We start from the raw sequence: 288,358 nt of genomic DNA, 5'->3' as shown, positions 1-288,358 counted from the left end.
AATTTTCACCTAATATGATCAAAAGTATCTTTTTTGAAGTCAGCAAACTTGCACAAACGTACATTAGGTCTGTATTTCACTACGTGGGCCTACCTGGTTTGTTTGGTTCTGATCAGCAACTTTTTTTTGCAGGGAACAGTAACTCTTAAACTTTCCCAGAGAACAATGTGAGGGAATTTAGCTGCATTACTCCAATTTACATGACTTCATCCTCAGGCACTGCTGTGAAAGTTTGGGGGTTGTGCTTTGACTTTTCAAGTATTGTTAGCCTTAACATGGCTGGCAGGAGGACATACAGCTGAGATTTTTTAATATGCCACTCAGATTGTATTCTCTTAACTTGATTTATGCGACGTGCAAAGGTTCCAATTTATAGAAATTCTGCCAAAAATTATACACTAGCCTGCTAATGGAGTGCAGTCTGAGTGATTGCATCGTGGTGATGTTGCATCCACAGGGCACTTCCAAGTACAATATGCTAACTAATCCTACCAGTAAAAAAAATCACCCTTTTGGTTTTATATGTTCTGTTCATTAATTTTATTATGGGCAATGCAGCTAATTAAGTATTCAGTTGAGCAAAGAGTGCAGTCACCTGGCTCTCAAGGAAATAGCACTGCAATGGTCTACACATACTAAACACAACACAACCCTAGGAATCATAGGAACAAGAATCAGGTTTCAGAGTTAATATCACAGGGCATGAGACTCCTTCAATTAAATTCAAAAATTCCTACAGCAGCAGGATCAGGGCCTTTTAACCTGAAGAGGAAAGAGAATGCTTTTTGGAGAAGGCAGTGAAGTGTGCACATTTCATTGCTCCAAAGCACTGCAGTCAGAGATTAGAAGTTTGAGCACAAATGCATGTGTGTCAGATCAGTGAACAAACATTAGTATTAAAGTACAACTTGAATTATGAATAGGAGGCAAATTATTTTTCCCCCACTTGTGCCATCTGTGGCTAAGAGTCCAAGTCTAGAAGGTCTCTAGATGTTTCATTCATTCTCTCTTTCTCACACACAGTTCTGTACAGTTCCTATATGTAAAATATTACTGCAACCGAGTAGGGTGGGGAAATGGATTTCTGATGAAGTCTTTGTATCTATTATCTTTTGTGCTGCAGGGGAAACAAGAGAAACAGATCACTTAATAAGATGAAATGTCAAGAATACACAGACATCAACAGAAGTTGTAGTCTCTGAAGAAGGAGAGGTAATATACTTATTGGTATGACAAGCAAAGGATATGTTACTGCGGGTAAAGCAATAGCATTTTTCTCATTGATTTCCTTCTGCTCACATCCTTAAGGTATGTGAAATGTTAAGCAGAACTGGTAACAGGCACATACAAATGCATGAAGGTTAAAAATGGCTAGTGTAATGAAGTTTTACAGATTTTAGAAAATCTTAATTTTAAAAAGAAAAAACCTATTTTGTCAGACTGTTCACACTTTAACTTCTTTCTGGTTTTAATCACTCTAGAAAACACCTTCAGAAGACTTTCCCTAACAAATCATCTAGATTTAGGTCTTATGTTGTAGTACTTCATTTTCTTAATGTTTTATTTTATTTATATGCTCATTTTCAGCGGCGCCAAAGGAAAGTATCAACCATCATACCGGTTATAAATGTAGAATGTGACTATTTTCTATATAGACTCATAAGTGCTATTCCATTTCATAGCTCTTAGAATACAGTTCCCTTATCCTAGAAGGTAGATTCCTGTGGAAGTATCTTTTCCCCCCCACCCACCCCAAAGATACTAAAAAGCTAATGGAAATCTCTGCTTTTATTGAAGGAGCAACTGACCTGATTTAGGGCAAATGGAATGTCTTTTATTGTCTCTAAGCTTTTGGTCAGGTTCATCATCATTCTTTCCTTTCGAAGGAAAGCTACGCAGTTAGCAGTGAGGCTGTGTGGTAATGAGGGGAAGAATCATCCCTGATTAAGGCACTTTCTAATTCAGGAGGTTTATGTTCAGTTCCTGGCTCTGCTCCAAATTTCCTTTGTGACCATGATCAAATCACTCATGCTAGTCAGTCAGCAGCTGCAAATAATGGCAGGTCTCTGAAGCTGAGGAAGTTAGGGTTAGATGTATAGTGGGCATCCTTAAAAAAAAAAAAAAAAAATCTGCCAATTCAAGCACCTCTAGGATTTGGTCCTCCTCACTGAAGTGCAGATTGACTTGAAATGATGCTAAAACTTCAAAATAGATAGGACTCCTTGAAATAGCAAGGTAAACTTCATACTTTCTTTAGGGAAAAGCTAACCAATACTGGAAGTAATACTGGAAGCATCTTGCACTGTAGTTTTTGGATAGGTGGAGCAGACAGTTGTATGATAAATACAACAAATCACATGAAATCATTGCCACATGTATGGGTCTCTGGATTACAGTTACAGGGTTTCTTTGACAGTTTGTTGTGGGCAGCAGGCCAATAGAGAGAGCAATCTATTAAGTGTTCAGACCCCAACCTCTTATTGACTCAAAACACTTATTATTGGCCTCCACCTCAAGAGCAAATTTTTTTTTAAAAAAACCAATCCCTGAATAACTGTATGGAGTCACTTCACAACTACAGGAGCAAAGCCAGAAATCAACAGTTATCCAGGCCAAAGTTATTACTGTGCAGGCTATCCAGAACACTCTTTTCCACACACAAATCTAGAAAGGAAGTTAACTAGAGACTAGCTTTTCCATTTGATATCAATTTGTGAGTATCCAGCCCTACTGGTTTAGTGCGCAGGACTAATTAGAAACCAAGACTAGAGATGGCTGAAATTTTGCTAATTCATATCAGTTTTGCCAAATTGTTCATTTAAAAAAATTCAAAAACATTTGAAAAATTAGTTTTTCCATTTTGAAATGACTTTGTTGCAAAATTTCCCTTAATTTAATTTTTAATTAAAACTGTTAAAGGTCAAAATCAAAACAGAATATTTTGATTTTGTATAACCAACGTGTTTTATCCAACCCAAAATGAATTTTTTTTCAAGCTTTCTAATCACTGAAAATGTTGGGATTTGGTCCAACCCAAGACAACGATTAAAAAAACCCCGCACATTTAAAAATTGCCAGCAAACTGAAAAATCTGTTATTCACCAAGCTTCACTCCGGTTTCTCACTGACTTGATCAAGATGCTTACTCACTCTGGACCTCAGCTGACTCCTCTGTAAAAGGGGGATAATGGTTACCTATCATATATGGGGGTCTTATGAAGTTCAGTGATCTGATTCTACACATTTTGGGGTCCTTCGGATGAGCAGCACTACAGAAAGGGATCTCAGCTTGTTTCTTTCAGCCACAGCATCTGGTTTATATCACTTTATATTTTCAAGGAAAAGGGCTTAGTTTTTCATGTTCCATTTTAGTTTTCTTGAATCAGAGGCCTGCACTGTAGCTATGGGATACATGGGACCTGAAGGCCAACTCTGCCCATCTCTATTCAACTCTCCCTGCTGGAAATCCCGATGTAGAGAGTATGGCAGTAACCAAGCCTTAAGATAATATTTTTGTTTCAGATCTTATTTACATTTAGATGTCAGTTAAACATATTTTTAGCCTGGAAACATCTATCATTTGACCTTGACTGTGCCCCATCTGTCTCCTAACAGCAGTTCACTCATTGGAGTCTGAAACAGAAATATACTGAGAAACAGTGATAAAATACCAAAGTATGGATACCAATAACAACACACAAAAATCAACAGGCCATGATGGTTATGAATATGTATTCAAGTGCAGCAATGGCAATATTAATTTAAACATTTTCATGGGAAAAACAACTTGAAATTAATCTCCTAACCAGTATGTCATACATATTAACAAATACAAATTTAGAACTAATTTGAAAAATTTGCATTTTTGCCCTTAAGAATCTTTTGTTTGTATGTAATGTCAAGAAATAAAAGAAACTAAGATCATTTTAGAGGGGCTCTCTACCTAATCAGTCAGCAGCTACATCCCAATAGCACCCATGCAGCATTCATGAGGGAAAGGACATGGACCCATTTTCACATCAGAATTTTAATTTGGCATTTCTACAGAGTAAAATTCACCTTTCACTGCACAAAGTCTGGGTGACTAGGCTCAGGCTGAAGGGAACTCCATGGGGCTGGAGCAGGGCAGGGAAGGCTGAAATTCATGGACATAATCCCAGCCTTTCTAAGCAGACTAGACAGATGCCACACAACCTCTCTATAGCCACAGAGCTGGAACAGGAGCTGCTTCTGCCCCTCTGCACAAACTCAAGTGTGGATTTTGGACCACAGGATCCAGATGGACCATTTAACTTTACAGACATATCTTTTCATGGCAGCATGTCCTCAGATACATACAACAGCCCATATAACTAGAAAGGCTAATGAGCATGGTTGGAAAACCAGTAAATTCCCTGAAAACATACTATTCCAGTCAGTGTGGCATTATAATTTGTATACCACAAACAGGCAAAAAATGAAAGCCATTACCACAGTAACAACTGCTAATGCTTTCCTGATATGTAGTAGGAACAGTTGCTGGACCTAAAAGCTGTCTAGCAGTTCCTGAGCAGAACTACAGCACTTTCTGTCCACTTTGCACTTGCTTTGCAAAATGAAACTGTGCAAAGGCGTAAATAGCAACTGAGGTACAAGGCAATGGGGAATCAGTCCTCTGACTTTTGCATAGTAGCATATGTTCCATATTACATGCCCAGTGCCTCCAAGTTTTGTTTAGCTCATGCCCTACCTGTAGGATCATATTTCAGATGCAGTTATTTTACATAGCACAAATACATGAGTAGTAATTTCACTGTGGCATATCATGTAGCCTACACATTCCTATGGATGCTGTTTGCTAGACTGGTTAGGCCTGTCTCCTGACCTCATTCCAGGCAGCGTAGCATGCAGCCAATGAAAACACGTGGGCCTTAGTGGATAGCTCAGAGCTCAGCTTACTGAGTTCTTCGGTGACTCCAGTTTCCACAGCTCCTCTAGACGTTTAAAAAAAAATAGAAGAAATTCAATGAATGAATGGCTCCATCCCTTGGATACCCTCAGTCTGATACGGTGGCTTATTTTCCATCATTAAGTTCCTTGTGTCCCCTTTAATGTGAAAATGGCATAAGTCAAACAAAAAGCCCTAAAGGTCCAAGCTTGGAACCGGATACACTGACAAATGTTCCTAGAGACATTTAGGAGTCTCAGCTTCCTCGGGAGGCAGTAAAAACAATAGTTCTGTTCTTATTTCTGCCACACTCTGATGAATGCTGTACAACTTTCTCAGAGGTTATCCTAAATATAACACTACCATAAATGTCACAGACCATGGCTCAGCTATAAGAGGAGTATATGCATATCTGTATCTGGCATATGTTTTGCTTTCTGTTTATGCTCACAAGTTTCCTTCATTCCTAAGGCTTTGGTTTCTCTACGGTCATCTCTAGCCAGATCATTTCTGAAATGCAGTGGCCATGATTTAGGGATAGCACTAATATACACAGATGCCCTATAATATGGGTGTTCCCTAAAATCTGCCTGTTATGTCTCATCGTTCTTGTAACCGTACCAGTTTCAAAGTTTGTCTTATGTATTTCTTTGTTTGGTTCTCAGAAAGAGGGAACTACTCGCTCTTTTTGTGCGATTCCTGCTTGTTTATTGCACCAGTTGTATAAGCTATCAAAATAGCCTAAAGCAATAGACTAACATTTCAACCAAATCTTCAGAGATGCTTTAATCTGCTATTATGTTTAGTTACTTGTCAAGAGTATTATCTTCATAGAAGCATGACATTCCTTTTATGCAGTCCCACAGACCCTATCCTAATGTCCTCATGGCTGTAGATAACAAAGCAATGGGAAGCGCAGGTAGAGATATCTCCACATACAGCACCTGGATCTAAATACCTCCAAATTCCCGAGTCAAGAGATAAGAAATCTCTTTCCAGACTGTTATGAAGCAGCCTGGTGCAACAGAAGTATGATTGAGGGACTGACATTTAAGGGAGATGCTTTTTTTCTTTTTGCACAAATACTTTTTAGCAGGAGTTAAAGTGTGTAACACTGAGACAGGAGAATTCACATGAGCATATTTCAAAGTAATTTAAAGCAAAGTTTCTTAAAAAAAACTATTTGGGAGAAAGGGATGATGGGAGCTATTGGCAGAAAGAGGTGAGGGAAGGGCATGAGGGGAGCAGGAGCAGTTTTGGGGGACAGGAGTTAATGGGGGGCACATGAGCTGGGGGACTAGTGCCAACCAATAGCCTCCTTCCCACTCTTACAGGTTCTCTCATGCCCAGCAACTGCAAATCCCACCCCCCGACACAAGCACTCCACTGGTTACCTCTATATCCACCCAAGCTGTCTCTGGCTCACCACAAGAACGTGCCCCTTGTTGGTGAGAGGTATAAGTATTAAGTCTCAGCATCCTCTACACCTGCTGCCATTGGCTCCAGGAGCTCTGTATGGAAAGTCTAGTCTCACTGGCACTCAATCCACACAGTGTCTCGTAAATGATGTTTTGGGCCATAGGTAAATTTGTAAATACATAATTAGCTGATCATATAATTTGTATATATGTCACACATGGAGCTGCTCAAACCTTAGCAGCTGAGCATAAACTGAGGCCTTTAATGGACCAGAACTTAACTAAAACCCCAACAATTTCTTCATGTTTCTAGTGATTTCTGCCAACCTCTTTTGGCTTCTAAATATTAGGTTAGTACAGGCCAGCGGTAAACCACTATCCCTTGTTCCCCAAGCCAGGAAGAAGCAGTGAAAGGACTGTCTCTCAAAAGGTGTTTGAATCAAAATACCTCTTAGGGCTACTCCTGAGGTGGGGCTTATTTTCTAGCCCTTACTTAGGATGGTGTCTAATGTTAAAATCTAGCCTTAAGTGACCACTAATGTTGGCCATCCTTTTGCTTGACTTGAAATTTGACTACTAAAGTCATTTGGTAACCTAGCTAGGGTTAATGTATGGGTGGAAGAATCAGCGGCATAGTCACTATCATGTCTAGAACTAAAATGTTATTTGCAGCAGAATACTGTCGGCAATACTTTCATAAACGGCAATAAGCTCTGGTGTGAGAAATCCTCCCTGCCTTACTCAGACAAAGCTACCACTGAAGTCAGTGTGGGCTCTACTTCCTAACAAATACAGGAGCAAGCCCAAGATAGCTGAATTCTCATTGTATTTTTACATGCTCTGAAGAGGACCTCAAACCTGTTTTTCATCCACATCATGTGCTACTTTGCCTAGGGATGCTGGATAATTTCTAGAATCCTGGAGAGAAATAGGAAGGGTGTAAACATAATTTACTCTAGTTGCTTAGTTATAAGTGACACAAAGGACACTGGTGTTAAAGAAGTTCAGTAGTGGTTTAGAAATAATATTGAACAGATCTCATGCACTTCCCCTTTTTTCTTTTGTGCCATTTGTGTATGTACACACACACGTGCTCTTCCCCCTCCTGTTATGCAAATATGTATGTAAATAGATGAGAAGTTGGAGCTATTAGAGTTACAATATACTTGAGAAAGAAGTTGTCTGTGTTTTATCAAAAGAATGAAAAAACTTTACTAAAAAAACCTGTAACCATGGGAAATGAGTCTTAAGTGTGACAATTCTGTGAACTCAACTCTGTCTTGTCAAACTGCACCATATGGGCTACAAGGTACAGAGAGCCACTCCCCCATTGCATCCATGCAGGAGCCATGCAAAATGATTACCTAGGGCTCCATTAAGTTCTATGTCTACTCTGCAATAAAACACCCACAGCTGGCCTGTGTCAGCTGACTCGGGCTTGTGGAGCAGTAAAAGTGCAGCGTAGCTGTTCAGGCTTGGGGTGGAGCCCATGCTCTGGGACCCCACAATGGGGAAAACTCCCTGATCCTGGGCTCCAGGCTAAACCCAAATGTCCACATTGCAATTTTATAGCCCTGCAGCTTGAGCCCCAAGTCAGCTGACATGGACCAGCCATTGGAGTTTTATTGCAGTGTAGACATACCTCAAAGTAACTTGCCTAACCGTGCTTCCCAGCCACCAGATAGTATGGCTAGACGTTTGGGGGTGTGACCAAACCACCTTTGTCTCCTGTGTCCCTGCTATTGTTTGAAAGTAAGCAACTTGCTTTTTGGGCCATGCCCAGGGAAGCCTGCTGAATGTGAGATGCCTCAAAGACTGCTTAAATTATTCTGCCTTGCATCTGTCCTGCACACACAGAAAGGTTCAAGGGACCTCTGCTCAGCTACCACAGCCCCATTCTGCCCCCTGTGCAACTTGGGGAAAAAGAGCAAGAATTTAGTCCTAACATCTTTTTGGTGTGTAAAATTAGCTGCTCCTTTGTCCAGACAGATTTACCTGAGCTATATCCCTTCATATGGACAATCATCATCAATTACTTGTATTACTTTAGCAACCCTAATAAAACACCAGGCCCCATTCTGATTGGTACAGTATCACCTCAGAAGACAATCCCTGCCCAGAAGACAGGCAGAGAGTACAGAGGAAAACAGAGGTGAAGTGACTTGCCCCAGGTCACACAGCAAGCCAGTGGCAGTGGGGGGAATAAAACCCAAGTCAGTGCCCCATGAGGTCCCCAATATGTCTGTGCCTATTGGGCCTCATCTCTCCCACTCTCACTCCCCCTATGATACAATTGAAGGCAAGACTGCAGCATGCCTAGACATACCCAAGCTAACTTTCATCCAGGTTTGCTGCCTGAGTACATACCCAGACTCCCTTGAGGGCCTGTATTCAGGCAGCTAGCTCATGCTGCTGTGACTTGACTGCTGTTGGTACCTCAGCTACCGAGATTAAAGCTATCTTGTGTGCGGCACATACTACAGTCACACTCCTGACTGCAATATGGACATTCCATTGGTCACCCCAGATCCTCTCTCAGGGTACGTCTACATTACCTGCCAGATAGCGATCGATCCCTGATCGTTCTGCCATCGACTCCTGTACTCCACCATGGCAAGAGGCGGAAGCAGAGTCGATGGGGGAGCGGCAGCAGTCGACCCCATGCCATGAGGACGTCGACTTCAGCTACACTGTTCTCGTAGCTGAAGTTGCGTATCTTAGGTCGATCCCGCCCTTTCCCCCCCACCCCCAGTGTAGACCAGGCCTCAGCCTCCTTACATCTCTTTTACAAACTTTCTTCTTCTCTTTCCTACCTTGATGTTCCCAGAATCACTGCTCACTATGGATTTAAATGGGGGTTTGTAACAGGGTCAGCACCCACCTTTCATGCATGCCCCCTTTTCCCTGGCCAGTAGTGCCTGCAAACACATTTCTTTTCACACCCACCTCTCGTGGATAGCCCCCTTTCTCTCAGTTAGGTGTGAGCCTACTTTTGTTCTTTCAATGGGATGGCACCTGCCTCTTGCAAGTGCCCTCCTCCTCCCGCCCAGTAGTTCTCTCGGCTGGTCTTTGGTAGCTCAGCCCTCCAGCCAAGCTATACACGCTGTCCCCCCTTCCAGGGTATACAGCCAAAGTTCTTTCTCAGTCCTGTATGGGGCCATAGCTCTAAGGCTTCTTCCTAGAGGCACTGTCTTCTTCAACCACCCAGCCGGGGCCTATCTCAGCACCCTGAGCTGGTGTCCTTTTCAGCAGCCCACCCTGGAACGAGACCAGCAGGGCCAATCTCATTACCCTTGCCTGGTCTGCCCAGGTCCTGGGCTCAGTCCCCTAGGCTTAGCCTGCCCACACTGACCTTTTCATGGTCCTGCTGCTACTCTCTCCAGCCAACCAGGCACCTGGTCTTTGGCAGCCTTCCCTGGGCTCAGTTCTGCCTGGTGAGCTCTCTGCAGTGAGCTGCCTGTGGCCTGCTGCTCATCTAGCCAGCCAGGCACCTAGTCCTCCCTCATCAACCTCCACACAGCAACTGAAGGCTCTGCTCTGCTGCTTGCCTTTTATCTGGCCGTTCTGGCCCCTTATTGGTCACTCCAGCAGCCCCTCTGATTGGCCACTCTTCTGCAGCCACTCTAGGCTACCTGGAGGACGTCTCACAGATCTATTCTGGGACAGAGTGATGCAGGGCCACAAGGCCTCTGGCAGGTGACCTCCGGACCTAGTCCACCCTGCCACAGAGTTTATCTAAAGTAAGGAACAGTGCTATCTGGACACCATGTAACTATCAGACAAGCTACTCATACCTAATTTTAGGGACAGATTTTATACTCAAAATTATTTTAAAAAAATATAATTGGGCAGATAGATACTCTGACCTTCTGCATAAGTACCAGCAAAATAAATGCGTTAATGTTAGTTGCCTAAACCTCTGCAACAAAACAAAACAAACCCTACGTTATCTCTGGGTGATGAGGATACCAAAACGTCTGGGTAAACTCAGTCCTGGGCATTTCTCAAGTTTAAACTAGTGGCATGGATATATCCGGTTGAACTAGAATATGAATAGTTTCCTGTTAGAAGCAAGAACAGCCGTTTCTTTCAGGGTTGGATCTGAGCCATGGCTGCAGGGCTTGACTTATCCCATTAGGAAGTCGGGGGCGGAGGGGACGGACTGTTTTGTCATTTTATTTTTAAATAAAAATAAATAATTGTGCTCCATTACTTATAATCCTGAAAAACGTTGATCAGTATTAGACTGTGCACTGCGTGAATGAAATACCTGCAGTTTCATAAGATCACAAATAACTTTGCTCTTTAAAGCCTTGCTGAAAAAACTTGACAATTTATTCATCTTAGAATCCAATTCTTATTTTACAAAGTAAGTACACAAGTAGTCTCTTTTGTTTAAAGGGTGATTACTATACCATCTTCGAGTAAAACAGTTTAACAGCAATTTCAGAGTGTGCATACCATTTAATAGTATTCCCCTGAGAATGGAGTATATTTGGTCACATACATAAAATCTATTATTTTGAGTGAATGAACAAACATTCTTTATCTGAAAATCCATACATAGCTACCTCAGAATTTACATGCGATGCGTACATATGCAACACACACAAAACACAAATATAAATATGAGGTTTTATATTTATTTTATATATGGAGGGGGAGAGGGGTTGAGATTTTAAGATCTTTCCCATTTGCAACTATTATTCCCTTAAGTCTAACAGTAAATGGAAGGAATCAGACAGACAAGTGTTCATCAAGTGAAGATCATGATTTGACACTTCTCTAAGTACTATACTGAATTTGCCAGCCCTTAGAGGCTTTGTTACAGAATATGAAGCAATATAATATGTATTGAGTGAGGATGCTGAAACTCAGACTGCAGTTTATTTCAATCAATATTTCTCTTTTGATGCCACTGGCTCTTGCATAGCGCTCATCTCTGACAGCCTTTGACGTGAACAGCATTAATAAATGTTGGCATTTAGGATGATTACTCTCTCAGTACAAGCATGGACCAGCCAGACACTGACTAATCCTGTCATTCCTTCTGTCCTAGCTGCTGCTTCTTCTATCCTGTTTGCTTGCTGCTGCTTAGTTTTATCTTTAACTTTCAGAACACCAAATATTCAGGATTAGAAAACCTGACATTCACAAGATACACAGTCTTATTAAACACTAACAGAATCTGTAAAAACTGCACTGACAATGATAATTAGCATGACACATTCACCACTAATGGCTATGCAATCACCCTGAAATCATCAGACCCTCTTTCATTCCACTCTTACTAGACCACATGCATGAAATACAGAATTCGAAAAGCATCTCTTTGGGCTAAACTGTGGCTTTACCACAAGCTCCGTGTGTGGTCAGTATATTGCTGCGCCTTTTGGAAGCAGTGCAGGGAACAAACTGTATCTCTGAGAAGCATGATCCTCCTCCTGCTTCCCCCTTGATTTGGAAGCCAAGACCAGCAGCATAGAGACACCCCCTTGTAGGCTGAGCTGCACTGTCTGCCACACTGAGGGGCATGGTGGGATGCCATGCCTCCACCCACTCCCAATGTTCCTGTTTCCAAGGCAGGAGATGAATTAGTGGGTTTACAATATCCACTTACTCCTGAATATCTGGTCCCAAGGTCGTGGTTTCTCATGCAGGGATATAAGGCGAGAGAGGCCTGTCTTACTCTCCCATTTTTAGTTTGTTTGCAACATGGGCTTCCTGGAAGACTAGGACACCAGAGTTGGTCAGCTTCAACATTTTCTCCAAATAGTTGCACTGGGACCATCAGAGGACTTCAACATTCGATTGACAGATCTCTACCCAAGAAGCACTTAACGGACAATGGATCTTGGAAGGCTCCAATCCACATAAGAAGTCTACATGAGGACGTTCAAGGTAGCATGTGAACCCTGACTGCTACCTGTAAGTTCTGAGTCATGCATGGACATGTGACTTGCCCATGTGACTCCAAAACTCCTTCTTGTAGCTGGAATTCTACACAGGGGAAGGGAGGGGTATACACCCACAAGAGAAAGTCTATTTAAATCCCTGGGAGACCCCTCCATTTTGTCTTCATCTAACTAAGGGAATAGCCTCTCCACTCCCAAGGATACCTGAAAGAAACTGGAGCAAAGGACAGTAACTACAGGGGGTGTGAGTGATTGCTGGACCAAGACTAGAAGGAGACTAGTCCGTAAAAGGAAGCTTACTGGAACTCCTCTGAGGGTGAGGTTTTATCTGTATTCAGTTTTCATACTGTATTACAAATAGACTTGCGTGTTCTATTTTATTTTGCGTGGTAATTCACTTTGTTCTGTCTGTTACAACTTGTAATCACTTAAATCCTACTTTCTGTATTTAATAAAATCACTTTTTACTTATTAATTAACCCAGAGTAATTAACCCTAAGCTGTGCATACCTCTCTATTAATGTTATTGAGGGCGAACAATTTATGAGTTTACCCTGTATAAGCTTTATACAGGGTAAAACGGATTTTTGGGGGTTGGACCCCATTGGGAGTTGGTCATCTGAGTGTTAAAGACAGGAACACTTCTTAAGCTGCTTTCAGTTTAAGCCCACAGCTGTTAGAGGATGTGGTTCATACCTGGATCTGGGTTTGCAGCAGGCTAGCAGGTCTGGCTGAAACCAGGCAGGACATTGAAGTCCCAAGCTGCCAGGGCAAGAAAGCAGGGGCAGAAGTAGTCTTGGCACATCAGTTGGCAGCCCCCAGGGCATTTCTGTGATCCAACCCGTCACAGCCACTTTCACCACGACTATGGAGAATACAATCTCCTGCATTCCCCCAATGCCAAAGACTTTTGACCGTTTTATTGCACTCCAAATCTCTACCACAAAGAAGAGCATCCCCAGTGGACACAGGTCATCGTACATTCCTTGCTGGACTGCAGAGAACCAATAGCTCCTCCACAAATATAACGAGTGCAGAGACCTAGAAAAGCTCTTCTGGCATCACTGGATCGTCATGCAGCAAGGTGGTAATTGTGGCTTGAATGTGTAGGTCTAAATTTCACACACTGGAGCAGATGCGCCTAGAACCTGCTGACACACCGGGGGGCTGTAAACCCCATACATGCCACTGGGCTGCAGGTGAAAGCCAGTGCCATATTTGCAGACATCAAAACAGGTAGTGGACAAACTAACGCAGACAAGTCCAGCATCAACTCTGGCAGGTGGTGTCCACCTGCGTTCCCTCATCCCAGTGGTCTGGACCATTCACCAGTAAGGAGACTGATGCAGCCATGAAACTGGGAAAAGCAGCAGGAAAAGATTATATCTATCCTGAGTTCCTATATAACCAGGGTCCAGTAGCACAAAAATGGGTGATGCAGCTTTTTCACCAATATCCTAGAGACCAGTGAAATCCCATGCATGTGGAGAAAAGCCAAGGTCATTGCGCTCCTGAAGATTGGAAAACCTGCAGATCACCCTTCTAGTTATAGGCCAATCTCCCTCTTGAGCACCATCTACGAGGGAATGGAGCATATGCTTCTGAACTGAATCAGGCTCCCTGTGGATGCCAGCCTATCCAAGGAGCAAGCTAGTTTCCGATTGCACAGAAGTTGCTGCGACCAGGTCCTGACCCTAATTACAAATGTCAAGGTCAGATTCCAATGAAAACTCAAGACTGGTACTGCCTTCATCAATTTGTCAGTGGCAGATGGCACAGTCTGAAAGGATAGACTGCTACTGAAACTGGCCAAAGCGATCCCCTGCATGTGGATTCTCCAGCTGCTGAACACCACATGCTTAGCAGCTGGAGGATGTGCGTATACCTTGGAGATCAAACCAGCAAGCCTCACACTTAGAATAATGGGCTACTACAAGGCTCTGTACTTGCTCTGATATTCTTCAATACCTACATTAGTGATATGCCTAAAACAATAGAGCAGAAGTTTGCATAAACCGATGATTTGGCACTTGCAACTCAATCCTGTAGCTTTAAAGAACTTGAAGGAACTCTTACACCTGACCTTAAGCTCATGGGGGAGTACTTCCAAAAGTGGCAGCTGAGACCAAATCCGAGCAAATCGTTAGTCTCTACTTTCCACCTTGACAACAGAATTGTTGAGTGTGTGGTAAAACCTGTTCATTATGACCCAAAGCAACATATCTCAGTGTGATTCTTGAATGTACACTCATCTTTCATGACCACCTCAAGAAAGTAGCCTCAACATGATCCAAAAGTTAGAAGGAAAAAGCTGGGGATCAACTGCCCTTGTACGGCAAACATCAGCCTTGGCCCTACTGTACTCAGTCGCAAAGCACTGTGCAATGGTGTGGACAAGAAGCTGCCATACCCAGCTTGTAGGTAGGCAGCTGAATCAGACCATGTGAATCATCACAGGAACTTTAAAAACAATGTCTCTACCATGGCTTTCTGTATTAACAAACCTCAAATCTCCAGCTATCCTATGAGATATAGCCACATAATGAGAACTTAAACAAGCCAAAGAGCATCCTGAACTTCCCATCAGGCAAGTTACAGACAACATACCCCAATTATGCCTGAAATTGCAAAAACCACTATGGACCTCATGCAACCACCTCAGTTCTCTGGATCCTGCCAGGCAATGGCAAAGTGCCTTGACCTCATCCACCATTCTAAACAAGCACATTTTCCCTGCCCTCTTGGTTTCAACTTGCCACACAGAGTCTGGGCCTCATACAACCACATGCAAACACAGCAAGGAAGATGCAGCTACTTGATGTACAAGTGGAAAATTAAAGACTCCCCTGCATGTGACTGTGATAAGAACATCCAAAGCATTGAACGTATCATAACGCAGTGCCCCAAACATGAATTCAAAGTTGAAATGGATGATACCCATAACCTCACAGAGGCCTTGAAATGGCTTATCGATAGAACTGATAGAACTTTTCTCTTCAGATGCATATGTGTGAGAGTGAGACTTCCCCAAAGCAGATACATAAGTCAAGGGACAAATTGAGACCTTGGACTTTTAGTAGTTCTCCCACCCCCTCCCCAGGGCCCATCAGGAGCAAACTCATGGACTTTACCATCAAAAAATGCGTGCTCTTTCCTTTTCAATTGTCATTAAGAATAATCATTTTTAGTTTAGAAATACACTAAATACCTTATTAAATATGATAGAAAAATGTATGCAAAAGTCAGTAAGGCTTCTGGAAACTTATCTGTGCAGAGACACATCAGTGAGTTGGGAATTCTTAATCTCTTCATTAAAATCTGTTAATTTGTTGGATATTAAAATCCCTACTGTAGCACTGTACACAAGTCATTTCATCCAAAATCCCAGCCCAAATTTCTCATTTGCATCACATTAGTTTATTTTAACTTCAATTATAAACGCATATAATTGTGACTAAAAATGTGGTGCTCTTCCAAAAATGAGTTCTGGCACCTCATGGCAATTTTTTATCTGACGTTACAGAATCATGCATATTAATGGAGTAAAATAACAAATTTAAATATTGTGGGCAACCAAGACAGTACACAGTAATTAGAAAACAAAAAAGTTTGGTCGTTGTTAACGTACTGAAATAGAAGCTATAAATCTCATTTACACACCGGAACAAGTCTCTTCAATTCAGGGTACACAGAACCCTATCCTGGCCTTATTCAAGTAGTACCTTACTCTAAGTAATATCATGCCATAAAGGTGAATAAGAATGGCAGATCAGGCCCAATGGTTTACTGTAATTACCGTTGACGTAAAGAATTAGAAACTATTTTGGTTCCAAACTTTCCGAATCAAGTCTCTAAGGCCAAATACTGCTTTCAGATGTGCTTGCTCAGCACCCAGTGATGTCAAAGGGAACTCCTGCGTGCACATCAGAAGGGGCGCACACAACATTGTGACATCATTGATCAAGAAACATATAACGGAGACTGCACTTTGTTATATTATACTCAAGTTCTGACACATTAATATCCAAAAGAGAAAGCATACAGAGAACAGCTGCAAAAATTAATAGGTTACAGGGATTAATGTCCGAGGAAGGATAAAAAGGAGAAGTTAGCTTGGTTAGCCATTAAAACAGGGTCCAAGAGCAGCAATGGGATGAAAATTAAGAAAATGTAGGCTGAATAAGTTTGTATATAATACTTTGTACTTGTACAGAGGTTTTAATCTAACAAGCTTCACAAATATTCAATGAGCTAATTCACATAACACCGTTGTGAAGTCACTCCCATTTTACAGACGGAGAAACTGAGACAGGGAGATTGATGATTTCTTCAAGGCTCAAAAGGAAGTCTGTGGCAGAGCCAGGAATAGAATCCGGATCCCCAAATCCCAGTCCTATGTTTTAGCCAGAAGACAAGCGTCTCCATTCCAGAAAATACCAGGAAAACCTTAACGATAGTGAGCCAATTTTGGACTAAACTTCCAGGGGAAATATCAGAAAACCTCATCACTTTAGACATTTAAAATTAGACAAGATAAAGCACGAAGAATGAAATCTTGCAATGGTAATAAGCTGGACTGAGTCATAATGCTTTTCCATCTCATTACTATGCTTCTTTGTAAATGCATGTGGTATACAAAACAAGCTGGTGTGGCCAGCCATCTGGGAGGGTCTCAACCTCTCTGTACGGGCAATTCTGGTACATATTCCTGCTACACGTAGTTCAGATCTTGCCTTTACTGAGTTATATCCCTTTTTCAAGTGATGTTTTAAACCACTTCTCTGGCTACAGCTGTAAGACAAAGCTAGCTGCCTTCTGCTTAAGGGAAAATGAGGTTAGTAAAACTATCCAATATATTTGAGACAAAAAAGTCATAAGGTTTCCTGAGAAGACAACAGCTGTTACACATCTAGTTTTTGATTATTTTGAGAGACTTTAAAATTTCTCATCCATTTTTCTAGCAACATGCCTAGAGGAGAAAGTTCACTTGTGCATGCACACACAAAATCCCCACAAACCTACATTTCATCACAAAGCCTACCAAATGATATGACTAAGAAATTAATATACTGTACAATAGACAAACACTGCAGAACCTCAAATTGACAGTATTTGTCACAGTAGTGAGCTACAATAACTTCTGGAATATACACTAATGCATACAAACAAACCTATCATCAGTTTTCCAAATTTAACCAAAATAGTTGGTATTGATTTACTGAAAGCTGAGGTTGAAATCACAGAATTCCTCTCAAAACTAGGAAAACTAAGTTATAAAAAACAGTTTTCTCATTGCCAGTTTTAGCATAAAAAAATATCATACATAGCTTTGCATATTACTGTGTTCCTTTCTGTTTGCTAACCTGTGCGCATGCAGGTGATAGATTCCAAGATCTGTGTGTGTTGGCGTTACAATTTTAATCCAGAAACCCCAGTCAGACCAATGGAGTTTGCATATGCAAACCATCAACTCTCTTTGCTAACCACCAACTCTGCAGGCATATTTTGAGATCTGTTACACCTGTGTGCACAGAAATTGGAAAACAGGCAGCATGAGAAACCTCAAAATGAGACTGGGTTCAGTCACCACTGAAGATCAGGGTATATTCTTTATTTTCACTTTGCAATGTGCTGACAAACACAAGGGTGTGAGCTCTGATGTATTGAAGACTGTGTTGGAATTGTAAGCTATCACAGAGTGAAGAAATTTCCTGGTCCTGCTTGCAGGTTACTGGGCTCTGTAATGAAGCCTGGATCTGGAAGCTGTCAGTCTGGAAAGTGCAGCCTAGAAAATGAATTGATCCTCTCTGCCTTAGCGAGCAGCCTGCTTTCTCTCTCTCTCTCTCTCTCTCTCTCTCTCTCTGTTTTTGGGTTCTTGTGTGTAATCGTTCTTAATTACAACCTTCTGGCAAAAGTATTTATGTTTTCATTTAACTTCTCTATGTGTATGCTGTGAACATAATACAATTATTTTAAAAAAAAAGAGTCTTTCTGACCAGTGGTAATCCAGGATAAGAATACAACAACAAACAAGGGTGAGATGACTGCTCATGGGGAATAGAATTGAATGAGAATTATTATTGTGTAGCTATAGAGAAGATGATTCTCTGCCTCTCACTGAATCAGGCCTTTGTACCCTTTAGGTAGAGTGTCCTGGTACCATGATCTTTGGGTAATGATTAATTGCAAACATAAAGATCACTTGGCATCTAATGACCAGATTTTCAAGACAGCTCAGCACCCAACAGTTCCTGGTTAGCCACCTAAATAAGTGGCCCTGTTTTAAGAAGAGAACAATTGTCCTATTGTTCACAACAGGAGCCACTGAGTGCTCAGCACTTTTGAAAATCTGGCCACTTCATTTAGGTGCCTAACTCGCAGTTGAGCTTTTATTAAAATCTGGCCTTAAAAAGTTTTATAGTCACAGTTGGGATGAAGGTACACATTCAAAGGATATCTTTCCTGATCACCTAAGTAAGACATATCTATCTTTTTGCAGCTGAGTAATAGCCTTATAAACTGAAATATCAAATATCACTCCAGATGCATTTGACTATCCTTGAAATAAAAATCTTATTAAAATCTGTCACAGTGAAAATTTCAGATTTATCAAATGGTGTGATGAATTATTCAGCATATCTGCAAACATGGATTTTTAAAAAATATCTAAAGCAATATAATTTACTATAGAAATCAATATTTTAACCTCATCATTACCAGAAGCAACCTAATTCTTGTTGTACAAGACTAAAGTAGTCTTTATTCTGGAGCAAATTTTTGTGGCGGAGTTATAATCCCTCACTTAAAAACAGGGGATAGTTTTAGAATGGGGTCACTGATGAAACATGACAAACCATTTGCAAACAACTTTGCTGTAATAGTAACACACTAATAAATGAATGGATTATGTGAAAAATAAGAAGCACAGTAATATTTTAAATGGCCTAATGTGAAATGTATTCTTAACACAGCTGACATTTGTCTTTTGTTGTTGGAATCCATGCCAGTCACTGGTAATTAAAATCTCAGCGGGCTTAGACAAGGCTTCTTATTGTATTAGGCATTGAAATTTACAAAGAAACATGTTCAGTAACAAAAGATGACAAACAAGTACAGCAAAGGTATTCTGCCAGGCAGAGGTATTTGAACACAAATTGTGTAATGGCACTGTACCCAAATTTACATACCACTAGGCCAGGTGTGGCAAAGCAGCTCTCTCACTGGGTTAGCACCCCCTGCTGATGGTCACTCCAGCACTGTGGCAGTTTCTCTGTCTGGTAATTAGGCCCTCCAGTGGGGTCAACTTCCTTGGTCCACCCTTTCAAGGGTCCAAATTGTCCCAAACTAAAAGTCCAAAAATGTCCTAAACAGAAACAAAAAATTCCTTCCACCCTCTCAGGGACTCTTCCTCAGCCAGTCCTCAGCTCAGCCTGCTGTCCCCTTGCTGCGCTCAACAACACTTACAGTGGGCTTGTATGCCACCTTCTTTGGGACAGTTGGCAAACCCAGTACCACACCCTGCTCTGGGCCCTGTACCGATCAGCTAGGTCTTCTCCTTTATCTGCACTGTGGTTTTCCCTGGGCCACTTTCCTGTGTCTCTTCTCAAGTTCCCCACTGGATTTCCCAGTCACTTCCCTGCTTAGTCAGAGTCTCTCCCAGGCCTCTCTGCCTGGAGAGCTTTTCTTCCTCACTCTGAGAACATAAGAATGGTCATACCAGATCAGACCGATGGTCCATCTAGTCCAGTATCCTGTCTTCCAACAGTGACTAGTACCAGATGACTCAGTGGGAATGACCAGAACAGGGCAATTTATCAAGTGATCCATCCCCCGTCACCCAGTCCCAGCTTCTGGCAGTCAGAGGTTTAGGGATACCCACAACATGGAGTTGTGTCCATGACAATCTTGGCTAATAGCTATTAATGGTCCTATCCTCCAGGAACTTGCCTAATTCTTTTTTAAACCCCATTATAGTTTTGGCCTTCACAACTTTCTCTGACAACAAGTTCCACAGGTTGACTGTGTGTTGTGTGAAGGAGTACTTCTTTAGACTTGTTTTAAGCCTGCTGCCTATTAATTTTATTGCTTGACCCCCAATTCTTGTATTATGTGAAGGAGTAAATAACACGTCCTTATTCACTTTCTCCTTCATGATTTTATAGACTTTTATCATGTCCCCTCTTGTTCATCTCTTTTCAAAGATGAACAGTCCCAGTCTTTTTAATCTCCACTCATATGGAAGCTGTTCCATACCCCTAAATATTTTGTACACTTCTCTGTACCAACTCTTTTTCTAATACATCTTGTTTGAGATGAGGTAACCAGAACTGCACACCGGCTTCAAGGATGCCTTTTTGTCTCTAATTACCTCTTTTACTCAGTTGTTTAGGCATGGTGACATTTTTTTTTCCAACCTAGCACTAAAAATTTCCCAAATCTGGTGAAAAATTCCCAGCCTCTGGGAATTTTTTACCAGTTTGGGAAATTTTTGGCACTAGCCAGTGCTTCTATATCCTGGGAAATTTCCCAAAATCTGGGAATTTTTGAGTAAAATGTTTCACCTTGGGAAATTGCATGGCAAATTGGGAAACTGCAGGGCACATGCTGTTAAAAATTCCCAGATTTTGGGAAATTTCCCAGGATATAGAAGCACTGCTTTCCTGCAGCTTATTTTCCCACACTGAGTTTTTCCCCTGCTGACTCGGGACCCTGCAGGAGCCTTCTTGCTTTCTAAGTCTGGACAGTCAGAGCTGAAATCTCCTTGGGTTTCCCTCTTTACCACAGCCACATTCTGCTCTTCATGGAGAATTGCTTGATTCCTCACAGGTGGGGCTCATTCTGTAATCAGGTTGACTTAGCTGCAGGCTCTCCAAGACAAGCCACCCTGTGACAGGCACAAACCCTGCTTTAGACATCTCAATAAATGTTCTACCAAAACCAGACAATTGCCATGAGAACAGTTCCACTAATATAATTCTTGGAGACAACAGATAACACATTCAAAAGAATGATATTGTTTACCATTCTTTTAAAAGTGAGATAAAACTGGGAGATTCACTAAAATGCGTAGCCCCTTGGAGCCACTAAGATGAATATTTAGGGAAAGCTAAAATAAAATAAAAAATACATTCATGCTGTCATGTATAAATTGACAGAAAGCTGTGCTGGTAGTCAGCAAGTGATTCCTAAGGCCAATGCCCATCGTGTGGCCTTGGAGAAAAAAACTGTAGGGAGGAACCAACCAGGCTCAAGCCAGTAGGAGCAGCCACAGAAGCAGCCAAAAGCAGGAATTGCTGCGTTTTTGAGGGGTGGGGGAGAGAGTAAAATGGGGCCCAGCTGGGGTCACCCTTCCTCCCAACATCTCTTAGACCCAGAACTCTTCAGGGGAGACCCCCCACACACACACACACACTCTGGAGAAATAATGGAACCCAGGTCATGCCACCTCTCCCCACAACTATGTAGCTGGGGGGGGGGTAGGGTAGGGGGTAACTTCAGGGAGCAACCAACCAGACACTCCAGTTATTCGGAGTAGCCACAGAAGTAACCAAAGAAAGGACCTTCAGAGAACTTCCTCTACAGCCTTGATTGGACATTCTCCGTCTTGTGCTGATTGGCTGTTCACTCCAACCCTCTCTCTCCTCTATCAGTGTCTCTTACCATCTTCTCCTGTGCCCTGCCCACCTTCCCACATTTCCCTTCAGTGTCCCCTTTGCCTCCCAGTTAGCTGATCCCCTCCTAACTAAGCCCACCACAATAAACAAACAAAAGGTCTTGGAACTAATGTGACTTTGCTGCCATCACATATTTCACTCTTCCCCCACCCCATACCAGTCTTGTCTTGGTAGATCTCTGGGGCAGGAATTGCCTAGTCCTCTAGGTTTGTACACTGTCTTATAAAATGAGGCCCCACCATTCTTGTTTAATCCTCAGGCACTGCCATAATGACTATGATTACTAATTCTGGTCCATATTATACAACTGTTTTCTATGCACAGTGGTCATTATCAGCAACATTTCAGCAAAAGTCCCAGGTCCAAAAGAAATGCCATTTCCTGCCTGAAGAGAAAATGGCACACAATGGAGATGCAAATATTGCGAGCCTGCATTGAGATACTGCACAGCTACCCACTTCAGAGGCAGCTCTGGGAGGAGTGGAGTCTCAGGAAATACATTGCCGTGCAGAGGAAGTGTGCATACTGCACTATGCTTTAGCATCTGCAACCTGCTTCTTCAGTTCACCCAGCCAACTTCAAGATCCAGTGATGAAAGGGGAAAGGGATGCATAATCCTTGCTCCTCTTTCTCTTTTGGAGACTGCTCTTTACAGGCTGACAGCTCCCAGACTCTTATTATTCTAAGCAAAAGTTAGGATGATAATTAGACATATAACATCAAACTCCTTTAGCAAGGATCCATTGTATTAGAGCTAAAAAAGAAGGGAACTCAATACAGTATGACAGCTGCCCAGAATAGCAGACCAGGGATCTGATTCTGCATGGTGTGCTGAGCTCCCTCAACTATCAAAGGCAATGGGAGTTTAGGGCTCGTTGGATCCCATAGAATTGGGCCTCAGATTTGGGAGAACTAAATAAATAAATAAGACAAAGAAGGAGGCAAGTTAGTTGTAACCTAGTTTCTGAAAGCAACATCTGACACTTTATTTATGGAGGGCAAGGGGTGATGTTATGAAGCTAGACTCCTATGTGCTTTGAAAGTTCTTGCAAAAAAGCATCCCTTAAGTAGGGCAGACGGAGAGAACCAAGGTTTCCTACTGCTGAATCCCTAGCGATGCACTCAATATAGGTCTAATTTTATACACACTCTAACATCTGACTACTAATATTAGAATTCACACCCTCGTACAAACAGATTAAATGGTATTCCAATGATTTATAGTCTACCTTTAAGCAAAATGCCACAGTTTATCATTATATCCAGAAGACTATTACTGTCTACAAGAGTTTGGCCAGTACTGCATTTTTATTTATTTCAGAACCAGAGTATGAAAACAACCTGTGAAATCCAAATAAATAAATAAATGAGCATCTTTGACCTTTTTTTCCCATTTCAAAATATGAAAGTTAGCCATTTATCGTGGTTTCAATAAAACAAGCTATGATAAAAGTGTGGCACAAAGAAATAAAAAAAAATGAAAATAGTATTTATTCTAAAAGTAAGAATTTAGTTGTGTCACTACATTTTTTTTCGCTATAAGAAAAATGTTACCAGTATGATTACAATCTCTGTGGAAAGTGTGCGTGTGTTGAAATAATGAAAATATATGGAGCTAAACAGTATGGTGTGCTGGGTGAAAAGTCTGACTTAAGGGCTTTGTTATGAATCTGTTTTTCCTGCTGATTTTGAAATCAGTTCCAAAGACATACTACCTTTTAATAACATTTGCTATGCTTGACAGATGCTGGCCATTACAGTCTGTGTTTATACGATTTGATGTTACCTTGAAGTTTGCCAATTTGTTCTATGACTGACTTTGCACCAGACCATAGCAATCTTACTTACGATGAATGCTACTCTACTCTGCATAATTCCACTCACTTCAATAGGGCTACTTGTGTAGTAAGTTTCTAATGAATTTGAGTAAGGGTGGTACAAGTATCACAGCACAAAACTGCTATTTCAAGTAATTCTCCATTTTAAGTTTGGATTCTGCAAATATGGCAACAAAATACAGTAGAACTTAGCAGCTCATTAGATATTGTACTCAAATGAAGAGAAACAGTTCCCCTTGCATCAGAAGGACACTGTTCTTTAGTTTTCAATTACTGTACCTACCTACAAATAAAGGCCATATCATCCATTGTTTTGCATGCAGAATATCAGTAGAAACCGTGTGCAGTTTTGCATGTGGATGAATGGCAAACTCACTTTCTCCGATTTGATAAAGAAAGGTATGATAATTTTCTTTCTGCTGTGATTAATTATGCTTTTCCTACATTTATTTTAAGAAATAAAAAGAGAATCCAAAAAAGAGGCTGAGAGTGATCTTTAATGCAGTCAAGGACAAGGACAACAGGAATAAAAATACTGTTTATTTATCAGATGTTCAACAGAGAAAGGAAATGTTGTAAGCAACACTCAATTAAATAGAATTCAAAGAGAGTTAATAGCATCTGTGTCACAGTATTGTAGTTCTAATTAATCTCCTGCACTCTTTCCATGTTTTATGGATGACAGCCATATCATCTGTGATAGAAATGGTGATTAGACATGGTTTGCAGTATTCAAATTTGAAATACCCATCTCAAGAAGATGGGGGAAAAGGAGACTGGCCCATTTTTCATAAGATAATTGAGACCTACTACATCCAAACAATACTAGAGTTATATTGCCTAAGTTTGCATCAACACGGACTTTTCGTGCTATTATAAGCAACAGGAATAAAGCCAATCATTAGATCTCTGAGCTTCATTCATAGCCCATTTGAATCAACAGATGTCTTTCAACTGACTTAAGTGGGCTTTGGATCAGGCCATTACAGGAATGAAGGGCATTATGGAGCTTGAGCTTCATCTTGTGTGCCCTCTGTGTAGGGAATTCCCTACACTTCGAGTAAAGTTCTGTGAGCCAGAAAGACACAGGACAGGCACTGCAGTGTGCAGTTCCTTTCTGACACTAAGAAGCATGCAGTGTCAGACATTTAAGTACTCTCAATTTCTTTAGACTGTTTGATTAGCTGACATCATTCACCATTGAAAATCACAGGAAAATCCTAAATTCATTGTCTCCTCACCCCAATTAACCTAGACTTGAGTTACAATTTTAGGATAGGTTTCAGAGTAACAGCCATGTTAGTCTGTATTCGCAAAAAGAAAAGGAGGACTTGTGGCACCTTAGAGACTAACCAATTTATTTGAGCATGAGCTTTCGTGAGCTACAGCTCACTTCATCGGATGCATACTGTGGAAATTGCAGAAGACATTATATACACAGACACCATGAAACAATACCTCCTCCCACCCCACTCTCCTGCTGGTAATAGCTTATCTAAAGTGATCATCAAGTTGGGCCATTTGGTGGGAGGAGGTATTGTTTCATGGTGTCTGTGTATATAATGTCTTCTGCAATTTCCACAGTATGCATCCGATGAAGTGAGCTGTAGCTCACGAAAGCTCATGCTCAAATAAATTGGTTAGTCTCTAAGGTGCCACAAGTCCTCCTTTTCTTTTTGCGAATTTTAGGATAAAGTCTCATTTTCAGGATTTCAACTGCTTGATTCCAAAACTGCGTTGAGAGCCTTGTTAGGGATTCCTGGAGGTGCTGTGAAGAGGAACTAAAGGTCAGACTACAGCACACCCTGTACTGGGTATTGACAGAGCAGGAGAAACCATCATCCCACTTTTGCTTTTGTGCATGGGCTAGTCACAAAAAGCAGCAAGAGCCTTTCCAAAGGAGATAGGGAAGGAAGGGGCTCTGGCAGGCCTATGTCCAGAACCGGCCAGCAAAGGCACTGGCTTTTCCAAGGGTCTAGCAGGAGGCATTCTGACCAGAATGCCTTGGAACTCAGACACACTGGGCATGAACCACTAGTGCCTTTTCTTTAATGTCCAAATCCTGCAATTCATACTCAGTCCTTGTTAATGGGAGTTCTGCCTGCATAAGGCCCACAGGCTTTTACCCAAAGAGAACAATGATGTCAAAGTATCAGAGACAGTGAGAAATACAGCTCCTCCAGACCATAATGGGAAAGTATACAGGTCTAGAACTTCAAACTAGAGCTGGGCCCAAATCCAGAGATGGTTTTTGCACATGTTTCTCACTACAAACCAAAACCAAGAATCAGAAGATCCCAGAAGCTTTCTGATTTCACACCCCTATCTAAATTTTGGATTTGGGGCCATCTCTACTTAAGATTCCATGTGCTATGCTAACAGGTGTCTCAAGTTTCTAGATTCTGAAGCTCAGAACCTGCTATGTTAATCTACTTTGAGGCTTTTCAGAGGCATCAGCTGAATTTAACGTTTTTTTAAGCATTAGAGGGCTAGTAGCTGTGTTAGTCTGGATCTATAAAAGCGGCAAAGAGTCCTGTGGCACCTTATAGACTAACAAACATATTGGAGCATTAGCTTTCATGGGTGAATACCCACTTCGTCGTTTTTAGTGTATGGCATAATCTCTCACTGTGGTCTGTGTAATATGTAGATAGCAAAGAATTTTTCACCTTCAGTTCATTTGGTATGATGTCCATCCGTTTGCATGTGGAAAGGAAGATGATATCTGTCTGTACTTGTGCAAGTTTCTTCATGAGTGGGTATTCACCCACGAAAGCTCATGCTCCAATACGTCAGTTAGTCTATAAGGTGCCACAGGACTCTTTGCGTGTTTTTTTGGTGACTATTTTCAATCTGAGCTTTTAATGACAGAAGATAGAGGCTGTTACAGAGCAGAGAACATTGGAGTTTTCAGGTGAGGAGGAAGCAATCCAAGGCAAAGAGCACATATGAAGTCAGAGATTCTAGGCTGTATTATGGAAGGGAAGGAATGAGTATCAAAGAAGGGAAATGAGGTTGTGATAAAACCTAAAGGAGGTGAGACTAGTGGGCCAAATGGCCTACCCTGCTTAGCATTGTTTCCTACTCTTCTTCCTACTTAGTAATGAAACACTAATCCAAATTTAGCAGTTATCTGTTTCTAGAGAACAGTGAAACAAGACTGAATTTAAGAGACATTGAATCAGGAAATGTGTAATATGTTAGTATAGATTTGTCCCCAGTGTTGGCAGTCAACTTTACAGTTATCTAACAACCAATATTACATGACCTTTTCATGACAGTCTACACAATAACTCATATAAGCCTTGGAGCTTTCAGATTCTGGCACTTTTTTAAATCTTCCACTTCTAGAACAATCATAATAAAGTTACAAAACATCTGACTTTGAAAATAATACTGAAAGGCAGACTACTCCGACAGTAACAATGACCGTAAGTAGATAGACTGGTAAGATAGAAATTCAAAAGGACACCCTCCTACTCAGGTAAACCTGACCATTTATTTCCATTATCTGTCTGAAATGATTTTTTGGTAACTGAGGGGAGGAGTTCTCCCATTGGCATAGGTGGGTTAGGTTGGCTTAACTGTGCTGCTCAGGTATCATGCCAACTTAATTTTCTAGTATAGGCCAGGCCCTAGTAAGCATTTGGTAAGAGTTCATTGGTCAAGCTCTAGGCAGTTTATTGCTCTCCAGATGTTATTTCATGCTAATTTTACACACACAATATAAAAAGTAACATTTTAAATTGTGTGAAGCCATTTTTCCCCATTAAGAGGGCCTACTGTTGGAAACAGGACCTACTTTTAGTCCTGTTTCCTTGTGGCAATACTATTGGACTGATACAATAATAGCATTTTCAGTAAACATATTATATATACACAAATTTTTTTTTCATTGCACACAAATGGACTAGAACATAGTCACTAGACTGATCCCTCTCATAGAGGGACCAGGAATATGGACCATGAAATTCCACCAAGTTAAACTCAAGAGTTTCTGGTGGAGCTATTTATAACCACAAAATGGGCAGTGGCTATAACCTGCAGTTCCCCAGAAAGGAAAGTTCCAGTACCCCATACGCATAGATGTCCAGGGGTGCTGGAACAATTTGTATAGTGGGGGTGCTGAGCCATTGAACCAAACTGTAAATCCAGTCTATAATGGAAACTACTTCAAGCCAGGGGGTGCTGCAGCACCCCTAGTTCCAGCACCTATATAGGTGTCTCCCTTGAGGGATGATCCCTCCATATTGCTCTACTGGTCTCAGTTTCTCTTGGGATTATAGCTGCTTCAGTAGCCATTACAATGACTCACTGGCAATACTTAAAGCAACATTATCTCTCTATTATGTAGTCTCTTGGATATCCACAGGGGAATCCAGAGATAATGCTGTGGAGAGTAGTCCAGCCCTGTTTCCAGGCCTAATCCCAAAACAATAAGGAGGGAAGATCTACAGAGATATAAGAAAGGAGTCTCAAAGGGGTCCTAGGACATAGGATGATGCTGCAGCCCCATAGTTCCACTTTCTCTGATTCTCTTCAAGAGAGATCCACTAGATTTAAGTCTCCTCCATTTGTAGAGGTGGAAGGGAGCATCAGGCCCACTATTAATTAGTGATAAGGATGTACAGCAGTCAGCTAACTAAAAGTGCCACAAATCTGACCTTTTCTCTGTACAGACTACTAAAGCTCTTTTCCGGGCCCCTGTCTCCTACATTGTTTGCTACAACCTCCTCCTCTGTGGCTGCCCTGATACCCACATCACATCCAATGCATATAAATACAGCTGTCAATATCCTCTTCCTTGCTTGTTGATCTGTCCACATCACCTAGCCTCCCTGATTCCTTTCACTGGTTTCCCCTTGTCCACTGCATCCAATTTAAGTTTAATTTTCCATCTTAAACAAATGGACATTCTCTTCCCATCTCTACACCTACCAGAGTATTGCCTCTTGTCTTTTTTTTGCCTCATCCTCCTAATCTATTCCATTCTGTCTATGATGACAGCTTTCTTTGCCCTCTCTATCTTATTCTTCCAGAACCATCTTTGTACTTTTTTCCCTAGTATATGCTCTGCATGGAATGCTCCCCCTGAGCGGATACATCTGGCCACTATCTTGGGATCGTTCAAATCCCTCTGCAAGACCCACTTTTTCTGCCACAACTATAAGAAGCTAATAATTCCCAAATTGTGCACATAAAGAACAATACAGAAAGTGGAACTAGCTGTGTAAGGCAGCACCCTGACTATTCTGGTTGTGTGTGCTGTATCCTTTTGAAGCCACCCCCACCCTCTGTTAACTTGTCTTTAAGACTGTACGCTCTTTGAGACACGGAATTTCTTATATGTTTGGAAAGTGCCTACCATATTGTAGATGCTATTGCAACAATCCATGGAAGTCATAATAAGAATTTTAATATTAATTGCAATTAAACAAAAAGGACACGAATCGCTGAACACAAATTAGTCTTGATGGAAATGAACCTTTTCAAAATTGTAAATGATTTCAGATTCTGTGGGCAGTATTACTGCTACTAATAGCTCAATCAGTGAAGGATTTAACACTAGAAATGGTAGCATTATTGCTGAATGCAATCAGTTTACTGGGGTCTAGAAAAAAAAACATGTTTCATAGTGGCATACAGAGCTGCAAATTGGGGTTGCCATCTGTCTAGAGGTAATCAAGACTGTCCTGATTTGATGAATGTGTCCTGCTCACAGCAAGGGAAAAAGCAATTGTCCTGATTGTACACAGAATAAACAAATCTGATTTCCATCAGGGAATGGCCAAGGACCTGAATAAATATAAGAGTCAAAGTTGGAAATATTTTACTTAAATTTGGTTGGTTTCTCCTGCACCCCCATTATTGACCTTAATCTTCTAAGGTGAAAAAAAAATCTCCTATTTTTATATCAGATATGTGCAGGTGTACACACACCCTACCTATTTTGTCGAGAGAGATCAGCTGGTTTTCCCTGTACGAGGGTACAAAATGAGAAATTACATTTCAAGTTGTACTCAGTATTCCGACCCTGCCGTATTTCTGTGAAGCATTCAGAAGTTAGACATTTGCACTTTCAAACAGGAAGAGATAAGAGCCTTGTGGAAAGTGAGTAGCATGAAGCCCATACTGCATCATCCTACTGTTCTTTGGACTCTAAACTTATTCTCTTGTATAAAATTTGTGTTCTGCTGACAGGAGTCATTGATATGCACAGAATCAGAACTGACCGCTTCTTTAATTCCTCTGCTCCTGATTCATTTTTACAGTGTAAGAGCTGCAGCAATTCAAAGTTCCAATGCACAGATCATTCCTTCTCTACACAAGAAAAATACAATCTCTGTAGACATAACTAGACAGTATCTCTATAGCATGGCCTTTACTGCTAGGTACTGCCAGCCTTCCTGTGAGCTCTCTAAATGCCCGTCTTACCTTTCCCTAGTTTTGTTGAGAGACCTAGCACTTCTGACAGTTGTGGTTCTCCAGAGAGCCAAATGTTCAAGTAAAGTATCATATGCTCTTAGGTATATATCCCAACAGCACATGGAATTCAGCTTAGTACAGAGAAAAAGGCTTGAGGCCTCCCTGAAGAACAACGATTGAGCTAAGGAAGCATCCATCCACTTCCAAAGCTACCACAATGTTGGAGTGAGGTCTTTGGGCCTGCCTAATGGAAGCCATGTTAATGGTCACAGGACAGAATTACTTGAAGCCTAACCTGCCATTGATACAGCTGCCCAGAGGAGAGGAAGGGGGCTATCCAAGTATAAGATGGGGGGTTTTCTCACCAGCCCAGGAAGGAACCAGTGCCACAGACAAGTCTGTTTTAGGACTTTGACTCAGGGCAGTTTATTGTTCAAAACACAAAAAACACACAAGTAACATCAAAACAAAGCAATTCCTCTGACCAACACAGGCTGCAGCCCCCACAGGCTTTCCCCTGGCCTCTCTCAGCCCCCAGAAAGAAGACACATTTTCCCCTTAAATACCCTGTTGAATCATGTAACAGCAGATCACGTAACCCTTTTCTAGCTGTTTTACCCTAACTTGGTGTGACAGAGAAACCCAAGAGAAGAAACTCAGGATGAGGACAGGGGGCGCAAGGGCAGGAGATAGATAGATTTAGGTCCTGTCGAGGGAGGGAGTGCCACTGCAACGAAGTGCCACTACAGTGGGGGTGGGGGGATGGAGCGGAAAGAAGAGAGGTAGCTTCAGAAAGTTTAGATCATTCATATATGCTGTTAATAAGTAATCACGCTTGGATCCTTACGTGAACTGAACTTCAGAAGCATGTAAGATTCAGCCCTTGCTAGCTAACAATAATTACTGTCCCAGTTGAAGAGTTAACTTCCATATCTTTACGACATTTATAAACAGTGTTGACTTGTTTCAACATGAATTTCCTTTCTTTAGTGCAATAGTGGCTCAATAAGGCCAGCAAGGATGATAAAATAATCTTAGCAAAATTATATATAGTGCTCTGCAAGAGTGACAGAACTATGATTGCAGCAGGAAGAAATGCTGACAGGAAGAAGGGGAAATGATTGGTAGCATTCACCAGGGCTGTAGAAGAGATTCACAACACAAGAGAAACCATCAAGTCCTAATGCATTCCGTCATGTTCTTCATGAGGGGAAAAAAAAGAATTTTACCGTTTCAGTTTCACTTGTTCTGACCCTCAGAACAAATCAGTTCACACCAACTAAACTACTCTGCATAGAGCAAAAAACAAAATCATTGTGTCATAGAAGGGAGAAAGGGGTGTTAATGTTAACGGGTCAGTTCTGACTGGGATATCTTTTTATAAAGTGATCACTTATACCCAGGCACTGTACACACACTTACAGCACAAGGAATTTGACGAGGGAAGCCATAGCTAATTGGTAAAATAAGAGACCAAAAATTGTCTTTTTTGTAGCAATGGTTTTCCTAATTAGTTGAGAAAGAACATAGGAAAGTGGGTTGGTGAGAGGTCTGAAGAGGAGGAGGGGGTTAGTAATATGTATGTGTGATGAAAGAGGGCAAGATGGTGGTAGAGAGCATAAGAAAAGAGAAGGGAAAAAAAGAGTAGGATTATGATCCCATTAAAACAAAACTAAGGGAAGAGAAGACAACCAACACCCCAGCACTGGACTCTGTTGTGCCCCTTGTTGTCTCACACACTCACTTTTTTGTCTTCTTTAAAACAAAGTCATTTGAACCTTTTATAATTCTATGTATGTATATTAAAAATTAGTAATTGAACTATGAATATATCTGGGAATAATTCATAACCAACTTATGCAACATATTTTGCCTCTTTTGCTGTCCATGAATGGGCCATCCGGATCACAAGTTTCTATTTATATATTTTCAATAAATATCATCCCAATAATTCTTAAAATATCTTGGTCTGTACTTTATTTGCAAACTCAGCATTGGGAGTATATGAGATTGTAAAACTTGTTGTGGTTGAATGGGATGAGTCGGTCACACTGTAATTATTCATTACCTGACTGGATATGTATAATGTACATCCAGGTTTCTGGCGTGAATACACATTTTAAACTGACCTGCCATGAGTATTCTGCAGCATTCAGTTAAAATTAAGTGTTTCCACAATGTTTCCTGTCAGTTAACTTAATCATTGAAATACTCAGCGACACATAAAAGGGCCACAAATTCACAGTCACAGCAAATTGCTTATTAAGTTTGAGGAAATCTTCACAGTGTTTGTCCAAATCCTATTACAGTTCACCTATAATCCTCTCACCCATTCAGAAAAAAGAAAAGGAGTACTTGTGGCACCTTAGAGACTAACAAATTTATTTGAGCATAAGCTTTTGTGAGCTACAGCTCACATTCAGAGATACCCTTAGCAAAGGAACCACTGTGAATCTTCTGTGCGTGGGGGAGGTAGGGTTTCTTGGGGTAGGGGAGGCTGGTGTGAAAGTGTGGGAGGGCTTCCCGGGTGGCAGTGAGAATGTATGTGCATGTGTGTGGGGAAGATGGTGTCCTCCACTAGGGGAGGGTGACAGAAGGAGTTAGCAAAAGCAACTCCATGGCACAGTGGGAAGTTCCTCCTCCCTGCCTCTCCTCCCCAACATCCAGCCTGTTATCTGGTTGATAGGTTTAAGATTTGTCCATAAATGCTTGTGTATAGATTCTTTGAATGGTTCTTCTAACACCTGATCCAGTGTTCCTGTTAAACTAAACACCACAGTAATCCTTGGGAAACTGTAAAACGATGATAATCATAACTTTTCCAAGCCCCATCTTGCTCCATTTCAACAGCAGGAACAGCAATATAAGAACCTTTTTAAAATTGTCATAGAAGTGTCTGTTGTACTGATCTCAGTTCACATACGTTTTTGTTTTGATTTGAATGTTGCATTGCAATTCAAAGCAAAATAGGGTCTATTTTACTATGTTTAAATGCTAGAATTGCTGTCACATTTTTATCAGCCCAGTTTATTATGGTTATTGTAAAGGTGTTAAAGAGATTCATTCTATGGTTTATTTTTCTGCTTATCTTTATTAAAAGCCACACTGCATAGGATACCGTAGACAGCCATGAGAGGAATAGCCGCAACACTAAAATGTATCTGAAATATGAAATTCGCCTTCCATCAAGCAATAATACAGAAGGCTGCAGCTGCCTAACCTCATAAATCCCATTGAAAGTTTATAGGAGTTTATCACTTTGCGTGACAATTCAGTTTATTCAAGTTTGAGAACTTTGCATGAACATTTAATTTAAATTCAAAGTGAAATTTTCAAGTGATATCAAAATGTGACAAAAACCAACTCCTATAACAAAAAATGTAAGACATTAAACAAGTGCGGATGAGTCTTGGTTATAAAAAAATAAATACGGAGATTTTGTCAATTAGGATCAAATAGTATCAGCACGCTACAAAGAGCGCTCCTATAAATATACTTTTTAAACTCTCAATGAATAATGTAAATCCCTTTCCCCCTTTGGCAGGTAAATTCCCAATTAAATATGCAAAGCCATAAGAACCTGCTTATTAACAAACCCAATTCCCACTGGATTAATCCTGTTCATACCAGCATAGAAATAACAAAATCAGGACCACAAAGTTACACGGATAATAATTGACTATGATTAAATCATATTGGTGCTTTGCAATTGATTTTGGTGGACTAGATATTCCTGTTGCTTTGTAAATCTATAATCTTAGATATTCTCTTTCCATTCGCCTCTTCTATTCCTTCTTTTTCTATCCTCCTCCCTCCAAAAAACATGATTTGAATTCCAAGGTAGTTCTTTTTTTAATGGTTGACATTAAATACATTACAATGGTAAAATCATGTTATCTACAGTCCCTGTTTCTGTTTTTTGGACAAAGAAATCTCTACATCTTTAAGAGGCCTGCAGCTAAAACATGAATTATAGCTTCTGGGACATCCAGTCCCATCCCACATGCACAAAAGAAACTAATACATGAGATACTCAGAAATGATACACTTCAAAATTATTGTAACGTGACAAAAGCCATTAGCTTGCATCAAAGTGTCTATAGGGGTTTCAGCCAATGTAATCAGGTAGAGATAGTTTGCATTGTTGGGTTGTCAATATCAATTTAGACCACCCACTGGTTCTTATTTATTTTTTTAATCAATGATTCTGCATCTTTTTGCCGATATTGTGCAGCTAAGTTCTCTCTAATATGACAAGGCCTTAAGGATTTATAGACATTTTGTAGCAAATTGTTATTCTAGTAGGGGTCCAGCCACAATCCACACTGGAAAAATGTTGTAAGAGAGATATCATCAAAGTGATTCCTGGCTGCTGAGATAGAAATGAACACAAATCATTTATAGTTATCATCAAAAAGGGGAGTGGTGGTGGTGGTGGCGTTTAAGTCATGATCATTTATAAGAAAGAAAGAAAGAAAGAAAGAAAGAAAGAAAGAAAGAACCTCAGTCCCACAGCAGTGTTAACAGTTTTGGAGGACTGTAAATATCTGGCTTAATATGGCAAATATAAATAACTGTTAATTTATTAATAACATAACATTAACACAGGACACAGCTGGTCTCTTCATTATAATTTTTCAGGTTTTCATCAAAAGATCAAAAGACCCAAAATCAAAAACTGTAGATCTCCCCACCCCGCCGCCGTGGAAAAAAAATCTGTTTTATCAAAAAGGTCATTTTCTGCTGGAAAAAAAACAGTTTGACAGAAAATTTTCCCAGCTCTACAAATAATGCAGAAAATATGACATTTGGTTTTAAAACAATAGAGGTTGTTGTATCCAGCTCTGGTTACCTCACTGCAGAAGAAATGTCAATGAGATTGAAATGTCCAGAAAATGCTTAGTGATCTGCTGTGTTTTGCATCCAATGAGAAATAGCAAAGATTAGGGCTATTCTACTCGGTAAGGAGAAGAGTTAGAAAGCTGTTCTTTTATACCCTGCTCCGTGATACAAGAAGGAATTACTTGGATGAGATTAAAGTGAGTAAATTGAGGTCTAATGGCCCAGATCAATGCCTCTTACAGTAAAGTCCACAGCAGGGAGGAGTCAGGGTGGAGATCTCTGTAAAAACACTCTCCTGCACTGCCTGCCAAGGAAGCTAGGGTAAACCTCCAAGCAGCAAATAGCACTGAGTCCACATTCAATTCTCCAGGACCCCCAGTGACCTGTGGAACACAGGTCTGGCTATGTAGCTCTGTCTCCTTCTGCATCAGAATGGCCCAATCAGACGGCATACTGCAACATTATTTTACCTTTCAAATTCACTATCACAAAAGATCATTGTGGCAAATATGAAGGCTGAATTTAAATGAAAGTCTATATGGTATGCTATTACCAACATTTGCCAATCTAGAAGCTACAGTAGTGACATGGATAATGAAATCTCATATTTCGGGCCATAGAACGGTAGCCTGCAGGAATCATGAAAGACCTATCCTGTATCTTGTCCGACCCATCCTGTGCTCTGAACAATTAGCTTGGTGAATAGTGAGAGTTTAAAGGCTTCTTTGTCTTCTCACTTAAAATCAAGGGCAACGCTACTGAAGTCAGTGGAATTACACTGATGTAGAACTGGTGTGGGAGAGAGAAAAATCACAGCTTGCCACCTGCCTAGCTGTCATGAGGTTGCACTTTACTATTTACATTAGGGAAGAGGAGAGACTAGCAAGAGGCTAATAGGGTGGCTTTATAGATTTGGGCTGAGACTTTTTCCCCACACAAAAGGAGCATAATGGGAGAGAGCAAAAGTGCTTGTCACCGAAATGCAGAATCAGCCGATCAGTGCTGGCATCACTGGCCGAGCAAAGGTGGGAGTTTCCCTTGTGATGAGATTAAAGGTCATATAAGTAGGGTGGGGCTAAACTGCAAATGGCTTTGAAATAAGGACAAGAAGTTTGTGTGTGATTGAGTGGAAGAAGGGGAGCCAGTAGAGGGACTTACAGAGAACAGTGACGTAGTCAGAGCAAGGACCCAAGAAGATTATTTTAGCAGCAGAATTTTGAATAGAATTGAAAGGGGTGAGGTTGGAGAAGACAGAGACATGGAGATTACAGTATTCAGGACATGCCATGATCAAGGCTTGGACAGGGGTTTTGGCAGTATGGGCAGACACAAAAAGGTTGGATCTATGTGATACTGGGGATGAAGAAATAGCAAAATTCAATAACAGTCTGGATGTGTTGGTCAGCGGAGGGTTGAGTCAAAGATGAAGCAGAGATGCTGGGAGGGTGAGGATGTCCACCATGACGAAGAAAGGAGGGGATAGAAGAGGGTTTTGCAGGAAAGAGATGAAGTAATAGAGATAATGACACAAGAAAAGGAAGTGAGGAGGGGGAAATAATCAATGGGTAACAAGGTTAGAGAAATCAAGGGTCAGGTTCTACCTTAATATATACACACAATCCACTTCCACTGTGTCCAGTATCTTCAACAGCTTAAAGAATTTATAAAATCTTAAATTAAGGGACCATTTTGCACTGAACACATGGTCCCATATCAAAGACTTTATTTTTTATTATATGCTGCACATGCACAGGAGAATCTGCTACCAATACTTGACAATGGTAATTTATCCCTGTGATTATCCAATATCTGATGCTGCTCATCAGAAATCCCTGTACTGCAATCAGCAAGAGGACCTAGGAGATTTACTAGCTGATATTGCATCTCTTTTTAGAATGATTTCAGAGGTCCACTACTTTTGTCTGGCATTAACACCAAGGGAAGCCTAGCAGATCAGAAGTCTCTGTAAAGTAACACTGTTAAATGTACAGGCATTACCAGGGTGCACTGAAAAAGACTACAAAACTGCCCACCATATAGAATGTCGAGCAACAAAAGACTTAATTGACACAATTATTAGACGTCTGAATAGCATTTTTCAACGAAATTTAGGTTATGAAACAGCATAAAATCCCAGCAATTTAGGTTGACTTTTCCCATAGTTTTCAAAAGCAGAGCTATGTCTTTTGACAAAGGAGGATATGAAACAAGAAATGTGGTCACTAAAAGTAGAAATTAATGGAGTAAAAATGTGATCAAAATATTTATATTGTCCGTACACTTGCAACTTGCCTCTAAGGGCTTGTAAATGGAGCAATTGGGTAAATGGGTTAAGGCTGGCAATATCGGGACCACAGAAATTGATGTGCAACTGTAAGCTTTATTTTTTTATCCTTCTAACACTCATAAGGCAAAGTGGAGAGAAAATAACTGATTTTAAAAGAAAATAAACTGACATGGTTGGTGGGGATACAGAATTTGCAGTTCATTTCCTTTCTTTAATTTTTAATAATTCCAAGGAGTGTGGTCTAACTGGGGGTCAGCAGATCCAAATTTCATATCCATCTGTGCCACAAACTTGGTGTATGGCCTTTGTAACTTACCCTCTCAGCATCTCATCTGTAAAATGACAATTCCTTACTTCACAGGGCTAATGTGGTAGGCATAAACAGTCTATTTATCAAAGTTCCTTCAGACCCCTGGATGGTGGAAGCTCTGGAAATTATATTTGTTCCTTGGTTACTCTGATAGCAAAGTAACAAAGGTTTGGCAACAGATTTGACCACAGGTTATTATGAACACAGGTAGGAAGCAGTAAAAGTAGGAACAACATTAAGCTTGTATTCTCCCATTGCATAATTATTTATAATCAGAGATATTCTTCGTACAAAACAGATATGAACCTGAGTCACAAAAGTCATATCCAAATCCAAGCTTCCCCAATGTGCAGCAGTGGGGTTGGAGTCAGTGTTTCATTTCGTTTCATTTCATTCCAATCTAGAATGGAAACCTACAAGCATGAAGTTGAGAATATTGCTTGGCTTTCCTTTCACCAAAGTCGTTCCAGTGGATTTTCTCCTGATTTAGACAGGTGAATGAGAGAATAATCAGACACTATAACTAAATCAGAAATATTAGACACTGGTAATAAAATAAATTTAAAGTCTGTGGGGTAGATTCTCTGGTCCAGCCAAACTTCACCCAGCAAAGGACTGGATGGAGCTAAGGGACTGGGAAGGAGAAGATTGGCCCTAAATAACCATTGCATCATGTTTCCATTCCCCACTCCCAGGGTTCCTAGGATCAGGCTGGTTCCTGTGTAAAGGAGAGCAGCCTAAACAGCTTCCCTAAAGTGATGTCCCAGCAGCTGGGACCTATACAAAACAGAGGGAAATCTGAGAGGAAAAGGTAGTAATTTTTATCCTACATGATGACAGGCTAAGTAGAATTATAGTTGGACCTCAGCTGCAAAATTCAGAGCCTGTTCAGGGTGCTTTGCTTGTACTCAGACACTAAAGTCGAGTGAAAAATTCAGACTGATAGTCAATCAGATTCTGAATCAGCTTGCAATATGTAATTTTAAAAGATGTTAGTAGGTGTTTGGATGTTTGGTTTGATTTGGAGATTTTGACACCCATCTCCATAATGAAAAAAGAGCTGCTTGTGAAAGCTGGAAAAGATGGAAGTATAAATGGAAGAAGCAGAATACAAAGAAACCTTTTCACTTGGCTGAAAAGAGGGTGAAATCCTGGCCCCACTAAAGTCAATGGCATTGTACCGGAGTGTTGGGGTTCATGATGACTGAAAATGGTGGTGGTTATATTTTTTGGCGATATATTGGTTCTTGTTGATGTCAGTGGGGTCAGAATTCCATCCCTAGCCCAGGTTATTGCTTTGATCCACATGAAAGTAGTAGACCTTAGTGCAGATGCATTAGCTGATACTCGCTTGTCACTCAACAGCCGAAGGTGCAGCCCATGCTGAATTTGCATGTCTACCTGAAATGGATTAGGTCCACAGCCACAAGCTGAAGCTAATCCCATTGTAAAAGTTATCTTATTAAACCTTCCGGCTGAAAATTAAAATGTGGAAACACAAATTTAAAATATTAATTGAAAGGCAACAGAGCAGCAGAGCAGTTGTAATTTACTACCTAATCTTTTAGACATAAGGAAGACTAAGAACAAATATAACCAACAACATTTTCAATCATCATGGACCCCAACACTCCTGTACAATTTGTGTGGGGAGACTAAGAGAAAAGGATGGTGTTATGCACACAACACTTACCATTGATTTTCTAATACAAAATCTTATGCCCTTTTGAACTTTTAAACTTTAAATAACTAGACAGAAATATACTCTGATTTTTAGCACTGTTTGGCTATCACTCTTCCTAATGCACAGGACATTCCCTTAGTCTTCTTGTCTCTCCAAAATATTGATGCAAATCACATGGGTATCATTCAAAGCAAGGCTGGGTCAAGGAGGTTACAAGGAACCACTTCCCATAGATCAGCTTTCCATTTCTATCTTAGTGCTGATAGCTTTTTTAATGGGTTTTGTAAGGTTGGTTAGCTTTTAGGTTTGAATCATGCATGCAAGTTAGTTTAAGCTTAGGCCTTCATTCTGGCCAAAAGAAAGCTTTTCAGATAACCAATGAACAGCACGGAGCAGTGCTGAATCCACCATAGTTATATGATTTCTAAATTCTATCATATGTCTGCCTGTCAAAAGCAGATCAAGTTTCCAAAGTCCCTTTCCTCCTATTTTTTTATTGTTTACTTCGAGGAAGTGGATACTGCTTTTTTCCCCTGTAGTTGCAATATGAATAACACACAGGGCAAGATCCTGCAAACCTCTGCTTATACATGTAGTACTTTTAAGAGCAGTCCCATTGACTTTGGTGGTCCTTTCTCATGTGAATAATCAGACCCAATCAGATGTCTAAGGATTTACAGGATCTGCCAATTAATAACAAGAACTAGTTCTTATAAGCTCTTGTCATCAGTGGACCTAAAAACACTTTACAAAGATCAGTATCATTATCTTCATTTTACAGATGGGAAACTGAGGCACAGAAAGATAATCTTGCCCAAGGTCACCCAGCAGACCACTGGCAGAACTGGCAATAGAACCCAGGTCCTCTGAGTCCTAATGCAGTGCTCTTTGATATCCACATGTTATAGTAATTATTCTATAATTTAGTAACAAAAAGTACAAGTAAATAATTTTGAAACCCATTTTGTTGTTTAAAAACAAAAGAGAAACAAAACAAACAAACAAACAGCTCTATTTTGAACACTTTGAAATGACAACGTCAAAATTTACTCCCAAAATAGATTGGTTTTTTTTTGGGGGGGGGGGGGGGGGGAAGGGGCCAGCTGTAAGTCACCAATGGTGCAAAGTCACCTTTGGTGGAAACAGTTTATGAAGGGCCATATTGTGAGCCCTCTAGGGTAGGTCTAAACGTGGATCGGGGTGTGTGATTCCCAGCTTGAGACCTATCCACACTACCTGCTAAAAATAGAGTGTAGCTGTGGAGGTACGAACTGTGGGACGGGCTGGCCACTTTGAGTATGTGCCTCGGGTCTCTGACGGGCATATTGCTTAGATGAGTCATCCCATGAGTCAGAGCTAGTCAAATGAGTCATCCCAATAAAATCAGTGGGTTTACTTGTATAAATTAATGCTCATGTGTATAAGGGATTCACAATCTGTCCCAAGGAAACTGGAAGTGTATTCCCATGAAATATTAAAGCTTGCCATCTGCCAGTGCGTAAAGGAGACCAGGCTGTTGAGACACTGTTTGACCCTGTAAACTTTGGCTAGTGGAAATTCGCGATGGGTAAATTAAAACATGAGCTGATGATGTATTTGATGGAGATTGATTGCTTGCGGGGAGGGGCGCAAGGGAGGAGAAACATTTTAAATTTTTTTCTTCGTGTCACATAAGAGAGTACTGTATAAACTCTTCAGATTTCTGAAGTTCTTATAAATGTCAAAATAAAGAAAATATGAAAGAAGGGAAAAGAGAAAATTAGTCCAATACAATGCATTTAAAAATAATGGTCCAGATCTGTAACTCCATTGAAATCAATGGGTCTATACCAACTAACGCCAGCTGAGGTTCTGGCCCAGTGCTTCTGAACTGCATTTTGGTCAGATTCTCTACTTCAGCCAACATTAGGGGGTTAATCAATCTGCAGAAGATGTGGACAACTATAAATCTGACATTTGCACAGATTAGCTTGGGGAACTTGTTAAAAATTAAATACCAGAGACACATCAAACTTGTTCTGCATTCCAAGGGTCAGGATGCACTTAGCCTCCCTTCCGATTCATAAGGCTAAATTCTACACTCAGGAGGGTGGGAGATGGGGAGAAATTTCTGCAGATCTCAAAGGTATAAACAGCCTGTAATCTGCATTTTTATCATTACAGATTTTGATGCGGGGCGAGGTCTCTGGGGCTACTTCTAGCAAACACAGTCAATATTTAATTCAATATATTTAAATGCTTTTGTGACTTTTTCGGATTCCCCAACCTAGTATGAGCTTAGTCTTTTTTTGGGGGGGGGGCGGGGGGGCTGGACATATATAAGGCAATATTGCAGCCTCAGTGGCTCATACACATCCACACAGCCATAGCAATCACAGAACATGGGGGGGGGGGTAGATTCTGAGTAACCCTGAAAAGGTGCAGACCCTTCACTCCTTTCCCTGAGCTCCAGGCTGCATTCCACTGTCTGAACACAAAGGCTATTTATGGTTAATGTCAAAGGGAAAGGTAGAAAGGTAAAAGCACACCCACTTTATAGCACTTACCAGAGCAAGGCAAACACAGGAAGTGTGTGATGCACCATTTTAAAGCATGCAGCAGGGATGGCTCTGACCTTGGTCCTCCTTTAGGCTCTGTATCAAATAACTATGTCAGGTCTGTGGATCTTCAGCTACTCTTGCTCGTAGAGCCCATCAGTTACGTTTACTGTCCAGTGCAAACAGGTAAGTGAATACCATCATCCATACTGGGTCAGAGTCTGGGAAGGAGCCTCCAGATCTGCAAGCCTAGTTTAGTGCTAGTAAGTAAATGGAATTCAGTTCACAATATTAAAGACCTAACTACCTGGTCGATCCTTCAATTAGTTGTAGGTGAAAAACAAAGGACACATTGGGTGTGTCTACCCTGCAATTAAACACCCAAGGTTGGCCTGTGGCAGGCTCACAGGGCTTGAGCTCACAGGGCTGTTTAATGGCAGTGTAGATGTTTGGGCTCGGGCTGGAGTCTGGGCTCTGGGATCCTCCCCTCTCATGGGGTCCCAGAACCCAAGCTCAACATCTACACCACAATTAATCAGCCCTGCAAGCCCAAGTCAGCTGACACGGGCCAGCCGTGGGTGTTTAATTGCAGGGTAGACATACCCACTGAGGCCCTTTCCAACGTTAGAGCCTATCACAGATAAGATAATTGTGTATGGCATAATAGTGAGCATAATCCATTCAGGGTTTTCTGGTCCTCAAGACTGCACTCTTGGAAATTTCACAAATCTTCATGATATGCTAAGTAGGTAGATTTCATATTTGGATCTATAACATAGATGAAAGATGTATGTGTTTAAATTGAATGGATATGAATTTACACCTCTGTAGAAGGCCAGGAGTACTGTTTAGTCCAGAAGTAGCTGTAATGAATGGCACACAATAAGTTCACAACAGACCTTCCTGTTTTAGGCAACAGCATAGCAAAGAAATGTGTAAACTGTTTCTAACTCTTTGCACTGTTGGTCAAAACTGTTCTCTCCCTTTTTCAGATTTGCCAGCCCGTAACAAGGTAGCGGGACCTTAAATGAAGTTTGGAGTAATAAGGAGGGTGGGGTTGTTCCTAGCAGATAGCCAAAAGGCAAAAGAGAGTTCAGAACACAGAGAGAACTGAAGATGGAGAGCAGCAGAGGAAGAAGCCTGCTAGCTCTTTGAGAGGCGAGAACTGCAGCCACAGGGCCAGAGAGAGCTGAAAGATGGGGACTGATGAAGGGGTGAGCCTGCTGAGGTTTCCAGGCGTGAGCTTGAGCCATGCCTGCTAATGAAACAGGATGGAGAAGCAGCCCAGTTAGGGAAGCTAGGATGAGGCATGGTGAAAGACACCAGAGCTGAGTCTGGAGTGAGGTCTGGCAAGAGATGCCAAGAGCCTGAGAGCCTGTGTAGGGTGAGATACCAGCGCTTTATTTGGTGTGTTGGTGGACTCCTGGGAAGATTTGGACTGTACCTGGGGAAATCTGAACTATGGTTGTGGGACTTTTGTAATAAATTAACCCTGCAACGGACTATTTGTAGTCTGAACGCTTGCATGGAGTTACCAGGACTCCAGAAGGAGGAAATCTAGGCAGGAGGCTGCTTGCAGGGGCATCCTGAAGGTCACAGCCCAAATGTAAGAGCCGTATACATTGAGACCCATGTATTTTGTGAATGGCAGAACACTAGTGGATCAGTTTTTCTTTTTTAATCATGGAAGGGTTTGACAATGGAGCTCTCTGAAAATTTGCAAAGGATCCTCAGGCCATGCAAAATTCAACTGGGAAAGAGTTTCATTACAAAAAAAAAAATTACAAAAAAAAAAAAAAAAAAAAGGACCCACAAAGAGAATGGTGGGTGGAATGGCTTATCCCCTTATTAGTTTGGTTACTAATTAAACCCATTTCCAAAAAGCCAAACGTGGCATATCTAATTCTGTTCCTAAATTTTTATTTATTTATTAAATCTAACCTCAAAACAGTCCTTGAACCATATTAGTAGGCCTTTTTGTTTGGAATAATTTAGTCTGTCTGGTTCTCTTGCACCTGTTTATAACATTCATTATTAAAAACAACTTAACTTACTTTCCTCCACTGTTAAATCCCAAGCGGGCACAAATTATAGGTCCAATTTCACAACAAGCCCTAACTATGGAAGATGACAAGGGGATATATTTAATCAGTTCATCTTCCAGCTAGGCTGGGCAAGCCCACTGCACCCGGTTCCACCCTCCCCTGGAGCTCCATTGGCTTGCTCTGAGTCCCCCAGCAACATAAAGGATGCAGACACTTGAGACAGAAAGGAAGTCTATTGTTCAGGCCTTAAATGTGTAACACTGACAAATTCTCTCTCTTTTGACATATGCTTTTATATTTTACAGTTTTATTTTATATTTTTAAAACTTTTATATTTTACAGGTGATAGTAAGGTAAAGTGGGATCTCAATATTAAACAACCCTGCTGTCATTGGTGCTTACCACAGTCACAGATGAACCAGTTATAACATGAGCACATAATATGTTTAAAACACTGTTCCCAAACTCAGTTTAAAGATGTGTGTAGACATGACCCTTATCATGGTGTAATAACCAAAACTGGCACTGCAGTGTTCCATGGCTGGAGAGCAGTCTGTTAACAGCAGGCAGAGTATTAGCAGAGGTGGTGAAAGTATATATCTCCTTTGATTCAGATTTACTTCATAACCAAAAGAATACCCACGTGGGATCATGAAAATGGAACCAAAAGAAATGTTGCTGAGAGCAAAACTTCGTTGCTTTTCCCTTTGTTTGTTAATGTTAACATGTTGAAGACTGGGCTTTTTACTGAGAGGAAGCCAACAGGAGAGATAAGACTTCAGAAATATAAAAACACAGGAAGAATTTGACATGACAACGCTGTACTGGTAATTTGTAATTGAGAGATCTTGCAGTGAGGTGCACCGAACAGTCTATTTAAATCATTGCACAGTATAAAACTACAATGTTTTAAATGGCCAAAATACCTAAAAACAAAAACAAAAAAAAAACCCACCTATTTTCATTTTATTACCTTAATGATGTAGAATTTTATATGAATGAGACAGACTTCTCCCATTCCATATTGACAACTTATCCCAATACACATTTGGCATCATTACACTATACATCAAACGAGCTCCCAGATTTTGTTGTCCTATCATGCCTGGTATAGCCTGGCCAAACTACAGCTATATGTGGAGTTGAGAAGGACGTTTCCCCCAGATCAGATTGGCAGTGACCTTGGGGGTGAGGGTGGGTGGAAGGGTTTGGCTTCCTTTGCAGCAAGTGGGTGCAGGTCATTTGCCAGCATTATCTGGGTATATCTCATTTAATCATTTCCCTGTCATTGCAAGGGTCTCAAGCACTGGTGCACCTCAAGTCCCTCTAAGACTCTCCCTGTGGCACAAAATCGTGTAGTCTCCTGTGAGTTGTAATACTTTGGTCTCATTTTCAATGGTTGTGTTTAGTGTGGGGGTGTTGAGTGGGGTTGGTGGCTGTGATGCAGGAGATCAGACTAGATGATCAGGTGGCCCCTTCTGCCCTTGAACTCTATGACTACCGGGGGAAGGAGACCAAAGCCCTGAGGTAAGTGGGAAAGCGGGATACCGGGAGGAAGCACAGGCAGGAATGTCTGTGAGGGGAGGGCTCCTGCCTCATACTGGGAATGAGGGGCGATCAACAGGTAATCTCAAGTGCTTATATACAAATGCACAAAGCCTTGGAAACAAGCAGGGAGAACTGGAGGTCCTGGTGATGTCAAGGAACTATGACGTGATTGGAATAACAGAGACTTGGTGGGATAACTCACATGACTGGAGTACAGTCATGGATGGTTATAAACTGTTCAGGAAGGACAGGCAGGGCAGAAAAGGTGGGGGAGTAGCACTGTATGTAAGGGAGCAGTATGACTGCTCAGAGCTCCGGTACGAAACTGTGGAAAAACCTGAGTGTCTCTGGATTAAGTTTAGAAGTGTGTGCAACAAGAGTGATGTAGTGGTGGGAGTCTGCTATAGACCACCAGACCAGGGGGATGACGTGGATGAGGCTTTCTTCCGGCAACTCACGGAAGCTACTAGATCGCATGCCCTGATTCTCATGGGTGACTTTAATTTTCCTGATATCTGCTGGGAGAGCAATACAGCGGTGCATAGACAATCCAGGAAGTTTTTGGAAAGCGTAGGGGACAATTTCCTGGTGCAAGTGCTAGGGGAGCCAACTAGGGGGGGCGCTTTTCTTGACCTGCTGCTCACAAACCGGGTAGAATTAGTGGGGGAAGCAAAAGTGGATGGGAATCTGGGAGGCAGTGACCATGAGTTGGTTGAGTTCAGGATCCTGACGCAGGGAAGAAAGGTAAGCAGCAGGATACGGACCCTGGACTTCAGGAAAGCAGACTTTGACTCCCTCAGGGAACAGATGGCCAGGATCCCCTGGGGGACTAACATGAAGGGGAAGGGAGTCCAGGAGAGCTGGCTGTATTTCAAGGAATCCCTGTTGAGGTTACAGGGACAAACCATCCCGATGAGTCGAAAGAATAGTAAATATGGCAGGCGACCAGCTTGGCTTAATGGTGAAATCCTAGTGGATCTTAAACATAAAAAAGAAGCTTACAAGAAGTGGAAGGTTGGACATATGACCAGGGAAGAGTATAAAAATATTGCTCGGGCATGTAGGAAAGATATCAGGAGGGCCAAATCGCACCTGGAGCTGCAGCTAGCAAGAGATGTCAAGAATAACAAGAAGGGTTTCTTCAGGTATGTTGGCAACAAGAAGAAAGCCAAGGAAAGTGTGGGCCCCTTACTGAATGAGGGAGGCAACCTAGTGACAGAGGATGTGGAAAAAGCTAATGTACTCAATGCTTTTTTTGCCTCTGTTTTCACTAACAAGGTCAGCTCCCAGACTGCTGCGCTGGGCATCACAAAATGGGGAAGAGATGGCCAGCCCTCTGTGGAGATAGAGGTGGTTAGGGACTATTTAGAAAAGCTGGACGTGCACAAGTCCATGGGGCCGGACGAGTTGCATCCGAGAGTGCTGAAGGAATTGGCGGCTGTGATTGCAGAGCCATTGGCCATTATCTTTGAAAACTCGTGGCGAACGGGGGAAGTCCCGGATGACTGGAAAAAGGCTAATGTAGTGCCAATCTTTAAAAAAGGGAAGAAGGAGGATCCTGGGAACTACAGGCCAGTCAGCCTCACCTCAGTCCCTGGAAAAATCATGGAGCAAGTCCTCAAAGAATCAATCCTGAAGCACTTACATGAGAGGAAAGTGATCAGGAACAGTCAGCATGGATTCACCAAGGGAAGGTCATGCCTGACTAATCTAATCGCCTTTTATGATGAGATTACTGGTTCTGTGGATGAAGGGAAAGCAGTGGATGTATTGTTTCTTGACTTTAGCAAAGCTTTTGACACGGTCTCCCACAGTATTCTTGTCAGCAAGTTAAGGAAGTATGGGATGGATGAATGCACTATAAGGTGGGTAGAAAGCTGGCTAGATTGTCGGGCTCAACGGGTAGTGATCAATGGCTCCATGTCTAGTTGGCAGCCGGTGTCAAGTGGAGTGCCCCAGGGGTCAGTCCTGGGGCCGGTTTTGTTCAATGTCTTCATAAATGATCTGGAGGATGGTGTGGATTGCACTCTCAGCAAATTTGCGGATGATACTAAACTGGGAGGAGTGGTAGATACGCTGGAGGGGAGGGATAGGATACAGAAGGACCTAGACAAATTGGAGGATTGGGCCAAAAGAAATCTGATGAGGTTCAATAAGGATAAGTGCAGGGTCCTGCACTTAGGACGGAAGAATCCAATGCACAGCTACAGACTAGGGACCGAATGGCTAGGCAGCAGTTCTGCGGAAAAGGACCTAGGGGTGACAGTGGACGAGAAGCTGGATATGAGTCAGCAGTGTGCCCTTGTTGCCAAGAAGGTCAATGGCATTTTGGGATGTATAAGTAGGGGCATAGCGAGCAGATCGAGGGACGTGATCGTTCCCCTCTATTCGACACTGGTGAGGCCTCATCTGGAGTACTGTGTCCAGTTTTGGGCCCCACACTACAAGAAGGATGTGGATAAATTGGAGAGAGTCCAGCGAAGGGCAACAAAAATGATTAGGGGTCTAGAGCACATGACTTATGAGGAGAGGCTGAGGGAGCTGGGATTGTTTAGTCTGCAGAAGAGAAGAATGAGGGGGGATTTGATAGCTGCTTTCAACTACCTGAAAGGGGGTTCCAAAGAGGATGGCTCTAGACTGTTCTCAATGGTAGCAGATGACAGAACGAGGAGTAATGGTCTCAAGTTGCAATGGGGGAGGTTTAGATTGGATATTAGGAAAAACTTTTTCACTAAGAGGGTGGTGAAACACTGGAATGCGTTACCTAGGGAGGTGGTAGAATCTCCTTCCTTAGAGGTTTTTAAGGTCAGGCTTGACAAAGCCCTGGCTGGGATGATTTAACTGGGACTTGGTCCTGCTTCGAGCAGGGGGTTGGACTAGATGACCTTCTGGGGTCCCTTCCAACCCTGATATTCTATGATTCTATGATTCTATGACTACAACTTTAATTTGTACAGTTAATTTGTTAACTGTAGCCTCCTGTATGTTGGAATGAACATGAATGGCTTTCTCAATGCTTCCATTCTCTCCATGAGCTACTTCACAGGAGATGTATGGTATTATAGTAGTAAAATATTTAGCCTGGTTACAAGGCTAGCAGCCTCTTTAACTGGTCTCCTTGAGGGCAATCCCCTCATGTGTTAGGGCTTTTGCATTCACCGGTCTTGAGATGTAATCCAGCAATTCTCCCACTCTCAGATCACTTTTAGGGCTTCAGTCCACCTGAACAGGGTATGGTGCTTTAATTCATGAGGCCAACTTGTAAACATTTAGTTACAGTGTTTACAGTTGAAAAATACAGACTGAACTTGTGTGAAATTGACAGGTGTCATTAATTAATATAGCTATAATAAATGTATAAAACTGGCTGTAGGTTCAATGGCCTGTTGTTTTCAGAGAACACAGGTCCTGCAACAAACGAGAGAAGTCAACTGCTTTGTAGCAGCAACTATTTGGCACAGTCAGTGGGCTGATAAATTCAACATAATTATACATTTCTTCCTCCTTGATGTAATGAGGAAGCCATTCTGCTTAGTTCAGCAGAGTCTGGCTCTGAGGGAATAAAATTTTCAAGTACATCAGGGAAAAATCCATCCCGGGGTATCAAATGAAGCTGCCAAACAAGATAAGAAATTAAGTACAGTATTTGTAGCCATTTGTTAGTGTTTTAATGATTGTCTAGTTAATAGTTCCTAATAGAGCTATAAGGAAGGGAGGCAAATATTTTTAAGATTCACTTTATCACTAAAAGGAAAAAATTGTTCACTTGTGCTTAGTGACAGAAGCTATCTGAGGATGAAGACTTATTTGCTCACTGAGATGTCTCAGGTGCTGTATAAACAGCTTAGAGAGTGTAATAAAGATACAGAAAGATCAAAGCGCATTATATGATGATGAAAGAGAATTGCAACAATTAGGCTAGGCAGTATCATTTCTTCCTTTATCATAATCTCAGAAATAAAGACAACAGTAGTACAGTGATTTATTATGGCCTTCGCGGTCACTGTAATTATTGTAATATAGATAACGAAGTATAGATAGCTGAAAATAATTACCAAAGTGTAAGTGGTTATTAATGAGCAATAAAAGTTAGTCAATTAAGGAGTGAGAAAAGGAAAATGGCAGCTGATACTATTTATGTAGATTCTAATTTTGGTTATTGTGTCAATGAAGCCACATTAAAAACATTTTTCAAATGTAAAAGGAAGGAAATTATAAAATTTACTAAAATAAATCACATTTCTAACATGGAAGTTCTTTCAACAGTGGCTTGGTTAATGTATTTGACAGCACTTTATGCCTTCACCCTGCCATATCGTTACTGGGAACCGTTTATAACATTCCCATTTTGTCTGTGAAAAGACATTTTAATTGAAAAATCATTTGCACATAAAATTATTATCATCAGTTCACATTCTACAAAGGGGCTGCATTATGACCATAAAACAATTTGTAAGTGGATTCATTTTAGCCACTAAATCACTTTACATTATGCTGTGAACAGAATGATTAAAGCAGGTTAGCATTTTGTTGGCAAAGCAATTAGGTTACTATGCATTTCATCTGCACAGATACTTATAATGGTTAGTGCGTTTATCTTGTTGACAGAACATCTATATGTATTGGACAGAATGCATTTTATTTTGTTGATGCAATTCATTTTATTCACAGAACACTTTTAAACTTAAGCCAAAATTTTGTTACCTGGACAGATTTAGCTGTAAAACAAAATTAATCTTGTCCACATGAGCAGCAGTCAGAATTTGTTGGTAGACAACTTTAAAAAGCTTTAAAACAAAACCCCTGGGAACAAACAGCAAAGTAATCTGGAGGGACTTGAGCAGGCCCTCTGCACAGGGGTGAATTTCTCCCATTGATGCAGCACAGCAGGGAAATCAGACACTTATCTACAATTTAGCATTAGCTAATCACAGGCCACACTAGTGTTCAACGTATCATAGAACACTGTTTGAAGAACAACCTGTCAGATGGGTAGTTCATTGTAATACCAAATATTGGCCATCTAGGCCAGGCTAGCCTTCGCTGCATCTCTTCCAGTCACGACCGTTGGAGAGTTGGCTGAATGCCTCCCAGACCACACTTACTTCAATGCAAGGATCAGGAGATTTAGCGAAGGGGGCCCCAATCTCTGCACAACATTGAGTCACACATACCCCACTTCCTGAGACCCATCCCTATATCTATCTCCTGGTATCTCATCACTCCAGCACAAACTGCCTGCTTGACAAAGTTCAGACAAACAAACAGCAGAGCATGGGTTATTGCACCATTCGCAAATGACGCGGATATTTTCCATGCCTCTAGAAAAAGGAAGCAAAAGAGAATGCTGGAAATGAGGCGGCTGCCGTTTGTCCTGTTACGAGAGTGATGTCTGTGACAAACATTTTTTTAAAAACAAACAATGCTGGTGTGGGCATTCTCCTCAGGGTTGCTCAGTCAGTGCAGTTTTCAAGTAGGAGTTTCGGTAGCGTAAGGACTGCATGATTGGGCCTGAAATGCATTTAAGAAATCGATTTATGTTTCATAGTTAGAATGGAAGAGCATTGAGATGGCCAGTTCATACATCTCCAGATGTTGAAAAGTTCTTATTTAACTTTCAAAAAAATGTGCAAAAGGCAAATATTTACTGGAAAACTGGCTTCATTTTATATATTTCACAATTAAAAATTCTCTTTAAAGTCTTTAGTCATACAAAAAAAGATTAGTGGGCATACGTTTAGAAAGGAGGGCTCCCTGTTTCATTAGCAAAGAGTGAGGCTTGAATGTACACTACGTTTAACAAGCGGAACTCTATTAAACCCTGTGGACTGCGTTGCTTCTAGCCGAACTCCCTGCTTTCCTATCAATCACAGTTCCTCCAGGGAGCATTGGTTCTCTGACTCTAGTTTCATTGATCATGATACTCCATCCCTGTTTCACAAGCATTTTATATGAACATTAAAAACAAACACCACCCAGAACCCCTCCCCTTGTCTTTTTCTCCAGAGTCTTCTGGTACACATCTGAGTTGGAGTCTTGTCTTTACCACAGACTCAGTTGGTTACGAGAAAAGGAGTACTTGTGGCACTTTAGAGGCTAACAAATTTATTTGAGCATAAGCTTCCGTGAGCTACAGTGCATGCATTCAGTGGAAAATACAGTGGGGAGATTTATATACATAGAGAACATGAAACAATGGGTGTTATCATACATACTGTAACGAGAGTGATCACTTAAGGTGAGTTCTTACCAGCGGGGGGGAGTGGGGGGAATCTTTTGTAGTGATAATCAAGATGGGCCATTTCCAGCAGTTGACAAGAACGTCTGAGGAACAGTGGGGGTGGGGAATAAACATGGGGAAATAGTTTTACTTTGTGTAATGACCCATCCACTCCCAGTCGTTATTCAAGCCTGAGTTAATTGTATCCAGTTTGCAAATTAATTCCAATTCAGCAGTCTCTCGTTGGAGTCTGTTTTTGAAGTTTTTTTGTTGAAGAAGTGCAACTTTTAGGTCTGTAATCCAGTGACCAAAGAGATTGAAGTGTTCTCCGACTGGTTTTTGAATGCTATAATTCTTGACGTCTGATTTGTGTCCATTTATTCTTTTACGTAGAGACTAAACAGTTTGACCAATGTACATGGCAGAGGGGCATTGCTGGCACATGATGGCATATATCACATTGGTAGATGTGCAGGTGAACGAACCTCTGATAGTGTGGCTGATGTGATTAGGCCCTATGATGGTGTCCCCTGAATAGATATGTGGACACAGTTGGCAATGGGCTTTGTTGCAAGGATAGGTTCCTGGGTTAGTGGTTCGGTTGCGTGGTGTGTGGTTGCTGGTGAGTATTTGCTTCAGGTTGCGGGGCTGTCTGTAAGCAAGGACAGGCCTGTCTCCCAAGATCTGTGAGAGTGATGGGTCATCCTTCAGGACAGGTTGTAGATCCTTGATGATGCGTTGAAGAGGTTTTAGTTGGAGGCTGAAGGTGATGGCTAGTGGCGTTCTGTTATTTTCTACATAGAGTGCTTCTGCCAATGTGCACGGGCTGAAATTGTGGAAAAGCAGCATCAGTTGCCCCATAACTTCAGCCGTGCAGAACACAATGCCATCCACAGCCTCAGAAACAACTCTGACATCATAATCAAAAAGGCTGACAAAGGAGGTGCTGTCGTCATCATGAATAGGTCGGAATATGAACAAGAGGCTGCTCGGCAGCTCTCCAACATCACTTTCTACAAGCCATTACCCTCTGATCCCACTGAGGGTTACCAAAAGAAACTATACCATTTGCTCAAGAAACTCCCTGAAAAAGCACAAGATCAAATCCACACAGACACACCCCTGGAACCCCAACCTGGGGTATTCTATCTGCTACCCAAGATCCATAAACCTGGAAATCTTGGACACCCCATCATCTCAGGCATTGGCTCCCTGACAGCAGGATTGTCTGGCTATGTAGACTCCCTCCTCATGCCCTACACTACAAGCACTCCCAGCTGTCTTCGAGACACCACTGACTTCCTGAGGAAACTACAATCCATCGGTGATCTTCCCAAAAACACCATCCTGGCCACTATGGAAGTAGAAGCCCTCTACACCAACATTCCACACAAAGATGGACTACAAGCCATCAGGAACAGTATCCCCGATAATGTCACGGCAAACCTGGTGGCTGAACTTTGTGACTTTGTCCTCACCCATACCTATTTCACATCTGGGGACAATGTATACCTTCAAATCAGCAGCACTGCTTTAGGTATCCGCATGGCCCCACAGTATGCCAACATTTTTATGGCTGACTTAGAACAAGGCTTCCTCAGCTCTCATCCCCTAATGCCCCTACTCTACTTGCGCTACATTGATGACGTCTTCATCATCTGGACCCATGGAAAAGAAGCCCTTGAGGAATTCCACCATGATTTCAACAATTTCCATCCCACCATCAACCTCAGCATGGACCAGTCCACACAAGGGATCCACTTCCTGGACACTACGGTGCTAATAAGCGATGGTCACATAAACACCACCCTATACTGGAAACCTTCTGACCGCTATTCCTCCATGCCTCCAGCTTTCATCCAGACCACACCACACGCTCCATTGTCTACAGCCAAGTGCTACGATACAACCGCATTTTCTCCAACCCCTCAGACAGAGACAAACACCTACAAGATCTCTATCAAGCATTCTTACAACTACAATACCCATCTGCTGAAGTGAAGAAACAGACTGACAGAGCCAGAGGAGTACCCAGAAGTCACCTACTACAGGACAGGCCCAACAAAGAAAATAACAGAACGCCACTAGCCATCACCTTCAGCCCCCAACTAAAACCTCTCCAACGCATCATCAAGGATCTACAACCTATCCTGAAGGATGACCCATCACTCTCACAGATCTTGGGAGACAGGCCAGTCCTTGCTTACAGACAGCCCCCCAACCTGAAGCAAATACTCACCAGCAACCACACACCACACAACCAAACCACTAACCCAGAAACCTATCCTTGCAACAAAGCCCATTGCCAACTGTGTCCACATATTTATTTAGGGGACACTATCACAGGGCCTAATCACATCAGCCACACTATCAGAGGCTCGTTCACCTGCACATCTACCAATGTGATATATGCCATCATGTGCCAGCAATGCCCCTCTGCCATGTACATTGGTCAAACTGTTTAGTCTCTATGTAAAAGAATAAATGGACACAAATGAGATGTCAAGAATTATAACATTCAAAAACTAGTCGGAGAACACTTCGATCTCTTTGGTCACTGGATTACAGACCTAAAAGTTGCACTTCTTCAACAAAAAAACTTCAAAAACAGACTCCAACGAGAGACTGCTGAATTGGAATTAATTTGCAAACTGGATACAATTAACTCAGGCTTGAATAACGACTGGGAGTGGATGGGTCATTACACAAAGTAAAACTATTTCCCCATGTTTATTCCCCCACCCCCCACTGTTCCTCAGACGTTCTTGTCAACTGCTGGAAATGGCCCATCTTGATTATCACTACAAAAGTTTCCCCCCCCCCCCATCTCTCCTGCTGGTAATAGCTCACCTTAAGTGATCACTCTCGTTACAGTGTGTATGGTAACACCCATTGTTTCATGTTCTCTATGTATATAAATCTTCCCACTGTATTTTCTACTGAATGCATCCAATGAAGTGAGCTGTAGCTCACGAAAGCTTATGCTCAAATAAATTTGTTAGTCTCTAAGGTGCCACAATTACTCCTTTTCTTTTTGCGAATACAGACTAACACAGCTGCTACTCTGAAGCCTGTCAGTTGGTTACATAGTCTTTCAGATAAATTGATTTCCTCAAAAGGTGACCACACTGGACGTGAGCTCTCACTGTCTCCTTATCACTTGATTCTAAGTCCAGCAAAAGCTATCTCCCCATGGATTTGGCTTCCGATGTTTCTCTATCTCTCCTTGCTGTGATGATCTCTATCGCCATAGGTGGTCTCTGGGTGTTGTGTTTTCTGTCTTGTAATTGCCTCCTGTTCCTTTGGATCACTTGTCCCTTTGATGTAGTCACCTCCTTCCGTCCATCTGGTTTACTTGGCACACATGCATTAATAACCACTTTAATTTTTCCTTTGTGTTAGACATACTCATTTTTTATTTCCCCTCAGAATATTTTCAACAGATTACCAGGCCTACAAACACTTTAGAGAAGGGGTGTGTCTGTACATGTAGGTAGATGCCTTTATGACTTCAGTGAGTGGGGAGGGTTCATGTAATGACATAGCGTGTTAAGAAAGGGAAGAAAATACAAATTCTCTTTGTGCCATGAGCTGGCATCTAATTTAATGTGAAAATTTTAGTTAGTGTCCCATTTTGTTCCACGACAAATCACTCTTTCATAAACCAAGGTCCCAGTTCAGTAAACAGTTAAACATATGGTTAACTTTAAGATGTTTGTAATTCCATTGCCCAAATTAAGCACATTTCTAAGTGTTTGCAGGATCAGGGCAAAAGGCTGTAAAATGCCTTTTGGAGCAATGCTTAGACCGAACATAAAGCATGGAGTTCAACCTCATTCTCCATTTCCTGATGTTAAATTGACTTCAAAGTTTTATTGTTAGAAGACCCCATATGCCAGGTGTAGCAAAAATAGTGGCAATTACCTGGATACCATTAGTTAACAAACTTACTCTTTTCTGAAGTAGTATGACATGCAGTGCAGAAAAATGCAGTAACCTTCCTCTTGGTATGGCATTGATTCTAAGGAGGGGCTTTGGGTCATTAGTCAACATTGTGCCAAAACTAAAAGAAGAGGAGCTGATATTCTTCTGAAATTTTAGCATCAATTTCCTTTTTGAAATACATCTCTATGCAATAACAAATCTGGGATAACCCTTAGAAAGATTTACTGGTCACTCAGAATTAGACTCTGGCCCGCGGTGTCATAAATGTGGTCCCTAGATAACTTATATAAAACCTTGATTAAAGGAGAGCGCTAGCCAGTCAAATACTTGATAAAAAGTAAACTCTCACGCACATTAAAGGTGTTTTTCCAGTCTAAATCCAAGTACCTAAAGACTGAGCATAAGACACATACGATTTCATAATAAATTCCCTTTTAAAGAACTGCAATTATCCCTTCAAGAGAAAAGCCATAATCATAACCTGAAAACAAAAAATCTAATTTAAACAGGCAAAGTGACCTCACTTTGAGTGACCTCAAAATGTTTGCAGATATATATTTAACTGTAACCTTTCTTTTCAGAGACTGAGATTCATATCAGTACAAAGCAGAATGCAATTATAGTAATACACCAGTGCTAGAAGATCAAAAGAAAATATGGGTTTTAACTATATTCCAAAAGCTCATGCACGTTAGAAAACCAACATTAATTTACTTTTTCATCATATTAGAGAAAAAGAAAAGATTCTGTAGTGCAAGAAAAAACCCCTATACTTCTATAGTTCAATGAACTCATTAATTATTTAGCATTACACTGGTGGAACATTAAGGGTGCAATGGATGTTGGCAAACAGCACAACATTATAATAGTATGTATTTCACAGGATGGTTCTATAATAGCTAAGTCGATTAACGAGAGTGCAACCAGTTTTAAGACCTCACATGAAAAATAACACAACGGCAAAATGAAAAAAACACTCATCATTTAGGAAGCCACTTCATTAGAAAATAACCTGTGATGGAAAGGACGGCTCAGGGCACTGGAAGTGGGATTTAGAGCCTTTCTCCTCTAATTTACCAGCTCAAATTAAGACTAGGTCACTAGTGGCCAGAAGTCATTCTTAACAGATGTCAATCTAGTGACATGTGAAATGACTTGATGGTCTCAGTCTACGTGCTAGTGAACAGCTGTTTAGATCACAATTGGCAGAGATGCCCAGGACTGAAAAGACATGAAGACTGATTTGCTCTTTCACCGCTAGAAGTGGTCTAACCAAAAAAGAGTTGAAGTACGCTGGTAACATGCTATGAAGAAGTTTGCATTACACCACTTCCCATCCCATTCTAATGGCGTAGATAAGAGCTGTCAGTCCAACCTTTCATCAATATTAAATTCACTAAAAATGTGACTATAAACTAAAACTTTCATTGCAACCAAGCAAACTCCATGGCCAGACTGACCATACTATGACTACACTCACTGCTTTGTCTTAAGCCTGCATGGCATTTGTCCTCTTTTGGACCCATTCATTTATACAGTTTTGGTTATGACAGTCACAGGGTTTCCACTGCATAACCATTTGTCCCATAATAAGGAGCAAGAGCAGACCCAGATCATCATCCCATTCCTCCATGTTTTCCACCCACTTCTGTAGCATAACAGTGAGAAGAGATGTGAACAGCACTAATACTCATATCCACCACAGCATACATGGATGCTTGGCGCTGTATGAGGAGCATGCATGATTATGTACACAATCCAAGTACTTGAGCGTAGACATAGGTTTTGTGTTCTGAATAGCACTGTTGGGAATTTTCCAATGTAATGATATTTTGTTGTTGGAAAATGCCAAATTTGTTCAAATAGAAACTGTTCGTAGGTAATGCTGGTTTTGACAATTTTTTTTACTCAACATCTTTGAAAAAAAGGAAGTTTTGAAATTGTTGAAATGTTTCATATTGATATTTTTTAAACAAAAAAGTCAGGTTTTTGTGATTCAAAACCACTTTTCATTTTGAAATGTAAACTAATTATAGATGGAAAGATTCAAAATGATCAAATCAAAATGAAATGTTTGGATTGATCTGATCCATAACTTCCTTTTTGGGGGGTGGGGGTTAGGGGGGAAGGATATTTTTAGGGTAGTGAATATTTGAAATTCACTTTTTGTCCTTATTTGGGATGGAAAATTTTCACAGGACAGGAAAACAGCTTTGGTTCTGAGTCACTTTGAATAAACATTCATCTAACCAGGGCAGTGAAATAACTTGACTGTCTCAGTACATTCTGTGCTGGATAACTGAACAGCATCATATCAGACACAATCGTTGGCAGAATCAACACAGAGATCAAGGACTGAAACATAGGTAAGCAATAAATCCTGTTTTTATTTTGCAAGGAAATACTGGAGTCCAAGCAATTGCCTACTTTGTCTGAAGTCTTCATATGGTGGAGTGTGTCAGGACCTCTAGAGGCAGAGAATTTTAGTTATGTCTTTAGAAAACAATCAAGAAGTTTTATTCAAATAATTTTAAGCCCAAATTAATACGACATTGTAAGTATACAGTTTGCCTCTATTATGCTGAAATATTCTTTATAATACAAAATATAGGAATTTCATATCACCTGGTGAAATGGCACTGTTGCTCTTTACAGGGCATGGTGTATGAACCGATGAGTTCTTTGATGGATGCTGAGTTCAATGCGCACGTGACAGTCCCATCCACAGGTAGAGCATACCCGCACACTAGCAATGCTCTGAATCCAAGCAGCAGATTCTTTCCTCCTCTGACACTGGTCATCACAAAGCTTGATCCAGTCCGCCTCATAATGCCTCACTCCATCTACAAGCTGACTCCGCCAACCAGAGCGGCATTCTGCACTCCTTTCCCAATCATCCACAGAGATTCCAAAGGATACTAAGTCCTTGCAAATATCCCGAAATCTCTGCAGTGGTCTGTCTCTCTTTCTAGACCCTTTGCAAGCTTCAGAGTACGGTACACTCTTTGGGATCCTGTAATCCAGCATTCGCTTGACATATCCAAGATGCCTGTTCTTACTAATCAATATTCCCATGAATGACATGCCAGCATGATTTAACACTTCCACATTTGCCACTCTGTCTTGCCATCTTATTTGAAGAATTTTACGCAAGAATCTGATATGAAAGCTGTTTAGTCTTTTGATATGCTTGACTAAGTTATCCATGTTTCTGAGCCATATAGAAGAATGGATAAAACACATGTCTCATAAATACAGATTTTCACTTTAGTTGACAATTTGTTATTGTTCCAGACTCTGTCTTTCAAAAAACCAAAGTTCCTAGCTGCTTTACCAATTCTATTAGTGAGCTCAGCATCAAGATCTACATTGCTGGTAACAGTAGAGCCAAAGTAGCAACACCATCCAGACGAATACCATCTAAAGTGATATCTGTAACTGGTTCTGAAGACTCTTGGTGCATGATAGGTCTTCTTCAAGCTTATTGCTACCTCAAAGATTGTGCATGAGTCAGAGATTTTGGTAACAAGATGTTGTGCGGCATCAACACTGTGAACCATGATGCTGCATCATCTGCAAACAACAGGTCCCTTACCTTCACCTTCATCTTAGCTCTGAACCTTGTAATATTAAAAAAACCTCCATCATGTCTAGTGCTAAGATAGACACCCTCTTGAACATCAAGGAACACATGTTGAAGCAAAAAGAAAAGGAGTACTTGTGGCACCTTAGAGACTAACCAATTTATCTGAGCATAAGCTTTTGTGAGCTACAGCTCACTTCATCGGATGCATACTGTATGCATCAGTATGCATCCGATGAAGTGAGCTGTAGCTCATGAAAGCTTATGCTCAAATAAACTGGTTAGTCTCTAAGGTGCCACAAGTACTCCTTTTCTTTTTGCGAATACAGACTAACACAGCTGTTACTCTGAAACATGTTGAAGCAGGAATGAGAATTAAGTATGAAACAATGTGGGAGCCAGTACGCAACCCTGCTTCCCTCCACTGATGGTGTTAAACGAGTCAGACTCTTTGTTTTCATACATTACAGTTGCCTTCATGCTATCCTGTCAGGATTTCACAAGGTTTAGCAATATAGGTGAACAACTCAGCTTCTTCAGAACAATGTAAAGCTCTGACCAACTAACCGTGTAAGAGACTTTTGTTAAATCTATAAAAGGCATGTACAGTGGAATACACTTCTCTGTGCAGTTGTCTCAGAGAAGACCAGAGCGGAAGCCACACTGGCTCTCGGGATGGATTCTCTCAACTAAAGTTTGAAGTCTAGATAGAAGAATACTTAAGATTTTTCTCACAATGTTAAGAAGAGAGATACCTTTCTGATCATTACAATCACTTCTTTGTTTTTTATTGAGTTGGATGAAACAAGCATCCTTAAAATGTTCCTTCCAACAGAGTAACAATACCTTGTGCAATCTTTGCAGCAAGTCTTTGCACATTTGTAGATTTCAGCAGGTACACAGTTAGATCCTGAAGCTTTGGTTTTGGGAATCTTTTGGATGTTTTGTTCATGTTCCTCTAGTGCAGGTTTGGCATCCAGCAAAGTCATAACTTCAAACCCAGGCAATTCGTCTAGCACACAATGGTCTACAGACTCCCTTGAGTATATCATTCCATAGTGTCAATCCACCTCTCCAGTTGCTTCCCTTTATCTGTTATGATTGCCACCCAGATCTTTCAGTGGAACTGTCTTGTTCTTTATATTTGCCTTCTGTTTCTATCTTTGTTCTTTGCCATCTAGGACAAAGAAATATTGTTTATAATACAGAATATAGGAATTTCACATCACCTAGTAGGCTCCAATAAATGAGCTCTTGACTAGGAGAGATAAGACATGATGAACAAAAGTTTGATTCTGCTTCATAATAACTTTGTCACTTCGGTCATTCAGCTTAAAGTCAGAAACGTATCTGCTTCCATAATCTAAATACATGTTTCTAGCAAATAAGTATCAGTCAAATTTGTTTTGAATTATCTACATTTTATGCACATGTTACTACAAAATTACCAAACTAATTGGAGCAATGGACAAGCATCAGACGGGCAGATATAATAGCGCGTTTTTATTTTCTACCCAGTTCATTTTATTATCCAAAGGAGCTCCCTGTAGCAGTGGCTTTCCTATCAAGGGAAAGGATCCCACAAAGTGATTTCATTTTTGTGACTCTAAAGCCTTTGATAAACTGACAGCAGCATCACAGCTCTCCAAACACATTCCATTCTCATTAAATGGCTAATCTAAAACCAACCAACCAAATCACATAGAATTACTGCACAGAATAAGAATGTTTTACTCCTCACCAAGAACTCAAATTAAAACAAATCTACACTAACTACTCAGGTATAAGTGGCCTGCAAAATGAGTTTTTCTCTAATGCGCTGGGTAAAATACTGAAGATGTTGTTCTCAGGGTTTTAACCTTTTATCTGTTGACTAACATTTGTCCCATGAAAATAAATCAACTGCATTATTTATTGTACATTTCTGAAAACTCGTAAGGCTACCCAAACCCAGAAATGGAATCAGGCAGCTCTGTCCAATGAAGTCTGACAGCTCTACCACTGAAATTAATGCAGCATAATGCATGCATGTTTGTTTAATCCTGCCTTTCAAATTACTTACTGTACAAAATAATAGAAGATGAAAAGCCAAATCTTGTTTTAGTAGCATCAACTTACTGCTGCTAATTACCCAGAAAAATAAAATATTGCACCCAATAAATTTCAACATGATCACTGTATTAATGCCCAGCCAAGTTGACAAATTTCCAAAAACATCTTGAAATGAATGTTCAAGATGTAATGATTACTATTATGAGTTACCAGATTGAGTTAAAAAGTAGGCTTCCCAACAGTCTCTAACTCAACCTGTTAACTTCTGTAGCAAACTGCCTTGTCTACACTAGGATGATAATTCAAGTGAAGAACACACTTTTTCCCCTATGCAACAAGTCTCTCTAGTACGAGAAGCAGCTCTTTGAGGTTCCCCATCCTGGTAGAGGTGGTCAAAAAAATTGAGTCAAAATTCTAGATTTTAACAAAACACAGATCACAGGATAACATTTTCACAGAAGTTTCATCCTGCTTTTTAATCAGATCTACTTCCTGGTCAGGCCATCAGAGCAATCCTTGTTCTCCGTCGTGACAGGGCGAAGAATCACTCCATTACCTTTTCAGCACAATGGCCTAGCTAAAAACAATAAGGTTCCTTTTATAGTAGGGGATCGGACTTTTATAGTAGTCCGAGTCTGTCCTGGAAAGGAGGAGAGAGCGCTGGGGCTGGGATTTTCAATTCAGGGCTCTAGCCCTGTTATCTCAGGAAGCTCCACTCCTTCTCCCCACCAGGAACACCAATTCCTCTTGTCTTAATGAAACACTAAGCCTTATGGCTTCCCGTTCCCTAGACATCAGCTCCACCCTGCAACTTCCTGATAGACCACAGTTCTCAGCTCATTTTACCAAAGCTAGCCATGACAGTTCCTAGAGGCTGGGCTCTTCTCAGATGAACCACGAAGGGATTGCACACCTTTATTAGGTTTAACCCCTTCATGGTACAGCTAAGAAAAGAGCATATACACTGTGCCACAGTGACCAGTCACGCACCTCTAACAGACGGGGCTAGATCTTAAGCTGGTGAAAATCAGAGCAGCTCCACTGACATCAATTCACACCAGTTGAGTAAGGGGCACAGAATCTCGGATACATGAAAAATAGTTCATGAGCAACCAATTGGCTGAAATATGTTCACACAATCAAACAATGATGAATACATTTGCAAAAATCAATGTCAGTTTATGAACAACACAAGAAGAGAAGACATGGCAAAATCTGCCTGACTGCTGTTGCAGTGAACAATCTGTGTATTGCAAAGAAATGGAGGTTCCAATAGTCTATTGCTACAGAAAGTTAGGAGTTCCTGGTTCACGCTCCTGTGGGCTGAACACACCTCTAAATAAAAAGATACTCCTCAAATCAGCACCTTCTAGGGCTGTGTTAGCAAAGCAAACAGGCTGGCCTATTTATTGAATGTCTCTGTTGCATCCTCCGCTGTGTCTATGTTACAAAATGTTGCTGTAACACTGACTTTTCATGAAGGAAAAATGACCCTCCAGAGCCATGTCAGGGGGAGATTCTCAAAGGCAACTAAGAGGAGTTTCAATGGGTGTTGACTTTCAACTGGAGTTGGAGGTCTAACTGCCCTTTGTGACTTAGAAAAATATCCCCCTTATTGTTTCTCATTTGCTAGGTTTTTGATCAGGTAAAACAAGCAGCAGCAGCATAGTTTGCTTTCACTTCACAAAAATATTTTGCCCTTCTAAATTAATATCACATAAAGGCTAAGACTTTCTCCCTTCTATATTTGTTACTTTAAGATTTCCCCACAGCAAAGTGTTGCATAGTGTGATTCTACTCTGAAAAGTGACCACAATTCCTCTGGTTATAACCCTTTGAAGCCAACCCTACCTGGGGAGGTACATATGTACTAGTTCAAAATGGATTCTCCAAAGACCAACACAGACTCAGAAAAGATTTTTTGATAAATAACATGTGTTGAGACTGACTCAGGGCCTTCTTCCTGATCCAGAAAATGGACAGGACATCAGGTTCATGGAAGCCCCCAATCTGTAAGGAAGGACTGGAAGCACTTGTCCTACTGAGATCTCATAAGACTGAGGGCTTGTTCTGAGCTGAAACTGTGAGGAACTTGTAACCATAAGGAGATCCCTAGGGTTGGGTGTTGAAGGCTTTTCCTGCCAAAGCCCATGTTAGAGAATTAGAATGAACTCTGGTAAAATTATTAGCATGCATGTAGGTTCTTTTATTGTTTTTAATGTGGTTTAATGCTCTTTACCTTAAGAATAAAGTAGGCTTGCACAGAAAGAACTGTGTGGTAACTTATATCTGTAGCAATCTTATCAGTCTCTGAAGAAAAGCAAGCAGGTCTATTTAGGCAGACTGTGGCTGGAAAACACACGGTGAAGGCAGGGAATTGTTTAGCCTGGACATACCCTCGTCAGAACGGAGAGAGATGCAGGTCTCCACCCAAAAGAGGCAAGAGCTGGGGAGCCAGAAGCCAGAGATTGGGCGCTCTTGCTGAGCCACTGAGTGGAAATACAGGTGCAGTTGCCCTGAACTGTAACATTGGGTCCACAATGGGCTTGGCCCTATGTGCCATTTTCACTGAGCAGTAGAAAGGGTGACATCAGAAGCTGAAATACATATCCAAGATAAATATCAGTGTCTGTGCTCAGCCCACTTCTTTTTAGGTCCTTCTTTCTCTACCTTCCTTCCTTTTGCAGATGCATTTTGATGTAGCTTAAATGCTATTTTCAGTTTATTTTCTCTGAACTTCCTTTCTTAGTCTATAAAACATGGTTTTAAAAAAATTGCATATGCTGTTTTTGGCCTGTTTGTTCCTCCTTCCTCTCTCACTCTTATGGACACTTTTCATTGCAGCTGTAATTTCCAAATCCTCATTATTCAGTCACTCTACATTCTTCTCACTCCGCCACCAAATATACGAATTGTAAGAAATTGCCAGCACCTTTTATAAACAAACACTTTTGTCAAAAGCTATATTGCTGACATACTCCTGAAGGAATTGTTACGATGAATCTCTAAGTGCTTGTCATATAAATTAAATTTACTGGCTTTCCTGACAATGAGCGTCTACATCATCAGTAATAGAAACTTTCTGCTAGGATCATGTTCTGGTCATTATTTGACCTTACGTATGTGAAGTTGATTTGATTTTCCTGGACTATTTTAAATAGAGATCGGCTGCAATCAAAATAGCAAAGACCTACTCAGATTCAGGGCCCTTAAATTTTTAACTGCTTCTTGTAGGTTTTCCAGCCACCTCGCTGCCACTAAAATTTTGGCGAGGCCTTTGGGAAACAATCACCATTCAGACATGACCAGGCGGGGATAGAATATATATCCCCTCATTACAATTCAACACTGGTGCCACAAAATTAAGTTAGAAAGAAACCAAGAAAACCCCCCAGAGATGCATTATATGTGGAGGAGAGGAGATGAAAGGAGGGCAGCGAGAAGGAAAATAATGCTGCTTCATTCTGCTGAAAATCCTTCCTCAGTGGATCCTTCACCCCAGTAAAGTACCTCAAATGTGAAATCGGTGTGTGCCGCACATGGAGCTGAACGGACGAACAAAACTAGTGCACAGATGTTGAAGTTCTATTCGCCAGCTACATCAATGGAAAACCTCAAACCAACTGCTCTAATCAAAGGAAGTCAGAGACAGGACCACCTGGGAACAGGAAAAAATATGGCTACACAACACTTCTGTCACACTGGGGTGAGTCGACTGATTTAAATTGACTCCTGATTTACACTATTGTAACACAGAGCAGAATCTGGCCCATTATATGTGTTTTCATATTTTGCTCACTGGGACAGCATCATGACATGTATCTCTCATTTCTATGACAGTTTCACAAGAACAGCCATAGTACTTTTTTATTCTAGCATATTTCAATATGACACAATGCAGGACCGTCAGTAATATGATCAAAGAAAACAAGCCCAAGAGCTGCCTCTGAGATGAGGGAACTGAATCTTTGAGTTTTAAGTAAGACAGTAGTCAAGGAATCATATGGCAGCTGGGAGTGCTAAGGATACCATAATAACAGAGTCACAACTGAATTACAAATCTGTTTACACACCAGCAATGAACTATCTCAGTAAATGTTCAGCCTGTTTAGACCAAAAATGTGTACTTTCACTCAGAAGTAAATAAGAACTGACCCAAACCTTAACCCATCGCCAAAATGGACCCAGTGTCCTCACCCACCACACTCTCTAATAAATCCTATTTAGAGAATACAACTTTGATGCAATGGGATAAAATGCTGACCTCCCCTTTTTCAAGGGCATGGGGTGCAGAGTTCAGTTCCACCGTGCACAGGGAGTGGGCTGAATTCATTAGTCAGGTAGCGTAGAATCCTTTGCAGGTTCTTCAGTGGTGAGGCTGGAATCATCTCTTTGGAGTGGCTCTGCTCCCACCCACCTGCACAGGAAACTAGATTATTTTCCCTCTACCTCTCACAGAACCACCCAATGCCTAGCTGAGTTGTGCAGACAGGTCAATGTGTAGATGATTTACCCAATTAGGTCTCTTCAGTTAATGCCTTTTTTTTATTAAATCAGTGAGGGGCGTGTGATATATTCCTCTAGCAATGTATTATAAAACCCAGTTTCCTATATACACAAGGGCAAAGCATGTTATCCTGCAGAAGTTTTCCATATGGGAAATATTCCATTCTTTTCTGAATACATATTTTACATTCATCTAGTTTTTGCCACCCACTATTCCAGCCACTTACTCTACCTAAATCCTGTTTTGTCTGAGATCATTCATTGTTCCTCCCATTTTGGAATCAACTACAAAATTAGTATCTATTTTAATACCAGCAAATTAACAAAATAATTAGCTGTGAACTGCATACCAATTGTCAATTTTTGTCTGTTTGGTTTTAGCCTATACAACCTTAATTTGTCCCCCTTGTACATATGCCCTGTCTTAAACTACATGATCACATACTATTTTCTCCACAGAACCTTTGCTTCATTCAGTGCACAGAATGGACAGTGCTCAATTAATGAGCATCTATTCAATATTTTTGTTTTATCCTCATTGTTACAAGAAGTAATTCTTCCACTCCTCAGCACTAAAAAGGCCTGAACTGGAGTAGTGTGTCCAGTTCTGGGAACCATGCTTCGCGAAAGATCTAGACAAATTGGAGAAAGTCCAGAAGAGAGCAACAAAAATGATTAAAGGTCTAGACAACGTGACCCACGAGGAAAGATTGAATAAACTGGTTTTGTTTAATCTGGAGAAGAGAAGACTAAGGGGGGGACATGATAGCAGTCATCAAGTACATGAAAGGTTTTTCTAAACAGGAGGGTGATAAATTGTTCTCTTTATCCACTAAGAACAGGACAAGAAGTAATGGGCTTAAACTGCAGCAAGGGAGATTTATGTTAGATATTAGGGAAAACTTTCTAACTGTAGAATAGTTAAGCACTGGAACAAAATTACCTAGGAAGGTTGTGGAATCTCCATCTTTAGAGGTTTTTAAGAACAGGTTAGACAAACACCTGTCAGGGATGATCTAAATACTACTTAGCCCTGCCTCAGTGCAGGGAACTGGACTAGATGACCTATCGAGGTCCCTTCCAGTCCTACATTTCTATGAGTCTATGATTCAATGTGTGGCCACACGACTTCTCACTATCCAAACCCTGCTATTTCCAGATTACACAGTTCCCTGCCTACACCATGAATTTCCCAACAATGCAGACTGTCTCAGCAGGCCTATTTTGCCTTCCTTCCTCAGAGGCTCTAAATAGCATAACTGTCACAGTTAGTTACCACACAGCTCTTTCTAAGCAAGCACATTTATTCTTAAAGTAAAAGCATTACAGAGAAAACATACTAAAAACAATAAAAGAATCTACTTGCATGACAATAAGTTTACCAGCGATCACCCCAACCTTAGCAAGTGCTCTGGAAAGTGAACAGTCCTTCAAATCCCACACAGAGATTTTCCTGTAGTTACAAGTTCATAACACCTTTTGCTCCAAACAAAAACACTCAGTCTTATGGACCCTTGGTGGGCCGTAGTTCTTCCAACCCTTCCATAAGGATTCGGGTCTCCTTTGACAGAAGATTCTGTACATTTGTAGAATCAGAAAGAAGGTCCCACATCAGTTTAAACTCAGACTACTTAGCCAAAAATCCTTTCTTTGCCTATTAGTCTCTGGAGAATCCAATTTGAACTAGTATATGCAAGCCTCTGCAAGTGATGGTGCTTCTCTGGAGGTGTTGCAACCTGAGCAAATTTGCCAAACAACCCGCACTGTTCTCAATTCCTGGAGGAACTGTAGCCACCCTTCCTCATGAAAATACATACAATCTCTGTCCCACAAGGATACACAAACCGTTCATTTCATACAATGGACTCCAGATATATCAGACTTAATTCAATACGATCCAATCCAATCCAATGAGGTCTAACTCAGTTCAACAACACTTGTCCAGAACACCACAGGAAATTGCCACATCTGTCACAATCAGCACTTAACTTTATATGGGCACAAAAACTGAAAGTATTTGGTTCATGTTTACCTGCAATTATCCACAATCTGTAACAGTGTAGACACAGTAAATTGTGTTTGATTAACTCTCAACTTTTCTATGAAGTGCTTATATATAACCAGACTTGAGTATAATTTGCAAATATTATCCCACTTCTAGTCTATAAGGAATTTGTATGAGCACAAGATTGTGCAGCTTTCCCACTGATAAATTCAGTAGCACTGCAGAGCTTCCTACTATGCCAGCCATATTAAGCAGGTTTTTGTGGGATTTCATTTGGGATAAAAACCTGTGCTGGTTTAAGCTTCTTTTAGACTAAATCATAATTACAGATGTGAGAAGCTGAGAAGATTCACCTGGCAGGCAGGCTAACATTAGATGAAAAAAGCTTGCCAAGCACAGTCCCACTGGAGACTGTAACAAACCAGAGTTCTGACAGAAAATGATCTTTTGGAATTCAGCCAAACTCCCATTCTCCGTATCTCTGATGATTAAGGCTAGACTAAGGTCTGTTGGCTCAATGGCTTGCCTTTCACTCACTCCTTATTGTGAGCCTCTTGGGCTGGTGTTCAAACCTCTGAGCAGCTTGTGGCAGATTCCACAGGTAATCAAACTAGCCTGATTTCCTTCCCCAGGTCAAATCAATAATTGCAACAAATACATTCAACTTTGCAACACAACTGCAACAAACTGTGGGATCCTAGCTAATTATTGTTCCGCATATTTGTTTCTTTTAGCAAGCCACTCTAGTGAATATTGATTAACATGACTCCAGATGTGCTAGCTGCCAAATAAAGCCATGATGCTCCTCCTACGTGAAACATTAAATGTGGCACTTGCAGCAGTTGTCTATATTATGGTACGCACACACACTCTCTCTCTCTCTCCCTCTAAAAACACAATTCTAAAATCAATTGAGATTGTTTCAAAAATTCCACTGAGCTAGTATGGAGCTAATATGATCCCAATGTAACTCTAGAATTCAGTAGCCACAAGACCATTTCAAAATTTTTCCATTTGTAAATGCTAATTTCACAAAATCAACACTTTTTGCAAGAACATCTATTTCATTGAAATTTTCATGGGAAATTATCAAAATGTTTCATTTCCACTGTACTAGTTGTGTGGGAAATTTTAATACAAGGTTATAATTCAAATATTTATGGGGAAGCTCTTTATGATTTGATATGTGAAACATGAAAACTCAGTTTCAAGCATTTAACTATCTTTCAGATGAAAAATTGTTAAAGCTGATGTTCGCTACCAGAGTACTTGGATGAAAATTGACAGGTTTCAGAGTAGCAGCCGTGTTAGTCTGTATCCGCAAAAAGAACAGGAGTACTTGTGGCACCTTAGAGACTAACAAATTTATTAGAACATAAGCCTTCATGGGCTTCAGCCCGCTTCATTGGATTCATAGAATGGAACATATAGTAAGAAAATATATATATATATATATATACACACACACGTACAGAGAAGGTGGAAGTTGCCGTACAAACTGTAAGAGGCTAATTAATTAAGATGAGCAATTGCAAGTGTTCTGTTTGATTCAGATGTCAATGTATTGCATTCTATGTAATGCAAGATCAATATACTTTATGATCAAACAAACAATATTTTAAAAATATATACACTGGCACAAAATAGGAAAGCATTACATTAGGTTGGTCCTAAATGTTTCAATTCAGAAACTATGGCCGCAAAGCAAAAACTATTGGGCTAGAACCCTAGTGTGACAGAACAATACTCAGTGCAGCTGGCAGGGGGTAAGGGGACATAGATGACTTTTATTCAATTTTCTCCCCCTCCCATCCCCATACCTGGCAGCTGCTGGATCTGAACCATCCCCTTGGCACAAGTTAGAGCAGGTTATTATGGCCCAGGATGTAGGCAGTCTGGCCTAGTAGCCAGAGCAGGAGTCAGGTCTAGTAGGCAGAACTGGCATCCAGGTAGGGGAATGAAGCCAAGGGTCAGCACCAGAGTCAACTGTCAGTTACCAGAGCCAGGGATCAAGCCAGAGTCAGAATCAGGAATCAAAGCTAAGGGTCAGAGTGGAGGTCAGATGCCAAATGCTAGAGCCAAGGGTCAAGCCAGAGTCAGGGTCAGAAGTCGGAGGCTAGGTTGGAACCAGGACTGGTAACTGAGATTGGAAACAAGGTAATGGCAGGAGGACAGGCCAGGATCAAGCAAGGACCAGGAGCACAGTGCGAACAGGAGCGAAAGTTGGGGTTAGGCAGGAGCCAGAAGCGGAGAAGGAAAAAGGAACAGGGTTGGGCAATCCTCCAATCAGAGCTCCTATGGGTGGTGCCTTGGCTGGGGCTATAGCCCTAGTATCTTCTCAGCCAACCAGGTTTCAGTAGACATTGCGGAGAGGCCAGGATGTGGTGGCTTTCTGGGGACTCCCAGGCCTGGCTTCAAGAGCCAGGACATCACACAGTCTTAGGGCTCCTCTAAAGTTCACTGTTGGAGAATGGTGCCCAAGAGGCCATTCTCTGAACCAGAATTTCCAGAGTGCATTATACTCTGGTCCTGCTCTCTCCTGCCAAAGACTCAGCCTCAGAATGCCAAGTACAGCAGGAGAGGATGTCACGGGGCAAATGGTTACCATGTAACGATTAATATGTGGATTATGTGAAATGAAGTGGTAGTCTCAGTCCTGTTACTAATGAACCAGTGTGTACATATCATGCCTTTGTTGGCATCTTAGCCAAAGGCAACTTAGTAGATCTGGTCAGAAAAATTCTGACAAACATTTTCTCACTGGAAGCTGTTGATTTGTCAAAATAGAAACATTTAGCAGAGATGGTTTGACTTCTATGAAGCTCCAATGGAACCCTGCCTGCCAGGCAGATTTCAAAACCTGTCAGGGTTCCAGCCTGCCTGCTGGACTTCCTCAGCATTGGGGACCACAGCTTCCCCAGTCTGTGACTCCAAAGCAGTCCATTACGTGGACAGCTCAGAAAAGGGGCTCCACTGCCTTTCATACAGAATTTTGAAATTTTGGGTGGCAGGAGGAATGAAACCAAATTTCAAAACATTGAAATCCTCCATGAAAAAGAATTACCTTTCTCTGCACAGCCCTGTAAATAAATCTTTTACATCCTTAAAGTAGTTGCCTACAGGTCAAGGCTGGGGTACATTTTTGGGGTAGTGTGAGATAAGGGAGTGTGTGAGAAGTTGCCAGTCAATCATCCTCCATGAAGTCTAGTGTTCTATAACTTTTGGAAAAAATTGACATGTGATTCTAGGCTGGATTCATCAGTCTATCTTTCACTGAATTTAATTTTTCTAATAACCTTTAACTTAAAAGCTTGAACACTTTATATCAACGGATGTCACAAGTACATCTACTGTATATAATCTGTGTAAAAGTACAGGCAGTTCTATTTAATTTATATCATTTTTGTTTCATTGAAAGATTTAAACAGTGTCATAAGGTCCTATTAACTTAAGTGCTCTATAGTAAAGATTCACTTTATTGGGAATAATGGAGAAAGACTGCCTTTCACATAATAGTCAGTAGATAGTGCTTTGTGCACTCGAGTGACAGTCAAGCATACAGTCATGAGATGGCATTATATAATGGGCTATGATCTGCACATAATTACCTTTTATATATTTTAAAGGTATGTCTTTACCTGTCACACTCTGGGTTATATCTCTGCCTGGACGTAGTTAGTTTTATAATAGGATTTCTTTCTTACATGAGATAAAAATCAGATAAGCAGCATTTGCAGCCTAAGGTTATTTAACACATGTGCAGCCTACAGTTATTTATGGCAGTAACTGTCAAAATCTGGGTTCCAGTGGGTGGTCCTTAATTAAATTATTGAAAGATGTGTCATGTCACAATGGCAAACCAGAGCATTGCTAAAAGGGCCAGGCTTATTTGCATATCCCACCTAACCTTATTTTAGACCTTCTTCAGGGCAGAGACTGTCTTTGTGCTTGGAAGACACTCAAACATTTTGGGTCCTACCTCAGTCTAAATAAATGATAATAAAAATAGGCAAACCTCTAAAAGCTTAGAGTTTGGCTGTTTTACCAGACCTTATCTGAACCTCCTGAATATGCAGAATTGTGATGGAAATCTCACAAGCAAAGAATTTCTAGTGAGATTCCTGGTACTGTCTGTAGTATTTAATATACTCTGCGGAATCTGACCTGTAAGGAAGAATCTACAGCCCTTTTTTTTTTTTTTTTTTTTTGTATAACTGCATGAGCACTTGCATGAGTAACTCTGCTCATACTTCTGGAAATACTTATTTCACACTGGACATGCTCAGAGTCTTAACAGCATTCAGCATAGCCACTTTCACACTAGCATTACAAATCCTATTTGTACAGCTATGCACACGTTAGTTACATGATACCTATCCTTATATTTCCTGTTTCTAGTACGGCAATAAGTACTATTGGGGTCCAATCCAGTACTGAATCAAAATTTCCCATTTAGGTCAACTGAACTTCAGTGGGAGTTTTTGCCCAGACATGGAGTGCACAAGTCAGCTCTAAAGCAGTATTTTCGTGGTATTTTGGACTCAAGAAGGGCAGAAAATGAGGGTCAAGGATAAACTAAGTCAAATGTCAACTTTTAGGAAAAATTCATGTTGACTTTATTGTTGACCTGATCTTTCCAGAAGTAGCAGCTTCTAAAAGTGGTTCATCACTACGTGGAGTTTGGAATAGGATGAAAGGACATTTTTAGAGCTATGGTGTTGCTGGTATGAAGTTTGATTGAGAGGCACTAACTACCCAAATGAGGAACTCTTTAAGCCTCTTTATTTTAAATTTTTAACTTTGTATAATAAGGGAGGAAGCATGGTCCATGGACTAGGGGCACAAAATTAGGAGTCAGAAGACCTGGGCACTGTTCCTGGTTCTTGCACTGACCTGCCGGGTGACCTTCCTTGGGCAAGTCATTTCACCACTATGCTTCCACTTCTCCACCTGTAAATGGAGATTATGATACCAGCTTTGCTTTGAAAGGACTCTGAAATCTATTAAAGAATGCTATAATTTTTAGCATCGTCTATTTTATCCTAGAATTCTATAGTTATGTGGAGCTAATTCATGGCAGCATCTCAAAGAACTCAGTGAATTTGACTTCTCATCTTCTTTCTTTCTTGTACCCTCATTATCTTCATTATATTCCTAATACGTTAGTTATAATTGCTCTGTGGTGGCAGCAACAGTCACAGCGATCTAGCTGTTTGTACATTTGTGAATACAAAATCAGGATAATTAAAACTACACCTTGGTGAATATGCTACCAGGAACATTTCAGTTAGGGGAAAAATTACTCAGCATTTGGGCTGAATTATTTTCCCCTATCAAGTTGCTATTCATATTTAATTCTGTACTATTCTACTCAGCAGATGCCACTGCATTTCACTATGAAAGTACCTTTGCAAAATATCTGAAGGAAGGTTAATATTAGAGCCAGATCTTCAGCTCATGTGAGGTAACCTGGCTGCACTGAAGTCAATGGAGCTACACCAATTTATGCCTTCTGAGGACATTTTAAAAGAGAAAATATCTTATCTTGGGGTTTTGTGCTGCCACACATCAGTGTAGGATTTGAGTGCTTTCCACATAAAATAGATTAAAGAGGAATATACTCTACCATATTGTTTCAGAAATCCATAGAGGTGTTCAGGATCAAGGAAACTAGTAGTCATAAATAGGATTAGTGGTACAATTCTTATTTCTCTAGAAAAACACGTTTTTATTTAAACCAGGCAAAAAGTCAAGCATCATCCCTCAATGGAATGTAAAAAATGTAAAGGAACAGAATGCTGGATGCTTTTATGTCGATGCTCAAAAACTATGCTAAATCACTCCTTAGAAAAATGATTTGGTGTTTTTTCACTCAATCACTTATTTAATTATGAATAAAGTGCACAGTGCTAGAGCTGTGAAAAGCACAAATACACTTGGAGGCCTTAAAGGGTAAATACAATTATGCATTGTAATGAAACCTAGCAAAGATCTTTTCAGCCAATGGTTCAAAGCACTCAGATATGCTTTTGGAGAAGCATAAACAATGCAAAAACCTATAATTGCAATGTCAGTCATGGTGTCCATACAGAATACCAAGTACAAAATCATATCTTACTTGATTTATTTCCAGAGCTCTTTGGCAAAATAAAAAACAACAAAGCTAACTGCAGGAGCACAGTGTCCTCTACTGGGGAAACTGACTTTGATTTCTTACCTGAACATAAAAGAAACCCTGTGACTCTCAGAACCAAAACTGAACTAGACCAATCAATCATTGTTACAAAAATCCCATTTTTCACAACACACATAAAAATAGTCGGAGACAGAACACCATCCTAGAGATATTGCTTCAGTGACTTTAACATTTCCTACTTGATTAATGGCTCAATAGCCATTACTTATATAATTCACCATAAGTGATCTTAAAATGCTTTACTTTCTCATGCACACTGTCATTATTGAAAAGAGATGATTGAACCATTTGTCAAAGCTAACTAAAAAAGCTCTAAGCAACAAATGTCCTTAATCATTTTTTATCGCAATTCAGCTATAATATGTGCCATCTGTAATTTCAGAATGGAACTAGGACTGCAGCATAAGTCAATAGCTCCATTTGATTACTGGATGTTATCAATTCAGCTGCAGGTCTAAAGAGGCTTCAGCTTGTTCTGTGGAAAAAACAAACAAGGAATTTCATACCAATAGCTAAGGAACTAAAATGTGTACATAAAAGTCTCCCATTTTAAAACAGAGACAGCCAAACTGCAATACAGAAAAAAGGATTCCACAACATACACAACTGAGTGATACAGTACAATAACATAAGCATTGCCTCTTCAATATTAAAGGAAAATATAGTATGTTTCAGATAAAATGAAGTAACCAAATGGAAGATCGAAAATGACAAAGAAAACAATAGATGCTTTAAGTTTAATTTCACAGATGACAAAAATGGCTTTTTATGTCTAAAGAATCCAGAGTCACACCCTACAGCAAATGTGAATGTTAAAATATAAGCAGTAGGAAATACCTCTTTTCAACAATGTCTTATGTACACACAATTATCCTACTAGATCTAAGCCATATGATGTATGGACTAAATTTTACTTTCAGTTAACCAGTGTAAATCTGGGATAACTCCACACTAGTCAATGGAGCTACTCCATATTTACACTCGAGTAACTTGGAGCAGATGTATAAATTTACATTAAATAACTTCTTAACTTGAGTTTATATAAAGAAAAGTAACTGTCCAAATGAAAAATACTGCACTTTTATAATTTACCTGTTCATTTTATTTATATTGTATTACATTTCAATAAGAATTTTGGATTAAATAATACCCAGGGTCCTGTTAAAATGGCTGTAAATAAAGTAGAAATATTGACTATTGATGTGGAGCCAAAAATCTCCATTAATTTGTACCCCTTCAAAATCCAAAAGTACAGCCACAAAGTTGGATGGGGACCTGGAGTGAAAACCCATAAGCCCCATTCTGAGAGAAACATTGACAAGATAGTAAAAATTGCTTGTACCTCTTTGTAATGCCATTGAAGTCATCAGGATGTAAACCATCACAATGTAAATCAGTGAAGAATTTGGCCTTTTGTGCACCAATTATACCTCAAACTGGTGCTATTTGTGGTAAATTAAAAGACATGAATTCTCTCCCTTTTTATGGGCATTCCCTGTTTAAAATCTGAAGAACATGAACAGTCAGTCACTTGCCAGATTTGATCTGACATTTGAGAGATATAACGCACTTTCAATATTATAAGCAAATGCAGCAAGATGGTGAAACATCACAAGAACTTTCCACTCTGGAAAGCTCAATCTCATGGTAAACTTTGGGAGAATGCATCTTCCTGACAAAATATAGTCTACACTTGTCCTTCCAGTTTGCAAAAGTTTTTGTTTTTTAACTGACTTTTGTTAATTCAGGTGGGTGCGGTAATATCTTTTATTGGACCAACTTCTTTGAGTTGGTGAGAGGGAAGGAGCTCTTCTTCAGGTGTGGGAAAGGTCACAGAAAAATACAAGGTGGAACTGATTGTAAGGCAGCTTTCTGGTTAAGTGCTTTTAACCAACAGTCTCTATGATGGAAAGATTATATGAAGAATTAAATTTCATTGAGCAAATTTTCCACTTCCCCAAATGTAATTTTAAATATGTTTTCAATAATATTCTGTTAAAATCATCTGGACAGATTCAAAGAGTTGTCATGTTTTAGTTTTGACAGAGGTACTACATCCTCTACTCTTGTTTCAAGATCCATTTGAGATAAAATAGGAGAAAGGTATACAATTGCTAATTCTCTAGTTCCATAATGACAGGTTATTATGCTCAAATAAATTGGTTAGTCTCTAAGGTGCCACAAGTACTCCTTTTCTAGTTCCATAAGACTCCATGTGGCCAAACAACATTATACTATCGGACTTTTGGCTGCATGGGTCTTTGTTTTTCATTTCCCCTGTCACAGTGATTTGGCAGGCTTTGTTCAACATCTGGCAGAGCCGCTGTGTCATACATCACTAGTCAAAGTGTTCTCTCGGATTATTTATTCTCTTCACAATAGAAACCTTCTTACACTGGGTCTGCCTGACATCAATGAATTTGGACAAATAATCATATTTGTACAATGTATTGAAGCTGGAGTTTCACATTTGTTCTCAGTCTAGATAGGTTATAGCTGACTATTTCTCTGCATGTAAATCTGGACAATGAAATACTGAAGTCCACAAAATCAAAATAACCTCATTATCAATGCTGTGCAACCCTGTGCAAACCCTCCTTAGAGATTTGTTTACGGTCTACGTTCTCTAAACTCAAACCACCGATAAACCTACCCTACTACCCAGAAACTTATTAAGGTAACCTGGCACTTAAGTCACAACTAAATCCCATTACATTCCCTTAGGTAGGTGCATAAGGAGAATTTCAGCACAGGGGAAACAAACCCAAGCTTGCAAACTTGAGTGATTTAAAGCTAAAGACACATTGAGTTATCTAGAGACACATTTGGCTTGATCTTCAGAGGTGCAAAAAGCCCATGATGCTACTAAGTTCAATGGAAGCTGCAGGTGCTCAGTACCTCTGAAATTCAGCCACTTTAACATGTGTCTGTGTGGGAGTCAAAATGGGAGGAGGGCCAAGTGGCCACAGTAGGACTCACCAAAGAACAAGTCTTGGGACGGCGAGGAAAAATCTCTTTAATCAGAGTAATAATCCAACAACAGATCAAGGGCTTGTCTACACAGTAGGGCAATGTGGATGGGGGTGGAGGGGGTGATTTCTAAAGCGCACTGAAGTTCTGTGCATCAGCTGGCCCAGTGGACCCTGCTGGTGCTCAAAAAAGTTGCCTATTGCACTTTAAAGTAGTGCTGTTTCAAGCAGCACGATGCTAACGCACACCAGCAGGGTCTCCAGGGCCCACTGAACACATTGCACTCATGGGGGTTAGGGCTACATCTACACTACCAGCTAGAGGTGTGATTGTCCGGCTCGTGTACGCATACTCGCGCTAGCTGTCACTGAGCTAGCACCAGTAGAAATCGAGCGTAACCACGGTAACACAGGTAGTGGCAGCGGGGCTGCAGTGATGGCCGAGCTGTGCCAAATCAATACCCCCCAGCTTCAGGCAGGTTTGTAGGGGACACAGCTCCCTCCTGTCGCCGCCGCTGCTGCCATCTGTGCTACCGCAGCTATGCTGTAATTCAGACCAGTGTTTGCGCAACAAGATCCAGCGTGAGTTTGTGTGCATGAGCCAGGGAATCACAACCCTGGGCTCGCAGCCTAGACTTCACCTTAGAACTCACCCCCCCACAGTCCACAGGACCCCACCATGTAGACCAGCCCTTACATGGGCATGGAGTGAGATCATTCCAGAGGGACCACATGACACACCCTCTCTGGGCCATGCCCAGACCTTCCCTTTCCTTCAGGGAGGCATGGAGAGCCTCTCCCGTTCATAAGGCTCTCAAGCAGTTTGTGAACTCAAATCAGAAGGGATAAAGCAGAGAGTAGCCAGTGCCTAGGCTTTCTCTTACCTCAGGGAAACCTGGACCAGCCTTCACCAAGCAGATGAACAGGCTGTAAAATCTGAGTCCTTCAGGGAAGCCCCACTGCTCCTTCTTTCTCTTCTGGACACAGGCTCCTGAGTTCTTAACGCCCCCTAGATCCAGTTTTTTCCAGACAGTTGAAAACAAATAATCTCTTCTGTCTGGGCACCCAGCCTCTAAAGGCCACTTCCGCCCTTTCTGTACTGTTCTCCTCTAGCTGGTGAGTCTCCCACTCAGGCTTGTCATTTCTGATAGGTGGGATGAGTCAATGGGCCAACAATGAACCCCTTTCTGCACTGGCCCACAGTGGCATTTGGACCCCTACGTTGTCCCATGTGCCTGTTGAGAGTTCTCTGAGACAGGGGCTGTCTTTTCACTGAGTAATTGTACAGCACGTAGCACAATGGGGGCCTGGTCACCAAGTGGGGCCCCTAGGTGCTATTGCACTATTGTAATTTCAAAAACCTCTCTTTTATTGGCAATGTACTGAATGACCCTCTTAGCCTGGCAAAGGGAATATTCAGCAGAGATTTCTGAAGTGGATGAAATTTTCATCATTTCATTTGCAGTTCATCATTTTAGTAATTACACGAGGCACGAAGGTTATGGACAACTGCTGAATGGCAAAGAGATGGAAATGTTTTGTATCTGAAAGTTTATTCCAGTGTGAAAGGAGTTATATTCCTGTATATTCCCACATCAGCAGGATTCTCCCACCCTCTGTCTCCCTGATGTACAGGGCTCTGGGATACCATGAAAATGCAATTAAATGCAGGGAAAATATACATCAACTATATTCCACTGACCACACCATTTATATTTTTCTTGCCTTTCTTTTCTTTTTCTATTCTACTCCTCTGGCCCTCTATTTTGCTTTGTATTAGGCAAGCACCTATTGCATTTTGGGAACTAGTGCTATTTCAGCAATAAATAATGAACAGATAACTTTAATCTTCTCTTCACATTCTCTGTCTAGATAGTCCCTTCTTTCCATCTACCCCTCTTTGGTTGCCTTTTACTTCCTCTGAAGAGGTACACTGCTCTCTCTTTTTATGAATTTTGCCAGATGGACGCAGTCTCTCATTTCCGTCCTCCATAGTCATTTTTCCTGCATCATGCAGGGAGGCAGAACTTTTCTTGTCATGCTGGTTTAGTGCATTATGGCATGTAATAACCTGTGGCACCAGTATCTTTCTCCTGCTTCTAAATTTCACATGTGAAAATGGCCATTTGGCAGAAATTTCATAAAGCAACATTTCTGCATCTACAAATGTGGATAAAAATTATATTTTTGCATGAAATTCTGTGAATATGTTTTTAGAATCATAGAATATCAGGGTTGGAAGGGACCTCAGGAGGTTATCTAGTTCAACCCCCAGCTCAAAGCAGGACCAATCCCCATCTCAATTATCCCAGCCAGGACTTTGTCAAGCCTGACCTTGAAAACCTCTAAGGAAGGAGATTCCACCACCTTCCTAGGTAACCCATTCCAGTGCTTCACCACCCTCCTAGTGAAATCCCATCCTCTCTCTCAGCTCCAGGGCAGTCACCTGGCACAAACACACCAAAAGCCATGAATAAGGTGCTGAAATACACCTGGAAATGTGGGCTATTCATGTCGAATATTTATGGACCTATGTATTCATCACTTCCAATGAAATCTATTTTGCTCACAGTAGGACTACAAGGTCAGATTACAGAATCATAGAAGATTAGGGTTGAAAGAGACCTCAGGAGGTCATCTAGTCCAACCCCCTGCTCAAAGCACGACCAACCCCAACTAAATCATTCCAGCCAGGGCTTTGTCAAGCTGGGCCTTAAAAACCTCTAAGGATGGAGATTCCACCACCTCCCTAAGTAACCCATTCCAGTCCCTCACCACCCTCCTAGTGAAATAGTTTTTCCTAATATCCAACCAAGACCCCCCAACACTGCAACCTGAGACCATTGCTCCTTGTTCTGTCATCTGCCACCCCTGAGAACAGCCAAGCTCCATTCTCTTTGGAAGCCCTCTTCAGGTAGTTGAAGGCTGCTATCAAATCCCCCCTCACTCTTCTATTCTGCAGACTAAATAAGCCCAGTTCCCTCAGCCTCTCCTCATAAATCATGTGCCCCAGCCCCCAATCATTTTTGTTGCCTTCCGCTGGACTCTTTCCAGTTTGTCCACACCCTTTCTGTAGTGGAGGGTCCAAAATCGAAGGCAATACTCCAGATGTGGCCTCACATAGAGGGGAATAATCACTTCCCTCAATCTGCTGGCAATGCTTCTACTAACGCAGACAAATATGCCATTTGCCTTCTTGGCAACAAGAGCCCACTGTTGACTCACATCCAGCTTCTCATCCACTGTAATCCCCAGGTCCTTATCCCCAGAACTGCCGCTTAGCCAGTCAGTCCCCAGCCTGTAGCAGTGCATGGGATTCTTCCATCCCAAATGCAGAGCTCCCCCTCCCCTTCAAAAATCATAACTAACACTTGAAAGGGATCTGAGCTGCAAATTTCAGACCTACATCCAAGCACCATTAAAGTCCAGGCATATTTGTATCTGGTGTTGTAGTTTAGGCCTATCTTGGTTTAGAAAGAGCAGAGAAGTATATATGGGTGTGTAACTGTTCAGAATACACAGGTTTTCTGAAGGTGGTATGCGTCTATTCAAGAGTCTTATTAATAGCTAAAGTGCAGTTACTTATTAAATAAGAAATACCTTTCTGCTAAATTTTTGACTCTGGTTATCTGAAAAATAATAGTTTCATAAGAGAAAAGGAGGTAGCCCTTTAGCACTGGCAGATCCAATGTTCCTGATGCTAAATGCTAATGTACATTGCTTTAGTGTATAGCATTGGGAAATCACAGCACCAAAGCAGTCTCTTTCTATGAAAAGTGTGAATGATGAATGAGCCTGAGTGATGGTTGTGTCTGCACAGTGAGCCTGAGAGAGCAGACTGCACACTTTCAAAACACCAGCATAAAAATTGTGTGTTGGCAGCACTGAGACAAAGGCGAAGAACACAATTTACAGCAACAAGAGGTTGAAGGAGTGAGGTGCAGCACAGCAAACACTTTATTATGTGCCCTCTATCAGCAGTGCATAGTAAATGGCACAGTGAATGAAAGCATCTAAATGTCCTTCTCAGGGTGGTGAAGTTTTGTCAGATCAATCCCTCCTCTGAACAGTGCTTGAAGCCTGAAGCTATTCAAAACTAAAACCCTTTAGGAAACTTTAATGCGCCTGGGATTGGAGATAACACCTCTTCACTGTCCAACTTTTTGAGTCTAATCATCAATTATTTTGGTAATTAACTGATCTTTAAATATTCATGTTAAATAGGCCCAATGGCCTGTGATGGGATGTTAGATGGGGTAGGATCTGAGTTACTACAGAAAATTCTTTCCTGGGTATCTGGCTGGTGAATCTTGCCCATATGCTCAGGGTTTAGCTGATTGCCATATTTGGGCTCAGGAAGGAATTTTCCTCCAGGACAGATTGGAAGAGGCCCTGGAGGTTTTTTGCCTTCCTATGTAGCATGGGGCACGGGTCACTTGCTGGAGGATTCTCTGCTCTTTGAAGTCTTTAAACCATGATTTGAGGACTTCAATAGCTCAGACATAGGGGTGAGGTTTTTCGCAGGAGTGGATGGGTGAGATTCTGTGGCCTGCGTTGTGCAGGAGGTCAGACTAGATGACCATAATGGTCCCTTCTGACCTTAGTATCTATGAATTACTTTTGCTTAGATTATTGGCTCATATTCCCAGCTTATGCATTGCCCAGATAATTCAATAATACCTAATACATACCAGTATGAATACCATACAAGTGCTGTAGTCCTCCCCACCTCTGTGCCGCCAACCAGGAGGTTATAGGTCTCTTCCCTCCAACATTGGGACACTGGCACCTTCAGCTCCAGCGTTCCAGTTCTGGGAGGTCACCTCACACCTGGGTCCACACCTTCCAGCACTGGAAGGGCCTGACCTGGTGAGAACCCCTCACCCCAAAAGCATTGGCACCAAAGGTAGGAGACATGACAAATTACTAAAACATTGTTAGATGCTCAGTTTTTAAGCGGCTGGTGCTGGGCACCGGAGGACTGGTGCAGCACTGTGCTTCATTGACATAGTGTAGTTCAACAGGCAGTAACAAGGGGAGGAGATACCTGCCACTCTCTTCATAGTTTTCCAGTTAGGGAGGGTCCCTCATCTGAATTCCTCTTGTATGAGGATCCTTCAGCCTCCACCCAAGAAGCTATATGGAGCCAAGGGAGGAGAGCCAAAAGGAGCAGAAGGCGGAAAGAAGTAGCTCAGAACAGACTGAGTGGGGCTAAAGATCTGGCCCCAAACATTTTAATTAAGCTGGAGTGACTTGAAATTATACACTCCTTTTTTCCATCTGGGTATGAAAGTCATTAAGATGCCATTCTCCATGTTATTTATAGTCACTCTCTGCATGAGATCCAGCCAAGACATGGGTAATATTTTATGTTACTCAGCATGGCTATGAATGGAAAACATAAGGACGCTGCACAACATTATTCATATCCTAGGAATAGGGTGGTTTTCTGTTGCTGGGTTGTGGGGTTTGGAGGGGAGGGGAAGGCAATTTGCACAGCTAATTTGCCTGCACTACATGATAATTAAAGAGAACATTTTAAGGCTCTGGTATAATTCAAAAGATGGTTAGTGTCCTTACCAGGCCAGGTGGGGGTCAGTCTTTGCTAGACACTTCTAATTCACAGAAGCATTAAAGTATTTTATGTCACGTTTAGCTAGTTAATGCCTAACAGAGATGTGCAGAAAGGCTATGCTAGCCTTTAATGGTATGTTTAACAAAGCAGGTAATGGATACAATGGGATTTCACTGCATTTCATTTTAAACAAGCTAAGAGCGCTGATGAAAAACCCCCACACTGAGGAGCTCTTACATAATCTAGATCTCCAAATATATTGGAACTTTTTATACAAATCTAGATTGCCATCTGACATCCCTTCATTTAATGCTTTAGTTTTTGCTGGTCACAGATACTGTTCTCCCATGAAACCAAGAAGTCATACTGATAATTTTCATGTGGTTTAAGCTTGCATGTTTCAAGTACTACAATTTTAGTCATGATTCTGAAGGTCTGGCTAGCTGCACATTTGGATTATGCTTTGAAACTGTTCATCTTATGGAGTGTTCTTTCTTCACAGCATATGCTTTATGGCTGCTACCTCTTCAGGTTTTTTATCTGCTTACTGTTCCTATGTATCAGTAAACCAGATTTCCTGGTCGGTACTTCACAGAGACACACAGACAGCTCATTCAGAAATCCCTTACGTAGATCTGAGTAAAAGTATAGATATATATTATATGAATTACTTTGACATATGAAAGAGTTAACTTTTGGGTCTTGAAGGACTCTTCCAAGTATCCACAATGTCAGGTATGCTGCTGTAGGATGTATACAAAATGTGACACATTTTTCTATATGTTATTTTCCTGGGCAATACTACTATATCTGGCGGTGTCATTCAGGCTGATAAATGGACTAAGGCTGCAGAAGAGGAAGCCACAGATCAGGATTATATTCCAAATGATTTGCAATTCAGTAAGCAATACACCCAAACAGCTACAGGGCTTGGAGTGACCTACTGGACCAATCATTTACTGACTGGTGATGTTGGGGTTTTCTTTACCTAATCTAAAGCTCCAGCCCCCATCTAGGAAACAAGGACTGAGAGCAAAGAGTAAGCCACCATTCCTCAGCTTCCTTCAGTGGGAGCTGCTTTGGTAACTAGGCCAATGACCTCTCATCATCCCAGCACAGCTGCCTGTGAAAATATAAGGGATACTATTCCTTTATGGTAGTAGCTGTTGGTAAACATTAAACCTTTTAGTCCTTTTCTTTCTGTATATTTGATTCATTGAGATATCAACTATTCTTTAGAACCTTTTATTAACAAAGAGTATGTTGAATTCTAAGGCCCAGAATACTGGTTCTTGACCTGTACGTAAGTAACCCTATTCAGGGATTCTATGCATTAAACTGTATCTACTAATCCGTGGCATCACATCTATTAAAAAATTCCAGATATTGTTGGAAACCATCCTCTTAACATACATTGCTTACATAAGCATATATAAACCTGGGAACCTGATTGTTAAAGCAGATGTTTCCTATCAGGGAATCAACAGGGAAGAATGATTATGGGGAAAAAAGACTCAATATTATCTTGAAGATATTGTTAGTTCTTTCAGCTGGAAAATGTATAAGAAAAATTGGGGCCAGAGGCCTGCAGCTGGCTGACTGATTAGCCTTACCTGCTACACCTGGGAAAAGAGCAGGAACTTGATTGATCCTTTATAAAAGAGGGCAGCAGGAGGAGCAGAGTTTCAAATTCTTTAAAACCCAATACTACAGGCCTCCCCCTGAGCTCACTTCCCCCTACTCCTCCACTCTGTTGCTTGCTTGCTCGCTCACTCACTGACTGTCCCCTCTGCCCCTGTTCCCCCCTCTCCCAGGACTCACATGCCACCTGCAGAGCCAGGCTGGGAGCTGACTTGGAACCTGCTTGCCTGCCCATGAGACAATCCCGACTGAGAAGCGGCTGATGTGAGTTGATGACTCAGCCCCCCCCCCCTCCCCCACACACACACAATGGTCCCTCCCAGTCCCTGTGCCCTGCGTCAGGCTGGCAGTCACGTTTGCAGGAAGTGACCCCCTTCTGGCAGCCCAGCAGGCAGTAACCGGACTTTTGGTGTCTAGTCAGTACTTCTGACTGGACACCCTACAGGTCCCGTTTCAATTGGACTTTCCAGTCAAAATCCAGGGACCTGGCAACCCTAACTGCGGGAGATAGAAATACCCTATAGAAAGCTGAGGGGCTGTGTTCCCAATTGCCCCAGGGAGTAAGCTGGCTCAGCAACAGCAAAACTTGGTCCAGTAGAAGGTGGGCACTATAAGACAGGCCCTAATCCTTTACACCGCTGCATAGGAAAGAGGCTTGGAGCAGTCTTCATTTGTTAGCCCCAGCTTCCTACCCACAGCAGCAGGACTGGACTTTCACCACTAAACATGCCACTCCAAATATTTACATGTACAGTACAACTGGATGTGCAAAATAAAAAATAGCAATGTGTATTGGATAGGGGCACTGGACTGCAAGTCAGGAAACCTGGGTTTGATTCTTGGATCTGTCACTTGCCTGCTGTTTGCAGTGTTGTCATACCCATGTAGGTCCCAGGATAGGAGAGAGACAAGGCGAGTGTGGTAACATCTCTTATTGGCCCAAACTTCTGTTTGTGAAAGAGACAAGCTTTCAAGCTCCACGTCACTAACTTTCTGGGCTTCATTTTTTTACATTTGTAAAATGTGAGATATTCTACTGCCCTCTTTTCTAAAATGCTTTCAAATCTTTGCCTGAAAAATGCTATATAACAGCTAAGTACTGTATTATCATTCTATGCATTCAATTGAATGCCTAATTTGCAAACACAATTGTCACACTTGTTTGCACATTGGGCAATCATATGTGCATAAGTTCATTTATGCAAGCAATTACCCAATTGGTTTGTGCAGTATCAGTCAACATTTCCCCCAAAGTTTTTCAAATCTAGCCGTAGATGAAGTCCAATACCCCAAAAAACAATCACCTTGTAAATAATATAGTGAACCATATTGGAGAAACATCTTACATTTGATTTTGATGCATCATATAAGCAGCCATTTTATAGATATAGCACCATAACAATGATGTAAATTTGAAGTAAGTGCATATATTAAAAAAAGCCAACAAGATTTAAAGATTATTCTGTGGAAGAACAAAATAACCAAATATTGTTTGAGCTTCCAATTATTTCTTTTTCTGATCTGAGAGACCTAATGAAAAAATATCCCAAGTAAGTACATGGAATACTTTTGCTCTGAATTAGATATCAAATTAAAAAGGGGGGAATATATATAATGTTATTTTGATGTTAAATGGCCAGTACCAAGTGTCCCAAGTAATTATACCTGGGCCAATCCACTTAATCTGAGTGTTTATCACCACTGTACCTAAGACATCATAGGAAAAGCTTAAATATAGTAAGAACTCATACCAGTGGAGTAGATCTAGTTCTCCCTCTTTAAAAAGCTATTTCACAGAGTAACATATAACCAAGTAGGCATGCTAATTTGCAAAAAAGAGCAAAACTAATATGAATCTTTTGATATATTTTAACAATTTGGATAGATTGCTATATGAAAGACATAGTCCATAGGCATAGACATAATAGTCATGCAATAATTATGAAAAGAATTAATATTTTATGCGAAAAACATCCAATCCAAAGAACAATGCTGCCTCTATTCCACTAACCTTCCACTGTGTTTGTGTGTGCTCTCTTATAAGATGTACATTATTTATATTACTAGCAAATCCATTCATGCCAATTCCCATCAATTATACACCAGCGCTTATATCTGATTGATATTAATAGAATAATAGCAATGTAGGGCTGGAAGGGACTTTGAGAAGTCATCTAGTCCAGCCCCTGTGCTAAAGCAGGACTAAATATATCTAGACCATCCCTGACAGGTGTTTGTCAAACCTGTTCTTAAAAATAACCTTCAATGATGGGGATTCCACAGCCTCCCTTGGAAGCCTGTTCCAGAGCTTAACTATCCTTATAGTTGGAAAATTTGCCCTAATATCTAACCGACATCTCCCTTGCTGCAGATTAAGCCCATTACTGCTTGTCATAGCTTCAGTGGATATGGAGAACAATTGATCACAGTTTTCCTTACAACAGCCCATAGCATATTTGAAGACTGTTTATCAGGTCCCCTCCCTCATTCTTGTTTTCCCAAGACTGAGCATGACCAGTTTTTTTTAACCTTTCCACATAGGTCAGGTTTTGTAAACGTTTTATTATTTGTTTTATTATTTATTATTATCTCTCCAATTTATCCATGTCTTTCTTAAAGTGTGGCACCCAGAACTGGATATAGAACTCCAGCTGAGCCCTCACCCAAGTAGAGAGGGACAATTATATCTCATATCTTACATAGGACATTCCAGTTAATACATCCCAGAATGATATTAATCTTTTTTACAATTGTACCACATTGTCGGCTCATATTCAAGTTGTGATCCACTATAATCTCCAGGTACTTTTCAATTGTACTATTGCCTAGCCAATTATTCCCCATTTTGTAGTTGTGCATTTGATTTTTCCTTCAAGTGTAGTACTTTGCACTTGTCTTTATGGAATTTCATCTTGTTGATTTCAGACCAATTCTCCAATTTGTCAAGGTCATATTGAATTCAACCCTGTCTTCAAAAGTGCCAGCAATGCCTCCCAGCTTGGTGTCATCTGCAGATTCTATAAGCATACCCTCTATTCCATTATCCAAGTCATTCATGAAAATATAGACTAATACTGGACCCAGACAGACCCCTGCTGGACCCCACTAGATACTTTCCCCTAGTTTGACAGCAAACTATTAATAACTATTCTTTGAGCGTGGTCTTTCAACCTGTTTTGCACCCACTTGATAGACATTTCATCCAGACCACACTTCCATAGTTTGCTTGTGAGAAACTCACGTGGAACTGTGTCTTACTAAAATCAAGATATATCATGTCTACAGCTTCCCCCCATCCACTAGGCCAGTAACTTTGTCAAATAATCATTAAAAGTCATGATTTGGCATGATTAATTCTTGTTTATTACTTACAGCCTTATTATCCTTTACATACTTACAAACTGATTAATCATTTGTTCCAGTATCATTCCAGGTATCGAAATTAGGCTGACTGGTCTATAATTCTCTGTGTCCTTTTTAAAGTTAGGTATTATGTTTGTCTTTCTCCAGTCTTTTGGGACCTCACCAGTCCTCCAGGAGTTCCCAAAGATAATCACTAATGATTCTGAGATTGCTTCCACTAGTTTCTTAAGTACACTATAATGAACTTCATCAGACCCTGCCAACTTGAATATATCTAACTTATCTAAATATTTTTAACTTCTTTCCCTATTTTAACTAGCATTCCTCCCCCCTTATTGTTAGCATTAATTATGCTGAGTATCTGGTGACCTTTAACCTTTTTAGTGAAGACTGAAACTAAATAGGCATTAAATACCTCAGCCTTCTTGATATTACCCGTTATTAGCTCTCTTTCCCCAACAAGTAGCAGATCTACACTTTCCTTTGTCTTTCTCTTGGTCCTAATGTATTTACAGAACATTTTTTTAATTGCCTTTTATGTCTCTTGTGAGATGGGACTCATTTTATTCCTTAGCCTTTCTGATTTTGTCCCTACCTGCTGGCACTATTCTTTTGTATTCATCCTTAGCAATTTATCTATGTTTCCACTTTCTGTAGGATTTCTTTCTAATTAACAGGTCATTGAAGAGCTCCTGATGGAGCCATATTGGCCTCTTACTATTCTTCCTATCTTTCCTTTACATCAGGATAGTTTGCTGTTGCACCTTTAATATTGTCTGTTTGAGAAACTGCCAGCTCTCCTGAACTCCCCTTTCCCTTAGATTTTCTCCCTATAGGGCCTTGCCTACCAGTTCTCTGAGTTGGATCATAATTGTATAATATCATGATCATCTCTTTTAAAAACCCTTTAGAATCTTCTGTTTAAATAGAAAAAAAAATCATGAAACAAACATGAAAGATCCATCCCTACTGCTCTTCATTGGAAACACTTCCATGGACACCAGGGGCAGCAGAACAGAGCCCTCAGTCTTTGTGTTTTTCCTATACCAATGCTCAGGTCTGCAAGAATCTCATTTGAATAGGTCATTGGGCCTCTGTCACATTATCTTGTAGCATCTCAGCCTAGAACCATCCATAATTGTTCAGTTGGTGCATTATTCATTTTCCAGAAAGGGCCGAAAACCCCAAAAGCTTTGCCTGTGTTGCATAGATGATAAAGGCATTTCAGCTGGAATAGAATTCATAAAAAAGTTTTATGTTTGATTCTGCTAATGGAGTGAGAGTGCCATCACTCCCGTCTACTGGTAGAATAAGGAAAAGCTGCCACAATCATTTAGTTGTAGTCGGAGTAGTGCCACAGTGATCCCCTAAGGCTGCTTTCTGAAGCTGGAAATAAAGGATTTTTTCTCCCTTTATTTGCTATGCCAAGAAAAGATAATGCAGCTCATTCAGTTAACATTTGTCACTGAAGCACATTATCCCTCCAGGAGTAATATGGGGAGTAGCACAGACCTAGTGTTTCAAATTAACCAGGGATAGGATCAGGGCCAGCTCTACCGGTCTTGCCACCCCAAGCAGTGCACCGAATTGCCGCCACCGCAAGCGGCTGAAGATAGAAGTTGCCCCCGCCCCCTCCTGGGGTTGTGTGGGAATTTTTGTTACCAGAATGGGGTCGTGGTGTACTAAAGCTTGAGAAGCCCTGAGATAGAGCATTATAGTTAGAATTTCTGTGATTATTTTTTGGAAATTCAGTTTATTTTACACATAAATAAATATTCATACATATATTTTAATCAATTTGGCTGCTTCCATGATCTCATTTTCTGCCGTCCTATCTATTCACCCTTCAGAAACATGCTGTCTTCTCATTTTGTCCACCAAGCACTCAATATCAGCTGCTGTTCCTCTCAAATGCAAACATCCTTGTTTTCTTGAGCTAACAGTACCCCTTAGTGGTTCTGTGCTATCTCTCTGCTGTTAAATGTGCCTTGTTAAAGACTTCCTCTTGTATTCCCATTGGAAGGCCAGAAGTGTTGTAGTAACAGCTGACTCATCAAGGTAGTAAAAGGAAGACAAATTTTTAAGGTGACTTTGTTCAGAGTTCAAATTTCTATTGGACAACTTAGTCCCACTTTACAGCATACAAAAAGAGTGCAGATATTAGGATTTTTCAACATTAAAGCACTACTTTAGCTACACCACTGACATTCTATAAGATGGGAAATTGTAGCTATATGAATGAAGGAAATGAAAAGCTTAATGGTAACCCATGACAGGTGAATCTAAAGAGGTCTGGCAGTATGGTTATGTTCAAACAAACACCCAGAAATGTAGGTGCTTATCAGAGGTCTGCAAATTTGGGCTAAATCTCATGAGAACCCTTTTTGCTGTAACATTTCCAGCCCTTATTCTTCTAATCAGTCTGGAAATACCATGGGAACAATTTCTGACTCCATCCCCAGACAGAATAAAGAATTAAAAGGGATGAGAAAATGCAATATACATATTTTAAAACAAAATTTGTTGAAACAATAAATGTGTTCCAATATCAAGTGTGGATTCAAATTTGTTCCTATTTTCCCTGACTGATTTTTCACATCCATTTTGTTAAGTGAAGTTACATGCTTCTAGGAGTGTACTAGCAGCTGCTATCAGAGTTAAAACGGTTTTGAAACATTTTCCACTTTAACAGCGACATGCACATCTTTTTTTTTAAACATGCATCATTCTTTCAAAATGAAGCAAAAGATGAACTCTCACCTACACAATATACACAAAACTACTCACTGTATTACTCAATATATTAAGATTCAAGCATGAAGTTAGAAATGCTAAATAAACCTTGAGTTATGTTAAGGTATCCAAAGGTTTTGGTGGATCAGTAAGTTATTCCTCATGCATCCTGTAAGATTTGGGGCAATATAAATCCTACTAAAAACCTGGACAGCTTAGTTATTCAAATAAATCCTTACACTGGCAGGTGGTAAAAGAATCCAAAGCTTGCTTTATTTTCAAGGAGGCACAGCTTAGTGTCAGGAATTTCTAAGTACAGGCTAAATGAACCCTGTTGTATAAGCATTCCAATTAGTTAGGGCTGTTAGCATGTAAAGCAAGGAAGAGCGCTCCAAAAAGTTTCTAAAGCACTATTAATGCCAGTCTTGCAAACATTCAGAGAGACAAACTCCAGAAGCAATTTTAGTTGAAGCAGAAAGAAGGAGGCCACAGGAGACTGTGCAGCAACCCATGAGTTACTTGTGCTGTATTATTTTGATAATTAAGTAATAAAATTTAAATAAGTGCTATAGTAGGAACCTACTAAAATGAGTCAGGTACAGTATATGACAGGTCTCTGTCCCTAAGGGCACCTATATTTGTGAGCAGTAGACCCACCTTCAAAAAAAACATTTCAACTAGGCACAAATGGTAAGGGACAGTACACAGACAAAACCAAATAAAAATATTCATCTTTTAATAATGACAAGATTAAGTGCCTATCTGATTAAAGTAATTCAGATTGGGGAAAATGAGATACGGAAATTTCCAGTAATTAATGAGCTTGTTCTTAGAGGTGGCCTGAAAATTCTTCTCATATCCCTGGAAAAATTCCAAGATTTCAAAATTTTTCTCTATAGTGAATTGGGACAAAAAGTCAAAATCACAAACAGTTTTGTGAACAGATAACCCAAATAAATTTTGGTATGGGGCAATCAAAGCATTTCATTTTTATTTCAACCTTTAAAACATTATTTTACCATAATTAGCTTACATTTTGAAACAAAAAGTCACTTCAAACTGAAATAAAATCCCCTATTTGTTTAGAAAATGTCAAAATGGAACCCTTCAACAATTTCAAAAAATTTTCCACAATTTATGAACCAAGAAATTTGTCAAAACTGACCTTTTACAGCAAACACTTTCAGTTTTAACAAAACCCATTGCCATAGTCTTCTGGGAGAGGTGCACTTCTTTTCCCTCTGGGTCCTCCACTTCATAGCCAGTTAGTTTTCCTCTGACTCTGCCATGAGTTCTGCAAACATCTCATCCCGAGTCTCTTTTTCTTCCCCTCAGGTCATCCAGCCTGTCAGCAGTGCATTAGAGGCCCTGTCCTTGATGTTCTGGCTGTTGCAGGGGCTGTGGCTGGGGGCAAGGGTGGGGGACAGTTGTTTATTGTTCATATCCCAGACAAGTCATGATGGCTTTTTTTAGTATCAATATGTGACCTTACCTCCCTGAGACTCTTCCCATTCTTGGGGAAACCTTAGAGATAGGTGGCCTGCAAATGCAGAAGATGCTGAGTGCATTTGGATTTCAGTCTACCCCAGTGCTAACAGCATGAAAGCAGATGCAGTAGTCAGGCTATGTTCCAGGTTTGCTTTTGCAGTTTTGTTTGTGTGCTGGACCCGTTACTATGGTGTTGGAGTGTAAATCTTCTTGACATTCCCTTTAAGCTGTTCTCACTCTCGATGATGTTATGCTGAGGCGGATGAGTAGGGAGGCAGAGAATGGCCTTATTCAAAAAGGCAAAGGGCAGACCAGTGAGATGCTGTGGAATTATTCACCAGGATGGTCCCCACAGAGGCACTGTGGGAGTAGAAGGGCTTTAGACTATACCAGGGTACACAGGTGTACAGCTATTCCCTGTGATGTGCAAAACAAAATCCAGCTATTTCTCAGTCCTAAATTCTGCTATAACTACCCTGAAGACATGAAGGAAGTGCAGAGAAACACAAATAGGGTCCTACAATGGTTGTCAGCTACCATGCATGTTACAGGGCATTTGTATCTCAGTGGGCAGCAGAACGGTTTATGCCTTGACCAGGTGTGCAGTGTGCATTTATACCTCATGGAAACTACAAAAGTTCTGTTCCTGTGAGCAACGGTCTCAAACTGTTGAATTTTACACAAATGAATGCTTTCATTATTTGAATCCACTATAGGAGGCTGGGGGGGTACAGACTGTCACTGTCCCGTGTTAGAGGGTACCCTTTTGAAGCAGCACAAGGGGAAGGGGGTGGGTCCTAGATCACATCCACCAACAACAGTAAAAATTGTAAACATAGGTTCTTACATGCCAAAATTCCCTCCAGGGGATCTGACTCTTTGGCCGCAGCCTGGGTTTCTGGCTGGGGCTCAGGCTCAGCCAATGCAGGGCAGGAATCAGGGGCAATTGCTGAAGGGCAAGATGAGGCTGGCTTTCCAGCTGGCCATTGTCAGGTTTCTACTTCACAAAGACCCTGGCTCTCAGGAGGAAGCTCCTCTCCAGCATCCTCCTGCTCATCCTCCAATGGGTTTAGCTGGCTGTCCTGGGTGGGAGGGAGAATGCGGCAGCTGGCTCCAAAACAGCATCTGGAATGAGATGTAATATAACTGTACAATCCTAGCCAGTTAAACGGTGGATATGCATGAGGCATCTTGTGGGGCTTCTGGAGTGCTGTCGCAATTGTTTCACCAGAGTAATGATACAGTGGGATCCAGGAACAAATGGGCAAAATCTGGCTCTGTGCCACCTTTTAAAGGGGTGAAGGGTTATCCTGGAAACTCGACAGCAGGACAGAGCAGGAACACAAGTAAACGGGTAGGTCAGTAATGGTTGACCTGCAATGCACAGTGGGATAGCCATTGGAAGCATGCAAAAAGTGGTGCGCAGCAATTGCATGAACACAAATAAAAGACTGAATTAATTTAATTAGAAGCAAACCTAGTCCACTTTGCAAGAGGACTCCAGAGTTCTCAATAAATACAGAGTTAATGTGCAGTGACAGGTTGTGTCATGTGTTTGCAAGCCTTTTTAAACCAAATCAGCTCAACTTAATGCGGTTTAAAACCCATGTGTAGACAAGCCCTAATTCTATTCTAAATTTGTACTTGTTACAAAACCTACACATCCCACCTTTAAGAACTGAATTCATTTCAGGTTTCAGAGTAACAGCCGTGTTAGTCTGTATTCGCAAAAAGAAAAGGAGTACTTGTGGCACTCCTTTTCTTTTTGTGAATTCATTTCAGTGGCTCTCACTGTACCATACAGACTGCATAAATTAATAATTTTCATGTCTCTGTTTCAAATACTTTTTGGAAATCTAAATTATGCATGCTATTTCTGCTTTCTGTGCATCATCAATTGTATAAACAACTACTTTCCCGATTTAAGAGAGACACTGGGCACCTTTCTTGTTCCGCAGTATTTCCTTCCTTGTCCAGCCCTCTGTCGCCTCATGCTTTTGGGTAATCCATACCAATTGCTTTCGTGTTTCCATTGCTATCTCCAGTAGAATGGCAGGATGTAATTCATTTGGCCTAATAGTGGGCAACATTTTTTGGACAAAAAACTTGCTTTGGCCAAAAATGCAGAATTTTTTTTGGCAACACTGAAATGTGAAGGTATATTGGTTTTACCATACTGTTCACGTTAAACAAAAAAAGTCGAAATATTTCATTTTGACACTTTCAAAATGAATCATTTACATTTTTCTATTACACATTTTTGTTTCAAAGTGTCTTTCAATTTTAAAGTCAAAACATTTTTAAATGATAATTGAAACAAAATGTTCCATTTCAGGTCAAACTTAACATTTTGTTCAACCTGAAACGCTATATATATTATTTATTTATTTACCATTTCCAGCAAACTGGAAAATCCATTATTCACACAGCTTTACGTTGGTCCACTATTCTTTTCACATGGGGCAACATCTCAGGTTTATACGCCAAGTAACTTTTAGGCCACACAGAAACAGTGTCTGATTTTGTCCTGTCATTTATAAGCCCTAAAAATCTTTAGGATTATTAAGGCCAAAATTATAGCAAATCTCATGTGTGAATATGAAGGTATTTACAAACCATTTGCAGTTTTCTACAGGGCTAGGTTTTACTGTATTCCTCATTTGGGGCATTTGTACAAATGTGTCTGAGCCTTCTGTTTCACCAGTTCTAACTTTTCAAACTGCTTAACTATCTGCCCTGAATAGCAATGAAAATTCTTTCAATCATTTTATACCTCTCCCAAAAGAAAACTTACCCCAACTCTAACATATTACCTATTTTCATGAATAATAAAGTAAAGAATTAATTTAGGCTCTTAGCGATATCAGCCACATCTGCTGTCAACTTTCAAAACAGATCTCTTAATGACTCCATGGACTCCTTGTCTGGTTCTTTGTTTCTGTATTTAAAGAACATCTTACTATTTATCCCAAATTTTTTTAATCATGTATTTTTCTTCCAGTCCCTGCAAAATATATAAAGTCCACAAAAGCTACAATGAGAATACTGCTGCCTGTCTGAAAAGGCCAAATTCCCCAAAAATCTTCTCTTCCATGTTCCTCTCATGGAGCTGTGTGAGGCAGGGAAGAATCTTAAAACAAGCTGGCCTTTGTTGAATAGTTTTAAAGCTCGACTATTGTGAAGGGCATGAGGTTCCTGCAATTGCAATGGTTGTCTATTTCATAAAACTCACACCATGCCCAAAGCACAGCACCCAATGAGACTAACAAGAAGAAAACTAATAAAAGTTCTACATTTTGGCAATGAAGTCGTGCAAACATTCACTGTCAATACATTAAGTTTATATTGAGGAAAATATAAAAAAACTAGAGCCCAGTTCCTTATACAGAGACATCTGTACCAACAAGCAGTTTGTTGTTCAAATCACCTTTTTTCAGACTATTGTCAAAAGCTGTGGTGCCTTGGGGCAGGCTTAGTGGGCTATGCCAGGACAAACTTCAGCATGGAGTTGGAAAACCCTTCATATGACTGTAGAATTTTATGTTAAATGCTCAGAGCTGGGCTGTGTCTTGTATGCACAACCATGTGTTGGAGGTGATGTGGAGCTGAATGAAGATTTGTGATGTGAGGAGGACAAACAGAAGGAGTACAGTTATTGCGCCAACTGTTGAAAGGCTGCCAAGTGAACTCTCCTCGGCAGCTGGCCAGTGTATTAAGGGGGGAGAGCGCCTTGGCCTTGCCTCCGCCTTCTGGCACTATCACAACAGTACCTGGGTACTGTCTTGCACTTAGAGGAGTAACGAGACTGCAGTTGTGTTCAATTATGAAGCTAGAAACTTTCCCTTTTCCTTCTCTGTTCCCCACTCAGTCAGGAACAGGGTAGCATCTAAGAATTACTCCACACCCTGAGCTGAAAAAAATTGTTAAATACACACACACACACACTTATAACCTGTACTTATGTAAATGAAATAAACATGTAGTTTTGATTTCCCCCAATATAAGGAGGCATGGAAGGATTCGATTTTTATTGGTAACTGTCGGTAAATGTCAATTTTACCATACACACACAAACCAATGAAAAATATTTCTAACAATAATCATCGATCTACAGATAGACAAAGAAAGAAAATACTTCTTGAGAATTATTAGTTTGATTTAAGGATATTTACTTTGCCTATTTTGACATGCAAAATGTTGAAAAATTTTGTTTCAACAGTTAACCTTTAACTCTTTGAATCTCAGTGTTCACTGTCCTTAAATAATTGTTTGACCCCACCACCATAATTTTCCACAACTGTGAAAATTTAAATCTCTGCAAAAAATGCTTACAAAAATCAATAACTGTCAACATTTTAAAAAAGGAAAATTGAATTCCATCAAACCTAAATATAAGCAATAGCTAACATTATTGTAAGTACAATGATAAGCTCATATTCTACAAAACAGTATGAAAATAGTTAAGTGGTTATACGAATAAATAATACTGGGGAAAAGTAACATTTTGCTTTTTTATGCCTTAAAAACCAGTGAAAAGATTATTCTTAATAATTTAAATTTTAAATTTTACCAAAGGAATTCTGGCTTTCTTTGAAACAAAAATGTTTTTAAAGAGGCATATGGTGTTAGGAATGCTTGGAAAATCAAAAATTCAGAATTTGAGATGCCTCTGGTAAAGTTTAGCAGGTGAATTTGAGAGGGTCACAAGCATTTACAGTGCAGTAATTATGTTCCATGACTGCATACTAAAATCTTTCCATATTGTGATAAAAATGATCTAATGCACAAGGTGCTTCCCTCCCTTCCCCCATTTTGTAGAGGTTGACACACACAACCTGTGAATTGTTTTCTTCCAGAGAACTCTCTCTTAAGCCTGTTTCAAGTTGAGTGTGGTGAACAGTGCTGCGCACAGTACTCAGTGAATTTAGCTCCTTTTTCTGTTTGCAAATTCAGCGAACAGACATTAGCTTCTACGTGTTTATTCTTTATACAAAGTTATTTATGGATTTACAGCAGGTTTGGTTTTGCATGGATTGTTCAAGAACTAGTCACTGTGACTCTTCTTTTGAGTATGCACTGCTGAGAATTGTTCCTGCATATATGACTCCCAAACACACAGAGATTTCAATACAGCTGCATAAACACTTATGATGTTAACATAGTTGCACAAGTATTCACACCACTTGCTTGTGCAGAAATTTAGTAAAAGGAATGAAAAATGCTGTAGAGCCAAATGCATAGATTTATTGGAATAATTATTTGTGAATATTTGCTGTACTTGCCTAAGTGTAGTCCTAGGCATCACCATTCACTTAAACACTTCGTAGAGCTGGGAAAAGTTTGGCATGAGAGCATTGCAGGTCAGACTTCAGGTCCATAAGCATAACTGTTGTCAGACGATTTAATAGCAATGTCCTGTAATATGTGATAACACAGCACTCCCACCTACCCCCCCAAATACCTCAACTTCACTACTAATACATTTGATAAATGCTGAACTGTTAGGCTGTATTACAGGATTCACAGACATATAAGCCAAGATATTGAAAAGTGACTCGTCATTTTGGATGCTTCTATTTTGGGCTATCCAATATGAGACCTTAAGAGGCCTGATTTTTAGCAAGTACTAAGCACCAACTCTTGGAAAACCAGGCCTCTTAAAGGAATCTCAGATTGGATACCCAAAATAATCAATCACTTTTGAAAATCATGTCCCTCCATGCTACATGATAGTTTTTCCCCCTAAGAAAAAGTATATTCAATAGAGCAAGGGCTTAAACAGTCAGTCATGCTAAGTAGTTAGGGACAAATATTCTATAATACCAAAGCCCCTGGAAAGAGTGAAACGGATGAAAGTTCCAAAACGTCTATCATCTGTGGCCTCGGCTCATCTATGGTCACTAATTTTTTGTTGCTGCTCTTGCTAATATCTAACAAGGCGATGCAGTAGAAGCACCATATTAATCTAGGAATTAAGCCACTTAAAATGATCAACAGGCAGCAATCAAAATAGCACTATAACACTGTCAGTAAAACGTAGAAGTGAAAAGCATATGGAAGAAAAAGCAAGTCAAATCTGCAATAGCAAGCAAACCAAATAGCATGATCATAAACTCAGACTTGTTCGACCGCCTAACTAGCATTGTTCATTACAGACTTCCATTCAGAGACTTCCAGTTTTAAGTGGCTCGTATGTTTTAGATTTAAGTTGCTTAATTTATTGAACATAGCAGGATAATGGTGTCCTCAGTACAATAAATGGAAACATGAGTGATCTGCATTAGGAGGATGCCTATCAAATTGAAAAGTAAAGATCTAAGAGACAGTAATTAGGCTGTACTTCAGCATGGCTCTGAATAGTGGCCGCTGAGGAAGGCACAAGAGCAGATCCTGAATACAGGGGAAATGAAAATATAAACCTTATTATGTTCTAGTTTAATACTACAAAGTTCCTTTCCTCCCCCCATCTTCCAGTTCCATTTTATTTCTATTACAGCATGACCCAAAAGCCCACTAGAGTCAAGGTGGATTCTAACTGAATAATTAGTGGAAAATAGTAAACACAATTTATGTACTTAATTGTCATAAAGCACCAAAAGTATTTGCAATAACTACATGTATACAATAGTAATTGAAAGCAATTAACTGCAGTCACTTAAAGTGGTCATGCTGTCAGCATCTCATGCACTATTTCAGCTTAACAACTTAAAGAATAGCGTCACCACTTTAATTCTTAATTTCTCTTTTCCAATAAGGAAGACAAACCCTAAATAATGTAACAATTGGTATAACAGTTCACTGAAACCAAAACATCTAGTGGTGCGGACTCCCAATAGCTATCGCCCTACCAAATTCGTGGCCATGAAAAATGCATCATGGACCATGAAATCTGGTCTCCCACCGTGAAATCTGGGATTTTGTGTGCTTTTACCCTATACTATACAGATTTCACAGGGGAGACCAGCGTTTCTCAAATTGGGGGTCCTGACCCAAAAGGGAGTTGCAGGGGGATCGCAAGGTTATTTTAGGGGGTTGTGGTATTGCCACCCTTACTTCTGCACTGTGGCCTTCAAAGCTGGGTGGCTGGAGAGCAGCAGCTAGTGGCCCGGCACTCAGCTCTGAAGGCAGCATCCTGCCAGCAGCAGCGCAGAAGTTAGGGTGGCTGCTACTGCCCAGCTTTGAAGGAGCAGTACCGCAACCCCCCCTACAATAACCTTGCAACCCCCCACAACTCCTTTTTGGGTCAGGACCCCTCCAATTAGAACACACTGAAATTTCAGATTTAAGTAGCTGAAATAATGAAATTTACGATTTTTTAAATGGTATGACTGTGAAATTGACCATGAATTTGTTAGGGCCCTACCAATAGCCTAACAAGTAAGCTACTGGACATAAAGGGAGTGCCATTACCACCACCTCTTTCGTTTTTGTGAATCCAGCCCTTTATTTCCTTTGCTTTATTGTTAAAAATGCCAGAAACAAGATGTTTTGTTCAACCTCACATGTATGTATTTAGATTGATTGATTCATCAAAAATGTGTAAAGTTTCGGTCCAGGTCCAACCAATTTGTTTCTGATTTTTCAGATCTGACAGCAAGTGAAAACCCCCACCAGAACAGTTATTTACTCAGCTCCAATCAGAACTCCCTATGGTGCACTCCAGACAGAACCCCAAGTTCTCATACACAAAACCCCTGCATCCACTATATTCAGTGTGTGAAGAGGGAAATGTTAATGGAGGGTCAAAGATAAGGCACCCTGTGAGAACGGGAGGTAGAGAGGCAGCTGTGGGGGAAGAAATGACAGCCTGAAGAAGAAAAAGGGACAATGTAAACGGTCTCCTCGCTCAAAGGACAAAGCTGTCCTTTCACCAGTAGTTAGCAGTCCTTCGGGCATACCGTGGTGCAGGCAGGAGCAAGGAGCACAAAACATACATACGTGCTTACAGCAGTGATACAGGTAGTCAGCACTCTTTCAGAGTTTATGAGCCACATGGCCTGTGTTTTCTAAAAGGACAAGTGATTGGGGGTGGCCAGCACCTTAAGAGGACCTGATTTTTAGAAAGTACTAAGCACCCAACTGTTGAAAATCAGGCCCCTTTAAAATGTCTCAATTTGGGCACCCAACAACTGTGACATCCAAGATTTCTAGTACTGCTTAAAGTTTAGACCTATAGTCTTAACCGAACCCACCCACTGGCAAATGTGTGTTACAGGTCCCCCGCTGTGCTGATCTGCAGAGAGTATGAATTGTTACAGACCCCCCGATGCAAACCATTGGCTCTTCAGCTCAAACTACAGCAGCTCATGCTTTTAGCTCTGGAGGTCCCTGGTTCAATCGCTGGTGTGTTGGCTCAGATGGTGGCCAACACACCTACAGGACACTTTTAACCCACTTTCTGGTACAAAAGCTACACCAGGAACTATTCAAGAATCTAAATGATTTTTAACAGAAAAAATTAAGTTGATCTTTCAGCAGCTTGTTTCAACTAAGCCTTTGGGTCGTCAGTGGAAAGGAGGGAGGCAAGGGCTCAAATAACCCTTAACAAGAAAGATTGAGGAGAAGTGTTACAAAAATATATAAGACAATAAATATATTCAAAATAGTTACGGGGAAAGGTTAGAAATGCCTTTTCTTCTATTTTCTCTTAACCTTTTACGAGGAAATTTCTTTTCATAGTGGAATACATTAGATACAGCTTCACAAAAATATTTTTGAGTAAGATTTATTTAGAAAGTGAAATGTAAAAATCAAGGAGTCACCCTACACTAAGCAGTAAGCGGTAAAAGGGTGTACATTAGTAGACTATTGATATACCACACAAAGCACTCCCCAGGCATGCAATAGCAGCCTTGAAATACACACTGGGCAAAATACTGGCCCCATTGTACTCAATGACAAACACTTATTGGCTTCAATGGAGTCAGGTTTGCACTCACTGTCATAGCTTATTGCTCTGTTATCATACCTATTTTCCATTTGGGCCACCAGAGAATGGCAATGACTATCAAGCTGGAGTTTCTGACTCAAGTGGTTGATCACATACTTCCTCCCTCAGAAATTTCGAGCTGACACACTTGCATTCCATGTTTCTGCACCTTTAATAATTTTTCATGCTGGACAACCACACAGTCAAACTTTTAAAATAGTGTGTTGTCTAATGCTATAATGCCCAGAAATATCCAGCCATTTTTAGCTAACATCTGTCACCAGATAGTTCAATTTATATCTTCTGAATGAAAAAGTCAGACTACCTAGTTTTAAAGTTATATACCTTAACGCTTAAGAGGTTTGAAAAGAAGCTTTTCTATCAAATATTAATGTGTTTTGGGTGTCCAGCTCCCATTTAAAGTCAATGGAAAGACTCTTCCTGACTTTAATAGGCACTAGATCAAGTCCTAAAGTTCCTGTGTGTACACATTCTTCTGAAATAAAAGTCCCAACCTGTTCATATTTTAATTTTATAAAGCTTAAAACACAGATCATAAGAATGTGATTGCTTCAACCTTCACTTTAGTCAACAATTGCTTAAATAAAAGCAAAGCCATCACACACAGGATTACTGGAACTGATTCCCTTGCATCAGAAGAGAATTTTCAATTACATCCGCAATTAACATATAGTCTTGATAGCTTTTTTTTATTTCAGAGGTGACATTCCCAAAAGAACTGCACCATGCTTCTCATATAGTGCAAGTGCAATGAAAGCCATATCATCACTATAGCAATTGTGTAAAAAAAACTGAAATAACTTTGGTTTCAATTAGTTGTCCTTCTGTTGAGCATCTACATCAGAATGAGTCCACCCTCCCCTGCAGATACTAACATGACTATGTTTTATGCACAATAGGGAATGGCAATGAAGAAAGGACAAAAGCAATGCCCATCAGTATTCTCCTACATTTCAAAAGTAAACAAACTCAAACAGAAGGCTCAATTAAAAACTGTTAAAATTCATTGTCAAGCCCTAATCTCACAATATTTTCATTTTCTTGGTGTTTCCAACGTACACATTTATACACACAAATAAGCAATGTGCAACACTGGAGATAGAATTAAATGGAGAGAAGTCACATATTATTTACTTTCAAACTAAGGCAAATAATTTATACACTTAAAAACAAATTTCACAGACAATTTTGTACTTTATTTGACAGCTGTTAGAGTATATTAAAGATGTGTCAAACTGCCTGAACAAAATCAGATGGAAGCATGCTCGCTTCTGTATACAGCCACAAATTTGATACTTGATAATTTTACCGACACTAAGACTAAAAACTAGACACAAAATACCACAAACCCTACATGCACCTGTATGCCCCATAGCCCTAATTCAGCAAACCATTCCTATTCCTATCCTGTAAGCTCTTCTGTATAAACTGTTCAAGTGATAAGTTCACTATTTGAATACTCAAGAAATTAACATGTATGGATTTTCAGGGTTGTTTTTTTATCTTGGGCTATTATAACAATGAGACAGTTTGTGAAGTATATACGATGACTTATTTTCAAAACATTTTGTAAACGTATTTTTCTTTAGATCATCTTTGTAAAAGGTCCTTCTACTTTAAGTTTTCTTTCATTTCTAGCACTCTTCACAAGCCTGGAAAGGGCACTTTTAAGCTTCTAGTGTTATGTCTACACAGGCAATTAAACACCAGCCACTGGTCTGGGTCAGCTGACTTGGGTTCATGGGGCTCCAGCTGCAGGGCAGTAAAACTGCCATGTAGACATTCAGACTTGTGATGGAGCATGAGCTCTGGGACCCTCTCACCTCATGGGGTCCCAGAGGTTCGGCTTCAGCCTCAGCATCTACACAGCAATTTTATAGCCCCACAAGCTTGAATCAACTGACCCGGGCCAGCTGTGGCCGTGCCGCAGGTCTTTCATTCCAGCATAGACGTACCCTTAAGGTCAAGATGGACACCTCAGATCTCTCATACGGAGAATAACTGAATTTTTTTTTTAAATGGTGCTGTGGCGAATTGGTTGAAATCAATACCCATAGCTGAAGCACACTAATAGCAAGGTTTCTTCAATAACATGCTGCTCTTATAATGACACGTGTTCAGTAATATTTAATTCACAGCTTTCATAAACTCTCTGGGATAACGAGAGGATTAGCAGAAGATTAGTTTAGACATCTTGAATCTCTTTAGGGGAAAAAAGCCATTCTTTAAGCCCCTAAGATTTAACATCCAGTTAAGACGACAGAAGTTATAGACATGGTTATAAAAATTGCCCCTGCCCTTCTTTGCTTGGAGAAATTTAGAAGTGAAAAATCACACTAAACATAGGTAATTACTGACCATATTTTGTATCATGCTCTTTGAAATCAGTGCTGAGGAAAATACTTTACATTCAACAATCAAACTCACAATCTGTGGGACCCCAAGTAAGAACACAAGCTTACTACGGTATATGCAATCCATACTTCTTGGCATATGACAGAAGCTATTGAAGATAAATATTTAGACTTTTTGACAAATGAATGTTGACTCATGTCTTGACCAGCTCAGAACCAAACAGCTACTTCCAATATAGGGTTAAATGCCTTTTAATTACACCAATGTAAATCTAGAAAACTATTGGCTGTATGGTATTAATCTGGAGTTACACCAATTTTAACTAATTACAATTTGACCCAGCTTTGAACAAAAATGGCTTTATAATTCAGGCTTTAGGTACACCCAGACTTACTCTAAAGAATTGTTTTTTCTCACATGTACTTCCTTGGACAAAAGTGACTGTCCGGATTCTGGCAGAGCTAGGTGTTTCTCTCCACTTCTCAGTTTACTTGTTTTCTCAAACAAAATAAATTTGAAAATGCTGTAGCAAGGGGGAAATGAATAAATGCCAAGGATTGAAGCAAGACAGAAATGGAAAATGGACCAGGGTAGGGTAAGAGAATTAAACAAATAAAGGCAGATGAAGAGACGAACAGTGAGATAGATGCTGACACGCCTTCACTTTGAATAGCACCATGCTGCACAGTTAATCTCACTGAAATCCAGGAACTACCCGTAGAATAGGTCACTAATCAACATGAGTAATCAAACTCTGTCACAGTGGTAAAAAATAATGAATTAGGCAATGGTAAAAACAAACAAAATGTTTGAAATTTTGAAGAGAAGAAATAAGTACTGGCTAGGTAGAGAGCCAGTTTTAGGTTAGTCTGCAAACAAGCTTTAAAAATAAATAAGGTGCTCATGTGAAATATGACTGCTCTACTAGTTTGTTTTATCATCTTATCTTTGGGTTGGGGGAGCTCTTAGGCTGTGATCTTGCAATGGGTAGAGTGCAGGCAGGTCACCCAGGCACCATGACTTCACTGGAGCTCCCTTTGGGCACAGCAGTCTGTCAGCATACAATCAATTGCAGGATTGGGGCCTCAGATGTTGCGGGTGAGAACTGTCCTCTACCCCTGTGCTCAAAACCCATCTGTCATGTTCTGGGAGCTACTGCAATGCACCATGTGAGTGATTCTGGCCAGGCTAAAGAGGCGACTGCACATGTCTTCTCAAACGTACTGACAGCCATGTGGTCTTCAGGAGCTATGCGAGGCTGTTGGGCAAGCTAAGCTGTGTGCTGAATCTCGTCGCCATGAGAGTTGGTTTGTAATTCAGAAAGATAACCAGTTACCATGGAGGCCTCTCCCTCATTTTCCACCCGCATGTTCTGAAAACGACCCAGTGGGGCCGAAGTCAGTAGGAGTGGCCCATGCATATCTGGCAAGAGCATTTAGCCCGATGTTCGTAAACGTTTGCCAGTATATCGAGTTTAAGGTGAGCGTGTTTCTAAATGGCTTTTTAATATCAATGGCTTTCATGCCTTTCTAAAGGTTACCTCAGCCTCAGTTCCAAAAAGCTCATCCTTCTCAATGTGTACCATAAATTGGCACTTTCCATTGCCACAGTATGAAAGGAGGGACAAGATTATAAGTTTAAACAAAAGACAGTATGATGATGACTGAAATACTGTATGTCTTAAAGGTACACTGTTTAAGAAGATTCAAGATTTTGGAGCCATCAAGCCTGAAACCTAGCCTAGATTTTGCCTCAAATCTAATTCCTCCTCACTTCTTTACAGAGGCTTACATAGACAGCAGGATATGTGCTGGAAACATTACACAATCATGTTGGAAGTCTTGTTGGACAACCTAAATGGTCCAGGGGTTTTTTTTCTTTTTTTTTTTTTTTTCTTAATGTTGGGTATAGACACTGCAGTGTGAATTAATCAGAATAACCTTCCTTGGTAAACTTGTTGGACAACCCCAACTGGTAAGAGTTAAAATGGTTCTGAGATACAGAGCTAGTGAGCCAACATCAAACCAGAAGGTAACCTGCAGCCAAACATGAACAGAGGAGCTTGTGTTCTCAGAGATCTTCACCCAGTATGCAAGAACACTACTGCATAACTCAGGGAAAGTAAGATTAGAATAGACAAGCCCTCCCTGTTAGATCATTGACTGTACTCGGCGGGGCGGGGAGAGAAAGAAATCAGGCATTTAACCTTGTGCAGATATGGAAACAAGAAATCTCTCTAATGTCACTATTTTTACTGATGTTTCTCCAGGGATACATGATTAGCCTTCAAAAGTAAAAAAAACTTCTGGACAATACTGAAAATGGGAGAAATATGGAAAAGAAAATGCATATATAAACTTGGTTTAGACCTCTTTAATCTGAGAGAACTTCTCAACAGAAATCATTCCTGCATGTTTTTAAGAGTGAAGTCTTCCTTTATACAATACCGAAATAACATCATAGCTGATGGAGCCAAATTACTGAAAATATCTTTCAGATTCCCAGGATAGCAGCCATTCATGCTGAAAAAGTGAAAGAGGATATGGAATTTTTAAGCAAATAACCTACACTATTTTTGAAAACTCTTTCAGGTGTATACGTCCTCAGACTTTTCTCAAGCTCACCTCTGCTAAATATTGGTTTTATGGTTTAGAGTAAAAATGAGATTGTAAAAAGAATAATTTCACCCACTTCTATGTTTAATTTAGTTTTTAGGAGATGCAGTAATGCCCTTTTTATGTATGACTAACTAATACACTTGAGACTTCTTTTTTATCAAATATAGGAGTTATTTCACTCTATGATTTTAACATCTATGATGAAGGTTAGTTAGGGCAGTAAACATTTGCATCAAGAACATTGTAATCATGTTAGCTGCATGGCGCCACTTTGGATTCTAACAAATCTTTCAGTTGGACTGGCAAACATGTTTAGAGTTTGTATAAAACACTAGAAATGGGAATTCAGCATAACTGTAAAGACAAACTAGGGGCCCGGTTAGTATTTACTAGAGCTCAGGAGTAACGTAATTAACGTGAATAGTCCCTTGATGTAAATGGAACTACCCACATGAGTAAAGTTACTTCCATGACTTTGCAGGATCAGACCCAAACTGAGGAAAACACATTGTGGAGTAAACAGATTTGTTTCACAGAAAAACTTAATAGTTTTCTGTCCTTTTAAAAAAGATGTGCATGTTTAAAGCGTGCTTGTACTTTTAATAGCGATTATGACAGAAATAGCACCTTCCTCAACAAATCTGTTCCCTGTGCATATTCAGAATCACACCTGCTTAATTTAGTGACAAAAAGTGTTTTTATTGCCTTTTGTTCCTATTGGCACTGCAAACCCAACACGGTTATAGGACAGTGACCTGGATTCTATTCTGGCTCACACAAGATGACACAATCAACAGGACTGTTAGGTAAGATGTAATTGTGGGGTCAAACCATATCAGCAATTACAGCTGTTAAAGACAACAGAGGGCTCAAGACTCAGCTGTGACCAGCTCATGTTCAGGGCAGCTGGGGATGGAGGGAGGCAAATGTGTTTCTAAGCGACCTTTCTGCCTCGCTCAAGGTGAGGGCCAACCCTGCACACAAATTAGAGTAGTCTCAGGGCAGTTCTAACTTATGCCATCTGGAATAGTCCTTGACAGACCATTCCATCAAAAGCAAGCACACTTCAAGAAGGTTTCTGGGACAACTGGGACTTCCCCAAACACAGGTGGATGAGTGGGTAGTTACAGAATAGGTAGCATAGATCAGGCTCTCCTGACTTTATGTGACAGGAGAATTCCAGTTCACCTTTTCGGGAAGCTATAAACTTTTTGCTTGTCCAGCAGCAAAAAGGGGTCTCCTTCTGGACCATGACTCTGGTTCTAGAACTGTACAATGCCCTGGACTGACCTATAAAGGAATTTTCCAGGTGACAGTGGAACTTGGGTGCCCCCCTTAGCACATCAAAGAGTAGCAGATTAAGCATAGCTCATGTCGCTCTTAGATCTCACTCCTACCGAACTAGAGCCCAAGATACCATAGAACACGTCTCCAGAGATCCACTGTGCATGTGAGAGAGAGAGAGAGAAAATGGGGGAAATGCTGTGCAATCAGACTGGTACTGAAAAAACACAAAGCATGGAATGAAATACCTGTGGCCATTTTGCCCATTTTATCAAGATCAGCAAATCCAGAAAAACAAAGAATTACAGAAAAGAAAAAACAAAAATCAAAGTTGTTTGAGCAGAAAGTTCCAACTTATCTCAGAAGCTTATCAAGTCTGTGCTGTATGCCTTCCAATCCTAATTTTTTTTTTGCCAGTTTAGTTTACATCCTAACATCCTGTCTGTGAAATGGTCACCCAGGATGATGAGGGGGAGCAGAAAGGCAGCACTTGGGAAAATGTGTGCGCTCCATATTTCTTGCTATTTTTTCAGATGCCACACACCCAACCTGGTTTCTTTTTGGATACTACTGGTCTAATTATTCGATCATTCACAATTAATTTTAATGTCGCCCAAAGCAATATAATAATTAATTCCTTATACTAGAATCATCATAATCATTATAATCCTTTTATCAGTATCAGTTGGGTGTGGTAAAGGGATACTAATGGCCATAACAAGAAAATCTTTCTAAATCTGAGGTTCTCATGTCTAGTGTCCTCAAAAGATGATCACTCACATCCCTGACTACATTCCTGCACTTGGTTAGGTCAGTTGCTAGGATTTCCAAGTCACAGCTACAGTATAAATATCTTTTAAGGAATACTTTAGAGTAAGGAATACTTTAAAGGTGTCCGTAGCCTCTGTTGCCAGAAGCTGGGAATGGGTGACAGGGGATGGATCACTTGATGATTACCTGTTCTGTTCATTTCCTCTGGGGCACCTGGCATTGGCCACTATCTGAAGACAGGATACCGGGCTAGATGGACCTTTGGTCTGACCCAGTATGGCCGGTCTTATGTTTTTACTTTAAGCTGCCTTTAGAATGGATACACAGGCTCCAGCACTGATGTGAAACTCTTCACATAACACTTGGAACTCTTTCAGAGGGACTCCAAACAGTTCATTACAAAAAATCAGCAGTAACAAATTACAAGTCTCTTGAAAATTACACATAATGAACATACCGTGGCACTGTGACCAGGTGAGAACTTCATCACACCTGAAGTCTTGGGGAAATGCCCTTCTGTAGGGCTGGATTGAAGAAACACTTGCAGAAGAACAAAAAATCAAATTCCCATAGGGCTCAGTTTGAGGCAGACAACATGGGATCTACTGCCTTGGTGTCTCACTTTAACCATCTCTGAAAACAGGGATTCTGTGACTGGGTGGGCAGATGGTCCTTTTCCTTTTTTCTCTCCAGTATATGCAAAATCTGGGCACAACCTCATTTTATGAGTTACTTGATGAGTACTGCAAGTGAGGGAAATTTATGCCCAGGAGGGAGGGTGGCCAGGTGCACAGACTTTGGTGAGTGAAGGCTACATAAGCCTAGCTACAGTCAGATGGGAAAATTGGAAGGGGAAGAAGAGAGGCAATTAGCTGGCCTCATCTCAGAATAAAGCAAAGGTATTGTCTCCGGAAGGCCATGACATGTCTGACACACCAGTGATTGCTGAATTTCATTTGTGGACTAGATTTAGATTATTAGAATGGTTTGTTTTCTGCCAATGAAAGGCCTCTTTTGCAACATCCTGGACTTCAGATTTATTTAACGAACAGCAAGACTCATCAGCTCTCTCACTAAATTGGCATTATGAAAGCAACAGAGGAGATTCTCCAAGCAAGCAACACTATAATTCACATTACATTAAATATTCATTTGCCATTTCCTTTTGTAGACGGCCTATTGATGAAAGGGATAGTGTACATTTTGTAGTACAGTTGATGAAGCAGCTGAAGCCAGTATAATGGCTAAAGGAGATATGATCACTGTTCGAGTGCTAGTAGATAAGGTTAGAGCATAAAATGAGAACTGTTGCCATATAACCGATAACATGCTTGTCAGCCTTGCTCCCAGAAAGTTGTAGCATGTTTGCGGCCCGATCATCCAAGAGAAGAGAATGAAGAGGATTTTCTTGAACATTAATGATGTCAAGGACATTTTTGTTAATGCTAATGTATCTGGTTTGTCCACTGGTTCAGAAAATACAATGAATTTCCCTGGGCTGTGTGAACTTAAGGGATGAGAGAGAATGCCACAGACACAGTAGGGTAAGGAGAACCCTGTTTCAAAGAAAATCACAGCTAACTTCCAAAGAGTCCCAAGGCCAAAGAGGTTTGTTTTCATCCTACCCAAAACAACAAGGTAGAACTTTGCAATTCTGGGTCAAAAGCTAATATAATTCTGAAGCAGATGGTTTAAAAGAGAGGATCTGAAAGTTTTCAAAACTTCCAAAGTTCTTTTTCCCTAGTATCGCATTCTGCCATCAAGTGGAGTTGAGTAATTTCCTCCACATCCCCCAAACCTCTTGAATGTTCAAGGTGCTAGTTACTTTGCATAAAGAAAAAAACTGATCAAGACGCAGGTTCCAGAGGTCTTGCTGCACCTGAACGGGCTCCTTCCTGGCTTCCAGCACCAATTCTCAAATTCCACCCCCCTCTCACTTCTAGCGACATGAAGAACTGGCAGTTACCAATGTGACCATTGCCTGTATTTTACTTCAGAATTGCCTCTTTTACTCCTGACTTCATCCCTGGAAGTAATCCTGGCCACCCAGCTGAGACAGCACTCCCCTAGGGTCATATCTTTTACTATCCCCTCCCAGAGCCACTCAGTGCTGTTTGCCCTGGTAAAAATCCCAGACCCAATGCCTCCCAGCGCATTCCCATTAACACTTAGGTCCAACTCTGACTTCTAATCCTCCCTTCAAAAGAAACCCTATTGAACTGATTCAGGATTGTCCAGCACTCAGTAAAACCTCCCTCTCTTCATTTATCCTTAATAATAAATTGGGTCTGGCCACGACCGAGGTGGGAGAGCTCAAAAGCTTCTCTCTCTCACACACCAACAGAAGTTGGTCCAGTAAAAGAGATTATCTCACCCACCTCATCTCTCTAATATCCTGGGACTGACATGGCTACAACAACACTGCCTACAAGTGCAGAACACTCATCCTGGGGTGTGAAATGGAAGATGGCCAAGGCTATAGTTCATACAAAGTAGTCTTGGATGACCCAGGCCTCACAGCCAACTCTCCAACACAAGACTGCCAGTTTATTAACAATAAGTAGATACACCCACCTCTGTATCTAACTCAGTCTCCATCCAAGTCAGCCTAGTGAAGGAGGGCAGGGTTCTCTGTGTTCCTTTTGCTGGCAGCATTCCTAACCTACCAGCCAGCCTGCGACAAAGTTATCAGACTTGTATCCTCTTTCAAATCCACCCTTGCTGCAAATTAAAGTGGATCCAGGTGGCCCCCCACATACAGAGCTTGGTCTTAGCCAAGCAGTCACTCCTAGGCACCAGGGACCCAGCGTCGGATGGAGAAGGGATTCAGGCCCCCCACCCAGCTATGTTATGCCCTCTCGGGGGGGGGGGTCTGTCTATACCTCTGGACTGTGTGTATATATGAGGAAATCTTCTCCCTGTTTTGGGATATCTCTGTATTCCTTCCCCAGGGACAGATTCCTCTCTCTGCTAACGTCCATTAGGTCCCTTGACTGAGGTATCCCCCGCAGTATCCATGGCCACCCTCTGAAAAGCGTCTTTTATTATAGGCAGCTGTGCATGTACCTTGACCTCCCACTACCCCTTGGGATCAGGTTGGAGAGACAAGCTTATATACCCTCCTTCACGTGCCAGTGGCTCACATGAGCCCCACTATTCCAGCTCATCATCTCAGGTGATGCCTTCCCACTACTCTTAACCACCTCCCCACCCAACTCCCAAGGGATGGGGGATCCTTAAACAAGAGCCACCTTTTTCCATGCTGGTCCAGACAACGACTTTGAGGATGTGGGGTAAGGGGTGCATTTTGTTTTCCCCCCACTCTTGGTGTCTGATACATTCTTCAGTGGATGGTTGTCAGACTTAACACATTCACGTGTTAATGTAAGAACACAATACATGGATTTCTCATAAGAAAGTCTTCTTTAAAAAAAATCCAAGTATAAGTCACTGCTCAGCTAGCTGACAATGTTTTAAATAACTTATTTTATAGTGACATTGGAGGTCAAATGTCCCGGAATGGTTATGACGTAAGTTAGGGCTTGTGAATAGGTACTCTGAACTTTCAGAAGACTTTCTAATATAAATATCTCTTGACTTTTTCATTGTTTGAATAAATGACTACAAGGTAAAGGCTTCTGAGAGGTTGCTGATTAATGTGCCCTTTATTTTTAAAAGCATAATTAAATAATACTTGGATTTATCACTCTCTTCGGGGAGCCCATGTTCCTAAAGAAATTAGAATCTCAAATGACACAGCCAGAAAGTCATCCAGTTAATAATACTTTTTAATTATCACAGCTAGCCTATGCAGCATTCACGTTTGCAAGGTTTCATTTTATTTAAAGAAATTAAACTGCAAATCAAGTTGTGAAGCTTTCCTATTATGAGTTGTCCAAAGTCTATTAAACAAAATATAATTTAAAAACAGCATGAAGTTATAAATATCTTGCTGTTTGGAATAGCCTGTCAATCTGTTCCCAATTATATATGTTAGCTAACAGCTCTCTAATTAGCACTCACTCTTGATACTACAGCTCCTAAAATGTTTACATTGGAAGTTACAAATTACTGTCTAATTATGCTGGCTACTTTGTTTTGCATAAAATATAAATAAAATCTCTGCCCAGGCTGTAAAAATAAAACATGTGCTGTCATCACAGGATGACTATAAAATGTATCAGTATTATTCTGGGTCTTGAAAAGGAACGTCCTCAATTAAAAGGAGTAGAGTAGCATAACGAAGCACAGTGACATCTTTACTTCCTCAAGAAAGTTCCTTAAGAGAGTGCATAACTGCGTCTGAAATACATATTACATGGAAAGCGGCAATGCACCCAACACCAGTCTTTTAAATTCTGCTGAGCATCTCCCTTCAAATGTACACGCTGTCATATCTTGGAGTTACATTCCACTGGCCATTGGGGTCTGGCATGAGAGAATGCTGATCAACCAGGGAGGGAGTACAGAGAGAGGTAAGACTCGAGTACAGATAACAGAGAGCCATGCACAATATTCATTGTTACACTACAACCCCTTTGCACCAACCACAAAGGCCTCCTGTGGCATCTGCTTGGTGCAGAATGTCCTGACACCAGAAGCAGCAGCCATGACTTCAGGAGACCTACTGGGGTTGGCTGGGGTCAGAATGGGGTGTGACTGGACAGGACCTACATTCCAAAGATCCTGCCTCCCTCTGCCCCCTCCACCCATTGTGGCCATGAAGCTGGTACCCAAATTAGGGGCAGCCATCAAGGGCTGAATCAGCTATGGTAGCCTATGACAGGCAGGGATGAATTTGCCTCACAATCTAGGTGCATCAAAATAGAATTTGTTGCAGGAGAAAATTACATGTTTAACTGCCAATCTTAAACCCTTTTTTCCAATGAGATAAAGAAAGAACTGTGTTGGATAAAAGAATAACTTACTGACGAGGTGGGATCTCCCAGTTTAAAGGATCCTGTTCATCAGAAATTATCCACGGACTTCCAAACGACAAGAATATTTAGAAGAAATCAAATGTAATATGTTTTTTTTCTTTTTCATGTTCAGGCTAATGTAATCTATAAGTGGCGTTCTCATTCTTTCCAAATCCTTTTTCCATAAGTGTCTGGATTTTCAAATTAGGGGTGTACGATTTTGGTAGTATTTTTTTAAGCAGTGTGTTTGTTTCTCCATCAAATGATATTGAACTAGTTCCCCCCAGCACTCATGATCGATCAGCCATATTGGTGGCCTGCCTTGGTCAGACATTGTTGCAAAAGATCTTATTCTCATTTTGATCAACTACAATATGCCCATAATCCATCCTGAAAAGAAATCACAATAGCTATTGGGTAATAAAACAATATCCTTTGCAAATCCTCAGCCAGGGTAGACCCTTCCCCTATAAGTGATGTCACCAGGTGTTTCCCTGAGGAGGCTCAGCGAATTCACATGTACGTAATTCTCATTACTAAAAGCTGTGTGTCATATAAAGATAGGGGTTATGGATAGATCTAAAGATCTGGCTCAAGGAGGAGAAGGGTAAAGACAGCAGGCTAAGTGAAGTCCTCCATGACTATCACCCCCACACTTTTAAAAAAACTAAACTGCAAAGCTGATAATGTTGCCACAGGGAGGGGAAGGTCATCGATAGCTCCATGGTTTATTATGCACAGAACAATTTTTTTTAACTGGATCAGATACTGTAATGATCTCAAAATACAGTTATGTAAAACAGTAGCATCCATGAGAAGAGTTCAGATTGTGTGTGTTCTAGCAATGTCAAAAATCATATTTTTGTACCCTCAAAACACGATTTATGCACACAGTTGACTAATTCTGAAGGGCCAGGGACCACAATTACTGCACAAACTTCTGTTGCCAGATATACCTTGACACTGAAAGATACATTCACAGAGAGAATTTACTCAAAACCAAAAGTAGTTTACTAAGACAGAAATGTAAACAGAATGGTTTCGAATTGTTTGCTTTCATTTACCATTAATTCCAGAACAAATTATTTTGAAAGGTGTCTGTCATCTATATTCAGCAAACCTATTTTAATGTACTATGTGTGGTTCTAAAAGCTGATTTAAAATATCCAAAAATAGTCGCCTCTGTTTTTCATGCAGATGAATTGGTTTTAATTTCTAAAAATATCACTTGTTTTTACATTCAGCACATCATTACTTTTAGATATGGATATATCTACTTTTTGTTCATTTTGTAAATTATTCCATACTATAATACATGCTGACTGATCGTCACACTATTCTAACAATGGCCAATTTCGCTTTGTTAAGAAAAGAGGGTTATAATATAAATCCTAGTTCTTGTGGTATTGAACAGTGACTAATTATTTAAAAAAAAAAAAAAGAAAAGGAGTACTTGTGGCACCTTAGAGACTAACCAATTTATCTGAGCAGAAGCTTCGTGAGCTACAGCTCACTTCATTGGATGCAACTGTAGCTCACGAAAGCTTATGCTCAAATAAATTGGTTAGTCTCTAAGGTGCCACAAGTACTCCTTTTCTTTTTGCGAATACAGACTAACACGGCTGTTACTCTGAAACCTGTAATTATTTAAAATAATTCCTTCAAGAAGCTACTAGCAAGTGACTATGCAAGACCCTGAACAACTTGCCTCATACAGAAATTCACTGTCAGACTGTAACACCCTGGAGGCAGATACTAATTAAAAATACCTTGTAGCAGGCTCCATAGCAAAAGGTTTTATTTTTCACATACTACATCATTCTGAAATTTGGATAATGTACCATTTCAGGGAATAAGAATAAAATGAAACCTATCATATCTATGTATCCACACAGAAGTCACCCGTAAAAACTTGCCTAGTGCCTCTGATAACAAAATGATGTATCTCAGTATGTGTTCCAGTATTTGGTAAGGCAATTATAGGAAATGCAGGCAGACACTGAGTGTGAGCACCTCTGGGCAGGGACTGTGCCTACTTTTGTGATTCGTCAGCACACTGAGGGCTCTATTGTCTATAACAACAACTACCACCTTATATATCCAAGGCTTAACTAGCAAGATTTTAATGGTGATCATTGTAGGTATATACACAGGCCTTAACAATCCACGGAGACATACAGGCCTGTTTCTTATTTATACTAAGGCCCCTTTATACTGCTCTGGTACAAATTACATTTACATTCACTTTTAGGGCCATTTAAAGGGGATTTAGTGTGAATGAGAATTATACACGTACAAAGAGAAAGCAAATGAGAAAATGATCACATAGTTCTAAACAAGATTGTTTTTTATTAAGATGTTCTGCTGTGTGTGAGAAAAGTTCTTTATTATGGACGTGCTTCACCTGTACTCTGCCCACTAATCACAGATTTTGGTTTTAAGCAACCCACCAGAGAAATATTTCCTTCTTCCTCCCTCTCCAAAAATGTTGCCTTTTGCCTCCAAAATTATACTTGAATCAAGTGATTTTAAAAGTCCTACAGAATGTAAAAAAAGTAAACAAGAATTTTAAAAACAACACTGCAAGATGTCACTCTCTCAATTAAATACTATTGGTTGGTTTAAAATTATATGGCATTTTATTCTTATTAAATTCCATTCATTTTAGAGTAATTTGTCTGTAAAATCTCTTATACTAAGAGACATTGAAATGACTGGGGCTGTTCACCTTAGCAAATTTATCTATCAAAGATTATTTCATTATTTTATATATTATAAAGCTTGTGAGGTAGTCAGACAGTCGTGTGTGTGTGTGTGTGTGTGTGTATACACACCCTTATACTGGACTGTCTGACTACCTCACAAGCTTCCATGGAGTTATGCTCACAACACCTTAGGTCTCCCAAATCTTAAGCTAGTGACCTGATAACTGGACCCTCCTGCCTCTAAGAGAGGAGACAAATAAAAAGCACCATGATGAAATAATTCAAAACAAGGCATAGTGTAAAGTGTGAAGATCAAATAGTTTCCTTCACCCTCTCTCAGATATAAGAACAAGAGGATAGTCAATAAAAATGAAAAGGTGGTAATATCAAAACTGAAAAAAGGAAACACTTCTTCAAACAATGCACAATTGGACTGAAAATTTCATTACTACACGGTATCATTGAGACCAAGAACATAGCGGGGTTCCAAAAAAATATTAGACAAGAACATCCAGTTACAATAATACTTAAAATAGTTCAAAAAAAAATCTATGGAAGAGATATAAATTCAAGCAACGAGACATAAACGAGACATAAACCAGCTTCTAACCATTGAAGACTGGCAGACAACTTTCCCTGGGGCAGGTTCTCTCTACTGAAAGGTTTATTCCTCTGCAGCTCTATCACTATCAGAAACAGGACACTAGACTAGATGGATCACTAATCTGATTCCATATAGTGATTCCTAAGGGAATATTGTCTCCTTTTCCCCTTTTGTTTTTGAGAAAGGATCTCTGGGAACTTATAGGGGAAAAAAGCAGGGTTTCGAGTCATCCGCTCGGGTTTCATTGCCTGCCTGTTTCAGCATCTCAGAGTGGACTGGTGTTCCTGAAAGAGAAAAATAGGAGCTACATTTGCTCCCCTCTACAAACCCCATCAAACTCCTGTTTAATTTTAACTAACTGCTGCTCTGGCAATCTCCCATTGCATGATTACAAGTGTGATTCAGGTGAAGATAAGCTTGCCAACTAGTTATCGCGCTCTTGAAAAATTTCGTCCCCATTCCCCTTTGCTGAATCATTCTCTTTCAGGCTTTAAGCTTCTGGGTAGGTGAGTGGACAGATTGTCAAAAAAGCTCCTTAGCTGTTTTTCAGGAAATTTCTACATATGGAATTTATTTGTGCTTTTCCCAGTCTGGCTTTAAGTGTCTAAAGCCCCAGGATTTTGTCCATGTCCCTTAAATGTACAGGGTAAGGTAGCTCTGTATTAGCTAAGAGAGACTGAACCTATCATCAAAATATAAGTGCAGATGTTTTCTAATACAACCTTTAACACTTAACTACATTAACTGATCTTTATTTGTAAAGGCAATTTAGTTTAAAACTCTTTGACATCCTGTATTCTTAAAGGACAAACACTGTTCCTGCCAAACAGTAACGGGCCTATGAGAAAATGGGAGTTAAATAAATCATTGCTATTGTATAAGCCTGTCTGCTTTTTCCATTAACATTGAAGGCATTTTTATCTCGAACAGCCTTGTGCTGTGAAAGTGAGACTACAGGCCACGTGCAGTCGAACTTTGCAAATAAGAATAAAAACAGCACAAGAAATTTTTGTGCTGGATATTTAGTCTTTTAAATCCCTCTGTTCATGACTTTCGTTACCACTAATGGGAGTTACACACACTTATGAACAGCAGAATTAATAGGGATTCACTTAAGGAGCTTTACTCTGCTTGCTGGTCGTTGCCTCGCTAGTAAACAGCGAGAGAAGTTTCATTTATATTTAAATGAAAACCATGTAGTTGTGTAAGCATCTGTAATCTGGAACATATCAATCAATGTCTGACAAAGTTAAAAGTTCCATATTGTATTTTATTTCATTAAAGGATAAAGAGTTTTTACTTAACATTCCACTTGCTTCTGATATATTTGCTACAGTAGCTGTTGTATAATTAAAATCTGGGAATATTATAATTGTCAATGGTTATATAACAGAAAATAGCTGTCAAGTTTAAAGTGCAATGAAAAGGTCTGTCCAAATATACAAACAAGGAATTATTTATTTAGCTTCACGATTTCTATAATTTTTACTTGCTTAACAGACATTGGTGGCCAAATTTTTAATAAATTGCATCAACTCAGTATTTAAATCGGCTCGGGCAATTTTGCAGACATGGTTAGGTGTGGGTACAGATGACAGAATTTAGACATCTGAGTACCTGATTTGTTCACAAATTATGTCTAAATTCCATCACATGAACCAGAAAAACAGTGGGTTTAAACTCAGTGGTGGATGCTGAAAGCTTGTCCCTAAAGCCTCAGTGAGCATTTCAGTTTACACAAAGCAAAGAACTCCTAAATCAGTCCTAATGATGGCATAATTTACAATGCCCTTAACATTTATCCAGATCTCCATTCAGAGAGCTATCTATGAGAATGTGGCTACACATTCCTGCCCAAACATGGTTTGACTTGGTTTTATAATTCCCACTGTATATGTGTCATGCTTCATACCATGCCAGCTAACGTCTCACCAGTGCAGATATCCCAACAAACAATGAGAACCATACAAGCTGCAACGTGTGTGATTGTGATGAGCACCTTTTAATGACCATATGGAAGTGCAGTGATACACTTCATAACCATACAGGCAACAACTTTGTAAAGGATTAGGAAGAGAGTTTCAGAGAAACAGTCATAACTCATGCAGGACACTTAAAGGGCTATGCACATGGCTTAGGAACATACTTCCAAATATAGGTTTCAGAGTAGCAGCCGTGTTAGTCTGTATCCACAAAAAGAACAGGAGTACTTGTGGCACCTTAGCGACTAACAAATTTATTTGAGCATAAGCTTTTGTGGGCCTCACCAATGAAGTGGGCTGTAGCCCATGAAAGCTTATGCTCTAATAAATTTGTTACTAAGGTGCCACAAGTACTTCTGTTCTTCTTCCAAATATACTTTCTCTTTAAAAAATATTCAGCTCAATGCTAATCTTTGCTGTCATAAAAGTATTCAACCCTAAATAAAAGAGCCTACTTTTGTCAGAGATATTTATCACGGAGGGAAAAGTAAAAAATAGATTATTTAAATAAAAATAAAATATAGAAACAAAGACGCCTAATCAAGGCTCTAGGAGCCTAATACAATTAAATCTCAGCAGCATTAAAATAATCAATCCAATAGAAACTCAACCAGCCACCTACAGAAACTCCTTCCTCCTCTTCATCATTATGAAAAGCATACTCTCAGCACTCTCCAAAAACCTTAACAGGTGCCTTTTGTGTTCTGTCCAACGGTTCATACCCAATTTAGACTTTTTTGGACCAAAGCAGAGAACAAGTTCAAGAATCTTGGAGCCCTCACAGAGCATGCCCACTCTCTTTTATAACCAGGGAGATCTAGCTGGCCTCAGCAATGCCAGTATGGAGGGGTCAAAGAGGCAGTCCTTCAGGTAGGCCAGTCTATTGGCTTAAAATTTAATTAATTTACTAAACTAACAGAATTTTGGTGGGATTTTCTAAGGAACCTAAAGGTGTTAGGTGCCAAACTAATTTAATTTTATTGGGATTTGGGTGCCTAAATCCCTTTGTTCCTTAGACAAAATGTACTCTAATAAAAATGGATTGAATCTTATTGATGGACAGAATTAAATGTCTGTCTATATAATGTAGCGAGACTGGGTGGGTGAGCAATATCTTTTTTGGACCAATTTCTGTTGATGAAAGAGAAGCTTTCAAGCTTACACAGAGCTCTTCTTTAAGTCTGGGAAAGGTACTCAGTATCACAGCTAAATATAATACAGATCTGAAGAAGAGCTCTGTGTAAGCTTGAAGGCTTGTCTCCTTCACCAGCAGAAGCTGGTCCAATAAAAGATATTACCTCACCCACCTTGTCTCTCCAATATCCTAGGACCAACCAGGCGACAACATTGCAGCATGTGAACTCCAAAAACATTTTGATTTTCCCAGTTAAATTAAAAAGTGGAATCCAAACTGACAACTGACAGCAACCCAGTAAATAAATGTTCAAGAATACAGAAAACAGATCTGAGCATAGCTTCTCTCTCAAACAGTTTGCCATCAGAAGGAGAAAAATACAATACTAGAACTATATTTCTTCCTTTCTTGCTCAAAATGTAAAGCTTATATTCATCTATTTGTCTTGTTTCTGTGTTTTCAGTCTTTGAGATGACTGAAAATATTCCTATAATTTCTACAATATAGAGAGTACTCTTTGGACTACTTTTAGGATAACAGACTTCAATACAAGATTCCAGTATTTAACGTCAGCAAAGTAAGGTGTTTGATATACAGTGGTTAGACATCCTGTCCTACAAATTCAGCCTTTGGAAATTTTTCTAATATGTAAGAAAAAAGTGTGAAACTCAGTACAACTTTTTTCTTTGAACTTATAATGAAGTCACCTTCATTGACTAATTTATGTAGTCTTTATAAATTCTAAATGGAACAACTCATTTCATGCCAAAATATTAACCGAGTTATCATAAATAAGCCCAGATCACCTCTCCCATGGAAAAGCCTGTAGGAGACGGCTTCAGTGTTAGAAAACTCTGAGGAGCTCCCCCCGCCGTTTATATCTCATCAGGGAATGGGGTAAGGTTGGCCCTCCACCTTCCCCCACAGAAAAGGCTGCAGGGATCACCCCCAAACCTGCTATACGCTGGGGCGTCCACCGGTTTCCAGGGCCATCTACACACAGGCTATGTTGCCCCACAGCAGTCTTGTGACTCATCATTTTAGACATATTAAACAATGCTTGAACTCAAAGGAGAGCTGCTTTTCAAGGGTGTAATGGATGTGCTAAGGTATTTTTAGGTCATACAAATTTTGCTTTAGGATAGTCAGCCTAACTCTGCTCCCCAAATAAATCAATGGTAAAACCCACTGACTTCAATGGAGCAGAGTTGAGCCAACCTTCTGAAAACCTCTTAGGTTCTGCTGTTGGAGAAGGTTGAATGAGTAGAGCTGTTGCCCCCACAAGTTCATTCTACAATAGTTCTCAAAATACTTGATGTACTGTGTCCTTGACAAGTATCAGGGGGTAGCCATGTTACTCTGTATCCACAAAAACAACAAGGAGTCCGGTGGCACCTTAAAGATTTATCTGTTAGTCTTTAAGGTGCCACCGGACTCTTTGTTGTTTTTGTGTCCTTGACATATTCCTTCCCTTCAAGGAAAGTGATGTGGCATCTAGCCTCTTCTGATTTCTTCTAGGGCTTTGTAGTATTTTTTTAATATTAACAATTATTAATTTGTTCTCTCAATCAACTAAACTGGCCCTCCCTAGTTCAGTGAGCTTTCCTCACCAACACAAGTTTATTCACCAGGCTTGGATTGTCAGGCTGTCACAGACTTAGTTCAATTATCCTTAACTTTTCCATCACATAGAAAATTAGTTGTCCCACATAATTAAATATAATGTTCATCTGAAATATGAACATGTTATTAACAAGGAAAGCAAACATATGGAGCAGGTGACCTTGTGGCTGCCAAAGAATGATCATTTAGTCCAATACTCATAGTGAAAGACAAGCAACACACATTCAGCACTTGCTAGACATGGCTTCTCTCTTTCTCATATAATCACCAGGTCCAATTCAGCTGTGGGGTATGTAAGTGGAAACAATACTTCTATTGATGCCAAAAAGTTATTACAGGCTGAATTTCACCCTGTCTTCCTCCACCATCTACAAAACAGAGACAGAGAAGGAAGGGAGGAAATTATTTTGGTCTCATTTTACATTCTTTGAACAATCAAACAGCCCATTAGAGTTGGGGGGAATTGGGGATGACTGGAATCTTAGTAAGATGCCTAACTTCTAACATGCCCTACCATCCACTCTTGTACGGTTACAGAAACTATGCAAAATTAACATATTACAATAAGGAAATAACATTAATTTTGTGCCAAACCTCTAAAATCAATACATTGAAAAAATTGTCAAGAAGAATATTAAAAGAATTTAACCACGATTAATTAATTCCTACACAGTAAGAACATATAGGATACTACCGGGCTCTAATCTAGCAAAGGTAAAACTAGATCCATTGAATAGACATTTTCAGACCAGAAGTAAAGCACCATTTTTTTTTTAGCAATGAACAATTAACCATAGAATCAGACTATTGAGAGATGTGATAGACTCTTCATCATCTGAGATCTTCAAGTCAAGATGGGATGTCTTTCTACTTCAACCACAAGTTATTGGGTTCAATGCAGGGACTACTGGGTGCAGTTCTATCACTTTTGTCATGCAAGAGGCCAGACTAGATGATCATAGTGGTCCCTTTGAGCTATAATATGTAGAAATCTATGAATAATTCTGGTCTTCAGTATTCATTTTCTTTCCCAGTCTGTAGCTGTGAATTACCTTCCTCCTCCAAGGAGCTGGGAGATATAAACCATTAATCAGAAGTCAATGGTGCTCAGAGGTATTTTCTGGTAGGAAGAAAATGTGGGGTTCCATGAGGAATATTCCATCTAAAGTGGGTTGTCCTTAACGCTTCCCTATTCCCCCTGCCTCCAACTCAGTGCTAAACATGTTCCTGTTACATAAGAGCCTCTTCCCTCCCAAACGTTTTGCTCAATGTTTGTAAGAGAAAATAATTAATGCATCATGTGCTTCTTCCCACATTCTGCTCTAACGGGAATTTTGATTTCTGTATGTGTCTTTTTGATTTGCTGTGCTCTGTTTGGGTGCTCAACTTGAGCCTGAATTTCAAAGATGGATTGCGCAGCACTTTCTGAAAATCAGGCTCCTTTAAGTTGTCTCAATTTGGGCAACCAAAGACACTGGTCTCTTTTCAAAATATTGGCCAATGAATATTTTTTTAATTTGTGAACTGAATGGATTTGCTCTTGAAGATAAGAAACATAGAAGTAGCTGAATATATTTACAGAGCCATTCTTCAAAACAGAACCACATTTGAAGTCTTTGTGAACAAAGAGCAAAAATTGGTAACATTCCTGTATGCTCCATAAGTGACCTTGAAAATAACATTTGTGAAACATAGCTTAAGAGAGACCTGATAATCAACTGAAAAATTTCTCAATAAAAGGAGTATGCCAATTCTATATAAGGGCAGAATAGCTTCCTTTTTCATGCAAATTAACCCAGGGCAGGACAAGCGAGTGACTATATACACACAATGCAGAAATTTCAACTGGTTTCTCATTGGAATTTCTCTCTCTCCTCCCCTCCTCATTTTTTCAAATTGAGGCTTTCATTCTGTCTGATCTCTGCTCCGTTTTTTAATCTTTTCCCTCCATTGGATTTTTGCCCCACCATCTTTCTTATAGAGAACACAAACAGTAATGTCTGAGCTAGACCTGAACTTTTAAATCACAATGATTGAGTGGGTTCAAAATTAGGCAAAATAAGTTTAATCATCCTTCATCAGCAAAGCATGAAAGATAACAGGATTTATTTACTGGACTGTAAACATGGACTGAACGGTCTACATGAGGCAAGCAGAGAATAGTTAGGATAGGTTTGAAATTCTCCCCAGACAATAATGAGCTGGTGTCTAACTGAGCATGTGGGGACACTGTGGACTTATTTTTTAAAGGACAAAGTCCCTGCCAAAGGAAGTAATAGAGCCATTTGATTCTCCGTGGTTACATTGCACAAGGCTTTTCATTGTTCAGGAAGGATTTACAATTCATCCTCCTGATATATTTACTGAGCATTTGTTTTATTGTTTTATTTCATTTAAGAATGAATTTGATGGATTCATGAGTAAGGGGGAATTAGCTGCAATGCCCAAGCCAAGCACAGTGTAGTAGGCAATCGCTTTAATACACAAAGCTCTGCCTATATATTTCAGTGTTGACCTGAAACACCTACAGCTCTTCTAGTCCTGTGTCTCTCAATGTAGTAATTCTTACCTGAATCCTATCCAAAAACACCTGTTTTTAAATAAGACCCAGAACAATAAGAAGTTATCGTGATTTTATTCAAAAGGATTTTTGTGTGTCACACCCAGCAGTTTTTGCAAAAGTATGTGGTCACATTTTAAAAAAAAATACATCCAAAGAGCCACTATGTGACTGACAGCATGTAGAAAAAGCTAACTGAAAAGTGAAATTACAATACAAATTAAAGAGCACCCCAGCTCAGTTCTATGTCTTGGAAATGAGAGTTAGACATTTTGATGTGAGGAATCATTTACCTACCCAAGGGAATCAGAGCCTTTTTCACAAAAATCAGATAGAAATGAACTCAGAACTGGAGCCACCTATTTAGTCACAATAAAGTTGCATTATTATTTGTGTTTGGGAGTGTTTAAAAAGTCCCAATCAGGGCCATGTTGTGCAAACAGCTTACAATCTAAATACGCGATGGGAGACAAGAGGTGGATGCAAGAAACAGACAAGTGAGCACAAGATAACAGAGATGATTATGGCATGTATTATAAATCATGATCACAACAGACCCGCTGCTTCATTTTTTGTCATGAGACTTGCAGGTATCATCACATGAGTAAGTATTCGACCTGCTCATCTCCAATATGTTTGCTGATTAGGCATTTGGGGTATATTTTCACTTAGTCTTATTTAGTACATATTACCTTTTGGTCTTGGCATACATTAGGTGGAAACAGGGATATCAGGAACTCTTAAAATAAACAGAAAATAGTGTAGGAAAACTCTTTTTAACCCAGAATAAAGAGAAAACTATAATTATTCAAATGCACAAAATTAGAGTTATATTATGTATTACAAAAATTCCTGAAGAAACGAAGATTAAGTTGTAATTAATGCTAGGGCAAACAGTTTTAATTCTCTTAAAAACAGATGAATATTGACAAAGAATGGTTACATGTATCTGAACTCTCTAAGCAAAATGCAACTGCATAAAAATACAACTGGGAAACTTGTTGCATCAATTTATTTTTTGTAGGTACAACAAACAGCAGATTATTGCATTCCACATCCCAAGTCAGAAGCATGTATCTGGGGAGCTGTTTTGCAGTTTCCATTCCTACAATTATAAATACAATTCCGACATTTTGTTCAATCATCTCCTAATGACCTTCTGCATGTCTTGGAAGTCCCATTAGTTGTTTCTTGCCTCGCCTGAAACGCAAAGTACCAGATTCCATTGTTGAAAGATTGCAGAATGATGTTCTGTGATGTTTACCTGCAATTTCACTTCACACGACCACCTATGGTGAGTTTTATGCACAAGATTGTCTATTCCACATTTTATCTATCTATTCCAAGATCATCATCAGATGCAAGCTTCACACAGCCCAGGACCCATCAACTCAAAGCAGCACAAAACCCTATCAGATCAGACACAAAACTTGTAGACATATCTCCACTTCTACAATGATCAACATCCCCATGTGTGCGCGCACACACACACACACACACACACACACACACACACACACACCTTTCAAGATTCAGGGATCTTACATATGCCTATCACAACATGTGGTGTACTTCATCCAGTGCACTGAATGTCTGAACAGCAACTATGAGAGTGAAACCAGGCAATTACTACGCTCCAGAATGAATCCACACAGGAAAATGATAAGACACAAAGAATACCATATCACCTGTGGGAGAACACTTTTCACAAAGCTATCACTCTGTATCTGACCTATCTGTCCTGATCCTCAAAGGAGCCTGCACAAAAGACAAGCCTGGGAGCTTAAATTCATAACTTTGCTAGATACTAAAAATCATGTACGGAATGAACACATTCATCTATAACCCCCACACCTCTAGATTTTTCCCCCCTTCCTCAAATGACTGGAGAGGTGTAAATGGGCCACTTCACCTTGAATGGTCCCTTGAAATGTGTGTTAACAACTTATGCTCAACAATGTGTTCCACCTTGTATTTAGCTGTGATGCTCTGAATACATTTCCACAGACCTGAAAAAGAGCTCTGTGTAAGCTCAAAAGTTTGTCTCGCTCACAGCAGAAGTTGGTCCAATAAAAGATATTACCTCACCCACCTTGTCTCTCTCTTCCATATCACTGCATAAATCAATCCTGTCTAATGAAGCTATGAGACACTATCTACACTCTCTTAAGGACTATTTAACAATACCTGTTCAACAGATTAACTGGCTACACTGGTAGTTTTCATGAAAACTAACTTGTACTTCCAGTTTCCTATTTTTCAAAATAGTCTGCCTACCCATTTATATGCAGTGTTGTTGTAGCCTGTAGCTCTATGACTACAGGGGTACGAACAGACCACGTCACCTTGAATGGTCCCTTAGAATATGTGCTAACTACTTCTGCTAAACTATCTGTTCAATCTTGTATTTAGCTGTGACACTGAGGCCAGGTCTACGCTACAGACCTACATCAGAATAACTACAAAGCTCAGAGGTGTGAAATATTCACACCCCCGAGCGACATAGTTATACCGACCCTTCTCCCCCCAATATAGGGAGATGGGAGAGCTTCTCCCATCGACATAGCAACAGCCTCTCAGGGAGGTGGATTAACTACATTAATGGGAGAAGCTCTCCCATTGGCGTAGTAGCATCTGCTCTAAAGCACTGCACTGGTGCAGCTGCACCACTGTAGCGCTGTATGTGAAGACAAGCCCGTAGTATCTTTTCCAGACCTGAAGAAGAGCTCTGTGTAGCTTGAAAGTTTGTCTCTCTCACCACCAGAAACTGGTCCAATAGAAGAAATTACCTCACCCACCGTGCACCCGTTTATAGTAACACATACATTATTAACATTCCTCTCACTCTGTATCTTCCACTAGTACTGGCTAGCACCATAATGGAAGTTTAAACCAATGATTTCGTTCATGAATTTTTTATGTCCTTCTTGCTTTGCACTTGCAACTGTCAAATTCTCCCAGCTTTTGGGACAAGTCTCTATAATGGAGAGATGTATCACATCAAGGAGGCACTCTCAGAGTGGAATAGCAACTACAGGAATGAAAGGTAAACAACTTCTCTGGCACTCCCTTCTCTAGGGCGATTATCTTTCAGCAAGGTGTAAATCAGGAGGAAGCTGGAAAAAGCGATGCCCCCTCTTCCAGGTTTCCCCACTGATCCCCTAGCGTGTCACACGAACAACCTTGAAAGCTGCAGATGTTCTCATGCCCAGATAGTCCCCAGATGATGATTTGGTTAGTGCTGATGCTGTTAACGCCTATTTACCCACCATTAATGTTTCTGTGACGATGAAATGCTTTGCTTCAATACCCACTTTCCACAGCCAATAAAGCGCAAGTGTGATCTGCAGGCTTATCTGCACTTTCATTTTAATGAAGAGTCACTCCAATTTGCATTCAAATTGATCTTATTATGGTAAATATTTTAGTTCAGATTAACTGTGGATAATTTTTCATCTCTTTACTATCGATAGAATTCAATGCTTGGGGGAGGAAAATTATGCACTTCATCTAGTTAAAAAGGAAAACTTCCTTTGGTTTGTGGTTTATTAAAAGTTACATAAAACCCGAGATGGAGCTGCTGGCTTTAGTGAATTGTGATTACCTCGTACTGTCATAGGATCAGAGCCCTGTACGAGAAACACCTATTCTTTGCCCCTGGCACACAAGAGGGCTGTAGTGCTTTGGTCTAATTTCAGTTGGTGGCTTTAGTGTACGGGTACAGGGGGTGGGTGGGGCACATCTTGGTGTCCTGAGATATACCGGAGGTCAGACTAGATGATCCGGTGGTCTCTTCTGGCCTTAAATTCTAAGACTCTAGATGTGTTAACCTGTAGAGAGGCTTTTGTAAAGTTCTCGCTATGTCTAACTACCCTGCCTGGGCCCCTCAGGTTGACATTTCTCCTTTTTTAAAACAAGGGGACATTCTCTGCTATGGCTGAGCTGCCTGTGCTGCAGGATGGGGACAGAAGAGAAAAATAGTTGACTTTATACCCCCTCTGTGTTTCACTAATCTCAGGGTCCTTCTGAGTATGGGGTGGCATACATCAGTGTGGATGTAGGTATCAATTTCAGGGTCACTGCACCTGTATTCCCCCTCCATGGTCCCTTGGGAGCACTCATGTAAGGTTTCCGGCTCTCAGCCATCACCTCTGTCAGGTAAAGACCCATGTCTCTCTCCCTCCCACCTGGGGTTTTAAGGCTGCACAGCTCCCTGCCTTACACTGTGATATCCAAGTAAGCCAGACTGCCTAAAAGCCAGCACCCACAACGTATTCCCAGCAGTTACAAGTTACCACACAGTGCTTTCTAAGACAGCATATTTATTCTTAACATAAAAGTATCACAGAGAAAACATATAAAAATAATAAAAAATTCCTATATGCATGCTAAAAAGCTTACTAGATGTCACTCATCTGTCTTATAGTAGGCCAAAGTCTGTCCAACTCTTCACAAGGTGTTGGGCCACCTTTTGCCAGGGGTCTTGTCCATTAGCTGGGTCAGAATAAAAGCCCCAGAGTCATTTTAAACCCAGGCTTTTTAATCAAAAACCCATTATGTGTCTGCTGGTCTCTGGAAAACCCAGTTCAAACCACTGTATGCAAGCATCCCCAGGGGCTGGTACCTTTCTGGAGGTATTTACAATATAAGTGATTCAACTTAATCACCCCTTGGACAGACACACCTTGCGTTTTTGGTTCTAGAAGGAATTAATCACCCCCCACTGTGGTGGTAATGCCCACTGGAGTGGCACAGAAGCCATGCCCACAGTGATACATAATACATTCATAAACATAATGCAATATGGTCCTCCCAGATACAACACGCTGTTGCAATAGCCATCACAGTAGGCAACTCTAACTTTGGTACCTTTGACCCCCAAAGGCCATTCCAGCAGCTTGGTATCCTGGGGATGTAAGGATGTCCACTTCAGTACAAAAAAGGGAAAGGCAGAGCACCATTCCAGTCGACGCTCAGTTTTTCCTTGAGCAGGGAGAATCCTCAGAGGGCCAGATCTGCTGTGCAAATTAGTCTGAACAGACCCAAGAATCAGGCCCAAGGGGTTACAGGTACATAGTTCAATATCTATAATGCTAGTCATGAATCAATACATATTTTGGTTATATTAATATTAAGACAATTTATAAAAGGGTTAATAAATGATTAATGATGTTTTACTAAAAGGTTAAACCAGTTGATATGGAGTCCAATAGGTCAATAGGTTGCTTAGTTATAAGCATTATTTATATTTAACACATACTATTGAGGTTTGTTACATGCTTATATAATATACATTTATCTTTTATTAACTGTGTATAAACCATTTATAAATGGAACCTTAATCTAAAGCGCAACCCTGCTGCAGTGAGAAAGATATGCTATCTTTTTCTATTTTGAGCAGGGTCTGACTGTGCCAAAATGAAATCAACTTGCCTCAAATTTCACAGGTGTGATCTTATGCAAAGGCAGAATCAGGCTGGAAAGTTTCAGGCAAATTGGACATGAAATTTGGAATTGATGAGAATTCAAAATAAGGGTGAATTTATCTAACCATTTTCTTTGGGTTTTGGCTCATTGTAACTTCATAATGAAGCATTTGTTTTAATTTGCTAGGAAATGAAGCACCAATCAGACAAGGCAGATTTAGTATCTTGGCTCATTCTGAAATGTGAGGACCTTTATCCAGCCCCAGATCTCTCTTTACACCAATAACTTAGACTGCTTTAGTTCTGATTCCCTCAATACCATTTGTAATAATGTATTTATTTCTATCACATAGCACATTTTACAGACATTTTTTATTAGAAAAGTAGCTGGAAATTACCTGTGTTACTTCCTTGTTTATTCTGCTGCAAATGGATACCACTGAAATCTGGTTTCTAAATTAAATGATATTTCAGTGGTAAGGAGAGCATAGGTAGCAGAGCTTCACTGTACCTTAAAACTAGCTTTAACTCTTTATAGCACTGCAAATGATTGCTGAGCCAGCGCTTGACTTTGTCGTGGGCAGTCAGACAACAAAAAATACCGTATCACTGAATTCTGCATTTCACACAGGCCACTAACTTCTTTCTATGAAGCAAGGGACAGAAATTGTGCGAGTTTCTCATCATAACCTTCTTTGGAACATCCAAAATACCTTACTAGCTCACATCATCCATACATCTGGACAAATATCCTGTCTCCAACAGAGGCTAATACCAGCAAAAAAATCCTTAATGGAATAACGTGATCATGGGGGCAGATTCTTTCAAACCATAACCATAAGCAGTTAGTAGCTAGCTTGTGCCCTGAAGCATGTGGGTTAATGCTATCATAAGGGGGTATAAGTAATTAATAATACGCAGAAGTATTTCACTGGAGAAATAGAGCAGGTAGCAACTGCTCTGTGAAATATCATTCAAACAAAAACATGGATTGATGCTCAGCACGGAAGAAATCTCAGCCAATAACAAAGCTGCATGTCTTTTGTAACAGCTGGTAGTGGGAAATTAGAAGATCCACCTCTTTGTAACAGTGATTGCACACTGCCTACTGCATTTTGGCCCTGATCCTGATGGGGGTGTTGTAGTGGTGTGGTCACCCGCTCCGGCCTTAAAGGGCTTAAATCAGCCCAGGAGAGGGCTGGGGCTGGGAGCAAAGCAGTTCCCAGGCTGACTGGGGGAAGCAGACTCAGCTGTGGCCATGCCCCAGTCAGGGCTCAGCTGGCCCTTATAATAGGGCAGTGGGCCAAGAGCAGACAGAGTGTCCTCTAGCTGTGGAGGGAGATGGGCCTGGCTGCTGGGGAGTGCACCAGAGTGCCTGAGGTGGAGCAGGGCTGGGGGAAGGCCTGGAAACCCCCCAGGCTGCAGGCCTAGTGTGAGGCTGGATAGGTATTGGGGTTGCAGGGGGCAGCCCAAAGGTAAGCAGAGGCAGCAGGTCCAAACCCCCCTTGCCTGTGGTGATTGGCTTATACACTGCAGTCTGCCCCAGTGTCGGGGGGGCTCAATGGTGACTGGCAGTAGCCAAAGACTGAGGTGATGGGGGGATAGTGGGTGGGGGTTCCCTGGGGAGGGAAGACCCAGAGACTGTGGGGGTACTGCCAGGGGGCAGCACCCTGGGTAAAAGGGGCACTGGGGTGTGGGTGGGACATGGGGGGCCAGTGGCAAGCAGGACACCGGTCTGCAGAGGGTGCTCTGGAGGCTGGAACGCTAATTCCCTGAGAGATGAGCAGGAGGTGCCGCAGGGGTGAGTCTTGCACCATGAAAGGGGTATTGTAATATAAATGTTAAAATATCATAAGAATATTTGAATTGGCTAAGTATTAACCCTAAGCAGATATTTTACCTTTACTGTCTGGGGGGCTGGACACCACAAGGAGGATAAGCATTTCCCAGTGTCAGGTCTATGGAAACATATATAAGCAGTGGGAAAAGACTATTGGTTTTAAAGAAAAAATAATTAAAGGAAATGAAAGTTATAGCATGCTCTGTTCTCATTAGCAAAAAATCTACCTGTTAAGAAAATTTGGTGTAAGAAAAGATTAAAACCCCCAACCATGTAAGTATGAATAAATCAGAGCCCAAGCTAATTTCTACAAGTCACTAGAGAAGAAGGTTGTGCCAGTGGTTAGGGCACTAGCCCAGGACTTAGGAGCCCTGTGTTCACAGCCCTACTCCATCAGAGACTTCCTGTCTGATGTTGGGCAAAGTACTTAACCCCTCTGCCTCAGTTCACCTACCTCACAGAAGGTTATGAAAATAGATACACTTGAGATTCTGGGGCATTACCATAATAGGGGTTGTAAATGTTCCGCAGATAAATAGTTTTTTAAAAAACTCCCCTGAATCACAGCCAATGCACTTTTGTAAGCAGCCATTGAGACAGTGGTAAGTTTTCATTCTCTGGCATCTCTTTAGCTCTGACATCAATGTTTCAGTAATCTCCTAGGATAGTTCAGACATGAACCTGATTCTTCTCTTGTGTATAGCCACATTAATTTAGACAAGAAACATCCGCATTTTCCTGTAAGATGAGCCTTTTCCCTTCACAGTAGTCTCTTTCCTATATTAGTTTGCTTGCTTGTTCAATATTTTGAAAGTTGCCCTCACCTTTCTGAAGTTGTGTAGAGACTTATACAAATAAGCAGTGATGCCTAAATAGATATCCAGATTTAGTAGTCATTTGCTAGGATGATTAAATCCTAGCATGAAAGTGTTCCACATTGCTGTCATCCTCATGTTCTCCAAATGGCTCATCATCTGGGCTAACTGTTGAGTTTCTAATCTTACAGAGAGTTTTAGTGACTCATCTTGACGAATATTGATTAAAGCATCTTTGATTTCAGCTAATCTAGCTCACAGAGCTGTTGATGCATCTACTCTGCCAGATCACGTAGTTGGGTAAAGACATTTGACCATATACTTTTCATGTTTTTTTCAAAACATTTTATATGCATTTCCCCAATGGCGAGTGGCGCTGACAGAAAAAAATCTACAAGTCTTGAACAAAATCAAATATGCAGCAGCAATTAAATACTATTTCACAGCACAATTCTGTGCACCAAATTTAGGGAATATTGCACAAGAAATTCAGGCAGGCTGCTTCACTGTGCTTCCTTCATCTTGCTTGTGGGCCAGAGCATTTTTCTGCCATGTTTGAAGTATTCCAGGATTTACATTGCAATTTTTTTATGTATGCCCAGATTCAAGTATGTCCAAAAGCATATTAGCCATTTTCTCCCTCACTAGAAGTCTTAAATGAAGACAGAATGCCTTTGTAAAGGGATATGCTCTAGCATGGGAATGTGTCTCAGACTTTAATGGGAGCCAGATTAAGCCCTTTATGCGGGAATGACTGATATTCCATGGTTTGTGTTATTCGGGAGGTTAGATTAGATTTTTTTTTTTAAGGCTAGAAGGCACCATTATGGTTAATTGCAGCATACACACTGATTGGGCTGAGCCACGGAAATCTTTCAGTGGCTGCCCATGTAGTAAAAAGTAACAGGAAACAATAATTGATTGGTGTCTCAAACATCAGGTATTGAGTTGACGACAAAAATTAAGACATAAAGGGGGCAAAAAATTATCTAAAAATAAAAATATTAAAAAAATCTTTTTTCCCCTCTGTCAGTGATATCTTATTCCCCCTAAAGATATTTGGATCCTAGACCCAGATCTAATCTGGCACCATGACAAATACTTCTATTTCCTGATTCTTGGGATTTGAACCAGATTCAGAACGCGTGTGGTTTTGTTTTGTGTTTTTTAAATCTAAGCAGAATTAAGAGCCACTAGGACAGATCTGGATCTGTGACTCCAGGGCCAAAGATTATAAAAATGTGGATGAATTCATATCTGGTAGGCCCATCTATTGTTTGTTCCAAGAATCAAAGATAAATTAAAGGTGAAACTCTGTTTCCAGACATATCTGTCATATAGAATATTTATATATTGTAAACCAATACAACCCACTTCTTCTGCCCCGTTTTCTTATTTTCACTCTTCTGATGTGAAGTACCTATTTAGTACATCTGCAGCAAAGGAATCATGTGAATCAGAAACTAAATAAATTTAATAAACAGATGATATCTGACAATCATTACAGTAACCAGAGACAAAGTGTAGTTTCCCAGTTTCAGAAGAAACAGCAGCTACTCTGTAAATCTGCTCTGTCAAATTAAAAAAAAACACAAAACTGATACTAAACTGGGGAGAAATCTCAGCCAATATCTAATCTGTATGTGCTATATAACAGATTACAGTGGGAAATAAGAAGATCCCCATGCCTGCCTCAATGTAAACCTGGAGGTGCAGCTAAGAGTTTCCACAGTGCTTAGGCCCTAGCCCCTTGGGCCCCTGATACTGACTGAGGTGGGTGTGTGTCCGGGGGATGGAGGGGGAGGATTGTAATACTATTATAATATTTGAGTTATCTGTACTGAAGTCTAAGAGCACACTTTATAACTTCACCAGAGCCTTGCTGTGCTGGGAGAGAGAACAATTTGCTCCACCTATAACTTGGGTCTTTTCCGTGAGTCACTAGTGGGGCTGAAACAGCTTAGTAGCCGCCTGTGCATTCCTCTGAGTGCAAAAGCTGGGGTTCTGGGTGGTCCTTCGCAGGCCAGGCCAGGGAGGCCTCTTATTACGGATTTTCCCAGTGCCACATGAGGGCCAGCACAATCTACCCCTTAAGTATTGCATGTAGGTATAGTCTAAGTTTCTTCCAGTTTTTGGTTTTTCCCCTCTTTCCTTCACCCTCTCCCCTTACTCCTCTGCTTTCCTTCCTTCCCCCTGTGCCCGTCCCCCATTTTCTTTTTTCCTGTTTGCCACAGCGTTCGGGGAAAGAAAGGAAGAAAAAAGCAGGATGGAAAATGAGTTGGAAAAAATTAAAAATGGAAATTTTCTCAGTTCTTTGTGAAACAAACACTGTTTTCAATGAACTCAGCTACAAGTAATTCTGCATATGTGAAGTTTTGGTGTGCAAGAAATGCAGGATCAAACCTCAATTCAAGGCAAGCACTAATAAGTAAAGGCTGGAACCAACCTCCTTTCCTCACATTGATGTACCTTACTTCAGGAGCAGTCTTAGTGAAATCAGTGGGACTATTTGCATAGTAAGATTGTACCCAAGATATTTTAGATTTCCTCTTTCTACTCAACTTTCTAGGGCTAGATTCTGCAGCCTTTACTCCTGTTCAGTGGCACCTTACACCATGAATAACCCTATTTATATCAGTGGATGAAATTCACTCCTGTGCAGAGAGCCCACATCACATCCATGCAACATTTAAGTCCCACTTAAGCCCTCAAAATAAGGTTAAGTACTATTAAAGTAGTGCACAGGTCTAGTGCCGGCCCTAAGCATGGGATGAATTTCAACTGTGTGGGGGGGCGACAGAAAATGGCCTTATGTGGCTTCACTATTCTTTTAGAGAACAAACTCCATTTTTTTTAATTCAAAGTGCTGACATTTTCTACCAAAGAAAGTATTCTAGAAAGTATTGACCTTAAACTTGTTCCCTTAGTCAAATTGAATTAAATACATGTATCACTTTAAATGAAGAAACCTCAGCTTTCTAATGCTTTATTAATCTGTTTCATTCGCACTCAGAGAGAAGACATGCTCATCAACTATTACAGGTTTTTATTTTTAAATAAATGGTGTATTTCACAGCCTGGTGTGGACTGTCTGCTAAATCCTTGCAGTTTGTCCTGATGCACCTAATAACTTCTAACAACTGAGCAAGGGAGCAATGATGATTTTTGTAATTGTTGCTACACAGCACACTTGTCACTTGTGAAACCTCTAGGAGACTTTTTGATAGAGATGACCCAGATCCTGCTATATCAGGCCCCTTGGAATATGGATTACATTGTGGTATTTACTTTGAGAAGATACAGAGGATGATGGAATGTTACTCAGGAAGTCTCATGATCCAAGGGAGAACGTGCTACTACTCTAATACCCATCCCAGCCTTCATTCTGGATTCTGACCCCAGTATATTGAAATTAGGACAAGATTGTTGAAGCCATTACTTGTCATACATGGGTGTAAGGGCTCTTGGTCCTGCTCACGTTGCTATTGTGGCTGTGGTGAGGATAGCAGTGACAGTTCACCCAGAGGGTGAGGAGTCCTGTGTCTGCCTTGCTACTGCCTACCAGCCAGATACATGTGGGGGAGTAACACACCAAGAAAAAAGGGGTAAGTTAAAACAAGGTGGGGAGGAGTAGAGAAACTGAGACTCTCTGGTCACAATTCACTCTGTGGTCTGCTCCTGGACAAATTGTATGGTTAGAATCTAACCCTTAATTGGATAACTAAAGCAAAAACACAGGAAACAACAAGACACACATCTAGTAACAAGGGCTCCTCAAAGCTTTTCAAAGTAAAAGCTCTTTTGTCACAAAATGGCTTTGTTTTCCAAACATGATCACTATCTAAATTGCTCATCTTTTGCTGAAAATGTCATGCCTTTTATCCAGATTTTTGTTAACCATGTCAATGTTTTCAATAGTTTATCAAATTATTCACTAACTGAAAGAAAGATTTTTCTTATTAAAACAAAAAGTTGATACCAATTTCAATAAGGCATTCATTTTAAAAAAAATCCCAACAATATTTGAAAAAATGAAAGTCTATTCTGATCATTTAGCAGGGAAAATAAGTTAAATTTCAGTTGTTTACAAACAGCTCCAGTAACAAACACTTTACACATTTTTGGTAGCCCTCATTGTCCCATATTCCCTCTCCCACTTTTTATCATGTCTTGTTCTATTATGTCTAATTTAGGCCCTGGACCTGCAATCTGCTCTGTAGGAACAAACTCAAAGCCTAAGCAGTGTCCTACTGCTTCAATGCGTCACAAAAACGCCTCTCAATTTCAGAAACGTGTGTATTTCCAAGAAGTCTGGTGAAACCCTCAACTCTGTCAACTTTGCTTTGGCACAGAAACCAAATACCTCATTATACTCCATTTTGCTTTCTGTGACCCAAGTGTTCATTAGTCTTGCAGACCTTCTTCTTAAGAGTTGATATTAATTCCTGTTGCCTGTTCCCCACTTGGAGTCATCATAATCCTTCGTTTTTGACCTCCTAATGACTTCCACAGCAACCAATTATGGTATGTCGTTGTGACGAGAGGATAATAACTTCAGGCAGGGAAAAAGCAGCAGGAGCTGATGAACTCTTAGGAAATTATGATCCTGTTATGCAAATGTACTTAGTAATAAAATAAGTGGGGGGGAAAAATACAGATAATGTAAAATATTTAGTCCGATGTTTCTAAATAGAAAGCCTTTTGACATTTCCCCATATGAGGTCAGTTGCAATTTAAAATGTTAACAATTTTACATATAGGTTGAACGTAGTATTAGCAGCACAACTTGGTAGTTTTGGAAAAAAGGTCCATCGGTCTTGTATTCTCACTGTCACAAAATGTAGCTTTGGATGGGGGTGATGAACAGGCGAAACTTTTTGTTTTCAATTTTTTACAGATCATCGACTGAACACTATGGAGAGGTAGGTGAATTAATTGCAACCTCAAACGGACTTTACTTTGTTTATTGCTGGATAATCATCCCAATAGCCAAGTAATTTGCCCAACTTTTCAGGGGTTGGAGGGGGCACACCTCTATTTAATGTTATCCCTCTGCTGAGCAGCAGCCAAATGTCCAGGGTTTTGCAATTCTCACTGGAGGAGAAATCAGTGACACAGGGTCAAGGTATAGTCTGTGTGTAACTTTTATTTACACAAGAATACATCATTCCTGGAACAGACAGGGTCACAAACAACATGCAGGCAATCCCCTCTTTCAGGGATCTGAGCCCAAACACCAATGCCTGGTTCCCCTGGAGAAACTCTGCCTCAAGAACTGACTCTACTTAGACGTTAAGGTAGAGAACAAAACACTCTGGCTGATCACCGCAACACACCCAATGAAACCACAAGACAAAACCAACTGCAAAGCATCTAATTCCACGACTGAAAGACTTCCTTGCATTCTAAGAACAAGAACTTGCAAGACTATGTGTAAGAGTGCCATCTGATGACCCCTGCCATAACAATAATTTAATTGTATTTTTGATTGAGTTATAGAATAGACTGTATTTATTTGGCTGAAGTTGAACTTAATTTCATCTGTATCCAAGCTCCACTCAGATGCAGTGTAAGGGGAGCTTTGGTCAAGTTAGTTACAGCTCCCTGACTCCCTGCTACCTAGCCCCAGCCTGCATTAGAGCTGCTGTGGAGCAGATCTAAATGATACCACTGGGGAAATGGCAGAACTTGCATTATATCATTAGTTAAACGGGTGACTAATTTCTAACACAGACCATTCAAAATGATCTTGGATTCAGGGCCAATTGGTTTCTTTCTTCTTGATTTAACCAACTCTTGGCTAAGGTAAGAAAATATTAAATAAAAATACTTTAGATGCTTTGCATATTACAAAAGCAATCCATGCATACCATGTTAAAATAATATATTTTATATCAATATAGAGTGGATTGCCTTTATTGGAATGACCAACAGAATCAAGCGCTTACTGGAGAAGTTTCCCCCTAGACATGAATATCTCAACCTCTAACATCAAGCTATCATTCAAAGTATTCCTTCAAAAGATTTAAACCATAATAGAAGCTGAGTGCTCCCAGCACTCCACTTAACTCATTTCATTAGTATGACAATCTAGCAAATGCTGGCAGCTTCACTTTTGATATGATGACACTTTGAAGACAAGGGCTGATTACCAACAGTATAACTAGTAAATGCCACCATGGGGAATACTTTTTAACATATTTACCTAATTAGCCCATTACAAAGTCTTATACCAGTTCTGCACTTAATCTGTCATTAGTTTTATGAGTATTTTGAAGAAACTGACAGAGTCAAAGGAAAGAAGTGGCACATAGCTAGTCTCCATAGGCTTCTTCAAATTCACAGGGCTGACCTTGGAATTAACAAGGTGTAGATGAATGTTCTGGTACTAGTCAGTAGCTCTTGTAACACACGCTCAACTGATTCCCTTTAGAGAGACTGTGTACTCTCCTCCATAGAACAATTCAAATCCACTGGATTTGGAATACTGTGGGCACTGCCATGGATGAGAAGGCTATATCACAATTTTATTTTCATTCCTTTGATAGCATTTTGGACTAATCATCAAAATCAGCCTTGGGTGGATAATGTGAGTGGGTACCATGACTGGAGAAAGGGTGAAGGAGTCTTTGCAAAAGGACCGTGTCTAGAGGATCGCTTTTTTATTTTAAATGAATTCTGACATCCAAATACATCTGTTTGTCGTTTCATTTTGTCAGTTAATTTGTAAATGCAACCTAGCATGTTTTGAAAACAGATCAACAACCCCCTAAAACAGATATATAAACAGATATTTCTATTACACAAACTATGAAGAATATTAGAATAGTCAATTAGGCTCCAGAATACTAGATACAATACTTTGGATCATGAGAAAAAGGACATTTTACCTTTGATTCAGTCAGTTTCTTAGCAATTCTCATAAAACTAACTTAGGCCCTGATTCTGAAGTCTACCCGTGCAGACCCCAGTACCTGTGCAGAACTTATTTGACTTAATTAAGACTCTAAATAGGACACAAAGGTTTGCCCGCATGGATCAGAATGAAGGATCAGGAATCATGGTAGACTGGCGGATCTCAGATTCCTGAGCTTTGCTGCATTTTCTGATGTATGTCTATACACACACACACACGATTTTCAGAAATGCTCAGCTATTATTCAAGTAAAGAAACAAGTGGCCAGATTTTTAGAATACCTTGGCATGCTGGATGTTGCTCTTCTGAAAATCGGACCCAAGTTTTACATGCTTTAAATGAGAGCTGAGCTCTTTGGAAATTCTGGTCCTTATTTTAGATGTCTAAATGACAGTATTGTTCTCTTGAATAATCCGGGTTGGACTGTACACTGGAACCTGTCATAAGTGATCATGCAACAGTAAAGACTGATTATCTAATAGAAGTAATTAACTAAAAATGGAACAGTATTATATTGGAAACCTAAAAAATGCATTAAAGTGGTCATGTAAGTCAATTAACAGTGGTGATCGTCCATGCAAAGTTAACATATAGTATACATATTATCAATTAACGTTTTCTGTGTGCTTAAAACACTGCAGGTCAGTAGTGTATTCATTCAATAGGTGGTTGGCCAGGAGCTACTCATGATTATATTGGTGTATGATGAACAAGGGTAAACAGGAACAATCTGCTATGTCTCTGTAGGATAAAATCTACTTGGTTATTATGCACAGATGCTTGTATCAAGGCAACGGAGATTGCTGTAAGGACACAGAAATCATTAACATAAGAAAGTGTTCAAAGGAAAGATTATATTCAGCTCCCTAGAAAACATCATTATAAACAGTGGTGAGCTGGAGCTGGTTCACACGAACCGGTTTTTAAATTTTGAAGCCGGTTTAGAACCAGTTGTTAAAGGGGTGGGCAAACTCCGGGCCACATCCGGTGCCGCCGAAGACCCAGAGCTACTGAAGGAACCGGTTCTTCAGCTTTTGGCAGCTCATCATTGATTATAAGTCTGCATTGGACAACCAAGGTCTAACGACAGTATAATTAATTTCCTAAAAAGAAAATTAAGATATAGAATTTGATATAAAAATGGGGAAGAAAGGGAAAACATTTCTGTGCGTGTGTCAAATTTCACCTCTTAAATGAGAAAGTTACCTGGTTTTCCTTTGCTGTGATTTAATATCAGTATGAGTGTCTGGGAAAGTAAATTGGGATGAAGGAGCTTTAGTGACTTTTCCTCATGATGATCCAAACAAGCCCACAGAAAGTTTCATCAGACTACAAGGATCATGTAGTTCAGATGGGCAAGTCAGCTGGCCTCAAGATAACAGAATTCCTTAAATTATTTGTGACGTACTAGACACCTAAGCTATTCATAAAACAACATGTGCCTCTACTCTAAACCTTTCCCCACTTAGTCTTCTAATCTTTGAGAACAAATCTCTTCTTTCTCTATTCCATCTAAGGATTGCACCATTTATTTAGCATCTGTGTTTCATCTCTTTATTTTATCTAATGGAGCAAACATGAGGTCTTGTGGATATTATACCAACATGATAGCCTTGCCCTGATCTAGTTGATTACATTGGAATCTGGGTAATGCCAGTCAGAAAGCTTGTATAATTGATTGACCTACACGGAACTCCATTATCATTATTTCAGATGGCTCAAGAAGAGCTTAGCTCTGAAGAGATGTGAAGGCACTGGAAGCTGAGAGAGCACTGGGCTTGAAAAGATTAGTTTGGTGTCTCCCTTTTTGAAGGGAGCTGAAAAGCAGTAAAAATGTCCAGGCAAGTCTCTACTAATAAAGGGCCAATGACAATACATTGAATTACCTAGAAAACCCATAAGTGTACTTAGCATTCAGTAACTCTAGAACAGCATTTCAACAATGTATAGTATTTTCCAGGACCTTCCCAAAACTTTACACTCCAAAGAAAGTGGTGAATAATCCAATATTAAGCAGTCCAAATGTTATCAAGACTGCCTCACAGAACAATAAAATTCAACTTACTTTCAGCACGTGCATGCTTTCAACAAACTCTGTGATTCCTACTTCTGTTCAGTCCCTATGCAGTTAACGTCATGTTAAATTACACACTTGCAGAGGCTTTTCCTCAAATAATTGCACCATCTTTACAACGTCTACTACACTTACTACTGAGGCATTACTGCAAAGTAAGTAATGGTTACTCACCAACTGTCCTTCAGTATATTTTCAAAGGGCCCTGCACCCCATGTACATCTAACTTTAAGAATTATGTATATTTAAAGCACACAGGGTAAGATCTTGGTGCAAGTACTCCACCAAACCACAGCTCATTTTAATGGAAGAAGTAATCATGAAAATTCAATTTCATTCTGTTTACACATATAATCCCAATATGGCAATAATCATTACAAGTATTCCAAAATTATTGAATTGCTGCCAAACATCTTTAGATTTAGGATTTACAATGTATTAAAATAAACCAATATTTTATATTATATTCAGAATTTTGTAAACTTATCTTTTAATGTCTTAACTTCTCATTTCTCTAAGGCAAAACTGCTTGCATAAAATTATATCTGTCACTTCAAAAATTTCAGCTACTCACAGGTACCACATGTTGGGACAGAAAACTCTGCTACAAGACATGAAGCACCTGCTCTATTTAACAAACAGCCTTACTTAAACAATTTATCTTTTATAGCACCATTATAGTATGTTGTCAGCCTCTTATATTTCAAGCCTCTGTTCTGCTGCCTCTTAGGAGCATCTGGCTATTGCTAAGCATCATCTCTTATTATTACAACAAAATAATATTAACAAAGCTAAGTAACAAATTGTGCATCCAGAAATAGGTGATTGCCCTCTTCAGAGTGCAATTTGTACCTGAAAATATTACCTTTTTTTTTTTTTAAAACCAGCAGTTCAGTTGTGGGTGAAAATGCGCATTCTTGCACCTCCCATGACCTGTTTGGGGGTGCAAGTCAGGTACAGTAGAGGCAGAGATGCAAATTCTCCACTATCCACCAGTATTCACTGTAGTTATGCCAGGATAGCACTGTGGTAGGTCTGCCATTTTCTCCAGGGTTTCCATGAGAAGGGAGCAACTCAAATGTTTGTCTGAGGCTTCCAAAAAGCCTTGGTGACAAAGAGCACCCCAGAGATGCACTGAACCAAAGCTTGAGATGGTCTCAGTTTTCAGTTGGTCTCCAGTTTGAGATAAAGATGCATTTAAATGCCATCAAAGCAAAGGAACCACACACCTAGAAATTTAACAGCCTGTGATGGTCTGAAAAAAAAAAAACACAACCTTGATCAAGGCCAGAAGGAACAAAAGTCTCTAGCAGGTTTAACTTTGGTGTTAAAGTTAGTGAGGAGGCAGACTTGGCTAAGAGTTATCATTTTTCCAAATTGTAGTGGTCAAACATAGTAAGATTCCATCCAAACCCTTCAGCATGATGGATTAGAGCAATACTCCAGGGGTCTTCATTTTGCAGTAGGCTGTGAAAGCCTGATAAGGGTGGCTGAATATAGAATAATTAGGTTTTATTTTAAACTGGGTGATTAATACAACAACAAGCAACACACATGCAGCCATAGACATCAGCTGAACTGGAACAGTCAGAAATGTAGATTATTCACAAGGTTTGCTCTCAATACATGACAGGTCTGCAAGCCGATCAAAAAGATGGTAGGCAGGTGCGTGCATATATCTTTTAGTTTTTAAACTTTATTTTTATTGGAAGTTGAAGAACAGACGTAATCTAGCAGTGATGTTATAGGACCCTAATCCAGCCATTTTGAAAATATTTCAAATCGTAAGGTAAAACTGACAAACATTGACTTCACCTATTGTGCAAATATTTTTTTTTAAATCACTTCCCTCTTGCTTGATTCCACTTGGTTTTTCAACAGAAAGAAAAAAGCAAAATGTTCCCACAATCACCATAAAAGTACACGATGGTCAGACTCATAAATTCATTCTCTCCCCCTTTTTTCTTGTCATATAGTCATTTCACTCATTTACAAAAGTTTCTTTTCTTCATCATGTTTTGCTGGTTAATTTATCATTTGCAACATTCTTTTCAATTTGAACTTTATCACTAGCAATTAAACATTTGATACACAAACACACCCCATAAAATGTGTTGCTTCTTTCTTTGCAATGGTCTATTCTCTGTGTGTCTGGAGGATATTTTACACACACATACAGTTCACAACTCTTTCTCTGCACACACATTTCCAGCTTCACCTTCATATTTCCCCTACTTCGGAAGAATACTTTTCCCCTAAACAACAGATAAAAAGGAGCATTATCGCTCTCCCTGTCATATCACCTGCTTTTTCAGTATAAAAAAAAATTTATTAAATAATAAAACCTTTCTGATTTAACACCCTTTATCATCAGCTCTCTTTGGAAGTTCTATTCCCTTTGTATCACATTCTGCAGTGTAAATGAAGGCCATGCTGTTCAGTATCAGTAGCTAATATTGCATTGCCAGCCTACCTTGCTGCTTTTAGACTGTTCTCAAACTTGTCCTTACACCATTTTGGTCCTAGCCCTGCTTTCCTTTAGGCTCCAAATCCCCAGGGGCTTTAAGGGCAGTTTTGGGGTTGCAATGGATGCAGGTCCAGCTCCTCTGTCTGTGCTATCTAAACTAAATAAGTCTCATCAATAATTCACAGTTCCAACACTGGCAGCAGTCACATTTTAAAAGATCATTTTATACATCACACAGACTACATCACAGTCATTCAGCTCCCTGATCTCAAACTGTTGTCTACTCCTAATCAAACTGATTCCTCCCCAGCTTTCAGCATGGTCCTAACCTCTGCCAAGAATCCTTAGCTTGTAACTTGGTGGGAAAAGTTTTTGCCTTAAATAATTGCCTTACAAAGGTTTATTTTCTTCAACTAAAGGATCATTCTCTTTGCTCCACATATCGTCACTTTTATTTGTCTAATAACCTTCTCATAGCATTCGCTGAATCCTCCTCCAGCGTCTGTTTTGCATTCTCACTCTGACCATCTCCAACAGGTTTGTAGTGCTTGCTTTTCCCTTTCATGTCAGGTTATTGAAATGTACACAATCGACTATAGGATTAAGTAAATTTTCATGTTTAAGGAACTGATTTTTTTAAAGAGAGAGGAAGGAGCCTGTATGTGCAAATGAAGAGTCCTGGTGTGAGAAAAAAAAAATCAAATTACATTCTTTGGTGAAAGAGAGAAGGAGTTAAACATTGCTGAGAACCTAGTACCGCATCAAAAAGCTTTTAGGTTTAAATCTCCCCTGTAAGCTCCAATGAATCTGAGCCAGCCTCTCACTTTTGAAAGTTCTCCAAAGTGAAAATAAATAATGAACAAGAAGTATAAGTGGCACATTTAAAAAAATAAATCAATAAATCTCACCATGCACAGCTAAGATGGAAGTGTCATGCAAGAGTAATGTTCATCACTACACAGACCCATGGCTGAACAATGCCACAGAGCTTTTCTCCAGCACACTCTTCAGAACATAAACAGAATTCGTTTAAACAGAAGGAATTTATTTCTCGTGTCCCAATGAGTAGTGAGAGAAAGTCACAAGCCCACTGGTATTGTCTTTGTATTCTTATTGATTTATAATGCAAACAAAAATGTCAAGTATGCATAGAGTGGTGGACTTAGCTACCCTTAACTGTACAAATGGGGTCTTCTCTGCCCATTTGCTCCCCCACACAATCCAGATTTATAAGGATGATTAGACCCAGTTAGGAAACTGGGTCTGGATCTAGGAAACAGAAGTGCCATAAATTATCCCTTGTAACCTTCTTTCCTTTCTTCTGCAGCAATCATCCCAGCTCCAAGGGATCAGAACCTACCCTTCAACAGGAAGATCACCATTCTGTTCTAGTCCCTTTGCGGGAACTGACATGGCATCAGGGTGATATATTTCAGTGGATCTAAAATGCGTCCCTCACCCTCAAGAACATGTACACAACATTCTTTAAAAGAAACAGCCGTGCACGGTGAGTTGACCAGTGTCAAACTAAATATATTGCACTCAGACCCTACAACTATGTTGCAAAACACAAACACACCCCACAATCGCTCCCACAGGCACAAACCTCAGCAAAACATGTAGGCTTTATTTCACATCATCTAGGACTTGGACTTAAGTTTACCACAGACGGAAGCGCAACAGGAAGTTAGTGGAACAACATATGATGGATGAACATTTATCCAACCCGCTGCATTCTCTCAGAAGTGAAGGAACAAGTCCCCATTAGCGTGATCGCCTGCAGTCTGACACTGACATTCCATCCCCCTTTGAGATGAACATGTGCATACTTGGTTTCTGCCAGAAGATGAATTTGAAAGTTATTTCTCAAACAATTTTGATAAAATGTAAAATAGATTTCCATTAAAAAAAAAAAATCTAAGTACACTTTTTTTTTTTCAAAACAGTGCTACAGCACCAGTGACTGAAGTTTAAAGCATGGCATAGTTATAGCCTTCACTGAAAGAGAGGACAGACCCTCAGGAGGAGGGTCTTATTTATAGATGTGAATTCTATTTTGAAAGACTATAGATGGGTCCCCGCTGGGCCCATCCAGCCTTAACTGTGTTGAGGGGGAATTGTGTCCCGCAAATGCATCCATGCAGAGTGGTCACTGCATCCTCCACATTGCTTGCGGCTCTTCTGGTCAGCTGACTTTGGGCAAACGTGGTGGCATGCACTATGTGTTCCCATGGTGGCTGGTTTTCAATGGTTGCCAAGGAATGAGATTGCTGCTTTGGTGAACATGGTGAGAGGATGGGTAACAAGGGATTCTTCTCTTTATGTATGAATCTATGAGTCTGTCTCCTATATTGGCAGGGAACAAGTGCCTTCTTTGTCTTGGTCGAGTGTGGTGCCAAGCAGGATTGTTGCTGACTCAGATGATGGAACTTCCAATTCCAGCAACTCTTGCACCTGCAGGAGTGAATTCTTACAAGATGGTCCATGTTATTGACACCACTGTTAGTGTCATTGTAGTGGAGAATTATGTTAGGTTTCTTGGTGTCTCCTTCTAACACCTTGTCATGATGCATCATTGATGGCATTATTACCAACTTTCCCTTCTCCAGAACACAGGAAACCAGGGTGAGTGGCCCAGCAAACACTAACACTGATGACAATTTTTCTCTATTGCAATGTGGATGTATCTCAACATACTGTATATCTGGCTTGTTTTGTTGGATGTTCCAACATAGATCAAATTTTCATGGAGTAGATCTTCAGCAAACTGAATACTGGTGAGGAAGTTCTCCCCAACTACCTTTCTTCCAGTCTTATACCAGGGCTGAGCACAAGCTCCTCATTGGTTGAGGACAAACCTGATGAACAACCCATGGAAACCATCCTTTTTGGAGCAACTCTCAACACGACCTGGCACAAAGTCACTATAATATAATACGTTGTCATCACTTGACAACTCACTTTCAGAGTCACAAATCTTTTTTATAAGGTCAGAATCAGAATATCCTGCCTGTCTGTTTGCCATCTTGAATTGCACAACACAGAAAATCCCCTCAAAAGTCTCCTGAGTCTGCAGTGTGTGGATCCAATAAATACCTAGTCAGAAAATCTTAACAGTGTTAGGCAAAGAGAGACGGCATCAGTCCACTCTCTGTTAAGGATACCTAACAAGCCCAGATTACCCTGGCATACCTTCTATCTTAGGGTATGTCTACACTGGCAAGTTTCTGTGCAACAAGTTATACCACTTTTATTAAACCGCTGAAATTAAACCGCTGTTGCATGTCCACACGGTGCTCCTTGTGACACTGGAATGCATCCACATTAGCAGCTCTTGCAACAGCAAAGACAGCAGTGCATTGTGGTAGCTATCCCACTGTGCAACTGGCCACAGGGTGCTTTGGGAAGGGTTTGCAATGCCTCATTGGGCAGGCACAGTGTCGCATGATGCAGGTTTCCCAATCCCATTGTTCCATGGGCATCCTACTAAATTGCCAGCTGCTTTTCAATGGAAGGGGGGGCCGGGAGTGTGACAGGAGTGTTTGTGTGTATGGATGCGGGGAGAGAGACGCTGTGTTTTGGGGGGCAGAGAGTGTGTCAGCATGCTGTCTTGAAAGTTCAGACAGCTCCATGAAGCAACCAGTCCTGACACAGGGGGAGGGGGAAACCCTGCCATCAGCCCCCACCTCCCTCCCTGGGCTCTCTGCACAGCAATCTCTCTCTCTCTCTCTGACTGAGACACACACACACACACACACACACACACACACACACACACCTAACTGCTTCTGTGTTCAACAGCATGAGCATTCCACATTAATGGTTTGCTTTGCGTCCCAGAGCAGATCAGCACACAAGGGCTGTCAGAAATGGTGCTCTGAAAGGGGAGGAGTACTTGTGGCACCTTAGAGGCTAACAAGCTTATCTGAGCATAAGCTTTCATGGGCTAAAACCCACTTCATTGGATGCATGCAGTGGAAAATACAGTAGGAAAATACACGCAAACACACCATGAAAAAATGGGTGTTTCCATACCATTGGCCAAACCGGACAGTCTCTACATAAAAGAATAAATGGACACAAATCAGACGTCAAGAATTATAATATTCAAAAACCAGTCAGAGAACACTTCAATCTCCCTGGTCACTCGATTTCAGACCTAAAAGTCGCAATATTACAACAAAAAAACTTCAAAAAGACTTTGAGAGACTGCTGAATTGGAATTAATTTGCAAACTGGACAGCATTAAATTAGGCTTGAATAAAGACTGGGAGTGGATGGGTCATTACACAAAGTAAAACTATTTCCCCATGTTTATTTTCCTACCCTACTGTTGGAAATGGGCCATCCTGATTATCACTACAAAAGGTTTTTTTCTCCTGCTGATAATACCTCACCTTAATCGATCACTCTCGTTATAGTGTGTATGGCAACACCCATTTTTTCCATGTTCTCTGTGTACATATATATTTTCCTACTGTATTTTCCACTGCATGCATCCAATGAAAGTAGGTTTTAGCCCACAAAAGCTTATGCTCAAATAAGCTTGTTAGTCTCTAAGGCGCCACAAGTACTCCTCGTTCTTTTTGCTGATACAGACTAACACAGCTGCCACTCTGAACGGGGAGGGACGCATGTCTCCAGGGCAGCCGAGTTCAAAACAATGAGCAGAGCAGTCACTTGAGGCACTATGGGACAGCTCCAGAGGCCAATTACAGCACAGAAACCAAAGAAGTATATCTACACTGGCAATAGAGCACAGGACCCTCTGCACAAATAGCCTTACAACTCTCATGGAGGTGGGTTTTTTTGCAGTGCTGCAACTGAGGAGTTTCTGCACAAAGTGGCTTGGCAGTGTGCCCACGTCTGCAGTTTGAGTGCAAAAAGCTGCTTTACTGCACAGAAACTTGCCAGCAGAGACAAGCCCTTATGTGACTGTATGCAGCAACCATTGTTGCTGCAATGCATTATCAGTCAGCACTGGCTCACTATTACAATACAAGATACTCTCACTAGAAGCAAATATGTAAATGCAGGAAAACAATGCAACACCTTTGGGTACATTTGTACTCTACATGCTTTTTTTGACACAGAAAAAAATGTGTTTTAAGCTTTTTTTTTTTCTTCTGAATTGTGTACCTGTTCCCAGGTGACAATGACCTAAAATAGTACCCCTGAGGACTCCTATTTTATGAGTTATCGCAATATATATGTTCATGGAATACATGAATGTGGATAAGGATTAATAAACCGGACCTCAGAAGGGGGAATGTTTTGAATATCTGGACTTTTTAAGGGGCGCTGATTGAAAAGGAAACTGAGGCTGGCCTCAGCGCCACACTTGGCCAGCAAGGGGTGCTAGTCTGCAGGCACACTCTTGACACCCACTAACGGAGTTTCCTTTTCAGTTCAGGTGGTGGAGGTTTGTGTTGTGGTGCTGTATGTTTCTGTGTTGCCTACAAGGTACATTAGTGCATTAACTGGGGTGCAACTTTTAGCGCATACCGGCATCTCATGCACTAACTGCCCATGTGGAGCCTTCAGGCACTGACGAAAAGTTCCCCAGGGCATGCTGACAGTCCCATTTCAAACTGTGCTACGTCAGCACACACTAGGGAACTTTTACTGAGCAACAGCAAGGTCTACAGAGCCAGTTAGTGCACAACACACTGAGGCAAGTCACTTGACCTCTCTCTGCCTCTGTTTCAAAGCAACAAAACCACTTCTGCTGAACTGCTGAAAAAAAAAAAACCTCACTAAAACCATAGGCAGAGGAGTAATTTTCTGACTCATAACAGAAGGAAAAAATGGATTAGTGCTATTTGGCACATTCATCATTAAGACACATGCATATTCTTCTAGACTGGGCAGAAGACAACCATTTGCTACAGAAAAGATTGGGGCTCTGCCCAGAAAAAAAAAACCTACATACTCTTCAGGTTACACGTAGTTTGCTTTAGATTTATAATCCAGTAGTGAAACATGATCTCATTTGTCAAATCTTTTAATTTTAAAGAGTAATTAAAATACACCTTGCTGTGAGCATAAATTGACCATTAACATGCAGGTTTTACTCCACCTGTAATTCAACTTCAGCTTTAGTGGAGGCCTCTGAACAATGTACCATTACCTTACAATGATTTTCAGCAAATACTTATCTGCATCCAGCAGACTGCTTCTCTTCAATATATCCTCTACTGCAGGAGAAAGAACCTACTGAACAATCACCACTGTAAACTAATTATTTACGGTTGAAAACGTTGAAAAGACAAATCTGTTGAGGCATATAATATGCCTTGCCTTTAACTTGTTAGAGTCTAACAAAGTTTCCAGTTCTAACAACACAATCCCATTACATCAGAGGTGCCCAAACTTTTGCGTACACCCTTCCAGATCTACCAGCTGCGGGAGAACCTTCTTCCAGATCTACCATACCCTTCTCGTCACAGATACTGCATGTTCTTCTTCACACTATCAGTCGTTTGCCACATGGCCATATTTCACGGTTACTTACAGATATAGTTACAGTGCGACATATACAACCAGGGGAAAAAACCCCTAAGTTCTGAGCTCAGTTAGACTGGACAGTTTCTGGGCAACTAAACCCACAGCACATAGTGATTGGAGGGGAGTGCTCTGTACATCAGTGTATCTGTGTTCTCATTGGTATATCCTGAAGTAAATTAACTACCATATTTTATATAAAACAAGTTCCCACGAAGTTTTAAAGCTTCATCTGAGTAGCCTATTATGAAAATGCAATAAAATAATTAATAAAATCCATTACACAATTTCTCCCGTGTACCCTCCAGAGACATCTTGCGTACCCCCAGAATACCCTTACATTATCTGATTTTGTCATACTGAGATTCTGGGTTGAAGTTGGGTTGGTTGGTCAGGGTTTTCTTATTTGTTTTGTTCACAAATCACCACCACTGCTGAGAAAATGCTGAAGTCCTCCCCTGAACAGTACCAGAGCCATTAATTTGGTGGGACCCCAAAATGGCTTGTTCCTGAAGGAGCAGTTAGGTGACACTGTTCTTGGAGATTATCGGGGGGGGGGGTGCTGTAAAAGCTGATGATAAAGGGCTTTACTAATGGGTAAGGGACTTTATATTTTTAAGTAAAAGTTGGTTGGGGCTGTGTATTTTACAAAGCACATGACTGCACATAGCTAGTTTTATAATATGTACATCATTATATCTAAAAGCAAGAAGAAATCCTGGAATATAATGCAGTAACAAGGAAACTATGCCATAACTAGAGAGATTTGCATGCACATAAATGTATATATTCAGCAGCAAAGAATTTCCCCATATAACGTGTTTCCAGATTTGGCCCACAAACTTACTCACAGATAGGAGGAACCTTGATGGACATCAGCTGCTTGCTAAGTTTTTCAAAGTTGTATGTCTAAGTGAGGAATATAGTGGCACAGATGCAATGCCAGGAGGATTTCTTCACATTCATCTGTTATAGCCATTTCTTCCACTGTGTTGCTGATTGGCAATGCCTAGAGTCATTTCAATGAATGCAGTGAAAAGTGGGCTGATGTAGGAAGCTGGTTAACCCTTTCATAGGAGGAAAAAAAATGTTTCTGGATCCATATTTTCCACTATACTTAATCAAAGTCAATATGGAGAAGCCTTGCATTTCATGATAAAGCCTGTTAAAAAGGAAAATCCCTAGTGTACTAGCCCTCCAGTGTGATATTGTCCATCCATTGAATTTTCTGAAACACAGTATAAGAATGGGCTAGAAACAGGCATAGCTCACGTAGGCATGATTCAAACTTTCCCACACAGGCCTGCAAATATACCTCATCCAGGGTTCTTTAATCTCCAGTTGCCTCCGTCTGGGTCTTCTCCAAGTCTGACTTTACCAATTACACTCTAGCTTTGTAATGGAAACAATGTCAACTGCACAGAAGTTTGGTTTATTGGGGTTACTGTTTTGTATGTGGTAGGTTTTGTGAAGGGGTTTTGTTTGGCTGGTTTAATTTGTTTTTATTTTGTTTTATAAAAACTCTTCTATTCCTTATTTAGTTCTAAGACTAAGTCCAGACCAAGGTCTGAGGTTTAAAAGATAAAAAACCCCCAATAAGCCCATCATTGCTGGACAGGAGATTAAAGCACTGAGGAATAGTCACAACACTACCAATGTCTAATCATTGATCGGTAATGGAATAACAAATTCTGAACACCTGACATTTAAAAATATATATATTATATATATTCTTTAGTGATTTTATACATGGATATAACGCTTTTCACCTATTCATTTGGATTTAAGACGCACCTTGTCTAATCTCTAGGCACTTGTGTAGATTCTAGAATCCATAAAATTAATGGAATAAATGTATTTGCCCTTCATTACCTCCTATATGGAAACCTGCCCCACCCCCCCACCATTAAACAAATATACCTCAACTCATTACCAGCTGACCCAGAAAAACCCCAAGGTAATAAGGGACCCTGGCTTGTGGCATGCATTGAAGTTAAATAAATGCAAAGCTCAAAACCAAGGAAAAGATAACTAGCCCCCTAACCTTTTAAACCGGGTATGTTAGTGTGAGTATTTTCACTGATAGTAGCTGCAATGGTAACACAAAAAGATGAAAGTGATTTTTAGGTCGCCATGTTCCAAATCGTGACAGCATCTGTCAACTGTCCTCTATTTTAACTAATTTTGTTCAGATTCTCTCAAAGATTTAATGTATGAAAACTTTAGAATTATGCAGCTACAGATTTTTGCAATGGTAGAAACTGAGGACAAGGAGGAAAGAAACACCATTGTATTTTCTACTCCGAATTGATTTCCAATGCAAATACCATACCAACAGGCTTGTACCTTTCACTCATCACACAGTGAGACACTAGAAATACATGCCTCCTTTTTTAATGAATTTGGTTCATTTTTGTTGAAGAAAAATTGAATACTTCGGTCACAGATTAGCCCAGACACGGACATTTTCCTTGTGTGGCGCTTCCATTTTACTCTGCATAGCAAGAGATAATTTTTTTAAAATGCGCTACTTGTGCCTCTTGTTCATTATTTATTTTCACTTTGGAGAACTTTTAAACGTGAGACCCTCGCTGCACTGAAGCTCATAAGGGAGATTTAAAACCAATAGCTTTTTGATACTATACCAGGTTCTCAGCAATGTTTAACCTGTTCTCCTTTAAATCAAAAAACTTAACTTGCAGAGGTTTTTATGTTTTGTTATGTTATTGTTTTTTTTAAACTCTGCGCCACCCCCAAGGATTTTTCCCATGAAGGATCCCTCACTTCTCTTTCCTTAAAAAAAAAAATCAAGCTTGGCAATTACTATTATTTATTGGTTGCACTATAGTTACCTCCTGAACCAACTCCTGCATGCTATTTAAGACTTGTCTGATAACACAATCTCCTCTTGTGAGCTCTAGTATTAAAGGATCCAAGAAGCAATCTCTTAAGAAGTAGAGAAATTACTTCTCTAAACCTTGTCCCAATGTGACAACTGAGCAGTTTGTATGTTAGTGTTTGAAGTCATCCTTTATCATCACTTTTTTAGACATTGTTGCTTTCTCAATATTCCTTGATATCCTTTTTCTGGTCTTTAGACAGCAAGGGGAAATATAATATATTCATGCAGTTCACAAATTGTCTACTCAGAGGCCGGTAAGTACTTCCACTTCCATGGAAGAGCGTGCCATTACCTCAAACACAAGCCTATAGAGATCAGTTTCTACTTCAGGTATTTATACTGCTTGTTGACTGTGCAACAACTCAGTCTGAAGATGCAGCCGATCAGTTCAGAACAGGGCCAACTCTAGCAAGCACGTGCTTAGGGCAGCACATTTCAAGGTGCGGCATCCTGGCCACCCCCCTCCCCTTTTCTTTTTTTTTTTTTGTTGCTTGGGCAGTTGCACTCTCGGAACTTGGGACAGCAAATTTTTTACTTGGGGTGGCAAAAAACCTAGAGCCATCCCTGGTTGAGGAGGCCACGTTTGGAAAGCACTCACTGAACCCTGTTTACATAAAGAAGTCAAACAGCAGAAACCAGGCACAGTTCTCAACGAGGATGGAATCAGAGGTGGGTCTGGAAGGGACCTCAGTAGGTCATCTAGTCCAGTCCTCTCCTCTGCACTCAAGGCAGGACTAAAAACTAGACCATTCCTGTTCTTAAAAACCTAAAATGATGGAGATTCCACAACCTCCTTAAGCAATTTGTTCCAGTGCAAACTACCCTACCAGGAACAAACCTCCCTTGCTGCAAATTAAGACCATTGCTTCTTGTGCTTTCCTCAGAGGCTCAGGAGAACAATTTTTCACCCTCTTCCTTGTAAGCTTTTATGTTCTTGAAAACTGTTATGTCCCCCCTCAGTCTTCTATTCTCCAGATGAAACTAACCCAATTTTTTCAACCTTTCTTCACAGGTTGTTTTCTTTAGACCTTTAATCATTTCTGTTCCTCTCCTCCGAACTTTCTCCAGTGTGTCCACATCTTTGCTGAAATGTGGCACCCAGAACTGACATAATACTCCAATTGAAGCCTTATCAGTGTGGCATAGAGTGGAAGAATTACTTCTCACATCTTGCTTACTACACTCCTGCTAATACATCCCAGAATGATGTTCACTTTTTTGCAACTGTGTTACACTGTTGATTCCTATTTAGTTTGTGATCCACTGTAACCCGCAGATCCCTTTCTGCAGTGCTTCTTCATAGACAGTTATTTCCATTTTGTAGGTGTGCAACTGATTGTTACTTTGTAACTTGGTAGTCATTGTTATTGAATTTCATTCTATTTACTTCAGGACTATTTCTCCAGTTTGTCCAGATCATTTTGAATTTTAATCCTATCCTCCAAAGCACTTGCAACCCCTCCCAGATTAGTACATCTGCAAACTTTATAACTGTACTCTCTATGCTATTATCTAAATCATAGATGAAGATATCGAACAGAACTGGACTAGGACCAAACCCTGCAGGACACCACTCAATATGCCCTTCAACTTGGCTTCAGTGGTAGATGTCACTGGAAGATGGTAGAACAATATTCATATCCTTGCTTCTTGAAGGATGAATGCTGTTGAGAGCTAGTTAGGGAGATAACGAGCATTGTTTCATACCATGGTAGTCATGTTTTGTGGGAACCTAGAAATTAACATTCTGCTTGGCCTAACTAGGGGTAAACCTTTCATGGCTAAAAATCTGCAAAATTCACTCCACTTTAATTACTTACATTTAGGCTATTTTGTACCAGTGAATAGATGAACCCAATGCCTCATTCAATAAATTTTACCCACAGTTTCAGTCACACTCCATTGGCTTTAACTGCACTTTGATTTTAACCTCAGCTTTAATTATATTTTTATAGACTATGTCACCATTTAAAATAAAGGTAACTTCTCAGATGGCAGCTAGGGTTGCCAAATTTCTAATCACATAAAACCAAACACCCTTGCCCGACCCCGACCCTTCTCCAAGATCCTGCCTTTGCCCTGCCTCTTCTCTGAGGCCCCGCAGGCCAGGTCCCTTTGGCTCCTAGGTGCAGGAGTGACACAGGGTCTCTGTGTGCTGCCTATGCCCACAGGCGCCACCCCCACAGCTCCCATCGGCCGCGCTCTCCAGCCAATGGGAGCTGCGGAGCTGGCGCCAGGGAAGGGGCAGCGTGCAGAGCCCCCATGGCCACCCCTGTGCCTAGGAGCCAGACATGCTGGCTGCTTCTGGGAGCCATGCAGAGCTGGGCAGGGAGCCTCCCTTAGCCCCCCTGTGCCATCGACCGGACTTTTAGCGGATGCCTAGCAGCCCTAATCAGCTAGTTCATTGTACATATCCACCATCCTATTATTTTAGCTTACCACCCTTTCATTTTAGCTCACATTCACTTCCACATTGTAGTATTATTGTTAAAGGCTGGAGACTGACACACTCCATCAGATGGGTTGAGAGCTGGCTACAAAAGAATGACGAAGTACGAGTCACACCTTTACACATAGTAACCAAATTCTCTATATCTAGTGATGGATGTGAATGACCTGTGTAGAAGCCAAAGGAAGAGATGCTAGTCTTGCAGCCTTCATTAGGGACGCTGTAACAAAGGCAGCTGCAGACTCCCTGAACCAGATACAGAAAGCAGGCAATCTCCATGTGAAGAAGATCTAGGCACAGAAGCCAAACCAAGAAAAAGCCAGAAGGTGCCAGCAGAGGAGAAATAAGAACTTTTTTCCAGCAAGGAGGTACTTGTCATTGGGCAGGAGGAGAAAATGGAGAGCAGATCTGAGAGCCACTGGAACTAGAGAGAGAGCCAGGCCAGAGGTTTAGAGAGGAAGAGGGAACTGGGGCTTTCGAGTAAAGGTCATGCAGGAGGCTAAGAGATGCCTGAGTCAAGGAAACTTGAAGCAGGGAGAGAGCTGAGGTTTGGGTCAAGGAACAGACCAGTGTCAGTGCAAAGGAGAGTGAAGGGAACATGGCTGGGTGGGTACAAGGAAGCTGGGATAAAGGCTCAGGGAAAAAAATCCAACACTATTTAAAATGTGCCTGATATATGTTATATTGCATATAAACAAAACCAGCATCCTTTTGAGTTTCATTAAAATCTCTCTGGGGGAAGGATAACATATTTAACAGACCTTTAAGGAAACTGACCATCACCAAGCAGAAGACAGAGGCTGAAGTTTGGTTACAATGCAGAGCTAGAGTTTAGTGTCACAAGCATCAGGTAAACGTGACCTGTTTGTCCACCATAAATTATGGAGTAATTCAACAGAACAGGTCCATCAAACAGTGTGAATATTTAAATTATCTCTGTGTGACTCCCTACAACTGAAGCAAGTATCATGTCTTCAGAATTCCGCCAAACTGCAGTAGTAGATCACACAAATTCGTTACAACCTTTCATGTTGACAGCTCTCACAATTCGATCATGAATCTTGTGATATTGGAGATTTTCTTAAAGCACCAACCCCTGAATCTAGTGATTAGGTGAGAATCTCAGCTTTTAACAGAACAAAATGGATATTTCTAGGCCTCCTGGTTGTAGAAAAGGCTTTAAAACAAAGTCTGAAGGCTAAATAAGCCAGAAGGCAAATAAAATTAACATAAAAACTATTTTAAATCTCTTGATTTTTAATCCTCTCATGATTTCTCGGAGGCTGACTCCTGATTTGTGAATGCTTGGGTTGACAGTTCTGGTCATTATGTTTTAGTCATTTTAAAATTACAACAGTCTTGTTTTTCTCCGCTTCAACTATTAGAGAAGGGGATACCCCACAACATATACCACATTTCAACATAACTAATGTGATTCAAGCCACTGGGATATGGCAAGCCTTTTTCAGCCATGTGGCATACAAGGCCAATTATGGCTCCTACAACTGAGATGCACTGGAGTGGGGGAGGAGGGGCACAAAGCCATGTGAGTCTTCTCCTTTCCCGTGTACCCATGCAAGTATAATGCAGGCGCAGGAAAAGCAGGGTGCTAACACTGCCAACCAAACCCTGTCTCCCTTGTGTGTTGGAATTGATGTGCTGAGGGAACCTATACGATGCTGATTAACCAGGTGTAGCAATAGAAGCTGCTCTCCCAATACCAGTGAACACATTGCGCCATTCAAAGGCATAGCACTTTCAGACACTCTCACTGGAGAGGTGCACCTTCTCCAGCACAGCCTAGCCCTAGAGAGACATAACTGAGCCCTCAGTGTTGCATACCTGTCTAGCACACTAGTGTTTCAAGCAATAATTGCTAACTCAAACCAGCAGCACATACGGGGGAGGGGGAGAGTTTACCCACCGATGATTCCTGTAGAGTGACAGTTGCCAAGGCTCACTAGCAGTAATTGTAATAATCATCTTGCTCGACCACAGGCTCAGTGCTTAAACCAGAACTATCAGTTTTTCTTCTCTCTGGCTCTAGGTCACTTGCCTGCAAACTGATGGCACCACCTCTTAATAGTGTTATTTACAGTTGGCATGACATACTCTTAATGCAAATAACCGACAGACAGAATGTGTTGCGTCTGGAGACATTTCTAAACAGTGGTGTTATTTATGGCAGACTTTTGCTCCATTTGCAAATGGTGATTGTGAAGAACAGAGACTACCTGTAATGTTTTATGAACATTACATGTTCCATCTGTTGATCTAATTGCTAATGCATTGTTTAGGGTTGGCCCAAGAAGGGATTAGCTATGGGCTTGTCTACACTTAAAATTCTACAGTGTAGACACTCCCTATGCCAATGGGAGGGAATCTCCCATCAGTGTAGGCAATCCACCTCCCTGACAGGTGGTAGCTTGGTCAACAGAAGAATTCTTCTGTCAACCTAGTGCTGTCTATGCAGGGACTTAGGCTGGCTTAATGATGCCACTCAGGAGTGGAGATTTCCCACAACTTAGAACAACGCTTCCTCAGCTCTCATCCCCTAATGCCCCTACTCTACTTGCGCTTTATTGATGACATCTTCATCATCTGGACCCATGGAAAAGAAGCCCTTGAGGAATTCCACCATGATTTCAACAATTTCCATCCCACCATCAACCTCAGCCTGGACCAGTCCACACAAGAGATCCACTTCCTGGACACTACAGTGCTAATAAGCAATGGTCATATAAACATCCCCCTATACCGGAAACCTACTGACCGCTATTCCTACCTACATGCCTCCAGCTTTCACCCAGACCACACCACACGGTCCATTGTCTACACCCAAGCTCTACGATACAACCGCATTTGCTCCAACCCCTCAGACAGAGACAAACACCTACAAGATCTCTATCAAGCATTCTTAAAACTACAATACCCACCTGCTGAAGTGAAGAAACAGATTGACAGAACCAGAAGAGTACCCAGAAGTCACCTACTACAGGACAGGCCTAAAAAAGAAAATAACAGAACGCCACTAGCCGTCACCTTCAGCCCCCAACTAAAACCTCTCCAACGCATTATCAAGGATCTACAACCTATCCTGAAGGATGACCCATCACTCTCACAGATCTTGGGAGACAGGCCAGTCCTTGCCTACAGACAGCCCCCCAACCTGAAGCAAATACTCACCAGCAACTACATACCACACAACAGAACCACTAACCCAGGAACCTATCCTTGCAACCAAGGCTGTTGCCAACTCTGCCCACATATCTATTCAGGGGACACCATCACAGGGCCTAATAACATCAGCCACACTATCAGAGGCTCATTCACTGCACATCTACCAATGTGATATATGCCATCATGTGCAAGCAATGCCCCTCTGCCAGGTACATTGGTCAAACTGGACAGTCTCTACGTAAAAGAATAAATGGACACAAATCAGATGTCAAGAATTATAACATTCATAAACCAGTTGGAGAACACTTCAATCTCTCTCGTCACGCGATTACAGACATGAAAGTTGCGATATTACAACAGAAAAACTTCAAAACCAGACTCCAGCGAGAGACTGTTGAATTGGAATTCATTTGCAAATTGGATACAATTAACTTAGGCTTGAATAGAGACTGGGAATGGTTAAGTCATTATGCAAGGTAACCTATTTCCCCTTGTTTTTTCCTACCTCCCCCCCCCCGTTCCTCAGACGTTCTTGTTAAACCCTGGATTTGTGCTGGAAATAGCCCACCTTGATTATCATACATATTGTAAGGAGAGTGATCACTTTAGATAAGCTATTACCAGCAGGAGAGTGGGGTGGGGGGAGAGAAAACCTTTTGTAGTGATAAACACCCATTTTTTCCATGGTCTGTGTGTATAAAAACATCTTCTGTATTTTCCACAGTATGCATCTGATGCAGTGAGCTGTAGCTCACGAAAGCTTATGCTCAAATAAATTGGTTAGTCTCTAAGGTGCCACAAGTACTCCTTTTCTTTTTGCGAATACAGTCTAACACGGCTGTTACTCTGAAACCTTTTCTTTTTATGACCAACATAGTTAAACTGACCTAATTTTCTAGAGTAGACCAGGGCTTAGCGTAGGCAAGAAGGGAAACAATGACCTGATAAGAACTGCTCTGCCAATACCTGAGACAATACAGAAAACCCGCTGCTTTGAAGTCTTTCTCTGACTTCCCTGATGAGCTGCCTAAACCCATTTAATCAGGTTCCAGAAACATACAAGAAACAAAGGACTAGGCTGAACTTAAAGAGAGACACCCTCTTTGCAGCGGGGAAAACAGGTTTTGAACCCAGACTCCAGAAGTTGTGATGCCTGAGATAGGATAGGACTGGAAGAAAGATTTAGTGTGTGTAGACCTTTTGTGTGTTAAAACCTTTTTCTCTAACTATGCCATGCTCCTACTCAAGTTCACACAATACTTTGTTTTGAAAGAGCAGACCTGCACAGTTCGAACCCAGTTGGGCCAGCTGACTAATCACATTTGGAACACAGAGGGTGATAGCCCAGGGACTCGGTCTAAGAGTTGGAGAATTATGGGATTCCACCCCAGGCCAGAAGGAACCGTTATGATCATTGACTCTGCCCTCCTGCAGAAACACACACCACAGACCTTCACCTGGTAATTTTTGCATTAAGCTCATAACTTCTGTTTGAGCTAGAGCATATCTTTCAAAGAGATATATTCCAGTCCTGATGTAAAGCTTGAAGAGACAGCAAGGCCACCAAGTCCCTAGGTAAGTTGTTCCAATGCTAAATTATCCTCACCATTAAAAATGTTTGTGTGATAGAGTGCTGAGAGCCAGGAGCTGACGTAGCACTCTGATCATTTCTGCATTAAATAGCTCCTCCAGGAAAGGCCTGATGGAGGAGTACTTACTTGCCTAAACAGACTGGGGGTTGATAAGGAGCTAATTATCCCATCCCCTGGGGCAGCTAGTTAAAACTCAGGAAGGAGAGGCTAGCAGAGCCCATGGGAAGCTAGGTCTCTGGCAGGTGAGATTCTCCAATGAGAGGAAGCAAAGAGCTGAGGGTTGAAGGACATGATAGTTGGAAGTGCTGCACAAGGATTCTGATAGGACTTGGTGGTGGTAACTTTAATAAAACTCTCAGGAGGTGTTGACAATAAGAGGCATTCAAAACTGTTTTTGAGGGACCCCAAGACAGGAGAAGAGCCTTTCCTGTTGCCACGTGCCTTACTTCTAATCTGAATCTCTAGCTGTATCTTCCCCCCACTGCAACTGTTTCACTTGGGTGAAGGAGAGGGATGAATCATTTCCACTTGGGGAGGCCCAAATGGACATTCCTTTTCTATCAGCTCTTCCTCAGACACGGGGTACTGGGATAGTCTCAGCCTTCACGTGACACTAGACTGCCTCTAGGGCTAGTAATATTATCATCCAGCACAGAATAGCCTGAGCAGGTACCAGGCAGGAAGTGAAAGGAGCAGGAGAAATGTCCTAAATATTTTCTGATTTGCACTGCCTGCCCATTGCTTTCCTGGTCAAGCGTAAGGTTTTGCGCTATTAAGTCCTAAACAAATAAACCAAACAAAATGCAGGACATGCCAGGCAAGACTCTTTGCAGGTCCGCATGCATTACAGCCAGAAAAAAAACAGATAACCTCCGTTAAGCTCCCTTGGAGGCAGAATTTGGGGAGGGGGAATTGGAGACAACTGAGGCCCTTCTAGAAGTTTTGCACACAGGATACATTTGTATTACATCCAAATGATGTAACCATAGTTTGCAATCTAATCATCTCTCTTCCATGGAACCAGAAACCTTAAAAATAATATTCCTGTGGCTCTCACATTAGAAAGGGTAACTTCCATAAAATAAGGAAGGCCCTTTATACAGTCATGATTGACCTGTAGACCCCAGCTGTCTCTGGGATTGGTTCATCAACCAGAAACTTCTTTAGCAAAGAACTTCTCTACCAACTTGCAAAGAAAATCCTCTGCAGGCAGCTTAATGCTGAGTCTAACTAGTCAGAGTAGGGCTATCCAACGAATAGTAGCGAATCAGTGTCTGAATTGCACTCAGCAATTGCATTCAGCCTTGTAATTATTATAGTAGACGGTGACCCTGATGCTGTAATGGAATTGACAATGATAGGAGAATGCTTAAATATACACAGAGCATTTCAGGAAACTTGTGAGGATTCTGCAGAAAGTACGATTCCCTTACTCAAGTAGAGCTGCTTTCACTCAAAGTCAGTTTAATTTCGAGCAAGAGATTATAGGTAGATTCCAATGTTGGTTCTCTCCAATTTCAAAATAAAACAAATATGAAATTAACAGGTCCAAGTCAGACAATCTCAGTCTGCTGATTTTAAGCATCTTCCAGTGTCAAAAGTGACATTTTATTTTCTTGAGGAGTGTAAGAAGGGTCTCCTAAATCTTGTCAAATATTAGCATTTTGGATCCTCGGACAAATAAAAGTCACAACACATCATACAGCAATAGATTTCCTGTACCTTAAGCAATGTTCCCAAAATGTATAATGAAACTGACATTCATAAAAAACATTTGGTATATGAACAATTTATTGCACATACAGGCTCTAATTCAGCAAAATAATTATGCACATGCCTAACTAAAGTATGTGCTTAAATCCCACTGATTACAATGAACCCTCATGTTTAAGTGCTTTGCTGAATCAGAGCCAAAGCGCTTAAATATGTATGGAATCTACCAGTTTTTGTTGTGGACATTAAAGGTCTATTCAGCCTTGGCAACTAGAATCCCAAAATTTAATATTTTTTCAATTAAATTTAAACTCACTTTTCACTGAGAGGTGAAGCAGCTTCAGTACATCTATTCCACTGCACAGTGTAATCTTGAATTATGAGGGCTTTTTCTTCCATCAGCCCTAGTGCTAAAAAGAAATTAGTAAAGCTGCTCCCACACAGATCTCGGTCCCAGAACTATTATGGACTTTAATGGAAGTTTTGCTAGTGTAAAGAACATAGGCTCATGCCCACCATGATGAAAGTAATTCCTTGCTCATAAATAATACAATCAGAGACAAAACTGTTCAGACTACTCATTTGTACTGCCCTTTTCAAAGTTCCTAGCAAACTATCATTTACGTTTCTGATATGGAGAAGTTACATAATTAAAACTTACTACTGTAACATGTTATATCTTCGAGGCTTACAGAATGGTCTTTACAGCTTTTAAAAAGCTATTTTATTTGGTATTGATTTTTCCTCTCTAAGAGCCCCTCTCTCTCTCTCTCTCCTGTTGGCTGTGTTTTTCTTGACAGACACTGAGGTCTGCCACGAAATTTAACCTTCAGAGATGGGGATGAGTCACAATATTCTGGACCACTCCCTTTCTCATGCTTTGTTGTATTTTTAAACTCATGAAAACGTTTTGGACCCAGAGCTATAGCCAGTTTAATCCCATCCAGCCTATAATCTTTGGTATACACCAGATTTCTAAAATGCAGTGTTACTAGTGTAGGTGAAGTTCTATTCTTCAGTACAGATTGTCAACATTCTGTTAAAAGGAACTGAGAATACTTATCTTAACTATCAATTGCTGACTGAAAAATTGTAGCAGAATAACTGCATTTGACAGGAGTGCATATTCATCTCTAACACGGAAACTCCAGCACTTTATCAAAATCTGTTTTGTACGTCTCTCTTTAACGACAAAAATAATTAACTCATTCATATGAAAATACAGAACTATAGGAGATTTCAATCTATCAGTCCATTTCAGGGTCATCCCTGTTATCAATATGTGACAAGTTAATGGGCCTTAATTATAAAAGCAGCAGTAAAGCAATTAAGCAAACTGGGGGATTATGGTGATTTCCAGATGTGGCAGCATGTTTCTTAGTCTTTCTAAGATAAGAGATATTTTCCATTGTAAATTAGATTAATCTTCTTAAGCACTGTCTGAATCTTGTGCCGAGAAACTTTTAAAAATGGATCCTGGTCTCAAACATGATCCTGCAGACAACATACCATTTTAGTCTACATATTTGGTAATTGCATACTGTGATTCAACTTAAATTATTACAAAGAAGTGACAATAAATTAGTGGTATGTGTCTTGTGAAAGCCTTGGAAAGCAAGTGGCTATGGGTTTAATACAAGCTATCTTTAACCCTTCTGATTGTGCCAAGGTATTACAGTCGCCAGGGCTGGTACACCCCTGCAATTTCTGTCAGGTAGCAATCAAGCTTTACATAGTTCCCACTGGCACTATCGTGTGTGTGTGGGGTTATACCTTTTGATTAGCAAATCACTTACAAATGGAGCGCCTGATTTGGCCCCACATGGCTCTGCAGTTGCACACAATTCTGTGCGCGCACATCTTGGTGTACTAACACTTCTATTAAATGCCAACATTTTCACGTGACATCTGCTTGTTCCAATTACTATTGCATACTCACACATTAGAATGTGTGTGTGCAGGTGTTTGTGCATCAATTTGCACACTGAGATGTTAGTATGAAGTGTACACACAGTTGTTACTACACTGAAATATGTGTGAGAGGGAGTGTGAATGCAAAAAACACATGTGCCAGTGAAGATCAGGTTGCCGGTCTATCGAAGATTTGGCCCTGAGCAAATGTTTGCATTCAACTGAAGGGAAGCTTTTGCAACAGTATATATTTTGTGCTTGAACAAATCCAAACCTTTAGAAGGGAATTTTTGAACACAAGGGGCTGCAATACATGCTACATTCAGTTACCTAGGAGTTTCAAACTAACTGGAAATTAGGATTGCACTTCATTTTTACATGTTTTTCTACTTTATATATATAAGTGATCTTGTAAGATTTCTTAATGATTAACAAATACAATACATCTTGAATTCAACATATATACCACACGGTTTCTGTGAGCTGCATTAGTATAACAGTCCTGGAGTGTTATAGCAGGTGTTTGCTGTAATTGCTTGTAGTATTCCTGCTATGTATGGTTCAGTTGAAAGTCAAACCAGTAAGTGTTGTCTGACAATAAAATATGAGTCTACAGAACAAGCCGCTGCATCACTGTCTGATGAAAATACACTGAATTGTAACGACTGAAACTGTGGCTCGTGTATTAAAGCAAATACAGAAAATACAATTTCAGGAGTATAACTTCAATTGGCCCAATGCTTTAGTCATTTCTCAGGCAAATTTTCCAGTAAACTCAGTGGAAATTGTGCCCAAGTAAAAAATGTAGGATCAAACCCACAGGCTCAGATTCTCATTTACACTAAGGTCCCTTTACACATCATAAATCTATACTTTGTAATAAAGCCCATACTGCCAGAGTAGTACAAAGAGGCCTTAGTATAACTGAATTCAGGTCATAGTCTTTGTTTTATTAAATTCATTTTGGAATGTTTCTTATTGATCTAATTTGTAAACGAGGTACATTTTACTTCAACAAAAAGCCATGTTATGGAGCAAAAAAAGTGGATTTTTCTAGGTAAAAAATTAACCACCTAACTCCCACTTCTTCTTGCCAGTTTTGTCTCTTTTTATTACTACCTTATGCAAAGAAGACACCTGAGTTTGTGGGCATATATTTTCAGCGTGCATTTGTTAGTTGAAAAAGCAAGAGTGTGTGCACAGATACATACTAGCACAATTGCATGAACCAAGACCACACACCCAAGCACCCACCGAGTTCTCTGCCAGCAAAATCTGGAACTAGAGTTTCAGTTTGTGGCTCATCACCATCTAAATAACAATATAAATATCCCACTTTCCTGATTTTTCATTTTTAATAAATATATTTGAGTAACATTATAAGGGCCCGGCTCTCCAATGGTATCCATTAGCACAGACCAAAGTAAGTATCATGTGGCAAGTCAGTCTTCTGCACATGCTACTGACGAAGTCAAAGTTTCGAAACAAGCTTGATTTACTAAGTTGGAATTGATTTACTGTACAGTGTATGCAACATTTTTAAATGCCACTCCAGGCTAATTACACCATTCAGCTAATCCCCAAGTGATTAATAAGGTTCCAGACTAAATGTCTGAACATTCTCTCTCTCCCCAACTGCCAGATGGAGTGAGGAAAATTCATCGACATCACATAATGCATATTTGCACATTAATGAACAGAGATTACAGCTAAAAGAACTGGCGAACATTTTACTTGTTCTCACTCTTCCTTTTGATCCCTGCAGAAACAAAACGAGAACTACTAATAAGGGTTTCCTTTTTCTCTGTCTTTCAGACAATATCACTAGTCCTGCTGTATTCCTTTTTATTTATACCATAATAAAATTATTTTCAATGTTGTCACTGGAACAATTCCATTGGTAAAGTCTCTTATGGTACCATGGAATTTTGTATCTCTAGTCATGATGTTTCGGGGGTTTTTCCCCAACTTCAAACACTTTTTGCTGGGAATAAGACACAGCATTGCCACCTCTCACAATATTATCACAAATTTTACAATACTTAGCGTGGTTCTTAAAGACACAGATCCTGTAGACATGTTGCTAGGAGAGAATCTCAGCTTAAATGCTATTTTAAAACAAAGTTTAGTAGAAAAGATTGTAAGTCACTCTAGTCATCTTAAAGCTCAGAAATCAGAAGGCAAATAAAATTAACCAAACACCTGAAATTTTTTAACTGATCAGTGCTGTTCGAAAGTTGTGATGTCCCATTCAAACATCCATACAGAAAAAAGCAATCAAGTTAAGTGTTAGGCCTCCCAAGCTCAGCCAAAAATGGAATTTTTTAAAAAACAATGAAGCTCACATAAGAGCTCTCTTGTTTTTTTGTAGGTTCCAACATAAGGGAGCAGAGTCCAAAAGATCACTATAACGTGCTGCGAATTCCTCAAAACAATTTTCAAAAACTATCCTGTTCACCTTATATGTTCTAATGGCCTGACAGAACTGTGGAACAACAGCATGGGGCTTTTAACCTAAGAGCTTAGGTGGTGGTTGGGTTGGGTTTTGGTTGGGGGGTTGTTGGGCATTTGCTGTGTTTTAAACCCAAGAGATTAGATGATTTTTGGGGTTTGTGGGGGAGGGGTGTTTGTTCATTATTAAAACCCTAAAGTCATTTTAAGTAGTTCAATGGAAAGGCATATTCATAGGTGGTTTCTTTCCTGAAGTCTTGCACAAATTGAAGCTGGTTATTTTTAAACATCAGTCACAACAATGTTGGCAAGCTCTGTGTTTGTAGGAAATCTGATTCAGAGAAGTGAAGGAAAGTGACTAACTTTTCTCACAAACAAAAAGCCATGCCAAAGGTGACCTTGCTGTTCTTTTTTAATTTTATAATGAATGCAAAAAGTAATCAGAATGAGATAGCCAGTGATTCAATTCTTTAGAGAGTGATTCAAATTCATTTGTCCCTTATAAGAACCAAAGAAAAAAGCCATTATTAATTTAGGCAATTAAAGTACTTTGAAAGCAATATCCAGTACATTAAAGAATCTATCCCTTGAGTGCTGCCTACAGTCTACAAAAACTTAATTTTATAGCATTTAAAACGAAGAAAGGTCATTTCTTAGATGTGCTCTACAAAGATTGTAATTTTAATGAGAAGTGGGTTTTTCATAAATATGGAATGAATGATTGCATGAATTAGAAATAAAACTAACAGGCATGTATTATGTTCATCATGTCATTTTAAATGAACCTATGCAAAAAAAATATTTATTGGTCTCTTCCACATGTGCATCAAAGAGAGACTTTTATTCTTGTCCTCTCCCCCCTACCCCGCCACTCCGCCCCGCTCAGTTTCCTAAATTGATACCCATCACATTATACCACTTACAATCAGAAGACAGAAAGTTTTGACACAACAAAGCTATAGTTCAAGTGCATGTGGGGCCTGATCCAAAGCCCACTGAAATTAGTGGGAGTCTATCGTCTGACCTCAGTGGACTCTGAATCAGGCCCAGAGAGCAGATAAATTCACATCCCATTTACTCAGTCTTTCCAATTTTTGGACACAACATCTAAAAGACGGTTTTCCTGGTTTTAGTGATTTATCTGGTGATCTCATTCTGTAGCATAAGCCTCCCACCCATATTATCCATCTGACGATAGGAAAAGGCCGTGTGTGCGCATGACCTTGAGCAAGTCACTAAACTTCTCCAAGCTTCGTCTGTACATTACGGATATATTTACCCCACTTTAGAAAATGCACTAAAAGGCACCATAAATGGAAACTTATTGACTTCATCCTCTGGCGTGAGAACATTACTAAGGGCCACACAGTTCTGAAAATTTGGTAAAACAAGTTCTTTGCCTTTGTGTGTAGTTTCCATTTGAAAAGTTTAAAAATAAACTCACCACAAAAATAAAGTATCCATGGCATACATTAGCTTCCTATAGTTTGGTTACTTTCCCCCACAGAAGATAGGAGAAAAGATACTTTTGGAGTCAAGGCACTGGATTGGAAATTAAAAGACAGGGTTCAATTCCCATCTCTGCAACAGACTTCTTGTGTGTGACCATAAGCAAGTCACTCAATCTCCTTGTGCCTCAGTTTCCCCATCTGTACAATGGGGATAATACTTTCTTGCAGAGAAATCTATCAATGCTCATGTGAGGTTCAGATACGAGTATGAAGAAGCTGGATAAACAAGAAACATATCTAGTTTAATTAGCAGTAAACCAATAAGATTCTAAAAATTACAATATTTTTTAAATAACTTCTATATACGGAGTATCCTTATTACATTTTGTAAGATGATTTTAAAACCTCTAGAAAAGTTATCATTTTCTATTAAAAAAAACACAAGAGGGCTTTTCTAGAAGGAAAGGGTCAAATACGGCTTGCCTGACTCAGGAAGGCAGTCCCACTGACTTCAAAGGAATTATTGATATCAGTACAGAGAACTAGATTTAGCTTTCTCAGAAAGTCTAAACCCGATGAAGTGAGCTGTAGCTCACGAAAGCTTATGCTCAAATAAATTGGTTAGTCTCTCAGGTGCCACTAGTACTCCTTTTCTTTTTGCGAATACAAACTAACACGGCTGCTACTCTGAAACCTTTAAAAAGCAGTTAAATCAATTGATTGCACACTTTGTTATTGTACTATACAAATATACTTAGCAAGTTTTTTATGAAAGCTTATGTTCTGAACTGATTATTATGACTATGTATATAGATTGTGGTTATAAATTATGTTTATAGAAAATTGTGCTCATAATCTGTGGTGCAAATTTAGCTACACCTCACAGGAGATGGTGAGCAGTCAAGCAGACACAGTCAAGACATCCTGGCTAGAGTTTCCCCACTCTGAATACCCATGCGTCACCCTGCGCGGGGGGGGGGGCGGGATAAAATGGGGGGTGGGAGGCTAAGGGGAAGCCTTTTAAAAAACAGGTTTGAAACTGAGTTTTGTCTGAGGGACAGTCTCTGGGTGGGAGGCTGTCTGTGAACACTGGATCCCCCCCTATTGCTAGGCAGTGCAATGGGAACTGTTCAAAGACAATAGGTGACTTGAACTAGAAAAGGGATCATATCTAATATAGAAATGTAAAGCCTGCAGTTGCAGTAACTTGTACATTTGCTTTCCCTTACTGTTTCATCTTAGAATCTGTGGTTTTTCTATTAAATATACTTTGTTTATTTTTACCCGAGGCAGGTCCCTCGTGTGCAAACAGAATGGAACGGGTGTGCCAAAGTAAGCTTGTCTGTGTGGGGGCTGGTTTCATGCCTTTGGGTTGATGAACCAGAGGGGAATGGTCTGAGTATCTGGTACTTAAGGACCAAGGGAAGATGGATTTGGCAAGACTCAAGACTGGAAGGGCTGTTAGAGTCACCTTGCAAAGAGTAACTAGGCTGGTGGAGGCCAGGGTGAGACCTTGTGTTTGTGGGCAGGCTACTGCTGCCAGGGAATAGAACCTTACCGGCACAGCATAAAGGTTACAGGGCAGGTGGCGACAGAACTCCTAACTGGTCTGGGAAGTCCCCAAAACATCACAGTGCTGAACACCCTTCCAATCCCAGTGAAGTCCACAGGAGCTGAAAAGTGCACAAGCACTTTACAGGAGGTGTTAAATACCTTGCGGAACTGGACTGTTTAAGGAGGCAGTGTGGCAGAGAGGATAAAGCACTGGAAAGGGACTCAGGAGACCTGGATTCTTTTCCAAGCTCTGCTGCTGGCATGCTGGGTGACTTTGCTTAAGTCCACCTTAGTGTCTCAGTTTTCCCATCTTTAAAATTAAGATAATGGTATTTACCTCCTTTGCAAATGACTTTGAGACCAACCGATGACACGTGCTACATGAAGTAGGTATTATTAATATATTCTAGTGTTACCCTATTTTAATACAACCACCGAATGAAAGGGCACAGGATACAGTGGTGACATTTTATACACATACGTTAAAAAAAAAAAAAAAGAAGGAATGAAAAACTAGTTCAGAAACCTTTTTGGATTTACGCTAATAATGAAACTAGATAACCAATACAAAGCCCCGCAACATGCATTAGATTCACTTGTCTCCAGGCTGAGAAGACAGATCCCTCTCTCTCTTATTCTTAATGGTCAGCATGGATCATCTGAGATTAACTGCCACAAGATAGTTTTCAGTACAATAAGAAAAATAGGCAAAAATGGCAACAGCTTAAAACAAAATTTTAACAAAAATTCTCTTTATAAATGATGCTAGAAATGCATGAGTTTGAAATAAAAGGTCAGTTTTAATCACAAAGGATTTACAGGTACATTTACTGATGACAGGGTTATCATACTCTGCCAACTGGAAGATAGTGATAGCTTTCAATTTGATAGAGCACAGAGATTTCATGGGACTAAACCGTATAGTCTAACACAAAAAAAAAATCTTTGTGCATTATCTATTGTGACACATGGCTAGAAAGGGTTAAACAGCTTGCAGGCTGATTGACCCAAAGCCCACCTTTAAAGTTATGTTAGAAATGTATGCGAATGATAATTAGGGCCATTCATGCTAAATAGGCTAGAACTTGAAATGCAAAACTATATTGTTAGAGGTAATACTAATTGTGTTATCTTAGATGCTACCCCTAAAAAGACAGTTCCTGTCTGTCACTATAACTACTGATTCAGAGATCAAAAGGGAATATTAACATTTGGATGAATCTTGGGTAAAATAATGTCATTGTCTATATGTCTCTTTGAAGTTTGTAATAGACTAACTAATGGATAAATTGCCCTATCTTAATTTGTGCAACTAATTACTGGCGGTGTTTAGAAAGCAAAAGGTTACATCAAAAGCCTATTGTTTAACCAGGACTGTGTAGTCAAGTGGATGCTAGGACATTGTACAAAAAGATCCTGTTCATCTCAGATCTCTTTAGGCTTCGTCAGGGGAAGTTTGAGTCCCAAGACTAAGGTACCAGTTATGCTGGTATGCCCTGAATATGATATTTGGACATTGGACTATAACCTATAAACTATTTCTGAAAGAACTCTTTGCAACTATAAAGCTCACCATTTATGCTATGAATCTGAACCTCAATTAATTGAACTCATGTCTGTATGTCTATTGATCTTTCAACCATATACTTTCTCTCTTGTTTTTCAATAAAATTTCATTTAGTTAATAAGAATTGGCTATAGCATGTATTTGGGTAAGATCTGGACAATTCAATAACCTGGGAGGTAATGTGTCCAATCCTTTGGGAATGGTAGAACATTTTCTTTTATATGATGAAATAAGATTTTCATAAATCATCATATTTGATGTGGGTACCTGAATGGAGGCCTGAGGCTCGATCAATTTAAGGGAACTGTTTTGTTTGGACTTCTGAGTAACCAGTAAGGTAATAAAGAAGCTGTTTTATGCTGGCTTGGTAAATCTAAGTATTGGAATATCCATCAGCTTTTTGGGGTGTGGAAGTATAACATTGTATAAGTATAACATTGTATAAGGGGACATGCTGGATACATTGTATGTGAGAGGGCATGCCAAAACATGTTACAAAGTATCTGAGGGAGCACACATAGGGACAGTTAGCTTTTGAATGGAGAAGCAATTAAGATAGAGCCAGCACGTCTAAGAAGCAGGCATCAGAATGGAAGGTGTGAAGGGCAATTAGTTAAGTTAACTGGAAGCTGTTAAAGGAGATTGTTAAGGGTGGCAGGTAATTGAAGATACGTGACTGGTCTCAGGGATCTTGAAGGGTGGTGACTAAAATCTTTTTCTTCTTTTGTCTGTAACTTCTCTGTAACTTGTTCTCCAGCAAGCTGTATAAATTAAGAGACACAAGCCCCACTCGGGGGGCTCACTTCTAAATGTATTAGCAGAGCAGCTTTGCTAATAAAACAGAGTGGTCTGATAAATTGTGAGTCTGAGTCAAACTTTGACAGGGGTTTGGCTGCCTCATTCTTTGCAGTTCACCCTAATTGAGTGACCACAGCTGGCCCCCATGAGGACCCCGATCACATCTATACAAACAGATAATAGTCCCATTAAATGATATTCTCATCATTGCTGCTAATATTGGAGGAATAATGCTCAGCTGAAACTGGGGGAAAGATGGTTTCTGAAGAAGAATTATAGATAACGTAGAACACTAATAATATAGCATAATGTTGGATGAAAAGTGAAAATGTAGGTTGAGAGTGAGAAAAACCTTTAAGAAAAAAAGGCACAAGAAGGATGCAAAGATTAAAACAAATTTACAAATAAATCATGCTAAAAATGTATTAAGGGCTGAAAGTGCATTAGAATGGAGTCTTGCTGGTCCACCCAAATAATAGCACTCTTCTTTATTTTAAATTCTACACCTTACAAAAAAAAATTAGAGTCTGGAAACAAACAGTTTAAAGAAATACAGCCTGTTCTTTACTGCAATATAATCCTTCATTGCTCATCCAGCCCAATTTATACTTCCCACCCACACTTAGCTGCACACTATAAAGTTTTGAGAGATATACTCAAAGGTCAAAACAACAAATTATTAAGGAAACTAATGGAAATAAAAGGCAAATGAGAAGGTTACATTGAATGAGAAGAAGAAAAAAATTGGGGTGTGTGAATGTATTGCTTGTGTAAGTAGGTGGATTGATGGCTCTGGATGCTAAAGTCCTCTAGTCACAGGGGTAGTACAGCATAGCCAGAGGCAGTGCAAGCTTTCCAGTGTCCCAAAAATGTACTTCAACTGTGTTCTGAAGGGAACACTGCAAAGAGAAAGGGGTGAGACAAGAAAGCAGTGCCAACTCCATAACCATTCCAGCCTGAGCTTCCTAAGGTTCCAAAAAGGGTGAGTTACAACTTAAGAAACACCAAGATAGCAGTGCGATATGGTGATGAGCAGCGTAAAAGGGGTTTTCGTGTAAACGAGACTCAAGCTAAGAAATTCAATCCAATTCTACAGGATTTTGTAACAAGGACCAATTGTTGGCTTCAATGTTTTGCATATAAAATAGACATCCCTGGCTAACTAACTATCATATGCCTCACACAGCATGTCCCCAAATAGCAAGTGGAATGCTTGTATGCAATTTTCTGATTAGTGATTTGCTAAAAATGAAAGGAATACATCCATAACCATTGTGAGTGCTTTTTATGTGGCTCTCTAAGCTAGGACAATTATTTCATTGATGTGCACGTATTCAGGATGGACTGTGCATGGAGTAACGAATACCTTGTAAAGACTCTGGGAAAGATGTGGGAGACATTAAAGCTCCTAGGCAATTGTTAAAAGTGTAAGCAGTATAAATGGTTTATGTCTCCCACCCACAGTCATGTTCAGCCTGACAGAACCCAGCAGTGCCAGGCCCACTGTTCTGATACAGTGAACACACTCTGGAAGGAGCCCCAGCTTTTGTAAAGGGACTGCTCAGTGCAACAATAATAGCTCTTCTCACAGGCTTGCAGGGTAGGAACTTGCTATTTTATTTAACTGCATCTGAACGGAGTGGGGGGACAACTCCCACTGACTAAACAGTAAAGTAAGGGCTCCATCCCATAACTCAGTTAACTTTTTCATGACCACACTATTACAATATTTCACTATTGGATGAAGTGGTCCAGATTACTTTCTTTTACCAACACACACCATGGCAGAAGGCCTCAACAGGGCAATGTGCACCCAATAGGTCACATAGTTGGTGATGAAGGAATGATAGAAATTTCCTCTTCATTCTTGGAAACTTTCTGCTTTTAAATTCTCTGTTTCTATATCAGGATCCCCGCTCCCCACTCCCCTCCCCCTTTGTGCTAGGGTGCTAGTCCAAAGACCTCACATTTAACAGAATGCACCATTAAGATGATGACAGACATGAAACTCTTACCCTTTTATGTAATCAAATGAAAATAGTTGCACATTTTACCTCCCTTTATAAAAGCACAGTCATTTAAGATGTGGCTTGTTAACTACTATGCACTAAAAATGCCTCACAAAATTTCTTGGTTTTGAAAGGTAAAGCATTCTGTCAGCCACTGTCAGGATGGATTAAGAGAAATGTTGTGTGCACCTTAAACACCTGAGGAGCCCTGCGTCAGTTATTATGAAGTTTTTTTGTTTCATTACGGTATGCTAATTGGTTTTGTTCATAGGCCACTGGCTACAGAGCTCATCATGTGCTTCTTTCTCAACGTAAGTCAATTGATAATACCGTGCTCCCCTTAAAAAATAAACAAACACCTTCTGTCTTTATCCTGGCTCGGTTTCAGCTTGTTTAGTACTACAACATATGTCGTCTGTTTCCCTAAACAATCTGCATGAGCACTGCACTATGGGATTAGTAATTTGAGAAAATGAAAAACAAGCTGTAATTGCCATACATACCCAGTCACATCTGATTTGCTTTAAGTAGACATTTTAGTGCATTAGTCTCCCCTCCCCCAAAAAGTATGTCAATAAATAACATTTTTTAAAAATGTAATCTTGTTCCTGTAGGCTTCATCTTTTCAAATATTGTAATACATGAGGCATTAAAAAAAATATATCAAAGCCCTCCAAGCTGTCCTATGCAATTGGCAAAGGAAACCTCTCTCTTGAAACATCTGCCAGAGATGTTCTTTAATAAAACTAAACCAGTCTTGTAAAATTACCTACCCAATAAAAAACATGTTTGTTTTAAAGAAATAGTAATTAATCCAAGTGTTAACCTAACCTTCCATCTTTAACCTTCACTAGCTAGAAAGTCAAGCCATCATTATAGAAATTATATCTAATTTCTTGGCTGCAAAGAAGTTGATTCTGCTCTTTGCTAAATTAATTCTTTTTACAAAAATTCTAAGTTCTATTCATTTTATGCCTGCAGGCAGCAGTATTTTTAGTAGTCCAGTTATTTTTCCTAATATATGCAGTGCAGAAATACTTTCATTTCTCCTAAAAAATGCATACCATTGTCTTTGTTACAGCTGTAAGTGCCATTGGTGAAAGGATACATTGTAGTCTCAAAGATGGCATGTTTGGTGCTAGAACAAATTCCACCCTTGGAAGAATGAGAAAGAAGGCCAACTGTTCAGAATTCAGTGCCTAAATTGTATGTGCATAGCCTGTGTTTACACATGGAACTAGACACCTAGTTCCCCAATTAAACTAGTTGGTGGGTGAGTTTTTCTGTACATATACAGGACATGATTCTCCTCACAACAATTTTTTCACCAGTTTAACTTTGTTGATTTCAGTACAGGATACTTTAGGGTAAACTGCATTATATAAACATAAGTGAAGAATAATAAATAAAATAGCTATTTGCAGATTAAAAGCATTTCTAGGTAAAATGTTATGCTCTGTATGAAGAAAACGAGAATGCCTTGAAGTGTTCCAGATCAATTAAATTGAGCCTGTCGTCTTCCTAACAGAAAGAAGTCCCAATAAGAGTTTTTAACCCAGTTACACAGATTGACAGAATATCATTAATGCCATAATCTTCCCAGTAGCAAAAGAGATAAGGCAAGATCTTTCAAAAGCACCTAAGTGACTCTGGAGCCTCAGTTCCTTACAAAGTCATCCCATACCAAGAATAATATGGTGACATCATCCATTTACCAACAGGCCAACATGTTTTATGAGAGAAAGAATGGTCCAGTGGTTAGAGCAGTAGCTAGAACATGGGTCCTTGGTTCAAGTCCTTTCTCTGCCACTAACTTACTGTGTGACTTTGGGCAAGACATTTAGCTTCTCTCTCTCTCAGTTTCCCATCTGTAAGATGGGCCTAAACTAGAGATGGCTTCCAGTCTAGGTACTTATCGAAGCCAAGAAACTGACAGAAATTGTCCTACCCAACTATGGCATTAGAAAAAGGACACGATGAAACATGGTTTTAAGGATGGCCATGGAATATGCAAACAGGGTCCAATTTTTAAACATTTTCATCTTCATTTGGTACCCAAATGTCAGGCTAGAAACACAAATCTGATATTTGGATGCTCAAATTAACACTTAATGTAGACATTTGGGTAGCCAGATTGACAATTAGGCATTCAAATAACCATTTTGCACGCCTACATTAAGTGTTAATTTGATCATCCAAATATCAGTTGTGTGTTTCTAGTGTAGGTCACAGGCATGAACCTAAGGTGGCAGCCACTGAAGCACTCACCATATACATGCATTTTTGCTCGTCTGTATTCACACACACTTGGGGGCTCTGATCCTGTAATTAATCAGCACAGAAGGACGTATGTTCATGAGAGTTTTATCATTGCAAAGACGGGGAGCTGTTATACAACAGAGCAAAGCTCAATCGCTGAATAGTAACATCCAAAAGTACTAAAAAGGCGCAAAAATGAACTTCTGTTTTGTGGCCAGACCTCATTTTATGCAGAATAACTTAGATATATTTAGTCATCAATTTAACCTGCACACATAATATTCATTTTCCTACTATGACACTTTATTTTATGTGACAATTCCATTTACTATATTTTAACCAGTATTCTATGTACTAATATCAAATACTGACAGAATGAGAATCATTTTCATTTTTGTTCTTGTCTGTCTTTTGCCCTGAAGTTCCAGACCAGGAATTTCCAACTCATTGTTCTCCACTCAGATGTAATGTTTAGGTTCACTCTTTCTAGATGAATTTCCTTAAATATAGGGAAAGAATGGATTGATTATAGATACCTGTAGTTATTCTTTTAAGGGCAAAATGTTCCTTTGAGATCTTCCCAATGGAATTCAACTTTGATATACTTCAATTGGAATCTGATCCAAGAGGACAATAATTGGCTTTGGATGAGACCCTAAGGCCAAAATTTTCTTGGTTAAGACAATTAATGCCATACCTACCTGTCTGCCATAGTGCACGATCAACTTGTGTATGTAAGCAGTCCCATCTGCATAAAGTTAAGCATGTGCATAACTGTTGCAAAATCTGGGCCTAAATTCTTATTTTAAAGTATGTGGCCTGACTATCCAGACACTTTCATCGTGAATATCTCCCACTGAAGTGATTTTGACCTGCCATGATCAGTATGTCTGAAATCAGGCCACTTATTTGGGTGCCTAAATATAGATTTAAGTGCCCTGCTTTAAGCACCAACATTTGAAAAATTTGTCATTAGTGTCAAGTGAAGAACAATACTTGAGTTTTATTTCAAAATTATAACTTTCCACAGAAATCAACAAGAGAGCCACATGTGTAGAGAAAGGAGAATATCGGAGCTGAAGTCAGCCAAGAGGATTTGAGAGAAGAATTTTGTTCTCAAGTTGTTAAACACTTCTAGAAGCTTTAATCACTAGAACTAACTGTAAACAAGCAATTGAAATGTCACTTCGGATAAGTGCTATGCTTGTGATTTCCAAGAGCAACCAAATATAGTATTAAATTGAATGCAAATTAACAGAATCTGGATGCCGGAACTGAAGTTTATTAAATAATGTGCAATAACATGTTTTATTAATGTCAAAAGTCAGCCAGACAAAGGATAACACATTCAGGGAGAACGACACAAAAAATGTCATACATAAAGCATGACATACGGTGGAGCTTTTCACATTATGTGCCAGCAGCACTTTACGAGGAGCTTTTATGAAAGTGAACGGAAGTGGTGTACAATTTGTATCTAGGGGATGCATACACGATTGTTATTTTCCTAACTTTTGATCCATTATCATAAATAAAGAGTGATGGCTTATATTGAAAGTTTGCTAGTTTCCTTTGACTATGATGCTTTGTATGTTGCAAATAGAAAGCTGGAAAAATCCAGAATGTGTGTGTATATCTTAATGCATGAAATCCATGTCATGAAGACTGTTTTAGGTATTGCATATGCTTTCTGAGAAATCTAAATTCACTTGTTTTTAATAATCATATTTAATCATGTTAATTGTGGCGGTGACTAGGATCCAACCAGATTGAGGCCCATTGCACTAGGTGTTGTGCGAACACATAATACCTGAAAGCATATTTTGCATAAGAATTTAATAAAGTACTAACAAGCACCGATGTGTAATTAAAAGGAATTTGTCCCTAAAATGGTAAGAAATAACCATCAAAATGAATAATTGCCACTAACAAATAATGTTTTAACACAAATCTAATTTATTTGTACTGCTATATAAAGGCCTTTGCAATTATACTGGCCTTCAATAGCAGTATGATCCCATGGGTTAATCATGGCTGAATGCATATGAATCAAAATGTGGTATTTGTTTATCTGTACCAGATGCTCAGCTGGTTTGTTCTATTGACTTCAATGGGGCTGATTTACACCAGTTGAGAATCTGGCCCTTTGTATTTGTGTATGCTGTCATTACTAATTTTCATTTAATTTTGTTTTTAAATTATTCTTTAGGTTATTAAAAAAATTGGTGATTCGATTACCATGCTGACCTCTAACTAGGCTATACTTTACCCATACCAAAACAACTAACTCTGAGAGAGAGAGTCAAGATTGGAACTGAAGCCTTTTAACACACATTCCTGTGCTCTATACATTACAAAACAATTGGATAAAATAGAAAAGACTTATGTTTAGAGTTATTCTATAACTATGTCAATAAATTATGTGTCTTATAAATTCTTAACATCCATAAATCACTATGCATTGCTGTTATGATATATAGGATGCTAAGCCTGAAAATTTTGCACATATGTTTGACTTCAGTGGAAGTACTCACGTTTTTAGAGCAGGTTTGGGGTCTACATATTCAGTAATTAATCATGGCATACGTGTTTTCTAGACAAATAGAGATTCTTTTTCAGAGGAAAGATTTTTAAATTGTTCTCTATTTTCATTGACATTTTAGTCTCTATGATTTGAGAAGGAATGTGAAATTGTTAAAGTAAAATAACTTCACTATATAGCAATGGCTTGTATTTCCCAATCCTGCATGTATACTGTAATGTGGTTACTAGAGCTGGGTGAATAACTGATTTCTCAATTAGCTGGCAGCTTCAAAAAGCTGGAAAAAAACTGTTCACAGTCAAAACTGAAAAATTCAAAATTTTTTGGAAAATTGACATTCTTGTTGGAGTCGAACAAAATACACCATTTGACCCCAAACATTTTGTTTTGAAAGCTGAAGAGGAGGTGGGGGTGTTAGGGCACTCTCTTGGAATATGGGAGACAAGGATCCAATTCCCCCTCATGTGGAGCAAGGACTTAAATGTGGGTCTTTGCCTCCCAGGTGGGTCCTGACCACCAAGCTAGAGAATCATTTGCACTCTGTCTTTATCCCAATGACTATTCAAGTATTTCATGCAAAGTGGAACAGCTTTGACAGGGGGTGTTGAGAAAGACCTGCTTCAGAATAGCCCATAGTCCAGTAGTTAGGACACGCACCTGAGAGGTGGGAAGTTAAAATCCCTGTTCCACATCAAGCAAAAAGGGGAGCTGAACTCAGGTCTCCCATGTCCCAGGTGAGTGCTCTAGCCAACTAAAGGTTCTGAGGGGGCCCTCCTATTCCAGCCATTTTGTGAATTGCACTGAAGTCCCTCAAACATTTTGGGGGAAAAACTATTCAGAGAGTTCAGTCAAATTGGCTAATAGTATCAGGCTGACCAAATCTGTATTTTTCGGCATATAAACTGTCCAAAAAATTTCACCCACCTTTAGTGACTAGTGCTCTTTTGGGAGTTAGTGCTGCTGTGATTCAATAAGCCACCAGAATTCTAGTTCAGTTTTAAAAGGTGAAATTGTGCTAGCATCACAAACAATCAAAGGTGTGCTGTTGCTGAAGGCAGCAGTCATTCAGGGCTTACTCTTTCACTGATAACATTGCCTATCAGATATTCTTCTCCATACAAATGATACAAAGGAAGAGAAAATAAAAGTATACAGAGATGACCTGAAGACAGCCAGCGAGGTTTGATTTAAGGACTGACTTCAGTGCCCTCTCCCCAAACTCCCATTAAAACCTAGTAGAGCTAAGAAATAAGTTTTTACTTTTGTATTTCCCATAGGTATCCGAACAGTTTATCACAGAGAACCTTGTACAATTACTATTAGTTTACTCAATTCTCATTAACTCAGCTTGGACACAGAGACTGAACCTGACAGAACTGCCACAAGCACATCATTACAGGCCAGTGGCAAAGAATGAGAGTAAATGTCGCTTTCTTCTCACACTGAACAAGGACATTTATTGGGATAAGAAAGCAGATATATACCTAAAGCTACTTTGTGCTTCCTTCTACTTCACCGTAAAGCTTCTTCTTGAAAATTTCCCCAGCTCTGTCTGGCCAGCCTTCCTGCTACAGACGTAAAGAAACACGACACATTTCCAGAAACGATATATTGTCAAAGTGATCACACTTCTTAGGTCATGAGTCCAGGATTTATGAGGCTGGGAGAGCGAAAGTAAGAGTGGGAAAAGTGTTTTCTAAGGTCCTAGGCACACAGCATTTTATTCTGTATGTAATCACACGTTAGAGCTAAGTAAAGATTTTACTATGGATAGCTCATCCTCTTCCTCTGCTTGTGAATATTCACAAGCATATTACAACTTACTTGGGTTCATTTGTTTCTGTTGTATTATTATTAGTTTTAATTTAATTGCTATAGGATTCTCTGTGGGTTTTTTAAAACTCTGTGGGCTGATTGCAAACAGTTCTCTGAAGATACTCCCTACTTGCTAGTGTGTGTGTTAGTAGCAATTGGTCAAATAAGTCACATTACAGTGGTTTCTCCTTCTACCTGAGCGAACAAGCACTTCCACTTGGAATATTTATGCATATTTACAGTGTGTTCACAAATCTTACATTTCATATGCAGATATGGTGGTGCTTTGCTGTATTGTGTTTGCCTACAAGTTCTGGTAAACATACATCATTGCTAATGCTGTCTATTGAGCAAAGTTCCACGGCACATGAGATCACGGACTTTTATTCCTGTTCTGGTGTGTTCCTTTTCTGAGTTTTCTTTTGGAATAAATGATAAACAACATTAGATCTAAAGTAGATATTAAAATAAAAAAGTTGATAGTGGTACTTTTTCCATTTTGGAGTTTCTAGAAACTAGCACCATATCAATATTGATTTGTCATGTTAATTATGTATTCATTTTCTGTAGATGGTCAGAAATAATAACCAAAAACTAGTTAAAATTTGAAGCTATATAAAAAATGAATAGAAATGCCATTCACTTGCAAAAATTCTAAGAACAGCATAAGAACGTAAGAACAGCCATACTGGGTCAGACCAAAGGTCCATCTAGCCCAATATCCTGTCTTCCAACAGTAGCCAATGCCAGGTGCCCCAGAAGGAATGAACAGAACAGGTAATCATCAAGTGATCCATTCCATCATCCATCCCAGCTTCTGGCAAACAGAGGGTAGGGATACCCTCCCTGCCCATCCTGGCTAACAGCCATTGATGGACCTGTCCTCCATGAACTTACCTAGTTCTTTTTTTGAATCCTGTTATAGCCCTGGCCTTCACAACATCCTCTGTCAAAGAGTTCCACAGACTGACTGTGCATTGTGTGAAGAAATACTTCCTTTTGTTTGTTTTAAACCTGCTGGCTATTAATTTCATTTGGTGACCCCTAGTTCTTGTGCTTTGAGAAGGAGTAAATAACACTCCTTATTTACTTTCTCCACACGAGTCATGATTTTATAGACATCTATCATATCCTGCCTTAGACGTCTCTTTTCCAAGCTGAAAAGTCCCAGTCTTATTAATCTCTTCTCATACAGAACCCGTTCCATACCCCTAATCATTTTTGTTGCCCTTCTCTGAACCTTTTCAATTCCAATACATCTTTTTTCAGAGGGGGCGACCACATCTGCACGCAGTATTCAAGATTTGAGCGTACCATGGATTTATATAAGAGGCAATATGATGTTTTCTGTCTTATTAGACATCCCTTTCTTAATGATTCCCAATATTCTGTTCACTTTTTTGATTGCCGCTGCACATTGAGGGGATGTTTTCAGAGAACTATCCACAATGACACTAAGATCTTTCTTGAGTGGTAACAGCTAATTTAAACCCCATCCTTTTTATGTATATTTGGGATTATGTTTTCCAATGTGCATTACTTTGCACAAAAATCATTCTTTAGCCCTTCCTTTCAGAATCCAGCCCCAATAACTAATGCTCTGGCCCATTCTTCCCTTTCCATGGGTAAAACTTAAAATTCAGACATGTAATATAGTTGTGGATAACAATGAGGTAGTTTCCATGGGAACATAAGTGCAAAATCTCTAAATAAAGTAGAGGAGTTGGGGAGAACTTTTTAAAAATATAAGTAAAAGAAAACACCAAATATCCAATCAGAAAAAAACTGATGGAGATACAAAAAGAATGGTGGAAAAATCTTTAAAAAAAGATCATTGCTCTGACGTCTAAGGAAAGACTCCCATTAATTTTAAAGGGCTTTGTGTACTAAGCAAGTCATCTTCTGTAATTCATTCAACAAATAAACATTAAATTTAAACAAATTATTTAAGGTTTTAGATTTTGGTTTTCTTCAGTGATGACATTAAGCAAAAGTCTAATTCTCTCAAGAAACCATATTAGTCTTATAGGTTGAGGACTGTGAGTAACAGACATTAAAATCACAGAAATGTGTGTAGAAATGAAGGATAGGTCATCTACAATGGCACGTCCCTCAGTCTCAGCAATTTCCCTATGATGTACAAGTATTTTCTAGAATTTAGCCTAGAATTAATGTCTTTGAATGGGCAACAGAGATTTTTTGTCAATACCGTGGAAGAGAATAGCCTTGGGCACATAGTGGGCTTGACCAGTGGACCAAATGCAGAAAGCCCAGTGAATATGGCACAGCAGTCTGAACTCTACACATTTCAGCAGAGATTTTCAAAGACACAAAGGGCTGCTAGATGTTCAAGTCCTATTGAAAAATCCACTCTAAATCTTGAAAATATTTGCAAACCGAAAAAAACCAACCCCCACACATTTGTCTTGGGTCAAAAGATTTTTGTTTTGATGATTTCAAGTGTTTGTTTAGATTTTTATCTTTTTCTTTTAAACCTTTTCAGTCTAATTAGCTTTCATTTTGAAATAAAGTCACTATTTTGGCTTTGAAACAAAGCATTTTGTTAATTCTGAAATTTTCCCACCAATTTTGACTTGGAAAATTCACCAAACCTGACCCTGTTTCACAGTTTAAAATGGCCATTGGAAATGTAACAAAAAATTAGCTGAAGAATTCCAGCTCAGCTCTGTCTAGCACTGACTCCATTAACTACGCTGTGCTGAGCACTAGCAGCAGATTCCTACCCACAAAAGAGGAAGAGAAATTTCTTCATGTCTTTCTCCATTCTTGAAGAAATAAAGCATATACAAATCCTACAGTAGGTATGGAAAAGAGGTCCAGAATAGATTGAGGGTATGAGAAATCTTAGCCACAAGAAATCGCTGAAAAGAGAGAGAAATGTGCAGCAACCTGCATAGAACTTGGAGGGGGGAGTGCAGCTTTCAGGAAGAAAGAGCTGGGCGGAGGGCATGCGTGCATGGGGCATGAACACTAGCTACTGTTGCAGCATCTCTGTAAATAGTTCTTTTCATAGAGAACCAGTTATTTTTAGAAACAGGGAGTCCTCTCACATTATCACCCAGCACACAGTACACGAAACAATCTTATTGTACTAAAAATTCAGCAACAACTGAAAACATAAGGACACTCCTGGAATCATTTTTAAATATACAGAGCGGCTTTTTCTTCCCCTCACAAGTTCTGTTTTGAATTCTCTTCCCCTTAAAAGTCCCATCCATTATATAATGACTCAACAACAAAAAGGGAGGGGAGATTACGTGGATACCACAGTAATTTTAGGATCCTTGGGATTAACCACTGAATTACAGTACCTGGTGCTCGAATATAGAAGCAAACTAAAAGATGGCAATCTTCTTTTTCTAGTTATTTTGTAAGGGGACCAGAGTAAGCTTTTCTCTCGAAGCTTTCTGCCTGCCCTGTATCAACGAGATACATTCTGACCCCATTCCTTATCTTCCAGCAGGAGCACAAAAGGAGGGGGAAAGACAGGTGACCGGCCCAGCCCTCCCTCCCCCCCTGCCCCTTTGGCCAGTCCTGAGCAGAAACCCAGCAGCAGGTTCCACCTCCCCTCCTGGCCATACCTGAGACAGAAGCGTAGGCCTGCCCTGCAGCCATGGATCAGTCACCCACACAGGAGGTAATGGGCTATGGCACCTACATCCCTGCCCTATAGGGGAGCCCCTGCTGGAGTCTGGTGCTGCAGGCTGGGAGGGGAAAGCCTGATGCTTTCCTGAGCCCTGTGCTCCAGGTGGGGCAGTAGTGTGATGACAATGCAGCCCAGATGCTGAGCTTTCCGCAGGAAGCAGAGGCACTGGGGATCCACAGGGTTGCACAGTATCTCTCCTTGCACTCTCTCCAGGCTGCATCCTGCCCTGGCACTAGGGGCCCAGGCTCAGCACGTCCCAACACTTCCTTTCCTGGCTGCAGTCCCACAAAACTGCCTGCAGCTGGCTCTGTCTGTGTGCCAAGCTGAGCAGCTTATGCCCCACTATCTTTTCTGCCCTTGGATAGGTGCACTACTGGAGAGAGGTTCTCTCCCCATGCCACCTTAAGAAAATTCTGGTTTTGCCCGTCTTCCAGGCCCCCATAAAAGAAATCCCACTTACAGGAATCTCCTCGATTCCACCACCTGCTCTGCCCCAACCTTACTGTGAAAGCCACCCTTCCTTGCGGACATGACTCTTGAGGAAACCTGGAAATTATCAGGTTGAAGAAATGATCAGAAACAGCAAGATTTCTATGAAATGGTAAGTTGTTGCATTAAATACCTGCCATTAAATCTTGCTGAGCTATAGACTAGAAGGCTGATGGCACTGAGAGGGAGGCCCTCATTAAATTGCTTGGATGCATATATTCTATTCCTATAACTTCTTTCTGACGAGTGTCATGAATTATCAGAGTATAGAGTGACCTGTAAAATACTTATTGTGTATATGGGCCACATTCACATTTCTTCAATTGCAGTATGTCACCATCTTGTTCAGAAGTGGCTTTAATCTACTGCCAGCAATGGCTCTTAAAAATGGGGTTAAAAACAGCAGCAAAAGGTGCAAACCATTGGCTTTAACTGCTCAAACTCCACTTGTAATACAGAAGAAGCATTCCAAATATGAATGAATACAAAAGATGTTCACTGATTTTTAAAATAGAATACCTCACTTAAATGACAATCTACACCTAACAATTGTTATAGCATATAGGAATCCAATCAAGCAAGATTTATTTATACAATTTGATTCAAATGTGCTATGCAAAAAAAAAAATTCAAAAAGGCTGGTAAACAAATACATCAAATTTCCTTCTAAGAGCTCTCCTAAGAAAAGAAATGAACATAATCCATCAATAATAAATACATAGACAAAACCTTACCCATACCTGAAAAAGCAAAGAGTGCATGTATAAATGTGAGAGAGAAAGAGAGGTGGGTAGGGATAGTTTAAAACCAAAATGATACAGTGTAACAAAAAAGAAAAACTGAACACCACTTGTTTTCCATAGGACATTTCAGAAGTCAGTGAAGTGTGGCATAATCATGATGGACTGTGGAAAAAAAAAAAATCTTTCCTGTAAAAAACCGAACACTCCCCACTCCCATCCACACATTCATATTAAATAAACCTGGATTCAAGCACTTGGGTAACTGAAAATGTGAAACATCATGTTGGGGACACTGGGGCATGGCCACTAGGTAACTCGAGGGGATGGAAGACCATGAGTGTCGATGAAGCCCCCTCGCACTAGGCCCAGGTGTCCTTGGCCCCCCCTCCCGCCTGGAGGCACTCGCAGCAGCTCTGCGTACTAGGCCCAAGTGTCCTTGGCCCCCCTGCCTGGAGGCACACACAGCAGTTCTGCTGAGAATCTGCAACAATATGCTGCAGAGTCAGACTGCCTGAAAATAAGCAAGGCCAAACAGGGCAGATATGGAAGAACAATGCTGAATAAAGCAGCTTTATGTATAGTTTAACAAATGATACAGAGAACCAGGGAACTAGCTGGGAACTGGATTGGCTGGCTATATGGATACTTAGGGCAGCTTGCTATTGGATAAGTATTCTGGGAAAAAGGATGTATAAAAGCCTGTGTAACTTCCTGCTCTTTGTACAGGATTTGAGATTCAAATCTCCCTGTACCTATTTGAAGCTTCAAATAAACTTTTCTGCTTCTCCACCCCGTTGTGATTATTGGGTGTAGCACACCGGGTAACGAACCAACTCAAGCTGTTGTTCAGCCTCTCGGCAGTGGGTGCCGGCAACAATTAGTCTCACAGGATGATTTTTAAAAAAAAGTTACTGTGCCCTATTTTTTCCTTTAAAAGTTCTATTAGACAGTATTTAACATTTCTGCCTTTGATTTTCTCAAAATCTCACTTCAATGCATGTTGGAGAAGTATCTGAAATAGCTGGTCCAAATGAGTAACAACTTCTTCATTTTTTAAACAATCCCTGATGGGAAGTAGTCAGGCTGTAATACCTTTTGAAAACTTATAGTTTAGACAATGAAAACAAGCGGTTATCTAAGTCAGGGAGTAGAATAGAGTTATGCTAATAAACTCTGTGGTTCCAGTTTCTTCTAAGCCGGCAAACACCAACTGGTTTATGGGGTCAAGCTAGTACTTTCCCATCCCAATTCTTACAAATAAGGAGAGCAGTGAACACCAATGGTCTAATGTTTTGGGGTCTTCTAGTCCACTGTCTACAACAGCATTTTGCTGCCCATACTCACTAAAGGTGTGGAAGGAGAGGTGAGGGAACAAAGCAGAGCTAACGGTGTCGTGGGCCCCTAGGGCAATCTAGCTGGGCAGCCAGGATGGGTCGGGGAAATGGAAGGAATGCCATCTGGAGCATAGTTTACTGCTGTTTTAAAAAAGGTATAGGATGCAATTATCTTCTCTGCCCCTCACACACACCCCTTTCTGATGTATATTGCTAACTGCAGCCTATGTGCAGTGATATTTTGAAGAAGGTGGGAGAAGGGTAACCGTGCCACTGAGGCAGCAAGTTCGTCCCCTTGGGGCTGCAGAATGCTAGCAGTTCTGGGACTCAAGGATATGCTGAGATGTGGAACTCTGCCCAGCTGCTGCAGGGACGCAGTAGGGAACAAAAGCAGCTCCCTGTATATTCTTTTGCCTCCCAGTGCAGGATCTATGTCTTCGCATGTTAAAAACAAATCAAGGATGGGATTTGCAAAGCTGCCTAGGGAATGGGGATGCCCATTTCCTATAGATCCTCATCTTGCATCTCATCTTGCAATACTTTGTGTCAGGTCACTTAAATCACATTAGCTTGCATTACACAGAATGGTATGTGACCGGAAACATTATATGTAACATAATGGCATGCATCATCCAGGAAGTCTGAAAATTTATTAGGGAGCCACTAGCATTCAGGCACAGTATGGTTCAGCTGTGATTTAATGTAACATGAGTTGAAAAGTGCAAAAATAAAACTTCCCAGCTTTGCCAGCACTCTACAAATCAAAATCCTCCTTTGGAGTAAATGAATTTCTCCCTCTTTCAGAATAACTTGGGATTGGATTTTTGAAGACTATTGTACAAGCAGCCTTATTGCAAATACAGCCAAATACAGTTGAGGCACAGTCCTTCAGCACTGAATCCTTGCTCAGACAAAACCCCAGAACTACATTTGAATCAATGAGAGTTTTACCCAAGTAACGTCTCTGTCTGCAGGACCGAAGCCACAATGGTACGTATTGTCATACAGTTGTGTAACTACAACCCTGTACTTACAGTTCTTAAAGCTTGGGGCGAAACGTTAAGCATTTTGCACATCTCATTTATGCTGACAGTTACCATAATTTTATGTACAGTTCCAGCAAATTGAGGGTGGAAATGACTATTTACATGTTCAAGTGTGTTTGTGTGTGTGCACGCAATATGCTCAAATGCACAGTGCTCATTTTCACATGTGGATAATGCACACACACAGTTCTGAAAAATCTCACTCTGTTTGTGCTCATTAATATCTTTGGTTATATAAGCAAGACATACAATTCTATTCATCCTTTTAATACTTACCTATTTTGAAGGTGAGGCAAATATTGAATTACAAAATTTTAATGACAGGTTTCAAAGTAACAGCCGTGTTACTCTGTATTCGCAAAAAGAAAAGGAGTACTTGTGGCATCTTAGAGACTAACCAATTTATTTGAGCATGAGCTTTCGTGAGCTACAGCTCACTTCATCGGATGCATACTGTGGAAACTGTCTTTGTAGAGAAGCAAAGTGTGCGTTGTAAATGGCTTGTCTAGTTTTAGTAAAATCCAGCCACGAGGAAGTTTGTGTGGAAGGTTGTTTTTTTTATGAGAGTATCCATTTTTGAGAGCTCATTCTTAATCTTTCCCTGTTTGCTGTAAAGTTTGTTTGTTTACAGCAAACAGGGAAAGATTAAGAATGAGCTCTCAAAAATGGATACTCTCATAAAAAAACAACCTTCCACACAAACTTCCTCGTGGCTGGATTTTACTAAAACTAGACAAGCCATTTACAACGCACACTTTGCTTCTCTACAAACAAATAAAATTTTAATGCAAGATGAAAATTTCCCTTCAGTTTCCCACTATATTTTTGCAAGGTGAAAGCACTTAAAGCCAGCAATCAGCTATGCTGAGATGCAGATCTGAGCTTTGCAACAGGCGTTCCACACAAAATGCATATACACCCAATGTCACTTCAAATCTTCACATATATGCATGTACAAAGAAACATTTGCATGTGTAAATTATGCACCTGCATATGGAACTACTCATCTGTTGCCCATCCAGCTATCCATTTTGTGGATGCATACATGAGGTTTGCAGGCGTAGTGAATGGGTCAATTAACTTTATTTGAAAATTTGAGCCATAAGCAATTTGGGGATCATTTATACACCTTTCTAATTGCTCTAACATACTTGCCTTGTCCCATCACAGGACTAGCTTAAGCACCTACTAAGTATTTATGAAGGCAAGAGGATGGGAACTGGGATAAAGAGAGATTAAGTGACCAAAGTCTCACAAGGAGCCTGTGGCAGAGCCTGTAACCAAACCCAGATCTTCCAGGTCCTCACCCAGTATCCAAATGGTCATCCTGCCCCTCTCTGTATTTTGTCCACAAAGTCATCCTTGTATTAACTTGACCAATAAGGTATAGTTGAACTGATACTATAGAATGGCCAGGAGTAAGAGCATCAGCATGAACAAGCAGCTAAAAAGAGAGAGTCTTAAAACATGTATTCACCTTGTCAGTGATGTTCTTAAACTTCCACTGAGTGAGTGGAATTACAGAGGTCTTTTGTGATTTTTTGTTTGAGCTTAGGTGTTCATGAAAGTAAGGAACAAACAGTTGGCACCGTTTGCACTTTTACTGTCAGGAGTCACATAAGCTTTCCCACTGGAATATTAACAGAGGAGTTCTATCTTGACTTACTGTCCATCTCCTGGTGGCAATGTAGCATTCCCACTTTGCCCTAAACAAGATCTACACACTGAGCCAGATCCTCAGCTGATCTATATTGGTGTAGTTCCACTGAAGTCAATAAGGACCTGATCCTACACCAACTGAAGTCAATGGAAACGTCACTATTGACTTCAATGGAGGCAAAATCAGGCCAAGCCCCTTGAGGAATAAGCCCTAAAAATGGCTTCAAGTTAATAAGGAAATTGAGGGTAGGTGGCATAATGGTTTAGTGTCAGTCATTCATCTTTGGAGGCCTGGGTTTAAAGCTGGTCAAAATTGGAAAGGAATGTAATGATCTCAAATCTTTCCCACACCAAGAAAATCCTACATTGTTTAGCATTAACAATCTTGTAATACAATACAATACAATACAAACAGACCCCCATCTGCACTTCAGTAAATTTTAAGATATTTTGTGCTTACTCCAAATCTAGGGTTTGGTGTTGGGTTCGCACTAGAGAGCTTGTCTGAACCCCTGTCCGAGTACTGTCTGGTGTATTTTCCAGTGGAAAATTCTCCCCCGCATATTCTGTCCAACAGCAGCATGAGCCAGGCAAGGGATGAAGAAACTACACGTACTATGTCAGGGAAAGGTTAGTAGGCCACATTAGCAAAGGCAAGCAGCTACAGCAGCCTTGACTCACATCACCAATAAGCTACACAACAAAGCATACTTAATCTAGAAGTAGAAAAGGAAGATGCACTGGGCTGGGTGCTGAACTGGCTGCTAACTCGCCAGTTGATTAATTTTGATTTGCAAGGATCAGGTAGCCTCAGCCAGTTGTCTAAGTAAGTGAATAGTAAACAGTAGAGATGAGTCCAAGATTCAATTCTGATGGGTTTGGGAGAGATTTTGAACATGTGTGCATACAAGTTCATGGGTTTTCAGCTTTAGAGACTCAGATCAGCCTACTACAGTATATAGAAAGAGTCTTGTGAAGTAGATGATTTCTTGTAAGAAAAATAAGCAGAGAGAGCTGAGTGGAGTCAAGCAAATGTCTCAGTATTAAACACCTCTTTAAGAGTCTAATGATATAGTGTTATGATGCTCTAGTGCCTCAAAATAGAATTTCCAGTGCATAACTTTGCCTGTAGAAAAACTAGAGTTTCCCCCCAGACTACTCAAGCTCAACTTACGCCCCACTTGTTTCTTTAGATAGTTCTCTTAACATGAAAGCCCAAGGCCTCACACTGTGTAAGCCAGCTCCAGGTTTCAATTCAACCTGAGCAATTAGGCCTAAATATGTATAAAAACCAATCTCCGTCCTTAAAATTTTGGTGTCTTCTGGAGAGAAATTGTCTTTCCATAGTGACACATTATGGGCACCAATATGTCATATGGCTACTTTGGGAAACTTGAGGATACTTTTCTGCTTAAGAGAGATTGACCACAATTAATGGATGGAGATGGCATGCAGATGTGCTGAATAGTGTTTTTAAAGCAGGTCAGGGCAAGTCAAAATTAAGAGAGTGGTTCTGTATAAGAGCGTTTTGTAAATTGTGATTACAGAAGATCTTAATTGCATATTCTGATCTGTATTCAAAATGCTATGATGTGCCTGTCTAAGGCTGCATGTTACACCAAACAAAGGGGGCCCCAAAAAGACAATTTTCAACACCCCCATCCTCAGGGGAGATACAGTCCACACAGCAGAGATTAAGACCGAAGAGTTGTAACTACTCAACCAATGGAGCAGCCATCACAGGGGCATAAACCTGGAGAGACCCTGCTGATGTTTTTTCACTGATGTTAGGGCACGTCTACACTTCCCTCCAGAGCTATCAACCCAGCAGGGGTCGATTTATCGTGTCTAGCAAAGACATGGTAAAATCAACCGCCGAGCGCTCTCCCGTCAACTCCCGGTACTCCACCGGAGTGAGAAGCATAGGCGGAGTCGATGGCGGAACGGCAGCAGTCGACCTACTGCAGTGAAGACACCGCGGTAAATAGCTCTAAGTACGTCGACTTCAGCTAGGCTATTTTCATAGCTGAAGTTGTGTAACTTAGACTGATTTAGGCCCCCCCCCAGGCCTTAGGCTTGCCTACATGGGGGGGATTTTATAGGTATAATTATACTCGTAAAATTAATTCCCTGGGTAGACAAACTGGGTCTCAAAAGACTTCACACCTAGGGCTTGAAACACAGCTATGTCTTCACTGCCAAAAATGCTGTGTTTTTTTTATAAAACCAGATACTTAACTCAAGTTAGTTACCCTGCTGTAAACATACACCTTTTCTGAAAGCAAAAACATAGCAAAAGAAACTTTGAACAATATGATAATTGAGCCCAGATACCCATAAAGAAGAGTGGGAGGCTTTCTTAAACAATGCTTTCCTGATATAGGGGAGAGCACAGACATGCAGGTGGAAAGGGAAAGAATAAAAAGGCGTGCTGTCACCTGTGTCCAGGGTAGGTGACAGGACAGTTGGCATTTGCTAGGGGAATGTAAGTTGGGTCTCTTCAGTACCTGTAACGTGTAGCAAAGTATAAGATTGGCTGAGATTAAATATGCATGTAGATTGTTTTAAAATCTCATCGTCCTTAATGCTTTGTTCAAAATGCTGAATAAAGTAACTTGTAAGAAGGCGGTTGGTCAATATCACAGGTCACAGGCTCCTGAAGGGTAAGAAACACAGGTGGCCAAACCCAGTCGGACCTATGGGCTGGTAAGCAATTGGTATAAGAACAGCCATACTTAGAGTAATGGTCCGTCTAGCCCAGCATCCTGGTTTCCAACTGTGGCTGGTGCCAGATGTTTCAGAGGGAATGAACAGAACAGGGCAATTTATCTAGCGAGTCATGCCCTGTCATCCAGTCCCAGCTTCTGGCAGTCAGGTTTAGGGACACCCAGAGCATGGGGGGTTATGTCCTTGACTATGGTGGCTAATAATCATTGATGAATTCATCGAATTCTTTTTTTAATCCAGTTATACTTTTGGCCTTCAAAGCGTTCCCTGGCAAAAAGTTCCATAGGTTGACTGTGCGTTGGGTGACAACATGGGACAGCGTACGCAAGTCTTGGTCTCAGAGTAGTAGACTGGTGAGATTCCTCCCTGAGACAGGTAAGGGCAAGAGGCTCAAGACCTCAGGTGGCTGCTCTCAGAGAAACTAGAAAGGAGACAAAGATGCAGCTAACCTAGTAACCGGGTTAGGAGTTTTCTTCAAAATATTGGAATAGCAGCTCCTGCAGCACTGGGCATAATGAAAATATTTTGCTTTCATTAAAACAATTATAAATATTTCATTTTCAATTACACCTGCTGTTCTGGCCAGAATAGTTTTCTACTGGAGCTTGTTTTCTGCCTCCAGGCTCTTGGATTAGAAAAATGACATGCCATTGGTGGAGCTTAAATAAAGCTGTAAACAGAATGTTCCTGAAATCCTGTGGAGCTATAGAAATCAGGATTTTACTTCATTGACTGACATTTTATGAAGTTTTATACTTCCTTTAAACAGGTCATCTTGAGATTGGAAAGTAAGAATCAGGTCCAGGAATTAATTTTATTATGGTCCAACCAGGAGCTACATGCATTAGTCTTGTAAATATCAGCAGAAAAAGCTGGTCAAACTGTGCATGAACATGCATTCAAATTCTAAATCACTGTCCAATTAGACTCTAATCTTGAGCCCTTGCTGTGTGCTCTTCAAGAATATTTACACAAATGGTGTTTTTGTTGACAAGAGTATATGAGGAATGGCTTGTATTCATAGTCTCATGCAAACAAGGGCATTTTTGCCAGAAAAGTTTGTTACTCACTAATTGTTTTTAGAAGTTGCAGTCATCCAAGTCAGAAAGCAAAAACAATACCATGCGACTTAGTTGACCAGACACCAATAATGAACAGCAAATAGTCAAAATAGATTAATTTCTGCCTGCGATTTGTGCACAATTAATTTAAACCACCAAGGAAATAGTTACAAGCCAACACATTGGCAGAAATCAGGATCTAGTTACTAACATTTCACAAACATAAGAAATTAATATTATTCTCAACTAATGTTATTCACAATAAATTATTCATCCAACCTTATCAACCTGACCAGTGCATGCAAGTCCCCATACACGAGGCACTTGACATTAAAATATTGTAACTAGGGAAGCCTACTGGCTTCCCAAATCCATAAAGTTTTGATGAATTATAACAGGTAAAATTTAATTGTGTTATAGTATGTGGCCCAAATCACTTGCTTATGGTGGCAATTACAGGTGAGTTATAACCACAGTGGAGACATGGAGTTATTTTCCTTTAAGGTAAACACTATTAATTTTCCTTCAGCTTCAGACCTCACTACAGTTATCCATGCCTTTGCCACCTCAAGGTTAGGCTATTGGAATACTCTCTTTATGGGGTTTTGCTTTGAGACCATTTCTAAATATTAGCACTATTAGAGGGCAAAACATAGATGCAACCACTGTCCTTACCCCCAACTCTTCACTATTCTGTTGATATCCTTCTTAATGACACTGCAGCTATTCTGAATTTCCTGTGCTGGTTTCCTCCCCTTTTCTCATAGCTGACCCCTCTGGTACAGCATGCATCTGTCCACTCCGTCGGTTGGGGCGTTGCATACAGAGCTCTTAAAATCACTTTTCCAATAATCTGATCTGGTCTCGGATTATTTTTTGGCTAGAGGTTAAGGTGTTAGTTGTAACCTATAAAATTCTAACAGGCTTGGAATCCAGTTACTTAACAGATTGCCCCTCTCCTCATGGGATTTTCCTGCACTTGTGAATACCTGTCAATTTTCCCTGGAGCATGAGATTACAGAGAGATGGTAATAGAAACTACTAGTGTAGTATGATTAAAAAAATGTCATAGATGGTTTACTGTAACAAGTGGAGTGGCTTGGGGGAAGGCGGGTAAATTTATTTGTATTACAGGAGCAGCTAGAAGTCTCCATCCAGAATCGCCCCATTTTGCTAGGAACTGTAAATACACATAGTAAGGAGCAGTCCATACCCTGAAGAGCTGATAATTAAAGCCGATTGGAAAATGCCAATTATTTCTCATGGGAAATTTCAAAGAAAGCATGTGTAAGGGAAAGGTGTTCGTTCTCAACAAAACACATTTTTGGTAAAATATTTTGTCTGTTGAAAACCAAAAGCTTTTACTGATTACCCAAATTTTTACTGAAAATGTTTTGGTTTTTCATTGTAGGCAGAGCTGGTTGAAGTTATTTCAGTGACTAGATTCTTTCCCATCAAAAGCAAAACATTTTCCATTTTTGAAGGAAAAGCATTTCTTCACTGAAATAATTTCAACCAGCTCCGCTTCCAATCTAAAGAGATGGGTGAGAAAGTATCATCATTCCCACTTTGCATATAAATTAAGTCAGTCTGTAGTGGAGCCAGGAACTGAACCCAGACCCAGAGTCCCTGTCTACTGCATTAACTGCAAGACCATCCTTCCTCATTGTCTGTTATACTGATTCTTAGTGGGATAGGTTTTAAAGTTTTCTACAAACGTCTAGGACTTGGGATGTGCACTTTGAAATAAACCTGAATAAATAAGCACACACACACTGATCACGGGTTTCTGTGAGGACATTATTCATTAACCAAGAGAATGGCATCTTTGTGTTTTCAGAGCTATCTCACAGATTGCCTCTGGAGTATTCTTTCTAAATATTAGACTGTACCCATATGCATGGGATTACTGTTCTACAGTTTCTGCTCAGAGCCTTTTGATTAGTTGTGAGTTACAAGAATCATCACATAAAAAGGGAAATTGCAGCTCAGCTCACAAAAAGGTGTTATAAATACAGGGGTTTCTAAAGGTGAAAAACACAAGCTCCAAGGAGCACCAATCAAGCAATCACCAGAAAGCATGACAGCTAATTAGCAATTGGCACTTAGTATTTATTGTGTTTCCTCAAAGTCACTTACACAGATTTTGCGGTATTTTAAAACAGGCTTAAACTTCTGACTTTCAGTGTTAGCTCACTTAAAAATTGAACACAGTACACTTCCCTGAAGGAGATGTCTTGTAGTTGTCTTCAGCCCCATTATGTGCAATATCATTTCATCACCCAAATATTCCCTGCAGCTGCAGCAGTCTGGCAAGCACAAGTCACAAGAAAAACTCATCTACATATGGCTTCTGGCCTTGCTCACTAGAGAAACTTCCTAAGACACATTACAGTGTCGAAAGAGAGCTCATTAAATTTTTATATCAGATGGTTGTGTTACCCTTAGTTCCCTGGGTACTCATCCCTTTTGTTGCTTTCAGCTTTCAGTCCTCAAGGCTCAAAAATTTTCAAGGGCAGCAAGCACCAATTATAAACAAAAAATAAGTTGTTTGCTTACGAATATAAAATGAAGCATAAGACCATCACTAATTCACATTTACCAAACATATAGCTCCATTACTACACTGCACAAGTCTGCTGAATAGTGTGGTACTCCCGCATGTGTTTAATTTAGTGCTGGTATTTGTGCTGAGGCAACGACAACAATCAAATATAATGAAACAGGGATTAAGCACATTTTCCACCATTTGTCTGGCTATTTTCTTTTTTTCCTTGATAAAAAACGAACTCGTGGACTGTCTATCTAGTGCTGCTGTGAATGCTTTATAGAATTTTAAAATCCTCTGCTTTGGGGAAAGTTAAAAGAATGTGATCATAGCTTGCAGTTATTTTCAGTACTCTCAAGGGAAAACACTGAAACAAATAAAGAACATTAAAGTTACTATATTCCTACACATTCATTTTTTTAATTAAATGAATTAAAAGAAAGCTTTGCCTCCTTTAGAATAGTACATCTAAAAATATTTATTTCCCACCAGAATATGGTCTGCTAAGATTTTTTCTGCTATCTTCATTATAGTTTCCACTATTAATATTTTAAAGTATAACTATCCTTTCTTTTACTAGTTAACATTTAAAAATTAGCGATATGTGTGAACAGTGTATGACATTTTAATATCCATTTCCACAACTGTTTCAGTTGTTACAGGGTTTCAGCATCAAAATGCAATAAGAAATGTGCAGTGTCTCTTTTCATAAGCATTTCATCACTTTTCAATAAAGATAGTGTCTCAAGATTTCATACGATGACAGTGATGCTACATTTGGATTGATCTGAGACAGTTTGGTGCCATCTTCTGCATATGGCTCCTAGGAAAAGGTCAAATTACTTTTCAGGATTGACACATTCAGATATCAGCTGATGAAATGCAATCATTCCTTCTGGGACTGATGCATCACAGCTACTGTAGGATGCAATCCAAATCAAAGTGATTACTTCTAAAACTTCAGAACGTGTGATTTATCTTGGGCGCGTGTCAGAGACAGCATGCTTTAGGCCGGGGATGCATCTCGGAGTGCTCCTGAATTCTTAGAGCTCTGTAGTCACAGAATCAGAATTAGGGTTTAAACCCGATATCTGCTGTAGAACTACACTTTTCTCAAACCATCATCATCATCAACAATTTACAGATAAGCTGTCTACCACCCCCCCCCCCAGTTACCTTAAGTGATTGCTCAAGCTCATGTAGCAAGTTGGGGGCACAGACAGGAATAGAAGGCAGTTTTTCAGATGCCCACTAATCACTGGAGCACACTCCCTGCTTTCCTTAGTAAGATTAAAACTCCAGTAAGGCTATTACCATCTAAAATACATTGGTATGTATAGCAAATATATTGCAGTCTATTTACTTATGGCTTTGAAGGTCCTAGACATGCCTCTTTTGCAGTACAAAACAGTATATTATGCTGTTAAATAACATTTTTGAATATTTTTGTATATTTGTCTTGGTATATATTGCTTTTGCACATTTTTGGTATATTTACTCTCATTGAGGTCACCGACTTTACTGGACTACACAATATAGTTTCAAATTTTATTTTATTTTTTTGAGAGAGACAAGAGGGCCAGATTATGGCCTGGCCTACGATGCCTTGTAGGCGCATAAGAGGGAGCAAGTTACCCCATTGCCACAACCTATCTCCCCCACCAGCCAGTGGATGGAGTGGGCTGGGGAGTGTGTAGAGCCTTGAGCCTAGTTGTCACAGGGTGTGGGATGTAATCTGTGACCATACAGAGGCAACAGTAATTTACCACCATCCTGAAGCAAGTGGGGGTGGAAGGAAGGCATCCTGCCTCTCTGAGGAGTGTTTCTTTTTCTGTTACATTCCATCTCTTATGTACACGTATGTGCAGCACCATAAGACAAAGGGTCATAGACGTTGCTCCAAACAACAAAAAGAAAAAGAACGACTGCTTCGTACTTATGCAGCATGTTTCATCCATCGGTGTGACAATGCTTTACAAAAAGTGGACAGGTGCCACAGTGAGAAAAAATGGAGGCATAGATTGGTTAAGAGACTTGGCCAAGATCACAGCTAGTAAGAGTCAGGAGCAAAACCCAGTTCTCCTGACCCAGACTTGTGCCTTAGCTACTGGTCAATGCAGAGAGTCACATGATTTTTAACTGAATATGCATTTAAGAAAAGAAGAGGAGGCATGTGTGTAGGTTTGTCGGTGATCCTGGAAGTACTTTTTGTTACCTCCAGAGAACTTCAGTGCAGCTTATCTTTGGAATACAAGTCTGTTAGCAAACTTGATTTTTAGAAAAAAAAATTTGAATGAATGAAGTTCTCATCAAATGAGCTTTCCAAGTTTTCCTGTCTGTAATTAAGTCTTAGATTTGACTTCCTCTCACATACAAATGGGAGTTATGTGGGTGAGTGATGGGGGGAAATTCAGACCTAATTCGGTAGCATTACAGAAAGAATCCATTGGGAAACTTATTTAGAATATTCACGGTTTCACTAAACTGGACTTCAAATAGATACAGCTATTAGAAAAAAATTGTTACTAAGCAAAAGCGAAATCAGAAGCCACCTGATATAATTTCCATGAGGAATAACTAATATACAATACTTGTCAGAATTGTCTGACATTAATTCTCCGTACTTAAAAGGTCTTTCCATCATAAGACTAACACTCAAAACATGAAAACGCTTCAATCCTTAAACCTTACAAAATAAAGAGAACACGAATAAAATCTAAACAAAAAACCCTACCCCAGAGTTTTTTCTCCAAAGAGAAAGTGCCAGAGACTCCATGAAGTCCACAACAGATTTCACCACTGAAACTAATTTTATGTGGTAGGCACTCAGATACTAAAGTAATGAACAACAGTATAAAACTCTAAGACAGGCTATAGAGTAAAAACCATCCTCACCTCAGTTGCAGTGGACTCTCTCCTTTTTAGTTAACTACTTGTTCAAGTCAAATTAAGCCTTTAAACTCCTTGGCAAGAAAAAGGCCCCCAAACAAATAATCATTCTGGCACCAAGTGTCTATGAATAGGGCTGGCCAGAAAACAATTCTGTTTAATGAAAAAATTTAAAGTTGAAAAATTTGCATTCATTCCAATGCAAAACAAAACCTTTCAAAATTTTTCACACAAACGGACACTCCCAGAATATCATTAGTATCTCCCTCTGGCCCAAAGAATATTTAATTAGTATTACAAAGTGGAACAGCTCCAACAAATGAGACTGAAAAACAGACCCAAATCAGGCAGAACAGGGACTTGAGGCTATATTTACATGCACTTGCAGTTTGGAGCGTGAATACCAGTGTGCATTGAAGTGCTGAGCTGTAATTCCCCCATGTGGACGCTGCAGGCAGGGGTTCAAAGGTTCCCAGTTGGCATTAATGTAAAAGTCCTCTTCAAACAGGACGACATTAATGGGAACCAGGAATCTTTTAGCTCATGTCTGCAACATCCACATGGGGTATTTCAAATGCAGCTCTTCAGGGTACACTGCTATTTACACCTCCATAGTCCTAACTGCAGGGCAATGTGAACAAGCCCTCTGCCTCCCATTACCCATCTGAGCTCCACTAGCCAATAAGCTATTGACTCTTCTGAGGGTAGGGTGAAGGTGTCTGGTTCTCTCTACCCCCAACATCCTGGACCTGAGAAAATGTTTCAATGAAACTGCATTTTTCAATTAAAATTTTTGAACATATTTATGTTGTCTTGATCTCATGAAAATTAGAAAAGCACTTTAAAAAAAAATATATTTCACAGTGGGGGGGTTGCCCCCTTTGAAGTGCTGATGAAACCCCAAGAAAGAACATGGAATTGTATTTTAACATTCAGCTTTGCAGCGAATGCTGTTATGTGAATGGGAAGGCTTTCTCCCCTTCAGTAGGAGCAGAGAGCTGATCAGAGGAGCAAGCATCTTGACTGACATTATCTCTTTCTAGGCAGAAACCAATTTCTGCAAGAATTCTGCAGTTTGGAACTTGAAGATATAACATGCATTCAGAGAATCCTTTTTCTTTCATAAATTATGGGTTTGTCATTTAAGATGTTTAATACTTCTGTAAGGTTCCCACTTCTCACATTTTTTTGTTACTGCTGCCATCTTTGGACACACTAAAGATTTGGCTGTTTTCTTTAAATAACAATCGTGACAATGTCTAGACTTCCCTTTTTTAAAAAAAAATGCAAATTTTTGGCTCATAAAGGTATTAAATTATGAGTATTTCTATAGAGGGGAAGGAGTTTAGATTCAAAACCCTGGATACAGAGCCACACCTATGGTTCTGGTTCTAAAACGGGAAGGAACTGAATTTCCACTTCCAGTTCTCAGACAGCCAAAATCCTCCGTATTTCAGACCAAGTTGCTAGAGATCTCACGAGAGCTGACCTCCTGAGAAGTGGAAAAAAACCAACACTGACACTCCTGGCAAATGTAAATGTGCGTAAAGAAGGGGCACCATCACCACTTAAGCACCCCCTTCTGGTGGCATGCAGCATTGCTGTGGCCTGCCTCAGTTTCCCCCCCCCTCAATGAAGTCACTTAAACAGCCAGGACCAGGAGAAGCCAAACAATCTACTTTACAGAAGTAGATTTCCCTCCAATAAAAGCCTTCTGAAAGGGGCACTTGTACAGTGGTGTCAAGGTTCTTACCTCAGTCCCCACATAAAAGTCCCAAAACAAGAGTGTGTGTGTCTACATTCCAGCAGAAGCTGCCCTTCTGCTGTAAGGCCTCCGGACTCTGCACTGCCTGGAGAACTCTGCCATCTCCCCCCTGCTTCTTCAGGGTCTCTCCTAGGCATCCCAGCCTGCAGAGCTTTTGCCTAGTTCAGGCTCCACATGAGCTTCCCTTCTGCAGAGCTTCCTTTCTCCACAGGAGTCCATACTAACGGAGCTGCTGAGCCTTTCAGCACGTCCAAGTGCTTCCCTGCCTAACTACCTCCCTCCCAGTTACTCAGTGCGGTAATACTCCCAGGTGAACCCGAGTTGCCTCATTCCCCCTTGTGGAGCCGGTCAGCCTGTAGGCTGGGCCCCTGGCTGCTTCAGCGGGCCAGCTACCGTCTAACATTACCAAAATAACACTACCACTATGCAAAATTAGTTGAAATCCTAGATTAAACCAACGTTAGGGTCTTTTCCTGCTCACATTCAAATCAACAGGAGCGTTGCTGGTCATCTTCCGAGAGTAAGGCCCCTAATTAATAGACTGTATCTTGGTCTCCCATTTCCTGAGGACAACATTATTTCAAAGGCACTCCAAAGTGCTTTTATAGTCTTCCTTCTTACATACCCTTTCTATACAGTCAGATAGTTCTTTAAGCCAAACACCATCAGAAACTCCACAGGCACTTTACAATCTTCTGAGTGGGTTAAAAGTTCCACGGCAATAACCTCAACATTAGCCACATAGTCTTTCAGAAGGACTCAAATAGTACTAGTTCTCCTTGCTGACAGATCAATAAAATGAAGCCCAAATGCGTGTGCACCTTATTGGGTGTGTGCACTTTTGCTCAAAGTATAGGCACAGATTCCCACTGCGCACAGCAAATCCCCAGGTTGCTCACCTGCACAGTTAATTTGTGCACAAAACCCAATTTACAACTGAAAAGTGCATTTTCAGTTGCCTCTGAATGGATTTCCTTACTGAACTTCATGCCTGGTACTAAGTTAAGTGCAGCATAACCCTCCTTACTCCCTCTGGGCTATAACAGCAAAGCCACAACCATTAATGGATACTGGGAAATGGTTGGAAAATAGCCTAGAACTGAGACAGCAAAGTTGATTAAACAGCAATGACAATAGGTGCTTCTTCAAAGTGTCCAAAGCTGCTCTGTCAACCCTGAATCAACAACTGTAGATTAGAATTGTACCATTTGTGCTGCTCAGCAGAGTGAGGCAGTTGTTTTGGACAGAATATGTCAGTCTCCTAAATTAATTAGAGTCAGTTCAACGGCCCATAACCAGGGTATTTTTCGACAGTCATTGACAATTGACTTCCTTCTAATTCACATGCGGGCACACTCCATCTTGACTTCCTCTTTCACTTTCGTGGGGTTTCCTGATATGTTAACAAAGGCATCATTTGGCCTACTGAATTCCGGTGTGAATTTCTATTCCGGAATCCATGTGATCGGATTTGCACATACGGAGCCTGATTCTTCAGTTACACCAGTTTTACATGTTAATATAAAATTGGTGCAAGGAAATGCAGGATCAGACCCCGTGTTTATAGACCTGCCAATACCTTATGAAAATATCTTTTTAAACATTGTCTTTACAAATAATTTTGCTCATATTTTCTGTTCGCCCGGTGCTCCCATCCTTACAGAGAGGATGGGGAGCAGGTTATTTGTTCATGCTTGTGGTCTTGCAGAGATGGGCTGAGGTGGGAGGGAAAGTTAGATTCCCCACATCCCCAGCCTAAGTGGCTCTTTCCCTCTCAGAACATTGCTGTCCCCTTTCTAATTGAGGTAGTGATATGTCCCAAGGAGCTGATTAGAGAGAGTTTCCTTTTCACACGTTCTCCCACAAAAGGCAGTGATCCCCTGTGCTGAAACCAGGAAGATGGCCAGCACACCCTATTGCATTATGGGTAAAAAAAAATTAAGTGCCTAACTGACACAGTCAATGGGCTTTTGAAAATATCACCCCATGTGAAACAAGGATATACAATAGTATTATAAAAACATGGATTTACAATTCCTTACCAGAGCTCAGATTATACACTTTAAAGTTTCTATTCAACTTTTGTTTATAAAATATAAAGAGCTAAAATAAATGCTATTGTAAAGTTTTATTACTGGAACTATGTGTAGAAATAGTTTAAAGTTGTTTGCTTTAAAATTAATGAACCAGTTGTTCACGGAAAGTAATGGTGACATCATCAGGGAAAATAAAATAACTTTATAAAAGCCCTGACAAATACATTTAAGCTTTTACAGACAAAGGTGTATTCACATTTTTAAGCTGGTACAGACAATGCAGATAGAAAAAGTATGCCTTGGTACATAAGCAGCCACCACTTCACAGAGACCAAAATAGTTTGGCACATCTCCATATTTTGAGTTAAAGCGGTCAATTGTCCATAAAACAACAAGGTGGGGGAGGGCGGGAAATCAGTGACATCTATTAAACATAGAAAATAATGCTTTACATTTTTTATGGTTATTCAAACCTTGCAATAGTCCTTTTAATAAGATGAATGAATATGAGAAAAATGAGAGAAAATAAAAACGCACTGCTTGGTAACATCCACCATTGCGAATAAAAAGATTTAAAAAAAAAAAAACACACAACATATTTATTTGTTCCAGCAAGAGTAAAGCTGAATTCTAGGATGAACTGAAACTAAAACTCGTTTGACAATGACACAGCAATCTTGATAAAACAGGAATCTATATTCTGTGTCATTATTGGCTGATTACAGTGAATGCACCTTCAAGGGAGCTCTCAAAAATAGCAGATAACATTGCTGCACCTTTGAAAAATAAAAGAATGAAGGAAGCACTAAAGTACCAAAAAAGAAGATGTTTGTTAGTTATGCAAATGGTTAATTCCCATGCTAATCTACAAGAGAACTGAGCAGCACTGTTTGCCACTCCAGAAATATGGGATTTTGTTTGGGGGTGACAGAAGAATAAAAAATTTAGTGATGAGGTCAAAAAGCAGTTCCTGTTCTTTTGCTGCCTGAACATCTCTCCAAAGGCCCTTATGAAGAAAGACAAGGAGGAGGAGGAGGAAGACAGACAGGAGACATGTTTCATGGTATCATTATGAATAACAGGGTACACAAGACAACCACACTGAGCTGCATTCCTTTTCATCATCTATTAAGAGTTTGCATGTGGATTAAGTAAGTATATAGCCCTTCATCTCATGTGTCTACAAGGAAGCTTTAATTTTCCATAGCAAATATCACCTGAATAACTCAAGATATTAATTTGTGTTGTGCAGGTTATTGATGGCCTACCCCAGCCATTCTGAATGATGAAAAGAATGGTAAGGATGACAACAGAGAGGATAGCCAGCTATAACTCTAAGAGGAAGCAGAAAATTTAAGGAATGAAAGTCACCTTAATAGATTGTTAGGTCTTTTGTGAAGTTGAGGAGATTAGTGTGATGTAAACTTAAGACCTGAGGACCCAATTTCAAACTAGTACATCTTAGTGTCCTGCTTTGGGTATCTAGCTTAGACACACCGGTTTCAAAATTGCACCCACAGCATTCAACATTGGTTGGTGAGAAGAAACATTATAAACAGAAGCTGGTAAAAACTGAACAGTGTGTAAGAATATATCATTCTCAAGTCCATGTAACTTCCCTTTGGACGTATTTTTCACTCTTTTGGTCTGTGTTAGATGGGTAGTAGAGGGAGAAGGGAAGAAAGAATCCTATTCTTTACCTTCCTCCCAGATCAATGGTTTGCTTCTCCTGGCAAAGGAGGAGGGACACAAAGAGAAGAGAGAGAGAAACAGGCAAGAGGAAAGGATGAGAAACAAAGGGCAGAAACAGCAGTCTTAAAGAGAAATATACTCTAGTGTAATTGATGAATTTGTGTATTGATTAATTTCTTAGACCACAGTCTAAGAATATGGGTTCAGTCTCCCAAATGGCCACAGCATCAGGATGACTATTACTAATGGTGTTAGAATGGGAGCACCAAGGAACCCATGAGAAACCATTACAATTTGTCATATCCCTTTATTAACAAATTCACTAAGCAAACAAACAATCCTACAAAAACTGAAATACAAACAACAGAGTGTTCGACAAGCGTCTAGTTCTATGACTGGCATCACTCACCTCTCCTGTTGGGGAACCCTGAAGTGTCAGCCATTATCTTCATCATGATCGTCACTACTACCACCAGTGGGTGTTATCCTGGCATCTGCCAAGGCATGAAGGCTCTGATACAGCTTTTATAATGGGCTATGCTGACACCCACTGGGGTTCCTGCATTATTATTAATTATTATTATTATTATTATTAAGGTTTCAACCCCATTTCCCTATTTGAACTTCCACATCCCACTACTTTTGGATGCCCCGTTTTTCATAGGCTAACTTGTTGGTTCCCCTAATGTAAATGTTAATGAGTATAAATCACCCTAACTTGTGGTTAGCACCCTGCTGATACCCAATGTCTGCAAAACTCCTCAAAACACTAACTGGCTTTAACTGGTACATTGCAGTATGTACCAACTATCAGCAGTTTAACATACTTAATGGAGTATTCTCTTTTATGACATCCTGTGATATAAGGTCATTGCTATCTTGTGACAACCTATGATCTAGGGTCACTTACTGGTTAGTTGCTTATGTCAAGTCTTCCTTTAGGCCTGATACCTTGTTTGGCTAAGCTAAATATCTCACAGGCCTGAGGACTGTAGGCCCCGTTTTACAACATTAATACATTTCACCTCTCTATCCTAAATATAATCAGATATCTTTTATCCTTGGCTATAATATTTTCCCCCATGTGACACTGAATGCAACAAAGAGGTATTGAAGAAATAACTGTCATAGTTTAAGGCCAGAGGGGACCACCAGATCATGTAGTCTGACCTCCTGTATAACATAAGCCTCAAATCCCACATTTAGTAAGGGCCAGATTGTGATGCCTTATTCATGCCGAGATGTACCTTATTCCACAGTGGTTTCACTGGGCCTACTTAAGGAATATGGTATTAAGTGTGAGTAAGGTGTGACCATTGGCACCCCTGTAGTCACACCCTACATACTACTGCAATTATATTGGTACAAAATATGCCTTGTGAGGTATTAGTTGAAGACTGACAACATGCTGATTAATATGATCATAAAATTCATGTCTCAACATTATATGTTGAGTTATGAATTCCCTCTGTATGGTGTTACTAGAACCTGTTTAAAACCATACTGCCTAGCCTAGGTAAAGGTGATGAACTGGTCTGTCCTAGACAAACGAATGTGTGTTTACCTCAGTTTACATATTATCAGTTAACAAAGCCATCCAGCTAAACCATCGGGAGTTATTCTGATTCTGAACTCGAGAGACAGAAAATTAACATAGCTCCTGCGCCCCAGAGACATACAGGAGGACTGAATCCCCAGGAGGCCCTCCTGACTTGTAATATATCCCCAAAAGGTATGTTTTTGTGAGAGAGAGAGAGAGACTGACTCCATCTCTATCCTTCACATTAGGAGGCAAAGGAACCAAGTGATTTGGTCTCTCTGATCGATCCTGGGAAGGCAGTTAACTCAAGGCTGAAAAGGAGACTGTGGGTGAGAGAAATCATCTTGAACAAAGACTGTATCTTGCTAGATTTAGTCTTTAAAGGTGCGTGTTTCCACTTTTATTTGCCTGTAATCATTTCTACCTGTATTCCTGCTACTTGGTATCACTTAACCTATGTTCTTTTGTTAATAAACTTGTTTTATTTTTACTATAAATTGACCCAGTGCTGTGTTTGAAGAGAAGGATGGGTTTAGCCCCAGTTAATATGCTGTAATGTACTGACTCTTTAAAAGAGCCACAAACTTAATATCTTCTGTAAATGCAGAGCGGTAGGGGCTGTACATTGCAGAGAAATATCTCTGAGGAGCTTGGAGGCTGGATTGTTACTTGCTGGGTGAGGTTTGGGCTGGGAGAGCCTTGATGAGTTTTCTGGTAAGGAAGACAGGCTGGTGTGACAGAGAGCTGAGACAGAGTCTAATCACCAGCAAAGCTCATTCTGTTGAAGCAGAGGGGTAACCATGGCTCTGGGTGTCCCTAGCAGGTTACATAAGGCTATCAATCTAAACACCTATTCTACCCTTGATCTGTGTGTAAGCCTCCCATTGACATGAGTGGGAGTTCTGTCTCCACAGAAGGGAAGGCAGGATGTAATCCTAAATATACATTTGAGCCCTCTAACCATAATTATAAAAAGGGGATTTGGCCCTGTCCACAGAATGAGTTTGACAGCAGTGTCATCCTGATTTGGTACAAAAGGCTTAAATTAGCTCCTTTTCCCATTTATGTCATTTCACCTTTAATTTGAAACATACACAGGTATTTTTCTTGCTCTGTATTTATCTGAAATGAACAGTGAATTGTCTTTGAATTGTTTTGGAAACCTCCTTTTACATTCAAGTTGCAATATGTGTAGCGGCTTTGGATTAGAAATGAAGTGCTTTGCAAAAAGCAAATTGCATATGGAAATATCTAGGTATATTTCTTCCAAGCAAGAGCAGGGAAGGGACTTGTCTATATTTTCCAATCAAGACATACAAAACAAGACAAATGTAAGTCTGCAGGAAAGGTTAACTTGCTATTTCCAAGCTTTTCAACCTAGGAGGAAACTCGTTTCTTTAAAAAAGTACATTGGTTAGGAAGAATGACAGTATTTTTTCACGGTTTACTCTCAGCCTCCACGGTGTTAATGGAAAAATGTTCTACTGAAAGCAGATCAGAGCGACAAATATCATCTATGGCTGCTGAACTGTTAGTAATAATAAAGGAGATTCACAGCTGTGAATATTTCTTTATCATATTCCACATAGGGCTTACTTTACAGCTTCATGCGAACATATTACATAAGAATACAGACACTGTCAGATCTCCCCCATGCATAGAGCAGTGGGAAATGGAAGCACAGCACTTAACTTACTTTTATGATGAATGCATTTCACTCAGCTGCCCTGTCTTTATTTTGATTACCAGCTTTATTGATGCTGCAGTATTATACAGATCTTCGTCATTGTTTCACTCAAAGCATCTGTGAAACAGGAAGGCTTGTGGAACAGACATACTGAAGGGCAGTATAAAGCTTATTGGGCAGCAGCCTGGGGAAAACTGAACTTCACCCTTCAGTTTTACCATGTGATTACAAATTCCCACAGATACAGGTTTACAGGCTAAGCTGCCTTTACACAAGAGTCATTAAGAGATTGTGAAAGTACTTTTGCATTTTCTATTTGGCATTTTTTAAATGGACATTTTCTATTCAAAAGGGACTGCTCTATACAGCTGGCAGCATAGATTTTCTGTCTGTTATATTCCATTTAATTAAAAGGGTAAATGGGAATCAGGACTGGACTAAAATAGGTGAATTCAGTTTACTCCTCTACTTTAAGGTCAGTATAATGGCCTATCTTCTTGGCACATCAGTGCTGTTGTCCCTGACTATTTGTAGTAATTTGAGAAAAGAAATACCAGCAAGCTGACAGACATGTAGAACTCGGGCTGGGGGAAATGAGGGGCAGGAAGGGAAGAGAAATACTTTTCCCACAAATTTTCTTCCATTAAGAGTTCTGACGTAATCTGAAGTGTTCCCCTAAACTCGTGTCGTGGAAAGGCATAGTTCACACTCATTTATTCTTCTGTCCAGCTATAATTTTCAAACATTAATTTTGTCTAAAGGTAAGAGGTGGTAGAGTTCAGTGGTTAGTGCATCAAAATGGGAATTAAGACACTCTGCTGTATTCCCAAGCTCTGCCTCCGATTTCTGCAACCTTGGGCTTTAAGGTCACTCAGGGCTCAGTTCTGCATAATCATTGCCATTCACTTCTGTGCTCCAGTTTCCCAACCTGTAATGATGACTCTCCACCTTGTAAAGTACTTGGAGAGCTACACAGGGAAAGCATTATGAAGTGCAAAGTTTATTATTTTTTAATCATTGTCATACTTAAAACTGAGCTTCTGGTTCCTTTGGTTGTTAGCCAAACCTGTATTAATGCAATAGCCCTTTTGTTTCTCCAAGACTGCACAAAATATCCAAAGGGTCTATAACCAAATCTACCTCATATTTACAGCTAATGAGGTTAATTGAAGTATTATATTACAAGTGCCTTCAGCTAAAAAATTGTTTTCTTAATTATTTCACTCCAACATGGGAACAAAGTGAAATATCACATGTGAATTTTTCTTCAGGTCAAAACATCCTTTTCTAACTTTTTAATAACTCTTTAGGAGAGAAGGGGCTGGGTTGTACCTGACCCAAGACTGAAGAGGAGTCTGTCTTCCCCCCCCCCCCGCAGCTTTGTGCATGTCAAGCCAAGATCAGGAGCAAAGTTCCTGAACTTAAGGGGCACAAGGACTGCTTCCCCCATACACCCCTGAGGCATGCATCACCTTAAAAGGGGGAGTGAGGGGACAGGATGAAACAAGGCCATGGCCCCACCTATGACTGTACACAGTGCATGCAGCAGGTGAGGTCCGTCGGTGGGAAAGCAGCCAAAAGAACATCAAGAATAGTTATCAGTGGTACACAGTCATGCTGGAAGGGCATATCCAGTGGGGTCCCGCATGGATCAGTTCTGGCAATATCCTCATCAATTAATTTAGATAGTGGCATAGAAAGTACACTTTAAAAGTGAGTGGACAATACCAAGCTAGGAGAGTCTGCAAGTGCTTTGGAGGATAGGATTAAAATTCAAAATGATCTGGCCAAACTGGAGAAATGGTCTGAAGTAAATAGAATGAAATTCAATAAGGACAAATGCAAAGTATTCCACTTAGGAAAGAACAATCAGCTGCACACATACAAAATGCGAAATGACTGCCTAGGAAGGAGTACTGTGGAAAGGGATCTGGGGGTCATAGTGGATCACAAGCTAAATACGAGTCAACAGTGTAACACTGTTGCACAAAAAAAAAACAAACAAAAAAACAAAAAACACCACACACCAAACACCACATCATTCTGGGAGGTATTAGCAGGAGCATTTAAGCAATACACAAGAAGTAATTCTTCCGCTCTATTCCATCCTGATTAGGCCTCAGCTAGAGCAGTGGTTCTCAAACTAGGGCCACCACTTGTTAAGGGAAAGCCCCCGGTGGGCCGGGCCGGTTTACCTGCCACAGGTTTGGCCAGTTGTGGCTCCCACTGGCCGCAGTTCGCCGCTCCAGGCCAATGGGGGCTGCAGGAAGCAACGGCCCTAGTTTGAGAACCACTGCGCTAGAGTATTCTGTCTAGTTCCAGGCGCCACATTTCAGGAAAGAGGGTGACAAATTGGAGAAAGTCCAGAGAAGAGCAACAGAAATGATTTAAGGTATAGAAAACATGACCTATGAGGGAAGATGGAAAAAATTGGGTTTGTTTAGTGTGAAAAAGGGATGACAGAGGGGACATAACAGTTTTCAAGTACATAAAAGGTTGTTACAAGGAGGAGAGGGAAAATTGGTTTTCTTTAGCATCTGAGGATAGGACAAGCAGCAATGGGCTTAAACTGCAGCAAGGTTTAGGTTGGACATTAGCAAAAAACTTCCTGTCAGGGTACTTAAGCACTGGAATAAGTTGCCTCAGGAGATTGTGGAATCTCCATCATTGTCTAACCTGCTCTTAAAAATCTCCAAACACCTGTCAGGGATGGCCTTGATAATACTTAGTTCTGCCTTGAGTGCAGGGGACTGGACTAGAAAACCACTCGAGGTCCCTTCCAGTCCTACAATTCTATGATTCTATCCCTAGAGGGTCTAAATAGAGCCCTTGGATGTGCTTCAATATATTTTTACTCTTTTTATAGTCCTAACCTTTTGCAATAATTTGGTCTTTATTCTTAGACTTGGTCCTTGTATTATACTGACAGTCTGTATCTCTATGTCCCTCTTTTTCAAGGCTATGATAAATTTTGTGCAAAGTATGCCTTGTGAGGATATCATTTGAAAGCTCAAATTGCTGATCAATTTATTATCCTGCTAAAATACGTGTGGCAACATTGTATGTAAAGTTATAAAATGCTACTGTATGACATTGCTGAGATACATTCCAAGTGTAGAAAAGCAGCCACAAACCAGTTCCCCAGAGACAAAAGGCAAACTGATGCCTCAGCCAGGTGTCAACGAAATCTTGGACCATCACCTAGTTAAGTGGCCATTCTTTGGCAGGAAAAAGAGTGAGAGAAACAAAATGTACGTCTTGGCAAAGAAACAGCTGGAGGTTCCCAACCCTACAGACTTTGTCACCTGAACCCCAGCTACAGAGGATTCTCAAAAGAAGAGGAAAACATATAAAGAACAGGGAACAGATGACCCAAGTTATTCCTCCCTTTTTCTCTACCCACAGCAGCCACGACACCTGAGGAACACAAAACAGCTTAGGACTTAGGGAGGAATCCTTCCTGAAAACTTGTGGTGAGACACACTTGCTTTGAATTCACTTAGCTTGTTACATTAAGTATTAGTTGCATTTTACCTTTTATTTCTTTGTAATCAATTCTGACTTCTATGCCTCATCACTTCTAATCACTTGCAATCTATCTTTTTGTAGTTAATAGATTTGTTTTATTGTTTTATCTAAGCCAGTGTGCTTAGATTGAAATGTCTGGGACACTTCATTTGGGATAACAGGATTTGTGCGTCTAATTTTATATTAATAAAAGGACAGACTTTATATGAGCTGGTGTTGCTCAAGAGAAGGCTGGGTAGTACAAGATGCACATTTCAGGGGGAAAGTCTGGGCCTGGCAATTTGCTGGTGTTGCTCTGCATTGTAATTCGAGAGTGGCTGGCCAAAGCACTCATGCAGTATAGCTGGGAGTAATTTACATGCTGGAGGTTGTGTGTAAGCTGACCAGGAGTGGTTGCACTGACAGCGAAGAAGTGTAAAAGGCATCCCAGGTTGAAGAATTGAGGGGACACAACGGTTCACCAGTCTAGATTGTACCCTGGAACGTCACATACACTGACCTGATAAATTCACTCAGTCACTGTAGCAAGTGCAGCTGTCAGCAAATGATTCTCTGCTCCCATCCCAAGGAAAATTCTGACTTTTTGATGAACATTTGAATACAGAAATATTTTGATTCAGAAGCATTGGCATGGTGTCTCATGGGACTTGTACTTTGGGTTCCTCATGCTCCCACCTCTTCTCCATTGACCAAGCTACCTGAATGAAATACATGTCCCATGATGCATTATAGTCTCCCTTCTTAGAGGGAAGGCAGTGCATTAGGGGAGACCCTGGCTGTGGTGCATCCTGGGAGATGTAGTAGAGGTGAATGGGGTATAACGCAATTGAGTTACAGCTCCCATTGCCATGGTGACAGCATAACCACATAGAGATATTTCACTTTTCAGGAGTTCCCCCAAAAAATAGTCAAAATTTTTGATGAAAAGACTTTTTGTTGAGCCAAAAACTCAGTTTTCCATTAAAAAAAGAGAGAATATTGATAGAAAATGTTTTATCAGCTCTCAGATAGCAAGCATTGTCAGCTTTACAGCCAATCAATTTTCATATCATGGTTAGACAACCGTGTTTCCCACACCAATGCATAACCACAGAAAACATCCCCCACACACATCACACGTACTGAATGCTGTTAGCATTCCATCTGTTTTTAAATGAATGGCGTACATCCTACCGTACGCCTATTATAGCTCCAAACATATTTTAAAAGCCATCTAAACCCAGGACAGAATGGAGTGAATTTACATTATGCTTAAGAGGTATCACACACAAAAGGGTCCATTTAAAATGCCTACTGATGAGCCACCAACATGGTGTTCAGAGCCAGATGAGCTGTAGGCTGAGATTTGGAGTTAACAGCACGGAAATCTCAAACAGTTCTCATGCAGTCAAGCGAAACTGAAAAGATTTCTATCAGCCTGAGTTTAAGAACATGCAGAAAGACTCTTCTTAGGAGACTGACTATACCCAAACTGGAACTGGAAAATAGCTCTGTAGCAGCGTGACAGGGTGCCTCTATGGAGCCACCCTGTTGGCAGGTACTTGACCCCTGCTGGGAGACACTATTTGATTCATGCTGGCTCATTGTGGGCACGGCTCTCTACTTATACCCTCCATAAAGGGAGATAGGAGTAGCCCTGGGGGCTGAGGGATCTAATACAGAGATGTGGTACAGAAGGAACCCTAAAAGCCACCAAGCCTGGGAAAGAATCAGTTATACTGATATTAGTTTCTCGGCTGATAAAGAGCCAAATCCAAGGAAAGGGGTAAGTCTGATCCTCTACTATGTGCTCAGATTTTCTTTGGAGTAGGACAGGAATGCCACCTGCTCCTAAGGTCTTTCTAGCTTAGAATTCAGTTCAGAATGAGACAATAGAAGTTGGGGTTTGGATCTAAGATTTGAATCTCAAAGGTCCTTCCCCCCCCTTAAAAAATGTCAAGAGACTTAGATTTAAGGTTCCAGTTTTAGACCCTCTCTGTTCCTAAGTAAAGATCACCTTGCATTAAAAAGCTCAGTTATTTTCATTACTTCTGATAATGCTTATAAGCGAATCAGCTTAAAATTTTACATCACATTAATTTCAAACTGCTAATTGGTAAGTTTCCTGAAATCTTTTAGTTCACACAAGTCACTTTCTATAATCTCTTAATTCTCAGACTGCAACTGATTAAATCAGATGCATTTTATTGTTCCAAATAAACAAATGTGATTTTGTGATAGAGGCATCCTAGTAAGATATTTATCTAATTTGCTAAGCTACAAACATGAGTGGTATGGATCAAATGTTTAAGCATATTATTTGGAATTGTAAAATGTTAATGCCAGCACAGCCCAAATATGAGCTGTTCTAGTTAGATTATCAAGTACTTTTCAAGAACACACTAATACTCAGTTCTTATAAAGCTTTGCAGTCCTACAATTAAGATTAAAATGAGCTATTCTGTTGCTAAAATCTCATAATTTACTGGGTCTGACAACCTTTACTGTTTGTAATATAGCAAACCTTTCAAGCAGAAGGATATATTTATGCATTACTTCTTACATGGATTGGATGCTGCAAGCGTGTATGTGCCTGCTTCAGTAGACTTCCAACAATTTTTCTCTTTGAGCTATATGTTAAGAATCACAACACATCTCTAGCTTGTCATAGGCAGTACCCTTAATACCACTGGATTTCAAAGCTGCTTGCTACAAATCCTCTGCAATCAAGCAGTGTTCATTATTAATACCTTTAATCTGACCTCAGACATAAAATCTAGTGCAGTGTAATTTCACCAAAAGAGACTGAACAGTAATCACTAGCCATAGATGATGGATTATTTTCCTTGTCTCTTATTTACTATGAGTAAGATACCAGAGGAAGAGAGAATGCACGTGCATATGTGGTTTGTATGGGCACTAGAGATGTGAATCTGTTTGTGTTTCAACAGTTCTGATTTTTAGATTAAGATCAGTTGAAAAAGGCAGCATTTTGTGGAAAGGGGAAAATACTCTCCCCTTACGGGAATGAAATGTTAACAATTTTTGCAGTGACCTTCTGAACAAAGTTTTGTTCAAATTTGCATATCATGTGCAAGTAAATAAACATAATTTCATGCATTGTCACTTATTCGTTTTGCAAGTCTAAGAGCTTTGGATATTTAGGGAAGATAAAGAACAGTAGTTTATATTCTCCTTCAGCATAATGACAATCGTTGTTCTGGGGCATTATCTATCCCTTTAGTTTCAGTTTAACCCAAACTATTATTTCAACTGCCAAACACTTGAGACTCCCACAATTCGGAGAAGACAATGACTTAAACTGCTTATTTAAATTGATTCTCTTTCCAGAGGTTAGTGTGGTCTGTCCCTTCCCCATCCCCTTTTTAAAGTCAGACTTTAAACCTGATTATTCTCTCACCTAGAGTAGTGTCATTCTTTAGTCCTAACTTAAGAGAGAAGTGAATCAGGGTAGCTGATGGGTCCTTTACCCTCAGCAAGATAGGGAAACTGCCTTTCTCAAGCATGCAAAGACTGTTCTGGTGGACTGGGAGGAGGAAATCAATTTGTGATTCAACAGCCATGAAGGCGGTTCAGCAACGTGCTGTGGGTCATGGAGAGCATGACAAGGCACTGAAGATGTCCTGGTCGCCCACTGCAGCTCAGGACATCTCCAGCCGTAATGATTCTTCGTGCCGCTGGAATCTGGCTTCCGCAGTCGAGAGAGTGGGACTACCCCTGTGTAACAGCTTTCTCACTCCAAAATTTCCCACACAGGTTCTCTCGCAACTCTCCTCCCATTAGCATAATTTTATCCAATCTCATCATCATCAACATTCTATCATTAATCCAAGTCATATGGCCATGGTGGTGTGGCAAAGCGACTGGTGGAGATGACCACTGGCAGTCGTAGCCACAATCCTGCACGTAGGTGGCCTTGGGACTAGCAGCTGTTCAGCTCCGTCTCTGGAGCAGCAGAGAAGTTTGGCAGCATCCTAAGTGACTGAGCAGCCCTTTTTAGGATAGCACTGCTCACCCTTGTTATGGGAAGGGACTAGAAAAGGTGCCCTAAACATTGCCTGTCCCATAACATCTGGCCAGACTACCACAGCTGGCAGATCATCCTACAGCAGTTGAAAAACAAAGAAGAAAAAAGACTCATTCTAGGAGCATGGAATGTCCGCATCCTTATGGATGGAGGTGATGCACGAAGGCCTGAGAGAAGAACAGCTCTCATCTCCAGAGAACTTGCCCGCTACAATATTGATTGCTGAGGGAGACTAGATTGGCCAGAGAAGGTTCCATCAGTAAGCTAGGAGGCAATTACACTTCCTTTTGGAAAGGAAAAGCAGACGATGAAGACAGGATCCATGGAGTTAGATTTGCAATATCATCTCCTCTCCTGAAACAACTCCCTGACCTCCACATTGGCCTGATGAACGGCTCATGAAACTTCAATTTCCCCTGAATCCTCTGTGGCATGTCACTCTCATCAGTGCCTATGCACCTAAACTGACCAGCACAGAGGAAAGCAAGGAGCAGTTCTACTCTGACCCTGACTCCATCATCAGATCAACCCCTGCGTATGACAAGCTCATCCTGCTGGGAGACTTTAACACTAGAGTTGGTAGAGACAGCAGTGACTGGAGAGGTGTGACAGGATGACATGGAGTGGGAAAGATGAACAGCAACAGACTGCTCCTCTTGGTTAAATGTGCAGAACATAGTCTGATCATTAACACCATCTTTAGGCAAAATGATAAATATAAAATGACATAGATACACCCACGGTCCAAACAATGGCACCTGATTGACTAGGTTATCACCGGCCAATAAGACATAGAATATTAGGGTTAGAAGAGACCTCAGGAGGTCATCTAGTCCAATCCCCTGCTCAAAGCAGGGCCAACACCCACTAAATCATCTGCAATGTCAGAATGACCAGAGCCGTGAGTGGTGCAGAATGCTGGACAGACCACAGATTGGTAAGAGCAGTGCTTAACCTGCATATAGTCCCTTCACAGCGCAAGCTTCCCAAACTTAATAGAACAGACTTCAATGTAGCAAAGCTCAAGCATGCCAAATATCAGGTGTTGTTTCAGAAGTCACTTGATGACAAGCTTTTCTCATGTCCACCAGTCACTGGCAATGCAACAGAAAAAGGACACCAGTTCAAACGTGATTATTGACACAGCTAAATGAGTGCTAGGCCCAAAGAAAAGGGTACACCAGGATTGATTTGATTTGATGAGAACAAGAGGACATTTCCAAACTCTTAAGTGACAAGCATAAAGCATTTTCTGAATGGCAGAATGAACTCACTTCCATCTCAAAGAAAGGTAGATTTAAATACCTTCAGAGCAAGGCCCCGTCTGAACTGAGGAGAATGCAAGATGAGCGGTGGGAAAGGAAGGCTGCAGAAGTTCAGCATTATGCAGATACAAACAACGCAAAGATGTTCTTTGATTCTCTCAAAGCAGTCTACGATCTAAATCTGGCACAGCCCCCTTGAAGTCAGCAGTTAGCACAACCCTAAAGAAAGACAGAGGGAAACATACAGAGATGGGTTAAACGCTTCAATAGTCTACTCAGACCATTCACAGTCAATCAGTATGTCCTTAATCATTTACCTGAGAAACTCATAAGAGAGGATCTCAACCTCCCTCCATCAGTTGAGGAAGTTATGAAAGCCATCAAACAACTCAAAGCCTCCAGAAAGGACGGTATTCCAGCAGGACTGAATTAAGTAGAGGGTCCCAAGGCTATAGAGGTGTTTCATGACATCTTGAGTAGCATTTGTGAGAATGAAGTCTTGTGGCATTTCTTCTAATATGCTATTATTGTATCACTATTCAAAAACAAAGGCAGCAAAACCGACTGCGGAAACTACAGAGGCATTGCTCTCCTCTGTACAGCAGGGAAAATACTAGCTCACATTCTACTGAACAGACTTATTGCAAACATATCTGAGGAGAATCTTCCAGAAGCTCACTGTGGTTTCAGACCAGGTCATATTACTATGGACATGATGTTTGTCAAAAGGCAGGTCCAGGAAAGATCTTTAGAGCAGAACATGGACCTGTATGCAGTTTTCATTGATTTGACCAAAGCTTTTGATATGGTCAGCAGAGTGTGTTTATGGGCTCTTCTGTATAAAGTGGGCTGCCCAAGAAGGTTCATACAAATCTGTCTGTCTGTTCCATGACCATAATACAGTACAAGTGCTTGCCAGTGGTGACTTCTCTGATGGGTTTGAAATCTTGAATGGAGTGAAGCAAGGTTGTGTACTTGCTCCAGTGCTTTTCAACTTGTTCTTGGCCTGTGTCCTCAGCCATGCCACAAGAGACTTGGACCAGGGGATATACATCCGCTACCAACTCAGCGGCTCCCTCTTTGATCTTCAAAGACTCAATTCTAAGACCAAGATGCTGGAGAGACTTCTTGTCAAGGCACTTTTTGCAGATGACTACGCCTTCATGGCCCAGAGACATGACCACCTTCAGGTCATGGATAGATTTTCTGAAGCATCCCAGATCATTGACCTCACCATCAGTCTCGGGAAGACAGAAGTCTTGTTCCAACCAGCACTTCATTTCAATGCCCTAGTGCCAGCCATCTTCATCCAAGGAACACAGTTGAAAAATGTGGACGAGTTCAAGTATTTGGGCAGCACCATCTCAAGTGACCGTTCCCTTGATAAGGAAATTTCCTCCAGAATTAGTAAAGTCGGCCACACCCTTTGCCAACTCCAAACAAAAGTCTTAACCAACACAACATTCATCTCTCCAACAAATTGAAGCTCTCTAGTGTAGTGGTTCTAACATCTCTCCTGTATGGATCAGAGACATGGACTCTTTATAGACATCACATTAAACAGCTTGAGCAATTTCACATGCGCTCCCTCCGCTCAATAATGAGCATTCACTGGTAGGACAGAGTGACCAATATTAAGATCCTTGAAAGACCAATACAACCAGTATTGAGGAAATGTTACTGAGAGCACAACTTAGTTAGACTGGACATATCAAAATGGAAGACCGCCAGTCCCAAAACAGATCTTGTATGGGGAACTGAGTGAGGGCAAAAGAAAGAAGGGTCATCCATAAAAGCGCTTCAAAGATAATCTGAAGAGCAGTCTCCAGTGGGCTGGCATCAATCCCAAAGAACTTGACCAAATGGCTCACTGGTGGTCTCTGACAAGATCAGCATATAACAGGTTTGAGCAAGATCAACAAATTCATCTCCAGGCTACACATGAAAGGTGCCACAGAGCTGCATCAAAACATCATAAATACAGACTTGCCATGCCCACATTGTGGCCGACTCTGTGCATCAGGGTCTGAACTTTGGAGTCATATGCGTAGCCATACATGAAAACTGCGATATTGTTGATGACGACAACGACGACAAGTGAAGAGAGAGGTGAGTCAGGCCCACAGTATCTGTAAGATTCCACTGCTGATTAGGGCATCGTCATTAAAGATTACCTCAAATCAGGTAGCAGCTAGAAAAATCTCATGTGCTCTGGCAAATGGCATGAATTTAGGAACTGCAAGAGAACAAAATTCAAAAAGTGTTGACAGTGGAAGTTAAAGAAATGATGATCACAAGATAAACCTATGTGGACTTCTTTCTACAAACAAATACTAGTCAGTAGTTGGCAATGCTGATAAAAACCATGATACAAATATATCAAAACAATGTGAAAGTCATTCCAGCTGATACTCCTAGTTTGTTTTCCTCTGAAAGTTTAAAGGAAATGCAGATAAAGAACAAACAACAAAAGGAGTTGTGTAAGCTTCTACACATAGCTTTGTCAGGGCACATCACCCTAGATATGCTAATTTATTCCTGATCCAATCATGGTAAGTCAGTTGTTCAATTATGCCAAATTGACTGTTTATTTCTTACTGTGGGAAACATCCACTAGACCAGGGTTTCTCAAACTTCATTGTACCGCAACCCTGTTCTGACATCAAAAATGACTACATGACCCTGCAAAGGGGGACCAAAGCCCAAGCCCCTCCACCCCAGGCAGGGGGACCAAAGACGAAGACCAAGCCCCGCCCCCTGGGTGGGAGGGGGTGAAGCCAAAGCTTGAGTGCTTGAGTCCTGGGCAGATCGGAGCTGTAATCTGAGCCTCACCACCCAGGGCTGAAGCTCTCAGGCTTTGGCCTCAACCCTGGTGGTTGAGGCTCAGACTTTTGGCTTCTGCCCCCCTGCCCCAGCAAGTCTAACGGCAACCCCATTAAAACAGAGTCATGACCTACAGTTTGAGAACCACTGATCTAGACAATTGTAGTGATCTAGCTCAGGAGATTTTGGTTGAAATCTATCATTGTTACATGTTAATTAAAGACAGTTAAAGTTAAGATTAACAGCCTGAGTTCCACAGAAGATCCTCCAGCTATCTCTGCTTAGGCAATAGGCCCTGGTCCAAGACAGAGGCTTGAGGTGCTACTACAATACAAATTATAAAAACCACCTTTTAAACAACGTCTCCTAGCGGGCCCTTCTGACTTTCTGTGCTGCAGCCAGCCAGCCCCGGATTCTCCAGTAGAGCAGAATTTGTGGACAGCTTGTACTACTGTACCCAACTGGAGGTAGTTTTTTTCCAAACACCAGTGAAACAAGCCCTTAGACGAGGCCAAAAAATGACTCATTTGGTTATTTATTCATTTTCTTAATACAGGGAAATGTTTGGACAGCGAAGACTCTGTGTGTTTTATTTAAATCACAAGTCAAACAACCAACTACAGCACAGACAAAATAGGGATTTTATTTCCTGGTAATTTTTTTTTACACCTCTGAATTCAACTGCAGTTAATGAAATAAGAGTCGATGCAGGTAGGAGGACCAGGAGTCACTGACTTAATTCATTTTCTTGACAAAAGAGAGCTTTCAAGCAGATGAGCAAGAAAAACCACAATTATTGTTTTTGATAATCCAAACAAAGTCAAGTTTTTCTATTGCTCAGTTGTACGGAATAGAAAAACAGTGTAATTTAGAACTTTAAATTCCTAGATTTTTTTTCTTCATTTCTTTGGATATCCCATTGTAATGCTCTTCTTAAATGGAGAAAGACTTATGGACAGATCAGGACATAAAGGGGGTCTTTTTCATAATTATTGCTTCTTCTGTGTGTCATAACTATATGGGGAAGGGGACTGCTATACTTGCCACATGGTAGAAATCGCTCTACTATCTATCGGTTATAATGAACTCATGCCATGCAAAACATTACTGAAGAGGATAAATTAAACTCCCTTTTATCTGAAAAGCAGACAAAGCAGGGACAAAATTTTGTCTGAAGCAACCATACTTGAGTCTTTGTATCAATGCTGAATTGTTCTCTTTGGTTTGTGGTCAATCCTGTATCACTCTGATGTACTGAAGGTAGCTCAGACCTTTGTTAAAATTCCACTACTGAAAGGAACCGCAGATCTATCAACATGGGGTTCCCAACAGGTCAGACATACAATACATTAAAACCCTATTTTCTCCAGACTCTTGCCATCAAGAAGTGCTGTTAATGTGGCCTCCAGTCTAGAGTCAGGAGTTGAGGATCACATTCTACCCCTTCACGTTTAGTACCTCCAGGATAAAGAGAGAGTGACTGACTGACTCCAGGGCATAGACAGACAGAGATTCGAGACAGCCAGACCATACACAAAAGAAGTTGGAGCAGCTTCATGGGCAGAAGAGGGGAGTGGAACCCCAACCAGGGTAACCCCTCTCCCATTGAAGCCTCAGCCCCAAAACCATGCAGAAATCCCACTCCCAGGACATATACAACTAACTCACAGTGCATAAAGTTAAGCAGGCACACCACTCTTTGCAGGATTGGCCTTGATTTGCATGGCCATTCAATCCCTTTTAAATCCAATCAAGGACACCAATTAATCCAACTACAGCTGCAGTTTGGGGATATGAACACTTACATATTCCCTAGGAACTAGACAAACCACCATTACGTTCCACATAAGACACTAAGCAGCCACCAGAGAATAACTTTCAGACATTATTGACTCACACTGGATCATTGCCCTAATTTAGCAAGGTAATTAAGTCTAATTTTAAGCATGTGAACAGCCCCACTGAGATCAGGCACATGCTTAAGTACCTTGGTGGATCAGGCTCTTAAAAAGCATATCTACCAAATGAATGATAAAATGTCCCATTTTCCAGTACTCAGGACCATCTAGTTCTTGTTTATTTATCATGATTTGATTCTTAGGGACTATTAGAATATTTTTACTGTATTTGATATTACCATGCAGCAACATAAGGCTTGCTGAGCAAGGTTTATGTATACTTAAGAACCAAAAAGAATTGCCAGGAGATGTTGTGATGGCCCAAAGTGTAATGGGGTTCAAAAAGGAACTAGATACATTCATGGAGGATAGGTCCATCCATGGTTATTAGACAAAATGGTTGGGGATACAGTCCTGTGCTCAGGAACCATAATCCTCTGACTGCCAGAAGCTGGGAGGGAAAGACAGTGGTGGATCATGCCACAATTGCCCTATTCTCTACACTCCCCGGAAGCTCTGGTATTGGCCACTGTCAGAGACAGGATACTGGGCCAGATGGGTAGTTCTTGTGTTCTTCTTATTATTAATTTGTATTATGGTAATATCTTGGAGTATGAGTCATAAACGAGGACCCTATAGCACTAGGTGCTGTAGAAACATGGAACAAAAGACAGTCCCTGCCATGAAGAGCTAACCTTCTAAGTAGTCTTAGAATTCTAAGGAAATATGAAGACTAGCGTTTCACCGTTATGACGTTTCCATGCAGCTGGACTTAAGGCTTTTGTCTACTATTGCGTCTACTATCTGGTGGCCAGAAAACATGTATTTTGGAAATGTCCTGGGAAATGTGTAATCATTCGTGATCACATGCTGTCTGTTTTCCAAGGGAGATAGTAAAACTACCACATACACTGCACACATGTTGTCTACTCACTTCCTTCCTGTATTTTGCCTGTAATATGACAGCACTATATCAGGAACTGCACAATCTCATTTTCATAATCGTCCAAGGGACAGCAGGTAAAATATTCACACGTTCCTCTCCCACACACGGCTCATTGCTTTAGAATCAGTTTTGCTCTGATCAAAAATTCAAAGCAAAAAACTCATAATGAAAACTGAAGAAAACATTCACATGAATGCCAGTAAAGCAAAACTGCCAAGCTTCCGTTCTCTGCATAGTCTCCATGCCTCAGGAGATTCACGAGAGTATCACTATGATGTAAGGGGCTTGCTTTGATATGATGTGATTGATATGAGACCCTTGCTCATTCATTAACTTCACAGGTATCAATCTCTCTATTACATTAAACCAAAAAATTAATAGATTATCTTACCTCCCTCCAAAAAAAAAAAAAAAAAAAAAAAAAAAAAAGGGATTTACATATTTTGATAATTGACTTGAAAACTTGTGCTGGAGAGACTAAATTAAAATAATTTTGCATATGCAGATCACAAGGGTGCCTAATGACAATTTGCAAGCAGAAGAAAAAAGAAATATTCTTCACAAGGAATCAGTTTCCTAATAATTTCACTAGTTGTGGTGGCAATCATCATATATATGACTTGTTTAGAAGATAGCTGGTTGCTGACCTAAGACCATCAAAAAATATAATTATTAATGAATCAACTGCTTACTGAGAAATTAGCACCAAGGGCTCCAAACAAGTAAAAAAACATGTGTTTTCTTCACCCATAGTTTCTCACAATGTCCCTTTTCTGGTGTAAAGGTTTACTTCCATGTCTATAAATTGTATTTGCTGCCATTTTAGAGCATGTATTAATTATTCATTTTTCTAGTAAGAAAATACATAGTAATTGCCATCAGCTGTCTATTGATTTTCTTCTATCAGTTAAGTGTGACATTTTTGTGTTCAGCTGTACCTTGAATGTGCATTTATACTGATCTCTAGAGCCTATAAATCAGTATTTAAATATTAAAAAAACCTTTGTTCTCCTTTTGTTTAATGTCAGGTTTTAAGTAGTTCTTCCTGCTGTTTTACTGAAATCTAGTAACCGTTTTTTGCGTTCAAGAAACAAAACATTTAAAAAACTAATACTGTAAAGAATAGGGACTTGGGGCAAGAAAGAATGAGAAAGAGGACTAAACACTGTACATGCATATAAGACAGACTTAAAATGTGTATGACTGTACACAGACTAGACACTATCAGATAAGCCAATGGTATAGATAATTATACCTCAGGCTTCAGATATGTAGATTTTAAGGCTTAATTCATGATCTGACCTCCTGTGTAACCACAGACCATAGATTTCACCCAGTAATTTCTGCACCTAGCCCAACAACTTTTAGATGAAGTAGAGCATATCTAGTAGAAAGGTCACTTAGACCAGGAAGCAAAAAATAATTCTTTAGATCTGTCATGTTGCACAACTGACATTATAGGGTCCTCTCAGCTTCCTCTGAACCATCAGTTATTGGTCACTGCTGAAAGCAGGATACTAGATTAGTTGGCCTTTGTTTTGCTATGTGTAGTAAATATAGCATAACACACAGTTGTTATACAAGGGTGGTAGAACAGGCAGGGGTTCACACAACATCCTGAGAAGATTCTTGCCAAAAAATTCAGTGGGCTAAATTTATTTGATTTACACCCGGTGTATTTCCATTAGAGTCAATGGGGGTGTAAGCCAACGGAGAAATTGCTCATATGCCTGGAAAATAAATTCTCTTTTGCCGAGTAGTAGAGCAAATAGAAAGAAAGCCCTCGGCTATTTGATCCATTTGTGTTTAGGTTGCTGCATGTGTACCCGGCCTTTCAGAGTTGAAGCAACATTCTCTCTTTACACTTTTAACCTGGCACTTATACCACCATTTTGGCTGACTCTATTTTCCAGGTGTTGGAGGCACTAGGCTATGGAATAGCTGTAACTGAGATGTTGAATTTATGCCCAGTGTGAGGGGAGACACGCAGGTCAATGGAAGTGCATTCATTACTAATCTACAAAGCACACGGACTCTTTTTGAACGCTTGTGGCCTGATTGAAAGCCCAGTACATTCAACTCACTGCAGCAGGCTTTGGATGAGGCCATTAGTTCATTGATAACCACCATGGCAGCTTGGAATGCCTTTTTCTAAATCAAGACACCTGCTGACTCCCGTAATTACACAGTAATATCAAATGTTTGAATGATACAAGACGATTCATGCCTCCTGCTTTACACGGAGAGGTTTAGTGAAGCCAGGTTTGCAGACTAACCAGTCAATTAGTATTCTACTAATCACACAAATGATCAGAGCCCGGATCCTTCAGCTCTTTTAATAAAAAATAAAAAATAAATAATAATAATAATAATAATAATAATAAAAATCCACAGGCCTCTAACTAAAGGGGAAGTCCCTTAACTGGTAACAAGGTGAAAGAAAATACTAGGCTGAGCTTAACAGATCTATGTCAGAGGCCCCAGCTGAGGACCCAGTGCCAACACCATGAACAGCCTGGAGAGCATAAACAGCAGACTAGCAGCAAGTAGACTGCCAGCCTACACTCAGCCGCCAACTCACAACACCCTTATAAAGTAGTGCAGTGCAGTTACCCCCATTTTACAGATAGGGAATTGGTGAATTGAGGCACATTAGAGATCATTCACCATGCGTGGGGTAAGTAAGTTGGCACAAACTGAATCTTTAAAGCCTGCATCAGCACAATATTTGAACATTAATTTCTAAACCTTCTATTCATTCAACTATCACCAAAATGAAGGGGTTTGTGCTGATGTGTTCACTGTGAGAGGACAAGTAAAATAAAGGCAGGGCACTGTGACTGCACATAAAAGGACTCATCTTGGGATTTGTGAGAAATGTACTTGTGATTTACCCTATTTAAATTAGACACCATAAGACTGATCATAAGAAATCACCTCTTTTCAATGCAAATGCTAATCAAGATTTGGTATTTATGTTAACGCTATCAACATTATTCCTTTTCAGTGGAAGCTACTTGAATGTGTCAGAAGAGTGTATTTTCAGGATGTTACACGTGCCTTGCTCAGGAAGGCCACGTAGGAATCTCTCCATCTAAGTTACTTACATGGCCTTCATTACTCTAATATCTGAGCAGCTCCATTTTTAACATTATTCACACAACACCCTTATAAAGTAGTGCAGTGCATTTTACAGATAGCGAAGTGAGGCACAGAGACACCTTCCTGAAGGCAAACAGCAAATCTGTGGTAGAACAGGGAACTGAAACCAGGTGTCTTGAGTCCCCAACTAGCATGCTAATCATTCCTCTTTAAGGACAGGTCTAACTTTGCCAGCCTTTAGAAAGCTTACCGCCAAGTTTGGGGCGGTTCTCCCCTCCCCCTACTGCAAATGTATTTAGTTCCTGGAGGAAGTGACAAATATAAAACAAAGCGGTATATTTGTTTGTGGATTTGAAGATCAGATTAATCACCACATTTTTAGGCACACTGTAAAACTTAAATCATGTCTGATTTTCAAATTGTTGTGAAAGGTTTTGGCCACATGGTTCCCATAAACTTTTAAAAAGGGAGTGACTCATCTAAAACCCTACACAATTCTGACATTTCAGGGTTAGGTCATCTGTGAGACTTTCTATCCTTAATTTGACTAAAACCTGCTCACTTATAAAACAGAAAACATAGTACATATCAATTTAAAACAGAGAGGCAAAATCCGAGCTGTTCCAATTGCACTCCCTGCTGATATGCAAGAGATTTCTGAACCCAGTCTCTGCTTTCCCCTGGGATAAGGAAGGGTCTTACACAGCATCGTCCGTGGATGAGTGTATGGTTAACAGGCTCCCACGCAGTGTCTTCCAGATCTTAAATGAGCTCTACCAGTAACAATGAATTAAGGCAGCAAAGAGTGCTACAAACTGAAAGAAACCATGAGGAATCAAATTTTCAAAGTGACCTCAATCCAGCCTCCAAATCCAATCTTCCTTCTGGAATGTACAGTTTTGAGTGCCCATCTTTTTGCTTGCCTACAAGCGGCTCTGCATGCACAGATGGTTTCTGTGCACCCTAATCAGGCAGATGTCTAAACAAAAATGATTGCAAGTTTTGGGGAATACAAAGTTATCAGTTTGCAGTTTTGGGAACACTTATTGAAAGGCAGATTTTAAAAATTGTGCCTTTTACCACATGCATAAAAAAAACAAAAAGATAATAAAGGAGACAAAGTGAAAGTATTTCATAGCTTTGTGTCTATCCTTCAGACAATACATGCTATTCAGATAAACTCGCATAACAACACAAACTTGCCCACTGCTAACTCTAAACATTTTAGAAAGTTTTAAAACATGTAGGATAGAGAGATTACAGAATTAGCATCAAAGATACGAAGGTCCCAGAGCCGGCTTCTGGTCCTACAGCACTAATGCCCATTCAAAGAAAGCTGGCCACTTGCCAAAATCTAATATTCCCCAGGTGCCCTGCGCAAGAAAGCATGGGGAATCAAGGAGCCCCAAGTACAATAAATGTTAAGTAAAAGACAGGGTTTAGCTCTTGGGGGCTGGATTGGGAGAAAAGTGAAGAGCTAGGGCTGCATGTACTGCATCGGCCTGAGTCGCCAGACATTCCCAGAATGGACTAGAACCCAAAACACCCTGATTTCTGGTGTGTTCACACTGCTCAGCTATTGCCACTTTGCAAAGGTATGTTCTATGATCTCCTAAAAAGCAGCTCTCTCTGTCTGGTCACTTGCCTGTATATATTTTTGCCTGCAGCTCTGCTTCACGGGATTAAATCATGTTGCATTGGCTAATAAGAATGGGGGACTCAGATGGGAGATGGGAGCTCCCATCCCAAAGATCAGTTTGGGCCCTGTTCTAAAACAGAATTAAAAAAATTAGACATAAAGCATCTCCTGCAATCTTCTTCTGTTTATACTGGCATTGTTATCTTGTCTCTCTAGCTAAAACATGTATATAGCATATCAGTATATGGGCATCAAATAATGTTACTGTTCTACCTCTGAAGAGCTGCTACAAGTTGGTTGCCAGTGACCCAAACTGAGTATATCTGCACACTCACTGCTAATAACTTATTTCTTTGAAGCTAAGTAAGGCTAAAGTTCAAGACATAACAACCTAATTATGAAAGACAGCGACAGTCTGCCTGTTAGGTTAGTCTCTCTTTAAACCTGAGAAAAATAATGAATTCTTATTTAGAATCAATGCCACATCAGAATGAAAAGTGTTGTATATAAGCACTTTCACCGGTTGCCAGCTTTAATGACACCTTGATTAACACAGCAATCATTGGTAAGGGAGCCAAGCAGCCTCAACTAGCTGTATACAGCGATTGTGTGACTTATGACTTTATATTTTTTACATTGGCCTCTCCAGCACCATCTGATAAATCAACACACAAGTCATTAAATGGTTCATTATCCCAGAGATATGATTCATTCTCACTGCCAGAAACAGAAGAGATGGTAGGCAACTTAGAAATATTCCACTTGAATCCATACCTGTCCATCAACATAATAGATTAACTGTATAAAAGAGTGCAGTTGGGTGTAGAGGTCAATGAGATGCTTCAATGTGTAGTAATTTTTCTTCAACAGGGCTTGACCCCTTATTAGGAAAAACCACATTCATGTTCTCACTGTCCAAGCTGTATAGACCGCGGTCTTTTTTTTTTTTTTTTTTTTTTTTAAATAAAAGTGCCATGATACAGTAGGTGCAAAATCTCAGACACTAAACTCTGCTCATCTCTAGAAGAGGTTTATTATTTGCAAACATGTAATGAATGTAATTTTAATACACCCTGTATCTTTACTACAAAAATAAAATAGCTTTCATGAGCTGTTTGATATCTCCAGAGAAAGCACAGATTGCACTAGGTATTTACGCCTTCACCTGAAAAGATGAAAAATCTCAGAATTCCTATGAGGAAACTCAAGGTGGCTAAAACATGCTACAAGATAAAGAGAATTGTTTAATGAAGAAAATAGACATTAGACATAGTTAATAAAATGCAAATAGTAATTATGTTTGTAGATGACCAGAACTAAGAGATTGTTGTCCCCGTGACTCAACCATCATGAAATATGGAACAATTGGCTGTCTCTGCTCATGAAACGCCAAAAACTGAATAGTGTGCCATGTGTACTCGAGATCAGGAGTGCAGCGTATCAACAGTCTTGTTCTATGTGAAAGATGGCACAGAACTTGTCTGCCCTCTGCCTTAATCTAACAATTGCTGTTAGTTCCTAAAAGGCTTATTGTTTAAGCAACAAACTTAACTACCAGTATGCTAAGAGCAGGTAAAATCTCTCTCCAGGGAGTTACACCATACTCGTCATGGTAGTTTGAGTGCTTTCACTATAAACGCACGCAAGTTTCCAGCTGGTCCACAACTGAGAAATTAATCCCTACTACCCTTTGAAAAAGTAAGAAATCAACTACAGTTCTGAGGTATAGAGGCTGGTGAAAGCAGCTTAGCACAGCCAAACTAGCCCATTTGGGCATAAAGTTGTTGGTACCATACTAATAACACGGACACAACTGAGGAGATTTTTGTTCCCGGACAATTCTTTACTTCAAAATTGTATATTAGCCATATTATTTTAAGGATTTGTTTGAATAACTCAGGAAGCAACCGAAGTGTTCCCACATCATTTTGGCTTCTTAGTGAAGAAACAGGAAATGTTATTAGGAGACCCATCTCTTTACACAAACACAATCACTGCTACATTGCCATGCCTTGAAGCAAAAGACATTTCAAAATCTTAATACATAGTATGTCATTTTCAATTTGAGGGGAAAAAAACTCCTAATGTTTTCAATTAAAGAAACAATAGTGCTAATATATCTACCCCATTCTTTGAGTGAAGTTATCAGAGTTCAGATTTATTTCAAATAGACATAGTTGGGCTATTGAGTATATCCAGGGATTTAGGGTTACAGTGGGAATTCCTATATATGAAAACATAATATTGATGATTTTGCACCCTTCCTTTACGCAGAAAGCCACATACAGTCATAGTACCACTCTAATGGCATCCAGAAAGCATAACCTTCTTTTGGCCTATTTTGTGGAACAGTGGGAGATGGATCTGAAAGGGAAGGGAGAATCTTCATTCAAAGCCACAACGATGCCTTCTTGCTATTGCTCAGATCTCCGTCTGATTCAGCATAGCCAAAAGCTCATGTCACCTCCATTACCCAAGCTAAAAAAAAAAAAATCACAACTGGATTATGCCTTTAGCCTTAACCACAGAAGTGCAAGATCTATCTAGCAACTATCCAGAATTCTAAGAATGTAAATATTCTCTAGAACATCAAGAAATCTCGTGTCCATACAGCACATAAGCCAGAAAGCAATGGTGTCCCAAAACATTTTTGATTACCCCTGCATTAAGAGATGTCCCTATGCGAAGAGGATAATTCCTATACTGAAAAGGTTTTCAGATGTTTAGAGATGGGCCTGGATCTAATCCAAGGTTCAAACACTTCTGAATTTAGGCAAAACGTAAATCCAAATTTTGGCTCTGGAAGTCTAGCTTTGAAAATCTTGCCAGAATTTCTAGGAGCTGAAAGTTAGGCACCTATGTCCCAATTTAGGAACCTAAATAAGGGGGCTGATTTTTTTTTTTAAAGTGGTGACTACCCAAACATTTCCATTGGTATCAGCTGGAATTGCTGGCTTCTCAGCACATTTGAAAATCAGCCCACTTCTTTAGAAATCTAATACAGACATAGGAACTGTGACAATTTGGAAAACCAGTATATGTAAGAGTTATAAATTCTGGTTGGTATGAAACTGCAGTATAATTGAATGCCTTGTGTATATTGAGAGGCCGGGGACTGTGGCTGGATCCTGCCCAGACCCAGGAGAGCTTAGAAGTCTACAGATCCAGTACATAGGTCCAAACACAGCTGCGTGCTGAGTGTCCCAAGTGGGAGTTCAGCCAGGGCTGTGACACGCCCCTGACTTTAGGCTCCTATTTGTGAAAATCTTGCCTTTTTCTACTGTATCCTATTGATGTAGAGAGAGAAACATTATTCATGGTGCTGAAAAATACAAAGAGCCATCATAAGTTTGGGAGGCAGTGGAAGGTTGGACCCAGGGGGAGAGAAAGATAATCCTTTCAAGTTACTGACTAGAAATGTACTGTTCAACATGACTGAGCCTTAAAACTATGTATTATTTCTGATGGCTTTGAAAAAGCCCTCTCCAGAAGAAAGACAGGGAGCACAAATACATAATACAGGAAAGGGACAATTTTTTTTTTTTTTTTTTACTGATTGTTTAGTCTAACGACATGTTATTTTATATTACATAACTAATATAACAAAGGCGATGGAATTTTTCCACCCATTACTCATGTCTGTTCTTTAGATACCCCTGCTACCACAATAATTGACATAATTTCTTTAAGTGCCATCACTGTGGGAGGTGGAGAAGGGAATGGAATTTCAGTGCCAGAGAATTAGAACTGCACTTCCACGCAGGTAACAATGTCTTACAACTCCGAGATCCCAATTGTATCTTATGTGCACCAGTGTTAATCAGAAACACTAGTGTAAACCAGAAGTAATTCCATTTTCACTGGTGTAAAACCAATGTAAGACACTCATGCCCTAAGTGTTTGTCTCACTATTAAAAATCTTCATGTTATCCTGTCATGACTTGACATATGGGATTAAACTGGAACATGCTGATGCAAATATACACATATCAGAATTTTTGCCCTGAAATCTACTTCATGTCTAGTGGATGAATCTTCAACTGGAAAGAGAGACGTGTGCCCAAAGGGAGGCACAATTGTGATAATTTTCATTTAAGAGCTTGTCTAGACTCTGAAGTTGCAATGGTTTTAATGAAGGTGTGATAGTGCCACAGCCGCATTGAACTGGTGAAAGTGTGTGTGTGTGTGTGTGTGTGTGTGTGTGTGTGTGTGTGTGTGTGTGAGAGAGAGACCCATTGGTGAGTGTGCATTACAGGTCCCACTCTGGGTCTGAGTGATACAGGACTGAGTTTGTTATAGCCCCAGCTAGAGCATATTGACACTTGAATTCAAGTTGTAGCATCAAGCTTTTAGCTTGAGAGGTTCCTGCTCAGTCCCTGGTGTGTTGGCCAAAATGGTAGCAGTCACCTGTTGGCACTCTTCAACTGAAACCAGGTATAAACCAGTGTGTTTAGTTTACCCGTACTTAAATAAGAGGCAAGCTAAACCGATGTAAGAGTGACCACACAAAGTGGCACCAGTTTAACATACTACCTTTGTTTAAACCAGTACAACTTGGCTTTTAAATCAGGACTTAAATATGGGCCAAAGCAACAAAATTTAAATCCAGGTCTGCATTTATCCAAGGTCGACGGTGTTTGAATCCAGGATTTTGATTCTGACCCATTTTTAGTAATATTCTTTTTCTATGCCTAATGGTGCTTTTGCTATGATGAAATAAAATATAAAACGACTGCATTATTTTCTGATCTCTGTCTATTGTTGTTTCCCATTTTTAAAAAATATAAACTGCCTCTGGCCAAATTACAAATGAGATTACTGCATTAATAAATTGATTTTTACAATCATCACTCATCAAGTTCTTGCATTATACTTTGAACAGCAAATCTGCTGATAAACTTATAGTGTAAATTCTCCCTCTTTAGTTGTTAGGGGGAAAAATCTTTTTGGAGTGATTATATTTTTGTTTTACATACAGAATAGTATTTCAGAAATAATCACCACAACATTTTCATCTTGCCAGACCTCTTGCAGCGTGATGACACATGTGAGAGAGATCTGAGTCCATGCCAATTACATCTGTTATAATTTTTATCTCTGAAGCAGCCTACTCCAAATGTAATTTGCATCCCCAGTTGCTCATTAGCACACCATTGGTAATGAGGTATCCTCGACACATCTTCTGCATTTGATTTCTTAAAAGGGCAGTAAAGCATGGATTAGAGATGTGAACTGAACTTCTAATACACCTATACATACTGGGGGGAGAAAATGCCCGTTTCTTGGAGGCTAGTTGACCTGATAATTACTAGGAGAGGTTCAGGCACAGAAGGCCTCAGTAGAGATAAATATTGAGGAGTACGAGTGAAGAGCTTGTCCAGAGGGCGACTACAAATCGCTGCAAGTGAAATATATTAGTAGAACAAGCAAACAGCTTTTCACCTTGCAAGACTTTTATTTCCAGCTGTAGATCCCCGCACTTCTGCACAGAATGGATACACCACACCTTGATGCATGCTACAGAGGCATCCCCATCCATTCCAGGGTCCATAATGGGGTGGGTGAGGCAGGGACAGGATACAGAGACACAAAATAGAAATAAGGTGGAAAAGGTAATGCAGCCCCAGAGCATATTTGCTTTTCCATGTAAGCACTCCCCTTACATCTCTGGATCCTCTGGGATCTTCCAGGTTTTGGAGTGGGCTGAGCCCTGCAGGCTTTTCTGCTGGGGACAAACCACAACCCCACAACAGAGGGGATATCTGTGAGGGAAATCTGGCAGACTTCTACCCACAAAGCACTCTTCCATGCATAGGGGTTAAGAGGAGGTGAAATGGTTCCTGGTCATTCTTTTAGGGGAGCAGGTTGTCCAGTACATCCTATGAAATAGGACATAGCTCTGCCCCCAAGCACAGCAGATCTGCAGGAATCTCAAAGAGCCCTAAGGCCTCTGGGCTAGCACTAGTGGAGGCCTAGCATACCCAGTCATCTCCATCACTCCCAGCGCCTCCCCTAGCCACAGCTCCTCCCAGAACACCTGAAAAAGAGGGGCCCCACAGAAGAGGTAACAGACCCTGTGGCTGTACTATCTTTCTGGCCTAATCCTAACAGCCCCGCAACCCAACATGGCTCCACCCAGCCTACTCACTGCCTCTGTATGGATCCCAATCCTCTGGAGAACTGAGGAGTCCCAGAAAGTTGCACATGGCTCCACCCAATAAGGTGTGGATGGCTTATCCACCCCTTTTCCACATGGGTGGAATGAGAGCCACAAGGTGCAGTGCCTGCTTGGTGCACCAATCCATAGGAGGGGGCACAACCTGGCCCAGTAATTGGTACTCTGTTTTCTAGTGGGCAAAAGCCAAACTAGATCTATTTTAAAGTCTTGATTTGTGTGTCTCCCCCCTTGATAGTTAACTTGCCAGCTGTGCAGCAGCAGAGCACACACAGCAGCACAAACTAGAAACGCCGTTAAACACTAGCATGCTGAGGACTTTCACCATGCTACAATTATTTTATGATAGGGAAAGTTTTGGTTCAAAGCTCCAGGATTGCGTCCCTTTTATAATCTCCGCTTCCAATGTACTCTGTGGAATTCATTTACTGTCTATGAAATGTGTATGTTCAGAAAGTAAATGGGCATCTAATTTAGCTTTTAATAAAAAGGCCATAAAAGTTCATTTAAAAAGTAGCAGAAGCTTTTAGGGCAATTGTGGGATCCAACAAGTTTTTCATTTAAAATGGCAACTCAGACAATTTTATTTTTTCTGTTTCACAGAAAATAAGACTTGAAGAGCCGTTCTGCTGATGTTTTGCTGTGAGATCAGAGCAACCAATGAGCAAATGGTTGCATGCTATTCCAGCTGCATTTTGAACAGCATCTTTCATTTGACTTTAGCATTGTAATATTCAAGACTGCAACAGCACCCTCTGATAATTATTCACTACAATACCATCTCATACAGCGCAGTATGTCAAAGAACTCAGAGAGCCTAAATCATTTAAAAACCTAATGGAGCTCTAATGTTATTACTATTTAGATTATTCATACAATTTTACCCTGATTATTCATTTTTATTTCCATTATAGTATCTTTCCCTCACATTAATCTTCCTTGCACACCTCACTAACTGCAGTGCTTTCATATAAGTTAATGATTCCCTCAAATCCATCTTTTCACTTGCATCCTTCAAAAGATGAAAGGTTGACTACTACCTACTTAACAGTCAGATTAACACCCCCCCTTCTTCCATTTTCTTTTGAATCTGACAAAAAGCAATTGAGGTTGGGGGGGATGCATAAAAATGAGGATCACAAGAAGATAGTGCTCAACTTTGGAAAACTTGAATAGTAATTTCCACTAAGGGTAATGGAAGGTGCTATAGTACCTTGTGGAAAACAGTCTTTTATACAATGGTAGAGAAAATTAAGAACAAAAAGGAAATATACAGCTCAGCCGAGACATAACACATCATAGTGGACTGTGTCATTACTACCACCTTAGATTATTAAATCTCAAATGGATTTTTTTAAAGGGGGGGGGAGTGGGACTGCTAAATCATTTGTGTTGCTGGGTTGGTGAACACTCTCTCATCTGGCACAGTTTACTGATTTAGTGTAGGCTGGGGAAGGAAATAACACTGTTAAATAAAGCTACCTCCCACCTGCCTTTAGCAAAAAGATTGATCCTGTCAAAAAGAAGTTTCCTCTTTGATGGCCACAGAGGCTCGTTGTTCAACTTATTGACCCTAATGCGTGAGCTGTGAGGCAGCATGTCAATTGTTCATCTAGGATTATACCTTTGACTGTGCACTCCCAGTTGTCTGCAACTGCTAGAGACTAGATAAATGAATGATCAAAAGGAACAATTTTGCTCCTACCATACTGAACTGGATATTGAGATTCTGAAAGAGGGGATTACTGTAAGAAAGCTATACTTCCTGCAACTAAAATTTGTCTTTTTTAAACTGATCCTTGTGCCTGGTGCACTTCATTCACCTTGCTATGTGTAATTAGACTCCGATACATCTGATCAATATATAGTACGCAGACCAATATGCATCAGCCTGTAGCTTAAGCCGAAGCATACAGAGGGTTTGATTCTCCTCACTATCAGTTGTGCTTCCATAATTCAACAGTTACTCCCGATTACACCAGTTTGAGAAGAATTCAGCCCTCACTGTGAAACAGTAGTTGCTGCACAAGCCTTTTTATTGTTATTTAAACTGAGCTTTACTTTGAAAGTTATCTTTACAACTGGACAAAAAAAGGCACATGAAACATTGTATTTTTACACTATTTGAGAGCTATTCTTTTCTCCATTAGGCAAATATATTTTTCCCTTTAAAGTACACTTTTTCCTGCACCCTGCTTAGCTCAGGGTGAAACACTGATTTTAGAATCAAGCAATGGATTGCAGGTATCCTGCTTCTCCTGGTGCAATGGTAGTTCCATGCACATCAGAAGAACAGAGGCCTGGAGTCAAACGATTGAATTCCGATCTCACTTAACCCAGTATAAATAAACCAGAAGCAGCTCCAGGAAAGTCACAGAAGTTACACCAATGTAATGTCAGGGTGAGATCAGAAATAGGCCCAAGACCTGCCCCACCGAGGAGGGGCGGGGGGGAAGAGAAGGACTCTCAAAGCAGAATTTTCTGGCTAAGTTAAAAAAAATAAATATGATGCTATAAAGATTCACAACACATCTTAATCTTTTGTGCACTTGGATTGACTGTTAATTCAAAAATCCCACAAAATACTTATACCTCTGTTTGGATACCCAGCTGGCACCATAGTCTAGTAAAAAGATTCACATTTTATTTTTAAGGGGGTTTTTCTTAGGTAGTAGTTACCGCTAAATAACAATGAGAAATCCAGCTAGAGAGAGTAAAGTGATGTATGGGTGTACGATGAAGAAAGTTCCAAGAAAGCTGTGTGTGTGTGTGTGTGTGTGTGTGTGTGTGTGTGTGTGTGTGTGTGTGTGTGTGTGTGTGTGTGTGTGTGTGTGAGAGAGAGAGAGAGAGAGAGTTATATACACACACATATCTCCATACGCAAGCATTCCAGCATGGAACTTCCTCTATTGCACCATCCTGGATAGGAAGAGTCTTTTTTGTTTTCCAACACGGCCAATGATGGTAGTTTTTCTTTTCCTTGCGTTCTGAGGACGTATTTCCTCATAAAGAGTCAAATTCTGCCACTTTTACCAAAAATGAATAGCACCTAGTGTAGTAGTCATCCCACTGACTATTTGCATACATATACAAATACTATTTGCATATCTACGCAACATAAGCTGGCCTGGTCCACATGCAGATTTTGTACTGGTATAAAACTTTAGAATCATAGACGTGTAGGGATGAAAGGGACCTCAGGTGGTCATCAAGTCCAGCTCCCTGTGCTGAAGCAGGACCAAGTACACCTAGACCATCCCAGAGACATGTTCTTAAAAACTCTCCATTGACAGGACTTCCACAACCTCCCTTGGAAGCATTTTCCAGAGCTTAACTTGCCCTATAGTTAGTAAGGTTTTTCTAATATCTAACCTAAGCCTCCCTTGCTGCAGATTAAGCCTCACTGCTTCTTGTTCTACCTTCAGTAGACATGGAGAACAACTCAGAGTCCTCATTATAAAAGCTCTTAATATATTTGAAGACTTATCAGGTCACCCCTCAGTCATCTTTTCTTAAGACTAAAGATGACCAGTTTTTTAACCTTTCTCCAGAGATCAGGTTTTCTAAATCTTTTATCATTTTTGTTGCTCCCTTCTGGACTCTCTCCAAATTGTCCACATCTTTTCCAGAGTGACACACCCAGAATTGGATACAGTACTCCAGCTGAGGCCTCACCAGTGCTGAGCAGAGTGAGACAATTAACTCCCATGTCTTACATACGACATTCCTGTTTATACATCCCCAAAATACTTGCCTTTCACAACTGCATCACATTGTTCACTTGAATTCAATTTGTGACCCACTATAATCCCCAGGTCCTATTCAGCAGTCCTACCACCTAGCCAATTTTTCCCACATTTTTCTTTCCTTAGCATAACACTTGGCCCTCGTATTTACTGAATTTCATCTTGTGGATTAAAGACCAGTTCTCCAATTTATCAAGGTTGTTTTGAATTCTAATCCTGTCCTCCAAAATACTTGCAATCCTTACCATCTTGGTATCATCCATAAATTTTATAAGCACATTGTCCCCTTCACTATCCAAGTCATTACTGAAAATATTGACTATACAGACCTCACCATTATATCCCCCTCCCTGTTTGACAGAAAACCACTAACTATTCCTGAGTAGAGTCTTTCAACTAGTTGTGCACCCTCCTTATAGTAATGTCTAAACCACATTTTCTAGTTTGCTTATGAAAATGTTATGTGGGACTGTGTCAAAACCTTAATAAAAATCAGGGTACATTATGTCTACAGCTTCACCCCATCCACTAGGCCAGTAACTGTCAGAAGGGAATTAGGGTGGTTTGGAACGTTTTGTTCTTGACTAATCCATGCCGGCTATTCCTTCTACCCTATTATCCTCTAGAATACTATATATTCTTGATTGCTGAATAATTAGTTCCAGTACCTTTTCAGGTATTGAATTTGACCAGTCAACCTAATTCTCCAGGTGCCCTTTGGTCCCATTTTTAAAGATAGGTACCATCCTGGTGTTAAAACTTGTCAGCAGGGAGAGGGTAACTAGGAGATATCATTCCCTGTGGAGGTGGTAATGGGAAGGTATTTCTTACCTTCCTGTAAGCAGTGCCATCATTGGGAGTAAGGGCTTTCCAGTGGGGATCATCTTCTCCCCAAGGTCTGGAGTCCCAGCTCTTTTTCTTTTTGTGGGGATTCAAGGAGGGAGAGAAGGTCTGTCTTGCCTGTATGTGGTGTCCTGGGCATGCCAGGGTCTCTGAACTGGAATAATGTCAGAGAGCAGCAGAATTGCAACTCTCTTGATATTAACCTCTTCAGTCTGCAGCCACAGCTTTTGGGTCAGCAGCAACTGGGACGCCGAGATCTTGCAAGGAACGTGGATGCTGCACAACAAAGCATTCCTGTAGCGAGTATGAATTCCTGTCCTGCTGCCAGGACTCTGTGATCCCAGCAATCTCTCGCCAAATGCCTCCTGGGTCCTACTGATAAACCCATTTTTACTGATATCATTATACCAGTACAACTCTTACTGTGGACATACTTATACCAATATGAAGGTACCTTACACGGATATAACTTATTCCCCTCCCTGCATGGGAATAAGTTATACCAGAATACAACTCTGCCCACTTTAGGATGGTGTTCCAGTTTATTAATTGTGTGCAGGCAGGATCCAAGTATGGCAGAGTCTGGACTTTTATAGCTAGATGGAACCAACATACACTAGTATTTCCCTTTAGAAAAAAAATACAGCTACTACATGGATGCCTTTGGCATTAGAATGCTGACATCCATGCTGGTGCAACAATCTGTACCAGCACAAAAACTCTCCACTAACGGCAATTTTCTATTGTCCTAGGTCAGTACAGGTTTTATAGAGTTTGCATGAATTCATCGGTGTCACATCAATAAAGTTCCCTGGTCTCTTTGACAAGCATTGATTGCTGTTGAAAATGTTTTTTTCCCCTGATTTCCCTATTGATGTGCATTGCACAGAAAAGGGGTGATAACTCTGCAAGACATTAGCCTTGATGTAGTATTGGATCTGGCAACAAAGAAACATCTTATCCTTAAGATGGAAAAGAGGATTTTTTAGAGAGGTTAGTTGGAGCTATTTAAAGGAACAGGGCTTCTTTCTACAGGCAAATTGCAGAAGGAAGTTTTTCAGGGTCTATAGCACAGTTCTGTAAGTCTTATGACTGCTTCTTGCAACTCCACATTTTTGATTAGCTCCCTATAGCAATGAAATTGCAGTGGGCAACTATCCACTCTCCCGTTCCACACACACACACACTCACTCTCCTGTTGAGCTTATTACATCATTTCTTCTACCTCCACCCTCAAATGAACACAATGGAGCAGGAGTGAAGAGAAAATTCTTGGGGTAGCAGTAAGTGTCCTTCATAAAAGCATCTTACCTAATAGGTTCTTCTCCCCAGTCCCTGTGAAGGGGCCAGAGATTCTTCCTATGGGGAGGGATCATTTGCTGTGGAAATGGAGTAGTGATGTCCTCTTCCATCTCCCCAAGACCACCAATAACATCTGACAGGCATTGCCATGGACACTGGCACATTTCGCAGAGGGATGCTGAAAAGTCACCACATAATGGTTGAGACACACCACCAGGCAACAGAGCATGTGCACTGTTGAAAGACTATCTGATTAATCAAATGCTGAGCCATCCAAATGCCCAAAGTCAGAGTTTGTCTTTTATTTTAGCATACTTACTAATAGTTGCTGCATTCAGACAAAAGGAAAATAGCTAATGGTTGTATGTTCATTGGTAATGAAAGGCATTAGGGTAAAACAATCTTTTATACCATGTTGGGGAAAATTAAGAACAAAGGAAGGAAGTATACAAGGTAGAAGGGGCATATCATAGTAGACTGAATATGAGATTACATAAGAAACACAAGGATAAAAAGATTTCTCTCACTCCCAGAGCTCATACCTCTGGGTCAGATTTGTGCAGCTTGAAGTCTCCTGGGCTGTCAGTTCTAACACTTTTCAGAAGCACTATTTACACAAATATTGAAATTTACAGTATAGAAAAGAACTCTGTTGGCCAGGAAGAAATGCAGAATTGCAGCCAAAGAAAGGGCTTGTAGCTCAAAGTCCAATCTATATACACAGAATTGAAACAAATGTGAAAACTTAAGTTGAGAAGAACAGCTAAAAACAAGCTATTACAGGAATTCTGGGTGGTAGAGGACATGTATAAAATGACAAATCATGATGTGTTCATGCAAATCAGAGGATCTGTGTAACAGAGCCAGTACACTGATACAAGGAATATCAGTTACTTTGACATGGGACTGGAATAAGATTTATTTAATAATTAAGGAAAGGCTAACGTTGTTGGAGATTGAACAGTGTGGTTCTCTTACACAGTTTGTTGAGCAACCAACATGATGAGATACTATTTCAAATGTATCCCTATAAAATGCCTTGGCAATAAGATAAGATAAGAGTTGCTTAACATCCAAGGATAAGTGAACCTAATTTGACACTTGAGATATACATGAATGCATACTCAAGCCACTCCGTATTAGATTTTAAAGTGACAGACTGAAGGAATATGAAGTAGATTGTAGAAACTGACTGGAATCCATACACTTCAAAAAAAAAATCTATTGAAAAAATGAAAAAATAGCTAATGAAGAAACTAAGGCCATGAAATCTTTATTTGTTCTGGTTATTGTAAATTATAAAATGTCAAAAGTGACAAAAGGAGGCAGTGCAGTTCATCAGTGAAGTAAAGAACAATGACAATGACAATGGTAAACAGGATACCCAAGATCAAGGAAGGACTGAGAAGATTAAATTTGAGCAGTGAAGGGAGGGAAAGGAGCCAATCTGTCATAACTGAAATACAAAAGCACAAGGTGTCACAATAGTGTAGTATAATGAGATTGAAAAATCTAGTCTAAGTGAGAGAGAGAGAGAGAGAGAGAATATATAAAAAGCAGGCTCTCAGAGTCATGTAAAATTTTAGAAAACAGTTTTCTATAAACTTTTCTATAGATGTTTTAAAACAGTCCTGAAGAATGTAATGCAAAGGTTATACTTCAGTATTAAATTCTCAGAATTAAAAAAAAAAAAACACCCTATAAATATTCTCTTCTAATCTATTGTATTTTAGAGAGACAAGATGAGTGAGGTAATATCTTTTATTGGATCATCTTCTGTTGGTGAGAGACACAAACTTTCTAGCTTACACATAGCTCTTCAGTATTTTAGTCATTTCTAGAGAGCTTTTTAATTCTCTCGACTAAAGTCCTGTAGCACTTTGATAGATGTGAATCTAGTACAAGATTTCAAAAATCTTGCATGTGCACACAGCGATGTGTATCCTTCCGAGTACCTAGTACGGTTTCTCTTTCCAAAGAGACATGTGCACGCGTAGGCAGACGGAAAGCTTGCCCAGAACTGGAAGCAGCTAGCGTTTGGATGTGGGCATGACTATGGAATTTTGAAGAGAGTTAAATCATCTAGATGCTCAAACACTGGGAAATGTAGCAAGTTTTAGAATGTGCAGGAGGTCAACAGGCTACTTGGATCTGCTTCTTTTCAATGTAGCAATTCCCCAAATTCTTACATTTTAAATGGATACATTTAAATGACAAATGAGTTCTCTAAATAGTAGGACATGACCAGAGGATGGGAATCTGGTCAGACTGTGGTAAAGAAGCTTTTAAAAATTATTTTAGTGATATTTTCTATGGGTTTTGAGAGCTAAGTGGGGTAGAAGATAAGAACTAGGAATACGCCTTGTGAGGTATCATTTGAACACTAATACTTGCTGGTCAGTATTGTCATGGTGAAATGTATATAGCAGCACTCTGTGTAAAGTTATGAAATGTCCCCTGTAGGATGTTAAAAATATAGGTTTATGAAACTTAGGTTTTAGAAGCCTCACAAGCCTGGGCCCCAAAGTACAAATATCCCTGGGGAAGGGTTTTTCCCTCTGCAACAGAACAAACTTGATTCCCCATCATCTTTAAGACAGTTCCTCAATAATTAACTTCATTTTATATATTGCATGCACCAGCATTTCCCTTCTCTCTGGTATCCATTTTATTCCAGTATAATCTTTCAGATTAACCAATGAGATGCTGGTCATTTAGCATGAACATAAATACTCTTCAGCTAACATTGATCTCAGCTGGTAAAATGATCAGTGTACATTCAGGGAAGTTACTAGGTAACTTACTATATGTTTAATGCCCAGAGTGAGGCACTTTAAAATTTATTTTATAATACTCTTTTTCATCTAAATATTGCAATAGCTACTGAACAGACATATTTCTGAAGACTTGGGGTGAAATCCCAGCCCCAGTGAAGTCAATAGCAAAACTTCTGTGGTCTTTAATGGGGCCACATTTACCTTTGCTCAGCAGCCTCTGCAGACACATGCATACCTGTGATCTTTCAGACATGTTCAGAGATGGTACCAGAAATTTCAGTTAAAGCATTATGAGGGGGAGTACTTTTTCCTTTTTAAAAGCATGTTCAAAAATCCAAATACCTCCCTCAGAGTGACACCAAGATTTCCCCCAAAGTCTCTCCCTATTGCATTTTCCCCTATCAAGGTACCCCATGCACACAGCTCAGTAGAATGTTTGGACACAACTCTGCAGGAGAGGCAATGTGCTGATCATTTTTATTCCACAAGCACCCAACTTGACATAGGAAAAACTTTGGTAGTTCTGGTGGAAGTACTGAAAAGTTATCTGCTTGATTTCACATCCAAAGCAATGAGAACCTTCGAGCAGTTCTCTTCTTTTCTAAATGATGGGAACAGTTCAATATCTCTGTCTTTAACAAGCTATTTGTTTCTTCTGTTCCTTTACACTTCTAGGTTGCTTTTCCTAGCAACCTAAACCTAATAGAGTCTCCACCAGGCACACACCCCAGGACTTTTACAGGCTACTTATGCAAAATGACAAAGTGAACTGGAGACAGTTAGCATCCTGCACAGATCATCAATTATAACTAGGAATGCACAGAACTAGTAGGCAGTAGAAACCCTTCTGCTTTTCGTTTCATGTCACAAGGTTTTAAAGGAACCATAATTTTCCATAAGCATTTAATGCAGTTGACAAATAAAGACTTACAAGCATCAAACTGTCTCATCGATATAGACAATATCTCCACTGCTGCAGCTGTCACATTCTTTTGCAATAATTACTTTAGCCTTCAAATGTGTGGCTAAATAAAGGAAATGAAATTCATTCTATCTTGCAGCTGCCACTGGTATGGCATGTCCCTGAGTCAGAGACATTCTCCCTGTGGACTAAGGAGAATAGAAGACTTCCAAGAGGAAGGGGAAGGGAGCTTAGAAACAGTTCTTACAACTGTTCACCTATTATTTAATACAACACCGAGATACACACAAGTAGATGCAGAATTGTTTCCAGAGCCAGAGTCTTCATGTCATCCGGTGTGCAGGAAGATAGTGCCCACCTGCAACCTTTTGGATAGGGACCACCATAGTTGCCCCCCTCACTTTGCACTTAAGAAACACAAGCATGGGCATCTAGGGACCCTTTATTCTCTCTCCATTTCTTGCACACCCACTCAGAGGCAGACATGTCCCAGTTGAAAGCAGAAAAACCAAGGCTGCCTGATCATTTCAGGGTAGAACTAACTTCAGTGTTCTTCAGATACAGCCTTACTACTCTAAAAAGGGCTCCATCGTACAAGACGCTGAGCTCTCAAGTCCCAATCCAGCGAAGCACCTACGCACATGCTTAACTCTCAAGTCTATGGGACTACTCTTGTGCTGCAAGATAAGCACATGCTTTGTTGGATTGGGAATAGAGTGTTCAGCCCCTTGCAGGATCAAGCCCTGAATCAAAATTAAAAAGCTAATGAGCTTGTCAAAGATTTCACCATTGTGGGTCTAGATAACAGCATATGAAGTATACTTTTGTCAAATACTCTAGTATTTTATCTCTTGCTCTGTGTGTTAAGTATATTTTGCACTTCAAATATTTCTAAAAAGGATTTTCCATGAGGTTTTAAATTTTAAATGTCAATTCCTTCCATGCCAGCCTGCACTTTCACAAGAGCTTTGATTTCAACTTTATACCATCTCACTAAGTGTTCCACTGGAATTAAATGAAAGTGACAGCATCCGAGTTGGTTGAAGATAATACATTTGGAAAGAGATTATGTAAACTAGTACTATGTTTAATTAATGGACGTCTAAACAGAGACCTGTCTTTTTCTATAACTGGATTTGCAAAGATAGCCTAGTGGCACACCTTCACAAAGCTATTTTCATGCACTTAGGTCTATAAAGAAGGCAAATCAGCTATGTGTCTTTCCCCTGTATGCAGTAGGATATGTTCATCCAGAGCAAAGATGTTAATTTTTTTGTTAAACTGAAGATCGTGAAACAAAATAAAATTAGCATAAAAACTTTAAAAGACGATACTCCTAATACTTTATTGTGAGCAGACAGCATCATCTATTAGCATGGTACCAGAGATGGGGGAACTTCAAAGGGGTTGGAGTTTCAGTCCAAATAGGCATCCAAAAAAATGCAGATCCTTATTAAAAGGAAATAGAATCCCTTTTCTCCACAGAGCTTTTTTTGTTTGGAAATAGCATGATATAAGGCTCTCCCATAAGATTTCCAGTAAGCTGGAAAAGCTGCTAAAATAACCTTTCTTGGGGTTGGTTGGGTTGTCTTTTGTTGTTAGTTTTTTTACATCTTTGCTTCCAGTTGGGACTGAAATCAGGAAGTACACAAACGTGTAAAAACCAAAAACACACACCACCATTCCCACAAAACGTTAACCTTTTTCAAGTCTACAAGATTTGGTACATTCTGTTTTCAAACTGGTTTTGCTTCAACCAATTTAGTTAGTTGAATCACAACACTAATGTAAACCTCTCATTGTACCTTGGCATTGCAGGAGATACATTTTGCCAACATCTTTTACTGCTCAAAGATGCCTGCAATATCCAATGACCTCGGAAGAGGTTTACCATCAACTCTGTCCTTCCTCCTGTTGATTTAAACCAAGACCTTACCCTTAAAAGGCTAGCCATCTCCAGACCAAATTATAGTCCATTCCTTAATGATGCAAAATGAACCTTTTCCTTCTTAGGAGGTAATACTGCTGAATCCCAATAGGGCTATTGTTCTTTGAATTATTGTAGTTTCAGGCAGCGACCACTACAACTGGAACTCCCCCAACAGTTACATTATACACTTCTATTTTCAAATGTTCATCATTTTTGGACAACGTTCATGCATGCATCTGCAATTTTCCATCTTTGAACTTTGCCTAGAAGGTAAAAGAATCCCTTCAATGTTCTTTTGTTCTCACACACTTACTTACTATATATATCCAATTTCTCAAATAAAATCTCAGGCACTTTCTCTCTCCCCCAGACAAATAACTAACAGCTTACCTTTTAACCTTCCTACTTGAATACATAAGGAAACAGATCTTCAGCTGGTATAAAACAGACAAATTTAAATATTTGAGCCACTGAGTCCTGGAAAGAGGAGCACACACATTGCTAAAGAGGTTGGAGAATAAAGTTAAGAGATGGAAAAACTAGTTCTCAGCAGCCATCTGTCAAGTTTCTTTGGCTAATGAAGCCCTGGTTTCTTTTAACAAGATAATGCCCATCCTTCCTGACGAGGTGCCCAGAAGGGAGATGAATTATTTGTTCTCAAGCTGCTTCTGGAACACTTACAAGGAGGGAGATATCAATGTCTGAGTGAAATGCAATTTGCCAAAAAGTCATCTCCATAAAACACCAGGAAGGAGAAGAAAATCATGAGTGTCAAAAGGTCACCGAGTCCATGAGTTGAAGGACTCCTGAAATTTTTTCTAGTCTGCAAAATCTTAGTTTTCACTTTAAAAATAAAATTGAAAAAAAAAAGTTTGACACTTTCCCTAGGAAAGAGCCAGGGCATATTATACTGCTTATATTTTGCCAATGGAAAGACATTTCTGAATGTGATCTGGGAAATTTTCTACTCAAAAATTGTAGTATATTTGAGTAAAAGCTCTCAACATTTTTGAAATTTCAAGTTTTGACATTTGAAAATTAGTTTTGCTGAGTATCAAATTGTACACAAACACACAACTTCAAAAGTTTAGTTCTTTTTGCAAGATGGTTAGCTTTTTCAGGCAGGGAGGTATCTTCCTTTAGGTCTCTGTAGCACATTGTACATTAAGGATACAAATGTAATATAAAACAAGCAAATAAAAAGGCAACATTTTGAGACCACAAGATACCCTAAAATGAAATTACAAGATTTTAAAAAGTTTTCCTCTTCCCTCAAAAAAGGAATCACTAATTTCACATAGCCTTAGAATTTGCAAAGTTTAAAAAAACCACAACAGTAAAATATTAAACTATGATGTGTAGTGGTTATGTTTATAGCGTCTTCAGTCTTGAAACACTATACTTGAAACGGGACTAGTAATCTCACAAAACAGAAGAAACTTCAAGTGCAACCACTGTATATATAACATGGTGTAATTAGTGTTGCTGTAGAAATCTGAACTTTCACATTTCTGACCTTTTATTTTTATATTCAATATGAGTCATAACATTGTGTTAGTGTACTGTATGCATTTCAGGTGGGTTTTTCCACAAGTGCTCACTGTTAGGGTAACTGCTACCACTGAAATCAACTGTAAGAGTCAGTAATGGAAGCAGTTAGGCCAGTGAAAAATCCCACTTGTAAACTCATGGGGCCGGGCCTGTTATTTAGTGTAGGTCTTATAGCACATAGGAAAATGGGGCCCCAACATGATTGTGGCCATTAGGCACTGCTGCAATATTAATCTTAAATAAAATAATGAACATTTTTTTGTGGTGCATGCATAAGGTTTCAGGTCTGGAGCTCCTTATAATTAAAAAGTATATTAAGAAATAATAATGAGGCTATGGTTTCACGTAAGTCAACATGGTTATCTTTGCAAAGAGTCTGTTTAAACCCAGGCATGTTTTGTTTATTTGATTCCCCCCCACACACACACCCCACCCTTGTTTAGGTGCCAGTTTTGTAATCTGTAAAACTAGAGGAAGTTCTATACCAGAGTGCCTTCTAGTGGCTAAAGGGTACATATTTAAGGTAACATTTGCTAAAGAATTATCCAATATCAACACACAAAATATCTAGAGATATCACAGTGGGATTATCTGCTGATAACCCACTAGTGTTTGTGGTGAATCCTATTGTTATCACAAGTAATTGTATCCCTCTGAAGTATCACTCTGAATCCTATTATCACAAGTAATTCTAGCAACAGATACACAGAGTTTAGGCAAGTAGGATGATTAACCACCAAATGAATACGACCAACAGAAAAAAATGTTTACTACAAAACAAGGTACTGGTAAATACTGGGCAAATGTTTCAAGTGCTCAGGCACTCAGTCCATTCTGAAAACATAGGACAGAAATGTCAGTTGGCTAGTGTAATAGCCCAATTCTACTCTCAGTGAACTTTTTGATAGGACATGTTTGAGTGGTATCCACATGTACATGTAGAAAGTTTAGAGAATACTGAACAACTGATTTATAAAACAAGCACACATATCTCTCCCCTCTCTCTCAGGGTTTTGTGCTGCCGATCACTGTAGTAGCTGAGCTCAAATTGCCAAAGCACAGGGATACTATACAGCTCACAGCTAAAGTATTTTTCGGCAATAGTTGATGGAATTTGCTGCACTGTAATTAGCTACAGCTTTCTGAATTCAACCACACCACCCACCACAAGTATGGTTGCCTCAGCTTCCCATGTCAGTGCCCAGAGCTGTCTCCAATTTAAAACATAGCTAATTTTACCTCAGTTATGTCTCAAAGTCAGCATTAGACGTTTCAAAAGAATACTGAAAGCTTGAAGGTGCATCCTGGTCACTCAGTACTAACCAACCACACATTGGGCAAATCAGCCTTCAAGGTGGAGTCTGTTCAGGCAGAATAAGGCCTTGCTTTGGGGCGTGGGGGAGGGGGAAGCCACCACTCACGCAGTAGCAATATACTCACGTTATCTAAACAACATCTTTCCTTCACCTTTCCTGAAGGACTTACAACGTTTGCAATTTACGTTTATAGGGAGAGAGCCTTGTCCCCACTAAATCTACCTTGCACCACGCCCCTACTGCATGTAGCTTCTCCTCGAAAAATAATTTCGGCATGTCATGGAGTGAGCAGGCATAGTTGGCCCTAACTCCCAAGCCCAGAGGATTGCTCCAAATAATTCTTTAGGGCCATTGTTAGCCAAGGCAGCTTACAATATCCCTGGGGCTGTTGTGAACCACTCCAGGGGCCAGGCTACAGCAAAACCAATCCTAAGACTGGGAGGTACAAATGGCTCCTCTGCAACCTCCTCCAATGCACCAAGCACCGTTAAGATCTATTTCAGTAGACTTTGAACCAGGCCTGAATGGCTATTGAAAAAAGTGAAAGGTAATAGGGAAGGTGTCTATTTAAATACATTTACAATTTTTTTCCTCCTATCTCTTTTGGGGAGGCCACCATGCTTCAACGGACCAATATGACACCCTCTTTAACACCACCTCCCTTATCTAAAATATCTTAAGGAATCGGACCATTATTCAAAACAGTATGATGCCTTAGTGGCTAAAGCTATTGTCCAAGTCTGGCTTACACCATAGCAAGGGTCCTGAGTATTCCACAGCCACAGAATTCACCCTTGTCACACAACTGTGACTGAAATGTGAAAAAATTACATTTCTAGACCAAGTAGATGTGAAACAACATTTAAAGGCTTTTAGGAGCACAGTATTGGTATAGTGCCTAGCCCCAGCTTAGTTGAGACCACCTAGCACTACAACATTAGGGGGCACAGATCAGCTTTCACATTCCACTCCTCATCAGTACCTGGCCCAAGGAAGCTAATGATCCAACCAGCAGACCAAATTCGGTGATGGGTCCTGGTCACATGCCACCTGAGGCATACTGTGCATACGCTAAGAAGACTACAATATTATAAATGTTAAACACATGCACAGAGTGTTAACCAATTCAAAGTTGTCTTCCAGAGTATGCATACAGCCTGAAACAATAGCTCTAAGAAGTCTGAATAGCTCCCATTCATCTCAGTAGACATTAACTTTGAAACCTAACAACAATATTGACATTTAAATTGTTCTAAACTATTTCATCGATGACCCTTTGAATAGAAAAGCCAGCTCACAAGTAGCCAACAATTTCCCCAGGTTATCCTGGATGCCAAAATCCCTGTTTCCTACCTAGCTGCCAAAATCATCAGAATCCCAGTGGCAATATGTAACTATGATTATAAATGTTATCAGTTCGAAGATGTGAAACACATTGAATATGGAGGGCAACCAAAAATTAATATCAAATTCAATATGCAAGAACTGCACTCATTGTATTTTCCATTTTCATATTTAAATTTAAACACTAAAAACATTATTCCTGTTAAACAAAGCTAAAGAACAGCCGTTAGCCACAACATTTAAAACTGAAATTTTAGTTTTGTCTGATGAGGGTTTCAACGTTCTCCTCTGTGCTGGTTCTTTTGAAATTTCCAATGATTATGCTTTGGGGGCAAAGATTAGGTGGGGGTCCAAAAAAAGAAAAAAAGACCGCCCACCAACCTCCTTCAAAAACCACAATGATAAGACAACCCACCATCTGTGCCCAGTGTGAAATTTGGAAAAAAAGGTACCAATTACACACACACACACACCCCAATTACATAACATCTTGCAGTATCAGCACCTGTAAGTTCTTTCAGAGTAACAGCCGTGTTAGTCTGTATTCGCAAAAAGAAAAGGAGTACTTGTGGCACCTTAGAGACTAACCAATTTATTTGAGCATAAGCTTTTGTGAGCTACAGCTCACTTCATCGGATGCTCACGAAAGCTTATGCTCAAATAAATTGGTTAGTCTCTAAGGTGCCACAAGTACTCCTTTTCTTTTTGTAAGTTCTTTTTAAATTAAAAGATCTACGGTTAAGACAGAACATATTGTCATAGAGTTTAAGGACAGAAGGGACCACTAGATAACCTAGTCTGATCTCCTGGGTATCACAGTCCGTCACCACCACCTGCACATCCACCTCACAGAGGAAGTGAGACCAAAGCAAATGAGACCCACAGGAGACAAGACTATTATGTGCCACAGGCAGAGAATAGGAGAGATTGGGGTGCACCAGTGTTCTTCACCAGCATCCCATTTCAGTCTTCCCCATGATTTCAGTGAAGTAATATAATAAACTTTTCACTGCCACTACTGATTCTCATGTAATTTAACGAGATGAGCCGGATAGAAGGTAATTAGGTAACAAAAGCATAGGGAGAGGAAGGATAGTCCAGTTAGGGTGGTTGCCTAAACCTGGGTCTCTCGCGTCTCAGTTCCCTGCATCACCACAGGCTTTGTGTATGGATGGGCCTATTGTTGGAGTAGGTGGGTGAGGTTCCGTGCTCTGTGATGTCCAGGAGATCAAACTAGATGATCATGATGGTCCCTTCTAATGTAAGTCTGAGTCTATGTCCTTGAGCAAATAATTTAGCCTCTCTGGTGTCGTGGTTCCACATCTATAAAATGGGGATAAGCACTTTTCTACCTCAAAGTTTTTGTGAAAATTAATAAATTACAGAATGTAAGGCAGTCAGATAGGAGGAGGATGGGTACACGCAGGTACCAAAGATAGGGCAACTTTTTAATCTTTCTAGAGAGCACACATACTTCCTTGATGTCTCTTTCAGTTTAATTCTTCATCTCCTCAGCTCCCAGAATCTAATTTTGACTCTTTAGCAGACAGCTATCACGTCTTCTCCAATCAGCACCATTTTGCCTCAGATTTAAAAAGAAAAAGTTCCCTAGTTTTAGCAAGCAACTCGTAACACACACACACACCCTGGTACACAAAACAGGACAGTGCAAACCTCACCGCACTGCTCCTTCAATTGAAGGGACCATCACTAGGAGAAAAAGGGGCAGTTCCGTTTCTAGCTCCATGCAGTCCTTAGCTTCTCAGCAAAGACTACAGATAAGGACGCCCATTAATGCAGACTGTGGTGGTGGTGCTTGTGTTCTGCACACCTGGCCTCTAGGAACTGGACTGAAACTCAAAAACTTGTTTCACACAAAACACTGGACAGCCAAAAAGGCCAAGAATTTTGGGTCACTACTGAAGATTGGATTTTAATTAGTAACCTGAAATAAAAGGGTCTATTTCCTAGACCTATGCAGTTCCCCACTCTTATTTTATATATTTTAAATGTATAGAACACACATTGCTCTGTAAATGGATGTAATGTGCCACATCCAAAACAAGAAATCATCTATTTGCACTCAGGTAGCACGGTGATTAGCACCAGATTTTATTATGTAATCGGATTTATATAAAGAGGAAAAAATACCTATCCATCTGCTATATGTACCCCCATCATAAGCTAAAAATATATCAGAACAAGACCCTAATGTGACTATATTGCAGCAATGCAATTCAATATAAGCCTCCATCAACAAGCCAGGCAACTTAAAACATCACATCACCTTTACGCAAAACACTTATATTACACAAATAGATCCCTTTCTCTCTGATGGCTTATTACAATATCATGAAGATCTAATGAGCAGCTATGTCATTTATTGCCTACAATTCTCTCTCCTATACTGGGTCTTAATAAGGTGGGTGAGGTAATATATTTTACTGGACCAACGTCTTTTGGTGAGAGAGACAAGCTTTCGAGCTAAAACAGAGCTCTTCTTTAGGCCTGGGACACATACTCAGAGTGTCACAGCTAAGTATTAGTAGACCTCATTCTATGGAATTGGATGGGTCTGATGCATTAGCATTACTGCTACCACATCTGCTTGTATAACATGCTACCACAATGACACATCAAGCCTGTGGGGGCCGAACTATAATTTTCAAACATGAATTAGACACAAGGAGAAGAAAAGGTTCCTCTCGAACAGTATGGAACAGAGAAAGGATAGAATACGTGGACCAATCCACTACTGAGGAGATGACAGCTTAAAGGGAAGGATCCCCAGACACAGTTAGATCATCAGACCACCACCCGCTTCCCTAAAGTCTCATACAGAGACCAGAGAGAGAGAGAGAAAAAAAAAAAAAAAAAAAAAAAGAAAAAACTAGCTGCAGAATCCTCTTGCCCACTCCACCATAGAAATAATAACCTCAATGTTTTTTTACTTACAGGAAATAGTCCCTTAAAGAGGTAGTCACCTACAATCTTCTGCATCCTGTTTTTGTCCTGAGGCACAGCCGCCAGTTGTTGCTTACCGCTAGAAAGTGCCATCTTGAGTAAGATGAATGAGGCTGGGATTTGGGAATGCTCCCTATTTACAGCACCATATGGTGGCCTAAATGAATAATTGCAGTTTCCAATTGTGATGCAAGAAAAACAAATGTTGGCTTATTCTTGTCCTGTTTTTATTTATTATTCTTTCTCCAATCCTGTAGCAACCTGCTGCTGGCCTGAGAAGGTTCAGGAGGAGTGTTGTTTTAATGGACTTTTATGGCAGGCAGGGGAGAAAAGTCAACAGAAAATAAAACTGACACACACACATATATATATTTTGGGAGATAGGAACAAACTTAGAAAGCTGGGGAAGGCTGGATGGCTGGAGCCTATAAAAGTGGTTTCCAGGCACTAAGCACCCAGCACAGGTCAAAGCACCTCTCTTTTTAGGTCTTATTGTGCAATTGCAGTTATAGCTCTGAACTGTAAATGGTTCTGGGTTTTTTAAGACTTCTTTTGAGAAATAAGTGGCCACTTGTTTCACACAACCAGAGTGTACCTAATATAAAGCTATAGTTGGATGTATCATATTGACCAGAATTCTTTATATAGGAAGATTCAAGACACCTATGTTATGAAGTGGGATCTAGTTCCCTTAACATAGGACTGGACAACAGGAATAGAGCTGGTCAAAAAAGTTTTGGACACATTTATTCTCAGAAAAATACAGTGTCAGGTCAACCAAAGTATTCAGAAATTTGGATCAAATTTGGCAAATAGTTTCGGTCAAAAAAAATATTGAAAAAGTCAAAAATATTTGGTTTCAACATTGTCAAGGCAAAATGTTTTGCCTTTTCATTCCAAAAATTCAGCTATATTTAAAAAAAAAAAATCCAAGAGTAATGCCCAAAAAGAAAATTTTTAAAAAAATCATTTCGAACAATTTCCTTTTGACCCAAAATAACACTGTTTTTTAGTTTGTTTTGATTTTCTTTTCAGCGTCCATCAAACCAAAATAAACTCACCCTATATTCACTCAGCTATATTCAGGAACCTTCCAAGTTCTCATTCCTGTCCTGATTCTGAAGATTTCAGCAAGTCACATAGTGCTCTGCCTAAAATTCCCCATTTCCAAAATGGGAGAATATTTACTTACCCCACAGAATTTGGAAGGAACACTGGTAGTTAAAAGTCCTTTGAAAATATTAGCTAATGTATTATTATGTTCTCCCTTTTGTCTTCAAGGGTTACTAGAATTTCTTTCAGTAGGTTCTGGTTATTATTGTTAGTCTTCACAAGACACTGGCTCTCTCTCTTTGGTAGATTCAGAAGTCTGTCTTCTATAACCTTTCTAATCCTCATGCAAGCTCCTGTTCTTGCATTTACAGTCAATTGATTGCATGGGATTCATCATTTTCTACAGACTGCTCTTGCCTTTGCTATTATGTAGAGATACTAATCCCTTAATTTGTGGATCAACTAGAGAGGCATGATTTCCTTTTGGAGATATTTCATGTGACTAAAGAGGTGTCAAATTAATTTGATTTACAAATGGTTAACAATGTATCCTTGGGCTCCATTTCTATCTGACACCTTGATTTTATATTCCATACTTATCGTGAATATTGATCGCCTGCTGTTCTTTCACATCATCTTTGGTGGCTACAGACTGGGGACATCCAAAAGTCAAAAGGGCAAAATTGACACAAAGATGCTACTCAGAGCTAATTTAGAGCATAAGTAGAGAGGTACTATCCGGTAATGCCAACCCCAATCACTCAAAAGTCTGAGTCAGCACCCCTCCCCCCCCAAAAAAATCACAATTTTTTTTTTTTTTTTTAAAGAATGCATTTTAGGTTATTTTATTCTCTTTCTAGGTTTTGATCCTTTAGGGTTCACATTTTTGAGCTAGGCATAACCATGAAGGCTAGAAACTAACTAATATGAAAGATGAAATTTTTCTATAATAACCCAGCTCTAGGAACAGGTGCTTTAAGAAAGACACCTAATCTTATTAGGCTCACAATAAGGTCCTGAATACTGACAACACTGTAGTAATGGACACAGAATAGGGTAAACCCTGCCTACAGACAAGTCCCCATTACAGTTCTCACTTTATAAAACTTTGGGTTTTTAAAAAAAAAAATATATATATATATATATATATATATATACACATCCATAGCACAACCATGATAAGATCACCATTCTGTATTAACCAATTATCTTTATCCCCTTTAGAAATAAATTATTGCATTTGAAAAAAAGGACTAGCATACCAGTGTTTGAATGCCTCTTTTACTCACGAACAAAAACAGTTAGTGTATTGCAGTACAGTGATTGCAGATATACTGGTTTTGTTCTTACGATATAAGAATCTTGCACCTCAGTCAAAATTCTAACCCACTCCTGTTCAGAATCCAAAACGGACTAAAATGTGCTAGCAAATGGAAGTGGACTCAAGATCATTATTCTCCTTAGCTATGCCTGGGTGTAGCTCACCTCTTTGCGGAGAACCAGCACAATGCAATCCCCACAATCTCAAGATGTAAGCTTTGTCTGGTAAAGCAGGAGGAAAGACTCCTCCATAAAGGGTTCTCCCCAGCTTCCGTTCAGGGCAACAGCAGAGCGTGCATATTTTGCTGTGGTGTGATTCCACTCATTCCAGACTGGATTAGTTAATCCACAGCACACTTTGGAATAAGAGCCCAAACAGGTTATGCCTATCAATGGCAGCATCAAATGCGCATAAGGGTCTGGAGGTCCCTGTTGGGAAGGATAATTCAGTCATTTATATGTGCTAAACTCTTCTTGTTTATCCCTTCCTTCAGGATCAAGCAACCAGGCCACACGTATTGGTGACTAGATGCACTGGCATAATAATGGGCCTGTGGCCCACAGGCAGATGGCTGCTTCCACAAGTTCACTGCTGGGCCTCAGCGGGAAGACAACTCTGAGTTAATATGGATGGGGGGCACTCTCTGGGGGTAAACTGATGCCCTTTTGCATTTGTTGGCCAGGGGATCTTGGTCTATGAGCAAATGAATGGGTCAGGCAAGCTGGTGTATGGATCTGTGGGGATTAGGCCTAAAGGCAGGCAGCCTGTTCCCCCTAGAGGTTCACAGCTAGACCTTGACGGTGAGAGGATTCTGAGCTGGCATAACAAGAGCGGCACGCCCTGGATCCGGCTGATACCCCCCTTGCATTCTTTGTAAGCTAAGCAGCAGTCACTGGACATGATTATTGTACACTGGATGAAAGCTATTTGGGACTTTGTAAGGGGGTTGACAATCATTAGGGCAAAGAGATTTAGGATAGATGCAGGACCTTTTCCTGGGGGTGACTGTAAACTGGTCTGAAATACTGCAGTAGAGGGTATAGCAGCGAGCTATCTGGCCTCTGTGGGCTGACAAGGCCGGAAGATGTGTAAATCATCAGATGGCTAAATCTGAACATGAATGAGGAGGGTTAATAGTCATCCCTAAAAATATATTTGGAACCAGAGTTATTCAGAGATGATGGGTGACACCTAACCAAGGAAGGGCTATATTTTTGGCTATTAGGGAGAGAACTGTTAGCCATCTGGGAACGCAGTTTGGGATTGATGGGGGGGGAGTAGGGGAAGGCAGCCATTTGCTGCTGCCTCCTGGTGGCAGATGTCCAGTACAGGTACTCATACCACAAGCGGCCCAGTTTCCTGATAAACAGAAATTGAAAGTGGAGTTAGGGGAAAGCATCCTTAAACAGGCTACAGAATGGGACTGGGGCCCCTAATGTCTGGTACAGTAAGGAAATGGCCCCTTCACCCTTGTATAAGGGAGGGTGGTGTGGTCCCAGCCAAAAAAAACCCTTACAGATTTGTAAAATAAATCAGAATCTGAACTCATATTGTGTCATGAGCAGAAGAGCAACCCTAACTGGATTTTATGGGATTTGTACATTTAAATATTTTTTTAATTCTGACAAGAATTTGGAAGTTGTAAAAGAACCAACTGCTAAAACTTATTCATGCTGGGTGAAAAATAATGAAGCCACCAGAGAGTTTATGCAAGTCTTGTCTAGGCCAGCACACTGTAGACTAGCAATTTAGACGGGCTGGGGGGAGTGCAGAGAGCAGAATGCCATTTGTTAGTAAACTGTTGTTCCTATGGATTCCTAATAAAACAAAACATTAAAACAGCTCCCCTGCTGCTTTCAGCACGATGCAACACCGGGGCACTGTACCAGGAATAGCAACACACACAAAAACCTACTCAGGCTTAAACTGCTATTCTAAGAAGGCACGGCAACTTCTCTAAAATATTCTCTCCCCCTTAAGACTCCTCAGCCCTTTGAAGAGGCACAGACCACGCAGGGGAAAAAAGACAACCCCATAGTGCCAAGAACAGAGACACACTCTGATGGAATGCATCCCTGTAGTCACCCACTGCATGCTGTTATAATAATCTTTGTACAAGGCATGCCTTGTGAGGTATCATTTGAAAACTCAACTTGTTGATCAGTAATATCATGGTAAAATGCATGTAGCAACTTTAGGTGTAAGGTTATGAACATAAGCTGAAATCATGGCTGAAGTGTTTTCCCCAGATCAGTCTGGGGAGTGGCAAAACCAGTTTCTCAAAGGCAAAGGGCAAGCAGACGCCCCATCCAGGCAGCAACAAAGCTGATGGGCCATTACCTGTCAAGTAAAAAGAGAAAAGGAGTACTGGTGGCACCTTAGAGACTAACACATTTATTTGAACATAAGCTTTCGTGAGCTACAGCCCACTTCATCGGATGCTAAATGTGTTAGTCTCTAAGGTGCCACAAGTACTCCTTTTCTTTTTGCGGATACAGACTAACACAGCTACTACTCGGATACCTGTCAAGTAGCCATTCTTTGGCAAGAAAGGGGCAGAGACAAAGGGCTGGTTTAGACTGTCGCTTTACAGCACTGCAACTTTCTCGCTCAGGGGTGTGAAAAAACACCCCCTGAGTACAGCAAGTTTCAGCGCTGTAAAGCGCCCGTGCCCCAGCGCTGGAGGTGGTTTTTTCTACACGAGCCATGTTAAAGCACTGCCTGAAAGTTGCATTTCATAGGAACAAACTTGAATACTGCATAAAAACAGAAAGCAGAACCAACTACAATTATGGAAGAAAATAATTTAAGTTAAAACTCCTCTGCCTGGTTAATTGAGGATGACCTTGGCAAAAAAGTCTTGCCCACACAAATACGTTCTATATATTCAAAGCTTCAGTAAACAGACACAGAGTTAAAGCCAAAATAAATCTCCAGAGAAGACGAAGGTGTATATAAGTTTGCTTCATCAATGCAAAAGGGGACATTCTGGGTCAATTAAAATGAAAAGAAAGATGGAATATTATTTGTCTGTTTTTCTAAAATTACCTGACTAAATCCCATCTTCTCAATTTTGTTCTTTGTAATCTCATTCTTTTTAAAATTATCTCAAAATTGTTTAACTGTCTTCTGCAATGAACTGTCTTAAAAAAAAAAAATCTATAAGCAGCTAATAAATCTATAGACTGAGGATCCATATTCAGATGTGGTCACCTAGGCCCTGAATCTGCAAAGCACTTAAGTACGTGCTTAACATAAAAGCACATGCTTAAGTCTTATTGAAGCCAAAACATGTGCTTTGTCAAATTTAGTCTGCAGTAAGCAGTTGCAGCACCCTTGGAAGACTCATGGTTTTATTTAATGGTAAGATAAATGTGGGGGGGGGGGGGGGGGGAGGAGGAGATCTAGGGTAAGTTCCAAATTCAGAGGATGGATATAAGTAATAGAGTAGCTTAGCTTGAACTCAGTGGCATGCAAAACAAATCTGTATTACCTTCTGAAGCAGCAGGTGTGGTTTAGAGCAGGTAAAATGGAAATAGGATCCTAGATGGCTCATTTTGAAGAATCACATTTATGTGTATTACCAGAATGAGCAGGAGCCCTACTCATTCACCAGGACCCCAACGCTCTAGGTGCTGTACAAACACACAGCAAAAAGATGTTCCCTGCCCCAGGGAGCTAAAATGTGGCCCCTGCTGTGTGTGTGGCAGGTACTTCTCTTACCTCTTGCTTTCGCTTACACCCTGATGTTAATTGCTTTTACTACTACAGATGCCCTTTTGCCTACTCAGAGTGTCAGCTACATTCATTGCACTCAGCAAAGACCAAATCCTGACCTGACTTATACCAAGAGCTGGCTGAATGTACTACTCTGCAAACCAACTATTCCAGCATTACCAGTTCACAATGGTCCAGAATATGATTAGCAAAGTCTTGCTTTGGATTAGGTTCTGTTCACTTTTCTAATTAAGGAAAACTTTGGTCAATTTGGACCCCAGACTGATATGTCATAATTAGTCTGGCTTTTCCTAATGTGGAATGTAATGCTTCCATAGGCATCAAAACTGACTATTAATACACAGCACTACATAATAGGAGTGCAGCCCCATGGAGTGCTATATCACATACTTCATTCAGGATCTAGACGGCATCTTCTTAATCTGACTCAAATGCTGTCTGCATGTTTTATGTTAGTTTGTGCTGTTCCAAAAATCAACATGGTTTTAAAATATATTGTTATATTGTAAAAACATCCAAGGTGTGACCCCCCAGCTTGCTGCCTGAAATAAATAGTACTAACTACCTGAATACAGAACTGAAACCCTAAGCAGAGAAAGGGGCCTTCAATCCTATATGTTTGTGTTTCTATCTTTTATAAGGAAAGAAAAGTGTTATTGCATTTTTATTTTATCCAGGTGTTTTCCTTTTAAAAAAAAATTCTACAGACTAAACACTACTACTAAAGCTGGTCAAAATTAAGACACTATGAAAACTTCTAAGGGAATTTAATCTGTGTTTTAAATATCTGAAAGTGAAAACATTTTGACTAGTTATAATGCTGGTCAAACACCCACATTTTCAGGGTTAAAAAAATGCAATTTGACCAGAAAAAAAATTAAATCAAAACCTGGAAAATTTCAAACTGCTCTAATCACTACAAATCCTGGGCACAACTTTAAAACATGGGTGCATGTAGGACATCTACATCGGATATTATGGTATTCTCTCAACTGGAGCATCCAAATACATTGAAGGTAGATCCTGCTAACCTGCCTGTGTATATAATTCGGTTCCCAATTTTCCCAGTCAACTTGCATTACCCTGTAAAGCAGACGATAAAGAATATCAGTCTGCAGCAGACACCGACAAACAGTTCAGTTAAATGCAAGAGGACGAGCAACTCTGCATTCACTGCTGTTCATCCCAATAACATATTCTCTCTTCTCTAGGAACTAGAGCTTCTCCTACCACACAATGCTGCAGTCAGATACAATATACATGCATGGTGAGAACACATACTCTTAGATCTATTGGTAAATATCTAAATGGCAGTGCACATTCAAAAGGAAATAGTAAAATAAAATAGCATTTAGTGATCAAATTCATTTTTAAATGAAGTGGAAGAGGGTGGTAAGTCCTTTCCACTAGTCATCTAGACACACAGCATCTCTTTCCCATAAAGTGAAATGCCACCAGAAAAATGCACAGAACATTTAAAGAGTAATAACTAATATGGACCACTATATAACTATCACCTCATACTTCATAGTGCTCCCCACCAGTCATTTATATACACTTTGTTCCCTGGTACCTCTCTCAATACCCACCCACTGTATTAATTTTGTATTTTCCAGGTCTCTCTCTCTCTGTACCCCCGGGTATTTCTACCGGACAGTGACCAGATACTAAACAGAATTAAACACTAGCAGAGCCCTCATGCTGTGACTGAACTTTCTAAGTGTATATGTGACACACTTACCATCCCATCTGTGGCTCACACCACCACCTTCATGGTCTGCAGATAGTAACTTTGCCAGGTTAACTAAACAGAAGCAACTTCCTGATTGAGGTACCAGGAGCTATACTGAGTTTCCTCCACTGGAATCACTTATATTCAGCTGCACAATTTACAAAAATATCTGAACTGTTAAGAACTTAACTATGTTGTTCACACTTCACATCATGTAAAAGGTTGTGGGTTTTCATTATTTATTGTGTGTTACTTTTCCAAGTCCTATAGAAGTCAACTCAACTACACATAACTACATCTGGGGTTAGGTACTCTGCTAAAGAAAAAAATCTGAATGACATTCATTCTCCTGGGTTTCAGCGTCAAAGATAGACTGAGTAAACACAAACAAAAATAGACGTGTCAAATGATGTACCCCAGTTTCATACAAACGGTAACCTCTGCCAGTGCAAATCATGACCAGTTTTGCCAGTCTAGGCTAGGGATTTGTACTGGTGTAGCTACTCTGACAGCTGTCCATGGTGGGTAAAAAAAAAAATAAAAATAAAAATAAAAAAATCTCACTTCAGACAAGTGCTTAGTTTTCTCCTTTTTAGCCAGTATAGTTGCTGAGCATTAGCGAACACATTTTGTTAACAGAAATGGGGGTTGTAAAATACACTCGTTTCATGGAATACTCTGCTGGTGAAAGAACCTCCCGCAGTGCTGCAATCTACCCTTTTCCTCTTCTTATAAACACAGAGTAGGCAAAGAATGACGAAGTTCTTCCATATCTTGAGGATACATACATATTCATCTCTCTATTATGGCTCATTAAAAATCTCTTGCCTCCACTGACAAAAGGTCCTCACAGCAGCAACCCTCTTGTTTAAAAGCATGTGAGAGTTAACCTGCGAGATTCCTACAAGTCTGACCTTTATAATACTAAAGAGTTTAACAAAATAACTTCCAACCAGATAAGGTCCAGTGGGATGTTTAAAGTGCAAACCGTGACTAGAAACAAGCAAGTCCCTAAAACAACATTTTATCATAAGGATGCTAAGTAGTTACTTGTATAATCATCAGCTGTGTTTCTCCCCACCCCTTTCCTCATACAGCCATCTCAGAGCTCACTGTGGTAACCAGCTGTTCTTGAATTAGCATGGTTTTAAATCAGCTTCAAATATCTCACTATTGATACCTATAAAAATTCTGGAACTATTTGTAGAGTTCCCACTCTCCGCTGCTCAATGTAAGCGAGGACATGAGACTCTGGCCCTAAATGATAACTTGTATATCATTTCTCTCATGACCTTCTCATAAACAAACTAGGGAAATACAACTTAGATGGAGCTACTGTAAGGTGGGAGCATAACTGCTTGGAAAACCATTCTCAGAGAGTAGTTATCAGTGGTTCACAGTCATGCTGGAAGGGCATAACAAGTGGGGTCCTGCAGGGATCAGTTCTGGGTCCGGTTCTGTTCAATATCTTCATCAATGATTTAGATGATGGCACAAAGAGTACACTTATAAAGATAGTATTAAAATTCAAAATGATCTGGACAAACTGGAGTAATGGTTGAAGTAAATAGGATGAAATTCAATACGGACAAGTGCAAAGTACTCCATTTAGGAAATTACAAATCATTTGCAGGCATACAAAATGGGAAATGACTGCCTAGGACGGAGTACTGCAGAAAGGGATCTGGGGGTCATAGTGGATCACAAGCTAAATATGAGTCAACAGTGCAAAAAAAAAATTTAAAAAAAAATTTAAAAAAAAGCAAACATTCTGGAATTATTATATGATAATGACATTCTGGGTGTCATTAGAGGAGATTTTTGAATGCAGTAATAAGTCACCAGGACCAGACGGTATTCACCCAAGAGTTGTGAAGGAACTCAAATATGAAATTGCAGAATTACTAACTGTAGTCTGTAACCTATCATTTAAATCACTCAAAGATAGCTAATGTAACGCCAATTTTTAAAAAGGGCTCCAGAAGTGATCCCAGCAATTACAGGCTGGTAAGCCTGACTTCAGTACCAGGCAAACTGGTTGAAACTACATAAATGAACATAATTTGTTGGGGAAGAGTCAACATGGTTTTTGTAAAGGGAAATCATGCCTCACCAATCTACTAGAATTCTTTGAGGAGGTCAACAAGCATGTGGACAAGGGGGATCCAATGGATATAGTATACTTAGATTTTCAGAAAGCCTTTGACAAGGTCCCTCACCAAAGGCTATTAAGCAAAGTAAGCTATCATGGGATAAGAGGGCAGGTCCTCTCATGGATTGGTAACTGGTTAAAAGAAAGGAAACAAAAGGTAGGTATAAATGGTCAGTTTTCAGAACGGGGAGAGGTAAATAGTGGTGTACCCCAGGGGTCTGTCCTGGGACCAGTCCTATTCAACATATTCATAAATGATCTGGAAAAAGGGGTAAACAGTAAGGTGGCAAAATTTGCAGAGGATACAAAACTACTAAAGATAGTTAAATCCCAGGCAGACTGAGAAGAGCTACAAAAGGATCTTCCAAAACTGGGTGACTGGGCAACAAAATGGCAGTTGAAATTTAGTGTTGATAAATGCAAAGTAATGCACATTGGAAAAAAATAATCCCAACTATGCATATAAAACGATGGGGTCTAAATCAGCTGTTACCACTCAAAAAAGATCTTGGAGCCATTGTGGATAGTTCTCTGAAAACATCTACTCAATGTGCAGCAGCAGCCAAAAAAGCCACCACAACGTTGGGAATCATTAAGAAAAGGATAGAAAATATCATATTGCCTCTATATAAATCCATGGTATGCCCACATCTTGAATACTGTCTACAGATGTGGTCGCCCCATCTCAAAAAAGATATATTGGAATTGGACAAGGTTCAGAAAAGGACAACAAAAATGATTAGGGGTATGGAACAGCTTCTGTATGAGGAGAGATTAATAAAACTGGGACTTTTCAGCTTGGAAAAGAGACGACTAAGGGGGTATATGACTGAGGTCTATAAAATCATGACTGGTGTAGAGAAAGTAAATAAGAAGTGCTATTTACTCCTTCTCATGACACAAGAACTAGGGGTCACCAAATGAAATTAATAGACAGCAGGTTTAAAACAAACAAAAGGAACTATTTCTTCACATAACACACAGTCAACCTGTGGAATTCTTTGCCAGAGGATGTTGTGAAGGCCAAGGCTATAACAGGGTTCAAAAAAGAACTAGAAAAATTCATGGAGGACAGGTCCATCAATGGCTATTAGCCAGGATGGGCAGGGAGGGTGTCCCTAGCCTCTGTTTGCCAGAAGCTGGGAATGAGCAACAAGGAATGGATCACTTGATGATTAACTGTTCTGTTCATTCCCTCTGGGGCACAAGGCATTGGCCACTGTCAGAAGACAGGATACTGGGCTAGATGGACCTTTGGTCTGACCCAGTAGGGCCATTCTTATGTTTTATTAGCAGACACATTGTAAGCAAGACACAAGTAGTAATTCTTCTGCTCTATCCACCCCAATTAGGCCTCAACTGGAGTATTGTGTCCAGTTCTGTTTACTACATTTCAGGAAAGATGTTGACAAATTGAAGAAAGTTCAGAGGAGAGGAACAGAAACGATTAAAGGTCTAGAAAACATGACTTATGAGGGAAGATGGAAAAAATTGGATTTGTTTGGCCTGGAGAAAAGATGACAGAGGGGAGATAACCATTTTTAAGTACATAAAATGTTGTTACAAGGAGGAGGGAGAAGAATTGTTCTCATAAATCTGTAAGGATAGGACAAGCAACAGTGGGCTTAAATTGCAGCAAGGGAGGTTTAGGTTGGACATTAGGAAAAACTTCCTGTCAGGGTGGTAAAGCACTGGAATAAATTGCCTACAGAGGTTTGGATCGCCATCATTGGAGATTTTTAAGAGCAGGTTAGACAAACAACTGTCAGGGATGGCCTATATAATACTTAGTCCTGCCATGAGTGCAGGGGACTGGACTAGATGACTCTCAAGGTCCTTTCCAATCCTATGATTATCTTCAAATCAGTCTGTTTACTGATGAATGTGGGATGTGTCTTTTGAATGCTCTCATGTTTGAGATGCTAGTGGGTTTTTGGCAGATCTGAAAGCACTTCAAGAGTTCAGCTTTGCTTTTGGTATACATGACGATGCAGAATGGTATATGACAGAGGGCTAAAGCTTTTGAAAGCGGCTATGCTAGTTCAGTGATGAGCTGCCAGAAGCTGAAGAACCGGTTCCTTCAGTCGCTCCGGGTCTTCGGCGGCACTGAAGGACCCGCTGCCAAAGTGCCGCCGAAGGCCCAGAGTGCCACTGGGTGAGTAAAAATTCTCAGGGGAGCCTCCCCAGCCGAGAGCTCAGGTGGGACGGACAGGACAGTCCCGGGGCCACATGTGGCCCGCGGGCTGGAGTTTGCCCACCCCTTTAACAACTGGTTCTAAACCGGCTTCAAAATTTAACCACCTGTTCACAAACCGGCTCCAGCTCACCACTGGGCTAGTTTCACCTGAGAAAGGTACAGCTAATTGCAGCACACATTAACAGGCTTGATTGTACTGAAAGGGTATTCAGTGTTAGTATTTTTACTTCTGTTAATTACACACACAAAATACCTTGATGTCCATAGTACTGTACATGTTTACAATAGCACTTCATAAAGCATAAATTTACAAGCAGCTACTTAAACGCAATGGGCCAAATCCACCTCCAGTGTAACTCCATAGAAGTCAATAGTTTTATATGAGGGATTTTCGTTGAACATTTGGCTTCTCTTGGGAATTGTACCATTGCAAATTTAACAGCTTTCACTAACATTCTCTGTTCCTTTAGCATAAACATTTCAAAGTCAGGCTGAGGTTAAATACAGATAGAGACCATGTGTAATAAAATAAGCCTAAGATCCAAAGAAAGGTGGCTAATCTGTCTCCTACTGCCTTGTGCCTTCCATTTTTTCCCTGGTTCCGTGAGCTGAGTCTAGCATTGTGCAGAGCAGCAAGATTCACAGATCTGCAGTCAATCTTAGATCAGACTGAAATCAGTGCAGCTGGCTGACGTTTAAGAAGAGAGATAGAGTAGGTTAGCTAATTTACAGTATAATTTCTGCCAGCTGTAATTTCAGCCTCTGAACGCTCTGGAAGTTGCAGCCAAAACACTCGGGTTTGGGGGGGGATGAGCAGGCTGGCTAAAACTGCAGTGTGAATCATAGAATGACAAAGTATCTTTGCACCTTTCCTCTACCCCCTTCTATATTTTTCTTCCTTCTTGAATATATAAAGTTTTCAGATTGATACACTTTTAAATTGCTCTTGCTTTTCTGTTTTCCTTTTTCAAATATCCCCTGTCAAAAGTCTGCTATGTACAGTATTACCTGAAACATCTACCTACGGCTTTGGTTTCATTCTGTTCTACTAGCCAAATCCACCTCGGAAAGCCAAAAATTGTTCTCCATCTTCTGTAGAGTTTTAGATAGCATTATAATATGTGCACATCATATTGAACTGCAGGCCTTTACTTTACACTTCTTACATAGTATTTTACGGCTACAGTGTTTACATAGAGCCTTTTTCAGCCTTAGCATGATTTTTACATACAGTAGAACCTTACAGTTACAAACCTACACCTCGTCTGGAACCAGAAGTACACAATCAGGCAGCAGCAAAGAGGGGGAGAAAGCAAATACAGTACAGAACTATGTTAAATGTAAACTACTAAAGAAAATAAAGGGAAATTAAATAAAAAAAAGATTGGCAAGCTAGGGAAACTGTTTCCATGCTTGTTTGATTTAAATTAAGATGGTTAAAAACAGCATTTTTCTTCTGCATAGTGAAGTTTCAAAGCTGTATTAAGTCAATGTTCACTTGTAAACTTTTGAAAGAACCAAAGCGTTATGTTCAGAGTTACCAACATTTCAGAGTTGTGAACATCCATTCCCAAGGTGTTCGTACTGTAGTAGCATATGCAGCACTACTGCATAGGTGAGGGGTGGCCAACCTGCGCCTGAGAAGGAGCCAGAATTTACCAATGTACATTGCCAAAGAGCCACAGTAATACGTCAGCAGCCCCCCCAAAGCTCCCCCGCCCCACTCCCAGTCAGCAGCCCCCCGCTCCCCCATCAGCTCCTCCCCTCCCCCCCCCCCGCTCCTAACACCTCCCACCCACAGGCAGCCCTGCCGTTCAGCGCCTCCCCTCCCTCCCAATCATCTGTTTCGTGGTGTGCAGGAGGCTCTTGGGGAGAGGGTGAGGAGATGGCAGGCTCAGGGGAGGGGGCGGGAAGGGGTAGAGAGGGGGCAGGACCTGTGGAAGAGCCAGGGGTTGAGCAGTGAGCACCCCCCCGGCACACTGGAAAGTTGGCGCCTGTATCTCCAGCCCCGGAGTCGGTGCCTATACAAGGAGCCGCATATTAACTTCTGAAGAGCCGCATGTGGCTCTGGAGCCACACATTGGCCACCCCTGCCATAGGTTTTAAAGAAAGAACATTCTTCCTTTCGGTTTGTGACACTTAATGTAAAAAGTCACATAGTTAATACTAATTAACTATGTGAACTAGGCCCTATCTCCCAGAGGCCAAATTCTGCATCGTCACATGACATAGGCCACATCTGCTCAGATGAGTAAGCGTTTGCAGGAGCAGACCCTCAGCTTTCATTCCAGTGGGAGTTTGGCCTACAGAAGGACTGCAGAATTTGGCCCAAAGGAGGCAGCTACTATTCATAAAGAAAGGTTGTAACAGAAAATTAAAAACAGTTGTAATATCTGTAAAGAACTCTTATGAATATTCAAGCACTTTTTTAGATAAATAAATAAAAAAGCAGCAAGCATATGTTGCCCGACTGAATTTTTAAAAAAAAGCAATGCGTGTTAGCAACATATCAGACCTCAACATCAGGATTACAACTGTAGTATGTCAGGCAGTGGGGAAAAATTTCACTGGTAGAGTGAAATGGATGAAGTTTGCCATTTCTCCATTTGGCAATATACATCCATTTAAAAACTATTAAAAAAATCCACACCCATACATAAATGAGAAAAAGTATCAGATCCGCAACCAGATGAGATTTAGGGCAGGGCACAGAATGCTATATTGTCAGCAGATTTTGAATCAGGAAACAGCCCATTTCTGCCTGTGGATGCAACCCAGGACCAAGACCACAAGACCATGTGCAGACCCAAAGTCAAATCTAACCACTCTCAGACTTTGAAGGACCACAGATGTCAAGGTCAGGTACATCCACCCCCAGTTGTATGCATTTGTGCCATTGAGCTAAATTTAGCTTATGCTTCCATAAACTGTTTTCCCCACATAATGTGAGGAAGCGGCCTTTTCATTTTAAGAGGCAAAGAAGGGCATCAATACTGGTGTTGGGATATATAGTAGTATATGTTGTAATATGTTATAGGCCATATGGGCGTAGTATTAATGCTGTATGTTTGACATGAGTTGCGTGTTGGCAACTGAAGCAAGGATTTAAGGTTATGAGCAGTCAAGAATTGTCTGTGCAAAAATAAATAAATAAATAGGAAATGGAATGTCTTGGATTACGATGGCCTGCCTGGAACTGCTTTACTGGAGTTATGGATGAAAGGCTTAGTAAACAGAGCTAATGATGCGATGGACTGGTCTATAAAAAAAGGTTGCTTGCTATCGCCGAAGTCGGAGTCAGACACCGATCCAGAGCCCTGAAAAAGGTGGTGTGTGTAATGTAGGGCTCCCCACACCTTGTGATTGGATTGAATTTCAACTGGCCATCGGGATTTCCTTCAGATCTTCAGACTCTGATGTAGTATGAAAGGATTGCGAATGTGGAGTGGGGGTCTATATTGTAATCAATAAAAATATTTAAAGTATTATATACCAACAGTGTGTCCGGTAGCTGCCTGCTCCCCGATCCCATAGGGTATCAGAGCCTAACACTGGTTCTACCAGGAATGAAGGCTCTAGATTCTATGGAGCTTTGTTCCTGCACCGGATGCAGGAGAGAGGTATGGGGCAAAGATGGCTCAGTCCCAGGACTGCTCTAAATTGCACAGGCTTGTAACAACCCTCTGTGGGCTGTTACGCTGACATGTATAGCCAGGAGCACCGTGTGCTTTAACCAACACCTTCTCTGTATTTGGAGGGCAGGGAATGGAGCGGTTATGCCAACCTCACAGCAGGTTGAAAACCTACTGTAATGAGGGTGTTGTGCAGGGCACACTTAAGCCCCTCTTCACTGGCAGAGTCTCATAAAAAGGTCTCTCTTCATGGGTGGCAGTCTGGTCCAAAGCATTTAACTGTAGTAGGAGCACCAGTTGTTACATTTCGCCCACATCTCAATAGTTCAAACAGTCTGCTATGGTTTTTCCTCTCCCTAACATACAATGATGCACTTATCGCGTAGCAATATCTTCACTTTGGCCTGTATTATGCCTGATGGCAAATCACAGGCCACGATTTAGCAGAACGTGGAGGGGTATTAGCAGGAATTCCCAAAGGCATTGTGGCAGACTTGTCAAGAGCAGTGGTTCTCAACCAACCATCCAGGGCCTCCTGGAGTAGGCATAAGCATGTTTCAGGGGGTCAGCCAAAATAAACCAGAGAGCAGGGCAGGTGTTAGACCTGCTGGGGTCAGGGCAGAAAGCCAAAACCTGAACGCTGCCTGCCTGGGGCTGAAGCCAAAGCCCCAGCAACTTAGCTTTGTGGGCCCCCTGTGACATGGGGCTCCAGGTAATGGCTCTGCTGGCTATCCCCTAACACTGGTCCTGGATTTTAATCTACTGGATATGTGGGGAAACAGTTTTGTGGCACAGGCAGGTGGGCCATGGAGTTTTGACAGCATGTTGGGGGGGGGGGGGAGGCCTCAGAAAGAAAAAAAGATTGAAAACCCCTGGTCTAGAGGCAACAGGGTAACATGCAGCAGAGCTGAGGCTAGGACAATTTTTAAAGTGCTCCCCCACAATGGTTGAGCTCCAGGGACCAATGTGGGAAAGGGGTGGAGCCAAGGCCCCAATCCCTTTGGGGAACTACAGTATTGTAGGAGCAGGATTCTATATTTGTGCTATAAGAATTAATGTATGATTTGATCATTCTACCAGCCACCCTTTTTGAATAGTAGAAAGGAATGACCCTCTGGGACATTGGTAGAAACGCATTTGACAGACTGTCAGTGCCTGTACTGATATTAAAGCAGGGACAGACCAGAACAATCCTTATGACAGATTATGGTCATCCTTTTGTTTTAGGATAAGATTTTATTACAGTATTTGCTATAAGGTCTTCTTCTTGTATGTATTGCAAATTAAATTGTGTAAGGTTCTTTTGTAATCCCTTTAGTAACCATATAATCCTTTCCAAAATGTTATCCTGTCTGAAGGTCTCTGTAAAAGACTATTTGTGTGAATGAGGAATGTATGCATCAGGAAAAGATAAGGTGTGAAGGCCACTGGTATAGCCAGATGGTCAAGGAAGAAGGAGTGAAGAAACTTAAGGACACCAGAGAACCATCAATGCGCATCCATAAGTAAGGAAGGGCAGATTAACGATCCAGAGGTGAGGCTGGCATCCCTAAAGACAAGACCATTGATTAAATCGAAACCAGGACAGGATGATCCTCTCAGAGGTGTTTTGGAATATTAACATCAAAAAACAACACCAATTAAGGAGTAACCCATCACAAACGGACGCAGAAAAATCCATAGACTTCAACAGAGAAAAAAAAAAAAAGACTATAAGAACAGGGAGCTTGGCCATGGGACTTTGGGTTCATTTTGCCACAACTCCAGGAGCATTGGATCATGACCGACAGAGCCCAGCTCCCCTCTGTGACCAATCTGGCTGGCCACTAGATCGATCCAGACTCTGAACTGGTAACTATAAACATCGACTGGCAGGACTGTGAGTGTGAGAGAGATTGAAAAGCATATGCTAACCGCTGTATTCTCAATAAATGTGGTGTGTTGCCTTTTTCCGTGAAAAAGATCCTATGTGCTGCTTAGCGTAATAGTATTGGTAGGGAGGAAGCCTGTTTATGTCCAGTTTACTGTTCATCTCCTCTGGGGCAAGAAAGTCTTGTCACTTAATTGTGAACTGTGTGGGTTTCCACCTCTTACAGCACTCTGTACAGAGCCATCTCTCTCCCGCTTTATCGAAAACCTCTGCAAATAAAAAAAAATTCCACACCACACACACCCCTGACTAACACAAAGGTACTGCAGGTACCTTCAAGTTTCAGATAGTCCAGTTTTCAAAAGAAACACAGACGCCTGAGGACACAGTGGTGTGACAAGACTCCCATAAAAAGACCAAAAATGTCTTTCAATAACGATTTCTACCCATGTTATTTTTCTGTAATAGGATTGTGTGTGTGTGTTTGTGTTTGTGTTTGTAAAAAAAAAACAAACAAACAAAAAAAAAACACACACTTGAGACTCCACAATATTAACCTATTACTAACCTCTGGAACTAATAAAATGCCATCTAATTCCCAAAACCCAAGAATGAAGGAGAGAAAAAAAAAAAAAAAAAGACACTGTCGTAAGCAGTTTGCTCTTCATGTGCTCCTTGAGGGATGTGAAGAGAGATTCTTAGATAAGAAAACACAAAATACATTTGATCCTTTTGCAGGAGAAGTGATCACAACTGGAAGAGGATCCATCTGTTTACTACAGACACCAGCTGAAACCTGCCATTCTGACAGTTCATCACTAGAGACATTATTTATTCATGCTTTTGTGGTCCTCTGCACACAGACTATTCGAACATGTCTTTGGTAATTAATGTCACACGACTTTACAGGGGATGAGCTTTCTCAGCGGAGTGCACCTAACTCCCCTCATACATGTTACACATTGTTCCACAAACTTGGTCATGTAATTAAGACTCTGCAGAGACTATGATGCATGACAATAGTGGATCCTGCCAAGCAAGTTGCCTGGCAGCATTCTATAGCTATGTGTTTCCCCAAGGTAAAGAATCCAAAGTAATTCAGGTGGTTTCCTATTTCTATAGGAGAGGAATAGTTCAGGAGCTTTTCTTCAATCAGTCATTATTGCAGCTTCCTAAAAATGGGACTCACCTCACAATCCAAGTTTATTCGTATCAAATTTAAAAGATTGTTTGGATTTTTTACCTATATATTTGTTTTTGCTGAATCCTGGAGGCCCAGGATCCAGCAGAAAATAAAAGTTACGATAAAATCTTTAGCATTAATGGTCCTCATCTTAAAAATGCTGCTGTACAAATATCATTCCAGCTAACATATTCAGTTAACTCAAACTTGGTGAAGGGTCTGTGACATGGGAGCACTGGGGGGGCAGGGTGAAATTAGGGTGACCAGACAGCAAGAGTGAAAAATTGGGGTGGGATGCAGGATAATAGGGTGTGTGTGGATACACGTACACAAAAAGACAAAGCCCCGAATATCAGAACTGTCCCTATAAGTTCAGGACACCTGGTCATCCTAGAGGGAGAATGAAGTATCTGCCTCCACAAGCAAATCCTCAAAGTCAAAAAGCAGAATAACATTGTTGGAAAGGACTCTACATGACTAATGAACAGGACTCTCAGTCACAATCTGGGGGGGTCTGGGTTTTAGATGACATTAACAACTGAGTAGGATTTTTCCCCTCCCATTTAGGTTTGGCCAGAAGGTATGACCTTTTATTTCTGGTGTGGATCTGCAGAATTGCGATACTCAAGTATTCAAAAATGACAAGTCAGGCCCCCAAAAATTGTGATATTGGCTTAAAAAAGAAGATTAAAAAATAAGTGTGTGTTCTTTTTCTCTCCTGGTTTTTGAGCCTGTAGGCTACACTCCGGTCACATTGTCACCAGGAGTTTTAAACATCCAATATCATGAGACTCATACTAAAATTAAGATAGTTGGCAATACTAAAGTTGTTGTGACACTCAGCTGGATGTGGCAAAAGTCATTCATTTCTTTGGCACTGCGAGATCACACTATTACAATGCACTCAGCAAGGAGTCACACCTTAACTCTATTGCGAAGTGTAAACTGGCGCAGAGCATGTGTGCCTCCTTAGAACCAGCTCTCACGGAAGTCAAGTGACACAATTTCCTTTGAGTTCAGCGATGTATGATCAGGCAGTTCCCGAGCAGTCTCTCGCCAGGGGAACATTGTACTGAGGCTCCATAGCTACTGGTTAGCTTCTAGGTACAGTTTGACCTACAAAGACTTAAATTGTCTGGATCCTGCCTTCTTGAGAGACTGCCTCTCTTTCCACCCACTGAAGAAACTCAACCTAGAACTCCCTTTGTTTAAAGGGGGAGCTATCAACAGGGCCCACGAACTTTGAAAATTCCTCACCACCACCCCACCACACACACTTATGCCTCTGGGTCCAAACAGTCAGACCTGTTGGCCCTCAGGCCCATCTATTTTCTCAGGCATTTGGGGAAAATAGGGGGGCAGAGCACAAATGAGCAAGCTTTGAGGAAGAATGGAACATTAAAAATTAAACCAATGTTGTTTGATGCCTGCATTTCGTTAAGGGGTTGGGCTAATTGGGTTATATGAGTAGATGAGCATGGTATGGGAATATTTTATCTGATGGTAGGGAACCTAGAATCATAGACAGGAGTCTTGCTTTGGCTTTAAAAAAAAAAGTCAGAACTCAAGTAAGTACTGATGCGCTATGAAGTGAACAGAATATTTTGAGAGAGAGTTCACGTATTTCTCCCAGACCAGGAGGGCTCCAAGGATCAATCATCTTAACAAAGAGGCCATACAACAACTGGCAGACACCAGATGTTACCTTAGAAGTTTCATCCAATCGCCTTAAGATATTGTTCCCTCTGCAATCCAAAATATCAGATATAAAACAAAAGTAATGAAATCCAAATGATGGAAATCTTCACAGCAGGGTTTTCCCAACCGCACTTTAAACTAAACCACAAACCAAGTAACAAGGTCATCATATGTAGAAATACAGCTGTTCGATGACACTAAGTATTATCTAACTTGGTGTAGAGCCAGAAGATGACCTGCACCTTCCTTGTGAATGCCTCACTGCTGTCTCATCAGCAACCAAATGATCAGTGGTATATACACTAGAACTGTGCCAGATTTTCCACAGTAAAGCTCTAAATCATCTGAAACTCATATGATTTCAGGTTCTATTATAAACCCAAAGCTCAGACCAGACTCACTGAACAGTTCATTTGGATCCATGAAGCTTTCAAGCCAACCTGGGCCGATGTGGGTTAGTATCAAAATCCCATAGACCCAATCTTGTGAGATGCTGAGCACCTTCAATTGCCATTAGCTACCTGGGAGCCAAGTGCATTCAGTATCTTGCAGAATCAACTCATAGATGTTTTTGCCATGAAACTGAGTCAAGTCAAAATGATGTGAGGTATTCCAAAATTTTCTTGATGCAACCCCACCAACTGAAAGGAGTTCACAGCAGGGATCAGTTTAGCCCTTCACTGTGAGTTCATTCAAACCTGAAACTGAGTAAACGGCAAAATCCCATGTCTAACTACGAGGTTCTTTGTTCCTCTGTGATGGGTCTGACCCCCCTTCTGGGGTGCAACCTGATGTACCGGGGTCCCACTGAGCCTGCCAATTACACCAGCCTGGGCTCCCTTACCTTGTCCTGCTGTGCACATGCACACACACCCCTGTAGAATCAGAGTCTGCAATCAGCTGTGTGGGAAGACTCAGCTCAGGAAAAAATCACCCAGCACTTCGGTGCACACCCCCCTCTGGAGTGTAAACCCAAAACTAAATTGTCTTGTGCTGTATAGAGATCTATACAATGTAAGCTCAAGAACTTTGCTCCCTCCCTCAATGTGGAGGAAGATATACAGCTTCCCCCCAGGTCCCAAAGTCATGAATTGTACAAACTGGGTTTTAGAACAAACAAAAACACACGTTCATTAACTACAAGAGGTAAATTAAGTGATTATAAGGGATAGCAAACAGAACAAAGTAAATCACTGAGCAAATTTAAAAACAAAAACAAAAAAAAAACACCCCATCCAAACTAAGCTTATACACTAAATTAACTGGTTAATATTAGCAAATTCTCACCCTAAGTGTTGTTTTATGCAGGCTGCAGAGTTTCTTGTAGGTAAACTGCACTGCTTGCAGCTTGAATCTCTAGGTATTTATTTCCCAGGCTGATCTTTCTCACCTGGGCTCAACCCCCATCCTGTCCCCCGCCAGCTTAGTTCCTTTGTTTCCTTCAAGTGTTTTCAGCAGTCTTCCTTCTTGGGCGGGGAAGCAGTGGAGAAGAGCCCAGATTAACTCACTCCCCAGCCTTAAATAAGACTTACATATGGTGGGAATCCTTTGTTTCCTATTTGACCCCCACCCCCTTCCAGTGGAAAAGTACCAGCATTTCAAGATGGTGTCTGGTACTAGGTGACAGGATCACATGATCCTGCAGTGTCAAAGCAGTATCCCAGGAGACTTCTCAGGAAGGAGGGAGATTAATATCTTCAAAGTCCTATTGTTCTTCCTAATGGCCCATCCTGGCTGTTTGCATACAGTCTGCTGGATGTTCCCCAGGTGAAAACAGTTGTAATTATCATCAATATTTCTAACTTCAGATAGAGAAATGATACATGTATACAAATAAAATAATCATATAGTAAATCATAACCTTTCCAATGATCTCATATTACCCATCTTGCATAAACATCTTAGTTATGCCATATACATATCATAACAATCTTCCTATGAAGAATATGGGGTGTAATGTCACATCCTCCTTCTATACTGGGAAGGCAGCATAAGCATTTTAACTACACAAGGAGTAACCCCTCAACAGGACTCGAAGCCTGTGCAAATGTTTTTCATAATTACTAAACATGATCAGCAAATGCAATGGAAGAGAAATCAATCTTCTCCTTTCAGAATTTCTTCAAGTCAAATACTCTAAGGCTTTGAACATCCAGGCCCTTTAACTTTGATTCTGAAGCTACAGAATTTGCCATGAAATCCGCCTTTGCTCACTCTAGACTCTAGTCTCATTTAAAATATCCATCAAAGCAGCCTTGTAAGAATAACCTTTAAAATGCAAACAGTATAAATCAATACAGATGGTACTTCCTGAAACAATCTCTCCTAGAGTCAGGAGTTGCCCCATTCATTTCATTTCAATAGCTATTAACGCTAAAGCCTAAAGATGACAATTTAAATGTCAACATTAAATATTTCATTGCTTATAATTTTAGTACAACTGGATGATTAATAGGATTTCCCCCAATCCAAGACTGCCTCTCAAACTTCTCCAGATATCAAAAGCCCCAACAATCCCCTACCCAGCTGCCCAAACTTGCCGCTTCACCCCATGCCCGATTACTTTTATAATGCCATTATGTCTTTCCTCTTTATCATGGTATCAATCTAGTTGGATACCTAAAACACACAGGAGAAAGAGCATGAAACAGACGGCATTAATTCAACAGATTAATCTGTCCCCTTAGCGAAGACTCAAGTAGTTTTACACACACACACACACACACACACACACACAGAGCCACATCCTTCAGAAAGCTTCCTCTTGCACTAATTTGTTATCTTAGCCAAAGCTTCTACAGCTCCCAACCTGAAATGGCAGGAACCAAATATCTGAAGTTATTACAAGAGGACTTCAAAATAGGACAGTTGTTTGAGGATCAATGAAATCAGCACATTGTCACAGAAAGAGAATGAAGTGGGGATTCCCCCCCGTCTTTCATGTTGTAGGAGTGGAACACACTGCTTGATGTAAATAAGTAGTCTATCATTTGCAGGGACTTCCCCTTTCAACAGGAAAACACTTCTGAAGTTTCAAAATAATAGATGACTGACAAGGAAATCATTGTAAGCTTTGCTGCATTAAGGCTCCAATCCAGCAAAGTTTGCAAGTAGTACTAATAACTGCGCGTGCACTCCCCCCACCACCACCACCCATATTTAAAAGATTTGCTGGATAAGGGGTTTTAGTCAGGATTGCTCCTAAAGGTCTTTACATTTGCCCCTGAAGATTCTTTCTAAAAAGTTTTAGATTAAGTTATCTGCTCAAACCCCTTCCCCCCCGCCACCCCCGGCTTCTTCTCTGAAGTCTTCCCACAGGCCTGATTTAGGCGTTTCCTTCTCTAGTTATGCTCTCCCTCCAGGGATAGTCCTGTACAAGCACCATCCTGCAGGACTCTCTGTAATGCCTTTCCCAGAAAGAGGAGACTCCTAACTACTTCTCACCAGTACCCTGCAGTTCTTACCACCTCATCTGATTCTCCCTTGCTGGATCTAAATCCTTAATTACCTGTCTCCCCCTTCAGGTGCCACAGAATGGGCTAATTGGGCTTTCTGGATCCCCTTAAACTCCTCACTGGAATTGAAAGGGTTAATACACCCCACCACACCATCTTTATGCTAGCAGAGCACCTAGCACAGTGGGGCCCCGATCCTGATAGAGGCCTCCAGGCATTATCACACTTCAAATGACAAATAGCAACAAAGCTATTTTAACTTATTATTCTTTTTAAGGTAAATATCTTTAACTGGACCTTCCTGTCTTGAACCATTTTACTACTAACAATCACAGTACTTAAACTCTCCTGTTAAGGCACATTAAGAATCTATTGCAAGAGAAGCCTTGCATTTAAGTTTAGCAGTAATGTGACTGTGCAACATCTTGTTAACATGTGTCATGCTGTATGCCACGACAATGTAAATTTGAAGCTAACAATATTCAGCAGATCTAATAAATTTTAACACCATCACCTACTTGCACTTGCTATCTGCTGTTTCAGCAAATGACACTTTGAAATGATTGCAGCAAAAAATAACCTCACAGTTCCACCTCCTGTCTGTGGGGTTGACACATTTGAAGTTTCTCCATTGCCCCAAAACACTTTTTGAATAATCACAGAATCATAGAAATGCAGGGCTGGAAGGGACCTAGAGAAGTCATCAAGTTCAGCCCCGTACACAGAGGCAGACCAAGTAAACCTAAATCATCACCGACAGGTGTTTGTCCAACTTGTTTTTAAAAAACCTCCAGTGTTGGGGATTCCACAACCTCCCTTGAAACCTATTCCAGAGCTTAACTACCCTTATAGTTAGAAAGGTTTCCCCAATATCTAACCTAAATCTCCCTTGCTTCGATTCAAGCCCCATTACTACTTGTCCTACCTTCAACCTGGAAAACAACTGATGACTGATTTCTTTGAGAACCACTGTGTTAAAGGCTATTCTAAACTATTGTACTGGTGACCCCTCTGAGTGCAAGCCTCTGAGTGAAAACCCCCCCCCTTATAAATTAAAAATACTTGTTTATATATTTAACACCATTATAAATGCTGGAGGCAAAGCAGGGTTTGGGGTGGAGGCTGACAGCTTGCAACCCCGCAGGTAATAACCTCACCACCCCCTAAGGGGTCCTGACCTCCAGTTTGAGAACCCTGCTTTGACATATCTGAAAACTTCTAAAGGCTAAACATGGTCAGGTTTGGGGGGGGGGGGGGGGCGGGTTTAAAAAAGCATGCCTCAGGTCAGGTTTTCTAAACCTTTTTTCTAGGGCTGTCAATCACAATTAACTCAAAAAAAATTAATCGCGATAAATCACACTGTTAAACAATAGAATACCAATTGAAATGTACTAAATATTTTGGATGTTTCTACATTTTCCCAATAGATCGATTTCAATTGCAACACAGAATACAAAGTGTACAGTGCTCACTTTATATTATTTTTATTACAACTATTTGCACTGTGAAAATGATAAACAAAAGAAACAGTATTTTTCAATTCACCTCATACAAGTACTGTAGTGCAATCTCCATTGTGAGAGTGCAACTTACAAATGAATTTTACATAACTGCACTCAAAAAAAACCCAAACAATGTAAAAAACTTTAGAGCCTACAAGTCCATTCAGTGCTACTTCTTGTTCAGCCAATCACTAAGACAAAACAGGTTTGTTTACATTTATGAGAGAGAATGCTGCCCACTTGTTAATTACAATGTCACCTGAAAGTGAGAACAGGTGTTTGCAAGGCACTGCTGTAGCTGGCATCACAAGATATTTACATGCCAGAGGCGCTCAAGATTCATATGCCTCTTCATGCTTCGGTCATTGTTCCAAAGGATATGCTTTCATGCTGATGACACTTGTTAAAAAAATGCATTAATTAAATTTGTGACTGAACTCTTTGGGCGAGAATTGTACGTCTCCTGCTCTGTTTTACCTGCATTCTGACATATATTTCATGTTATAGCAGTCTCGGATGATGACGCAGCACGTGTTGTTCATTTTAAGAGCACTTTCACTGCAAATTTGACAAAATGCAAAGAAGGTACCAATGTGAAATTTCTAAAGATAGCTACAGTACTCATCCCAAGATTTAAGAATTTGAAGTGCCTTCCAAAATCTGAGAGGGATGAGGTGTGGAGCATGCTTTCAGAAGTCTTAAAAGAACACTCTGATGTGGAAACTACAAAACCCAAACTAATAAAAAAGAAATCAGCATTCTGCTGGTGGCATCTGACTCAGATGATGAAAAAGAACATGCGTTGGTCTGCGCTGCTTTGGATCGTTATCGAGCAGAACCCATCATCAGCATGGACGCATGTCCTCTGGAATGCTGGTTGAAACATCAAGGGACATATGATTCTTTAGCACCTCTGGCACGTAAATATCTTGTGATGCCAGCTACAACAGTGTCATGCAAATGCCTGTTCTCACTTTCAGGTGACACTGTAAACAAGAAGCGGAAAGCATTATCTTCTGCAAATGTAAACAAACTTGTTTGTCTGAGTGACTGGCTGAACGAGAAGTAGGACTGATTGGACTTGTAGGTTGTAAAGTTTTACATTGTTTTTGAATACAGGGGTTTTTGTACATAATTCTACATTTATAAGTTCAACTTTCAGGATAAAGAGATTGCATTACAGTATTTTTGTTAGTATTTTTAATTCACCTATTTTTGTTATTTTACGGTGCAAATTTATAATCAAAAATATAAAGTGAGCACTGTATACTTTGTATTCTGTATTGTAATAGAAAATATATTTGAAAAATGTAGAAAACACCCAAAAATATTTAAATAAATGGTATTCTATTATTTTTTTTATTCACACAATTTTTTTATTCACTTGATAGCCCTTTTTTTCTCCCCCCCTTCCATTTTTGCTGCTCTCCTCTGGACTCTCTCCAATTTGTCCACATCTTTCCTAAAGTGTGGCACCCAGAATTGGACACAATATTCCAGGTGAGGCCTCACCAGTGCCAAGTAGAGCAGGTCAATTACTTCCCATCTTTCATACAAGAACCCTGTTAATGTACCCGTGGCCTGCATTGTGCAGGAAGTCAGACGAGATGATCATAATGGTCCCTTCTGACCTTAAAGTCTATGATTCTATATTAGCCTTTTGGGCTCATGTTTAATTTTGTGATCCACTATAACCCTCACACGGAGGCAGAGCGTAAATGCAGACGTAAATACTTTGTGCATTTGCAGTTTTAAGTAATAGCTTCAGCAATATTTTTTCCTACAGATTGTGCATCTTCTTGGTAATACCTTACAGTGGCAGCCCTATGTTCCCAGAGACAGCACAGCTATTTAAATAGCTGTGGCAACATGTCACCAGTGTTTACATAAGTATTAACAACTTCCCATGTGGTCTTTGCAGCAGGTGTTCACCTGAAGAGATTCTGCACCCTAGAGCACTTGTAGCTTTCTATTTGTTGGCAGTGTGATATTTTAAACAGACAATGTTCAGACACTAGAGTTCGTATATCAAGAGCAACTTACAAAACTCTGAGGAAAACAAGCACAGGACTAACCTACAAGCACAATATGCAAGAAGCAAAGTCTCATCCTTAAAAGATACCTAGCAACTACTATATTTTTATCCCTTTTTCTTCTGCTGCTATAGAAGCACTTGTATCTTTCATCTCAATCATCTGAAAGCCTTTCCAAGAGAGAAGTTAACCTCAAGAAATATATTTGTGTATGTCATTTTTCCCCAGACACTAAATAAAACCTGTCCCTTTCTAAATTAGTTCCATATAGAACCTAATACTTTGGCACATATACTTTCATTGTAGGATGTTTCCATTACCAATTTTAAATTCTTGGGACAAAAGTGTTTCATATGAAGCACAAGCCAAGCTGCTGTGTAGGGAGCAGAAGCATCCTAGTAAAGAGTGCCTCCGACTTCCTGCCTGCACATGGCAAGATGGCACAGACAAAATAGATGTAGCAACAGGTTCTGAAATTCTCCTCACTTTTGTTCCTGGGGGAGTAGGATGCAGCCTTCCTCCTAACATGTGACCAATGACAATACAATCATAGGAAGGTCAAGGACATGGCCACGCCTTGAACCAGTAGAGCCCTCTCTCCATATTCCTATTTGTTTCTGACAGAGTGCACTGTTGAGTGCATGAAGGGAGACCACACAGAATTTTTTGCCCTTGTCTTATGAAGAGATGGGGTAGATAAATTATAATGTACAATGCAACTGACAGTACCCAAATTCTGTACCCAGATTTTTAAAAATAGGTAAATGATCCACAAAAAGAATAAGGCTAGTGGGGTCAGCACTGGACAGTCTTTGTGCATTCCCTGCTGGTTGTGTCAAAAATATATATATATATATATATATATATATATATATATATATGCTCGCAACATTACATAGGTGTGTACACACCAACCCCACCCCCAAAAGTAAGCTCTGTAGACCAAGTAACATCCCTTCTCAAAAGTCTGCATATCACCTGGCACATCAGAGCCCAGGTACACAGACACATATTCCAAAAATATCCCGATTCAATGTTGTAAACAATATGGCTTGTTAGAGCAAAATGCCCTGTATCACACTGTAATTAGCTATCACTCATGTTTGTCAAAATATAAAGATGACACTCTTTACATTCCCATGGAAATCTCTTCACCACCCCCTTTATTGTGGGTCTCTTTGAAAGTCCACTTCTCACTTACTAGAATGAACATTTGCACTTTAATCTCTTTCATCCAAATTGTTACTAAGGCTCAAGTAGTGGAAGGTGTTCTTGAAAAGTGGAAGGTGTAACATACTCAGTTTCTTTCTCCTGTTTAAAAAGGGTGATTGCTTTGGGATAGAAAAGGAAAGTAAAGATGCCCACCTGCAGAAACTTGTCTTCTGCAATTTTTAAAAGATCATAAGATTAAAGACTTTTTTTCCCCTCCAAATTATTAGCAATTAGAAGTTTCAGCTAAAATAGAACAAGCAACAACTAGGAAATTAAGTGACTCTCTTAGTGGAATTTCAAAGCCCCAGCACTGTCCCAATTACAGCATTCTTAACGGTATCAGAGATTAAACAAACTAATGTATTAAAGAGATCCATGTGAAAAATGAAGCCAGACTGTTGGGAGAAGAAACAGTACTTGGAGTACTTTTGGTTTCTTATCCTGCATATGATAGTGACATAAGGCTTGGATGTTTCTGGACAGCCAGAAGTGATCTATGCAAGTTCCTGTCACCATATTGTCAGTCAGAAAATGGGGTTCTACTATTTTAAATAAATAATGTTACTCTGACAACTCTTTTAAGCCTTGTCCCAACGCATGAGGCTCTCTTAGCCACAAAAAAGAGCAGTTCCTGCACCCAGGAGCTTACAGGCCATGGTCCAGTGCTTCACTTGGAGAGGTAGTGTATAGGAATTGGGTTGTATGCCAATTAATAGTTTTCAAGCCCTCTAGTCTCAGCCACTGTGTTCTAGGTTTTAGCAACACCCAGACTAGCTATGTGGATATGTAAATAGGCCACATGCTTTGTATACTTAGTGAACATTATTTGGCTTGCCTTGCCCATCTGGTTTCTTCACTTATTATTGTGTAAACAATATGACCAACTCTTGCAATTCTTTCCCCAAGTGACAGGCTTTCAAACAGTGCGCAAGCTCATCTTGAGAGGACACGAGAAACTCCAGCTAGAAACCAGAAAAAGTCTTAGTCTTCTGTTTGCTGTTCTCACAGCAGAGGACAGTGGGGTATGGGGGAAATGAGGAAGCAAAGAGCCCAGCATAGCTCTGCTCCCTCCTCCTCCTGTGAGACACAGAGACAGGGTAGTGCATCTGCTCCTCCTCCCAACCTCCTTCCCCCAAGCATCTGCCCTAAGAGGAGGCAGAGGGGAGTGAAGAGCTCCTGGAGCTTCCCCCCTCCCCACCCTGGAAGGGTTAAGGGGACCCTGCTGCAGCTCCTCCAGGCCTGGGAGAGAGGGGTGAAGAGCCCGAGGAGGAACAGAGGTGAGGTGTGGGGATAGGTTGGGGACAGGATAATTCCTAGACAGGGGATGGAAAAGTGTAGTGGTGGTGAGAACACCTGCAGCAGGAGCCAGAATCACCTCACCCAATAAATTTGGAAGAGTAGGCAACACTAATTGTTACACAAACACACACACATTCTGGGTATGGGCAGGGGGGAATTTAAACATTGAAAGACAAGCTAGACAAAGAAATAAAACACAAACCAAAACCCACAATATAGAATTATTTTTAAAAAATTTAAATCTCCTGAGGTTGGCAATACCACGTAAAGGGTAATGGACCCAATAGGTGTAAGTCAAAGAAGTTATGCCAGTTTATACCCGCTGAGGATCTGACCCAATATTTCAAAACTGCAACCAACGCTTTATAAACTTCTTCTTTATATGCTCCAAATTCGGGTACAAACCCTGGGCCTGGTCTTACAAGTTATTGGGTGCCCTCCTTCTCACTCAAGTCAATTGACGCTCAGGGTACCTCTGCACTACAAAATGCTGAGTAACACTGGAGCAGTTAGATCCATTCTGAAGCTGGGTTTTCTGCCCCCAAAGTGTGTGGAAAATTCCATGGACCAGACACTTTTTTTTGCCAAAAAGATTGAATTCAGAAACGCTGACAGAACCTTCGGGGAACTGTAATTTGGTAGTGCATGCTTCCAGTTCTTCTCTAGACCAGAATTTCTGGTGAGACTACATCACCTGTGATGCATCACAGTCTCCTCTCATTGCGGGAGGCAGGGCATAAGAAGAGTTGCATAGCTACAGGTACATAGCGCTAGACTGGCATCTTGCAAAGAACTGTGAGAAAGTGACGGTGCAGGTACACAGACAGACAGGTGCTAGCTCTGCTCAAACTGTTGCATTAAAAATAGAAGCATGGATGTTGCAGCACAGGCTAGACACCTGAGCACAGGCCCAGAGGGTCAGGTGTTTTTATACTCAGCTTGCACCACAAACATCTACACTGCTATTTTGCACACACTAGCTCCTCTGTCTTCCCAGACTGGGAGGCATGCTCCCAGCTTTTATGTAGATGTACGGTGCTTGTGTAGACATACAGTGCATGTTGCTACACTAAACTTAGAGGGAGGAGCACTGGTTGCAAGCAGGAAGTCAGTCTGTGTATATATGGCTAGAATGCTAGCTGCAGTTGTAACACCTCTGTAATTACGACTCTTAATAAACAGCCAATTTAGTTTTAGAAATTGGAGTCCTCATGTAATTACCCAGCATGAGATACATGAAACACTCTGTTTTTTCCCTAGATTCCTCTTGTTCCATGGGAGAGAGTAAGGGGCACTAATCCTTTTTCCTGGAACAGGGCCCCCACCATGCTGGTTCAGCTGTGCTAGCTAGAGGAAAGTCTTTGACCATTCCTGCACCAACTCACTTGAGTTGCAACGAAGTAGTGGCTCTAAGATAGCGGTTCTCTACCTTTCTCCCCCAGGTAGTCTGTACACAGTTGTAAGAGAGAACCTTACAACCCTCTTATTTCCCCATGCAAGCCCATAGGCCAGCTCAGAGAAGATTCCACAATTGTTAACAAACAAGAAATAAATCCATCTATGGACAACAGTAAATTAAAGTTGGTTTAATTTGAGGGTTTTCAGATGATGAATCTCAGCAGTTCAGAAAGGGAGCTGCTTAAATTCTGGTATGTCATCTCAAATAACTGAATTAGATTTGAAATTGGAATTACAGCTAGTAGTTTGGGTTTTTTAAAGGCAGCATAACTAACTATATTTAAGTTATGAAGCAATCTGAGCCACTGAATTATTACTGAACTAGGTAAAGAATAAAAGCAGGTGAGATTTATCAAGTATATTACCACGTATTAGTTACCCCAGCTGACATTTTAATGGTGATGGAAAATGTGAACAAGCTAATGGAGGATTTTCATAAACCCTAGCACATATTTTGCCACATGCAGCTTTGAATACATAAATTCATGCTTTGCCAATTGTAATGAGACAGAGTGCAGAAGCCTGCTGGGCCCTCTTAAACATTTCCTGTGGGAAAAAAAAAAAAACAACACCACGATTAAAGAATTGTGAACATTCCCCTCCAATTTATTATTAAAACAGCTCTTCATACTCTCTCTGCATTCTTAACTCACTCCTGTGAGCTGAAATTAAATCTTTACTTGATTAAATACCAATATCATTGGAAGCCACAGGATAACCAAAATGGCTGTCCCTTGAACATGTTTCATCAGATCTATCCATCCTTGTTAAAATACTACGCTAATGACTCAGAATGCTGTAGTAAAATGGAGTGCTTTGGATCCAGACCAAAGGACATTTTTGTAGGAGTAAAAACTATTGTATAGCCAAGATTATCAGAAATTGGGAGCTTAAAATGTAGACTAATAAGTGGCCCTATTTCTAAAAGTGCTAAAAGCCCAGGTGCACAAAAATTAACTTTAAAGACTGCTTCAGTCAGAAAGTTCTACTTCTAACTTGGTTTGAAGCAAGGAAGATGAAAAGTTCACCTTTGTCACCAGCACTTTAGAGTCTATTCTAGACTCCAAGGTAAAGACTTTGATCTCACTAATTTCTGTGTACGGAGCTCAAAATTCTTGTGTACAAGGCCCTGATCCTGTAAAATTTGATCCTGCAAAATGATGATGATTTTGTTCAAAGTGTTCAAGCATACAAAATTTTAAGAAAACAATCTGTATTAGCCAAGCAGTTTACTTAAAAAGCAGATAGATACAAATGGCAAATGAGTGACTCACAGGCTACTTTTAGTGTAGTAAACAGTAACCCTGCTATGCTGTGATTAGCCCCTGCAGAATAGATAGTGAATATTGATGAGTATCTCATTAGTTAACGAAAACAGAACAACTGCCTGTGGAATTATTTCCCCACTGTTATGAGTCTACAAGTTTATTAAGCATTCATCTGCTGTTACTTATGCAACTGATCTCCATTTCTCCTCCTGTGACTTGAAGCACTCAGAGTACAGTTATTTCAAATCCCGCAAAAGATACTCAATGTGTTAAAATATAAAGGCCTAAATGAAACCAAAGTTAGGCCAGTACCAGGTAGGAATGATACAATTAATTTAAAACACAATGTTTGTTGATACAACAGTTGTTGTACAACTGCACTCACTTCACTATCTTCTGATTTTGAGGGTGAAATTCCATTTGGTCAAATGAAAGACAGCATCTCCCAGAACATTTAATTCTTTGTATTCCGCAGCTATTAAGAAGCCTTATTGTTTCAACCTCACTCAGTCTTTTAAAAATTTATCAGAAATGCAAGTCTTAAATAACATTTTGCCGTTATTATTGTTAGTTTCACAGGCAACAAGGTGCTTTACAGAATTACAAACTTGGACCTCGGTCCTGCAAAAAACAAAAACAAACAACAAAAAACCAGACACAGCAACTTATGCATGTCCTTCACTTTACACACTCTTAATAGATCCTCTGACTTCAATTAGGACTAACAGTGCATAGAGATATATACATGGGCTAAGCTCTGCAGGAGTTGGGTCTATGCAACTGCAGAGATCATTGCACCCATTAAATCAGTACCAGCAGTATTACAGACTTGTGTACAACAGAAGTGGACACTTTTGGCAAAGAGCTCTGCAGAGGGTATTTAGGAAGGATGACTATAATTACTCAAGCTGGAATTTGGCCAGGGCAGCAGGGTCAACACCCAAGCTTCTTCAAAAAGTTCCAGGGGTTCCTTAAAGCCCTAGGTTTTACATCTCTCACTCAAATGAAGTTACACCACACAGTACACAGGAAAGTTGGAGTGAAATTCTGAGACATTTTCTGAGGCATCTCCTTGTACAACATTTTGACAGTTTTTTATCTCATACAAGGCACTGATGTAGCTTGCTGAAGTGCAGCTGTGGTACCCAATGACTTGTCAAGATGCCAGCTTCTTTTAAGCAGTCACTAGCCTGTTTGTACCATTTATTACTATGCAACATGCATATTTTGCACACATTTGGTTCTATTATTCAACTTTCATCCACCACATGAATATTATTTTCAAAAGGTGATTGCAGGTGCTAACAGCCCTGAAGAGAAAAGATGAGCAATGCAGAAACAGGAGCTTTAGCTCCCAAGGACACGATCCTTTGATTGTGATCAAAGACATTCTAATAGTAACAGCACAGCACTGACCAAGAATAGATCACTGATCGTTATTAAATTGTTGTTGTCAGACATATTGTTGCTTCCCTTTTTAAAATCTTGTACCCATGTACTCATCCCTCCTTAACAGAACACTTTGGCTGAATAGCAAGATGCCCAGTGACTCGCATGCTAACAGTTTTAAAGAGTTAAATTCAACTTTGCAACATTATAGCTGAAGAGGATTCCTGCTGTGGTAAGGGAATATGACAGATGGCATGAGATATTACAGTAATTTTATGACAAAGAACTGAGCATATCACAGAAGAAATTTGAAATCTATTCATCTGTTTCCCAGTAGAAACAAGTTTAACAGTCACTGAAGCATAAACTTGATAAACTCGTTCTGGAAGATGGAGGAAATAGGGATCTTACTGAAACAGTATGAATGACTTCTTTGTCTCAGTTATCCAGATAAAGACTTAAAGCTTCTATTTGTATAGAAATAAATGGAGTGCCAGTTCCATGAGTTATCCTCATATGTTAGAGTAACATTAACTATACATTGCTTAAAGAATGGACTGTTCCAAGATTTGTTCCTTTGTCCTAAAAATTCTTTAGGATGAATGTAATTGGTAACCCTTTTGGATTTACTATTAATAAAAGCATCAAGTAGTTCATCCCAAGAGCAATTTGTCTAAATCAATAAGGATAAAGTCCTTTACACTTTGATGACACAACGTTGGATTCAGTTCAAACATAGAAGCACAGAGGAGTCACTGAATTTACTAAAATCCATGCAAATGGTTTAAGATGTTTATCTTTTCAGAAGAACAGGTCACAGATAAAAATATCACTAGCTATCGTCTTCAGAAACTAGTCAAGACATGACAGGGCTTGTGGGGGCTAATGGATAGGCACTGGACCAGGAAACAGATGGCGGGTTCTGTTGCCACCTATGCAGCTATTCTTTTATGTGACCTTGGGCAAGTCATTTCACTATGCCTCCATTGCCTCTTCCAACTCATCTTTGCCCATCCCATCTATTTAGGATGTAATCTTTTAGGGAATTACTGTAATGCAAATCATCATCAATCAAATCCACAGAATGAAGGGGTAAGAATTGCTTTGGAAAAATAAAATATTGCATCAGAGAGTTCATATATTAACACCTATACATACAGACATTGTACATGGTACCAATGTTTGTTATCACTAAGCAAACGGACTGACTGCATCGTGGAGGAAAAACCACATTTCTGCGGGGATAAAGAAACCAGAAAGAAAGGAATCTGAAACAGGAAGTAAGATGACCACCTCTCTTTCAGTCCACAGATAGCTTGGGCTCTTATATTTTAATTACTAGCTAGAAAAGCAGCAGTAATTCATTTTTAAGAACTCCAGAAGATAGCATGGGTGGTTTTGCCATAGATACTTAAGTGAGGAATTGAAATGCACAATGTACATAATCTGTGTTGTGCTTTTGAGTCAGAACTGGGCAGTAACAAGCTACCAGGCAAAGCCAGAACTATAGCAAGTATACTGGTCAGAATAGAAATCACATAGAATAACAGCAATGTATACCTAAATGCCCCCAGCTAGTCTGTTTCCATAAATGGTATCTGCTAACTCATAGTGAGGAAGAGAGCAAGTCTCCTACATCATCCCTCCCTTTTGAAACTCTGAAAACCTCCCCCCCCCTTGCAAACCATTCCATCCAAATCACAGTCATCAAAATTCTTGCCAAGGAATGGACGTACCTCCACTCAGAATCCTTAAGGGCCATTACCAATCCGTTACCTGACAGAGAAATTTTTAAGTCAGGAGACATTTACTCCCTCCAAAGAGCTAAACCTACTTCTGCAGCGCTCACAGCTTCTGTTCTCCTAGGGAGCAGCAACAGATGAGGAACAAGCCCCATAAGGTACAAGAACTGCTAGCCCAATGTTTAACCACCCAACACTTACCAGTCTGAGCCCGCTGGATGTTGCGGAGAGCAGCTACTCAAGGGCACTCACCTGAAACTGCCAAGCTGTCCCCTGGCAGCTAGTGAAAGAGGCAGACAGCAATTTTGCTGGAATATTGGGGTTAGCTGCAGAACACGGAACTTTAAATCAATAAGAAACAAAAGATGAGAGGAGCAGGAAAACTGTGAGCAGGAGCCTTTCCAAACCTGCTCTAAATTAGAATTCATGTGAAGAGACAAAAATCTCAGCTTCTTGCTGGGGTTTTGGCTTTATTAATAACAATATAAAGTTCAGCTGAAGCCTTCTTCCCAGCCTCAGGGACTGCTGCTGGAATTCTTATTTCAGGACAGCTCATCTTTCTCTCCAAAGAGCCACTCCCACCTCCCTTATACCAATTAAGCTAACAAGCCACCCATGTATCTGCAGAATCCACATGTCCCTTTTGCAATAGGAGCAACACCTGCTATCAGGATGGAGCATTTCAGACAAGCCCAGCCTCCTGTTACAGGCATTCAGACACACTGAAGGTAGGGAAGCCAGGATTAACTTTTTGCCCTCTTCCCCATATTTGAGAACTGAAATTGATTCAGACCACAGTGACTCTTATTTCAAGTCAGGTCTGTCAGCATTCTCATTGTGTCCACCAGAACAGGAGCCTCTCATCTGTCAAACCAGCTGCAATACTCTGCTTCAAAAAAACTAAAACTAATTTTATTGAAACCAGCATCTAGTGTCTGGACTGATGTTGGGTAGAACAATTTAAATTTATTGCAGCGCTATAACTTTTATAGTTTATCGGTTGGAAGGATTTGAAGTTTCTTTTTAAACATGAAAAGAAATCCAATACACTTAAATCATTTTGCAATGTGAAAGCCCAGAACCCAACTCATTTTCAAACTCAACCATTTGTTAGGGTAAAAAAAAAAAAGCTATTGATTTTACAATCACTCTCTACAAAAAGAAAAAAAAATCTAGAATAAAAATTCAAAACTCTCCAAATTTTTTGAAACAACATCCATGTAGAGTTTTTTTTTACCTACTTCTAGCCAACAAAAGCAAAGAGATAAAGAGGAGTGGGGAAACAGAATGAGCCTTTTCCTAAGTGAAAGTGTGGCAGATAGGCAGCCCTGAAGACTCAAGTTCTCTGTTTCTCCATACAGTAGGATACAGCACCATCAGCAGAAACTTCTTCTTGTACTATCCCATTAGCCCAACTCAAACCTGCTCTGGAAAGGCCACTTCTAGGGGTGAAAGAGTAATTCAGTTTCCATGATCATTCAGTTATTGACCTCTCTCCTGAAACTGCATAGAGATGCCAAGTAATGCTGTTTCTGAAAAGACGGTCCTACATCTAAGGCACTAGACTGAATCTCGGAAGATCCGGGTTCTTTGACCAGCTCAGCCAGACTCGCTATGGGTACGTTTACAGTGCAAAAAACAAACCATGGCAGTGAGTCTCAGAGCTGGGGTCAACTAACTCAGGCTCATGCTACAGAGTCAAAATAGCAGCATAGGCATTTGCGCTTGGGCTGGAGCTTGGGCTCGGAGACCCACCCCCTCCCCAGGTCTCAAAGCCCAGACTCCAGCTGAAGTTGGAGCATCTGCACTGCTATTTTTAGCCTTGCAAGCCTGAGTCAGTTGTCCCAGGCTTTGATACACTCTGCTGTGAAGGGGTTTTGCAATATAAATGCACCCTCTGTGTCCTCCAGCAGGTCAGTAGATCTTTCTGTACCTCAGTTCCCCATATGTAAAATGGGAATAATACTTCATCCTT

General features: G+C 40.3%; 2 long non-coding RNA genes across 2 annotated transcripts; both read right to left on the bottom strand.

Annotated features, from left to right (window-relative positions):
* Positions 1-90,651: 90,651 nt before the first annotated feature.
* Positions 90,652-287,983, bottom strand: LOC122462559. Its single transcript, XR_006285187.1, has 3 exons — positions 286,636-287,983; positions 92,575-92,852; positions 90,652-91,643 (listed from the first exon to the last, which is right to left on the bottom strand). It is a non-coding gene; the product is annotated as an uncharacterized LOC122462559 (long non-coding RNA).
* LOC122462558 lies at positions 226,804-253,124 on the bottom strand. Its single transcript, XR_006285186.1, has 3 exons — positions 252,988-253,124; positions 237,655-237,823; positions 226,804-228,057 (listed from the first exon to the last, which is right to left on the bottom strand). It is a non-coding gene; the product is annotated as an uncharacterized LOC122462558 (long non-coding RNA).
* Positions 287,984-288,358: the final 375 nt, after the last annotated feature.

This window comes from Chelonia mydas, chromosome 12 (genome assembly GCF_015237465.2).
Source record: "Chelonia mydas isolate rCheMyd1 chromosome 12, rCheMyd1.pri.v2, whole genome shotgun sequence".
NCBI classification, from domain to species: domain Eukaryota; kingdom Metazoa; phylum Chordata; order Testudines; family Cheloniidae; genus Chelonia; species Chelonia mydas.
Note: the sequence above shows the minus strand (reverse complement) of the source record. Positions and strands in the feature narration are given on the sequence as shown.